The sequence below is a fragment of the Cavia porcellus genome, unplaced genomic scaffold, assembly GCF_034190915.1.
Source record: "Cavia porcellus strain 051 isolate PalLab524CR breed Dunkin Hartley unplaced genomic scaffold, mCavPor4.1 scaffold_6, whole genome shotgun sequence".
Classification (NCBI taxonomy): domain Eukaryota; kingdom Metazoa; phylum Chordata; class Mammalia; order Rodentia; family Caviidae; genus Cavia; species Cavia porcellus.
In genome coordinates this window covers 68,080,970-68,367,915 of record NW_026947489.1, presented here as the reverse complement: position 1 = coordinate 68,367,915, position 286,946 = coordinate 68,080,970, and the positions used below count along the sequence as shown (strand labels likewise).

General features: G+C 44.2%; 8 protein-coding genes and 1 non-coding gene across 23 annotated transcripts; 5 read left to right on the top strand and 4 right to left on the bottom strand.

Annotated features, from left to right (window-relative positions):
* Window positions 1–57,250: 57,250 nt before the first annotated feature.
* Cct6b (chaperonin containing TCP1 subunit 6B) lies at window positions 57,251–121,328 on the bottom strand. 6 transcript variants are annotated; one of them, XM_063250951.1, is made up of 14 exons: window positions 121,166–121,328; window positions 92,684–92,747; window positions 92,010–92,144; window positions 87,037–87,210; window positions 85,057–85,160; window positions 71,855–71,965; window positions 71,350–71,509; window positions 69,878–69,960; window positions 68,696–68,792; window positions 68,144–68,291; window positions 60,908–61,041; window positions 59,567–59,669; window positions 58,763–58,835; window positions 57,251–58,247 (listed from the first exon to the last, which is right to left on the bottom strand). In XM_063250951.1, coding segments are annotated over exons 1-14 (1,461 nt in total). In that variant the 5' UTR covers window positions 121,168–121,328; the 3' UTR covers window positions 57,251–58,174. The 6 variants fall into 6 exon arrangements, with proteins under 6 accessions (XP_063107021.1, XP_063107023.1, XP_063107020.1 ...); XM_063250953.1 differs by lacking the exon at window positions 121,166–121,328 and adding an exon at window positions 120,536–120,712; XM_063250950.1 differs by lacking the exon at window positions 121,166–121,328 and adding an exon at window positions 120,073–120,529.
* On the top strand, window positions 95,562–96,979 carry Znf830 (zinc finger protein 830). The gene has a single exon (XM_003469481.5). It carries the CDS (start codon window positions 95,595–95,597, stop codon window positions 96,684–96,686), a length of 1,092 nt encoding a protein of 363 aa, XP_003469529.2. The 5' UTR covers window positions 95,562–95,594; the 3' UTR covers window positions 96,687–96,979.
* On the top strand, window positions 120,616–141,212 carry Lig3 (DNA ligase 3). 5 transcript variants are annotated; one of them, XM_005003523.4, is made up of 21 exons: window positions 120,616–120,711; window positions 121,388–121,456; window positions 122,527–123,074; window positions 125,498–125,641; window positions 128,024–128,221; window positions 128,844–128,995; window positions 129,741–129,907; window positions 130,034–130,111; window positions 130,723–130,891; window positions 132,391–132,546; window positions 133,440–133,571; window positions 134,254–134,333; window positions 135,488–135,575; window positions 135,893–135,970; window positions 136,285–136,408; window positions 137,176–137,318; window positions 137,688–137,762; window positions 138,182–138,328; window positions 138,750–138,954; window positions 139,278–139,402; window positions 140,610–141,212. In XM_005003523.4, the coding sequence occupies exons 3-21, from the start codon at window positions 122,531–122,533 to the stop codon at window positions 140,841–140,843; spliced, it is 3,039 nt and encodes a 1,012-aa protein (XP_005003580.1). In that variant the 5' UTR covers window positions 120,616–120,711; window positions 121,388–121,456; window positions 122,527–122,530; the 3' UTR covers window positions 140,844–141,212. The 5 variants fall into 5 exon arrangements, 3 of the variants coding, with proteins under 3 accessions (XP_005003580.1, XP_005003579.1, XP_003469658.2); XM_005003522.4 differs by lacking the exon at window positions 120,616–120,711 and having other exon boundaries at window positions 121,280–121,456; XM_003469610.5 differs by lacking the exons at window positions 120,616–120,711; window positions 140,610–141,212 and adding an exon at window positions 139,548–139,683 and having other exon boundaries at window positions 121,280–121,456.
* A 2,227-nt stretch (window positions 141,213–143,439) lies between these two features.
* Window positions 143,440–211,201, bottom strand: Rffl (ring finger and FYVE like domain containing E3 ubiquitin protein ligase). Of its 5 annotated transcripts, none has more exons than XM_013152098.3 (8): window positions 210,997–211,169; window positions 174,801–174,999; window positions 159,226–159,413; window positions 154,555–154,965; window positions 151,245–151,328; window positions 149,830–150,040; window positions 148,618–148,641; window positions 143,440–146,014 (listed from the first exon to the last, which is right to left on the bottom strand). In XM_013152098.3, the coding sequence occupies exons 3-8, from the start codon at window positions 159,403–159,405 to the stop codon at window positions 145,833–145,835; spliced, it is 1,092 nt and encodes a 363-aa protein (XP_013007552.1). In that variant the 5' UTR covers window positions 159,406–159,413; window positions 174,801–174,999; window positions 210,997–211,169; the 3' UTR covers window positions 143,440–145,832. The 5 variants fall into 5 exon arrangements, with proteins under 5 accessions (XP_013007552.1, XP_013007551.1, XP_005003578.1 ...); XM_013152097.3 differs by lacking the exon at window positions 174,801–174,999 and adding an exon at window positions 187,926–188,067 and having other exon boundaries at window positions 210,997–211,162; XM_005003521.4 differs by lacking the exon at window positions 210,997–211,169 and adding an exon at window positions 187,926–188,081.
* On the top strand, window positions 195,031–195,234 carry LOC111756837 (small nucleolar RNA SNORA73 family). The gene has a single exon (XR_002791243.1). It is a non-coding gene; the product is annotated as a small nucleolar RNA SNORA73 family (small nucleolar RNA).
* Window positions 211,202–216,175: 4,974 nt separating the features above from the next.
* On the bottom strand, window positions 216,176–234,231 carry Rad51d (RAD51 paralog D). Of its 2 annotated transcripts, none has more exons than XM_063250949.1 (10): window positions 233,926–234,231; window positions 233,676–233,737; window positions 233,409–233,527; window positions 230,382–230,463; window positions 230,029–230,214; window positions 229,439–229,534; window positions 224,587–224,677; window positions 224,419–224,489; window positions 220,737–220,904; window positions 216,176–220,423 (listed from the first exon to the last, which is right to left on the bottom strand). In XM_063250949.1, exons 1-10 carry the CDS (start codon window positions 234,005–234,007, stop codon window positions 220,340–220,342), a joined length of 1,041 nt encoding a protein of 346 aa, XP_063107019.1. In that variant the 5' UTR covers window positions 234,008–234,231; the 3' UTR covers window positions 216,176–220,339. The 2 variants fall into 2 exon arrangements, with proteins under 2 accessions (XP_063107019.1, XP_003469653.1); XM_003469605.5 differs by having other exon boundaries at window positions 230,029–230,163; window positions 233,926–234,229.
* A 2,198-nt stretch (window positions 234,232–236,429) lies between these two features.
* Fndc8 (fibronectin type III domain containing 8) lies at window positions 236,430–244,100 on the top strand. Its single transcript, XM_063250948.1, has 4 exons — window positions 236,430–236,719; window positions 240,728–241,100; window positions 242,597–242,833; window positions 243,686–244,100. Exons 1-4 carry the CDS (start codon window positions 236,511–236,513, stop codon window positions 243,836–243,838), a joined length of 972 nt encoding a protein of 323 aa, XP_063107018.1. The 5' UTR covers window positions 236,430–236,510; the 3' UTR covers window positions 243,839–244,100.
* A 1,155-nt stretch (window positions 244,101–245,255) lies between these two features.
* Window positions 245,256–254,255, bottom strand: Nle1 (notchless homolog 1). Its single transcript, XM_003469480.5, has 13 exons — window positions 254,186–254,255; window positions 253,912–254,055; window positions 252,581–252,798; window positions 251,706–251,785; window positions 250,251–250,327; window positions 250,005–250,102; window positions 249,472–249,664; window positions 248,798–248,933; window positions 248,613–248,659; window positions 247,812–248,014; window positions 246,352–246,511; window positions 246,191–246,261; window positions 245,256–245,612 (listed from the first exon to the last, which is right to left on the bottom strand). Exons 1-13 carry the CDS (start codon window positions 254,252–254,254, stop codon window positions 245,600–245,602), a joined length of 1,509 nt encoding a protein of 502 aa, XP_003469528.4. The 5' UTR covers window position 254,255; the 3' UTR covers window positions 245,256–245,599.
* A 2,280-nt stretch (window positions 254,256–256,535) lies between these two features.
* Unc45b (unc-45 myosin chaperone B) lies at window positions 256,536–285,594 on the top strand. Its single transcript, XM_003469479.4, has 20 exons — window positions 256,536–256,746; window positions 257,078–257,245; window positions 257,701–257,737; window positions 259,179–259,354; window positions 261,255–261,344; window positions 263,040–263,207; window positions 263,443–263,611; window positions 264,640–264,810; window positions 268,763–268,934; window positions 271,551–271,851; window positions 272,933–273,027; window positions 273,208–273,349; window positions 273,984–274,124; window positions 275,973–276,100; window positions 277,002–277,068; window positions 277,844–277,957; window positions 278,303–278,418; window positions 279,129–279,246; window positions 283,272–283,427; window positions 284,917–285,594. Exons 1-20 carry the CDS (start codon window positions 256,582–256,584, stop codon window positions 285,175–285,177), a joined length of 2,955 nt encoding a protein of 984 aa, XP_003469527.2. The 5' UTR covers window positions 256,536–256,581; the 3' UTR covers window positions 285,178–285,594.
* The last annotated feature ends 1,352 nt before the right edge of the window (window positions 285,595–286,946 follow it).

Sequence of the window (286,946 nt, the reverse complement as noted above, 5' to 3'; positions counted from 1 at the left end):
TGGCCAACTGTTGTCTCCTTGTCTCAATGGGGCTGTATCTCAAGTGGTTGCCCCAGGTGCCCCTAACAGTAGATCTGAGTACAGAGATTTGTTTAGGAGGTGACCTGGGCAAGTGGGACCAGGATATATGGGACAGAAAGGAGCCAATGAGGACTAAGCGTGAGTGGCTGAGGGAATCTGAGGGGCTCAAGAGATGGTGTAATAGACCTCAATAAGCAAGGGAGTGGGGTTTATGGCCACTGCTCCTGCCACTCAGAGCAGAGGGTGCAGATGCATTTTGCTGAGGTGACTGAGCAGGCTCCATGGCCAGAGACAACCTGGGAAAGACATCTCAGGCTGACAGTTGGTGGCCATGAGGTTCATGGTCATGGAACTGGTGAATACCCAGTAGACCCAGCAGAGTACTGACAGTGTCTGCCTCCCTGTCTAACTGGCCTCTTGCATTAGTTGCCTGGGCAAAATGATCTCTCTTCTTAGTCTGGGGCTCTCTTCTTAGTCTGGACACATGTAGAGGAGAAGAATTTTGTGACTCAGTTCATACATCAAAGAGCAAGCTAGGAAAACGTTCCTGCCCCCAGGTTTCCTGGAACCACAAGTTTGGGTTACCTGTGACTCCCCACACAGACCCTGGGCAGGTCTGATGCAGCACAGGTGCTCAGGGTCTCTGAGCATGCCAAACGCATCTCCCCACATGTGATTTGCCAGGATAGGCAGCTCATCAGCTGGGCATACCCTGATTCCTGGCCCAAACTTGCATGGACAGATGTAAAGTGCTGGGCCAGTTCCCCAGCCCCTGAGCAGCCTCTGTGAATCTCCAGGGAGCAGATTCCCCTCACAACACAAAAGACACAAGTGGGGGACAAACTCAGACAGAAGGGCAAGGTAGAGCACAGTAGCCAGAGTGAGGTCAGCAGGCCAGGGCTCCACTTCTGAGCAGACACTGCTCTGTGCCAAGAAGACTCAGGGGCTCCTGGCAGTGAATGCTGAGGGTGGGGCTGAGTCCTGGGGGAAAAGGCTCATGTGATAGAGAAGAGTTTTGTCTCTGCAGCCCAAGTATGCATTTATTTTGGAAGCTGTGGCCACTTGTTCCCTGTCCCCTCTACTTATACTCTCCTCTTGACAGTAACTATTCTGGGATGTTTTTAAGAAATGCATGTAACATAATGCACCAAAGCACCTTCCATGACACGAGAGTCCCCTCCTCCGAGAAACCTTCCCTGATAGCACTTCAGCCTTATTTCCAATGACAAAAGATGCTCCTTGGTGGCCTTCTGTATCCACAGCAGGCTGCCACCTAACTGCTGACTCCCCTACTTAACTGTGAGCCCCTGGAGCGCTGTCTGAGCCATTCTCAGCATGTGTGCACTTGAATGCACGCACGCACAGACACACACACACACACACACACACACACACACACACACACACACACACGCTGCCTGGGGCCTAACTCAGGTGGAGCTCAATCCTCCGTGAGCAAATGTGTGTCTAGTAATTGAATTGACAAATTGATTCGTGAGCAGAGCCATACCCTGACTTGAGAAATTCTTTAGCCCAGCAACCAAATGAGATTGTGGACAACAGCAGATGAACTCAGTTAAGCAAAGCCGGCAGCTCGGGGATGGTTCTATTTGCTTCTCTTCCCTCTCTCACCCAGACTGGAAAGTCCACAGCTATGTCCTTTCTGAAGACCCTATAAGAGACGCCATGGACTTCTCCCAAAAGCTCAGGCAGGAAGAAACCTTGGAGGATGGAGGCTGAGCATCTCACCTCCCTAATGATTCCTGGGACAAAAGTACACTCTACCAGGCAAGGTGGTACACAACTACATGCCAGCACTCAGGAAGCTGAGGCAGGAGACTGCTGCAAGTTCAAGGTCAGCCTAGGATACACAGTGAGCCTAAATTACATGATGAGACCTTATCTCAAAAAACAAAAAGCAGCCTCTGTCCCCCTCCTACTGTTCTCCCCACTCCTCTCCTGGCCAGCCTCAGGTTAGAGAATGGACCAGATAACCCTAAAACTAGCAGTATTTAACCCCACGATTCAGAAGCTCTCCCAGGTTCTGAGGGGTCATCATGAGCCACTGTTTCTCAGGCGCAGGCGTGCATGAAGCTGTGCCTCAGGAGGGACAGTTGGAGCTCCCAGGCCTCCATAGCTCCCCAGCAGTCACTCAGCAGGTTTATAGCAGAATAGGGACCCAAGGTGTGGGACGCTATCCCTTGCCCCTGACCCCCTTGCTCCTCAGTCAGCCAGATGAGAGGGGAACATTTCCACCCAGAGGCAAGCAGGCATCTGCCTCCGGCTGCTGGAGATGCTCCCCAAGCCTCCCACTCCCCATTTGAATCAAAGAGCAATAAACAATGTGTGACATTTCTTACCTGTTAGAGTGGATTTCTTGCTGACCAAAGATATATGAGTTTCTGAATAATTAAGTACAACATTCTGCTTCCAGGGCCCAAGACTCCAAAACACACAGAGAAACTAGGCAGAAATTTTCCATTAGCAAACAAGCCTGAGAGAGCCCAGGAAACTAAGGCCCAGATAGAGCTGGGCTCCACTCAGAACAAGACGTCCAGGCTAGCAGGGCTTCCGAGGTAACCTTGGTCCAATGCTCCATTTCCAAATAAGAGAACCAAGGACCAGAGAAGAGGGCATCCAGTTAAGGCCCAAAGTCCTGAGAATGTAAGAGCTCAGCTACAGCCCAAATGCCATGATGAGCTTAGCTCTACTTCTAGATGTGTTACCCTGGACAAGTCACTCTATCTCCCTGAGTTTGACTTTGCCTCACGTTCAGGTGGGACTAATAAAACCTTACACATGTTGATAAGCCTGGCCATATGGATGGAAAAAAGGCAAGTGATGAATGCAAAAGCCTTGGTAAATTTCAGAGGGATGTGCATGGATGGGCTTTGAAGCTGGGCCTTGTGCTTCTGCATTACTCATTGTGCTCTCTGTCTCTCTGTCTGTCTCCCTCTCTCTTTCTCCCTCTCCCTCTCCCCCCTCCCTCTTTTTCCCCCCTCCCTTCCTCCTCCTCTGCCTTTCTTCTTTCCTCCTCCCCGCTTCCCTGCTACCTCTCTCCAAGCAAGCACTGAAGGACATTTTTAAGAAGCATCAGAGGGGCTGGGGATTTAGCTCAGCGGCATAAGCACCTGCCTTGCAAGCAGGCGGTCGTGAGTTCGATCCCCGGTACCAGCAAAAAAAAAAAAAAAAAAAAAAGAAGCATCAGAAAAACAAGGTCAAATTAGAATCGAGCAAAGTGCCACCTTCAGAGGAGCCACACAACTCAGTAGGGGCAGCTTGCAGCGCAGCCTCCAGGAAGAAGCACAGGGTTCCAGGTCCGCAGCCTCAGGGGCCCGAGCAAGAGCTCCAGCTGTTCTTTACTGCTGACTGTGTGCCAGAAGAGTGCTGCACTCCACACATCCTGTCACCCTCAGTGTTCACAGCAGTCCTAGAGTACTTTGAGATAAGTACTTTTGTCCTCATCCTCATCTTGTAGAAAGGGGAAACTGAGGTTTAGAGTGGGTAAGTAATTTTACCGAGATCACACAGCTAGCAAGTGGCACAGCCAAGATGCATCAGCAGTCTGCCTCAACCTACACTCCTCGCCCTCTGCCTTTCCACCTCTTTGAGCATCATAAGAGGTTTCTCTGAATTCTGGGGGCTCCATGCAGCTCAGAACAGCACAACAAGGCCTGTGCAGGCACCCCAAATTATAAGTCATAGGAGATGGTTCACACACATTCACCTCGCAGTACTGCCCCTGCTCCTAGACACACAGAAAGACAAGGAGGAAAGAAAATAGATATGAGTGATGATTCTGTTTTGTGCTCTCTGGACAACAGATGCAGCTGTATAAATTAGGCTGAGGCCAGGGAGCAGCAGTGATGCAAATGGCAGCTTGTCATCTCCACCTGCTCCTAACAGATGCCCCCATGAAGGCAGCGAGTCAGCTGCCCTTCTCCAGCTCACAGCCCTCTGCCCTGTCCTGCACCCTGGGAATAGAGCCTCCCTCGCACGAGGGCATGGTTTCCAGTCCCCTACCCACAGACCCCTGGAAGAAACCCAGGAAATATGGTTAGATAGGAATCTCAGGTCAAAACAGGACCCGGCCAGGGCTGAAGTCCCCAAGGCCAGTGAACAGTTTCCAGCAATCTCTGCTCTTCCTGTAACTCTCTCCCTGAGGTCACAGCACCCTGGAGCTGAGTGGCCTGATGAGGGGACCCACGTGGAGTTCAGAGAGGGTGTGCACAAACCTGAGTGACATCTCCATCCATCAATCCCATTTCACACACACAGATAACCAGCAACCCAGAACAGACAACCTCTCCCAGATCACCAGGGATGTTAGGAGCAGAGCCGAGCTGAGGGGCAGAACCCCCCAGTTGCTGACCCTGGTCCCCAGTGCTCCTTTTTCACTATCCATCCCTCATCTCTACATCGAATTTGGTCATCAGTCATCACTCCTGAATCCCCCTGAGCTTGAAGCACAGATGCTCTGGCAGATCCCTCACACTAGGGCTGAACAGCGCAGGTAGAGCCAGGCAGCCTGGAGCAACGGAAGTGACCTGGAACCTTAGCATTAGGCGGGCCTGGCCTCCAGTCTCAGCCGGCCACTGCCTTAGTTACCCCTTGCTGCACAGCAATTACCCAAACTCGGCAGCTTAGGGCAGCGTACATTCATTATCACACAGCATCTGTGGGTCAGGAATTCGGGTCCCGCTTAGTTGGATCCTCTGCAAGCCATGATTTTCCACGGCACTGTGATGAAAATGTCAGCCTGGGGTCTGTAGTCTCATGGCATGGCTTGATTAAGGAACAATCTACTTGCACACTCACTCATGTGGCGAGTGGCAGGCTTTTAGGCTGTTTTGATAAAAGCCCCGGTTCCCTGCTGCACCAACCCAAGTAAACCAAGAAGGCAATATAGCTGGGTGTGGGGGTGCACATCTGTAATCCCATCTGTCTGGGAGGCTGAGACAGAGGATGGCAAGCTCAAGCAATTTAGCAACTTAGTGAGATCCTGTCTCAAAAGGAGCAGGGGAGGAGGGGACCTCGGGATGCCTTCATCTCAGTGTAGGGCCCTAGGTGTAATCCCCAGCCCCTGCTCCCCAGAAAAGAGAAACAGAGAGCAAAGCAGAGTCTGTGAGACTAAACACAACCTTTTGTAACCTCATCACAAATGGGACGTCCCACCCATAATCTTTGCTGCATTCCATCGGTTGCAATCAAGTCACTAGTCCAGCTCTGGTTCAGAGAAGCCAAATCCCATAGGAGTATGGATCCCCGGGGGCAGAGATCACGGGGACCAACTTATAAGTCAGCCAACCACAGCTACTGCTGGCTATGTCCTTGGCCCTGTTCTTTTCAACCTCTCTGAGTATCAGCTTCCTCTTCTGTGCTCCAAAGCGACTGTGCTCAGCCTCAGGCATGTGAAAGATGCCCAAGCAATGGTGAATGTTATTCTTCTAGGTGCTATCATAGACCAGGTGGCAGAGACAGGCGTGCCAGGCTGACCAACGGCCAGGCATGCACAGGGACACTGGAACACCTGAACTCAGTTGCAAGAGTGGAGGACACAGTGCATGAGCCATCCCCATCTAGTAAAAGGACACTTTCTTGAGAAGCAGAAAAAAGCCTTTGCTAGAGGGACTCAGGACCTTGATAAACCAGGGAATGAGCCACACAGAGCTCCCCTGATATCCCAGTTGCGCACAGACAGGGACATGAAGATTCAAGGGGCTGGCTTCCTCCACAAGGACATGAAGGGAGCCCGCTGCTGGGGCCCTGCCCCCCTGGAGGGCTCATCACTCTGGACATTCCTCGTGGGACACTGCAATCCAGGGGAACCTGCTCATACCCAAGTGTGGCAGCAGGTACCAAGCTAGAGAGGGCAAAGGCTTTAAGGCAAAGGCTTGGTCCTGTTGTGAACCTCTAGCTCGCTAAAACCATAGCCACTTGCTGTAGGTTGCAAAGCCTTGGGGAAGGAGAACAGCAGAATCCTAGATAACCTAACCTGGAGAGGCCCTGGAGGATTACAGATGGGCACCGGGCCGCCACAAGCACTCTGAAATTATGCACAAAAGTGAGTGCCTCTGCGTATTTTGCAGAGAAATAAAAATCTGCCACAACTTCAAACAGATTAAGAACATAGATACAGTCAACTCTTTCGTCATACATCTATAAGATGGGAGAAGAGACGGGGAATCCCGCAGCTGTCCTGAGAGAAGCAGAGAGAGAAGCCACACCTGGAGACCTCCCACCCCCTCCCACTGCAGGCAGAACCAAAGCCCTCTGCACCCAAAGAAGTTTAAACTCCCTGGACGCTTGGTAAACTAGAAATGCTTAATTACTTTGCAAAAGAACCACTGGGCCACATGAAACTTAAAGGATTTTTAATAAAATCTCACACGCTCTGGGGTTTCAGCCCCTTCCGCACACTCCCCTTTGTTATTTCTCCTGATCCCAGGAAGATAGAGCATTTGTTACTGTTTCATTAGGAGCCCTGCTATCCCATGTTATTTATGAGCTTGCTATTTATTGAAAATTGTATTTTTGAGGGGGAAGAAGGGAGGGGGGATGATGTTTATCACAGAGAAGCCTTGGCGAGAAAATTAGTGACATTTCAAATCCCTGCTGCTGGAGAGACTGAGTGAGCCCTGGCCTCCAGATGTAAAGCCCAAGTAGAAGTCTGGGTCAGGGTGGGGTTGGGGGTCATCTGACAGCTCTTCTGTGCCTCGATTGTCCTGAGCAAGAGATAACTTTTCTTTTGGTTGCCTCCTAGATTTGACCTTTGTCTGTCTTCCAAAAAAGAAAAGAAAACCTATTTTTATTCTGCTCAAGGTTAAAAACACTACCCAGCTAAACTACTTCCTACCCCCGCTCTGCTCCCCCTTAAAAAGCTCCATCTAACTCTTTAAAATGTCTCCGCGTATATTTGCCTCCATTTTTCTCAATAATAAGCTTCTGCAGATATTTCTTGATCCATCCATTTTAGACACAATCTATTGACTTACTGCTACCATAGACAAGGATTTATCTCACCTCTGCCACCTCTACCCCCTCCTGCCATATCTCTATTTTCGATTCTTCTGCTGGTTACCTTTGTGATCTTCCATCCTCCAGAGATGCACTGTGAAAAAGAAGATATGACACTCTCATCCTTCCGTTCACCTCTCCTCTGCCTGTTTTACCTCCTAATTCCTGAGGTCCGTGTTTATACTCTTGTTAAAACTGAAATTATTTACCCTTATTCTATTGCCAAGTAGATCTGTTGGATTGACTGTAAGAGTGAAAATCATTGAAAATATCTCCGTTGTTGTGCGTAGGTTAAGGCTGTTCACTGCAACGTGTACTTGACTATGGTTTTCTTTGGGTATGGGTACGTGTGTGCGTTACATACGTGGGTTCACGAATGCTTATGAATTGTGAGCTGCTTTTCTTTATCTTTATTCTTTATCCCAATTGTCTTTATCATAGGCACAATTCTTTTATAGTAGATTCTTCTTTTAAAAGTGTATTCTAATCAGGGAATGGTAGCATATACTTATAATCCCAGCATTTGGGAGTCTGAGGCAGGAAGATTGCTACAGGTTTGAGTCTGGTCTACAAAGTGAGTTTCAGGCCAGCCTGAACTGCATAGTGAAACCCTGTCTCAAAAAGACCAAAACAAAAGCATAGTAAAACCAGGTATGGTTTACTTAATCTCAACACTTGGAAGCTTGAAGCTGGAAGATCTCTGCAAATTTGAGGCCAGGCTGTGCTACACAGTTAGTTTAAGGCCAGACTGAATGAAAGAGTGAGAGCGTATCTCAAAAAAACAAAAGGAAAAAGAAATGTCTTCTGCCCAGGTCCCTCTTCAGCAAGGACCCACTCGGGGCCCCCAGGCCTCTGCCCAGTGAGGACCTGTTGCTTTTTGGTCAATGCACAGATGTAGGCCTGGCACTCAGTGCTCCTCTTCTGGAGTCTACCTGCAGCTGTTTTGCATTCCCAGTGTTCCTCTTTCTTGGTTTACTCCCTCATTTATTGTAACACATCTGCAAGTGACTTCCTTTAAAAGGATTTATGGGAAATAAATTTTATGAGTCCTTGCAACTTGAATAATGGATTGGTTGGATATAGAAATCCTAAATTGGAAATCGTTTCTTTCATAACTGTGAGGGTACCTGGTGTTGCCAACGAGGGTCCAATGCCGGTCTGATTCTTACTGCTTGGCAAGTGACCTGGTTTCCTTTTTAGAAATTTTGAGGATATTCTTTTCTCCTATTCTTCTCTTGAATCACAACAAGGTACAAATTGGTATGGGCTATTTTCATTATGTTGGGCCCTTAAGGGGCCCTTTCTGTCAGGTCTCAGCACTAGATCCCTGCCCAGCTAGGAAAGGAAAATTCCCCAAGCAGATCTGTTAATCATACCCACAAGGAGCATGGCATTCCACAGGAAGCCAGCAGCGGCCCCACACTACTCAACCTGCTGGGAGCTGATTCCACGGAAAACCACAAGAGATGCGCTGTGGCTGCTAGCACGGCCCCCTCCCCATACCCAACACCTCCATCAGCCAGCCCTAGACCCCTATTCAGAGACCCAAAATTTTGCACCCCCTTCACCAATGCCCTCTCCCTACCTAAACTCCCCTGAAAAACGTGCTCTTACCCCTTGCTCGGGGCCAGTGGTCTTTTTACCCTTGGCTTGTCCATACCCAGTCTGCAATAAAGTCTTCACACATAGCCTTAAACTCTGCCTCTCTTGGTGGTCTCAACTGTGCCTCCATTTACCCTAACAATTTCCTTTTTTAAGCTGGAACTTACATATGGCTCTGTTGTAAATTACGCAAACATATATCAGATAAAAATATCATCACCATCTCAGTGAGTCCCTCCTGTCTCTGAGGGCTTTCCCCGAGTGGCCACTGTTCTGCCCTCTATTGTCATAGATCAGCTTTGCCTTTTTAAAATATCACATGGACTTTTGCAGTAAGTGCACTTCTGTCTCTGGTTGCTTTTGTTCAATGTTATATCCCTGACCTTCATCCACACGACTCTACCTAGAGTTTGTTGGTCATTTTTCACTGCTGGACAGTGTTTCACCACGTGTAATATACTCCCATGGGTTTATGCTAATGTTGGCTGACATTTGGAATTTCTCCACTTTAAGCTATTACAGAAGTGTTTCTATAATATTCTTGTGTGTGTCTTTAGCAAAGATAAGTGTTCACTTTCCTTCAGTCTGTATCTCAAAGTGGAACTGTTGGATCCCATGGAACAGGTGTCTTAGCTACTTTTTCTCTTTGATGAGACAAATATCTGATACCCAAAGTTAAAGGGGCAAAGGCTCATTTAGCTCACTGTTTATAGTGGTTTCAGTCCATAATTTGCCGGTTCCCAGGTAGCATGGCAGGACAAAGGGGCAATCATTCATGACAGTGGAAGATACCCAAAGCAACAAGAGCAGAAGGTGGAAACAAGCTTCTGTCTGCCCCTTTATCTTACCAGACTACAGGGACTAGGGCTGTGCCAATCCAATCAATGGGCTGATCCAGCAATCACACTTTCTTAATCACAGCCTCCTTAATCCCAGTGTTGAACCATGAGTCAGTCACAAACTCTAGATGCGGAAACCTCAAAAAGCGCCATCTAAAAGTGCATGAGGCTTTGGGAGGGCACCTAGACCCAAACCGTAACAGTTGGTATGTGTCTAGTTCTTATAGATTTTGCCAGATAGCTTTGCAAAGTGGCTGCACAAATTTAAGCAACCATCAGCAACGCTGAAAAGCTCCTGTTGCTCCAGCTCATTGCTAATAATTTCAGATATTTATTTTGGCAATTCTCATAGGGATGCCACGGTATTTCCTCATGATTTTAATTGCCATTTCCCTGATGACTTAATATTGAGCACCTCTTAATATGTTTACTCACCATTTTTACACTCCTTTCATTGACTTACTTTGTTAAGTACTCATTCAAATCTTTTGCTCATTCTTAAAAGCAAAAGTCTTATTTTTATGAACTTGTGGAATTTTTTATGTGTATATTCTATATGCAACCCCTTTCCTGGATGTATAGAGTCCATCAAAAAATGTATACATCGGGAAAAAGAAAAACATAAATATTTTAATACAAATTTATTGAGACTTTATGAGATGAATACAAGTTACCTTTGACTTCTGCAATTACAAGAGGTACTCAAACTGGTGGCCATTATATTTCAGACATTTATTAATACAGCGAACTGCTGAAGGGTGTATATGTTTTCTTGGTGGACTCTATATCCAAGAGCCCTGCTTCCCATGATTCTTCACGCTCATTCTCCTTCACATTGTTTAAGTCTAGATTCTATCCCAGCATCCACTGCACTCAGGTTATCTCTGGCTCCATCTCTATTTCTCTGACTACCCCTTGTATGCATGTGTATGCCTTACGTGAAAATAGAATCCTATTTTCTGCTAGGTACCAGATCTTCCTACAGGGGTCAGTAATGCCATTGTCCCCAAGTTCCCTTACTCCCTCCCACCATTCCTTTTTTTTTTTTTTTTTTAAAGAGGAAAAAGAGAAAAACACAAAACAAAACAAAGTGGTGTAAGGTTACACATAATACAGAACTACAAAAAAACATATAACAGTAAGAAATCACCTATTAATAGATTACATATTATCCTGCCACTTAGTGATGAAGGATGAAGTAGAGGGGACAAAAGCTGAGGCAAAGGGAACATGCATGACAGGGAAAACAGACCCAAGAGCTGTGTCCTGAACCGGAAGTGGGAGGACAGGATTGAAACCACTGAAACTAGCACCTTTGCCCAGAAGCCTTCTACCTCAACACCCAGCTCAGTCCCCACGTGTCCTCTTTATGCCTCTGGGAGCAAAATAATGTAAAAGATCCTTGGAAGTAACTAATCTGCACTACAAAGGGAAAAGGGGAGAGACTGAGGCTATGGGAAAGATTCAAACTGAAAATGCTCAGGGGCCCATTAATAAAGACAGAATTCAGCTCCGTCTTGAGCAGTCCGGAACACAAAGGAGAAACTGGTGAGTGCCAGCCTGAGTGGGCAGGAGGGACAGCAAAAGTGAAATGGGCACAGGTTGACCAATCTGACTAGAGCCACGAATGCCCCTTTGAGTTTCTCCAGAGAAACTTCTAAATTTATGAGTTTGATGAACCCCACAATGAGGTAAAAACCAAAGATTTCCCCTGCTGCTTCCCATGACAAGTCTCCCAGCCAGATCTGAAATATTCATTCCATGGAGTGGGCTGCTCAGAGCCCCTGGTTCAGTGGGCATCTCCCACACTTCCCAGATTTGCCCCTCCCAAGAAAGTGAGGGGCACTAACATTGCCATCACATCGTGAGCTGCGGTGGCTACTTTGTCCCTTATCTCAAATAATCTCCAGTAGCCCAGGGATGGTGATAATAAAGTAACAAGCATTTACTGAGAGCTCATTATCTACTAGATGCTGAGCTTTATCTCTTTGTCCCACACCATGAAGCTGAGAGGCAGAACCTATTAGTAACCCCATTTTTCTTTGGTAACAGCTTTGCTGAGATATAACTCACATACTGTACCATCTTCCTATTAAGGGGCATGGATTAATGATTTTTAGTATAGTCACAGAGTTGTTCAACCTATCACCACCATCAGCTTTAAAACATTTTTATCAGCCCCCAAAAAGAACTCCATCCCTTTTAGTTACCACCTCCCTCGACCCTTCCATCCACCCTGTCAGTCCTAGATAACCCCTACTATACTTTAAGTCTCTATGAATTCACCTGTTCTAGACATTTCACATAAGTGGTGGAGTCATATACACGCAGTCTTTTGTGACTGTTTTCTTTCAATCAGCATGTTTTCAGGGTTCAACTACGTTGCAATATGTGTAAGTACTTTATTCTTTAAGACCATATAATACTTCACTGTGTGAATATACCAGATTTATTTATTCACTTGTCAGTTGATGGGCATTTAGGTTGTGCTAATCTTTTAGCTATTATGAAAAATATTTCTATGAATATCTGCTTACACAGTTGCGTGTAGATGTGTGTCTTCATTATTGGGTGCATCTACGCAGAAGTGAGACAGCCTGCTGACTCATGATAACTCTTAACTTTTGAGGAACTTCCAGATCATTTCCAAAGTGGCCACACCATTTTCCATCCTCATCAGCAATGGAAGGGTCCAATTTTCCCACCTCTTTGTCTGTCTGTTACATGATAGTCATCCTACTGGTTATGAAGCAGGAACTCTTTGTGGTTTTGGTTTGCAGGTCCGTAATGACTTACGGTGTTGTGCATCTTTTCAGATGCATACTGGCTATTGTGTGCCTTCTTTAAACAGATATTCAGATTGCTTGTTCATTTGTAATTAAGGTTGTCTTTTTATTATTAGGTTATGAGAGTTCTTTATATATTGTAAATACAAGTCCATTGTCTGCTGTATGATTTAAAATAGTTTCTCCTATCCGGTAGGTCATCTTTTTGATCAGCACCTTTAGAAACACAAGTTTTAATTTGAAAGCAGTCCAGTGAATCCATTTCTTCTTTGTTGCTGGTAATAACTACATGGCATATGTGAAGAAAAGTGAAATGTGGAGATTTAACAACCTGCTCAAGGAAGCTTCAGCCTGGTTTAGATCTAATATGGTGCCCAAAGCCTCGTGTAGCTGGCTTGCTGTTAAGAAGCAGCGTCCGGTGAGAGTTGAGTCACTGTGGGCACGACCTGGAAGGCCATGTCTCTCTTCACAGCTCCTCCCTTGACTGTCTCTGTTTTGTGGTCACCATGCCACAAGCAGCTTTTCTTCCACTATGCCCCTCTGCTGTGCCACCATGTCTTGAAACCTGGTGGCTATGTACTGAAATGTGAACCAAAATAAACCTCTCCCCACTTAAGTTGTGGGTGTCTGGTTTGCATCTCAGCAAGAAGAAGGTGACCAAGACCACATCGCAGTGACTGACAGAGCCAAAATTCAAATCTTGGGATCAAGGACCTGCGATTGTCACCATATCCGTGGACTGTGCTCCCTGGGATCAAACCTGAATTGCTCTTTATCAGGATCCCCAAGCCCTGGGAGAATGTCTACCACTGGTCTTTCCTATGTGGGTCAAAATTTGCCACAGTCTCAGGCACTGGCAAAATAAAGGGTGCAACACTGACCCAGACGTGGTACCTGAACCACTGCTCAGCAAGTCTGTCCCTGAAGGCTACAAGGCAGAAAACAGAAATTCGCCCCCCTGCAAAGTTCTATGCAGCAAAGCCTAGGGCAGGTGCATGGATAAAAGGAATCATTCAACCTATGGCCCATCCACTCTGACAGAGGCCAAGAGCTAACCCAATCATTCTAAGAGATTTTTGCAAAGTCCTTCAGGCTACAGTTTAATATTTTCCATACATCACCCTCATTTTTCTCAATAAATATTCATACCTTCAACAAAAGTATATCAGGTACCCATTCAGTGCAAAGCTCTACATTGAGATAGTGTGGAAGATAAAGTACCTTCCTCTTTAGATCACCCTGAAAAGGGGGAGAAATTTATGCCTCTAGTCCAGAGATGAGCAAGTAGAGATTCCAAAATATTTCATGACTTAACCAAGGTGACAAAATCAGACAGTGGTGACTTAATAGAGCCTGAATTTCTGGGCTCTATATTTAGGCCCTGTCTGTATTCTGATGAATATGCAGTCAACAGGATCAAACTCAAGGTCATCTCTGCCTGTGTTTTCCCATCTAAGAATGGGGCTTACCTGTCAGAGAAAAAGAGCCCAACGCCAGAGCACAGAGGCAGAAGCAAGGGGATTTCTCAGAAAGTGAAAGTGACCCTCCTGCCTGTTCTGCCAAGACCACGCGGTAGCTTCAGAGCTTTAGAAAGAAGTTCCTGCCAGGTGCTGACTCCACAAGCCAGCTTCCTGCGTGGCAAGATTGGAGCCAAAGCTATCTTCTGATTATTACTATTTTACGACTAATTTTCCAAGCAAATCTTTTATTTGCACAAAAGCCCATCCAGCCCTAAGCATTCTTCTTGTCTTTGAATTTTATCTCTTTTTTTAATTAAAAAAAAACACTCATGTAAGGAGACACAAATTAGGTCACCATCAAAGACTTCCCTTCCCAAAAAAGCAGTTCTGCAGATATTAACCCTCACAGTGCTGCAGCCTTGGACCAAAAGTCTGATTGGCTTTACATCTCTGGGCTATTTTTTTTTCTCCTCCATGCATGGTTTGGGCTCTACTCTTCCAGTAGCCCTTCCAGTTTAACTTTGTAAGGTTCCCACTTCTAGACTGCGTTTGCAAAAACGAAGTCTCTATACCTAGGATGGCATAGGAGCCAACTTGTACAATGACACCAAATGCAAACCGAGGACACACTCCACCTGTTCCTGAGGATGACAGGCCCATTTGTTGAGCACCTGTTGTGTGTCAGAAATCTGATCTTTAATCTTCCATCATCAATATGAGGATGCAGCTAGAGGAATTCTTATTAAATATAAGTCAGACCATATCATTTCTCTGCTCAAAGCCCTCCAAGACTTCCCTTTCACTTGGAATCAAAACCACAGTCCTAACAGTGACCTTCAAAGGCCTACACAACCTGCCATCTCTCAATGCCTCTCTTGTCCTCTCTCCATGGTCACTCCACTTTGGCCACAGTGGCCCCTCAATGCTCTGGGACATACAGAGCATCATCTTGTTTCTGGGGTTTCATCCTGCTTATTCCTTCAGCCTGAAATTTTCTTTCCTCAAACCAGTGATTCTCAACCATTGTTGTCCCCCAAAGGACCTGTGCCAAAATCGAGAGACAATTTTGATTGTCATAAGTGGGGAGAGAATGCTCCTGGCATCTGGTGGGGAAAGCTTCCAGTTACTCCTAAATATTCTAAGATGCACAGAACAGCCTTCTAGTACAAAGAGTTGTCCATTTCCAGAAATCAACAGAGCCCAGACTGATAAATACTGTCTCAGAGGGTCTCACAGTTCACTCCCTCCCTGCCTTCGAGATTCTATTTGTCCCTCTCACAGGAAACAGGAAACTTCCCAGCTCATCAGCCCCTGCCTCCAGAATATCTTAATTTTTTCCATACAATGAGGTATCCTCTGATCCTGTCATCTTTCTTTTCCAAATGGAATGCAAGCTCTGGAGAGCAGGGGCTGTATTCCTTTGTCGTCATATTCCCCACATATGGGAGGTGCACTGAACAAACCAGTCTATAATCCCTTTTTCACAGCTGTGGAAACTGAGGCTCAGAGAAGCATCTCACTGAAGTTGGCTGCTGTGGATGCCACAATGTGCCCCCTACATGGCCAACCCTCTTTTCCCCCATGCTGAGTCCCTCTGCAGGCCCTGCCCTCAGCCAAAAGCTGCCACTTTCTAGATCTTTGCTGTCCTGGAGGATCATCTCTGCTGCCTAACCAGGACAGGCAGAGAGGATGGGCCCTGCCTTTAATCATGGATCACTCTCCAGTACATTTCCCACCCCAGAACTCCCCCTAGGATCAGCTCAGGCCTCTGTTCCAAGCGCACCATGATTCAGCTTCTCTTTCTTCACCCCTCTCCTTCCTTACTGCACAAGTGGAGTGCACCGTTCACCCTGGAAAGCCCCTATGCACAGTTATTTCACTTGCAGAGCCTGTCTCCAGCAAAAACTGACCAATAACCACACCACTTGAAAGCGGCAGAACTGGGAGTTTGATTGACAAAACCTTTACTCTTTCTGCTCTCCCCAAGGCCTCACCTTGATTTTAATCAGTAAGGGGTGTTCAGTGGCTATAACTGATTGCTTGCCTTTGAGACATCATTGTTCTCCAGGAGAGATGGTCCCCAACCAACCCACCAGTAAGAAGGATTCCAAAGGCAGAACAGACCACAAGATAGAGGGACCAGAGGTGCCCAGATGCAGTCCCACTGTGACAAGCTCCACAGCAATGCCACCTGTCAGAAGTCCACAAGACAGATCCCCTCTCCAGGCTCAGAGCACAGACCTTTCAGCCTCCAGAGAGGATCCCAGTCAGCAGGACCAGCAACAGACCTTGCCATATGGTCCCTTGGGAGAAAGACCCATAGGTGTCTTGTTTGCATTTTTTAAAAAGATACAGAATTCCTAGACTCAGCGTGGTCCTTAGCATGTCAAAAATCCAAAATCCCCTAAAGCTTGCCACTAATGTGATGCCACTTGTGTCTTTCTGCAGTTTCTTTCCAGCCTTTGCTGTGCTCCCCCAGCTTCTGGGACTCTCGAGACATTCTCCACATGCTCACCTTTTGCCATGTGACTCTGAGGCCCAGGCCTACTTCTCAATCCTGGGTTTTGCCACTCAGATACTGAAAAAATGTTATGAGGGGCCTGGGATGTAGCTTAGCAGCACAAGCACCTGCCTGGAAAGCTCAAGGCCATGAATTTGATCCCCAATACAAAAAAAAAAAGTTATGAAAAGAAAAGGTGGGGAGGGAAGAAGGGAAAACAGAGGAGAAGGAAAAGGAAGGGCAGATTGCTTGTAAGGAAAATGAGAAAAAGAACAAATGACAAATTTGTGACAGGATGTCTTATAGTTGTCTTTTTGATGATTTGAGCATGCAACGCATTACTTAGGGATTTTGGCAACACTCTGATTCTCCAAGGGAGCTCCCTTGCCCCATCTCAGAGCTGGAAACACTGGAATTTGAGAAAAAAGAGAGGCAAGGGATTCAGACACAAGCAGTGCACGTCAGTGGCAGCGCCAAGTCTGGGTGTGAAACACTGATGGGCAGATTCCACCCACCAGCGATCACAGAGTGGGGAGCGGGTGCCTACAGACAAGGCAGAGCCACGTGGGCAGGAGCAAGAGACTCCCTAGGTGTTCTTTCCACCGGCTGCTTGCCAGGCACTTTATACACATTTCTTGTTCGGCTCTGCAGGAATGAGTAGGCTCACTCCCACTAGAGGAATGCAAAGCTCTACAAAGTTAAGTCACTTGCTCAGCGTCACGCAGCTCTTGGGCAGCAAGGCCAGGATTCCAGTTTGCAGCAGCACGGGTTGCCTTGGCATCGTCAAAGAAATCGCTTGCAGTGAGAGCCAGCCCTTTCCTCCTCCAGCCAGGTAACAGCTGCTTACATTTTGGAAGAGGAAGACAACAAGCTGCTCAGAGAAGCCAGGTTTCGGGGCTCATGCAGGTGGTCACCAGACATAATGGAAGGCACCCACACTCTAGAGCAGTGACGGCAAACTTGTTAGAGACGAGTGCCCAGCCTGCAACCCCAAACCCACTTATTCATCACAAAGTGTCAACACTGCCCTTAAACCTAAATACTGAATTTTTAACTTAAAAAAAAACTTACACATTAACGTTTTTTGTTTTAAAAGAAAAACAAACAACATGTGCATGCTGTAGTTCCGCCACCAAAGCCCTAGAGGCTAGAACTTCACTCTGCCACTCACTACCTAGATAAACTTGGGCCCATGATAACCTCAGCTTTCTGATCTGGAATAAAAAGTATTAATACCGAACTTCACTGTCGCAAGAACTGAACCTGACGATGGATGGGAAAGCAGCTGAGACAGAGTGCATGTGGGAGCAACACCCTCCTCCTGCCCTTTCTTCCCAGCCGTTTCTTTTAGGCTCAGATCCTGCTTCTCACTCAGATTTTATACCTGAGAGATGGACTTTAGCAAAATATCACCATCGTAAAGACATGCCCAAGAGAGAAGCTCCTTCCTCTGTGGCTGCCCACAGGTCCCACCAAGGAGGCGAGGCCCTGGCAGTGGCCACAGCAGCCACGCTGGCCACAGAAGGCTCTGCCTCCCTCCCTGCCAGCCCGGGCACCTGCCATCTTCACACACTCCCCTCTGGCTGGAAGTTTGCACATGGGCGCCACAAGCCAGATGTTTGAGTTTTGGAAAGAGCAGTTTAAAGAAAGCTTTTTAAACAATAACTCTCAGCCACTGAACAGATATTTCTCCTCTGGCTTCATCTTTCTAGCACACAAATGGTTTTTAAAAGGAGAAAGGGGAGAAGAAAAGCAAGCCCTCGGCCAAGCAGGAGCATTTGAGAAAGCACCCTGATTTTGCCATGGTACTCTGGCCTTTTTGATACCTCCCAATGAAAGGGAAATAGAACTTTGGGGAGGGACCAGTTCTCTCAGCCCCTGGGAGAAGGTGTCTGGGGGGAAGTGATCATGTGGGGCCTTGTGACAGGCTCCACAAGGTGGAATTCAAAGAAACCTACTCTCGGACATTACTGAGGAGTTTAGGGAGCGCACCTCCTCCTGCCTCCTGACACTGTTTCTGCCAATAGAGGCTTTGCCAAGAGTGTGCTTGAAAAGAGGACAATGCCAACCTCTTTACCTCGTGCATAGGACAACTGGAAGGGTGACCGGATGCTAATGCCTTGCCCTCTCCTTTCCAAGGAAGGGTGACCTCAAAAGGGAACACCTCAAAGAGACAATACCACCCAGAAGGTTGCAGCTACAACTCAGGAATCTTGTAGAAGCACCTACTATTCAGGAGTCAAGACTACATTCCTGGAGGCCCTGCTGGCCTGATGTAGTTTTAAGAGCAGACTTTGCCCAGCCAGAGCCATTTCATGAATGACCGGCTCAAAGAGGGAACGAGGCTTTCAATAATGGTCAAGAACTCCTACCGTACCTGTCCTCCTACAGACAACAACCATAAACTCTGAATACACTATTTCAAAGGCATTGGTACAATAAAAAAGAAAGAAAAAAACCAGGCAGAAACGGGAGGGGAATTGACACTTGGCAGAAAAGCAGTAGGTATATTTCATGTTTTTAAAGCTTCTCTCCTGAAAGCAGAGGCCACATAAGATAGCTAAATTTATAGGAGATCACAATCTTAGTATCCTGAAGAACCAGAAAATGTGACTAGTACATCAGCTGGACAGTGATGGCAAAAATTCCATAAAAGAGAGTCACAGAGCTTGCGCCCTGACTTCTTTATATAAACCTTGCCCACATCTCTGCCTGATCCATCAGCACACTCTCCCAGGAAGACGCCCAGAGCCCAGCTAGCACTGTAAAACCCTGAACCTACATTTGAGCTTCTGTCTCCCAGAGAGAAGACAGCATTAGAGTTTGGAATCAGCCACATTAAAAACACAAAAATCAACACTCTTCTCAGGACTATAATAGAATTCAGAGTGTCTCCAAGCCACCTCAATGTCCGAGGTACAATCCAAAATTACATATAAAGGAACAGGAATGTGGGACTAGACTCAAGAGAAGATGAAACCAATGATGGAACCATTGTGGCCTCAATGAACACAAAAGTGAATCCAGAAAAAAGAAATCCCTTTACAGGGGACGCACCCACTGGGAGAATGGATTGACCTTGGTCCTTATTCCAGATCCATCACTCACAGATGTGTGACAGTGGATATTTAGATCCTTTATTTCTCTGAACCTCAGTTTCCTCATCTGCCAAGAGACTAACACTGTTTTCCTTCTGTGGTTAATATGGAGCCAAATGAAGCGATGAATAGGCTTATCCACTCTTTGGTACACCCGAAGATCTCAGTAACTGTTGACTCTAGTGATTCTTAGTCAATGTGCATCACTACCTCAGGAGTCTTTAAGCTCCTTGACACCACATCTCCTTTTAAAATGCAGTTTGCACTGAATAAACTGAGTCCTTGGAAAATCACTTGAATTCTCAGACTGCCCCCATTGTCCGCACTTCTCCATGAGAATACACGCAGCCAGCCACAACTTTGGGAGAACCCTGCAAGAGATTAAAAAGAGTGAAAGTAGCAAGGCCCCTGTAGGGTACAAAAAGTAATCTCCTTTTTCTCACCTATCACAGGCTGACATCCCTATAACAAATGACAGATTAACAAGAGGAAAGCATAACAAATTGATTTAATATAAGTTTTACATAACATGGGAGCCTTCAGAAATAAAAGACCCAGGAAAGTTTCTGCATTTTTATAGCCATGTGGAGGTGGGATTGAAGGACAAAAAAGATACAGTGCTGTGGTTATAAACTGTGGGCATCAGCAAGGTCTATTTGGTCAGCTTCTTCCTGGCCATTGGGTGTAGGGTAGGACTCTTCCAGAATGAGGATCTTATGCTCTACTTTCAGATAAGGTCACCACATGTTTATGGCCATGCTTCACTCAACAAAGGCAAGAGAACATCAAAGTCACCAAAAATGGATGGAATCCAATCTCTTCACTTCAGACGTGAAGTCTCCATGGCCTAAAAAGAGTAAACACTGAGTAGCTCCCACTAAGAATTAATAAAAGAAGAATCCGTCACTTGGGCATAACAGCCTGGAAGATACCAAACACAGGTTCATAATTTTATTTAATCCATGCTGCAATTTTATTTATGAGCTATAAAGAGGGCTGCTGAAAGAGAACACTGTCGCCATTTTCCAGATGAAGAACTTGGGAAACTAAGCAGTGATGTGCTTGGTTCTATTGTCTATGTGAGGTGCGTTCCAGGTCTCTCATTTCTGATCCTCAGCCCCAGCCATTTCTATTAAACCCATGGCCCTAAGATGTTCTCTCTGTAAGGAATACTGCATAGAAGTTGGGACCATCCCAGGTGGTGCATGCTGGGAGGCACCAGGGAGCCGCTTCTATGGTTAGCGGATTCAGTCAGAATCCCTCAATGGGGCCTTGATCCTGCAGATGGAATCTCCTCCTGAGGCTGACTTCTGTAGAGGGTCTCACTACCCTCATGCCAAGAGTCCTTTCCTGGAGCCAGCAAAAATCTCAAGAAGCTCTTTGGACAACTAGGCCTGCTTCTGCCTCTGCCTCTGTCTCTACCTCTGCCTCTGTCTCTGCCTCTGCCTCTGTCTCTGTCTCTGTCTCTGTCTCTGCCTCTGTCTCTGCCTCTGCCTCTGTCTCTGTCTCTGTCCCTGCTTCCACCCCTTCCTCTCTCTCTCTCTTTCTCTCTCCCATCTCTTTACCCCTTCCCCTTCCCTGAAGAAGAACAGTAGGCATCTCTTACACATACTGCTCTGGAAGTCCAGCCAGGCCTCCAGATTCTGCCTTAGTGCCCCCCAAGGTTGGAACATGAACCCCTCCTTCTGTCCTCACTTTCCTTCTCCTCAGTATCCAACCAAGCCTCAGCCCTCAGGGATCAAATTAGGATCTATTGACTGTCCCCCTTTCTAAGGCTTGTGGGAGAGTCCTTTCTCCCTCTGTTGTGCCCCATTTGTGTAAGGTACAAACAACGTCCACAGAACCCATAGTCTAGATGCTAAAGCCCAGGGCCTCACTTCCACTTCTGCCTCACTCTGGGGGATCAGGGTGGGGGATCAGCCCTTCTGACCAGTCATCCACCCTTCCTCCACCCACCCCACCTGCTGCTATTCTGAGCTGCTCATAAATTGCCAAGTTTGACTCATTTTTCTTCATAAATCCAGAGCTTCCAGCCTCCTATTTGATTTGTGTTCCTGAATTATCCATGAAATTTTCAATGGCTCAGCAAACTGCCAAGCAGAGGTCCCCCTCAGCCCCTTGGAGAAGCTCTAAAGGCTGAGACAAGTGAAAGGGGGTACATCAAGGTGGGGGAGTTCTCCAGCTCTGGAGAGAGAACAAAGCCCGAGGGCATAGCTGAAAACTTCTGGCACACAATGAGGGAAGCCTCTGGCCAGTCTACAGGAGCTGGAATCAGTGTGGGAAACAGACTTGGTCAATCTCAGGATCCACTGGCATCACATTCCTTTACTTCCAGGATCATCATTCCACAGAGTAATTAAGACCAAAAGGAAACTACTGATTCAACTGATTATTTAACAATTATGATAACTGTGCTAAAATATACTTACCATTTGAAAAGTATATAAAAACATAAAATAGACTTACCATGAAACACCATTTTACGCATGCTCGATGATGCCATAGTTCGGTGGCAACACACTCACCCTGCTCCAGCCCGTCTCTGGAGCCTCACCTGATCTTGCAGACTGTACTACAGTGACAAAAGACAGGGGCTCCACTCAGGGCTGCATAACATACCTGCAGCACAGACCAGCGTAGAATACATTCAGTTGAGTGTCACCTGAACACACAGCCCAGCACAGACAGACTGAGTCTCCACCCTCTCTGCAAGAGATTAGGCACCCCACAGGAAGCACCTCTTCCCCATTCCTGCTTGTCACCTTCCTCCTGGACTTGAGAAATGGCACCCAGCTGCATGGGAAGCAGCAATAGGGGTTGAGGCCAGAGGGTTCCTGGAAGCCATGCATCCCCGGTGGAGAGCGGAGACACAGCTACCTAATGTGCTCTCCTGCACCCACAGCTCCCGCCATTCCTCACTCACTGAGGCTCTGAGCCTTTTCTTCTCCTTTTTGAAATAAATTTTTTCAGTGAAAAACATCAATCGACACAAAGCAGGCCCAAACCTCTTGCCAGTCATCAACCCCACCCCTTCCCATGCCACACCAGTGGCAGAGTGCTATGTGGCTCGGTGTAGGCCCAGGACGCTGTTGCAGCACAGGTTAGATTAGGTGCTGGGCAAGGGAGCCGTGATAAAACACATCTCCCCAACACATGCTCACCCACACACCACGCATGCCACATCCATGCGTGAGAACCGTACTGCCATGGGAAATCACCTCCTGACAATAAACGCCACCATGCCTCTCTTTGTTCTTGCCAGACATGCTTCACTGGAATATTTGTCCCCACAATGAACTCTCAGTGACTCCCTGAATAATTCATCCCTGGGCAGGCTGGATCGTGTAGAAAGTACAGATACAGTGAGCCAAGCAGAGCCCCCAAGAGCTGATGGAGGTGGAGGCCCAGACCAGTCTTTACAAGATGACTGTTAAAACCGAAAGCTGGAAGTTTTTAAAGTGCCAGCCATAGGAAGAAGAGAAGAGAAAGTATTTCTGAGAGATGGCTCCGGGCCTCAGGCCCCTACCATCCTTCCCCCTTGTCCAAGACTGTCTCCTCCAAGAGGGTCTCCCTCTCCTCTCCTTTCTGTGTCTCATCAGTGAACAATGGCCTCACCTCACACTGGTGGTTACCCAAAGCCTCCTGGAAGGAGATCAGAAAGATACTTCAGCCATGAGGAAAATGCAGTTTAGAGACACTGAGCCTTGTTCCCAGATACCTGTTCCAGGAAAAGGCATCCCAGCCTCCAGAGCCTGTTCTGTTTGTCCCTGGGTCCCTGAAGAGGTGGCATGCATTGGTCAAGGACAGTGAGGGTCACACCTCCTGCCCAAGGACCCTTCATGTCCACTGCCTATGGACAAAGCTCTCCCACACTGTAGCCAAAACAGAAGACACAGGCCCAGAATCAGACTCTGATTTCAAATGCCAGTGCCTGCCAGCTACTTCATGTCACTCCTCCAAGCTCCAGTGTCCTCATATACACAATGTGGGCAGAGCTGGATACAGTGGCACATGTGTGTAACCCAGTCACTCGAGTGGTTGATGCAGGTGGGTGGCAAGTTCAAGGGCAGCCCAGGAAACTTAATAACTTAGTGAGACTCTGCTTCAAAATGGAAAATTTTTGGAAGGGTTAGGGATGTGCCTCAGCAGGAAGCCCCTGGATTCTGTCTCTAGTACTGAAACAATGAGGTCAGTCTTTTTTCCAACTTGGTAAATTTGCCCTGTAGAGTAAACACGTTGCAAATGCTTACATCATAAAAAGCATTAAAAAGATTACATGCTGGGAAGTATAGCTCAGTGGCAGAGCAATCTGTGAGGCCCTTGGTTTAGTCTTGAGCATTGCAAAAAATAAAAAGTGAAACACACATGCATCCAGCCCTCACCCTCACACAGCCCTTTATATAAGCTAACACTTTCCCCATCCTACTCCCCTTAATCCCTGTCCCTTATGAGTGGCCTCACCAGTGACCCTTTACCCACACAAGGAAGCCCCAGGTTTCTGTCATGGTCCACTGGGGCAGCACGCAGCTCTGCACGCCAGAAGTGGCTGCACAAATGGTCTCCGCTGATTAACCTGCTCTTAAAGCACCAATCTCATTATCTGATGCTCCGGGCCCTGCCGGTCTCTCTACTTCTATTTTTGTTTGTGAGCAAGCAGCCATACAGCTGCACCCTAAGTCATGAACAGACTTTTCTTGTTGTAATCAAATAAAACTTACAACAAAACTAATCAGCCACACACGGGTGTTGTGCTTTATGATTATTCTGCTGCTTGAAGATAAGCTCTCCATAGTCAGCAATGCCCAGAGAGGAAGCGTTTGTTTTTCCCTTTTGTTGATTCTTCTGACTCTTGAAATGGTGGCATTGTTAAATTTAATCTCTGGTTCTCTCTCTGTCTTTCTCTCTCTCTCTCTCTCTCTCTCTCTCTCTCTCTCTCTCTCTCTCTCTCTCTCTCTGTCACACACACACACACACACACACACACACACACACATACACATACACATACACACACACTGAAATTCATTCTCAACAAATTCCAAAGACTATGGACCCAGCAGATCCCTACTGCCCCAGCCCACCCAACCAGATGGAGGAGCCCCAGGCCTTGGAGCATTTCTTTCTCTCGTCATAAGGTTACCCAGGCAAAAACACAGGGACTGTGGAGTTAGTATGGCTTCCATGAAAATTACACCTCTGCCACTCATAAACTGCATGACCAGGGACCAGTCCCCTGTCTCCCAAACCTCACTTTCCCCCTCTGCACACAGGTTGATATAAGGAAAAATGGAACAGCAGGGATCCCCCAGAGTGACGTATTGTACAGACTTCAGCATCAGACTTGGATTCATATCCCTGCTCCACCACTTGTGGGCCACGTCCTTTGACTCCCCCAGGCTTTAGTCTCCTTATCTGAGGAAAAACAGCATCTGTGGAATATGGTGGTGGGAAGGATTAACAGGGACATTACCTGAGAAGGACTAGAAGAATGCCTGATACGTAGAATACAAGCAGATCGTGGCTGTGGTCACCGGCACTGTTCCTTGTCCAGCACTTGGCACATCTTAGCTACTATTTACAAACATGCTGCTCACACCTGGAAGGAGCAGGGCAGGAGTCCTGAGCAACAGTAGCCTTGGAATCCAGAGCCACCACTGAGTGACCAGAAAGTGACAGTACTGACTTGTTCCGGGGTTGGGTTGGAGTCAGGGGTAGAATCAGGACAGGGAAAAACCAGGGAGGGGACAATCAGAGTGTGGGAACCCATAGATTAGGCTCCAGAATTTAGGACTACGACTTAACAGAGCTGATATAACCCAAAAATGTGAGCCTTCGCCCTTGGCCATTCTGGGAAGAGATGCCCAGAAGCCTTGAATTTGAAATGTGCTCCACTCAACTGTGAATGAATAATTTACAGTCTTTGATCTTATATTGCTGAGGAGCAGGGGAGAGAAGAGAGGAGGGCACCGGGTACCAGAAGATGAGAAAGCAAGAGAGGAAATGACTTAACCCTCTCCGGCCTATCTAAACTTTCAGGTCTCCCACAGAGACAATTCTCAGCGCCTAGGAACTGGAAAGCCTGCTGCTTCTTGCCTCATTGGGGCTCATGCAGCCCATATACCAGGAGACGCAAGAACTTGTTCAGGCTAGCACGGTGCTAAAGCCAGCGGGCAAGAGAAAGTTGTAAACATGTGAGTGATAGCATCGCCAAACGATTTCAGTCTCCGCACTTAGATCTGATCTCCTGTTGACAAATCACTCTTTCTTCATGCAGAAAACATTGCTACAGCCCTTTCTTCGCTACCCTGGGTGTGAACAGCACCAGCAACACCCAGCTATCACAAGCTCCAAGCACATATCTGCCAACTAGGATTTCAGTCCTTTACAAATTCTGCTCCCATTTCCGAGAACCCCGGGAGTATCTCACCCAGTAGTCTAGGTTTCCACTTGTTTGATTGCTCTGCATGCAGCTCTGTTCTCCCAAGACCCCTGCAAATTAGCAATGATAAAAACCATTCATGAAATGAGGCAGGTTTTTATTAATGAAATGTGGTATTACTTTAACCAAGTGTCTCTAAGCACCTGCTTTGCAGCAAGCATTGTGATGAGACCTACGTTCTCCTGCAGGTGGGAAGGAGCAGGCTCCCTGGTCCACAGGAGATACAGGTGCTGCAGGGGAGAGGTCCCCTCCAAAGCACTGCTCAGCCAAAAAAGGGTTCGAGAGCTGTAAAAACCTAGTCTTTCAGTCCACACATAGTTTTTGTCTCTGGGGGTCACATAAGCCACCAAAATTACTGACTTGGGAAAGGTCTGATGACCAGCCACGTGTCTTCCTGAAATGACTGCCCCTCTGGTCATCAGGAGATCTAAAGCAGCCAAACCAAGCATCCTGACTGTCCCTGTCCCCCACCTCTACTCTACACATGTCTTTGTCAGTAGCGGAGATCAAACTCACCACTGCTTGCTTACAAGGCAGACATTTATGCCGCTGAGCTAAACCCCCAGCCCCACCCCCGCCCCTACTCTAACAGAGCAAATTATTTGGGTCCATTCATCCCTAAAGTCTCAGTCTCTCAGGAACTGATGAGTACAATCACGTCCTTAAGCTGAGAGGGACTCTCATGACAGAGCAGCTGGATTGGAACCCCAGCACAGGCCCAGCCCCACCCACAGGTTGCTGTCTCCTGTCAAGGACTCTGACTGGTTCACACAGCCAGCAAGTGGCAAAGCTGGGAAGCTTGCCCCCATGGCTCCCTGCCACTAACATCTTATCCACACAGATATCCGACACATCCAGTTGCAGGCATGCAACCCTCCTAGCTCTGGTTCTGGGTGTCTCCTTTCTAGAGCAGAGAAGAGGAAAAAGGAGAAAGCAGGCCCGGCTGGTGTGGGGGTTCAGGAGGGTCTCCTGGTAACTGTGCCTATCTTCCCTCCATCCCCTCTTTCCTCAGGGAGACTTGGTGAGGACACACAGAGATGCAAGCCTCTTGTAAAGCTAATTAAAAGGCCCTCCAAGCTTGACAAGCAAGTCCTTTGTTCCCCTGAACACCAGGCTCCAGCTCAGGTTGGCAACCGCCCCTCTATCACCTGTCAGCATCTCACCCACCCTCATCCCCAAGGCTGCAGCACGAACCAGAGGTGAGTGCACCCCTGACCTCACCACCTGACCCTGCACAGGAGGCGGGAAAGAGCACGGGTTGGTCTTGCCTTCCTCCTTGATCCCCAACCTCCATTTTGATTTTTTGTTTTTTATTTCAGTCCACTGCCACCCAAGGGTCACCTCCCCAGCTCTCCAGTGCTGTTGTCAGTCTTGTCAATCTTGACCCTACTTTGCTGTCCTTGAGCACCCCCATCTAACCTGCATCTCTCTCCTCCCAACACCTAGGATGTGTCCCTGGCCCTAGCCAGAGCCTCTCAGAATATTTGGAAGCTGGAGGAGCTGCCCAGCCTTTGGGCCTGCCGGCCTTTGTGAACACCAGGCTGTCCTCAGAAAACCACACTCCTCACCCTGCCCCAAATCTTCCTTCTGCCCCAGTGCGCAATGTCCACATCCGCTTCCCCATGAAGTCATCCACAATCGCATCTCAGGGTTCATCATTCCTTGTTTGGTGCCCACTTTGTGACCCCCATCACTCTTGGACATAATTGTGATCTTAAGAGACTGAGCTCCTTGATGTGGCAGTGGGGTCCTACTCAGTGTGGCTTTGCTCCTCCCCTGGTGTGTGGCTGTCACACCTTGGCAGGCTCACACCACGACAGGACCAGACACAAAGTCCACCTGGAGCTGGGAGCTGGTAGGGTACTCAGAAAACTCAGCACTCGCAGGCAGTGAGTAATGCCAGCATTTAATTGGGCACTTACAAGGGTGCTGGGTGCTATGCTAAGCACTTTCCTCTCATTATCCTATTTACTCCCCACAATAACCATGTCGCATGGATACCATTAGCCCCGTTTTCAGGTGGGGAAATGGAAGATCAGAGGGGTTAATTGAGCTGACCGAGCTAACACAGTGACGCAATGGTGAAGCCAGAACTCAAAGCAGGTCTGCCTGCCTTTGGAGTGCTGGTTCTCATCCTCACCAAGCTGCAGCTGTTTGCACCCCACCTCCACCACCCAGGGCCCTCCCCCCTTGTTTGTTTAAGAGTGAAAAAGAACTGGGGCTCAGTGAAACACACAGTGCCACAGCGTTCCCCACCCAATGCCAGGATTCAGGTTGCCCGGGGACACCATCAAAGGCAGAACATCCTGGTCAATTACAGAGTCAGCTCTCGGCTAAGGGAGATAAGCCTCACCTGGAAGATGAAAGGTCTTACCAGGGGGTGCCCGCCACCTGCAAATGCTAATTAAAGGGAAGCTGCTGAGCTCCCCACCAAGCCCTCGGGCTTTGCTCTCTCCACCTTCCCCCTGCTCCAGCCCCGGAAGGCAACCATTCTCTTCTGGAAACCTGAGCCAGCCTCCCTGGCCTCACCAAACTCCCAGGCGCTGCCTCTCCACCCTGCACAGCCTGGAGGAACAGGAGCCTCCCTCACTCCTCCAGTGTGGTGGGACCTGGGGCCTGGCTGCTGGAGGAGCCAGGCTGGAGACAAGTGAATACTCAGGACCACACACATGCTGCAAAGAACCCTGGGAATCCCGAGCCAGCGTTCATCTTCCGAGCTTCTGTGTGCTCATGTGTAGAATGGGTGGGACCCTGGTAGGCCCATCTCAGAGCCTTCTGTCCCCTGCAGCTCACTTGGTGGAAAGCTTTGTGAAGAGCAGGGGCTGTGCAGAGGTAGGGACTGTGACTTACCAGTGACAATGGCTAGCACTCTTACAGAGTACTTGTGTGGGTCAGGCTCCCTTCTGAGTACTTCAGGTACTGTATATTAACTCCTTTTATCCTTTGAGTAACCATTCGTTGTGAGAACTATTATTACCCCATTTTACAAATAAGGAAAAGTGAGGCACAGAGAGGTTAAATAAATGATGTGAGGGCAGACAGCTTGTATATTCTGAGCCAGGTATGTAAGACCTGGCAGTCTGGCTCCAGGCTGTCTCTAACAACCAGGCCTTGCTGCCTCTTTAGAGCTGGGTTTGAGGGGCAAAAAGGAGACCAGGAAGTCTGCCTCTTTGTACAAAGGGGTCAGAAGAAGTTGCCCCTTGGTGAACACCGACTATGTGCCTAGCACTTTTCTCACCTTCTCATTTATTAAGCAGCCCCAATATGGCAGTCCTCCCCCACCTGAAGGAGGCTGAGTTGGGAAGCCACAGGTCTCCCATGATGGCCTGAGCCCAGGTCATCTATTCTGCCTTGCCTTATCTTCCCAAGCCCAAAGCCCCTCTACTGCCTTCTTTTCCCTAGACACCCTAGGGAGTGAGATGACTGGGAGTGGGAGGGGTCTCCCCTGGCCTGGCACTTCCTGACACTGTGCTTCCATCTCTCCCTCACCCAGGGACCAGCTGGGCTGCTGGGCACCTCCTCCCTCCAGCCGAATTCGAACTGCCCACCTAGTGCACCCTACAGTGCCCTGCTGGGGAACGCCTGGAAAGACCCCACTGTGTGGAGGCCCCTCCTCCACCTAGCCAGCCTGGGGAGGGTCTCGGAACCACAGACACCCACTCACATGCCCTGCACCCTAGCAGTGCCCTGCTCCCACCCTGTCAGGCCTAGCTCTTCCTCCCCTCCCCTCGCACAAGCAAGAGTGGAGTGATGGGCTGGGAGAAGAAGTGGGCTCAAGCCCCCCACCCCACTCTTGCTAGAGTCTCACTAATCGGCCTCCAAGGGCTCTGCACAGGGTATGTAGGGCAAGACTGCCCCCCACAGGTAGTCCAGGGGGAGTGGAGGCATTCACAACATCTGAAATTCCTTTCCAGAGCTGGGGTAAGAGGGCAAGAGGGGTGTCAAGATCTGTTTGCTGGATTATCTCCGGGATCCTGAACATTACCGCTAATCATAAGGCAGAGAAAAATTCATTTAAAAGGGTGCTGAGAGTGGACTCAGAGTGGGGAGGGAGGCGGAGGGATTCCAAGCCCAGTACCTGAGTGTGGGACTGGATGGGGAGTAGGGGGAATCCCACTTAAGCGGGCTGTGCGCACCTCCCCCACCCCACCCCATCACTGTCTCCACTGCTGGCTATGGGCTCCCTTCCCACCTCCCACCTCACCGTCTCACAGCCTCTGGATGTTCCAACCAAAGCACGCGCGCATACACACACACTTATACAGCTGTTGCAATTGAAGCCCAGGTCCTACTATTGCCGCCCTGGCCAGTCCAGGGGAGAGGAGATGGGGAAAAGTAAACAAAGCAAGCATTGGAAAGGAGCCAGCGGGCTGGGGGAGGCCAAAGGGGAGTTTCAGGCCAAGGGCAGCAAAACAGAGAACAAAGCATCTCCTGGAAACAAATGTCTGCCCTGCCTTCCACCCAAAGCCCCATTTCCATAAAGACATTATGTGTGTTGCTCTTTCGCTTAATTGGAACACAGCCTGCAGCGAGGCATACGGACCCACGCGGGCTGGGAGAACTGCGGAACCAGCACTTCAAAGCAGCGCCTGGCCCAGAGACTGCTCGGCCCTCACCCTGGGTCAGGACCTGGTGATTTCTTCTTGGCTTCAGCCAGGTTTGAATCCCATTTGTATCACGTCTTCTCTGAGTCCCTCAGAAGTTCCTGTCTGTACAGGAGGAAACACAGTTCTCGCCTCATTTGCAGATTCAAATGGGATCTTGCTTCTGAGGGTTTAAAAGCAGAGCCAAGCGTTGCTCAGTGCCCCACCCCTAACCCCTCTCAGCCGGTTTCTCCAATTCATGTGCTGACTTCCCGGCACACAGTAAGTCTGTGCTGAGTCAGAATTCTTCATAACCAGATGCCACCAACTAATTGTGGGCCAGAGCAGGGAGCTCTGGCATTTCAGAGGGAAGCCTGAGCCATGGCTTCTCAAGGGCTGGATTCCAGGGCAGCACCCATGACCTCACGTCAGGAAAGCTAGGGTTCATGGATTGATCCCGGGGACCACTGGCTCACGCAGTGACATGCAGACAGGTTTGCATCTCAGACTCCTCACCAAAGGGTGGATTTACCCCAGATTCCAGCCCTGAGACCCCTAGCATCAACCACACTCTCCATCTGTCTTCTTCCATATCTACAGTAGTAGGACTCTGCTGGGGACCTGTACCACTTCCTAGGAAAAGCCATGGGGCACCTGGTCAACAAAGTGAGGACAGAAAAGGTGGGGGCTGGCCCGGGGCCCAAAACTAAGTCATCAGTGACAAGTTTGAGGCCAAACTTCAGACCTGCTTGCCCCAGGCCAGGGCTGGCCCCTCACTTCCTTCCCCACACCCCTGGGGCCAGGAATGGCTTCAGCAAGCCAAGGAACCCTCCCTCAGCACACAACAGTAATGCAGTGCTAAAGTGCATGGTGGAACAGAGTTCAAGTCCTGGCTCTGCCATTTTCTGGTTGGGGCACTTGGAACAAACTCACTTAAGCTCTCTCAGCCTCTGCTTTTGATCTACAAAATGAACATACAATCACTCCTTTCCCAGACGGGCTGTGAGGACTGAGGGAGACAACGGAGATGTTCTACATAGAAGGAGGCAACCATGATGAGCAGGCTGGATAGGAGGAGGTCACTGTGGCCACATTCTGTAAGCCATCTCGAAGTGTCACACACACACACACATACACACACACATGCTTGTGCATGTACACACATGCATGTGCCCCCACATACACTGCAAATATTAATGAAAGAGGACAAAGTAGAAACCTCAAATAAATAACCCAGGAATTTGTCCCATCCCCATATGGCCTCCTTGGCACCAGATGAAGGAAGAAGAGGGAGCAGCACAACATCCTCAAGGGGGCAAAAACTCACCCAGAAGCTAAGAAGGGCCCAGGTTCTCCACCACAGTCCTACTGCCTGTCTCCCTACAGGGCCCTACGGTCACCTAGCAACAAGCATCTCTCCTGAATTCCTAAATCGCCGAGAGCCTCCTTTCCCCCTTCATAATGCCCACCATCCTCCCTCCAAACATCTGGAAATCTACACCTCGCACTCCTGCAAGCCACCACCTAGCCCAGGAGACTTGGAGAAAACAGGGCTGGGAGCCCGGATGACAAGCTGTTCAGGTGTCTGACATCTGGATGTTCTCTGTGGAGAGGGGGCAGCCAGCCTGGGATAGGCAGGACAGGATATAGGAGAGTGTGACAGCTCCACCCTGAGAAGGGAGACAGGACAGAGGCCTTAGAGCCATCTGGGCAGGACCCAGAGCTGTCTGAAACCGCTTTTCAGAAGCACAGCTATGACAAGGCAGAACTCTTTAGTCCCAAGGCCCAGTATTCAGAGATGAGTACATCATGGAGCAGAGGACAGAAGGGGAGCGAAAGCATTTTCTGAGGCTGAAGTGGGTGCAAGCATTTTACACACGGCAAGTCCTATTTTAGCATCAAGCAGCCAGTGCCCAGGGGAGAGAGGTTCCCTCACCCATAGGCAGAAAGCATGTTGCAGCCCAAGGACTGGACCTTGGTGAGTCTGACCCATGACAATGCAGCTCCTAGAGACCAGGAGATATCCTGCTCGGTTAGGCACCCACAGGGCTGCTGCCACATGGAAAGCACCCACATTAGTCCCTGGCCTCTTTTCTCTTCTCTCCTCCAGGGACTGTTGTCTCCACTTGCCCAGAGATTTGGACTCTAGGCTGCCATGGTGAATCATCAGGCTGTTCCAATGGTTCTCCCAAGTCCCAGGGTCTCTGACAGGCCTAGAACTTGGGGAAGCCCAGGAGACACCTTGTTGCCTGATGGTTCTGCCACCTATGAGACCATGGCTCCTTATTACTGATTCACCACTGTCTGCATAGTGGGCTCTGCACATAACCCAGCCGGTAAGGTGGCTGGGGCAGTGACAGGAACAGAAGCATCCTGGCAGCTAGCACCCCCATGACCAGTGCAGGGCTTGGGGTAGACTCGCAGCAGAAATGGTTCCTGCCCAAGACAGCAGGACCTGGGTTACTGGGTGGACATCCAAGCTTTCCCTGGGGATCCTCCTGCTTCATCCTTCCACCCGCCACTCATTGCAGCCCTTGAACACCACCCTCCCCTCCACCTTCAGGCCACCCCTGTCTCAGCTGTTACCCCTCCCCACCTGCTTGGGGTGCTTGCTCCTCCCTTCTCCTCTAGGGCTGGCCTCTCTGTTGGCCACATAGCAGAATCATGGCAGCACATTCTCATTCAGCAGGCCTGGGGGCCCAAGAACCAATATTTTTTGAAAGCCCCTGGAGAGATGCTGCCTAGCACAACTAAGAACCTCTGGAAGAACAGCCATTCTTTGTTATACATCAGTTTAAAAATTATCTCTGCTGGAGCCAGGGATTTAGCTCAGCAGCATAAGCACCTGCCTGGAAAGCTTGAGGTTGTGAGTTTGATCCCTGGTACCAAAAAAAATTACCTCTGCCAGGAAGATTTCCCTGGGCATCCCTCTGCCCCCAGCCTGGATTACACAATCCACTCTGTTCTCCCAGGACTCCTGGTACCTTCAACCCACATAATCTCTGGCAGAGACTGTGAGCAACTGGAAAGCCAAGATCTGGTCTTGTTCATTTCTGTAGGCACAGTACCCAAACTTAGGTCACCATGTAGGAGAGGCTTCAGAAATGCCTGTTGGATGGATGCATGGATGGATGGAGTGCTAGTCCCCTGTCTGCAGGTGTCTCCTCCCCTTCCTTTTCAGACAAGCTTTCCTAGTCAGTAGGATGTCCCTGTGCAGGTGTATGTACCTGAGGTCATCCCACAACCACTGGGCAAGCCTCTTATACATCTAACTGCTTCAGGAAGCCGCCAAGATTAACCAGGGGGACCCCACAACACTCGTTGGTGCTGTAGATATAGAAATGAATAAGATCTGGTCTTGGCTTTCCAGGTGCTCACCATCCCTGCCAGAGAGACTTGCAATGAAGTCCATTGGAGTTTTTTGTGGGTTGAAGGTACCAGGGGTCCTGGGAGCACAGAGAGGGTCATGTTGCCCCACTCAGAAGATCCCTGGCTGTTCTCCCACTTTCCCTACACATGCTCTTGGAGAGTCAGTATTAGACTGGCCTTCAGATGAAACCTGGGAACAAATCAGGGAAAAAGAGCCAGGAAATTTGGCTTTCCAGATCAATTCCTGTGCGACTTTCCACCAACCCCTTAACCTTTCTGTGCCTTGGATGTCCCACCTGTGAAACGGGAAATAGTAGTCCCCTCCCCACAGAGTGCCTATGACTATGAAGTGGGTTGACAGGCAGAAAGCAGGTGAGTGCCACCATGGGTAGGGTCCAGCTTCTTTTTGAGGGGTGCTTAACTACTTGCCCAGAGCCTTTCCACCCCAGAAGAGACTTTCCATCTCTTACTTGGTCCAGCACCTGGACCAAGTCCCCAGTTGTAGACAAGGCCACCTGCCAGGGGCAGTGACAGGCCCCTGGGTTCATATCTGCTGACATTTCTGTGCACACAGCCACCACCCTGTGAAGGACAAAGCCACGCAACAGACCTCGGCTCCAAAGCACAGGCCAGATGCACTGGGAGGCGAGAAGCTCTTTCACAAACTGTCTCAGTCTGGTTATTTTTCCTGTTCACATTTAGCCTCCATTTCCCACTGACCAAACCCCAGTTCGATTCTTCCCTCTCCCTCTCCTTCTCCCTCTCCTGCTCTCCTCTCCTTAAACAGACGGGATCATCAAAGCGCAGAAAAACACTGAAATTGCCAAATGCAATTTCTCTCCGGAGACGACAAATTTGCTGCAATTTGTATTTCCAAACAGGAACTGCAGCTCCTGAGCGGGTTCCCCACCCACTACAACCAACAATCCTCCGGCAGACTCCCTACCCACTCCCTCCACCCCTCAAAGGATGGGCCCCAGAGGAGGGGTGGGATTGGGTGGCCAGGGCAGAGGACAGAGGAGAGAAACAGCCGCGCATCTGCTGAGCTCAGACTGCACCTGCAAAGAGTCCTTGCACCAGCTTCCAAGCCCAGCTCAGCCTGCAGTGCACAATACTGACAGCCCCTGCGTCACTGTGTGTGCCCGCCTCCTTGCACACTTCTCAGCCACCCCACACCTAGGTGATCTTCCTCCTACTTTGTCCGAGAGGTCATGCTTTGGAGGGGTGGGGGCGGTAGGATGGGACATGGAGCTCTAATCTCCCTGACTCCCCAGCCTGGATTCTTCTCACCATCACCACACAGCAACCCTGGGCACTTCCTTATACTCTGGTTTTCACAGCCAAATTGAAGAGACTGAATCAGTCTTTCTAGTTCTTGTTTTGTTGGAATCAGTGCCCCTTGACTAGAGTACAAGAGTTAATTCTATGTGTCAATTTGACTGTCAGATATTATTCTGCACATTTCTGTAAGGGTGTTTCTTGATGAGTCTAACACTTAAATCCACTGACTAAATAGGCAGATTGCTTCCCTGATATGGATGGGCCTTGTCTAATCAGTTGAAAGCCTGACTAGCACAAAAAGAGTGACTCCTCCCTGCTGAGTAACAGAGACTTCCTCCTGCCTGTCTGGAACAAGGGTTTTTCCTCCCCTTCGAACTCCTAAAAAGCAGCCACTTTTCCTGGGTCTCGAGGCTGCCAGCCTTCAGATGGAAACTAGGCTTCAGCTTTCTTGATTTCCAGGCCTGCGGAGCCAGGCTGGAAGGAAGCTATCAGCTCTCCTGGGTCTCCAGCTTTCAGGCTCCCCTGCAGATCTGGGAAATTGCTCATCTCCATAATTGCATGAGCCAATTTCTTATAATAAATTTCCATGTATAGGAAATGTGCCAGCTGTCTATAGGCATCCTATTGGTTCTGTTTCCCTGGAGAATCCCGACTAGTACACAGGGCAGCATTAAAACCCCATGCCCTCTCTGTGATCTGCATCATGAAAAAGGGTGTTTTCTTTCTTTTCCAAAACAGAATTCTGTTTTCCAAAGGGAAGTTCATTTCCAAAGACCCTAACACTGAACGCGCTTTTTCACTTGCTAAATTCTCCCCACTCAGGGAGACTCTCCTGTGGCCCCACAGAAGGGGGAGGCCTGAATGGTGGGGTTCACTCCCTGCCATGTTCCTCACCCCGTGGGAAGCTCTGGGGTCAGCCTCTGGGGAGCTGCAGGTGCTCACATCCCATGCTGCACTGCAGGAACCTGGGGGAGACCCTTCTCCCTGCTCTGCCAGCAAGCAGCCAGGAATAATGAGAGTTCCTGGTGGGGTGTGGGGCTTAAATAAGCTCATACCTGCAATGTAAGCGCTCCCGAACTGTTAACACTATTTGTGTCCTCTGGACGCTTAACCCCAGGGAGTCATCATTTGCCTGTGCCCAGAAATCTCCTGGGATAATCACCTTTCCCTCCTCTGGGTTCCAGGAAATCATTTTGTGAACAGGGGGATTACTGTGTCACTTCACCTGTATGTCAAGTACCCCAGGCTGATTGTGGGTCCTAGGATCTGTGTGAACCCCAACAAGCAGCAGCCTCTCTCCAGATTTCCATTTCTTTGTATTTGAGGAACCAGCCATCTGGGACAAATTTTAAGTTAGAGCTTTACCTCACTCCATACATACCGAAATAAATTCCAGATGGATCTCAGATTTAAACATAAACAATGAAACCATGATGTACTAAAAAAGAGAGAGAGAAATTTTACAGTGAGCAAAATACTTTCCTAAGTAGGACACAAAACACAAATCCCAGAAACCATAAAAGAAAAAAATAGGATTACTTACATGAAAAAAAAAAAAAACATTACAAATGAAACTAAAGGATAATTAAATTCTAGAAATACATTTTAACTCACATTTCATAAGTAAAGCTAATTTCTTAAATAAAGAACTGGAAATTAATGGGAAAATATCAAAGATCCAGTTTAAAAAATGAATAAAGAATATGATCAGACAACTCACAGGAAAGGAAACAGAAATGGCTTGTAGATGTATGATAAGATCTTCAATCTCACTAACAAAGGAAGCACAAAAGCTAGACCAAGATATTTATGGGTTCTTATCTAGGAAAAAATTTTAAGGTTAATAATATTGCTGACATACAGGAAACCTCATATTTTGCTGGTAGATGTAGAAATTGAAAACATTTCTATGTGAAAAGCTAGCAGAATCCAGCCCTCCCACCTCATGGTTAACCAAACCCTGGACTTTGGGAGTAGGCTCCTCTCTGGGCCTTAGCTTCCTCATCTGTTAAAATGGGTTGAGAGGGAGCCAATCTCAGAAGTTGTCACATCATCTGTGGATGTGGAGCTCCCCAAACAGTAGCCTGGTGTGTAGTAAAAGCTCCTGAAGCTTTACTGTGCGCACCATTGTTTTTCTGTTTTATCTTTTTTTTTTAAATCGGTATCGGGGATCGAACTCACAACCATGCGCTTGAAAGGCAGGCGCTTACGCCGCTGAGCTAAATCCCCAGCCCCTAAATCACTGTTATAATTAGTCTCTCTGTCATCAGCGGAACCGAAGCCAAAGGCCGATGATGACCAAATAAGTGAGAAGTTTGACAACAGCTGATTCACCTATCAACCTCCCCTAGGGAAAAGAAATGGCCCGGGGACAGGATGGGACTGCAGCTATAGCAGAGTCAGGAGAAACCTGACCGGTGCAGGTCTGATGTGTACAGATGTCTGGTCAGCAAAGGAGCAGGGGGGGCCTTCACAGAAGCCAGGCCTGACACTGCTGCCCTGGCTCCCACCCTGGGAGGGAGCACGTTGGCTAGGAAGCCTGTACCTTCCCCCTCTCTTGGCAACTCTTCCCAAGCAATGAGTAAAAGCCCTGCTTAATTTAGACCCGTTCAATTGTTCCTATCCTCGCAGGAACAGCTAACGCACTGTGACGTGTATTATAAATGCCAGGCCTGGCTAAGAGCTTACCGTATCAACAGTTCATTATTCTCCACAATCGCCTTGTCTGGCAAGTGTCTTTAGTCTTCCCATTGTACAGAAGAGGAAATCAAGGCCCAGGTTTGCCAGGATTCACACAGCAGATGGACAGCAGAGCGCCTGCTGGAACCTGGGTCTCTGTGGCATTGTCTGACTGAGGCAGGTGTTCTGCCCACCCACCCTTGCACTTCTCTGTGAAAACTACAAGTAACTGAGTACCTGCTTCTTAGAAATATCTGTCCATGTGAATGAGCCCCAAAGCAGGACTTCTCTGAGGGCAGGGACAAAATTAGAGGGTTTCTTTTTTTATCGGTATCAGGAATCGAACTCATGACCGCCTACTTGCAAGTCAGGTGTTTATGGCGCTAAACTAAATCCCCAGCCCCAGGTTTTTTGGTTTTATTTTTGTCTTTTTTGTTTGTTTGTTTATTTGTTTGAAATAGTGTCTCACTGTGTAGCCCAGGCTGGCCTTGAACTCATGGCAATCCTCCTGCCTCAGCCTCTTGAGCGCTGGGATTAGGAGCATGAGCCACCAGGCCCTGCAAATTGGGGAGGTTTTATTAGTATATATTTGTGATCCATAATAATTATGTTCATCTTGGGGATTCGGTACATATATGTGGTTTATACGGGTCATTGGGATGCAACCAGCCCACTGTATTTTTGTTTGTTTGTTTTGGGTACTGAAAATCGAACTCAGAACCTTGCACTTGCCAGGCAGGCAGGCAGGCACTTATACCAGGGAGCTATATTCCAGGCCCAACCAGCCCATGATAAGGCCCTTATCTCAGTCCTTTTTGCCTACTTTCAGAGAAGGAAAAAGGTCCAAGGTGGCCCACTAGCCGTGACAGAACCCAGCTGCCTTTTTGCCTCCCTGCCCGTCTTCCCCAGAATCTGCAGTGCCTCATACACCTGGGAAAAGGTGGTGACGGCAGAGAGGGGACATAGAGGATGAGAAGGGTCCCTTTTCGTGCTCTTTGGTGACAAAGAGGGGCGCCAGGACAGAACCAGAAATCCATTTAAGGCTTTGAGCCCCATCTCCTCCCACACAAGGGCTGGGCTACCAACTGTCCTGGCTAGTTATGTCCCAAACAGAGGGGGGGTCAGCACCCGTGGAAGGGTACGCGGTCAGCGCCCAGCTTCCCGGAATCCTTATGGTCCCTTTAGCACAAGATAAATTGTTGCTTCTGATTCAATTTCATCCTCCCTCGCCCTCACCCCCTCGTGGTTTCCTAAAACAATAAGAAAACACATTTCTCATCCATGCATTTAATCTTTCAAGCAGGGAGCTGGAGCTGGAGCTGGAGCAGTGCGGTCCGTTTGGAGCAGGAGAGAGGGAGAAGCAGGGGCGCAGACCGTGGCCAGCAAGGGCCCGTGGGGGGCAGGTGGGATCCTGGAAGAACTCAGAGGGGAAGACGGCTCGCGTTCCTCTGTCCTTAGGGAGGGGGTCACATGATATCCTGGGCAGACAGACGTGCAAAAGACAAGGGCCAGGGGTCCCCAGGTAGTGGGGGAACTGAACCTGTGAGCCACTGGCCAGATTCCAGCACCGCACAGACTTGTAGGGAGTCTGCTGGATTCCCGGGGAATAAGGCTGTGGGAGGCTTCACTCTGACTCTAGAGGGTGTTACAGTGGATGGGGCCTTTGTGCTATTTCCCATCACTCTTCCTACACCCAAATTTGCCAGGCAGATGACCTGGGGAAGAAAATGTCATTTTAATCATGGCGTTCTAATACTGCAGTGTTCCACAGTAAGCATATGGACAAGGTTTAGGGTTTACAAAGTGCTGTTAGCCACGTCACCTTATTTGCTCTCCTTTCATACCAGCAAGCAGGGATTGTGCTATTGTACCCATTCTGCAGATGAAGAAATAGAAGCCCATAGGGTAAAATGTTTGCCTAGGTCTTCACAGTCGGTGACTCTGGTTGGTCTGACTATAAAACCTGTATTCTTCCTGCACTCATTGGCCAGTTTGGTACTCAAAAAGAAAGTGCCAAAACACAGGCAGTGCGGATAAGTGGGCGCAAGATAAGGTAAAGCAAGGCTGGTGGACAGATGGCCACAAATCCTTCCTTGATGCCAGCCAACTGCCAATCCTGTGGCCCCAACCCAGTCTACACATTGCTAGGTCTGAGCTGAGAGAGTCCTGCTCACAGGGTGGTGTTTTTACTCAACTGGACACCCACTGTGGACAGTGCATGTAGGTGGTTTCTTCAAGATACAATGTCTGGTCTGTTGGCTTGGATTTGCTCTTACCCTATAATTATGGGGAAAAATATATATATATACATAGAGATATAGGTTGCATGTGTATATGTGGGTTTGTGTGTATAATAAACTGAAATAAACTCATTTTGAAAATGATTTGAAGAAACTAAAACATAACGTTTGGTAGCATTAAAATGTGTTAGGCACTGTGCCGTGTTATCTGTCTCATTGGAGCCTCCTGATAATTCTGTCCTAGTATCCTAGGACCTAAATTACTAAAATACTACAACCCCTATTATACAGATCAGGATATCGAATGCCAGAAAGGTGACTACTTGTCCAGGGTCTCTGACCTGAGCCCAAGCTGATGTGCATTCCTCTGTACCCTGCAGAGTCCCCAGAAATCCTCGGAACCTGAGGAGCCTTTGGCTAGCATGTGGCACATGGCATCTTCTGGAAGGTCCCAACAGTCTTCTCGCCTTCATAGTAAGATGACTGATGTCAGTAACAGTGCTTATTATTGTTGATATTTATTTATTAGCGCCCATCCCTAAGAGTTGTGATCACAAAGTTAGCCAAAACCATGAGAATTGAAATTTCGAAAGATACTATTTTAATACCTTTGGAAGTTCAATTCTGAGAAATAGAAAGCACAAGCAAAACTCCAGTATCTTCTTAACTTCGAAGGTTCTTGGGATCTGGAGACAAGATGATATTTAGACTTCTCATAAAGTCAATAAATGATAAATGCAGTCAGGCCTACACTTGGTGACCTACGAGTAATTTCTGAGAGTCAAACTAAAGAATTAAGTAATGAAGGGACTTACATCTTGGGGCATAGACCATGATGACTACCTCTTTCTTTTATTTATGGAATCCCTGATAGAGAATCAAAAATCAGAGCTAAATGAGTTTCATCGGTGCCACTGATAAGAACCCAATGGAGCTGTGGCCAATAACCTCAGAGAGATATCTGAGAAGGTGATCCCCAAAACTACGAGGGAAGGTGTAATTATCTGCCTAGTGAGTAAGGATTTTTGATTCCTAAATATGTAAATGTTTCAAATACTCAGACCCCCAGGAAGAATATTTTTAGAATGTTAAAAGAGTCTGGGCATATTTGATGCCCTATATCGGTAACATTTGAGAATCTAGCCTATTTGAGTGACAGGTCAGCATTTAATTCCAATCTAAAATATAATTTAATAGTTGAGCTAGATTTGTGATTTCACATTGAAAAACAGTCATATTAAGTTCATATACATTCAGGATTCTCAGATTTGTAAGAATTAATCACTGGGAAAATTTATCACTTCAGAAGTAAACTATAGAACTTTAAAAAGTGAATTATATTAAATTAACAATAAGCATTTTAAATGTTTGAAGATGTCTGGGTAAGTTTGTGAATGGATCAAACACTAACCAAAAGCCCTTTTAAAATGAGTGCTAAAATTTTGCAATCTTAGAAGAGGAAAAATAAACTTTATAGAGCTAAATTTCAAAAGGTAGGGAAGAACAAGATTTTTATAAAATGCATCACTTTGATAAATTAAACCCTCCTTTCAAAAACCAAAGAATCTTCTGCACATTCCTTTCTGTGCATAAAACTGTCTTTAAGGACTGAAAACACCTCACACCTACATGGAGCTCTTCCTACAAACTCGGAATGAAAGCTTAAATGAGTGATCTCATTTAATCCTCACAACGATTCTATAAAGTAGGTCCTATTCTTATCTCCACCTTCTGGGGATTGAATACGGGAGCTGAAATTTGAACTAGACAGCTGGGAATTTCCAAGCCATCTGTCTTCATCCCTGGTCCACAAATTCCCAAGAAAGAAAGCCCCGTCCCCCTCAAATGGGGCTGGCGTGGAGCACTGAGAAACTACCTGCGGGTTGGCATCTTCCTCCTGCTCAAACAGAACAGCTCCTGTCCTCGTCTCTGAGGCTTGGCCCCTCACCATGTTGCCCAAGGGCATTCAATGGCATCACCTAGGGGCTATGTAGCTATGCAGTCCTGGCCACCCCCAGCCATTCTGAGCCGGAACGTGCAGTACTACGGGGCTTGATGTGACTTGGTGGTAACAGTGCTCGCCTAGCACACAAGCAAGGCCCTGGGTTCAATCCAAATCTGTAGTCACACGCTGGCCAGATGGTGCGCTGCCCTTCAGAGTTCAAGAAGCCCTGCTCCCTGGCATCAGTCTGCCCTGGCTTGTCCTACCTGGCAAAACAAATTGCTGAGCTGATGCTCCAGGGCGCTTCTTCCCAGAAGACACCACCCTCTTTGGGGGACACAGTGTTAGCAAGGGAGAGGACAGAGCCACTCTGCCCAGCTCTTTGTGAGTGTGGCTTTCCCACAATGTAAGTTTCTTCCAAAACCAGGTGCCAAGAAAAGTAAATTTTGTTGAACTGCCCAAGGCCACGCTAATCTTTAATTATCCCGCTAATGTCTGTCTCCCCCAGGTAGCCTTTTACACCTGCAGTTACTGCAGTGCGCTGGTTTAAAACAGCTTGCAGATTTCCTGACAGTATTAATGGAGCTTTTGCAAATTGATTTGGGGAGATTAGGTGGAGAGGAGCTGGTGTGACTTGATGTGATGCCCATTCTAAGCGGCTCAGCGCCTCCTGTCCTTGATCCCTGCCCAGGGCAGGAGGAAAGAGCACGGATCAGAGGATGAGGGTTCCAGGCCTGGCTCTCACAGGGAGCTGTGACTTTGGGCCTGCCACTGCCTTGCTATTCATCTTCTTCAAAATGAGCGGGTTGGTTTTGTCTAGACTCATCAGAAGGTCTCTCCTGGCTTCATCACTTTGATCCAAGGCAGCAGAAGAGCTCTCTTTAGAGCCAGCTGGTCTCCTCCTTCCTTGTCTCCCTTACTCATTTATTCGCCCCCTACCCACAGCCTCCATGAGGCTCTGCAGCACACTGGGTCTGATATGAATTTGCTGCTCTGGTTGGCACATATTGCCATGATCAGGAAAATCCTGTGGCCTAGACCAGAACAAGACCCACAGTAGGGGGAGGACCAGAAACATCCCACAATGGGGCAAAAAGAAAATTGGTCTTGGGTGCTCTGATCAGCACTGGCTGGAATGGCTGTGTGACCTAGGGCAAGTCACTTTCTGTTTCTGATTGTCAGTTGCCTTCTCCAGAAAACATGGAAAGGATGATAATCCTGTTTTGCCTGCCTAGGGAACAGCTAAAAAGAATGTGATTAGTGAGCCACAGGATCTTTGGCTCCGATTAAAGGACTGTTCTGCCCACCTCTGAGAAGTACAGCCAAGGTACAGCTCTCTGGAGGCCTTGGCTGAAATCTCCACTGACTTCTCATAAATGACAGTGGCCTCAGAGCTTTTTCAGGATTCCCAGGCAGACAGGCAAGGTAGGGATACAGGACCAGAGTGGGGAAACAGAATCAGAGCCAAAAATAAAAGGCCAGGTGTCTGCCCTGTGCACTAACAGGGTCCTTGGGAGAGATCTGCATTCTGAATCCTCTTCACAAAACCATCCCACTGCAGAAAGCTAGAGATCCATCCTGATCCCAGTACCCCAAGGATTTGGGGGGAAATGCCCTAGCCCCATCCTTCATGGGCAGACATCAGGACTCCTGGCTCCCTACACTCAAAATGCATTCCTCTCAGCAGGACCGCCTCTGTGTCACTGTCTTGTCCCTCTAGCTTCTAGCTCTTTCGGGTGGGCTCCTCTCTCCTGCACCCACTGCAGCCTCTGTCTTCTCTCTAATAGACTGGTTAACTCCAGCCTCCTGAATCTCACCAGTGCCACTGCCCTGACTCCAGGTCCTCTTTGGCTGTGACTCACCAGAATCACCCTACCATCCAGAAAAGCTTTACGGGCCTCTGTTTTATTCTAAAAATAAGTTTTCAATTAAAGTCAAGAAGTAGGAGAGAATACTGCCTCGGGCACGCAGCCCCCTCTCCAAGGCTTCCTCAACAGATGGTTTGCAGCATTTTTAATTAATGAGAGATGCTGCAGATGGGGGCCCTTACTAGGCTGCAGCAAAGTGTAGCGGCCAGGGAGGGGTAGATGAGCCTAGCCCCTCAGCTGCCCGATGCCTGAGCAGGGAAAGGGAGCCCTGCCCTTCAGCAGTGCACCCAACCTAGCATGGGGCACCTGGGTCAGCTGCGGCTGGCTCTGAGAATGAGAAAGTCACTGGATTTTCTGTCCTGCATCAGACATAGGAAGGAAGGTAACGGAACACAAGCTGCTTTGTACAAAGCAAATGGGCCTCAAGGGCCTTGAAGGCCTTGCTTTGGGCTTTCCTGTGACTCTCTTTCCCCAAGTATCTACCTTTAGCAAATCTTACAATCTCTCCAAAGCTTAGTGTCCTCATGGGGGAGATTAAGGACTGGAGAATCATAAACCTACAGGCCTTTTAAGGATGGTAAAATCCATGCAGCTCAACCCTCAGGGTGCACCCCCCCCCCTTACCAAACTCTTCCACCAACAGCGGGGTTGGTCTCTAAACCCAGGGGCTTTACTAACTCCCAAGATACACCAAAGCTGACGTCAGCTCTGTTAGAAAACATATCTTAGAAAAAAATGACCTCTGCATCCCTGAGTTAATTATGAAAGGCCTGAAGATTAGGAGGAGTCAATGTATACAAAGTTGCTTTGAAAGCTGAATGGAAATGTCTTGAATTACCAGAGCAGGCAATCTGGCATCCTAGTTCTTGCTATTGAAGCCCACCAGGTAGAAACCAACTCCCCACCTCTGTCCCATCTCTGAGTTCATCTCCTCCTCCTGAGGCTTTCACTTATCTCTCCAAAAGGGAATCATGACTGGAGAGTGAGTCTCTAGGTCAATGTTAAGCAGCCACTCACTCCATCATGCAAAGCCCCAAATCAGGATGGCACTGTGCTATGTATGTATGTATCCCTGACTGTTGTGTTTTGAAATTTTGTTTTCTTTTTCTTTTTAATTTTTTGGGGGGTTTTTTTCTCACTGAAATAAAAAGAATTTGGAGAGGAAAAAAAGCCTCAAATCATCTACTGTGTGCCAGGAGCTGCTACAGGTACTGAGGACTCCACTGTGGGTAGAAAGCATCTTCCAGTTTGGTTTAGGGGAGATAATGATAGATAAACCCAGCCTTTTATTTCATCTCAGTAGTGATGAGTGATCTGAATAAAAATAGAGTGAAAGTTACAGAACTTGGAAGTTGAAGGGGCTACTAAAAAAAGAATGAATGAAAAAAGAGAAAGTGTGCGTACATTGAGGGTGGTAAACTGTACAAGGGCCTAAGCACTAGTGGCTTAGCCTGAGGGAAAAGCCAGGGCAAATCCTCAAGACAGAAGGAGCTGAGCAGGAGCAGCAGGAGGGGGCCAGCGGGCCTGGGGCAAAGGAACAGGGGTGGGGAGGGTGAGAGATGAAGCTGGAGAAAGCACAGGATGTAGGGCCTCACAGGCCACAGCGATGCGTGGGGTCTGGGGACACAGAGGCCCTTCCTGGCCAGCGCACTCCCCCTGCACCCAGCCCCCTCCAGAACCTATGCTCTGCTGCTGCCCGGGGTTCTGCAGGGATTAGGGGTGGCAAATTGTCTGTTGCCCACCCAGGAGTGAGGTGAGGAGGGGGTAGAAGTGCTTTGTTATTCATACAAGACAAAAAACAGGAATTCTGCAGAATGGCCAGAAAAGATAAAATGTAAATAAGCAATTGCCTTAAAGAAGATGCCAGATAATAAAAACAATAACAACTAACAGCTATGTGCCAGGCGCTATTCTTAAAACTTCACCTCTTCACCTTCCCAACAACCCTACCAAATAGGCATGATTGTGAGCTGTGTTTTATAAAAAAGGAAACTGAGGCACAGAAAGTTAGGTAACTTAATCAGAGAGTCAACCTGTAAAGTGGCAGAGCTGAGACTCAAACAGACTGGCTTGAGTCTACACTGGTAGCCAGGCTGGAAGGATGCTCAAGATGGGAGCCTGGACCAAGAGCACTCAAAAGCAGCGGGCGAGCAGAGGCGGAGAGGAAGCTCAAGAGGGAAGAATGCATTTTGTCCTGCTTCTGCCTGTAAAATTCAGCGATCCTGCAAACAACTTGGTGAAGAATGCGATATATCCAACTTGTAGATGAAAACACAGAGCCCAAGAGGTTAAGGCGCCTTGCTGGAAAGTGAAAAGAACATTCAAATACAAAGTTTGCTGGGCTCCAAATCCCTTGCTCTTTAACTCATCTAAAGGCCCACATGGGCTCCTATTTAGAGGCAGGCACTGAGGTAAGTATTCAAACATGGGAAAAGATCCCAAGAGTGTCACCTACATCCTAATCACAGACTCACAAGGAATAATCTTTGTGTGTGTGTCTTTTTGAGACAGGGTCTCACTATGCAGTTCAGACTAGCCTTGAGCTCACTTTGTAGCCCAGGCTGGTCTCGAACTTGCAACGAGCCTCCTGCCTCAGTCTCCCGAGTGCTGGGATTACAGGCGTGAGCCACCACGGCCAGCTCATGGAATAATCATTTTATTCCCTGCTAAAGGATGTGAGTGAGCAGGAACAGGAGAGGGGGCATTCACCAGCTCCCATTCTGTGCATCTCACTCTTTGTGTGTGATCATCAGCTCAGTGGGACGAGTGTGACCAAGATGCCTTGACTCACTCAGCCCCATTTTTCCCTACTGCCACAGCATGAGAAAGCCAGCTTTTATTGCCCGTGCCCTAGCCAAAAAGTACATTTAAAGCCTCTGTGGCAATTAAGGGTCGCCATAGGCTAAGTTCTGGCTGATAAAATGCAAGAGGAAGTCAGTGTGGGGGACCTCTGGAAAAGCACCTTAAAGCAAGGGAGACCACTGAGGTGAGTCTATTCTCCTTGTTTCTCCTCCTGGTACTCAATGATGATGGCAGAGGAGCCAGTGTGGGTCATAAAGGCAACCTTGAGGGTGAAAATCACATGCTCAGAGTAGTGGAACAACAGAAGTTAGGAGCCTAAGCCCCAGATGGTATGAGAAAGCCTAAATCCTGATCTGTTCCCCAAACAGGAAAGAGCTACACTCCTGTACTGCTTTTTGTTAGTATTGCACTTGGGCTCAGTCCCTGGCAGTCAAGTGCATGTCTTAACTGATACGTAGTTATACCACCACCCCCACTTGGAAACCAAGGCTAACAGGCTACCTAAATTCCACCATTAAGGGAAAGAAACAGAATTCAAACTTGAATCTTTCTGGTTCCATAAAGTTATGATCCTTCCATTGGTTTAAAAAGAAAAAAAAAGCTTTTGGGCAATTCCTTCTCAGGATGCCTCAAGGGCACAGGCATTGCAGAAGAGTTCTCAACAGCTGACACCTTCTGTAGCCTTGCTCTTGATTCAAGAGAGTCACATCACAGCAGATTACTGTCCTCCTAACCCAAGTGCTGCTGTAGGCAAGTCAGCATCTCTCCCGCCTCCAGAGTACCAGGTTCTTTTCACAATCCAGGAGAAAGTCCTATAAATTCATTTTCATGCAAATTTGATGATGTACCTCTTTATCAGGAATACTCCTATCTATAAATTCCTTAGAACTTTCTAAAGACTGAATCATGCTGTCTAGAAATAGTTTTATTTCTTTGTCTTGCCTGATGGCACCAGCTGACATCTTTAGGATTACGCTGAACTGAAGAGGTCGCAGTGAGCATCTTCACTTTCTTCTTGATCTTGGCTGGAAAGCATTCAGGCTTTCACCTTTGCATATGAGGTTTCCCTTAGTTGTGTCATCATTGTTTGTTGTTGTTGTTGTTGTTTTGCTTCATAAATGCCTTATATCTAGTTTTAAAAGTTTCCTTCCACTCTAAATTCATATCACAATTTTTTTAATGTTTCTTGTGTGTATATTGGGACAGTTGTGTGGGTTTTGTCCTCTATTCAATTAATATATTAATTGTTTAGTTGATTGACTAGGGGATGTTATATCAACTCTGCATTCCTGGCATAAATCCCTTGGTCAATCTGTACCACTTTATTTGTAGGATATTGTTGGTTTGCTAGAATTTTATGAAAGACTTTTGCTCTGATACTCTCTCAGCTGTCAAGACTATAGTACTTTTTATGTCAGAGATCCCCAAGGCCACCTCCAGGTCCAGCGATCCACTAGCCAGATTAGGACTCAGCATAGAGTCACACTCTACAATGCTCTGTGGTCTATTGCAGAGAAAGGATACAAAGCAAACCCAGCAAAGGAAAAGGCACATGGAATGAGCACAGAAGAAACCAAGTGCAGTCTTCCAAGGGTCCTCTCTCAGTGGAGTCAACGGAATGTTCTTAATTCCTCCTGCAATAGCCATGACACGTGTAAAGTGATGCCAACAAGGAAACTCATTAGAAACCCGTGCCCATGGTCTTTATTAGCAGTGTGTCACACAGGAACTCCTTGCCTTCCATGTACCCAAATTCCAGGCTCCCAAAAGGAAAGTAAGTGTTCTGCATAAGCCATATTGTCTGACAGCTGAGATACAATGAGACACTCTAGACACTTAGCAGCTGGGCTAGTAGGAACACTCCCCAAATCCAAATTCTCGGATCTTTCAAAAGACAGACATTGGGCCTGCTATGACTCCTTTCCACACACTTGTCTTTAAAAACAAACAAAAATGCTCAAAAAGTAGATGATGTTTACTAAAATAGAATCAAATACTAATAGCAGGAATATAACTCAATGGCACAGCACCTACCCAGCAAACGTGAGGTCATGAGTTGGATCCCCTGTACCAAAAAAAATTAAAAATCTAATGTTAGAATTTGAGCCTTATGAGATAGAAAAGTTTTTCAAGATATTCTTGGTACCTTGAAAAGCATATCCTTTAGCTTACCCATGTGTATGGGCAGGTTAAGCTCACATCTCCAGAAAGTTTAATTTGGAGTGACAGAAAGGGGTTCTCAGTTCATGTCACACAGTGCTTAAATAAAAAAACATTTCCCCTGCACTCTGGAGAAAAAATGGCTTTCCAGGTCTTGAATCCTTTCAACAACTTAGTCCCCAAAACTATACAAGTTTCAGCAGTGATATTCTGGGGCGGAGTGTGAGAGAATGCCAAGGGGGAAACAAGGAAGCAAACAACCAACACACCCTTCCAGCACCTTCTCTAACTCCATCCTATTTTGCAGCTAAAGAAGCATTAGTTCTTTTTCCTTCACCTCAGGAGCCAGAAGCTTGCAAGGTTATTGTCACTAATTGATTTTTCTCTATTTATATTAAAAACTTCACAGTCAACCCTTCTCTGATACACACGATTGATGATAATAAAGATAGGAATAGCAGCCAGATGTGGTGGCACGTGCCTGTAATCCAGCACTTGGGAGGCTGAGGGAAGAGGATCTGGGTGTTTAAGACCAGACTGGGCAATGAAGTGAGCTCAAGGCCAACCTAACTGCATAGGGAGATCTTGTCTCAAAAAAGACTGAAAAAAAAAAAAATAGTAATAGCTAAACAGCACAAAGAGTGGACTGAGCACTGTAGGAAGCAATTTATGGTATATATTAAGTCAGCAATCCTGCAGCACAGGCTCGACATTACTTCTCTTTTACAGAATGGGGGATGAGGAAACTGGGGTTAAGTAACTGCTTCAGGTTGTATACTGAAAGCAGAGACACTATGACTCCCAACACACACATACACACACCCCACATACCATGGTTCCAGAGCCAGCACCCTTAGCCACCAGCTCAGACACTGCACAGAGACAACTCCGTGACAGACAGGGTGTCCACTACTGTCCTCCCCACCGGATGGCCCATTGCATTCTCCAGCTGGATCGGTTTGTAGGGTAAAAAAGAGTATTTTTGAAACTGAAATTCAGTGAAGACAAAGAACTAAGTCATCTAAACAATGATGCACCCACAAATGGGCCAACTTTTGAAGTTAGCTTTCTTCAGAGGTCAGACCTATGAAAATGCAGGGTCATTTTTGGCTGTCACCAGGAACGAATCTCATACAATGGATAGATCGATCAAGAATGATGAGGGGCTGGGGATTTAGCTCAGCGGCATAAGTGCCTGCCTTGCAAGTAGGCAGTCGTGAGTTCAATCCCTGGTACCGATAAAAAAAGAAAAAGACCAAAAAAAAAGAATGATGAATGGTGACACCCATGTGGCAGAGCATCCTGCCCCTCATATACAGTTCGAGGGCTACAGACAAAATACACTAGGAAAGGTCCTTTTATTTTGTTTTATTTTTTGGAAAGGTCCTTTTAAACTCAACTGTTTGCAGAGCCTTACCTCATGCACCTTGAATGTTTGTGAAGCACGTACCAGACAACCATATGGCCCAAAGTTTTGCTGAAGTCCTGTGTCTATATTTATCTCTGAGGCATGCTTTGGTGGAGCCAGATTCAGGCCTGCAGGCTATTTGTCTAACAAGACAGTTGGTTGCATACTGGTCCAAGGAGTGAGCAGACATAGGGCTATGCCAACTAACTCTCGGACTAAGCAATTGGAAAATACTGAGGAAATCGCAAAAGGACAGCAACTGTGGTCATTTTTGTGTTTATTGTTTTTGTGTTTATTGTGACTGTCATTAGCTCAGATCTGTATTGAGAAGGATTGTGCTGGACAGGGAGAAGATGCTAAGTCAAGGCCACAAGAATATTATTCTTGTCATCTCTGGGCTGCAGCACTCTGGTACTTCTATTTTCTCTCTGTCCTCAACCTTAATGTCCCTGAGAAAAGACCCAACTCTGATCCCCAAGTCTCCTTTTTAAAGCAGGGCCATACTTATGTTTTTCACTAGAGCCAACCAAACATTATTGTTCAGTCTCATCTTTGTCACTTTCCTCTACAGGTGCTTCTCAACTTAGGATGGAGTTACATCCAGATAGCCCATCCTAAGTTGAAAATATCATAAGTGAAGTACATTTAATATACCTAGCAAACCCAAAGCATAGCAACACTGTGCAGTGGAGTACAGGTGCCTTTCCTTTATGATGGGGTGGATGGGTAGGAGCTGTGGTCCCCTAGTGCTGTCTGTCATGGCCAGACAGTACTATGCTGCATATCACTAGCCTGGGAGAAGACCAAAATTAAAACTTGAAAGTCAAAAAATTGTAAGTTGAACCATCGTATGTCAGGAACCATGTGTACAAGCCTACATGTTTGCCCAGGAAAAGTATGACTGAAGATTAAATCTAATTCATGGAGCACTTGATTTCCCCATTGGTAATCTTAAAGACCACCACCTAGAACAGAATGAAGAAAATAAGACTATTTTCAGAGTCACTGGGGATGCCCTTAATGATTGTATCACTGTTCCCCTAGATCTCCTTGACAATTATATAGGCAGCTGTAAAGGAAGAGTGAATGGATTGTAACAAGGCCTTAATATCTTTAGATATTAAACTGAATTATGTTCAAGAGCCAACCCCCTGGGATAGCAGTGGTACTATGGGAGGCGGGAGTGTAGTAATGTATGACTATGAGACAGGATCAAAACATAAAGCAATAGTGATGGCACCAATAAAGTGACTGCAAAGAAATAGTTATTGTTATGGGAAGGATTGTTAAAAAGGATAGGTAACAAACAAACAGTTAAGAGAATGGCAGGCGGTGATAACAGTTCTTGGCTTGTGATACTTTAACTGAAACCAGGAGATTTATGAAACAATCTTAGAATAAAGTCTATTTTATTTTTAAGGGAACCATCATGCATTTTTATGTACTTACAAGTTGGACACACACCAAAAGGTAGGAAAATTAAACAACTTGCATTACAAATAGATGGGTCTGGCAGTTCTCGCACATAATAGATTTGGCTAATGAGGACCTCCCTCCACCTTATCACCAATTTATAAATGAATGCTGAAGAAAAGAGATAGCTCACAATGAGATACCATTTCAGCCCTATTGCAATGTATATCATCAAAAAGTAATGACTGTTGGCAAAGTTGCAGAAAAAATTAGAACTCTTGTACTTTACTTATGGGTATTTAAAAATGTATGGCAAAGTCTCCAAAAATTAAAAATAGAGTTATCATATGATCTATCAATTCCAATGTAGGTATAAATTCAAAAGAAGTAGAAGCAGGGAACTTACTCTGCTCAGGGATGTTACAAGAAACTAAAGCCTTAAGTCTAAAAAGCAATGATAAAAACAGGTCTCATGTACTAAAAATTACCAGTAAGCATGCAAACTGGTATAATCCCCATGAAGAGGAATTTGGAAAGACTTATGAAAATAACAAAGTATGTACCAGCAGGAAACAGTGGCATAACATTTGCAAAGGGCTGAGATAAACAACAGTTAACTTGGAATTCTCCACCCAGGTAAGTTACCACACTGTAATAAGTAGCAGGAAAAATCTTCTGAGAAAAGCAAAATTAGAGTATTACTGCCAGATCTAAACTAAAAGGATTAAGGATATGCAGCAGTACGGAAGGAAGTGAAGCCAGAAGGTAGAAGACAATTTCAAGAAAAAAGAGTAATGAGCAAAGAAATGAGTACACATGGGGTGGAAAATCTAAACAGGAATTCACTTTATAAAATAAACATAATTATTATGACTAACTCAGGAGATTTAAAGCCAAGGTGAAACTAAATGTTGGTAAGAACACCTGTCAAACAGGGGAGAGCTGGGGTGCAGCTTAGTGGTAAGTGACTTTCCTGGTATGTGCAATGCCCTGGGTTCAAAGCCCAGCAGTGGAGAGGGGAGCCCCGAGGGCAGGATGACAAAGGTATTTTAAACATTTTAAGAGTTTTTAAAGAGGATCAGAGAGTAATTGACTATAATTAAGCAAGTTAAATACTTGAAATTTACCCTATGTAATAAAAATAGGATATATCATTTTCAAAGCAGAAAAGGGTAACAGACAAAATTTTATTGATCCAACAGAAAGTATCAAAAGGAAAGAAAGCATTAAAAAAAAGAACGGCAAACAGAAAACATTACAATTATGGGGTAGAAATGAAGTCTATGTAATAATAATCATAAAAAATTCACCAGTTAAAAGATGTTGCCCAACTAATTTTTTTGTTTATTTGAGATAAGGTCTTGTTTACAGTTTGGCAGCCTTTGAACACACTGTGTAGCCCAGTCTGGCCTTCAACTTGTGTAGAACCTCCTGCCTCAGCCTCCCAAGTGCTGGAACGATAGGCATATGCCACCACATCTGGCTTAAATTTTTAAAAATAGAATCTGATTTGGGAAGGTGGGGGCAGGAGGACTGCAAGTTTAAGACCAGCCTAGGCAATTTAGCAACTCAGCAAGACCCCGTCTCAAATTTAAAAAGGATTGGGGCCAGGCGTGGTAGCTCATGCCTGTAATCCCAGCACTCCGGAGGCTGAGGCAGGAGGATCATTCCGGAGGCTGAGACAGGAGGATCATGGTGAGTTTGACACCAGCCTAGGCTACAAAGTCAGCTCAAGGCCAGCCTGAATTGCACAGCGAGACCCTGTCTCAAAAAGATAAAAAAAATAAATAAATAAAAAATAAAAAGGGTTGGGATTGTAGCTCAATGCAAAGGCTCTGGGTTCAATGCTCAGCACCACACCACCGCCACATAAGAAGTGCAACTACCTTGAGATCACCGATCTATAGAATCCATACCACATAGGGACAAAGAGCCCTCGGAGCATCGGACATCAGACCTGAGGATGAAGAAGCCATTGGGGGAAGCGGAGAGATGCAGAGCTGCCAAGATGGTGGAATGCAGATTATAGAATCTAAGTGGCAAGTAGTGTTTGTTGTACAATTTTTAGCTTTTATAAAAGAGAAAAATTTGAAATTTTTCATTATAAAATTTTGGATGACAAAGATATCATTTTGAAAAGGGATTCTCCAGATTCTTACAGAAGAATCACTAGATCCTTCTGTAAGATACCACATGGAGCAGAGATGGAGCCCCAGCCCTGTCTACCCAAACTCCTGACCCAGGAAAAAAGAGCACTTAAGCCTGTGAGCCCAGGGCTCTAGATAACAGAAATTCTCTAAGTAAACCTCTTTTACTTTTTGTCAATAAGAATAACAATAACTATAAATAGGCTGTTTTTAAGAGATACAACACAACAAAGCAAGAGATGAGAAAAGGTATGTTAGAAAAACAGTAACCCTTTCCAACAGCCCCACCAAAATAGAGAGTTAGCAGGGCTAGAGTAACATAAAACAAGATGAAAAAAGTTTTAAAAAAAAAATTAATAGAGAAAGTATCATTTCATAAAGAATTTCTATAAAAACACATATTATCAAATCAGACTCAGAAAATTTGAAGAAAATGTAATCAGTAGTCAAAAATCTTGCCTTCTGGGGCTGGGGATTTAGCTCAGCAGCATAAGGGCCTGCCTTGCAAGCAGGCAGTCGTGAGTTTGATCCCTGGTACCGAAAAAAAGGAAAAAGACAAAAAAAAAAAAAAATCTTGCCTTCTCATTTAAAAAACTATTAGACCCAGGTCAGGCATTGTGGTTTGTAATTCCAGCATTCTGGGATCCTGAGAAGAAAAATCACAAATTCAATCCCTTGTCTCAAAATAAAAAAATTAAAAAGTGTTGTGGATGTAGTCTAGTGAAATTCCCAGGGCTGCAGAAAATAAAAGTATAAAGAATTTAAATTTTCTTTAAAAAGTACTAGGCCCAGACCAAGGTGTCAAGAAATAGGTAACACAAGCTTACTGCCTCAAACTGTTACAAAGAAAAAAAACAAAGACCCAGGTATGATTGCACACACCTGTAATCCCATAACTCAGGAAGCTAAGCAGGAGGATCTTCATAAATTCAAGGCCAGCCTGGGCTACACAGAGAGTGCTTGTCTCAAAAAAAGGAGTAACTCAACAACTCATTTTGTGAGGGTACTATGTCACTGACAGCAAAATTAGACAAGAATAGCAGAACAGTAAAATGGACACATTACAAACTCTAAATATTAGAATCGAGTCCAGCAATGAATGCAAGGTTAATCTCATACTTCATCAAATCTAAAACATTTGTTGATTTTTTCAATGCATCACTACTCTTTATACTAAGAAAGAAAAATACTGTCACTTTAACAACGACATACTGTTTTATCACTTGTACATTTTATACCTACTGAAGGAGCTTTTTAAACCTATATATGCAGATTTTTATCCTATATAATTTTTATGCATCCATTACAAGACAAACATAAATGAAATAAATAAGATACCCTTAAAACTTCACACTCGGAGTCCACCTCCTCTAAATGACTGCTCAGCTCAGAGTTTTTGATACTCATTTCTTACCAGCAAGAAGTGGTAATGCATCCTTTCACAGAAGTCTCTATTATTGTCTCCAACATTTTCTTCTAAGACATTGATGCATATCTTAAAAGTTCAGGTGCTAAATTTTCACTTAATTTACCGGAAGACAACACCAGAAAGGTTTCAGACAACAACTAAGATTCATATTCCTTCCTCAAATGGCTTTTGTCTAAAATACTAAGGGGCAACAGTGACCAAGGTTAGGCAAGAGCAATTAGAAGATGCTGTGTGCTGTAAAATATATTCTAATTACAGAAAAGCTAAAATGTGAAAAATATGTATCTCAGAATCAATGGACATGGCATGTCAAATCAAGTTGGCTTTATCTAGAGAATGCCAGACTAGTTTAACATTCTAAAGAACTATTAAAAGTAGGTCACCATATTAACACATTAGAGGAAAACATCCCCATGAATGCAGAAAGCACTTGATAAAATTCAGCAGTCATAATTTTAAAAAGAAATCTACTGGGCATGGAGGCACACATTTATAATTTCAGCTCTTGGGAGGCTGAGGCAGGAGAAGCACTGTGAGTTCAAGGCCAGCCTGGGCTACATAATAACTGTCTCAAACAGCTACAAAAAATAAAAAATGAAACCTTGGCAAAACAGAAATAAAAAGGAACAGACTTAATCTCACATAGCTACCTGCCAACATTTCACAGCCAAAAGAGAGGGGAGTGGAGAGGAGAAAGGAAAGGAACAAAAGAGGAAGGAATTAGAAAAATGCTCTTAAGGCAGAAACAAAATAAAAGATGATTGCTTATCTATAATAATATACTAAAGGGCTTAGCCAGATCAATAAAATAAGAAAATATTAGAGACAGTACAAGAGCTGGAAAAGAGAAGAAAAATCTACACTATTGTTATTCTTAGATAACTTGATCATCAACTTAGATATTTCAAAATAATCTACAACTATCACACTGATAAGAAAATTGTGGAATACAAGAGCCAATTTTTTTAAATTCCTTAAAGGAATTGCAGTGTGGCAATAAATACTTTAAAAGTCTAACTTTCATAGAGGGTCCTATTCATAAAAACTTCTAAAACAAGGTATACAACCAAAAATATAATGCATTTTTATGGAAAATATTTAAATATTTATTCAAACAAGACATTTATTAATTTTAAAACTGATACACATAGGAAGATATAAATTATGTCAGTAAATCATTTCTAGCTGAAATGTATTATACAATCATTACAATTCCATTCAAAATATATGATTTGATAAGCAGATTATAAAATATATATGGAAGAAGGAAAATATTACATCTAGGAAGAGTCAAATCGATTCTGAAGAAAAAAAAGAAAAGATGGAGACAGGAGGACTCACCCTACCAGGCATCATGAATTTTTCTAAAGTTTTAAGAATTAAAACAGAATAGTATTAATGTGATGACAATCTGCTGGAGAACAGAACAAAATGCTTAAATCAGAAACTAATCCAAATAAAGAAAATTTGATCAACCCAATGGAATGCAACAGACCTACAGTATATAGTAAAGCAGAGGCTTAAAAAGGAAATGTTTGTTTATAAGAAAAATATTTTAAAGAATTACTACAATAATCTGAAGGATAACTACACAATAAAATATCACATAAGTCCACACTGTAGCATAATTATTAACTTGGAAAGATGTTGACAATATATTATGTGACAAAACAGGCTATAAAATTAAAGTTTTTCAACTAAGACATTAAATGTTTAAAACAATCTTCTATACACACAAATAGGCCAAAGTTCCATTATGCACCTACAATATTTTAATCTCTTATCAACTCTGATGAAAAACTAACCAAAGAGTACAGTAAATTAACTCCAGAGTTTTGAACAATAAAGTCACCATTATAATGCTTAAACTTTCAAATACAATTCTTTTTTTGTTTGTTTGTTTTGCTTTTGTCTTTTTCCTTTTTATTGGTACCAGGGATCAAACTCACGACTGCCTGCTTGCAAGGCAGGTGCTTATGCCGCTGAGCTAAATCCCCAGCCCTCAAATACAATTCTTTTATAAAGCCCAAAACAATTACAGGCTTTCCCCATTCAACGATAGGCTTCTATTCCTGAGTTAGGTCATTAAATGAATTGGTCACTAAATGAAGAATTGTATATAAAATGTACATTAGAGTATTCAGAACAAATAAATGGTCGAAGGAAATGCCAGTTTGATGACTTTGCTTTTATTTGCATAATGCTTACATGCAGTACTATAATATATAACAGAACATAAAACTATAGTACTGTACTATATTGTACAATCAGCAAAAATTGCAATACTGTATAAACAAGGTATACTGTACCCCTACCCTCTATAGACAAGATGTACTGAACTGTACAAAAAGCTCCCACAAGTCATAAGCCCAAACAGCATGTCTCAGTCGTAAATCTGAACAGTTGTTAAACAGGTAGTTCGTTAAACAAGGAATACCTGTGTATCCCAGAGTTGACACTAACAATCTGCACCTTTCCAGATGGGACTACCGCTCCATTTAGTCAGAGAGCTATCAAAGCACTGTGGCCAGGGTTGTTAAGCATGTACAGAATCGTATCTACCAAAGATCCAGGTAAAATATAATAAACTATACACTAAACAACTAGGTGTTGTAAATTAATACACCCAAAGCTACATTCATATGATGATGCCATATTTATAAGGGAAAGAGTGGTAGCAAGAAGTTACTTGAGGGCTTTTGAGAGAAAAATAAAACATTTTGTCTCACTACATTAATATCCTTTGGAAAACTGTAACCTGACTTGGGTGCTCTACAACCTGTACTCCATATATGATTAACAAAAAGTTTTCCAGAAAGCTGAAGAATCGTAACAGATTTCATGAAAAAAGCAAAGGCATACAGTACAAGGTGAGAAGTTAAAGACTCTAAGGAAAAATATTTCCATTATTATTCCTTTATCCTGAAAATATGTATTGTGTTCTTTATATACCGTGATGAAATATTTTTGAAACCAAAGAGATAAACTGCCTTTATTTTGTAAAAGTTAAGACTGGATCAGGCTATACAACAGCAATTGGATGTAAGGTGCACTAAATCTTGTCTTCTAGAAGAGCTGATTTTGAATTCAATCACCCTTTGAGTGAAGTCATCCCTGCTCGCATAATTTCATCAACCAGGAGAATGTTGGTGGCAATCACTGTGCTAAAGAACAAGAGGAGAGTGAGTGAAACCTGCTAACCCTTGCTTGTCTTTTCCCCCAGCAATTTTCTGCTATAAACGGTACTTTTTTTCTTCAGTTATGTTGGTATGAGATTTTATGAGACAAATCTATTATAAGTACAAACATCATCACTTGTATTACAATTTCAACTCCTTTGTTGATAAGGTGGAAACATGATTTATATTCCAGAAAATTGAGGTTATTTTGAATCACACCATTTTATTTTCCTCACTATACAAGTGGCACTATTTCAGCAGCTGGCACTTTCCCTGTCCCATCAAATCAACAGTTACACTGACCATTCCTATAACTTATACTGCTGCAATTAAAATACACAATGGGCATAAAATAACAGAAACTAGTCTTAATAACTGGACACTACATCTTTTTATACACTGGGCATGTTTTCCACTGCAGGATGACAAAAAATAATAGGAAAATTTAATGCATCAATTATTCCCTAAAGATATTTCTTTGTGTATTACTTCCAGCTTACCAAGAGTGAAGAAGTTGTTTTTTCACACAATAGTTATCCCAGATTCCTGCATCTTCTGCTAACATTGGTTCTCCTGAAAAGTAAAAATGTATACCATTTTATACTGACGTCCTGATACATTCTTTCAATGTTTATTGGTATAATCTAACAATATTTAATAATTACCCATAGTAGTTTTGTCAAAATCATCAATGTTCCCTATCTCACCACAGTAGAATCCTAAGTCCTCAGAATAGCCCATATGTCCCTGAGTGATCTTTCTAATACGACTCTGTCTCCCTTTCCTTCTCAAAGCATCACATGCTGATTTTTCCCCAGCTGTCCTCTCTCCCTTGAATACTTATTCCCGGTTCCCCTACATGGCCAACATCTTTATTTCCTTTCACTGTTTAGTAGATGTCTTCTCAGTGAGGTCTACTCTGTCTAATCTCTAAGTTACGAACCTCCCAACCCATCCCCTTAAGACTTCCCGATCATCCTTATACTGCTTTTTTATCCTTTTCATCAAATTTACAGCTTCCTCAAATGCTAAAGACACTTACTTATTAAAGTTATTATTTAGTGCCTGTTGTCCTGCACTGTAACAGAAGCTCACAGAGGCAAGTATTTTATTTTGTTTTGTATGAAAACCACCAAGCATATAAGTTCTCGATAACTGTTTCTTACATGAATATTTTAAGAGATTCAAAAGTAAACTACAATCACCAAGTCACTCAAATCCCTAAGCACCTTACTGTAAGATCTGGATGACTGAAGAATAACCTCTTTCCTTACTAAGCAGTTCATTTTTCTTCAGTTTCTTACCTGTATTCAAATCTATGCCAACAAGTTGCTTTGATTCTGAATGCTCAGTCTGAACTTTTACTAGTGTCTCCTGCAGGTCAAAACCAGAATTCTGAGCAAGAACCTTTAAGAATAATAATAATAATAATAAATATATGCATGGAATAGTTTTACATGTATATATGAGTAGCAAATATAAAAGGTATTACTGTTTAGTCTTATGGAAACATCTTTAATTCGCTAATCATCTCCTTTTGAAGGATACCATTCTTAACAAATTATTTTATCTAGTCATTTTTATATTTACATAAACATTATTCATGTGCATATTAAACAATATCTTAAATTGAGTTCCTCCAATCCTACATTAATTTCCTTCCTCACAAAAACTATGTTAAATGTCAAAGGAAGTAGTACAGTATTCTGTTTTCTCTAATCCTTCTAGGTACATGTATTCTAGTTTCTCCAAGGCACTTGCTAAAGAAAGCTAGCATATTTCCAGCACCTGTGTGTCCTCATCTTCAAGATGAAAGCCACGGCCTGGGGCAGCAGGGACAGAGATACTGGTATTCGGGCCATGCTTCCAAGTTATCCCAAACCAAAAAATAATGCAGAAAAGGTACCACCAATGTGCCTCGGGGTTACCAATTTGTGTTAACAATGTATCATTTTTTTAGAGATTTTGCTGCCTTAGGGAAAGAAAAAAATAGATATCTGATATACAAAGAATCCATAAATTATGAATAATTTAATAGCCATTTATCTTAAAAAATTTTCACAGTTTTGTAACATCTTAATTCATGCATCTTATTCAGCAGCATATTGGAAATAGTTTCATGTATTTCCAAGTGGTTCACAACCAGGTTATGCAAAGAGAAAGAAATAATTCTCTGTCTATTGGTTACCTAACAGAAAACCTCTAGTTTTTCTTTTCTAGGAATTATAATGACAATGACAAATGCAGTGTGTGGGAATGTGAAACGGTCTGGAAAATTTAAAGTGATCATATTTTGGACACCACCAACAAATGAATTATCTACCCTGAAGTCTGGCTTCTAACTTTTCACTGCAATTAGTTCATCATGAACCATTTCTGAAGGAAACTTTTGGAGCTACTTCAACTTTTGAAGGTCCTAGAAAGGAACAAGAGAATAATCTGCCCACTTTGTGGAGCTCCTGAAAGAATTTGGGGCTATTATCCCAAAAGTTTCCCTGCTGGAGTTGTAAGACAGCTAAGAGAAAACTGTATGAGGGAATGTAGAGACGCCCGTCTTTCACTCTGCTGTTGGATTTCATGGGATGATATGTAAACAAACACCTTGCAGCCTAACCCGTCGTTAAGTGGCCCTAGGATGGCTGTACCTTGGGAATAATGAGCAAGGCGTCAGCAAAGGCCTGGACTCCAAGACGAGCTCTTCCTTTCACACTGGGTTTGTGGTTAACAAGAGCATCAGCTATTGCCACTTCCACTGCACCAGCCCCTGGGACCACACAGCCTATTGGACAAGAGAAATAATGCCAAGACACGCCATGCAGTGGGGGAAGAAGTGAGGAGAAAAGCAATTAGCTATACAGGTATGTTCTATTCTCTTGTCTGCTTCTAAAATGTATTTAAATATGTGCAGAAATCAAATAAATCACACAGCTCGGTAATTACTCAGTTGTCCTATGAAGCATTCTGAAGCTAAGTAATTGAGCATGGTAGATAGCTGGTTACAAACAGCTTATTCCATTGCTTATCCTCTGGCAAATAAGAGTAGACATTTCTTTCATCTTACTTCTTTATAGCTACTTTGAAAAGGCAGTTATTTATAATTTATAGTGGCAGGTAACTGATTATAATATCTGACTTGAAAATATTTTAGACCAAGATAATTTGGCCAGAGTTTTTGGTAACGCATTCTTAGGATTCAATGAACTGTTTTCTGTTTTGGAACAGAACCCAAACTACTAAAAATTTAAGTGGTCTTATTATTCTAAAGCAAGAGCTTTTGTTAAACACATCAATTTTCACATCAGGATGGGACTGTTAAATCTGCATAGTTTTATAAAGCCTATGACTTATTTGAACAAACAAGCTTCTTTGGAATCATGTTATCTTTAAAACAAAACAACACAAAAGCAATCAATTCTTTCTTTCATTGCACTCATATTTAAATTGCTATCCCCCTTTTCTGCTTCTTTTCACAACATAATTGATAAAAGCATGTTTACCCACTATCATCCATGAGGTAATTATATCTGTACATCCCAATCACATATTTTAAAAAGCTCCTTGCTCAATGTAGGATACACTCAAAAGAATATTTATGTATGTAAGGTATAAAGAATAAATACACAGGGCTGGGGATTTAGCTCAGCGGCGTAAGTGCCTGCCTTGCAAGCACACCATCGTGAGTTTGATCCCTGGTACCGATAAAAAAAAAAATAATAAATATACAAATAAACAAATGTATCCACGTACCTACCACCTAGTTTAAGAGTCAGATTACCAATACTTATGAAAACTTCCTTAATCTTATTCCCCTATGAAAACACATCATACTAAAATTTGTGGAATGCTACTAAGGCAGCACTTAAAGAGAAATTTATATTACTAAACATATTTGTATCATTGAACACCTATATAAATAAAAAGATTTTAAATCAATTAATTGAGTTCTTGCCTTAAGAAATGAGAAAAGAGGAAATGAAACCTAATGCAAGCAAAAGACAAGCAATCATAAATATCAGAGTAGAAATTAGTGAAACAAAAATTACCAATGTCAGAAACGAGAGAAGTGACATCACTACAGATTTTACAGATATTAAGAGTAATAAAAGAATGCTATGAGCAATAATGTTAGGCCAATAAAGTGGAAAACTTAGATCAGAGATTGACAAACTTGTTGTAAAATGCCAGTTAATAAATACAGTCATACTTGGGTTCACAAATGTTTCTAGCATTCAGCACAATTTTTCTTTCATTTAGGAACTCCGCCTCATCTTCCCTGCTCTGACACCTAGTCATGGCTTCCTCTAGTGGAGACTGCAGTTAGGCACAGACTGTGTACACTTACTGTGAAGTTTTTTGTGTGTGCCTTTTAGCACAAAAAGTGTTGTACAGTACTATTCCATCTGTCATGGCTCCCAGAAAGTGCAGAGCAAGCATGGTGGTAAAAAGAAAACGCCGGGCAGTAACAAAGGTGACAAGTATGCAAGAGCGATAATGATGCTAACAAGAAAGTGGAGAGCAAGAATAGTAAGAAGGAGGTTGTGAGGAAAATAATCACTGAACTGAAGAAGAAAACTGTAGAAAAGACTGAGCTGGCTCTGGAGTACAAATCAGTGAAGTCAACAATGTCGACTATTTTGAAGAATAAAGATGCCATCAAAGGAGGCGATTGGCAAAAGGAGTAACAATGTAAAACAAGCAGAGAATGCAGGTGCTGCAAGAGGTGGGAAAACTTTTACTAGCTGAAGGAGAAACAGCTGGCTATGGCCTGTGGCAGAGAAGCTATGAAAAACCCAGGATTATGCAAGAAAACCCCTGTACCAGTCCAACAAATGGTGAATTTAAAGCCCATAGAAGGTGGTTTCATAAATGCTGCTAGAGATGTGGCACCCACAGTGTGACAGATATGGTGAGGCCTCCAGTTCTGACATGGCCACTGAAGAATTCCCAGAATTCACGGAGGCAGAAGGATATTTCACTCAACAAGTGTTTAACTGGGATGAAACTGGTTCTTCTGGAAGAAGATGCCAAATAGAACCTGTATCATACAGGAGGAAAAGGCACTGCCAGGGCACAAGCCCACAAGGGACAGGCGAGCCCTTTGGCTGGGTCGGAATGCAAATGCGGACCTGATTAAGCAGCTACTGCTGTACCATTCTCAGACCCTTTGTGTATTCAAGGAACAGGATGTGCTCAAGACCACCTGTCTTGTGAAGGCAGTGTGAAAGCCTGGATTACAAGGCAATTGTTTATGGAATGGTTGCATGAGATGTTTGCACCCACCTTTAGGAAACACCTTTCTGACAGCCAACTGCCTACAAGGTGCTTTTTTCTGATGGATAATGCCCCAGCACACCCCCCAGCCTTAGTGGATGATATGGAGGCTGAGTGTGACTTCATAAAGGTCAAGTTCCTCCCTCACAACACAACACTTCTTCAGTAGCCCATGGACCAGCAAGTCATCTGCCACTTCAAGAAGCTGTAACAAAAAGTGCTCTTCACCAGGTGTTTTAATGTCACTGAAGAGATGTCCTGGACTCTGAAAGCATTCTGGAAGAAACACTTCAGAGTTCTCCACTGCATCAATCTTATTGACAAAGCCTGGGAAGATGTCAAGAGCAGACCTTAAACACAGCCTGGAGGAAACTGGCCAGAATATGTCACCAACCATGACTTTGAAGGGACTGATGCACAGGTAGTGGAGGAGACGGTGTCCATGGGCAGAGATGGTCTGGATAATGATGTTTCAGACACAGAGGAGCTTTTTGAGGGCCATGCGGAGGAGCTGACTACAGAAGAACTTGCTGAACTCCAGAGTGAACAACAGAGGCTTGTTGAGGAGCACCCACTAAAGAAGAAGAAGACAGGAAGGAAGTCTGAAAATTAGTATGGAGATTCCTCAAAAACCTGAAACTAGAAATACTACCGTTTGAGGCCAGGGATTTAGCTCAGCAGCATAAGCACCTGCCTGGTGAGCACAAGATTGTGAGTTCAATACCAAAAAAAGAAAAGAAATACTACCATTTGATTCAGTTGTGCTACTCCTAAGTATATTCTCAAAAGAATTAAAGACAACATATAATAACGATACATGCATACCCATAATTACAATGGACCATTCACAGTAGCTAAGCTGTAGAACCAGGCTGGTTGCCCATCAACAAATGAGTATATGAAGAGAATATATTATCTATAATGGTATATCTTTCAGCCTAAAGGAGAAAATAATCATTTAACTTGCAGGAAAATACATGGAACTGAAGACCATGTAAATATACCAGATTTACGAAGTTAAATATCTCATGTTCTCTCTTAAATGGAAAATCTAAAATATAAATAAATGAATAAGTGAAATAAAGGAGAGATGAGTGAAAACTTGAAGATGGACTCTTGGAAATGGGGACAGGAGTCAGTGGGAGGGGGGAAAAGGGGAGTTTAGGTAAAAGGACTGAAAATTATCAAGAATGTTTATACATGTACCAATTCCTCCCAGATGAACAAAATTATTCTGTATTGCAAGCATGCATTAATAAAAACAAATCTAGAAAAAACACCAGTTTGACACTTTGTAAAAGTTAGACATACACCTACTATAACCATTGCATCCTTAAGCACTTTCTGAAGAGAAACGAGCACAAATGACCATAAAAAAATCTACACAGAAATATTCATAACAGCTTCAACCAGTGAATGGATAAATTGGACCACATTCACCCAATGCAGTACCAAGGAGCACAGAAACAACTACTGATAGGTGTAATAACAGCAACGAATTTCAAACTAATTATGCAGTGTAAGACGCAGACCAAAATAGAATACATACTGTATTAGTCTATTCATATAAAATAGTAGAAAATTCAAACTCATCTGCAGATGAGTTAGGAAGCAGAGCAAGGCACGTGGTGACATGGAGAGCTGTGGAGGGAAGGGTGACCAGCAGGCATACTACCCTGAGTGAGACGACATCTGGGTGCTCACTTAAATACGTGCAATTCACTCTGTCACTTATACTCAGTAAAATTATTTAAAACAAACTTCAGTGATGGAATTTTTTTTTTCTTTTTGATACAGGGTCTTGTTATGTAGGTCCAGTTGGCCTTAGGCTCACTTTGTAGCCCAGCCTGGTCTCGAACTTACAATGATTCTCCTGCCTCAGCCTCTTGAGTGCTGGGATTCCAGGCCTGTGCCACCACAGCTGGCTCTTGAAATAATTTTTAAATAGAGCAGTCCATTCATTCTATATATCCTAAATTTTAACAGTCAGATGGAACTATCAAAGGCTCCATGCCTGGATTATGCTTTTCCTGAAAAAAAAAAAATGCTGGAAGCATCCACTATAAAAAATAGGAAGAAATCCTTACATAAAGCCCCACATTATTTCCACTTAAGAATGATGTATTTTCTCCTTTCCAATAATGAAATTTATGTAACTTATCATATTTCTTTATATTCCAGCAACATAAATATTAATAATGATTACTGTTTGTTATTATTTATGTTCTTTTCCCTAGATTCTAATTTTCCAGTTTTACTATGATTTCACATCTATTTTTTGTTTATCAGAGAAAAGCTAACCATTACTTAGGTTTCTTATCATTCTTTATATATATTTCATATATCATAAAACATCCTTTTAAAGCATACTTCTCAGTCACTTTTTAGGAGACTCATAAGACTGCAACTACCATTTTTACCACCTCTCAAAAAAAAAAATACTGTGCTCATTATCAGTTGCTCACTTGACAATCATTAATCTACTTTTGGCTTGCATGGATTTGCTTGACTGGACACTTTCTATAGATAATACGTGGTCTTCTGTATTTGGATTCTTTTATTTAGCATAATGTTTTCAAGGTTCATCCATGTTGTAATACACTCCAATACTTTATTCCTTCTTATGGCAACTCGGTCAACACATACTGTTGCTTAGCTTTTTTGTTACAGCCATCCTGAAGGTGTAAAATGGCATGTTTGTTGTTTGGTCTTTCATTTCCCTAATGACTGATGACGTTGAACATCTTGTCATGCACCTATCATTCTACTTTCAGTGTGAGCTTTTATCATATTCTCTACCTTGACTCCTTTTAGAAGGTCATAAGTTGTCAATAAATAATAAAGGTTGCAGGGTGTTGTTGAACACATTTTAGATACTAGCACTCTAAGATACTGAAGCAGGAGGATCACAAGTTCAGAGCCAGCCTGGGGACCAGGGACATAGCTAAGTGGTACAGCACCTGAGTGCAAGGTCCTGAGTTTGATTCCCAGTACAAAAAAAAAAAAAAAGCCAGTCTGGGTGACTTAGTGACTTAATAAAGCTCTGTCTGAAAAGAAAGAGGAGCTGAGGATCTAGTTGACCTTGGATTCAGTCTCCAGCGCTGCAAAAGGATGGTGATGATGTGTTAACATTTCCTTCCTAAAACTTCACTATACCTGAGGTAATTAAATGAGTTCTGAGCTATTAAAGCTCTTCCATGGTTTAAATAATAACTTCCTGGTGGACCACAGGGAGGACAACCAGACACCAGCCCCTTCCTGTCAGTCTGCACCATTCGCGGCTGTGAGGAGAATAAGAAGCTAGCCACTTCCTGTGAGCCGGCCTGCAGGGAGGACAGCCAGATGCCAGCCGCTCCCAGTGTACAGGCTGGTGTCCCCTAACCATGAACAACCCACTGATCTGGGGGAACACGCTGAGATGATGACCACTGAGGTGGAATACGACTTAATGCTTGTAGCATTTAGTGTTTCTTTGACTTTGCAGGCCTAATGCTAGCTGGTGCTCTGTTTATCTATTTGGAGGATGGCAATGCACAGGATCTCCTTCTGGGGGTGCTGCCCATTGTTAAATCCCTGTTGTCCAGTTTTAAGGTCCTGTATCATCTTCATTGCTTTGTTTGGCTTTATTCTGTTGTCTTGACTTTATTGTATCTGATGGCATGTGCAGCTGTTTCAAAGACAACAAGACATATTATGGTAGCCATTTTAGATTTACTATTATCTTGTTTTGAAGTCCTATATTTTGTTCATTGTTTTGTTTTTATTGGTTTTATTTTGTTTTGTTAGATTTTCCTGTGTCTGATGGTATGGGCAACTATTTTGAAGACAAGAGGCATTATGGTAGCCATTGTTGATTTCCTATTATCTTGTTTTAAAACCCTGTGTCACTTACACTGATTTGTTTTGATTGGCATTATTTGGTTTTATTTTGCTTGGTTTTATTCTCTTTAAAATAAAACCAAATTAAGAAAAAAAAAGAAATAACTTTCTAAAAGTAACAAAGACACTATAATATTTCATTGCTTTCTCATTTTATAAACAAATTAATTAAGAGGGCAGCACCCTATTAAGAATATTCCACAGGAGCCAGCCATGATGGCACATGCCTGTAATCCAAGCACTCGAGAAGCTGAGACAGGAGGATTGCTGTGAGTTCAAGGACAGTCTGGGCTCCGTACTGAGTTCAAGGCCAGCCGGAACTACAGAATGAGACTCTGTGTACACACACACACACACACACACACACAAAAGAATATTTCACAGGAAATCGTTTACCATCCAAGCTACAATCTGTCCAGAGCAAAATGAAAGAATAGTAAATATTCTTTTTTTAGTTTTTTTTCAGTAATGGGGATTGAACCCAGGGAGCACTGAACTATATCTCCAGTTCATTTCTAGTTCTTTCTTATCTTGAGACAGGGTCATGCTAAATTGCTCAAAATGACCTCTAACTTGAGATTCTCTTGCCTCATCCTCCCAAGAAGATGAGATGATAGGCATGTACTACCATACCTGACCATTCATATTTTATAATACTATCTATACCTTAACAAATTTATTTTTACCTTGAAAATATGTGAGGTTCACACCATCACAGAAAAAGAGCTTACCATCTTCAATGGCATTCTTAACAGCACGAAGCCCATCTCTTACGGCATCCTTGATTAGAGTGAGGGTATGCTTATTTGGTCCCTTGATCAACAAGGTAACAGAACGAGGGTTAACACAATCCTCTATAAAAGTGAACTTTTCTTCACCCTAAAGGATGGCACACAGACACAACTTTAGGGCTGGGAACAAAGCTGTCTGGTAGAATGTTTATCTGCGTGCATGAGGTCCTGAGCTTGAACCCGGGCAGTGCAAAAACAAACAACAAAACAAAAACAAACAAAACAATCCCATAACTTCAATATTTAATCTTATGAAATAAAGATCTCATTTATATTATAACAAATTGGTGTGAATTTTTCTTATTAAACAACTAAGTTATGTTTAAAAGTAGTTAAGTTACATTTGAATTCTTAATGTTTAGATTAAATTAATTGCAAAATCTGTCCTCTGGGTTAGTCAGATCTCCAAATATGAAATGTAAATTAAAAGGTTAGAATTTTGAAAAAAGGTTTAGTGTTCCTATCATAACCACTATTCACAGAAGTACTCACTAATGTATACTCAAATACAAGACCAGCATGTCCCAAGCAATCTATATCAAGGTCTTCAAGAGAATTCACAGCCATTCCACCACAAGCAAGAGTGAGTCTGAAATTATATATATGTCACTATAGCTTTTGTGAGAAAAAACACAAATGCTAATTTTTGCAGACAAAAAGAAAATTAATACAGAGGACTGCATTGTCATTGTATATATTTATTAACTACTATGTGGTGTTTAGTGAAATGGCTAAGTTGAGCTAATTAACATATATATTACCTCATATATATTACCTAGCGTTTTTGTGGTGAGAATGTATAAATCTACCCTTAGATTTTTTTCAACAATATATTGTTATTAATTATAGTCACCATGTTTCACAACACATCCTGAAACTTGTTTATTCTTCCTATGTAAATTTTTTTGTCTTTTTGAGGCAGGGTCTCACTATGCAGTTCAAGCTGGCCTAGAGCTCACTTTGTAGACCAGGCTGGTCTCAACTCATCATGATCCTCCTGCCTCAGCCTCCCAAGGGCTGGAATTATAGGCATGTGCCACTATGCCTGGCTATTCTTCCTTTGCAAAAGAAATTCTGTATCCTTTGAAAATCTCTTAAACTCCTCAAGCTCCTCACTGTCTGAGCTCCTGGAAACTACAATCCTCCTATCTACTTCCATGAGTGCAACATTCTTAAGATTCCATGTACAAGTGAGATCATGCAGCATATTGTTTTTAAAATCTGCTTTAAAGAAAATGAAAACTTCCTGATACTTCAACAAAATTCTGAAATAGGTTAATAACCTTGATTTTTGATAGTTTAATTATATACTGAAAGCCAGGCATGGTAAAACACACTTGTAATCCTAGCACTCGGGAGGCTGAGGCAGGAAAATCATTGCAAAGTCAAAAACCAGCCTGGACTATAAAGTTACTAACTCTGCAGAGGGTTTCAGTCTCCCTGGAGCCCTAAAGATCATGCTGCATTGTCTCATTCTTTTGAGCCTTTGCCATGCACTCATTTGGGGGGTTGGGGATCTAAGCACAGACTCCAACACACACCTAGCCTCAAAATTTGAAATCTGTATACTACTTTTTGCTCACCAACATTTACTAGTAAGCTAAAAAGAATACACTTGGGAAAATTTCAATTTAATCTGTTAAAAATCTCAGGATACAGAATTTGTAAGCTTACCTTTCCATATTTCTTCTTTTTGCTCTGCGAAGAGCTATTATTCCATGTTTTGCAAGAGTATCTAAGGAAAATGGGTCAATTCCCTACAATCAAATTAACATAAAAATTATAAACATGTCTTCTGTCTTTTGGTTTTTTGTTTTTGCTTTTCTTTGGACTAAACACGTACTAGGCAAGTATTCTACCACTGAACCACAACCTTAGCCATAAATATATTTTAAAACAGTAGTTCTCAAATTTATAGTTTCAGCACTATTAAATACATTTAAAAATTAAGAACCCAAAGAGCCTATGTTTATACAAGCTGTATCTATATTCATATCATAAATTAAAACTGAGATTAATACACTTAAAATAATAATAAACCTATTCCATGTCAACAAATATTGCTTTTTAATGAAAATTTACATTTCCAAAAATATATTTATATGAGAGTGATTATAATTTTGTACATATCTTTAATGTCTGTCTAAATAGAAAACAGGTAGTCTCTCTCATATACAGCTTCTATACTCAGTATGATATGGAGCTTTGGTTCAATTATAGAAGAAATTCGCACTTATTAGAATATGGGAAAGGGAAGAATATTTTAATAGTTTTTTCAGATAACCGTGGATACACTGTTCTCAAAGTATGTTTATACCAAAACTCAAGTAACGTAGCTTCTCAGTGGTTACTGTCAGTGAGGAACACTGAACCATATCAGTGAACTTTGCAGACTCTCTCCTATTAAAATCCGTTGGTTTTACAATTCAATGGATTATGCGTTCACACATAATTTTGTAAAACCCTGCATCTACTAGTCATTCACAAACTATTGGCTCACTGAGTTAGGCTCAAATATTAGACTGGAAGCAAATACTCTCAGGTATTTTCCCTGAAGAAAACTGCTTCGTTTATTTTTCAGCACAACCTACCAAATACCCAAATCTAACCATAATTTGTCTGTCAGTCACATTTTCAAGGCAAAATGGCTTTCCATGAAAAAAGTGTCTAGTTTAGCTCACAGTTCAACGTTACAGGACTTTTCCTTCAAAATACCCTCACATTGTTACACAGCAGAAGTGCTTTGTCTGTGCCTCATATGTTTCCACATAGAATTATAAAAGGATGCATACTTAAGAATCAATATTTAATAAAATTAGTTAAGTTTTACTACCTCATCCAGGCATTCTTAAATGAAACTGCCTTTTCTTTACCTGCATGTATATAGTGGTTTGGCAATAAAGAACATAGCGAATAGCATAGTTTGGTCTACTGCTTTATTTGCATAAAATTGCTAGCAGTTCTGTCATGGCTTTTGCACTATTGCTGCAAATGTCAAAAGAGTGTAAAAGGCACAATGATTAATATGAAAATAGTTTTGACTTCAGATATCATGAAAGTCTTAGGGGTTAGGCAGTCCAGGAGTTCACTTTGAAAAATGCTGAAGATACTTTACAAATAATTAAACTCTAAGTTAGCCTTCTCACCTTTTGATTAATGACAACAAATCCCTTATTGGAACCAGAGCAGACTTTGTCTTTCAGGTCTATTATTTTTTGTACTCTATCTTCAATAAATTTTCTTTCAGCTTTTACCAATTTCTCTTTCTCTTCTGCCGTCTTATAAAAGAAACCAGAGCTCACTTCTCTAAAATGTTAATAAAAACAGGCTAGTAAAGGCAGTGGGAAGAAAAAAAAAAAAGAGGAAAAGCTAGAAGTCTATACTAAATGTCTGGGAGGAAAGGAAAAAGTTTTTTAAACTTTTAGAAAAACAAATTTCAAAAGTTATAAAGAGAAATGATATGGGCAAAATGTACTTATGAACCCCTCCCTCAAAAATGTGCAGCTAGGGAGGGTAGGGCAAGGGGCGCTAGATATAACCAAAGTATACTATGTGCATGTAGGAGTCTGCCAAAATGACACCCATTAATCTGTGTAGTCAATGGGAAAAATGAGTCAAAACTAAAAGAGAGAGAGAGAACTGAACACATACGTTTTTTCATATTCTAGTGATACATTGCAAGTGAAGATAAATGCATCTTCAACCCTCTTCTTCATTGCTGGATGACGGGCACCATGATCCAAAACTAATCCTCGGATCAACCTATTAAAATATGCAATATTTCTTACTTTGCTTTTTTTTTTTTCTTTTTGGTACCAGGGATCGAACTCACAACCTCACACTTACCAGGTAGGCGCTTACATAGCTGAGCTAAATCCCCAGACCCTTACTTTACTATTTAAAATGTTTTATTTAGTCTGTAGTGGCCATGCATAGTGCTCACATTCATCATCAGAATTTGTACCAATTTTTCCTACTTTAAATACACACTCTAAAATTTGGTATAAGATTAGAATTACATTCCAAATTGTATCAAAATGGCCAGGAAACACATTGTTTCTTTGTGCTGATTTCAGACCTAGCATATAATTAGTAAAATTAGGAAAGAAAATTTACTTTAACACAGTGTGACTGAAAAGTCACAATGAAAAGTCAGACCAGAATTATTCTCTATGTTACACAACTCAAAAACATTACACAGCTGATCCGGTAATGAAAGACAGACACACAATGGACTTCTTAGGGACATTTGTTCATAATAATTATATGGAACAACTAAAAATTGTTAACCTAAATGTTCAACAATAGGATATCGCTCAGCAAATAATGATCCAACTATTTGACGGCCATGAAAACTATACAATAACATGGAAAAATATTTGTAAGACTAGCTGACAAGCACAGGAGGACAAATTGTATGGAAAACAATATTGTAACTATTCTTTTTTTAAAAAAAGCATCTTGACACTCAAGGAAAAGCATAAGGAACCTAAGAATAGGGTTGACTTCAGTGGTAGGAATATGGGTAATGAAAGAGGAGGCTTTTTTCCTGTTGCTTCCCTAATATCTTTTCTAGAGTAAATATTTTTATAACTTTGTAGAAGTCATTTATGCAAGTTTAAGGGGTAGCATTTCTATTTAAGAATCTTTTATAGCCAATAACTGTTATATAATAATGAAATATTTTAATAGGTCAACGTAACTATAAGGAAGATTTCAAATGCTTAAATAACTCCAGCTCCAAACCGAAAATGAATGCATACTGCTTACAATGAAATGGCAACACTCCTTTTCAAGCTCCTTCATGCTTCCTCTCACCTAACGCTCATCAAATGACCTTCCTTCTTGCAGAAAACAAAAATAGTTTCCCATCACTACCTCTGCCAATCCTTGGCACATAAACTTGAACCTGCTACTCTGAGCAAAATGCCTGTGCTTCTCTACCTGATTGACTCTTACACTTGTATATCAGATTCTCCCTTTTGTTCCTGCACTGCCCCCATAATTCTTCTCTCCTAGAGGAACACCCTCATCAGGAAACAAACTTGCTATGATAATTCTCATCTTTTAAAAAAAAGTCTTTACAGCTGAACTCTGAGTTGTCTACATCGCATTTCCACTTCCTCCCGTATCATTCTTCTTGAGCCCGCCTGCAGTCCGACTTTCATTTCCACCTCTTTGAGTGAGTTCTCATTAAATTTACCTCCCTAGAAAGCTGTTTTCCAACTGTAACGATCAATTTTCAGCTCACAAAAATGTACTTAAACTTATGGCAGCACATGACACAGCTGATTACTCTCTCCTTGAAGCACTTGCTCTAGGGTCCTGGGGTTCTACTCTTTTGGGTTTCCCACCTCATTGACCACCCCCCTTCTCAGCCTCCTTCAATCTTCATCTTTTTAAACTCTAAACACTGGATGCCACGTTGGTTCAAACTTTAAGTTAACTCTCTTCTCTGTTTATTTTCCTTGCCCCCAGTGAATTCGCTCACTCTCAGGTCTTCAGGTCATCAGTTTACCTGCTGACTCACAAGGATTGTTTCCAGTTCAGATCTCTACTCTCAACCCCAGACTTATCTTGCCAATGCCCTGCTCAGTATCTCCACAAGGCACCTTAAACATACATTGCCCAACTTGAATTCTTGATTTACTTCCCTAAACTTTCTCCATCCCAACGAGCACTCCACTTTTGCACTTGATCATGCAAAAAACCTGAGACATTCTTGACTCCTATTTCTGTCCCACTTCATGCCCAACCATTACCAAATTATTGCCTCTCCCTTCTATGTTATCTTGATCTACGCTATTTTCAGTGCTCCTTTGAGCAACAATAGACTCCTATTGTTGATCTCCCGTTTATTTCTCTGCCTCCCCATCACCAACTTTCTCGACTGTATTCTCCATACAACAATCACAGATCTCCTTCCAAAATACAAATCAAGAACTCGTTACCTTCAGTATTGATGGGCTAATTGGTACCAACCCTAATAACACCAAAGATAATTAAAAATGTTAAGTTAGAGACCAAAATGTAATTCTGGAGAGTTGTGAGATAGTAAAGAATTACTAGCTGGGCATGGTGACACATGTAGTGCCAGCACTTGACAGGCTGAGGAAGGAGGATTGCCAAGACTTTGAGACCAGCCTGAGGTACATGGGGAGTTCAAGGTCAGCATGGATTTTATAGCAAAATTGTATCTCAAAAAAACAACTAAAGAAAAGAATTACTGAGCCAAAACTAAAAATAAAAACAGAAACTTCCAGGCAAGTAGAGCACTGTAGGTACTTTTATTCTGAAGTCATTTGACAAGCCCAGCAAACTGAACTTTGGTTTGAGTTAACTTTACAGTATGAAGGGGACAAAATTTAAAATCTCAGGGCTCATCCAAAGAGGGGTATCTCATAGGAGACCCTCTTCACACTAAGCTTAAGCCCCAAACGACTACATATTCAGCATTATGCAGAAGGATGAACTAGAAATAATCATTTCTCATGTGGCTTGCCTTAAGAATCCACATCAAATGAATAAGCAAAAAAACCCTCAAACTATAAATTTAAAGTAGTCATTGGGCTCCCTGTAGTAGAAAATGCAAATCTTCTCTGCAGAAAGGCACCTTCCTCCTAGGTCTCAAATTACTTTTACAAATACTTCTTAAACACAATGACTGGTACATGTAGAACAAGGCATAATGAGTAGATCTAGAAGAAGACAATAAACACCAAAACAAACCAAATTATAGGTATTATACTTCTCAAATATGAATTCTATACTCAAAAAAACAATTTAAGGTGAGTTGGGAAGGATGTTCAGGGAACAGGAAACCATAAGAAATAACATTGCAGATTTAAGGAAGAACTAGAATTTCTACAGGTAAGCAAAGACTTCTATATGTAACATATATGGCCACTAAAAATCCAAGGCAGCAACAGACATGCATCTGTATGTCTACCAAAAAGGTATTATGATATTTATACAGACATTATTTATAAAGGCCAAAACTACCTAAATGCTCATCAATAGTAGAATGAATAAACTGTACAATATTTTTTTCTATAAAACTTTTAATCAGGGCTGGGGATGTAGCTCAGCAGCACAGCACCTGCCTGGCAAGCGCAAGGTCCTCAGTTTGATTCCTGGAACAAAAGAAAAAAACTTTTAATCAGTTCAGGCTCATAGTTATTGGACCTTCAGACTGCATTTAGAGTAGGTTGTTGGAACAGAAAAACACCCAAATGAAATCAAGAGAGTTTTTCAAACCATATAGAAATAACAGACATTGGTACCTCTTTAGCACTCTTAAACTGTAAAATATTAATAGAAGAAAATACTAAACAGCAATGAGAATAAATGATTTACTAATACATGCAGCAATATGGAAGAGTTTCACAAACAATACTGAGTGAAAAAAATCAAACACAAGAGCACCTACTTTATGATTCCATCTATACCAGTATAAAACTGCATAGTTAATCTATGATTTAGAAATTCAGGTTCCTCTAGAAGAAATAATAGCTGGAGAGAGCACACAAGGGGATTTTAAGGTACTTATAAGTATCATTTCTTTATGCGTACTGATTACACAGGCACATTTTAAAATGTATTAATCTATGTTGTTATGATGTGTGTGCTTTCATTGTATTACTTTTCAGTGTATTATACTCCATTTAAAAATTTTTCTAATCAACAGACTGATTTTAAAGAAGATTGGATATTGTTTAACAGAAAATTACAGAGCAACAGATTAATCACTAGAAATTATCCAGAATGCAACACACACAAGACAACAGGTATAAAGTACATGAAAGACAGAATAAGAACATCACATGTACATTTAACTACAAAAGGAGAACTAGGGCTAGAACTGAGTAAGTGTTTCGGGAGATAATGGATGGGAATTTTCTGGAACCAAGCACATCAATTTGTAGACACAAAAAGCCTGATAAATATCAAGCACAATAAAAGATGCCATAGCTACACTTCATAGCAAAAGTAACATTAAAGACAAAGAGAAATATCCTTAAATCACCAAAGTAAATAAATACGGATTTCATTTAAAGAACAGGTCAATTCTACTTCCGGGAGAACATGGCAGATAGATAGCAGCAGCTATGGAGGCTCTCTGAGATACCCCCCTTAAAATCCAGGAATGGTGCGGTACGAGAAGTCCTAAGCAAGGGGAGATACACCCTAACAACCCAGGAATGAACTAAGCTAAGAGAAATCAACTGGAAATCCAATCCTGGTGCTATAACAGGAACAGATAAAATCTCAGCGTGGGAAGCTAGAACCTGCCCTACTGGAAGCCACAATTTGAATTTCCTGCTGCTGCTGCTGCGTCCAAATCTGCAGGGCAGGGAGAGAGATGCGTGAAAGCTCTGAGAGCGGGAATCTATGAACGGAGTTGAGAGCAGGACTAGCAGGGAGCCCTACATTGACTTGCGGTGAGTGTGCGGAACGAGGACCCTTTCATAGAGTAGAAGGCTCCAGCAAAGGACATACTGGGACCAGGCAGACTTGCCAGAACAGGACACTACAGTGACATTAGCTGCATATTCCCCTCTCAAGTGGGATTGGTGGGGAGAGCCTGGCCTGTGTGATGCTGCTGACTAAGACCCAGTAGGCTAACCCAAACCAGGTCCCAGCGCCTGGAGGTGCACCTTAGCAGTGAAGCCTTCGATAGGTTGACCTGGAGGGGTGGGCCCAGCAGAGGCTGCCGAGGTTTGTGTCTGCCTAGTACACTGCAATGGGTAGGAACACCTAGCCGATGCAATTCAAACAAACTGTAACCGACAAAGAGAAAAAAATGGGGCCTCCAACATTCGCTTGTATGGAAGGAACAAAAAGTATGGGAAGAGGGAGCAACAACAAAGGGTCTTCAGCCCCCAATCCCGAGAACACTGATCCAGGAAAGGGAAATGCAAAGGAAGAGAGAAAACATGCAATAGCAGACATGGCACCAATAGACATAAAACAATATCTCCAGAGCCTCACAGACAAGTTTAAAAATGAAGTATTTAATGAAATAAAGCAAGATATAAATAGAATAGTTAGAGAAATGCTAAGCACCGCCCAAGAAAAAACAGATGGTGAAATGGAAGAACAGAAAAAAAAGGGAGAATTGTTTGATGGAAAAAATAGAGAAAACATAGAATACGTGAAGCAGGTTCAAAGAGATTACCAGGAAACTAAAAACTCTATTGAAAGCTGGCATAACAGCTTGAAAGAAACTAAGGATAGATTATCTAAACTGGAGGGCAGATTTGTAATATGGGAGCATGAAATGAAAAACTTCTTTAAAATAACAAGAAAACAAACAGCAATAATACAAAGGCTAGAAGATGATAAGAGAATCTATAACTTAAGAATTAAGAACATAAAAGAAGAAGTAGGGATACAAACAAATGGACTACAAAAGCTATTCACAGAAATAATCCAAGAGAATTTCCCTAATTTAGCAAAAAGTAAAGATACTCAGATGTATGAGGCATCAGGACCCCAGCCACCTACAACCCAAACAGAGCTACACCCCGGCATATAATAATCAAAATTCCAGAAATCCAATATAAGAACAGAATATTTAAAGCCATCAGAGACAAGAAACAGATCACTTACAAGGGAACACTCATCAGAATTACAGCAGACTTCTCGGCACAAACCATCAAATCACGAAGAGCATGGGGGGGTGGGAATAATTCAAGCTTTGAAAGATAACAACCTCCAGCCAAGACTGATATATCCTGCACAACTGTCCCTAGAAATTGATGGAAAAATAAAGTGCTTCCAGGATAAAGAGGAACTAAGGGAATTTACAACCACCAATTCAACTCTACAGAGAATACTGCAGGATATTCTAAAAAAGGAAAATACCAAGACTTCAGAAACAGTGGCAGAGAGGCCACAATGAATGGAGCAGAAAGTGAAATGAAGACAAACTGACAACAAACAACAGAAAAAGAGCTCAACAGAAATGAGGCAGAGAAGATTGGATGGTAGGAACAGCTATTTTAGAGAAAACAAGACATCATAATAGCTAGTGCTGATTTAGTATCATATTGCTTTGAAGTCCCATCAAGCTTTTATTCTTCTGTCTCCATCGGTCTTAACAGGTTGCATCTTACTGGATTCTATTATATGTGATAATATAAGCAAAAACTTCTATAGACAAGGAGATTATACAGAAACCATTGTTCATTTTCTGATAGTTGGTTCTAAATACCCTGTAATACTGTCATTCTCTTGAATAGTTTTACATTGTCATGATATGTTTGGTGCTACAGTATACGAAGTTATACTCAAAGATTTCAAGGAAAGAGACACTATGGTAACTACTTTTATGTCAGGATATCTTTGGTAAAACACTATTTTGCTTAAATGGTTATGCTTTGACCTGTGCTGGTTTGTTGTTATGCCCTCTTTTATCTCAACCTCCTTTTTTTTTAATTAGTTACTTTTTTATTTTTATCTTTTTAATTAAAGGAAAAATAAAAAAAGCAGGATACACTGTAGTAACCCACTTTAATTTCCTATTAACTTGAGTTGAAACCCTGTATAGCCCTCACCATCTTGCTTTGACTGATTTTCCTCTATTCTGCTTTGCTTGATAGTACCAAGTTCGAAAGTATAGGCAAAACTGTGAAGACAATAAGATTCGTTATGACACCCATCCCGGTTGACTATTATCTTCTTTTAAAGTCCTGTAATGTCTCCAGTGTTTTGGTTTTATTCTTTACTGTTTTGTTCAATTTTATTATAACTGATGATAGGCAATTCTTTTTAAGATAACAAGAGGCAGTATGGTAATCATTGTTGATCACCTAGTATTTTGTTTTTACATTATCTATTATGTCCATCCTTTTGATTTGACTGACTCTGTTCTGTTATAGCACTTTTGGTTTTACTGTCTTCAAAAAAAAGTAATAATAACTGTGGGAGTAATAAAACCAAAAATGTGTAATTGTCATTGTACAAAAGAAAGGAAAAGAAAGTGCTCTAAAGAATATAACTGCATATATATTTAAGTGTATAAGATAGATAACCATATTACTGAGTTTTGTTGGATCATTGAGCAAAACTGTTTCCAGTCTCACTGTTTGAAAGTCCACTTTATATGCTTTAATTTTGTAACTTGAACAACTATTTCTAAGATAACAATATGTAATCTATTAACTAGTGATTTCCTACTATTTATGTTTTCTGAAATTCTGCATAACTTGTACCCTTTTTCTATTTTTTTCTCCTTAAATAAAAAAATCTTTTAAAAAAAACAGGTCATTTCTGAAATGAGGCATAATAAAAGCTAGAAGACATAGAACAGTATCTTTACTCAGCTCAAAGAAAATGCTCTTTGACTTACAATGAGAACACATCTAGGTAAACCTAGCATAAATTCAATACATCACGGGTCAAAAATACATTTAACCAGGCACCATAGTGCATACCTGTAATCTCAACTATGCAGAAAGGAAAGCAGGAGGATGGCAAGATGCTGTTCCCCCGCCAAAAAAATACAAAGGGCTGGAGATGTAGCTTAGTGACAGAACTCCCGGATTCACCCCTCAATATGAACGTTTCAAGCACCGGAGTTTAGCCACACCACAGAGCTTTCTGAGTTTACTCTCACAACTGAACAACGGGCTGGGAAGTGAGGCTCACTCCCACACTTACTGCAGCTGTCACAAGAGAGAATCACACTGCGTATACCAGAAAATGCTCAAAATTCAAAGTCCAGTTTCTACTGGATGCGTACATATCACTTTCACACCACCATAATATCAAAAAATCACGCATCAAACCATAAGGCAGAGACCAAATCTGTAACTGCCTGCCTAGTACAGCACACAATGAGAGCACCAAAGAATGAAGATCAAATAAGATATTTTCAGACAAGCAAAATTTGAAAGTATGCATCCAGTAAACTTTTGCTTAAAAAGTCTAAAGTATGAGGGGTCAGGGATTTAGCCCAGCAGTGTAAATGCCTGCTTGGCAAGGGTATGGCTGTAAGTTTGATCTCTGGTACCACAAAAAAATAGTCTGAAGTATTACTTTTAAGCAGAAGGGAAGTACAGTATTCCTTCACTTGTCCAAAGTTTTGCTTTCCTTTGGTTTCAGTTACCCATGGTCTCAGCTATCCACTGTCAACCATCAGGTCTGCTAACATATGAGGAATTGGAAGAACTTGAATCATCTACAGATGAAGAGGAAGGTGAAAAGTAAAATACTGAGCCACATATGGTGGCACATTTCTGTGCTCCTAGATATTTAGGAGGCTGATGCAGGAGGGTTGCAAGTTCAAGGCCATCCTAGAAAATATGAGATCCTATCTCAAAACAGGAAGGAAAGAAGGGAAGGAAGAAGAAAAAAAGAGAAGGAAAAAGGGAAGGAGGAGGGAGGGGGAAAGGTAGAGACAGAAGAGAGGGAGAGGGAGGGGGAAGGGAGGGGAAAAAGGAAGAACAAGAAGAGAGGAAGAAGGAGAAAAGGAGGAAGAGGAGAAAAAGAAGTTATGAGCAGAACCAGCAATGAAAAAATATTATCAAAACTTTCCAAAATGCCTCAAATTATAACAGCATTAAATGACAAAATTATGTGGAGCACAGCATTAAAGCCACCCAAACGATCACTGAAGTATTAACCTCTCCAGCAGCACTTTGATGAGATAAAAAGGGACAACAAGGGCCAGGGATTTAGCACTTGCCTGATAAGTGCCAGGTCATGAGTTTGATCCCCAGTACCAAGAGAAACAAAAAGGGACAACAATTTCTGATTACAATGTTCTTCCAAAGATTTCAGCGGAAATTATCCACCTCCCGACAGCATCAGATGGTAAACTAGCGCACAGCATGATGCCTATGTGATTCACCTCACTTCATCTCGTCACACAGGCATCATGTCGGGTCACACTGGCACAGAAAAGTGAGTATGGGAGGGTATTTTGCGACACAACATTCACATAACTTTATTATAGCATATTATTACAATTGTTCTATTTTATTATTAGTTATTGTTGCTGATCTCTTATTGGACTTAATTTATCAGTTAAAGCATATCATACATATAGGAAAAAACAATACGACTGCCTCTTCATATCAGCAGGTTCTGCATCCAAGGATTTAACCAAGTGAGGATTGAAAATATTCTGAAAAAAATTACATCTGCACTGATTTTTTAATTTTTTATTTAGTTTTTTGTACCAAGGATTGAACTCACGACCTTGCATTTGCCAGGCAGGTGCTTACACCACTGAGCTAAATCCCCAGCCCTCTGCATCTAAACTGATTATGTACAAACTATTTTTCTTATTAGTAGTATAACAATCATTTACATAATGTTTACATGGGATGGACATTATAAGTAGCCAAAATATGACTTAAAATACATAAGAAGATGTTCATAGGTTATATGTAAATACTATGCCATTATATATAAGGGACTCGAGCACCCACAGATTTTGGTATTCACAGGGGCGTCCTACAACCAATGACCCACGGATACAAAGAAAGAACTGTATATACGGGGTCGGACAATCTGCAATTTCAAGCATCTACTGGGCTCTGGAAACATATTCCCCACAGGTAAAAGGGGCCTACTGTAAACCCATGTGGAAGGTTGATATGTAAAACCCAAATAGAGCAAATCAAGTTGGAAATCAGAAAGTAAATTGTATAAGCATTCTATGTAACATAATAATAGTATCAAATGGGATTTTAAAAAACAGTAACAATAACATGGTTCAGCAGGGAGTAAATGGAGCTACTATCCAGAAGATTAAAGGCATTGATTAAGTGTAGATTATATATGGTGTAATTTTTAGATCAATCATAAAATAACAGAAGTATGGAACTTGCAAACTACTAAAGAGAAAAAATAGAATAAAAATACTTTAAAAATTGAAGATAAAAGAAACAGAACAAGTGGAGATAAATAGAAAGTTTTTAAAAAAAAAACAAGATGTAAGCTTAAAATTAATATACCCAGAACTATTAAATGCAATGGGTTAAGCCAGAGATTTAGCTTAGTGGTTCAAGCGCTTGCCTGGTAGGCACAAGATCATGAGTTTGATCCCTAGTACCAAAAAAAAAAAGAGAAAAAAAGACATTAATAGATAAAAGACAGTCCTTTTATCTCAGTACAAAAATTCAATGCACCAGGAAAATAAAATGCTTCAAAACTATATTCACCTAATACCCAGGCTTTATACAAGCTAGACAAGTACTTTATTACCAAGGTATATCCCTTGGTCAAGACAGTCTCAAAATGTATAAAGCAAAACTATAAAAACAATAGAAAATGAATCCACAATGGTTATTCAAAGACAATTAAATCTTTCAGTAACTGATAGAATTATAATCAAACTAGAAATCAATAAAATAACTATAATTTTCCCATATAGTTTGAAATTTACAAACATACTTCTAATAGAAACTAGAAAATATTTTAAGTGGAATAAAAATGGTAATATTATGTATCTAAATTTAAGGGCTACAGAAACTCGGCATTGGTGGCACATGCCTATAATCCCAGAATTTAGGAGGCTGAGGAGGATCATAGGGAGTTTAAAACCAGCCTGGGCTACAAAGTGAGCTCAAGGAAAGCCCAAACTGCATAGCAAGATCCTGTCTCAAAAAGACAAACAGAAAGAAAGAAAGAAAGAAAGAAAGAAAGAAAGAAAGAAAGAAAGAGACGGAGAGAGAGAGAAAAGAAAGAAAGAAAGAAAGAAAGAAAGAAAGAAAGAAAGAAAGAAAGAAAGAAAGAAAGAAAGAAAGGAATTTTAGGGCTACAATTGAGAAACACTTTAAGGAAAATTTAGAGCCTTAAATACTGTATTACAGAAGCAAAAAGCTGAAAATTAATGAATTAATTTTATTGAGATATCTCAATAAAATAGAAGCAAAAAGTTCAGCAAAAAACCTCCCAAACTAAAACATTAAATAATAAACAGACACTCTGCAACCAAACCAACCTCTGGTAAAACTTACCCAAAAAAAAAGGAAAGAAAGAAAAGCATAAGTAACACTAAGAAAATGGGAATAATACTACAGAATTTATTGATCCTGCAAACACGATCCTTAGGAATAGTTTGTGCCCCAAAACTTGAAAATTTAGACAAAATGGACAAACACTCTGAAAAACACTATGTAATAAAATGATTTAAAAAACATAAAACTGAACTAGTCCTGTATGTACTAAAAAAACTGTGTAAGTAATCAAAATTCTTTGCACCAAAAGATTTCATGACAAACAACCAGACTTCAAAACAATTATTAAAGTAATTAATGAGAGAAAAAAAGAACCTACAAAGTAACTGAGGTTAAAAGATATCAACCAGCCAGGTGTGGTGGCACCTGCTTGTCATTCCAATACTGGGAGGCTGAGGTTAGAGGAACACAAGTTCAAGCCCCAGGTGGGCAAGATCTTATCTTGAAATAAATAAGGGACGGTGGATGTATCTCAGTGCAAAAACCTTGGATTCAATCACCAGTATCAAAAAAGCAAATAAATAAAAAGATATCAATCACATGCAATATATAGACTGTGTTTGGATCTTACTCCAAACAAGACTAACTGAAAAAAATCAATTACTAAAATTACAATACAAACTGAGTGAATATATGATGATATTAACAACTTATTAATTTTTAGATATGGTAATATTTTTAGATACACTAGGTAAAAGAGTAAAACTTACCTTTATTTACAGATAATAAATAATATTTTACAGGTAAAATATGTCTGGTTTTGTTTCAAAATAATTCAGGTTGGGAGGAAAAAGGAGTATAGTTGAAATAAGATACATCCAGGGGCTGGGGATTTAGCTCAGCAGCATAAGCACCTGCCTTGCAAGCAGGCGGTTGTGAGTTCAATCCCCAGTACCGATTAAAAAAAAAAAAAAAGACAATAAGATACATCCAAAAATTGGGGAACAAAGGTAAAAGAGAAATGAAAGAAGGGAAAAGTAAAACAAAATGAGAAAAGAAGGAAAACATGGGAACAAAGCTTTTGTAAATGGGGAGGGGAGATGGCATTAAAGAGAGGGTGGTGGAATGGGAAAAAGACAGGTTATATCATATACAGGACAAATTCTCTATGATGAGTGTGATCACTATGTATACCTAAAATGTACCAATAAAATCTGATTAAAAAATAAACATTGATAAAGAAAAGCAACCCATACATGGGAGTTCCCTACTTTGATCCTCTTTATATTTACACATGTTTAGGATCTTCCATAACAGAAAGTTTAAAATCAGTTAAATTCTAATCAACAGGAAACACACCCTGGCCTTTCTTACTCTCTGACCTTATCTACTACTTTTTCTACCCACGTGTGCTTCAGGTGGACACAGTGGAACCCCAACCACACTTCTGCCTCAGAACCTTTCCAACTGGTAACCCCTCGGCTTAGAACCTCTTACTCCAGGCTTACACATGAGTAGATCCTTTACTTCTTCAGAGATCTCTTAGCTTTATAGTTTTGTTTCTTATCAGAATGGCCTTCCCTAAACATTATAAAATCATATATTATTAATTTATCATCACAATTTCATTTGATTTTTTTTTTTTTTTTTTTTTTTTTGGTACCAGGGATAGAACTCATGACCTTGTGCTTGCCAGGCAGGCATTTATGCCACTGAGCTAAATCCCTGGCCCCTACTAATTTATTATCTAGTCCATTTAGGAATATAAGCCTTTTGCAGAAAGAAATTATTTTGTTTACTTTTCATTCCAGCTTCCATGATAAATACCCATTAACCAGAGATTTACATTAAATCAAAATAACTAAAGAAATTAATGAAAAAGCAGGTAAAGAAAACTAAATATTCTAGGACCTATGTATTATCAAAATTTATGCAATTTACTGTGTATCTGTTTCTGATTTATGCTTCATCTCTATGATTTCCACCATAAAAAGATCAATAGGATAACCTGGTCTTCTAACTGCCAAAACTGAATCCACCACAGCCTGAAAAAGAAGTGAGTAAAAATAGTATATTAGTTGGCCCAAGAAATCAACACCAGACTAAAAACAAGTAAAGGGCTTCAGCATAAGGCAAAGCCAATAAAGGCCACTTTATTATGGACTCTAATAAATAATATTATGGACTCTAATAAAAAACAGTGAATATTTTATAATCTAACTTCTGAATTATCAAACCCTTTATTTTAAAGAAAAAACTGAAATCAGATCTTAGGAAATTAGTTAGGATTTTAAAATCAGAAATAACAGTAGCAGAGTAAGGAGGAGAATTCAGTCTCTTTAACTGCAAGTCACTATGCTATCCAAACTCTGCCATGAAAGAACACCATCAATGCAAAGAGAGCAAATGTAATCCAAGAGCAGAGCTCAAATTTGCTGGTCACAATACAATTCTCATATTTTTTCATGAAAAGTTTCCACGTCATGCCACAACATATACATGCCAGTTTCACTGTATTTGTTTACTCCAAAACTGTAAAGTAAAAATGACACCCCAGAAAGATATGTCCCATTTATTCTGCCCCATATCTCCAGGGATCTGCAATTTAAGAAGCAAGAACACCCACATCTTACTGGTTAGCTTGAAAGAGAATATGAAAATAACTGATCACAGAAATTAAAGAGCTGAAGTACAATGACCCTAAAATATAAATAAAGCAAGAAAAAAATTCACTGTATGTGTAAAAAATTTACCTAAGGTAACATATTATTAATAGTGGAGTTTATTAGGGAATAAGGTAAAGGCCAGTGGGTAGTGAGATTATCAGTGCTTTTAAACCTCTAAAAGAAAAGAGCTGGCTGGGGATTTGGTTCAGTGGTGTAAGAGTCTGCCTGGCAAGCGCAAGGCCATGAGTTTGATCCCAAAATTAAATGAATAGATAAATAAATATAAAAAAAGAAAAAGAAAATAGTTGCCCTAATTAGACAGCATGAAGATCCTGGGCCACCTGAATACTTCAACAGCAGAAAACACAGCAAGCCTTTCTTCTGACTGCTCAGCAAGAAACTGTCTGATATAAATCTCATTTCCCAGGAAGGGTCTTCTGTTGGTAAGAAGTGAGCAGAAACAACTCAGGGGTTCCAGTCCATTTGGCATGTGTATTTCTCAAGTAAATGAATAACATTCATTTGTATGTCAGTGTCTTATGCATGTGGTTGCTATGAATCTATCATTTCTGATAAAGCAATACGTTCAATTTTCAGAAACTGCAAAGTTGAGAAGCAAGAATGACATCACCAATGACAACAACCTGATAAAAATCTTTCTTAAAATATCCATCCAAGTGGCTAGGGATTTAGCTCAGTGGTATAAGCGCCTGCCTTGCAAGCACGGAGTCATGAATTTGATCCCCAGTACCAAAAACAAAAATATATATATATATATCCAAAAAAATCACCCAGTCTTGTCTTTATATTACATTTACTTTAACTTCAGAAGTAAACAAAACAAATATGCATTTCTTAAATGTGAACACTATAATGTCAAATTAATCATGTTTCATTAAACCAGTAACCTACTGTCAAATAACTTCCTCATGCACTACCTCATCTGAAAAAATACGGACTGCTGGGTTCCGATGAGTGTAATACCCAAGAACTTCCACAGGAGACAACTCCCAGGAGCCATGCCTCTCTGAACCCTCAAGTCACTATGTGTTAATGTGACACTGTTGAAGAATTACAAACACTATTTTAACCAATCAGATCTTCACCTAGACATAAGACTATAAATGTTTGTCTTATTTTGTTTTTACATTCAAAAGAACCACATGCAGTACTTCTTGGCTATCTGATAGGAAAACTTAAAATATCATCATGTGTTAAGCTGTATTCATTCTGGATATAAAAGTTTTATCCATACCTCTACTAGCACATCAGCCAGTTCAGCATGAACTTTCGTCTGCAGAGATGTTCTGGCCACCTCTAAGAGGATCTCTCTTTTCATCTCCTTTTTTACTTTAACTTCTTCCAAAACCTCAAGTGCTTTTGTCTTTGCAGCTTCAAATCCTTCTGCTACTATTCTAGGGTGCAGGCCCTATTGAATCAACACAAAATTATAAACCATGGAGTAAATCACCCAAAGTAAAGATAATTATCTTTTCCTGTCTTAAAATCAAGGAATTCTTTTGTAAAACCACAGTGTGATTAACATTTGACATATTCATATAGTTCATTATCTAAACTGTAAATTTTAGGGGATCGAACTCACAACTGTGTGCTTCCAAAGTAGGCACTTAGGTCGCTGAGCTAAATCTCCAGCCTTTAACTGTAAATTTTATTTGAATGTCACCACTTGTTCCAATAGTGTCCTATGTTTTGTTTGATTATGTGTCTTTTCCTGTACTGGGATTAAATTCAGGGCTTTGCGCTGAATTTCATACCCTGCATGTCCAAAAAAGTAATGTTATCTACATTAATGTTACTAAATGTGAATATATGTATTTAATTTATAAAAGTTGTCTTTCAGAGCTTCTTATGTGAAATAAATCAAATAGAAAAGTTGCAGGTTGTTGTAGCTTGGCATAACTGACGCCATCTTGAGCCCTGCATTTAATTAGTGCCCTGGATTTGACCCAGGAATGGAAAATTACTCAGGATATGAGTCCCATGAGAAAAGCAGAATGAGTTGTATCCACAAGAGAAAAATTAACCTGCTCAACAAAAGAAACAGAATACAGGTGTCAACCAAAAATTAATGTAGGATTATAGGTAAACTGTTTCCAACAGGATGTCTTTTTGTGGTTCTCTGTTTAAAAGCTTTGTAATTTTCCAGTTCGCAACCACTCAGTAAGACTCTGAAATGTGTCCACACGAGTGATCATTGAGCTCAGCTAATTAAATTCCAAATTCATCAATTTGGCTGCTTGGATTCCTATATTGTTTAGAACCCACCTCACAGGTCTAGTACAAAAAAAACTACAAGTCTTTGTCTCTAAAAATTATGACGACATAGACATGTGGTGCACTGAATGGGCATAAAAGACTCCTTTCAATGCAAGAGGAAAGAAGCGGTGTTGATTTGGAGAAAAGTGGTAGACAGATGCCATCTTCAAGTAGTGATCAAAGTTAACATCACAGTAATAGGACAGAGAGCCAGCATGTGTCTCCTGATAGGATGCCTTGAGAAGAACAAAACAACACTTCTGTGGTGCTCCCGCCAAAAATCAAAAATTGAATCTAATTGTGAGAAAAGATGCTTCTGCCAAAAATCAAAAATTGAATGTAATTGTGAGAAAAGATACAAAGCCAATTAAGGGACTTTCTACAAAATAATTGGCCTATACTTCTTAAAAGTAGCAATGCCATGAAGCATAAAGGCAGCTTAGGAACTATTTGAGCTTACAAGAGACTAAAGGGACATGATAACTCAATGCAATTCATGATCCTAAATTTTCTGTTTTTGTAAAGAACACTATTAGCTGGGTAGAGTGATACACGTCTACAATCCCAGCTACTTGGAAGGCTGAGGCAAAAGGACTGCAAAATCAAGCCTAGGCCACTGAAACCATGTCTTAAAAAATAATAATGGTATATAGTTCTGTGCAAGGCTCTAGGTTTAATCCCCAGTATGGAAAAAGAAAAAAAAAGAATACTATTGGAACAAATGGTAATATTTGACTAAAATTTGCAGATAAGAGTATTATACCTCCGTGTAGTGGTAAACACTTGTAATCCTAGCAATCAGGAGGCAGGAGGATTGCCATGAGTTCAGGCCAGCCTGGACTATACAGTGAATTCAAGGTAATGCCCTGCCTCAGAAAAACAAAACTAAAGATAAGAGTGTTATATGAATATGTAAGCGTTAATATTTAGTATTAAGTTCATATTTTATATACTAACATAAATATATGGTTATATAATTCAGTGATTTAAAAATACACTGAAATATTTTGACAGTTTTTGTAACTTACACCATTCACAAAAGATATGTACATAATATATAATATATATTATCTATATATCAAAGAGAGAAGGGCTGAGGATTTAGCTCAGTGGCATAAGCGCCTGCCTTGCAAGCAGGCAGTCATGAGTTCGATCCCTGGTACCAATAAAAAGGAAAAAGACAAAAAAAAAAAAAAGAGAGAGAGAGAGAGAGAAAGGCAGGAAGTAAAAAATTACAGGAAATCTGAATTAAACATATATGATAATTCTTTGCAATAGTCTTACAAATTTTCTATAGACCTAAAACTGACAAAAATAAAATTTTAAAAATAGTATTGTTTATCCTGCAAAATATACAAACTTTGTGAAAGCTAGAACAAGAGGTATGAACAGCTATTTGGAAGAAAACCAGATACTATATAGCCAGTGCTGATTTAATATCATCTTGTTTTGAAGTCCTAATATACTTTTGTTCTTCTGTTTCCATTGGTTCTATCATGTGGTATCATACTGGATTTTATCATGTGTAGTAATATAAACAAATTTTTTATGAGCAATGAGATAATACAGTAACCATTGTTAGTTTTCTGTTATTTGGTTCTGAATGCCCTATAATTCTTTCATTCTCTTGAATGGTTTTATACTATTTTGTTATGTTTGATACTATTGTGTATGAAGGTATGCTCAACTATTTCAAGAAAAGAGACATTATGGTAGCTACTATTATATCAGGTTGTCTTGTGGTGAAATACTGAGTTGCTTAAATTGTTCTGATCTGCTTTGTTATGTCCTCTTTTATCTTAATCTCTTTAAAATAAAAAAAATAAACCTTTCCTTCCCTCAAAAAAAAAAAAAAAGCTAGCACAAGGGTCAATTAATTGTTTGCATTCCTTTATAGCATACCTAAAATGATACTGAAAAGTTGACATTAACTGAACATTTGTGTTAGGCACTATTCTAGAATAGAGTTTTACATGAATTATTTAATTTTATCCTCTCAGTGTTATAAAGTGAGTGTTATTATTCCTGCTTCATGCATGAGGAGCCCAAAATGTAAAGGGACAGTGTAATTTGCCTTAAATCAGCAAGTTAATTAAGAAGTGGAGGCAGGATTTCACCACACAATACCTAACTCCAGAGCCCATGCTATTATACTACCAAAAATTTCTTTATCTTAGACCTCAAGGTTGTTCCTAAAAACTACTAAAAGGACTTCTAGTTCTTTAAAAGTGCCTTCTAAGTCGGGCATGGCTGCAATCCCAGCACTCAGGAGGCGGAGGCAAGAGGACCACCCCAAGTTCAAGGGCAGTGCGGTCTACACAGAGTTCAAGCCTAGCCTGAACCACATAGCCTGGACCACATAACCACTCCATCTCAAAAACAAAATGTCCTCAAATCTTTAAAATGTTGATCTGACCACATTAATCTTTAATATGTTGATACGTCTAATCTGTTCACCACAGGATAAAGTGTAAATTTCTTGGCTACACACTCTGTGATCTGTCTCCCATCTGTTTCCCTAGCCTCTTCTCCACTACTGTCCACATCACTTTAAACCCCAGCAACATCAATCTGCTTACATTATAATAATTCTATGTTGCTCCAGCTTCTCGGAATGCGGTTATCTCCATCCTTCACTCTTTGACCTGGCTCACTCCACCCTAAAATTTTGCTCAAGTCTACTTCCATAGTGAGTACTTCTAACTGCCATAGACCATTTAAGGTATTTGTCCCTCCTCCAAGATTTCTATCATGTCCCATCCCAAGCTCTATCACTGAATAGCCAGAGAGTTTCATGATTACATCAGTTACTGTCAGTACCCCACTGTTCCCAAACTCCTCTCTTCCCAACCCAAACCTAATTTTGGGTGTCTCTTCCACCTGTGTTTCAGAGAAAAGTAAACAAATCCCCAACTAAAGGAATAAGAACCCATTAGTCTATATCAATTTTCCTAAAAATTGTTATTTGTTTAGGATGGGCATAAGACAGAAGGATGGCCAACCATGCTATAGAAAGGATTTATGTTCCATAGGGGGATGAATGGTTTTACCACCTTACCCTGTTGAATATTATCAAAGGAAGCAAGTAGCACTGATTTTCTCTGACAAAATTAACATTCAAGAGGATGAATTAACATTAGGATGAAACACTATTTTGAATATTCAGAGCTAAGAGACAGAAGGGGCCTGGGTACTTTATAACTCACTGAACTTTTTAATTAACTAACCCTAGATCTTGCCTAACATTCCACTATGAGAGATAGTATTTCCCTTATAGTTTAATTGTGTTTTAGTCAAATTTCTACTGCTTACAGCCAAAAGCATTCTAATCCAGATAAATTGTTGGTATTGAATGAACAGACATATTAAATGAAACACAAAGAAATAATATTTTAGTATTTTGATCAGGTTATGCTTTGCTGAAATGGCCCCTGAAAAAGAAGAAAATTTCAAATAATTATAGGAGATAGGAATGCCAAGAAAAGAATACACACTGAACAAAACACAAAATGTAAAGGGACAGTGTAAATGTGCTTGATAATTTCGGAGTCTGGTGAGTGAAAGACTCTGGCTAGACTGGGTGATTTATAAATGAAAATACAACCGAAAAGGTAGGTAAATTCTCAATGTGCAAAATATTCAATAATTTTTCTCTAGTTTTCTAGAGAATAAGTTTTCTCTAGTTACTAGTAATTTTGTTTCAACTTTTTCAATGACATTTTGTAATTTTTACTTTTCAATATATCTTAAATATTTCATTTTTAAAAGTCTATAATTCTAATAAAAAGTACTGTTTTGGTCAAAAAAAAGTTCACTATTATTTCTATTTATAATTCTCCAAGAATGATTAAAATTTACCTATACCCTCTTAAAATTAAATCGACAGTATAATTTTTGTTTTTTAAAATTCACAATAATGAATTTTGTGTGGATTCTGTGAAATTTTAATACCTCAGAAATGTAAAGATCGGCTTGTTTTAATAACTCTCCAATAATTAGAACATTTGAAGTGGTACCATCTCCTGTAATGTCATCTTGGGCAGTTGCTACTTTTGCTATCAAGGAAGCTGTTGGATGTTGAATTTGCTGAAAAAGTAAACAACAGATTTAAAGTGAGAAGAATGAGGTGGTTTTTTTTTTTTTAATGCCACACAAAACAAGATAACCTAAGGGTCAATTGTAAAAATAAAAATAAACTTCACTGTACAGGTTTACAAGTTTTACATTATCAGTACTTAATAAATGTCAAGTCCAAAACTTAAAAATTAAAAACTAATGAGGTATGAATATTTCATAAGTCTTTGTTCAGATGCAATGACATTTGCAGAAGATTAAATCTTTCAATCTGAAAGATGAATCCATTTATGAAAACTGCTAATTTTTTATTTTTTCACAATTACAAAGAATATAATTCCATGTCTTTAAAAGACATTATTAAGCTATTACTTGGACTATACAAACATTTGAAAATAGCCAAAAACCATTTTTATCAATGTTTACTCAAAGAAGCCTATCACAAGACTGCAGTAATTAGCTGACAGCCTTGGCTTAAAGATACACAAATTGCTCCGTGTTCTTAAGTAAGGCTTACTTAAAGTTCATTAAAGTCAGCGGCATTAGCTTACCATCTCATGGAGCAGCACGTTGCCATCTTTGGTGAGTTTTATGTCCCCAGCACCAGAAACAAGCCTGCTCAGAGAACAGCAATGTTAATAACTTCATATGGCAAGTCCCAAACAAGACACTCCACTCCTTCAAATAGGAAGCGAGGCTTGGAAAATACCCATCATGTAATGGGGAGATATTATGGTAATTCCCACCACGTGCAGCTCTCAGAATCACTTCTACTCAGATGGACTTACAGTGATATGTAGCCTTGCTGGGTTTAAAAAGCAGTTATGAACACTGGTCAATGAAAAATGAGAATATAAAACACAAATTTGCAAATTTCCCGATTTTTTTTTATAAATGTTACCAATCATTCAGTCACTCAACTTAGTTCCCCTCATTGCTCGTATTTAATTATGTTACCAAGGTCTGTTAGTTCCACAACCTAAATTTCTATATTAATCCCTTCTACTTCCACTGTCATTAGCATCTCTAAGACAGCATCCCAGATATCTCTGGATTTGAATCTACCTTCACAGTACATTTCTCTTCTTTTTTTTCTTTTTAACTTTTTTTAAACTTTAACTTTTTATCGGTACCACGGATCAAACTCAGGACAGCCTGCTTGCAAGGCAGGTGCTTATGTCACTGAGCTAAATCCCCAGCCCCCATTTCTCTTTCTAAAAGGCTATGCAACCTGGGTATGGTGGTGCACCTCAGTAATCACAGCATTCAGGAGGCTGACAGGAGGTCAGCTGGGACCCTGTTTCCAAAACCAACAAAAATGCACTGGGACTCATTCCCCTGAACAAAAATCCTTAAGAGGTAATCTTAGGTTGTCAATTGCTTTTGAAGTTAAAATCTAAATTAATTTAACAATGCCACACTACACCTTTACCATTCTAGCCTATGTGTATCTTTGCTGCCTCACCTACTACCTTCCCACAAGCTAGCCTTTCAGTTCCCTTAATGCAGCATGGTTCTGTCCCACTTCCCTCCTTGGGATTTGTAACACTGGACTTTCTTATTTCTGAAATTAGGAGGCCAGGTGTGGTGATGCAGACCACTCAGGAGGTTGAGGATTGCAGTAACTTTGAGGTCAGCCTGGGTTACACATTGAGTTTAAGGCCAACCTGGACTACAATAGTAAGACCCCATCTTAAAAAAAGAAAAAAGAAAAAAAAATCCTAGAAATTAGTTAGGTGACCCCCATGTTTTAGTTTTGGTTTTTTGAGACAGGGTCTCACTGTAACTCAGTGATCCTCCTGCTTTGGCCTTGGGAGAACTAGGATTATAGGATGTACCACCAAACCCAGCCTTCATTTTCAAAATTGTGGCAATCATCATCTATTCCTGGAAAGGATTTTCCTTTTGCATCAGTAGTCTCTTTCCTCAGTGTAATCATGTATATCTGTACATAATTAGCATATCTGTCTCTACCAGATTTCCTTAAGAATAGATCTTTGTCATGTTTTCCCAGTATCCAGTATATAAATGCCTTTTTAAAACCATTAATATTAGTTTTTTCATTCCAATCAGGATGTCTTTTCTATCCTTTGGCTTTCTAGTCTCTCCCTCTCGTGTAAAGAAAATAATAGTCTCAGGAGGCTGAGGCAGGAGGATCTTTGTGAGTTCGAGACCAGCCTGGGCTACAAAGTGAGCTCAAGGCCAGCCTGAACTGCATAGGCGAGACCCTGTCTCAAAAGAGACAAAAAAAAAAGTCCTAAATAAGTGTGGTAAAACAATGAACAAATATCAAGAGCTGTAGATATAAGGCAGTCAAATAATTTGCCCAAGTACTCAAGAGCTAGATTAGTGTGTGTGTGAGTGTTCGCACATATCTAACGCTAGTAAATACATTCCGACCAAGTTTAGATTGGTATAGATCAAGGATCACGAATTTTTAGAAGCTGTAGGAAGGTGAAGAGCACAGGGCTGGTTCACGAACAGGCCAGAAAACCACAGTTTTTTAAAAAACAAACAAAAAAGCCTCTGTAGGCCTCGTGTTACCAACTAGAGATTTTCATTAACAACTATTTATAGGACTTGGATTTAAACCCAAGTCTACCTCACTCGAAAGCTCATTTCCACAACACATTACCACGCAAAAAACAAAACAACTAAACTATGTATCTGCAGTGCCGCTGCTGCTGCTCAGTGATAAAGCAGGTACCTAGCATGTGCAAGACCCGAAGGTTCAATATCTAGCATGAAAGAGAGGGGGAAAAAGTGGAATTTACAGACTAAGGCCATATAATTATAAAGAGCAGGGCAGGGGAATGAGGAAGGTGGTTTGCACCTCAGTGGTAAAGTGCCTAGTGTACACCAAGCCTGATCCCCAATAAGGGGTGGGCGCGCGGGGGCGGGGGGTAAATGCCTTAAATAAACTGGCTTTCCAACGGCCTAACAATCCTAACGTTAAAAAAGGATGAAGTGTGTCAAGGTTCCCGGTCCCTTTCCTTAAGCAGACTTTTCTCCCTCGCACCAGACTAGAAATGCTCTCAGGGCAGGAGTGAGGAAAGGAAACAGTCCCACAAGTGCGACCCCACTGCTCCACTGTCTTCGCGAAACACCGGCCATGTCTGTAACCCAAATCACACCAGGCGCCCTAACCGCCGCCTCACATTTTCATGGTGCCCTTAGGACCCAAGTTGGTCCTCAGCACATCCTGCAGCCCTCGGGCGGCACATATGTTCACAGCCAAGGCCGCCTGGGCTCGGGCCACCTCAGACTTGGAGTTCAACACCTTGATCGCAGCCATCGCTTAACGGTTGCGGCGCAAGCGGACTCCGTAACAGTTTTGTAAAGGAAACCCTGGAGCCACGCCCCACCCTCCGGAATTTTAGCCAATCGGCGCCAAGACTGGAAGTGACGCCATCATGCCTCGCCCGAACTGAAACCAGAATCACATCAGGTCTGGTCGCAAAGATGGCGTCCTCCACCTCCGCTCAGACTCCGGCCGGGAAGAGAGTGGTGAATCAGGAAGAACTGAGACGGTTGATGAAGGAGAAGCAGCGTCTGAGCACTAACCGCAAGAAGATAGAATCTCCGTTTGCTAAATACAACCGTTTGGGGCAGCTGAGTTGTGCCCTTTGTAACACCCCGGTCAAGAGCGAGCTTCTGTGGCAGACTCATGTCCTGGGAAAGCAGCACCGAGAGAAAGTAGCTGAACTGAAAGGCGCCAAAGGTGTCACCCCGGGTCCATCTGCCAGCGCAGCGCTTCAGTCTGCCAAAAGGAAAGCACCAGATACTGATAATCCAGATGCCAAGAGAGGCAAGGTTCCTCAGGTACAGCCTTCCACATCATCCCCCAACTTCGATAAAACGGGAAAAGATTCAGCTAGAGCGACCCCCAATAAGCTTTCTGGGCTTGGCTTACTCCCCGATTATGAAGACGAGGAAGAAGAAGAGGAGGAGGGAGAAGGAAAACTGGGGGGCGGCAGCAAGCAGCTGACGGACCCGCTGAGCAAAGAACACTCACTTTCCTCCTCGCGGGACGCAACAAGTAGTGTGCTGCCAAACGATTCCTTCAATACAAATCCTCCCAAGGCTCCCCTGATTCCTCACTCAGGGTCAATTGAGAAAGCAGAAATACATGAAAAAGTGGTGGAAAGGAGAGAAAACACTGCAGAAGCATTACCGGAAGGATTTTTTGACGACCCTGAGGTAGACGCAAAGGTACGAAAGGTTGATGCCCCGAAGGATCAGATGGACAAAGAGTGGGACGAATTTCAAAAAGCCATGAGGCAGGTCAGTACTATTTCCGAAGCTATAGTTGCTGAAGAGGATGAGGAGGGCCGGTTGGACCGCCAGATTGGGGAGATTGATGAGCAAATAGAGTGTTACCGTCGGGTAGAAAAGCTGCGGAATCGCCAGGATGAAATAAAAAATAAGCTTAAAGAGGTGCTGACCATAAAGGAACTGCAAAAAAAGGAAGAGGAGAATGCTGACAGCGATGATGAGGGAGAACTACAAGACTTGTTATCTCAGGATTGGAGGGTGAAAGGAGCTTTATTGTAAGATTTTAAAGACCCAGACTTTCTAACAGCTTCTGTCGTGTAATAAGTGCTGTCTCAGTTACTCCAGGCCTAAAGATTTGGGTACCTAACTGTGTTCTTTGTGGTAAAAATGAGCTAGTGAGCAATGGCACTTTGAAAATTGATGTAAAATATTTTTGAAAAAAAGTTGTTTTTTCGAAATTTTTGAAGTGTTATATAACGCCAACTTTTCACACATTTACATGCTTAACTGAGTTGTAAAATCTGTTAAATTGTAAATATTGTACATAGTTAAATATATATTTACTTAAGTAATTCTGTTTTGAGATTTATACATTAATAGATTAGCAGAGTTTAGATGGAATACTCTGCTGTGTGGGGTTTTATATATTGTTTGATCTCTAAGTCAAACTCAAAGCACTGTTAGGGTTTTCTTTTCTTCGTTTTTCATCTTAGGATAGAATACTACTCATAATCACACAGGTTAATCAGTTCTCTGAGTATTCTTTCAAACACTTGCTTTAGAAGAACATTCAGCAAAATACATGCTAAACATGTACAACCTCTTTAAAGTTTCTCTTGATTGGCCCAGTGATTGTCTGATACGTAGGTGTACAAGAAATATACCTGTGGAACTTTAAAATCATGTGCATGAATCACCTATGAAGCTTTTTAAAAAATTCAGTGCCTGACACATAACCTTAGAGTCAGTAAAATTAGGATGGGGTCTAGGAAGCTACATTCATGAACACTCCAGATTATTTTAATTTCTGACAAATTTGGAGAGCAGCTGCTCTAAATTCAGGGCCCAATTATATACTGTATTTTCAGGCTTTGCTTTTATTTTTTGAAATAACACATTTCATAAATTTGCTGTTTCTTGAATGAAAGAAATACTACATTTCATTTCTACCTCATCTCGTCTAAAACTCGTGATAAATTAGGGTTTGTGTTTGTAAGTTCTGTAAGTATAAAGAGGGTAGTTTTTCCTAGCAGTAACAATTGCACTATCATTGATATTTTAAAACACTCTTCCCTTTGGATATTGAAGTATTCAAACAGAAAAGGGAACTAGTAATGTTCTAGAGACAGAAATGCACACCACATATTCAAATAAATATAAGCAACAACATTAATAGCTAAGATTTATATATTTCTTAGTGTGGGTAAGCAAGATTCTAAGTGCTTTAAGTATTGATACTATTTAATTTCACTAAAGCTCAGATTTTATGGAAGTGAATGCCAAGAAATAAGGTATAAAAAGTCTTTAAAGAATTCTTCCTATAGGCAAGAATGTAAACAAATAGAAGTTTTTTAAGTAATTATATGTGCTTAAAATACCGGGTATGAATTAGTAGCAGTGTACAGTATAAAATGGTAAGAAGAAAACTAGGAAGACTACTTGGAAGCTGTATCTTCAAAAGAAAGGTAACTAGGCCAGAGATACAGCTCAGTGGCATAAGCACTTGCCTGGTAAATGCAAGGTCCTGAGTTCAAGTCCCAGTATTAAAAGCAAGGTAACTAAGACATTAATATGGAAAAAAATAATAAAACGATTTCACAAAAAGAGCTAATGGGGGCCAGGTATTTAGCTCAGCAGTTTAATTGCCTGCCTGGCAAGTGTGAGATCATGAGTTCAATCCCCGGTACCAAAAAAAGAAAAGAAAAAAGAGCTAATGGTTTAGTGACTGCAAGTGAAAGAAAAATAGGGAAAGAGATTCAGGGGATTGTTTTAGTGTGGATGCCTAGAAGACATTGGCTAATACTGTACTTACTGGGAAGTTGCCATATGCCACAAATTTAGTATTGTTGCCTTTGATACGGAGTGGCAGCCAGGCCTAGTGGCACACGACTATAATCCCAACACTTGGGAGGTTTAGGCAGGAAAATCCTTTAGAGTTTAACACCAGCCTAGGTTACAAAGTGAGCTCAAGGCCAGCCTGAACTGTGTAGTTAGAACCTGTGTCAAAAAGACCAAAAAAGAAAAAAGTGTTTTTGAGCTGCTAGATAAGTTATTAATAACAATTTCATTTTGATGACAAGGTACACCTGCCTCTAAACTGAGTCCACTTAGGTTTTCTTTTCTTTTTCTTTTTAAGACAGGCTCTCACTGTGTAAGTCAGGCTAGCTTTTGAACTCACTAGGCTGGCCTCAAACTTGCAAAAATCCTCCTGCCTCAGTCTCCCAGGTGCATGTGCCACCATGCTCAGCCATACTTATTTTCTGTCAAATCACTTTATTATTTCAGCACATGACAGTATAGCAATTTCCTCACTTAGGAATATTTGAGTTGTAATTTTTAACAATATTTGAGTTGTGTTGTATAGGATTCCTTTTGTTGGATTAGGAATGAATCTGACTTAACATTCTTTCAGGACAGAACTCATTTGTGAGCTGGGGACTTACAAAGATGGGTCTGGCTAATGATTTTGAAGAACACTATGAAAAACATACAAAGGTATGTAGCTCAGTGGTAGATATTTATTTAGAATGTGCAAGGCTCTGGGTTCAATCCCCTGTACTGCAAAAATACAGCCAAAAAAATAATACAGGCTATATATATTTTAAATATTAAGTATTAAAAAATAAACAGGAGACTGAGGCAGGAGGATTGTTTGTTTGTTTTTTTAACCTTTTAACTTTTTATCGGTACCAGGGATCAAACTCAACGACTGCCTGCTTGCCTCTGAGCTAAAATCCCCAGCCCCAGTGAGATTAGTTTTAATGTTCTTGTTTAGTATGTCCAAAATGTTAACAGTTCAATTTGTAATATTTAGATTAGTTTTTTTTTAAGTGGTCTCACTATATTCCAGGCTGGCCTCAAACTTGAAATCCTGCTGCTTCAGCCTTCCAAAACGTTAGGATTATAAGCACACACCACCACAGCCTGTGCTACATTTTACTTTTTGTGTTACATTTTAGAAATCTGGGTGTATCTTAACACATTATGTTTAGGTAGTCACATTGGAGAAATAGGTATATGTGCTTAGTGGCTACCACAAAAAGAGCACATCCCTAAAGAGAAATCTGTTGATACAACATGTTCAGAGGGTAGTGAGCAGACCAATTTAACTGGAGCACAGGCTTTATTCCTGGCAATGGTGGGAATCAGGATTGGAAAGGTAGATAATGAACACTGTGGAGGACGTCGAATGTTACGCTATAAGCAGTCTGAACTTTCTGCAAGTTAACATTTAATCCTTGAACACAGCATTTTATCCTTAATTGCAACACAGCTGAAGAACTTTAGAAGTGTCAGGTATGTGTGTGTGTTACTATGCTTTTTGGAGGTCCTCTGGCTTTCAATGTACTGTATCCCAGTATTCAGTGTATTGTTGAATTCAAGATCAATGTAAACAGCTACTATAGTTAAAGGCTCCTTCCTGATCCACACATACTGGAAAGATCTTTGAACTAAAACAGGTTTTGGGATTAGGTTGTGAGTGCCGTCAGTGTTCCCAAATTGTAAGAATTGGTCCCAAGGATTCCTTCCAATAACCTCTCATTAGAAAGCTCCCAAATTTAACATCACAATATAAAATTATTATTGTTGTTATTGTTATTATTTTGGTACTAGGGATTGAACTCAGGACCTTGTACGTACCAGGCAAACACTTGAGTCTCTGAGCTAAATCCCCAGCCCGATATAAAATTATTGTAAACGCTATCAAGATATGTTCTTACCCACTTACCAATTTAAAACATTTTCTTGGAAGAAAAATTGCTGCTCTGATTAGCCTTCATGTGTATACCTTCCCAGTGCCTTATAATTTACAAAGTGCTTTCACACCTATATGTTAACGATGGAAGAAATGACTGCGTTTTTATATACCAGGGATTAAGAGACGATGTGAAATTAAAGTTGCAGGAAAAAAAATACAATTTCAGTCTAAAAGCTGTAACAATCATTTGACTCATGGAGCAATAATGGGAAGAACAAGGGAATTGGTAAAAGAAAGCCTGAGTTCAAATTCCTCCTCTACCTTTCTTTCTTATTTAATTTATTTATTTATTTGAGACAGTTTCACTATGCAGTTCAGGCTGGCCTTGAACTCACTTGGTAGCCCAGGCTGGATTTTAACCCATAGAGATCCTCTTGCCTCAGTCTCCAAATGCTGGGATTACAGGTGTGCACCACCACTCCCAGCTCTAAATGAAGACTGATTGATTGATACTGGGAATTGAACTCAGGAGCTCACACTTGCCAGGCAGTTGCTGTGCTGCTGAGCTATATCCCGAGCCTCCTCCTCTACATTTTAATGATTAATGATCCTGAGCAAGTTATCTTTCTGAAACTTGGTTCTTCACTATAAAATAAAGTATATAGCTGGGGGTGATGACACATTTATCCTCGCTACTCAAAAGCATCAAGTTTAAAATGAGTCTGAGCAATTTAATAAAACTGTTTCAAAACAAAAAATTAAGACCTGGGGATGTGGCTTCATAGCAGAAATGCAAGGCCTTGGGTTCAATATCATGTATACAATCAGTGAGATATGGAGTCATTCTGATGGCCATAGAATGGAAAATCTTAATGAAAATGTTGTTTCCTGTCAATGCTAGCTACTCAACAGATGTGTAAAGGGATTTAAGAAAATATGTTGGTAGGAATGATGGCCAGATAACCTTAGGTTGCTAGTTAATACTAATTATCAATTTATTTGTATGATATGGGGAATGTAGAAGATTTAAATTTGAACAGGAAAAAAATCCCCAAATGCACTGCCTTCATTTTCTATCTGTGTTTCCGCCCTCACTGACTTCATCCATTTCCATTAAGTTTATTTTTTTTTATTTAAGAGGAAAAAGAGAAAAACACAAAACAAAACAAAGCAGTGTAAGGTTACACATAATACAGAACTACAAAAAAAAAAACATAACAGTAAGAAATCACCTGTTAATAGATTACATATTATCATCTTGGAAATAGTTGCTCAAATCACAGTATCAAATACAAAGTAGACATTCAAACAGAGAGACTGCAAACAGCTGTGTTCAATGATCCAAAAACATTAATATAGTCAGCTATTTAACACCCCTAAACACACTTACTGTTATATCCGTTAGAGCTCTTTTTTTTTTCCTCCCTCTCTTTTTTACAACAAAATTTACACATTTTGGATTTTATTACTCCTTAGTTCTTATTACTTTTTTGGCGGGGGAGAGAATAAAGTCAAATATGGCAAAACAAAGCTGTAAGTCAAAACCAAGGATAGACATAGCACATGATGTAGAACAGAGTACAAGGTTATTAACAATGGTTATCAACATTGTCTCTTGTTTCCTTAAGAGGAATATCACCTATTCACTGATGACTCCCAATTTATTACCCCAACCTTGACTAAGCTTCTGGCACACATAACTGCCTCCTCATTCCACTCAGCTTTGATTTTCTTCCTCCTCCTGACCTCCAGAGTGTTCTGTAAGCAAATGACACCATCACCCACACAGGTGCTCAAAGTAAACCCTGGGAATCCATATCCATTCTTTCCCTGCCTGAAACCTGGTGCATTACTTAGGTCTACCTCTAAAAACTGTCCAGAATCTGTCCACTCTGTTTCTTCTGGCCCTACCAGCATCACAATCATTGTGGCCTGCCTCTCACCCTCCACCAATACCATCTTTTAAAAATAGAGCATTTTTTCCTCCCAGTACTGGGGAACGAACCCAGGGAAGCTCAGCTATATTCCGTCACCCACTCCCACTCACCTTGCTCAGATGCCTGAACTTACAATCCTTCTCTCCTGTCTTAGCCTCCTAAAATTACAGACACAGGTCACCACACCAGCTCAGATTGATCTTTTAAAATCAGAGATTAAGACATGTAGACTCGTCATGGTGGTGCATACCTGTAATCCCAGCACTTTGGAAGGCTGAGGTAAGAATCACAAGTCCAAGCCCAACCTGTGAAATTCTTAGGAGACCCTGTCTCAAAATAAAACACAAACCTCTTCATTTATGATTGTATCATACGGAATAAAAACATTCAAGGACTTATTAAGCCTACATGAGACTCGTGCTGCAAAATGTCACAAATTGAGGACACAAGCTCCACTGAGGATCATTATTCTATATTAAAAGCAGTCTTATCCCAGAATAAAGCCTGGCATGTTGGCTTTGCTAAAGCTTTTTTTTTTTTTTTTTTTTTTGAGACAGGGTCTCACTGTATTGTCGGTTCAGGCTCAACTTGAACTCATTATGTAGCCCAGGCTGGCCTCAAACTCATGGAGATCCTCCTGTCTCAACCTCCCGAGTAATGGGATTACAGGTGTGCACCACCATACCTGGAGGCCAAGCTGTTTTACATTTGCATGAGATACTTCTAGTCAGGACTGTTTTTTATTTCAGCAAAACGTTAAAACAACCATGTGGGCTGAAATGACCAATGGACCCTCAGTTTGAAAGTTTGTACTACCTAACTCGAGCTGCTCAGTTCTTCCTCTGTACTATCACTGGCTAGCTTTGCAGTCCTCACATGTGCCATTTCAGGGATTGTGTCCTTGCAGTTCTCTGCTTAGAATCTGACTTTGGGAGGCACGGTAGTCTTCATTTGGCCCCAGGGTCCCTTTCTCAGGTAACATAAACAGCCACTTCCTCTATGACACTATTTTATCAATTTGTTAAACTTTTTGCTATCTTAAATTGGCTTATTTGTACACAGGTTGATGACCCTCCCCACAAGAATGTACACCCCACAACAGCAGGCAGTTATCTTAGTCACAACACAAAATAATGCCAGGCACCTAAAAGAGCCCAATAACTATTTGTTGAATGAATAATACCCACATAGGTATTGCTCAGTAACGTAGTAAAAAGTACAACCTGAATCACAGAAGTTGGAACCAGTACAAAACACAGAATGTTGAACAGAGAGCTAAGAGATCGTTCCCCGCTGTATGTGTCCCTTACTGGCCTGGCACATTAAATCTTTTCCTACGCTGAGCACACAGCAATGCAAGGAACTATATACAAAAGCCTCCAGAGTGCAATGGGCCACCTCAGCATTTAGCAGGTAATATGAATTCTTCATGATACCACGCAAGCAAAGAAGGATGTCCATATGTTAGCAGGAGCTCACGGGAAGCCCTGATTGTCTAGAGGCCCCTTAAGTGGAGAATGGGAAGAAGAAAATGATTCAGTAGCCAGGTAAGATCGGAGTCAGGAGGTGCACCCTGCCTCCCAGCTGCTCTCATCCTTCACCAGTGATCTGTGGCTTGCTCCTTCGGTCACTCGGCCGTCAAAGCCATTTCAGACTGAATCTTTGCACTCACCTATTCTTCACTGAAAGCATTCCCAGTCTCTCAGAGGAGGAACCCAGTTCCTCCTGGCCACACCTCCTCTTTGCACACTTGTGAGCCAGCCATCACCTTTAGGAGAATGGAGAGGACCACACGGGGTAGCTGATGCTGGGGATGGTTGTTTCCCTTCTGCGTGTATTGTTTGTTTTGTCAAGCACGGTTACAAGGTGGAATCAACAGCCAGGTAGGCAACAGCTATTAGTTATAGGATACCCACCATGGGTCTGGCACTGTGCTAGGGCTTGACATTTGCCATGCCCAACCCTCACAGCTCTGTAAAGTAAATAATATCTTCCTTCTACAGATAAGGAAAACAGGTTCAGAAGTGAAGCAGCTTGTTCCAAAGTCCCTTATTATTCCAACTATTAACTTGCATCAGTATTTGGTATCGATGTGTACGTGCATAGTGAGAGTATCTCTTATCATCATCAGTTTGCAAGTTTCGACATCCACCAGAGAAGTAAGACAATGAATCACCTCTATTTTAGGTCTATAATGACTTGCCCAAGGTTACTTAGCAAATCCAAATGAAATTAATCCTTACTTAGCAAATCCAAATGAAATTTTAATTCAGTTACATGTTTCTATATTTCACAGGAAGATGTAGGAAATTGAACAGGAACCCCCAAATAGCAAAATGTAAGATCCGAGGAGCTGGCGTGAGGCAGGAAGATCTCCATGAGTTTGAGGTTAGCCTGAGCCACACAGAGAATTCAAGGCCAACCAGAACTATGTAGCAAGACCCTGCTTCAAAAATAAATAAAATAAAAAGACTAGGGACATTTGCTGTCAACATTAAGAGAACTCAGTACTCTTCAGAAACCTTGACGGGCTGGGAAGACATTTGTGAAATTTGTTATCCACTGCTTCTTCCACATACTCTTACCCTGGCTTACCATTTCACCAACAGTGAAGTTTATTCCTTTGTAGGCTCTAATGGGAGGAAAAATGATGACTTCAGCTGCAGACATTGCACAGTGCCGGTGATCCACCACTGCTTTGACTCAGATGGAGTTTGTTTCCCGGAATGCATGTGTTGGGACCTTGGTGACCCTGGGAAGTAGGTGGGACCTTTAAGAGATGAGGCCTGGGGGGAGGTCCTCAGAGCATGGGGGCCATGCTAGGAAAGGATTTCAGTAGTTCTCCTAGGACTTCTGAGTTAGTTCCCTGTAGACAGGCTGTTGTAAAAGCCTGAAACTGACCCTGGAATCATTTTCTGGCTTCCCACCAGCCATGTGATCTCTTGCTCCTGCCACTGTATGCATCTACCGTAAGGTCCTCACAGAACCAAGCTATTCCTAACACCATACCCTTGAACCTCCAAAGCTATGAGCTACAAACTTTTTTTTTGGTCTTTCTGAAACAGGGTCTCATTACGCAGTTCAGGCTGGCCTTAAATGACTTTGTAGCCCAAACTGGCCTTGAACTCACAGTGATCTTCCTGCCTCAGCTTCCTGAGTGCTGGGATTAGAGGCCTGGACCACCATGCTCAGCAAAGCCTCTTTTTTTATAATAAAGAACCCAGCTTCAGATATTTTGATACTATGGAAATGGAGTTAATAACAAACTGACTTAACAAAGTGACCTTACGCAACTTCTTGCATTCTTAGTTTACTCATCTAAAAACAAACAAAAAAAAACAGTTATCTCCAAGGATTACTGAGATTGAGTTAAATTTGTGAAAATAGTTTTATTACAGGATTTGACTAAATTTTAAGCACTCAGTGTTAACTATCGTCATCATTATTGTTGCATAATTTCACCATTCCAGGGCACTGTCAGGGGCTGGGGATTTAGCTCAGCAGCATAAGCGCCTGCCTTGCAAGCACGAGGTCATGAGTTCGATCCCTGGTACCAAAAAAAAAAAAAAAAGAATTTGTAAAGCAGGGCACTGTCATCCTTCCATGTTGCCACCACTAAAGGGTGTCTGAAGGAAAACACACGGAGTGAGATGGGCAGTTGGCTCTCCTTGGGACAAAGCAGAAGCAGCAGAAGACCTGAGTTAAATAAAGGTATTTCCCAGCACGGCATAGTCTCATTTGCCACCATTCATTTATACCCTCTCATTTACATATTTGACATTTGCTAAGAACCTCCCATTTTAGAGGCCCTGGAAATTTTCAAAGATGAATACGATGTTGGACCAAGCATCTCAGTTTAGATCAGGAGTTCTCAACTTCTATACCACTGGAATTTGGAGCTAGCTAATTCTGGGGAGTGGGAGTAATGGGCTGTTCTGTGTATTGTAATGTTTAGTAATATCCCTGATATCAACCCCCAAAATGCCAGTGGTACCACCAATACCCCACTACTCCAATATTAACCAAACATAACACCAGACATTAATTCTGATATATTCAGGAAAATAAGTAATGTCTGTATAGCACATCGAGTAAGTGGTAACTACTGGAGGGGGCAACATGGGGAGGAGAGTTGAGAAAGGTTTCTAAAGATGTAAAATTTCAGGTAGGCTAAGAAGGATAAGCAAGACCTTACCTAGCAGTGAGTACTGTGGACAGAGGCAAAGAGACACAGAGAGATGGAGAAATAGTAATTCCAAGTCATGGAATGAAGTGGTGAGAGACAGGACAGAAAGTTTGCTGGGGCTGGGTTATAAAGGGTGGCATCTGTGGACCTATGGACTTGAAACTCCCATTGAAAAATTGAAAGCCAGAGTGGGAAAGAAAAGTGACCAAATTCATTTCTGAGAAAACTTTTTCTTCCTCAGTTGGGAAAAGATGATGATGAATTTCACAACTGAACAATTCTTTCACTTAATCTGATTTTCCTTGCAGTTATGGGTGGCGCTTCAATCCACACCTTTTAGACCCCTCCATAGGAGACACTGGGGAAAATAAACACCTTCCTTTTTTCTTTTTCTTTCTTTCTGTTTTTTGAAGAACATTTAATCCTTAAGGAAAAGATTCTGAATTTTACTCTTTGTAGTAGTCCTAAAAGCTGCTTTAAAAACTCATGGTCATAGGTGACCTCATGATTTTTTTGTTTGATATGTTTTTAGTTTTCAAGAGGCTTAACTATAAAATATAAACATACATTAAAAAGTAGAAAAATAACATAACAAATGACAGATACCCGATACCCACCACCCAGAAATCTAAGAACAAGAAAACAAACAGCTAAAATTCAAGTTAGAAGTTCAAGTTGACAGATTCTGCTTGACATCACTCAGACACATCCCAAAGGTAGCTCAGGGTTTTAAAGTAAGAGAGTTCACATTTTAGATGTTTGAATAGGTGACATATGACCAGCTTTGTAGTGTGAAGGATTTGTACAAAAGGATACCTCACTCTCCCAAACTGGCCCATCCCTATGACAGTGATTCCCTTACTTAACTACCTCCAATGCCCTATCCCACCTTATTCCAGGAAATTCTATATTGGTGGGTCTAAGTGAAGGCTCCAGAAGCAGTATCTGGAAGTTTTTTAGGTGATTCTGCAGTGGTAGAAACCAGTGCTTAAAACTATAAACCTACCAACGTATCTGACCTGTTGATACAATAATGGAACCTGCCTCACAATCTTACTACAAAGACTAAATAAGCACAAACACCCATATTGCTTAGTGTCTGTCATATACAAAGCACCAGTAATATTTATTAATATTTTTGAGTACTTCTCTAGTGTCAGCTTTCATAAAAGGTTCTGCAATCAATTCAAATGCAATGTAGTAAGATTCAAAATCAATGCACAAAAATCAGTAGTACTCCTATACACTAATAATGAACCCACTGAGAAAAAATTAGGAAAAAAAAATAGCACCAAGAAAAACTAAATACTTATCAATTAACCTTACTGAGGAAGTGAAAGATCTCTACAACAAAATCTACAGTAGTATGAACTTGAAGAAGGCATCATAAAATGGAAAAATACCCTCTGTTCCTGCAATAGGCAGAACCAATATAGTCAAAATAGCCATATTTCCAAACTGATACATAGATTTAATGTAATCCCAATCAAAATTCCAGGTTCCAGGAAAATGGCATAGTGGTGAGCAACACAGAAACATCTTCTCTAAGATTTGGTGTACGGGAAAAAAAAAAAAAGATTTGGTGTACGGTCACTGGAATATATCAACAAGAGGAAGAGGAGGAGGAGAGCAGTGGGTCTCTAGAATCCAGCAAAGATCTAATATGAAACTGGACCACACGAGGAGAGTGAAAAGAGAGACCTCAACGCAGAAGGAGATGGCAGGTTGCACTTTCTCCTTGATCCCTGACTCACTATGTGCGATGGGGTGCTCAAACTCGCAGACATAGGGCGACTACTGGTGACTACACAGTCACTAGGGAAGGAAACAGTGAATTCAGTGGAATGCAGTGGCTGGTGAGTAATCCAAATTCAGATGTCCCCAGGAGAGAATGATTGGTTGGTAGCCATCCTGGAGAGGAGCTAAGTCAGTTGGGAACTCACAGCAGCTGCAGGCCAGTTCTGTTCAGTGGCTCCCACTGTAAGGGTGAGGCTGCTGGGTACAAGTTGGCAGGAGATCAAAGAGCTGAGTTCAAGCTGACAGGACACACATTGAGTGTTACAAGTTGAACAAACTGGGTTCCAACCCCACATCCAGAAACCAGCCTGAACTTCAGTGTAACTAAAGGTGAAGGCTTCCTGGGATTATCCACTACCCCCGGTAAAGCTATGGCTGGCTTGCTGGGATTAATCAACTTGGATCTGGACTCTGCCCACTTTCACTACCAGTGACAGCAAAGACACATGTTGAAGTGGACCTTTTTTTTTTTCATCCTTTGTCCTAGTCTAGCCTTACTTCTAATCTCTTCCTGTTCTATTTCTCTATTTTCCTTCCAATCCTTTTAAATTTTCTCCCTCAGTCAAGGATATAGCTCAGTGGCATAGCACTTGCCTAGCAAGCATGAGGTCCTGAGTTCAATTCCTGGTACAAAAAAAATCCTCCAACACAGACACCTGCATGACAAGAACACCTGAGGAAATTCATGACCACCAAACCAGCATTCAAAAATGTTCTGAAGGACATTCAAGAAACAGATAACAAGGAGTACAACTCCATGAAGCCTAACAGAATGAATCCACCAGGTAAAGAAAGCAATTAAAAGCAGGTAAGGAAAGCAATTAAAGGGTGAAAAAAGGGAACCAACAACAGGAAAATAGCATGACAAGGATAAGTCAATACATATCATTTATAACTATCAATGTTAATCGTCTCAATTCACCAATCAAAACAGTTGAGCATAATGGATCAAGAAACAAAATATAGGGGCTGGGGATTTAGCTCAGCGACATAAGCACCTGCCTTGCAAGCAGGCAGTCGTGAGTTCAATCCCTGGTACCGATAAAAATGAAAAAAAAAAAAAAAAAGAAACAAAATCTGCCAGGTATGGCAGCCCTCATGTATAATCTCAGTACTCAAAAGGCTGAGGAGGGAGGATCACCATGAGTTTGAGGCCAGCCTGGGCTATGTAAAAACTTCAATGACAGCCTGAACTACATAGCAAGACCTTTCCGATAAAAAGAAAGAGAGAGAGAGAAAGAGGAGGAAGAGCAGGAGAAGGAGGAGCAAAATCCAACAATATGTTGCATACAAAACACAATTTAATTAAAAAAGAAATTTATAGACTGAAAGTCAAACGATGGAAGATAATACTCCATGTGTCAGGAACCTGGAAAAAAGCAGGGTTAGGTAGTCTACTTGCAAACAAAGTGTAGTTCAAGCCAAGACCAATTAAGAGACAAAGAAGTCACTATATCCTTGTAAAGAGAACAATCTATCAAATACAAGAGGGCAGAAAAAAAAAAAAGAACAATCTAAGAGGAAGAGGTAATAATCATATGCACCAAATACCTGTGCACACAAATAAAACAAATATTAACAGGCATGAAAAATCAAATAAGCATTAATACAATTATAATGAGGGACCTAAATAGCCCACTGTCACAAACAGATCAACTTGATAAAAAATAACAATAAAATATCAGGACTGAACCAAACTTTTGAACAAATACACTTAGTAGATGTCTATAGAGTATCCAAGCCACATCACCAGAATACACACTCTTCCAAATGCATACTGGATACTTCCAAAATAGACCACATACTAGGTCACAGAACATGCTTAAATAAATGCAGAGAAACTGAAATTATGCTTACTACCAGACCATAGTGCAATGAAGTTGGAAATAAATGGAAAAAGAAACCACCAAGAACTTTGAAAACATGAAAATTAAATAATACCCTTTGAACAACCAATGGGACATGGATGAAATTAAAGAAAAAATTAAAGTTTCTACAATTAATGCCAGGACAACATACCAGAACTTAAAGGACATGATAAAAGTAGTCCTATAAGGAGAAATATATAGAGGTGGATACCCATATAATAAAAACACAGCAAACTCAAACAACCTAATATTGAATGTCACGCTCCTAGAAACGAAGAGCAAGTCAATCCCAAAGCTCAAATATAAGAGAGGAAATTATAAAGCTCAAAAAAGAAATTCACATAATGGATATTAAGATACAATATGAAGAATCAATGAAGAGTTGGTTCTTTGAAAGCTTAAATAAAATTGACATCTAGCCAACTTCATCAAAAAAAGGAAAGACTCAATCCATATAATTAGAAATGAACAGGGCAAAGTCACAACAAATTTGCAGAAATCTAGAAAATTATAAATACCTACTTCAAGAATCTGTACTCAAATAAGATGGAAAACACAGAAGAAATGGACAGATTACTAGATACATATGGATTGTCAAAGCTGAGCCAAGGAAATATAAAAACTAAGTAAACCAATATCAGTCAATGATATTGAAAATGTAATTGAAACCTATCAACAAAAAAAGTCCGGGCCCCTAAGGGATTCACTGCTGAATTCTACAAGAGAAGCATGGTATAAAATCGTGTCATGTGTTAGTATTTTACATATAGATAAAAAAAAAAAAAGAAATTTAGAGAAGACCTGACACCACTTCTTCACAAACTCATTAATGGAATTGGGAAAAGGGAAGCAATTCTCCCAAATTCACTCCTGGAGGCAAACATTACCCTGATACCAAAACTGTATAGAAAGATTTAACCAAAAAAGAGAACTATAGGCAAATCTTTTCAATGAACACAGACGCAAAACTCCTCATTCTGGCAAACAAATTACCAGCTGTTTCTCACACAAAGGACAACTATCTGGAATATATAAAGAACTCAAAAAAATTAAAATAAAGAAAATAAAAAACCAACCCAGATTCCTCCCTCCCAAATTTAAAGACTTAATCCAAAATGGGCATCTAAAGTGAACCAACACTTCTCAGATGAAGTAGAAACAGCAAATAAATCTATTTAAAAATGTTCAACATTATTATACATTCCAGAGATGCAAATTAAAACAACACTGAGATTCTCTCCTCCCAGAAAGAACAGCTATTAATCAAGAAATCAACCAGGAAACAAATGCTGTTGTGGCCATGAGGAAAAAGGAACCCTTCTCCATTGTTGGGGGGAGTGTAGACTGGTGCAACCACTGTGCAAATCAGGGCGGAGATTCCTCAAAATACTAAAGCTAAGAGGTTCCATTCGACCCAACTATTCCCTTTCTTGGTATCTTCACAAAAGAATTAAAAGCATCACACTACAGCGATACATGCACACTCATGTTTATATAGGCATAGTCTGTAATAGCTAAATCTTGGAAGCAGTTCACATTCCATCAACTGATGAATGGATAAGAAAAATGTGGTTTTTAAACAATGGAGTACTACTCTGTCGTTAAAAAGGACAAGCTTGAGACATTTTTAGCTAAATGGATAAAGCTTGAGACCACACTCAGTGAGTGAAATAAATCAGATACACATGTTTAAATACCATCGTTTCTCTAGTGCAAGAAACTGCAAGTGTACATAAGCACCAAAATGTACAATAGCTATTGGGAAATGGGAACAAAATGTTCAAATGAGAAGAGGAACAAGGGAGAGGGAAAGAGACAAGAAAAAAAAAGGAAAAATGTAAATAAAGCTTTTATAAATAGAGAAGGGAAGAGAGATTGAGGGGAGGGGACAGAAATGAACAAAAAAGAAACATTATGTACAGGTACAAATTCCCTATGATGAATGTTATCAATGTTATTATCTATATCTAAAATGTATCAATAAAAAATTTAATAAAAATCTCTTCCCCTCCTTATTTTTTGCTTTATTTTTTGAAGAATCTCCATACTGATTTCCAGAATGTAGTTTTCATACCCACCAACACTGTGGAAGGGTTGCTTTTTCCCACAGCCTTCCCAGCATATAAATGTCATATAATAACATTGGTCCTTCTAGGTACCTTCCCCCAAAAGTTAAACACATCACATCACACTGATACACTTATGCCTGGGATTAGAGCAGCGTAATTCATAATAGCTAAATCTTGGCAATAACCTATGTGTTCATCAACAGATAAATGGATAAAGAAAATGTATTTATGTACAATCGAGTCCTACTCTGCCAAAAAGATTTAACTTGATTCATTTATAGGAAAGTAGATGTACCTTAAGACCTTAATTTTAAGTGAAATAAATTACATAATCTTTCTCTTGTATGAGAAACCCAAATTATAAATAAAGAGTAAAATAAAAGATACTATAGACGGAGTGTGGTGGTGCATGCCTGTAATCCCAGTACTGGGGATGGTGAGGCAGGAGGAGCGACACAAATTTGAGGCCAGCCTGGATTACACACCAAGAACTGTCTGGAAAATAGACAAATAAATAAATAAAGACACTTGTTGAATAAATAAATGAAAACACAGCTCTTCCATTCACAAAAACTACAATCTGCTGTACTATAAACAACATAAATATCTGGACAGGACCCAATTATTTATCTACCAATCAGGTAGTAGAAAAAGTCCAGTGTTTGAGTCCCACTTCCGCCCCTCGCTGGCCAGTGTACACAGTGAGAGACGGAAGTGGGTATTGGGCTGAGAACTCCCCGAAGGCCCTTCCGCCTCTTCAGTCACCAAAACCAAGACAGGAGCAGCAGGACCTGAGGGAGAGGACAATGGGCTGGCTGTGTAGTCATAAACCTTCCTCTAAGGGCTATGGGTGGAACCCTCCAGCTAAGGAGAGGCAGGGCGGGGCTCTTCAGGTATAAGGAAACTGCCATCAGATGCAAGGCCAGTAGAGAGTCTGTCTTCAACTTCTGCCCTCAAGCCAAAGCTGGAAGAAAAAAAAAAGCTGGAAACTGTCCCCATACTACCTGTCAACCAGGTCTAGGAGCGGAGGAGACAGACTGAAGCTTGCTTCTGACCTAAGCTCAGCTCTTCATAAGGTATATTCGGCTTTGTGCAAGTAACTTACTTCCTGAAAAAAACATCAACCAAAATTTCACATGAGAAAACACAATTCAAAGTCAGACATGGTGAGTATACCTAGAATCACTGTTTCTAGGGAGGTTGAGCCAGGAGGATTGAGACTTTGAGGCCAGCTTAGGCAACTTGGAGAGACCATCAAAATAAAATATAAATAAGGGTGGCTGAGGATGCCGCTCAGCAGCAAAACACGTGGCGTGTACCAAAGCTCTCAGTTCAGTCCTTAATACAGCAAAAAAGAAAGCCTAAACCAAGAGTTTAGGAGTCTTCGCACATCCCAGGTGAGGAAGCAGCTTCAAGTGGCTTCTTAGACCTGCTCTAGAGCCCCATCTCTCTGTCATGTGTCACTACTTCCAAAACTTCTGTCTGTCTCGATATTATTTACATAGGAGAACTCCTAGATGTCAGTACTCTGGGTTCATGTTCCCTAAAGCTGAAGAATGAATTCTGAGAAACAATGGAGGTTAAGAACAGGAAAATTTACTAGAGAAAAAGAATATGAAACAGCTCCTGGGAGACAGGAGGGATCCCAAGCCCCCTCTCAAAGGCAACAAGCCCCCTCTCTCAAAGGCAGCTTTTATAGAGCAAAATCATGAGGTGAGCGTCATGTGGGTTAAAATCATGATTAACCAAAGACTGCAAGTATAGCCACGTAGATAATATTGATCTAATTAATGGTAGCAATGGTACATGAATGACATCATTAACCTTGGTTGGTAATCTATAATCTCTGCTTTGTCTTTAGTCTTAGTGAAAGGTTTTGGCCCAGACAGGACACTGTAGCCAGGAAAGCCACAACCGGAAGCAGGAAGCCCCATCTCGCCCTGCCCCTAGGAAGTTACCTGTGACGCCATCTTCCCGCCCCTGGGAATTTACATATGGCGCCAAACCTAGGACCAATGGGCTACCTGTGTATCCCTAATGCCCGCCTTAGGTTCCACCCCAAACTGAAGCTATTTACAGGCCCCCACGCCGCGCGTCCGCCGGAGAGATCGCCGGACGCCAGCGGTGGGGTGCCGGTCATCTCTCTCCATGTTCTCAGAATAAAGGCCGCTTTTTATTTTATATTTCTCATCTTTTGTTAATATTTTTCATCTTTTGGAAATAACTCTATCACTTAGCAGTTTTATAGTCTTAGTCTTAATAGGTGGAAGAAGCTGGCCCACCCCTAATGAGATGATGGGAAATCTCCAAAGGGTGACACCAATAATCCCAAGCCTCTGTCCATCTCTTAGGGAACTGTGCAAAGCTAGCCACTGTGACTTTAATCTTCGGAAGCATCTTCAGTGATAGTCCTGATGGATTCACATCTTTTGCACTGACTCCCTCAAGGGCCCAGCCCTGTCAGACTGCCTACTATATTTGTACCCAACTTAGCTATCTATAATACACTGTCCTACTTTCAAGCTGGCAGCCACAACATGCCATATTCAAAGAGAAGTCAAGATACCCCTCTGATTAAAAATCAATTTCTACCACTGGGCATTGTGACGCACGCTGGTAATTCCAGCACTCACGATGCTGAGGCAGGAGTGTCAGCCTAAACTACCGTGTTTCAAACACACACTCCTCCTCCCCCTAAAAGAAAAAGAATCCACTTCTTCGGTCTGTACTAGAATGAATAATCATGGGCTGACTGGAATTATTGTACTTTCCCCTGGCTGTTCCCTTTTAAATATTTATCCTGGCAAACACTACCATCTTTTATTTATTTATTTATTTTTTGTCTTTTTGAGGCAGGGTCTGTACGCAGTTCAGGCTGGTATTGAGCTCACTTTGTAGCCTAGGCTGGTCTCAAACTCTCCAGGATCCTCCTGCCTCAGCCTCCTGAGTGCTGCGATTACAGGCGTGAACCACCACGCCCAGCTTCCACTACCATCTTTTTTTACAGTCTATTTTAACTGTGCAACTATTAAGCAAACCAAACCATAAAATCAGTTCTCACTGCTGATCTTTTTGTAAGTTATAGAGTGGAGCTTATTTTAAAAAATAAGCCGTAAACTAACCTCTCGAGTGCCGGTCCTTTCTCAGAAGAAACAAAGCCTTTTCCCTATTCCTGCTTGAGGCTTCCAAATTTATACATTACACAGAAAAGAAACAGAATCTACTTATCTCCCTGTGCTGCTTTTGTTCATTTTAATCCTCATGAGTCTCAAATGGAAGTCAGGGACAGCGGTCTTAGAGGGAGTGGTGTTAGCTCCAAGGCACTCACAAGGTCAAAGCCCCAGAAAATTCATGATTAGGGTTTGAGAAACAGAGTTAACTATGTACTTTTTAACAGTGAGGAACAGGCATCATGGGGTACCCCTATTATTCACCACAAAGGTACTTCTGATTCCCCCCTCCCCCCAGAACTGGGGCTTGAACCCAGGACCTTAGGGTCTCACGGAGTTTCCCAGTCTACACCCTCCCTGCAAGCCTCCTGAGTAGTCAAGATTACAGGCATGCACCACCACACCCAGCTCCAAGGTTTTCTTTGATTTAGCTTATGGAACTGCTTTGAGAAGCTGATAAAGGTTCTCCCATCCAAAAATGTGCGCATGTGAATGTGCACACACAGACACACAGACATACATCAAACTTCAAAGGGGTTCACACTTGAGCCCATCTATAAATCCCCAGAGGTCCACAAGTCTGTTATTTCTCACTACGTTCACTACCACCACTGAGGCTGCACATTTCTTTCCTGGGTAATTCGTCACTTCCCTGGTCTCCTGGTTTCTCTACACAGCAGCCAGAGTGACAGCGATCCCGTTAAAACCTGGTAAGCTCGTGTCACCTCGCTGCACAGTATAATCCATTAGCTTCCCATTTCACCTGGAATAAAAGCCAAAGTCTTTATAATGGCTTACGAGGCCCTACAGCGCCTGCCACCTTACTGACCTCCTATTTTGCTGCTCTCGATCTTAACTTGGGCCATTCTAGCCACAGATCTTCTTGCCATTCTCCCAATGTGTCAGACACATTCTCCACCCTGGGCCTTTGATGTTTCCTCTACCTTAGATCTGCACGTAACTCTTTTATTCCTTGGTCTAACCTCGGTTGTCAGCTGCTGTCAAGGAATTCCTAACTTGCACTTAAAACTTGCACCCAGCCAGGGTGGCGATGCACACCTATAATCCCAGAAATCCAGGAGGCTGAAGTTCGAGGACAGAAAGTTTGAGCCCAGCATAGGCAATTTGGTGATTTAGTAAGACCCTGGTGCAAAATAAAAACTAAAAAAAAAGAGAAAAGGTTGGGGATGTAGCTCAGGGCAAAGGCGTGGTACCAAAAGTAAATAAAGAAAAATTTAAAACTAAAAATAATAAAAAACTGTAACCCTCCTCTGAAAGCCACACCTCCAATCCTGTCCCCTTTCCTTTTTCTCCATATCACCCATCCACATCTTACATCTGTACATCTTTCTTGCTTGCTTGTTTTCTATCTTCTATACTAGTCTGTTAGCTGCAGGAAAGTAGAGATTCTTTTGCTCTATTCTAAGTTCTGGAATAGTGCTTGACACAGTAGGCACCCAGTACATACTACAGAAACTAAACAATAGAGTGATTAAACTGCAATAGCATATACACAGACTTGGAGAGAGAAGACAGTGTACATTTACTGAAATATTTCTAAATGCCAAACAGTTCGTAAGTTAACATCAGTCATCTCATTACACTGACAGACACAGTCTTCAAAGGCTTATCATTATTTGGCTACTCCCCCAAATATGAAACATTTAGTTGTAAAGCTAACAAAATATGTAGAAGACCTATGATGAAAAAGAGCTACAAAACTCTGATGAAAGAAATCAAAAAAATGAAATAAATGGAGAGATACTCTATGCTTATAGGGAAGAACTAAAAAATGTCAAGATGTTCATTCTTCCCAATTTTATCTTCAGATTCAGTGTAATTCTAGTCAAAATCCCAGCAAGTAGCCAGGAGTACAGGTGGACGCTTGTAAACCCAGCACCTTGGAGGCCGTGGCAGGAGGCTAACAGGTTCAGATTCACTAAGCAACTCAGCAAGACCTTGTCTCAAAATTTAAAAAAAAATTTTTTTTAAATGGGGCTTGGTAGGGTCAGGGGGTTTAGCTCTGCGGCATAAGTGCCTGCTTGGCAAACACAAGGTCATGAGTTCGATCCCCAGTACCAAAAAAAATAAAATAAAATAAGGCTTGGGATGTAGTTCAGAGGTAAAGGGCCTCTGGGTTTGATCACCAGTACCACCAGTACCATAGGGGGAGAAAAATCTTAGCAAGTTACTTTGTGGATATTAGCTTTAGTTGGTATTTTTTTGGTACCAGGGATCCAACTCACTACCTTGCACTTGCCAGGCAGGTGCTTATGCCACTGAGCTAAATTCCTGGCCTGATACTAGCTTTAGAAAATGACTCCGAATTTGAGCAAAGAACACAACAGATAACACAGAAGAAAAAAGTTGGAGGAGAAACACTGCCTGATGTCAACATTTACTACAAGGTTACAGTAATTAAGACTGTGGTATTGGTAAAAGGACAAACAGCTTAATGGGAAAGAATGCAGAGCCCAGAAACTGACCCACATAAACACAGCCAAACGATTTTTTTCAGTACTGAGTAGTGAACCCAAGGAGCACTGAGTTATACCCCCACCCTTTTACATTTTTTTATATGTTGAGACAGGTCTTGTAAATTGTCCAGACTGGCCTCAAACCTGCAATCCTCCTTCTTCAGCCTCCTAAGCAGCTAGGATTAAAGGCATGCACCAGCATACCTGGCAGTCAAAAAAAAACCCATAATTTTTTGACAAAAGAGCAAAAGCAAAACATGAACAAAGGACAGGCTTTCAAGAATTGACGCTATAGGCTAGAGATACAACTCACTGGGAGGGCGTTTACTTAACATGTATTAGGCCTTCAGTTTGACACCTGAGAAACACACACAGAAACACATATGTGGAAAAGAACCAGTGTTTGAGGAACTTGGACACACACATGTAAAATAAAATTCAATCTAGATAATAATGTTCATCCTTCACAACAGTGAACTCAAAATGGATCAGTCATAGAACTAAATGCAAATTGCAAAACCATCTCACTTCATCATGAAAACAGGTGTAAGGAGAAAAAGAAACGAAGCTTACCCATGTAGTGGCAGAACATAACTCAGGCATCTGTGTTATCACAAAGCCTGCTTTCTCATCACTTACATCACTCTCTTTCCTTGGAAAAGCAGTTCCCATCTTTCTAAAGAAACAGCAAATGCCATCTTTCACACCTACTTCCATTTCACAGCAGGGGACCGGGATCAGAGATCACTAGGGTGCCAGGGAGCTCTAATCAAGCAAAACAATCACCAGAGCCTGAATCTTTTTGCAAATTTACATCAAATACTGTTAAAGGCACAATATAAAAAACAACCTTCTAGGGGATCTTACCACATTCAGAGTTTCATTTATTCATTTCAATCACTCATGGGCTTCATTTGCTTATTCAGACGGGCACCACAGAAACATATGCTGAAATATATTTGAAATATATGACTGTGTACTATGCGCCCAGTACTGTTTTGGGTACCAAAGATAAAAAGGCACATAAGAGCCATTCTGAGTGGCTGGGGCTGGAGGATCTTAAGTTTGAGCTCAGCCTGAACAGTTATTTAGTGAGAAGTCAGTCAAAATAAAAGCTAAAAAACGGCTGGGGATACAATTTAATAAGATCCTGGGTTCAATCCTCCAGTACCAAACAGAAAAGAAAAGAAAAAGGCCTTATAAAGCACAGATGCCACCCTTCACAAATAGGTTTTAAATCTAGGGGCAGTGCCACCAATAGAAATAACAGTTATGAGCGGCTGGGGATTTAGCTCAGTGGCATAAGCACCTGCTTTGCAAGCAGATGGTCGTGAGTTCGATCCCCGGTACCGATAAAAAGAAAAAAAAAAGTGTGTAAAAAAAAATAACAGTTATGATCACAAAGTATACAGTAAATGTTTAAAGTTTTTCTTTTGGGGGGGGTACAGGGGATCAAACTCCTTGCAAGGAACAGGCTTATGCCGCTGAGCTAAATCTTCAGCCTCTAAACTTTTAAAAGTTACAGTAAAAGGCACGCTGCCATTAACCTCCCACAAAATACTCCCTCTTGCCTCTAGGACACTTATCCCATCATTCTAGGCATTTTCTGAAGCAATCGTAGAAGTCTTGCCTCTCAAGACGTTCCGATTTCAAAGCCAATGTTCATTCGGCAGTACATTAAAGATAAAAAGGCTTTATCCACTTCAAACAGTGGAATCATGGCTGGCCTCAACCAATGCATCCAAAACAAAATTCATCCTTTTACCCCAATATCTCCTCCTCTCTCTCATTTTTTTTTTTTTTTCTTTTCTTTTTAGCTAGGGTCTCCTAGGTAATTCAATCTGTCCTGGAACTCACTGTGTATTCCACACTGACCTCAAAACTCTCAGCGATTCACCTGTCTCAGCCTCCTGAGTGGCACCACCACATCTGACTCCCCTCTCATTTGTAGTTCAACTGATAGCCTTATTGTCTACCTGCTTTCTCAAGTCATCCTATTTCAACTGGTAAACGAAACGATTTTCAAACATGCACTCTTTTCTCCACCTCCATCCTAACTTAATTTGTTAAGGCCACCTGCATCTCTCATTTGGGTCACACTACAAAAGCCTTGCCTGTTACCCCTGACCAGCTTCAATAGAAATCACCTAGGACCCTGCACGGCACGCCGGCTCGCACAGAATAAAGGCCAGAATCTTCAGCAAACTGTCCAGAATTTCCTCTGGACCCGTTCTTTGCTTACCTAACAAGACTCCATCGTTTGCTCTCCCCAGACTCTAAATACACTTTCCTCCTTGAGCCTGGTACTAGTACAAAACAATAGACCCCAACTCTCATGAACAGGACTTGAGGTTTAGAAGAGAGATTACACTTCAAGCAACATAAATAAGGCGTTAATTCTCCACAGTTGTCCTTCGCACTTTGTACCCATCTTCCTGCTATCTAGTTCCTGCCTTTTTCAGTCAGTAACTCACTGGACACTGCTACGCGTCAGGCGCTGGGCAGGACACGTCAGAGGGACTTAGCACAGGTCGCACGGTGCGATCTGTGCGTTCCCCAAGCTCATCACAGTAGTTTCTTAAGCAGCACCTTTAAGGACTAGATAATCTAACAATTAAGAGAAAGGGAAGGGGATTTCCCCGGAAGTTCAGGCTGCTGGGCGCACTTCGACGCACCAACCCCAAAACCGGATAGCAGAACCAGACCTGGTCCCAAACTGCCGGTGAGGAGGGGGGGCGTGTCGTACCGCCCTGCCCTCTGCTGTTGCGCCTGCGCACTGCCGCCAGTTCAAGGACCCGTATTTAAAGAGACAGGCGCTCCAACCGCTGTGGGCTGCCTGCGGCCTGTGGGCACCTGGTCTTGAGGCCTCCGAGCCCCGGAGGTAAGTGCGGGCCGGCGTGGTGGGGCACAGCGTGCGGAGGGAAGCAGCTTGGTACACGCCGCGGTGTGGCCAGGAGCAGACCCCGGCTCCTCCCCCGCCCGCCCGCAGAGCCCGGGGGCACACCCTCCGTGACGTGGCCGTCCCACGGGAGCCCCGCGGCTCCTGAGGACCCCCGTGGCTTCCCGCGACCCGGTATCACGCTGGGAAGCGGCTGCACTTTGGCGGTGTTGGCGAGCTCTCGAGTCCCGCCGCCCCCTGTCCTGCGCCGCAGCCCCTCCGGCCCACGCCCCTCCGCCGCGGTCCGGGTCCTGTACGCCCCCCGGGAAAAGCGACCAGGCTTCTCGGCGCTCTGCTCTGCGTCTGCTCGGCGGTGGGGACTGATGGGTCGCGCACAGCCACATTGTGCCGCCGCGTGGCCCGGCGCCCAGGGAGTCTCCGCGCGTCTGCTGCTTACATTATTCTCCTGGGTCCTGCGGGCTCTAGACAAGCTGCTCTCTAAGGCAACCTTCTAAGGACAGCGGTGAAAGCCCAGCTGGTCCCGCGCGCAGCCATCCTTAACCCGCGTGCTGCTTGAACTCTGGGTTATGTTGCTCTTTGTGAATCTCACGAAAGTTACAGATCTTCTTTCCCCCAAAACGTACATTTTCAAACGAACATATTTTGTATACATTTACAGGCAGTTCAGAGCCCTGTCTCCACCAGCCAGACTATGGATTCCTTGTAATTTTCCCAGCCGCCCCTTAAGGTAGGTCTTATTTCCTGTGTTACGGCAGTAACTGAGTGTCAGGGGAAGTTGAGAGATTCTCTGAGGCGGTAACCTTAAGGTAGATGGTCAGGCTTGGCTTCCCATCTCTGTTGGCATAGTCTAGCTTTGCCCTGCACCATATGGCACTGCAGTCAGTAAAGCCCGCTTTTTATTAAGTGGCAATAGCAATTTCGCTTTACAGCAATGTGCAGACCGAAAATAACTTCCAATATATTTAATATTCGAACTATAAAGTTACTTTAAAAGTAGGAATATAAGTTGTGGGTATAATCATTCCATTTGAAATGATTTATCAAGTCCTTTGATTTTTCACTGTAGTTACATAGCATTCCCAACTGAATTCAACCGGCTAATTGTACTTGAAGAGCCTCTGCTTAAAACTTAACTACTTCACTGATGATAATAAGATCTAATGTTGATTGAGCCCTTGTATGTATTCCCAAGTCTGTTTTCAAGAGCTTTACTTTCTTAGCCCCTTAGTTAAATACTATCCTTAGCTACATTTTACAGATCAGGAAACTGAGGAACAAGAAGGTTTACCTACCGAGGTCACCCAGCTAATAAGTGGCCAAGCTAGCATTTGAATCTGGTCAGTCTGGTTCTAGGCTCTGCATAACTGCCTCTCAAAGGAAAACTTTCATTTAAATCACATATCTGTATTGTGGCTTGTTTTCTGAGGATGGTATATGTAATTTGTGTTGTTATGAAAACTTCATCAACATAATTTTGCTTCGTGATTAAAAAGAAACTTTAAGATCTTCTAATACTTAAAGGTCGTCATCCATTATGAGTCTCACGAATTGTTTATGGCCTGAAAAGCTTTTATGGTATTTGGATTCTCTTCATTTTAATTTACTAGATATATTTGTGTACATTAGATAATTGAACACCCTTTTGGAAACTGGACTTTTCTGTTTTGAAATTAATCTAGGCAATGAATGTTTAATGCATCTGGAAATATTTGATTAGTCAGCATAAGACTGTATGAGATTCTGATCTTTGAGAATCTCTCCTCTCACTTTTTTTTTTGTCTCTTACTTTTCATGCAGCTATATGACTTTGGCTTTCAAGAACCTCCTGTCACGAATCTTCCAAGCCCTTGGACAAAAAGAACTGTGCCCATTTCGAGAACAGTATCATTGGTCTGACGTAAGACAGTTTAGCAATTGGTCAGATCTGCTTCATGGGCACTGCCTCCTCCAGAGAAGGAAGCCTGCTCTATTATTCCAGGGAGGCCATCTAAGACCACAAGCCATCTGCTTCGTTTTCTTGCCAGGGTCGCATGTGGGACTGTGCAGAGGCCCATGTGAGATGGCTGAGCAACGGTTCTGTGTGGACTATGCTAAGCGTGGTACAGCTGGCTGCAAAAAATGCAAGGAGAAGATTGTGAAGGGTGTATGCCGAATTGGCAAAGTCGTACCCAACCCCTTCTCAGAATCTGGGGGTGACATGAAAGAGTGGTACCATATTAAATGTATGTTTGAGAAACTAGAGCGAGCTCGGGCCACCACAAAAAAAATTGAAGACCTTACAGAGCTGGAAGGCTGGGAAGAACTGGAAGACAGCGAAAAGGAACAGATAACCCAACATATTGCAGGTGGGTTGGAGTACACAGCTTTCTCATTTTGCTGGTGCTGATAGAAAAAGGAATGTAGAGACTGGAATCTAGTTTTTTCTTTCTTTTCGTAAGGTTCTTCCTTGGAAATAATTTCAAATTCACAAAAGTTGTAAGATTAAAAGTAGTGTAAAGAAAATTCATATTTTCTTTACCCATATTGTTAGTATTTTAATGTTTACTTTTGTTTCATCATTTGTGTTCATATGACCTCTTTATACGCATATACTGAATTCTTTTAGTTTTATTCCTTGAACCATTTAAGAGTAGGTTGCATATATCATGGCCCTTTACCTTTATTTTTTTTAATATTGTTTTATTTATTTAGTACTGGTATCAAAGTCACAACCTTGTGCTTGCCAGGCAGGTGCATAGGCCACTGAGCTGGCCCTTTATCTTTAAATACTTCAGAGTGTCTTTTACTTTTTGGCAATACTGAGGATGGAACCTAGGACCATCACACTGAGCTATTTCTCCAAGCCTTTGTTTTTTTGTTTTTAATTTTGTTGGGGTTTTTTGTTTGTTTGTTTGTTTTTTGTCTTTTTGAGACAGGGTGTCTCTGCAGTTCAGGCTGGCCTTGAGCTCACTTTGTAGCCCAGGCTGGTCTCGGAACTTGCAAGGATCCTCCTGCCTCAGCCTCCCGAGTGCTAGGATTACAAGTGTGAGCTACCACACCCGGCTTGTTTTTAATTTTGAGATAGAGTCTCACTAAGTCTCTAAATTGCCTGGTTGAGCTCCAAATTGCAATCCATTTGCCCCCATTTCCCAGAATGCTCAGATTATAGGTGCAAGTTACTATGTCTCATTCAATATATAATACATTTTGAGAATACAGATATCTCGCCAGGCATGGTGACACACCTGTAATTGCAGCACTCTGAGATGCTGAGATAGGAGGATTTCTGCAAGTCAGGAGGCCAGTCTAAGCTAAATAAGCAACTTCTAGGCCAGATTATACTACACAGTGCCACTCTGCCTTAAAAAATAAAAATAAAAAAAGTTTTTCTCTTGGCTTTTTTGAGACAGGGTCTTGCTGTGTAGTTCATGCCAGCCTTGAACTCACTGTGTACCCCAGGCTGGCATTAACTCCCCAAGATCTTCCTGTCTGCCTCATCCTCCCACATGCTTGGATGATAGGTGTGTTCCCAACCTCACTCCTAATACTTTTAATCTTAGCTTGTATGTGTCCTGATGTGTCCTTTGGATCAGCCTTTTTTTTTTAAAGTAGGAATTTTTTTTTTTCTTCTTCTTTTTTGAGACAGGGTCTCTATGCAGTTCAAGCTGGCCTTGAGCTCACTTTGTAGCCCAGGCTGGCCTCAAACTCGCAAAGATCCTCCTGCTTCAGCCTCCCAAGTGCTAGAATTACAGGAGTCAGCCACCATGCCTGGCCTAAGAATAGGAAAATTTATTGGAGCAAAGTAATGGAAAAAGCAGTAGCTCCTGAGACATGGCCAGTCTTCTGAGGAAACTAGGTTCCTATTAATAAAAAATGGTATTAGAGGCCAGGAATATAGCTCAGTGGCACAGTGCCTGCCTAGCACACATAAGATCATGAGTTTGATTCCCAGTACCAAAAAAAAAAATGTGGTATTAGAAACAAAAATCTGAGCCATGTGTAATGCCACACACCTGTGATTCGTGCACTTGGGAGACTGAGACAAGGCTCACAAGTTCCAGCCAGGCTGGGTTACATAATGAGATTAATCTGAATGCTATAGGCCCTCTTTGACCTTAAGTCAAAATAATACACCTTCAGTTAAGTGTAGTACATGCTGCTGTTCAGGCTGTAACAGTAGTTCTGAAATTGAGTATCTATCCTTGTTCCTTGAGAGGAGACAAAACTACATCCCATATGCTTCATTCTCAAGTTCCCCATCCACCCTGTATGCCTTAGACATTGACCTCAACCTTTTCTACTTCTTGACCCATCTCTTATTCAAAGGAAGAGAAATATGTACAGATAAACTGTCACATGACTCCAGAAAAGTTAGCAGCTAGAATTTTCCTGCCTGTGCCAAACAGATATGCTCTGTAACCGGTGTCTTTTTAGTTCATTTAAAAATTAGAATTATTTTATGGAGCTATTTCCACATTTTATCATAATGTGATTGCTGATTTCTTTCAAATTCTGTCACCTCTGGAGATTATTGTATGTGGGACAGAGGTGGAGAGCAATGGTGAAAATTTAAGTTACAGGAGTAAATGGTAGCTGAGTCTTTTCTCCACATAACAGCCTTTCCTTCCTTCTGCCCAATACCCTGTTACCTACCGCAGTCCAGCCCAGGACCAGCCAGCCTTGGGGCATTGTGATAGTGACTTACCAAGCTCTAAGAGAAGTTGAATCTGGGAAGCTTCCTTAGAGACCTTTACTGAAGGATATTTTCTCTTCTCTGGGGGTCCTGCAGATCTGTCTTCTAAGGCAGCAGGCACGCCAAAGAAAAAAGCTGTTGTCCAGGCTAAGTTGACCACCACTGGCCAGGTGACATCCCCAATGAAAGGCTCTTCGTTTGTCACCAATACCAACCCCCGGAAATTCTCTGGCTTTTCAGGTAAGAGAAATTGGGGTTACTTTGGTTTTTATGGTCCTCCTTTTATTTGGTGTTTTATGTGGGACTCTCAGTAAGTGAAAATTCTGTGCCATCTAGTCTCAGTTTGTTTTTATTTGGACAGAAATGAGTAATGGATAATTATCAGTGCTCCCCTCATCTCTGATGTAACAGGAAGATGTTTGTTTCATCCAGACCTGTACCACTTGTAGTTATTATCTGGATTAGACAGATTTTTTATAACCTCCCCTTTACTTACATTTTGTAATGAAAGGATTTTGAGGAATTGTCTTCCTAACCTTGCCTGAATCGGAGATGAAAGTATGGAAGAAGGGAGATGTCATATATGGGCCACATCCTTTGATTTCTTTTAGTTCTTACAGCTGTTTGTCCAAGTGGTTAGAATGCTTGTGGAGTGTGGAGCAAGAAGAAAGGGATCTGAAGGGCATTACTTTTGTTGGGAAGCAGTGCAGCCTTGTGATGGTGTGAACTTCAGAATCACTGGGCTCAGGATTCAGATCCTTTTTTTTGTGTGTGTGTGTGTGGTGTTACTGGGGATCAAACCCAGATCCCATCTCTTAAAGGGTTGGATTTTACCTATTATTTGTATCTTTGGCAAGAAGATTAACAGCATACAGTTTGCTTTCTTTCACACACAGATTTATAATTACACACATGCACATACTGTGGTTTCTGTTATGTAACTTTACTGTTAAAATTACTGTTTCATAAACAGAGATGCAGGAGAACTTTGCTAGAGCAGGAGTTGTGGAGGACAGTTGAGAGGAACAGGACTATTGGTTGGCCTTACCCAGCAGATAGTGTTGGTCTAGGGCAGTGGTAGTGAACCTGTGGCACACCACAGTGGGCTGTTTGTTCTAAAGTTCTAAAGGTTCATTATCACTGATCTAATGGCTTTTATTTGTTCTTCAGTTAATCCTAGGAAGTACTTTTTGGGTCCATTTTATGAATGAGAAAACTGAAGTTCAAGTTCTTGGTACTTTAAATCTTGTTGCTGTTTTATTGTTTGAGACATTCTTGTGATTGACTAAGTTGAAAACAGTAATAATGCCAGACCCCCTTGGATGCAGAAGCTGTTTGAAGACTGAAAGAAATTCTGTGTGATCAAAACAGGTCTAGAACTGAAGACTTAGGGTCTGGTCTGAGCACTCTTGATTCACACCTTGGAGCCAAGCAAGTCTTCACATGTCTGAGCCTCTCTGGCTTCATCTGCGAATCAGGAGTGGCAGCATCTGCTTTATCTATCCCAATGTTCTCTTGAGAATTGTAAGAAATAACTGCAGAAATAGTGCCTAACTCTTCTGTGTTATTATTATGTTAAAACTGAGGTTTGTTGGTTGTCTTTTGACAGTAGGTCAGAAGTAAAAATACATTTCAGGTGATGACAAGGACAGCATAATTCTAGAAGGGCTCTGGCTTTAAGGATGGAATTTGGGAGGAGTTGAGAGAAACAGGGTGTTCTCATTCTTCAGGCCTATTTGAATACTGACATTTCAGGTATTTTGTCCCCTAAGATCTGATTTAGACTCCAGGTCAAAGATGATGATGGATTTATAATATACAAAGCCATGAAACAACAACCAGCTTGCTAATGGTTCTTTTTTTTTTTTTTTTTTTTTAATTTTTTTTGAGACAGGGTACCATGTGAACCATGTGGTTCAGCTGTAGTCCAGACTGGCCTCAAACTCGTGGCAATCCTTCTGTCTCAGCCTCCCAAGTGCTAGGGTTGTAGGTGTGTGCCACCATGCCCAACTTGATTCTGCTTTTGCTTTGTAAATAGTCACAGGACATGAGAGATAGTCAATAAGTCCTAGTTATTTTTAGTATCTGAAGGAAATCACTGTACAGTAACTACCTTTTTACTTTGACGGTAAGAAAGGTTAGAGTGTTAAGAGGTAGGCCTGTTGAGACATGACCTGGTAATATATTTTTCCTGTCTCTACCACCAAGGGTCTGGGTGATCCTGGAAGTCATGTGCTCTGACAGTCTGTGATAACAGTAAATTCACACTGAGTAACCTGTCACCTGATTTCTTCTCCCTTTCTCCTCTCAGCTTTTCTAGGGTACACGTTACAATTCTTAGATCCTTACGACCATTGTTGGCATGAAAACAGCCTTTGTTCCTCTATGAAGTGCTCGTATAAACACACATCTTCTGTTTGGCTGTGTAGAGGTCACTATATCTTTTATGTTAACAGCTATGAGATTTGGGGTGATTACTTGACCTCCTGTTTCTTAACATGAATACAGTACCTACCCAAAAGGTCTCTTTGGGGTGATGAAGTGAGCATACCTATTAGCTTCTTTTTTTCTTCCTTCCAGAAAGGCTAAATGAAACATCTCTGTTGTTTGTCTTTCCAATAGCCAAGCCCAACAACTCTGAGCAAGCCCCCTCAAGCCCTGCACCTAAGACAAGTCTGTCTTCAAGAAAATGTGACCCTAAGCACAAGGACTGTCTGCTCCGAGAGTTTCGGAAGTTGTGTACCATGGTGGCTGATAATCCTAGCTACAACACGAAGACACAGATCATCCAGGACTTCTTGCGGAAGGGCTCAGCAGGAGGTGAGGCCAGCAGTATGCTGGATGGGACATGGCTAGCTTCGTGGGCATGTGAGGTATACAGCTGCTTAGGATTTCGTGCTTGTTTAATACTCTGCTATTGCTATCTTGACATTCTTAATAGTTTTGAGTAAGGGACCCTGTGATTGTATTGTCAGCAGACCCCACAAATTAGCCAGTTCTGGCCCCAAGTGCTTTAGTATATCTTGCTTCCTGTGCCCTTATTCTGCTCCCACGAGGCCAAAAGAACCCACCCCAACAGGAAAATTCACTATCACACATATTTGAATAGGTTTTTGTGAACTACATGCACGGTTTGGAATAAAGTCTTCCACTTTTCTCTCATTCAAACTGTCATGGAGCATCTGTCATGTGTTTATCACTGGAGACCTGAAGAGAAAGGTCTGCCTGTGCCCAGTCAGAGTTCATCTCTGGGCTAAAGATGAGGCAGACACAAACCACTGGCTGCTGATCTGTGGCCTCCTGCACTGTGTTATTGTGTGCAGGGTACAGTGAGACATAGGCTGCAATATGTAGATCACATTCAGTCTCTGCTTCCTTGAATTTGTGTATTTATTTGTTTAAGCTGCGTTTCTCAACACGGGCTACTTTCTTCTGTCTCCAGATGGTTTCCACGGCGATGTGTACCTAACAGTGAAGTTGCTGCTTCCGGGTGTCATTAAGAGTGTTTACAACTTGAACGATAAGCAGATTGTGAAGCTTTTCAGCCGAATTTTTAACTGCAACCCAGATGATATGGCACGAGACCTGGAACAGGTCAGCGGGGGAGGGGTTCTGCCAAGCCAGGCCTCTGCAGCTCTTTTTTTTTTTTATGATTGGGAGCATTCCGTTTTAGGAAACTGAAACCTATTGGAGCAAGCTTCCATCAGGAGGGAGCTGAATGTAAAGCTACACCTGTTAAGTTCTTAAATTTCTAAGGACTGTAATAATGGAAGGTCTTATCTCAGAAGTCAGAATTTCTGCCTGTCTTGGAGCTCTTATTCTGGACTTTTCCCCCTTGCCTTTCCTACCCCTGTAGTTAGGCTTACCATTCAACTTTGGTTTGTGATTCTAGCCCTGGCACCCTGGAAAGTTTCCATCCAAGCATCCCCATTATTTGATGATTATATTTGTCTCTTAATTTAAATTCATGAGCATGAATCACATTGGCTCAGCCCTGGATAAATGCTGTATCTCTTTTTTTTTTTTTTTTAACTTTTTATCAGTACTGGGGATCGAACTCATGACCGCCTGCTTGCAAGGCAGGTGCTTATGCCACTGAGCTAAATCCCCAGCCCCCGATGCTCTGTCTCTTCCAGCTAAGACAGGTGGCGGATCCTGTAGACTTGCCCTTTGTAGGAACTGCAAATGGGGTAGAATCTCTTAAGGAGGAAGGTAGATATGTTAAGTTGGGAACAGAGCCTATGATTGAAGTTTCTCAATTCATCCTTAGTTCTGAGTCTTAGAGGATATGCCTGACCACTTAGGATTGCAGCAGTGGCATTTTGGTTTTTGGAGACAGGGTGACGTGTCAGAGACGATCAGAGTCTTCTTTGAGCAGAGCAAGTCTTTCCCCCCAGCTGCCAAGAGCCTCCTTACCATCCAGGAAGTAGATGAATTCCTTCTGCGACTCTCCAAGCTCACCAAGGAGGATGAGCAGCAGCAAGCTCTGCAGGACATTGCTTCCAGGTAGGCAGCTGCTCTCGGAGGCCAGACGTAGTGTGGAAGTGTTTGGGAGATGGAGTCATTAGGGAAGGAGTGTCCAGGGGTACAGAGCTCTTCAAAGACCAAGTCAAATATGTTTCATTCCCTTAGGTGTACAGCCAATGACCTTAAGTGTATCATCAGATTGATCAAACATGATCTGAAGATGAACTCAGGTGCAAAACATGTGTAAGTACCATCTCTCCTCTGACAACCTAAACGAAAAGCTTCCTGGGTTTCCAGCTGTTATGAGGTGTCTATTGTAAAGATGTCTGGCCTTCTTTTCTCTTTTTTTTTCTTTTATCTTTTTGCAGTACTGGAGAATGAACCCAGGATGTTTACACTGAACTATGTCCCCAGCCCTTTTAATAGAGTCTTGCTAAATATCTGTGTTGCCTGGACTGGGCTCAAACTTGTGATCCTCTTGCCTCAGCCTCCTGGAGTATTATGCCCAGTAAGGCATGTACCACTAAGAATTTGGTTCTTATGGGGCTAATCGTGAGTCTACATGCATTTTCTCATAGGTTATTGTATGAGAAACAACTCAAAGACTTGTTATAATTGAAAATACAGAGCGTTCAGTAAGTTTAAGATGAGTTTTGCCCATGTCACTCCTACCTCTGCTAAAGCTGTATCCAAATAGGCACAGGGTCTCAAGAAACTAAATACTAGGTTTTTTCTTCCTGTGAAGTGATTATAACACAACTGCTGCTCTGCAGGTAAAGATTTCTCCTAGGGACTAACCTGTGTCCAAAGCCATAGTACCTAAGCTTTTGTTTTCTTTTTGTCGCCCTTGGCAGTTTAGATGCCCTTGACCCCAACGCCTATGAAGCTTTCAAAGCCTCACGTAATCTGCAGGATGTAGTGGAGCGGGTCCTTCAGAATGAGCAGGAGGTAGAGAAGGGGCCAGGCCAGAGACGGGCTCTGAGTGTCCAGGCCTCACTGATGACCCCCGTGCAGCCCATGCTGGTAAGGAGCCCTGCCTTTCCCCTGTGGCCCATCCCTGTCCTGGGTGTGTGTCTAGTGGGGTGGGGTAGAGTTTGAGAATGGATTGGGGAAGGAAGAGTAGAGATGAGGCAGGAGAAGCAGAGACACAAGAGCTGTGGGCCAATGGCATGAACTGAGCCACGTGCCCCACCCTGCAGCGGCTATAGTCTCGCATCTGTCCCAAGCCTCTCCTGGCCTTTAGTCTCCTTGTGGGAATGACTGGTGAGACTTTGCAAAGCACCTATGTGTTCAGGAACCCCTGAGCCCTGTCACCTGCTGCAGGGTAGATCTGAGTCTTGTCCACTTAGGCTTCTGTGACAGGTGACTCGGGAAGGAGTGGAAGCTTACAGAGTGAAGACTAACTCCAACAGAGAGCTGTGTTCCTGCTCATTTCATGAGAAAGGAGGTTTCCTTTTTGGCATTGGTTTTTCTGTGCAGCAGGATCCACTGCATCTGCTAGCATGCCTACTGTGAGATCCTTTGACTCTCACTAGTGGTGTACAGTGCTTTTAAACCTTTCAGAGCTTTCAATGATAACCAATAGCCAGCTGTGGCATGTGTGCCATAGGCCTACATGATGTCTTACTCTTGTTATTTATTAGCTATATATCCTTCAGCACTGAGGTTAGCCACTCTGACCTTAAGTTTTATCATCCATAAAATGTGAACAATATTTGTCAGGAAGATACCATCAAAGATGAAGTGAGGTTATATATGTGACCTGACAAGAACATAAAAATGTTGGTCATGTCACGGTAGCACAGGTATGTTAATAACCACTTCCATGTGGGAATATCCTGGTCCTGTTATCCTGCCAGCGTTAGTGTCACTGCACTCCAACTCCTATGTACTGCTTGTGCTGAGATAAGTGTATTTGATAAGCCAGAGGCCCTGTAAAACCTGTTTTGTTTGTTGGCTTTTTGTGACAGGCTCTCACTCTAACTTAGGCTGGTCTTAAACTTACTATATATATCCTAGACTAGCCTTGAACTCACAGTGATCCTCCTGCCTCAGCCTCCTGAGTGCTAGGATTATAGGCATGTGCCACCCTGCCAGGCAAAACCTCAGCTTATAGGGCCGAGGATTTAGCTCAGTGGCATAAGCACCTGCCTTGCAAGCGTGCAATCATGAGTTTAATCCGTGGTACCAAAAAATTTTAAGAAAATTAAAAAAAATTTTTTAAAAACCCCACTATATATAGAGAAAAAAAATCCAGTTGCACAACAGTTTTACTTGTTCTCCAGTAAGTAACATTCATTTTCCCCAAAGTCAACTCTGTGTCAACTCTGGCAGCGATTTTATAGTCAGGGTGTAATGCTGCCTAGCCCTTTCCCTTTGCACAGCCTGCCCTGAGCATGCAGTAGGGGCAGTCGGTTCCTGGAACCAGGTCCTGTCCTGACGAATCCAGCTGGGGGCTGTTTGTCTCTCTGTCAAGCAGCCCCTCGCTGAACATCTCCAAGTTTTGCTTTCTCTGCTGCTAGGCAGAGGCCTGCAAGTCCATCGAGTACGCAATGAAGAAGTGTCCGAATGGCATGTTCTCTGAGATCAAGTACGACGGCGAGCGAGTCCAGGTGCACAAGAATGGTGACCACTTCAGCTACTTCAGCCGCAGCCTCAAGCCCGTCCTACCTCACAAGGTGTTAGTCCTTTCCACAGGGCTGTCTTTCTCCTCCCTCCCTACCACTTCAGAGTCTCCAGGCCTGAGTGCTTCTACAGCCCTTCCAGTTCACAATAGGAAACCTGAGTTTTCATTTGTTACATGAATGGGTGAATTTAGTTTTAGAGTATTCCAGTAATGACCACAGTGTCCAGTCTTGGGTTAGTGTGAACAACACTCCCTGGGGCAGTGATGATTCTCTCACTCACAGTGCTGTTGGGAAGTAAGCTCATTTGATGAATGCTATCCAAAGTCTTTGCATTTCCATGTTCCTTGTGCTCAAAGCCAGACTACAGTTCATGTACAAGGTGCTGTCATTCATCAGTTCCACAGTACTTACTCTATGCACTGTTCCAGTTAATGGGCATATAGTGGTGGGAGAGAATGAACAAAAGTTCTTACCTTTAAAAAGCTTACATTCTGATATAAACACAATTCCAAAGGGACATTTGGGAGCCCAGATTCCTGCCCTAATGTTGGGGGTGAGACCTTCTTCTTCAGCCCCTCTCAGCTCCCTGTGCCAACCCTTTGGGGGTATCTTCAAGAAAATGCTGCCTGGAATATCTAACTCTAATAGGTTGTGAGTAGATGGAATTCTTGACCTTGTCTTTCTATGCTCCAGCTCAATTTTATGAGTCCTAGAAGACATGGGAGGGGCTGTGGGACTGTGGGGCTGTGGGTCCTCTTCCCTCTTGCTTTCTCCTTCTATGAAGGTCGCGCCACCTGCTGTACTTTCCTAGGTGGCTGACAAAGCCTAGCCTTTACCGTTTAGCTGGGCCTCTGGGTGTTGCTCTGTATTCTGTCTGGAGTCTGGCCTTTGATCTCTGGGGCTTGGCTTTGGATCCCTCACCAGAGCTACCTCTTTACTTATAGGTGGCCCACTTTAAGGACTACATCCCTCAGGCTTTTCCTGGGGGCCACAGCATGATCTTGGATTCTGAGGTACTCCTGATTGACAACAAAACAGGCAAACCACTGCCCTTTGGGACTCTGGGCGTGCACAAGGTACTGGCTTAGGACCATATGTGCAAAAATAAATGTATGTGTGCTCATACATACTATCAGTTGAGAAGGGGAGGAATATAGCACTTATGGTACATCTTATTCTTTGAACTGTTTCTGAATTTAGTCAAATTTAATATCTTAAGGAGCTGCTAATAAGAATCAGCTTAAAATTGAGCTGGTTTCTGTTTTACTGTTAGTCAACTTCGTTGTTATAACAATATGCCTTAGGTAGTTAATTTATTAAGAGGAAAAGTTTAATTTGGTTCATAATTCTAGAGGTTCCAGTACAAGATTAGAAAGATCAGTTGCTCTGGACTTTGGTAGTACATCATAGCAGAAGCACGTGGCAGAGTAAAACCACCTGTTATGAGTAAGGAAGCAGAGAGGAAGGGGCCAGAATCTCACAGACCTCTTTAAAGCTATACCTGTAATCGCCTAAGGACCTGCACAAAGGCCAACCTCAGAGGTTTCACCACCTCCCAGTAGCACCACCCTGGGTGCCAAGCCTTAACACATGGGCCTTTGGAGACATTCAAGATCTACACTATAGTAAGCACCATCTGTTGAGTGTCTTTCTGGCCAGCGTGCATCAGAGCACAAAATAGGACTTGGCATCACGTAGAGAGCCTCCAGAACTGGTCATGGCTTCTGACTTTCTGTGTGTGTGTCTTTTCTCTTGTAGAAAGCTGCCTTCCAGGATGCTAATGTCTGCCTATTTGTTTTTGATTGTATCTACTTCAATGATGTCAGCTTGATGGATAGGTGAGTTGGTCAGCATCTTTTCATTCGGTTCATTTTGGTGCTGTGAGATGAGCTGAAGACCTTTTGCCTGCCAGACATGCCGCACCACAGAGCTATCTATACTCCAGCCCTGGCTATCATTTTTAAACCCAGAAACCTATATTAATTTCCTGATTAGAGATGTAAGGGATTCAGATGGAAAGGAGAGGGAAAGGGACTGGTGTACATCCAACCTGTATTCAGTGAGGAAGATGCCACCTTATTGCTAAAAGCTTAAGTCTCAAAGGAAACCTAGATTTCAAAGAAGTGTCTCTACTAAAAGGATGGACAGGTGGTGAGCATGGTGGCTGTTCAGTTTATTTCTTTAGTAGCACTTACAAAGGCATAAGGCATATGCTTTTAAGCTCAGAGGTTTTGATTTCAGAAATTGACAACAAGAAGCTCCTGATTGTAGGGGAGGCATTCCTTTTTTTTTTTTTTTTTTTTTTTTTTTGTCTTTTTCCTTTTTATCGGTACCAGGGATCGAACTCAAAACTGCCTGCTTGCAAGGCAGGCACTTATGCCGCTGAGCTAAATCCCCAGCCCCGAGGCATCCCATTTTGTGATGAACCAGCAGTCTTGACTTAACTGCACCCAAAGGCTTGGGCCCAAAAGACCAATATTCACTCTTTCCACACTTAGAAATGCATTGCTCCTCCCCGCCCAGCAGTGCTGCACACATCCTTTATTGTGGAAGGAAGCAGAACAAAGAATCAGTGTGGTGGGAGTTGGGATTTAGGTCCCTTGGCCAGGCTCAGCCTGCTAACCCAAAGACCAGCCAGCCATGGGGTTGAGGCGAAGCAAGGTATAGGGCATGAAAAACCAAGTTAGACTTGTTTTTCAAGTGAGACCAGAATTTATACAATCTGGGCTAGAGGCCAGTTCTCCCTTGGCTCAATAAAGTAGAAATAGGAATGACAATTATGAACTGGCTCTTTGCCCCAGCTCACAGTTGTCCGTCTTGGGTCATGATAAAGTCCTCGGAGCCCTTGACAGCAGGACTGTTGCACAGGAGAACTTGAGTGCAAGACAGAACTGCTCGTGAAGCAGCAGCTCTATCACTGTGCTCCTTTCCTCCTCACGATTCTTCATGGGTCGGGAGGGTCCTTCCCTCAGCTCTCCTGTCCCCCCCTCAGGCCCCTGTGTGAGCGGCGGAAGTTCCTTCATGACAACATGGTTGAAATTCCCAACCGGATCATGTTCTCTGAAATGAAGCAAGTTACAGTAAGTGAGGACCCTGCGCTAAGCAGAGTGCTGGTGGTTTGAAAGCGGGGCGGGGAAACCCCTCGGGTCAAGTATAAGAGTCTGCTTAAATGTTCACTGTGGACTTTTGTGTATGTTGTCTTGTCAGTCCCACCCAGAAGGACAGGGCGTGAAAGCCCTACCTGTGTCTCTTGTCTGATTGGAAACCTCCTTGGTTTACAAACCCTTTGTTCCTTACATGAAGTGGGCATTTAACCAGTGTAGACAAATGGACAACTGCTGCTCCACTCCCTTCCTGTCTTCAGCTGTCCTCAATTTTGTCTTCTGTTGTCCCTCAGAAAGCTTCGGACTTGGCCGACATGATAAACAGAGTGATCCGGGAGGGGTTGGAAGGGCTGGTGCTGAAGGACGTAAAGGTGAGGCGGTCACATCCTCTTGCTTTCTCCCCCGGGTCTCCCTGTCCTGGTAGACAGTAGTGGGATGTGAGGTGATTGGGGCCTGGGAAGGCTGAGGGGAACCTTCCCAGGGTTTGGCACTGTGTTGTGGATATGGGGAGGGGGGGTTGTATGTCTTCTGTTGTAGCTAGAGCCTCAAGGCTCTTCCTATTTGGGCTGGACTCCATGACACTGGAATGCTGCGTGCTGGCCCTGGTACACAGCACTGAAGTGGTGAATCCCTCTCTCATACAGTTTCCATTCTAGCATGTGCTCTCTCTCTTGTGTCCCCTTAGGGTACATATGAGCCTGGGAAGCGGCACTGGCTGAAAGTGAAGAAAGACTATTTGAATGAAGGGGCCATGGCAGACACAGCTGACCTGGTGGTTCTTGGGGCCTTCTATGGGCAAGGCAGCAAAGGTCAGAGTAGCACCTGGCTCCAGACATGGTGCTCTTGGAAGGCACCCTTTGAGGTAGAGGCCGGCCTTCTTACTGGCCTCATCTGTCAACACAGCCACTTAGGACTTCCTGGGTCCTCAGATTGAGGGTCCCAGCCTGGCCTGAACCACATCAGGCTGGGGACCTAGGAGCTATGGAACTGAGCACAGAGAAGCCAGCAGGAATATCCTGTGCTGTCCTGGTACAAGGAAGGTGCTCATCAACCATTTATTTGGGGCCTGGAAATATTTCCTCTTCAAGGAAAATCTCCGCCTGAAGTCTGAAAGAAATAGGTGACCTACAGTATGACAAGCACTGCTCAGTCATCCACAGGCCAGCAGGTTGGGTCAGATTACCCCTAATTTACTGGAGTGGAAACTTGGGTTCATAAAGGTTAAAAGTCACACAGGATGCTGGGCTTGGTGGTGTACATGTTATTCCAGCACACAGGAAGCTGAGGCAAGAGAGTCACCATGAGCTTGAGGCCAGCCTGGTACATAGCAAGACCCTGCCTCGGTAAATAAATAAATAGTACACAGGTTGGGCATATGCAGCTCAGCAGCAGAGTGCCCACCCAGTTGTACAAGGCCCTAGGTTCAGTCTCTAGCACTAGTAAGAAGCAGATCTGAGAGGTAAACATTCCCACGGCCCAAGCCCTTTCTTGTCCACAGGCTGCCTCTCAGCTGGGCACGTGGGGCTGGCGGAGCTGGCTCCCTACCACTCACACTCAACCCCTACTCCCTTCCCAGGTGGCATGATGTCAATCTTCCTCATGGGCTGCTATGACCCCAGCAGCCAGAAGTGGTGCACAGTCACCAAGTGTGCAGGAGGCCATGATGATGCGACACTCGCCCGCCTGCAGAAGGAACTGGACATGGTGAAAATCAGCAAGGTGAGGAAGGGCTGGTGGACACGCCAGCATTACTTTTCTTTTCTTTTTTGAGTCTATGTAGTCTGGGCCAAGCCACCATTACCAAGGGAGGTTGTACTACTGGTACTGCATATACCATGTATCTCTCTACCCAGAACAAAGTAACTGTTGGCCATGGGAGCAGCACTAAGCCTTAATGTCTCTTGAGTGCCTACCTTGTGGACAGTGACTGCATTCCCTGTGGGTCATATCCCCTCTGTGCAGGAACCTTACGGAGGCTGCAGGGGTTGTCCTTGGACAACTTATCTTACAATTTAAATACTAAGCTGGGGGCTTAAGATTTGTTCCACTTTAGGAACAGAGCCCACAATAGCATCATTTCTCTTGCAGGACCCAAGCAAAATACCCAGCTGGCTGAAGATCAACAAGATATACTATCCTGACTTTATTGTCCCAGACCCAAAGGTATCAGCCCACTGGTTGGGGTGCTCCAACCCCAATTACATTGTAACTTCTCTAGTGCCACACAAAGTTACCCTAACCTCACTGAAAGTACATCCAGGGATGGGGATCTGGATTATTCTGTCAAGTGACAGGCACAGTGATCAGCCAACACTGAGAAATTGTCATCAGTAGAGAGGAAGTGGAGTATTCATTCCCTCATCAGAGAGGAGTCTGTTCTGGAAGGAACCTGGATCAGTCTCTTCTGGAACTTAAGAGAGACAAGACTGTCTTAAGGTTACTGAGTAGCAGCAGGACTAGTAACAGAGTCTCCCAGTGGGAACCAGAGCTGCTGTGGTTTGACCTAGTTTGTTTTGCTTCTGGTTGGTGGGAGAGCTTTCCTCCTTCACCAGAGATAGACGCATTTACCTCATTCCTAACAGAAAGCTGCCGTGTGGGAGATTACAGGAGCAGAATTCTCCAAATCTGAGGCGCACACAGCTGATGGGATCTCCATCCGATTTCCTCGCTGCACCCGAATCCGGGATGACAAGGACTGGAAATCTGCCACCAATCTCCCCCAACTCAAGGTGCCAGCTCTTAGACTGCATGTGTATCTTCTCCCACCTACCCTGCCTTTCCCCCACTCCAGTGAGATACATCAAGAGGGCAGTTAGGGAGACCACGTCAGCTCCTGCCAGGAGCAGCAGCTGAGACTGCCTGCCTCCAGCCCTAAGGAGACAACCTCACTTCAGCAGGAGCGAGCGTCCCTCAGTGCGGCCTCAGCCTCATAAGGGCTTGCCCTGCATGGCAGTTTTTATGTTAAGAAAGTGGCCCAAAGAATGGTGATTTGCACTCTGAGTACTCAGGTTACAGGGATGTGCTTTTAGGAAAGCATTGTGGAAGTTAGTTCCTTTTTTCCTCTATTTGTTTGCTGGCCAAATGTGCCTAAAACAGACCGCTGTGTCTGGGGAAGGGAATGATGGTGTGTGACCTGCTCCCTCTCCTCAGGAACTGTACCAGCTGTCTAAAGAGAAGGCAGACTTCACCGTAGTGGCTGGAGATGAGGGGAGCTCCACTACAGGAGGCAGCAGTGGCGAGAACGAGGGCACCTCGGGGTCTGCTGTTTCCCACAAGGCACCCAAAACCTCCCCCAAACCTTCTGCCAGTGCCAAAAAGGCTGAAAGGAAGCCGAGTGACCCCAGCAGCAAAGGCAGTAAGGATAAAGGGCAGGACAGAGGGGGAGAGGGTGGTGTGAGCAGATCCTAGAGGCCAGGCAGCACCTCATGTTCCAGCTCTGAGCTCATGTGCTGATGTGTGTACTACAGTGCACTGACTGTATTCCTGCTGTGTGTGCAGCCATGGGCTAGAAGCTCTTCTGCTGGGCATCTGGGATGTTTGTAGCAAACCTGAATGATAGTACCCTGGGAGCACCGCTCTGACTGGGGAGCTAAAGGACTTAGCTGATAACTTCTTGCCCCTCTCTCCCACCTGACCTCAGGAACCATTATCATCATTACCCTCATTTCTGTCCCGCAGGCAGCAAGCTGAGTGCAAAGCCACCTGTGAAACCGGGAGAGAAGCTAGGCATGAAGTCTTCCCCAGTGAAAGTAGGGGAGAAGAGGAAAGCTGCTGACAACAGCCCATGCCCAGCCAAGGTGAAGGTAAGAATGGCAGCACTCTTGGGGGTCAGGGTCCCCAGCCCTCTGCCCAAGAACCTTGGAAGACAAGCAGAAGGGCTGGAGGGACACCAGCTAAAAGCTCCCCCTCGTGGTGCTGCTCCACCTGTGCCTTCTTGTTGCCTTGCAGAAGCGGGCAGCCGGCCAGCAGAGAGGAAGGAGAGCCATGCCAGCAGGCAGGAGATAGAGCCAGGCCAGCCCAGAGAGGCTGCAGGCACCCAGCGGCCCGCCCCAAGTCACCGCTTCCATTAAAGGGGAGAAAGCCAGTCTGGGTGTGGGTGCAGCAGTGTGAGTTTGTGGTCAGGGCAGTAGGAAGCCAGCCAGCAAGCAGAGGCAGCACTGGCTAGGTGACTCCTTTCGGGTGAACAGCCCTTTTCCTTATTTTTCCCCCACAGTGAGGAAGTACTGAGAATTGCACCCAAGGCTTTTCTTTGCACCTGGACCTCAGGCCGTTTTAGTTTGTATTTTGAGACCTTTTTATATTTTTACGTCACCAAGTTGCCCTTGGTACCCAAGTTGCCCTACGTCTCACACTTGAGATCTTTCTGCCTCAGCCTACCAGGGTCTGGGATTACACACATGTGCCACCATGCCAGTCTAGCCTTTGCATTTTAGTAGTCCTCTTGCTTTTGATCTGGCAGTATATATTGTGCACTTGCAGAGGCCTGGAACTAGGTTAGTACTGACACACCCTGCCCCAAAGGGTAGATGAATTAAACATATGATTACTGTAGGACTGTGCTTCTGCCCCAAGAGTAAGCACAGAGATCTGACAGCTCAGGGCCTGGCCCAGTTCCCAGCAGACTGGTGCAACCTCTCCCATCTCTTACCCTGCCAGTGAGCAAGACTCCTGACACCTCAGCCAGGCTGGCTGTGCAGCCAACTGTCGGATCTCCAAGGGGCTGTCACTGAGCTGGGGCACTAAGTCAGAACCCCTGGATGACTTTGGGCGACTTGTCTGTTTCTCGCCCTCAGGCAGAATGGGAGGAGTATCAGTTCTGTCTGTAGAGACGAGTGTGGCAGTATTGATGGGTGTGCCTTTTATCTAGTAAGCTTGCTCTGTTTGTGTCCTGAGCTCGCTTCTTTCGTCTCTGGCTCCTGTTCTGCCCTTATGCTGCCTGTATGCATCTGGGTGAAGACCTACCTGTGCCCAGTGCAGGACTAGTCCATCCTGACCCCTCTACATTTGCAGGTGCTGCTGGACGTCTTTACTGGGGTGCGGCTCTACTTGCCGCCCTCCATACCAGACTTCAGCCGTCTCAGACGCTATTTTGTGGCATTCGACGGGGACCTGGTGCAGGAATTTGACTTGGCTTCAGCCACCCATGTGCTTGGTGACAGGGACAAGAACCCCAAGGCCCAGCTGGTCTCCCCAGAGTGGATTTGGGCCTGTATCCGTAAACGGAGGCTGGTAGCTCCTTGCTAAGACTGCAGTCCTCTCTGCCATAAGCTGTACTCTGCCCTGCCAGCCATCACAGGCCTCAGGCTGGGGCAGGCAGGTGGAGAGCAGAGAAGGGCATGGGCCTTCTTCCCTGAAGCATTGGATCCTCCAAGCCCACCAACTCTTCATGGTATCTCCTGGACTAGGAGTGGCTGCTGTGGGCACCACAAGTGAAGTCAGTTTCTCTTCCTGGTTTAAATAGATCTTTCAAATCTGGGTGCAGGCTTTGTCATCCTTATTGTTTTCTTTAAAAACCTTAGTTATTTTTTTATATAAATAAAGTATCTTGCAGTAATATGGCCCCCACTCACTCACCTTCTGAGTGAAGACTGGGCCATGCAAGTCCTGATAGCATCTTCTCTCCTTGCCTGTCCCTTTTTATAGCTGTATTTCTGAAGACTGCTCTCCAAATTGGCCAAATCAGTATTCAAAGAGAACAAAATGAACTTTGGTGACTTCCCTCTCTATGGTTTGTGTTCTGGGGGAGGTCCTAGCTCAGGAGGAGGGGTAGGATCAGGTAGGAAGTGAGGGAGGCCTTTGTGTGGAGGAAGGTGCTTACTCAGGCTGCTGGGGATGCAGGCGGGTGATTTAGCAGCTCCAAGATCATCAGGCTGCCTCCTTGAGGCCTCGAAACTAGACTGCTCTTTAAATACAAATCCACACCTGAAGACAAGTGTACACACAAAAACCGGCTCTGTGGCTGATTTATTTGAAGAATATAGACAAGTGCTTTCGTGGCTGTTTTATGGCAGTGGAAATCTGTACTCTTTAGCTGAAGAAAAGTCACAGATGGCTGTTAAGCGCTTGAAATGTAGCTAGCCCAAGTGAAGAAGAACTGAAGTTTTCTTTTTAATCCAGTTCCAAATGGTCACAAGTCAGAGCAACACCTTTGTTGTGCATACCCAGACCCTGCCTAGATAAGAGGCTCTGGTCTCTAACTTAAAAACCTACAACTCCATGTCCAAATGTCACAGCTTACACCGTGCTGCATGCAGATTCATTAGAGTGTGATGTGGTTGCTTTCTGTGTGATTCTTCAGGGTCAATTCTGTCTTCCCTATATCAACAAGTTTGAAGGCTTGTTGGCCTATGTCCTGTTAAAGAATAATATGACAACCTCTAAATCACTGAGCCTACAGGATAGCGGACCATATTCCCTGCCCCTGGCATTGGACTGACACAACATTCTGCCAGGCGGCTACCTGCCAGTTTGGAGGCCAACTTGAAATAGAATGCCCTTAGCTCCCACCTACTGGGTACAGTGTGGGGTGGGAGGTTTGAAGGTGCTGTCTTCAGTATTAGACATTTGGTGTTTCTGATTATGTAGCATTCAGTCTGGGTGGAGTACTGGCACTAAGATTTGTTAATCCGGCCTTTGTGAACATAAAAGCTGTGCTTCATTTGAGCACTGGCTTATATAGCCTTTCATCCCTCATCAGGCAAGCAGCTGGGCACAGGTAAGACTCAAGGCTCTTCCTTCACTGCTTGCTGAAGTTCAGGGCACACCCTCCCAGCAGAGGGGCACTGCCAGATACAGGTCTTCATCTCAGTTACAGTTTCTGTCTGTGGCTCTTTACCTTCCTCCATGTTAACTCTAACTCAGGAGTTTGCGTTTCCTTTCAGGCTTCCTGGCACAATTTTTACTGTAGAGGTTAGACAGTGTATATATGGTTTTGTACTTGGATATTTCTACCTGACCCTAAGCAACATTATGGTAAACCTTCATAGAATGCTGGAGGCACTTTCTTTGTTGTTGGGGGCGGGGGTGCTGCTGCTGCTGGACATTAAATTTATCCTTGTGCATGACAGGCAAGCACTGCACCAGTGAGCTATCCTCTAGTCAGCCTCTGTCCTCAAACTTTTGAGACAGTCTTGTTATGTTTCCATGGTGGCTTTGATCTAAGCCTCCAGGTTGGCTGCCTCCCCTCTTCACACGTGGCTGGCTGACAGCAGAGCCGGGAGATCAAAGCACTATGGCCCAATCTCAGACCTTTAAACCCTCGGCAGGATTTCTTTCTGTTTCTTCCTCAGTCACGGGACCAACCTGCATGTCATCCCGTTTTCTCAGGCGTGTGCTCTCCCCTCTCCTGGGACACTCAGACAAAGACAGGCCTGTGCATACACAACACAGGCTTAGGAGACTGGACCATCCTTTTCTGAGCTACGCTTCACCGATACGCAAAAGCTATCACATTTCTCCCAGGGTAACCCTGAAGATTAAATGGCCTATGCTAGTGGTCCTCAGATTCTTCTCTATCTAGATAGTGAAGAGTCACTTCTACTAGGTGGATGTAAATATCTGAACTTAACTGGTGCTTCTTCTTGGCCACTTTGGGACACAGATCCTTTTCCTACCAGCTCTCTTCAAGACTGTTCTCACATACTACTGGTTGATTTTGGGTGAGTTACAACACTGAGCAGACATATCTTCACCAAGGCTACATGCCCCAGCATGTCCAAAAATAATGGAATCGCAAAAACACATCTTATATGCACACAACTTGGGATTTGCCTATGGTTTATCAGTTCTTTTGTCAGCAAATCAGACCTCTGGTATCATCCTCAGACCAGATCGACAGGCATCTATGTTGAAACTTTATTACAAAATTATAAAGCAGAGCTCTGTAACAAAAAATACATATTTGGGTTTGCTTTAACACCCAAGTAAGTCTGAGAGAATCTTAATATAAGCCACTTGAAATAACACATTGACATCCAGGAGATTTCAACAAACTGGTACAATATATATTAAGCACTAACTGCTATACAGCTTATTAGTTTGAATCCAACTATTCCAATACATGAACTGGTCAGCTGTGCAAGTCTTTTAAAACAAGTCTCAACTGAAATCTCAAAGCAATCTCAGCAAAAGCCACAGTATAATTGAAATTATTAAATGTTTCCATGATAATTAAGACCAGTGGTCCATGAGGGACAAAGAGGTAAGACTCAATTTTAAAAATCAGGATTTTTACTTGGGGTAGATATTAACTGGAATGGAATCTTGAAACTGCCAACTTTTATTTGGTGTATAATAAAGGTAACAAAAAAATTGGTGGTTTGACATTTTTTCTCCAAATGCAAACCTTCAGCAAAAGATAAGATTTAAAGCCAAGTTCTTTCAAAACAAGAAAATGACATAAATTCCAATTCTTGCTGAATTTACGACCAGCTACCAGTATATTTTCAGTTCCTGTCTAGGAGGAAATTGCGGAGGTAGGGAGGTAAAACTTCAGCAGAGAAAGCAAGTTGTAAGGACGGGGAAAGCTGGCCTAACTTTTGCCTTGAACTTATTGCTAAATCTTAAGTTGCATATATGCAGACCTGTTTTTATAACAGAACTGAGGAGCTGACCCAGTGAGCCTTTGCTAAACTAACAGGCGTTAAAAACTACAGTACTTATTGTCCATCAGAAGGATGAAAGGCAGACTTCACTGGAAAATGTCCGATTCCCCAATTCCTATAAAGGCACCCAGAATGAGATCGTCTGGACTTGTACTATGATGAGGTAAGTGGCCCAGTGTTCCACTGACTACTACTTTATGAAATCAATTCCTCCTAAAGCTGTTTAGTGGTTGATGGAGGGAAAGTGTAGTATGTACTAATGTATAGGCCCTGCTAGAGGTTTCCATCTGCTTTCCAGTCAATTGGTTCTTCTAGTCTAGACCTCAGCTACACAACAAATGGGGGGGGGGGCGGGGAAGGGGCAGTTGCATAGTTTCTCCATTGGCAATAGACACAGCTCTTTTGAGAGCATGTGTTTTGTGCTTTGCTGCGCTTCTCTATCAAACCTAAACCCTAAGAAGGCTCAAAAAGCATCACTACTCATTAGCTCGTCCTTTGTAAATGACCAAATGAGCTTTCTGCCTTGCCCCCAAATCAACAGACTGAGAAAAATGAAAGTACAGCTATCTGCCCATAGGCAGAATTCAGCCTTATTCAGGATTTTTCAGTACCTCTTAGCTCCTCTGCCTTACACCTCTGTACTCCAAGAACTTCATGAAAAATTCAAGAGTAACACTCTTTGCTTGCTTGCCTCTTTGCCTTTGATGAGACCAAGATTTAAAAATCTTGCTGGAGTATGTATAACAGCTCTGCCTGTTACACACAAAAAAGTTGAGAAGCCAAAGTTAAACAGAAGGCCACTGCCTCTATTCTATGATTCCCCCTCACAATGTAAAGTTAGGGATGGTACAAAGTCAAGTCTCAGAGAGAGAGCAGCAGAGATGACCCATGTACATTCTTTGTATACAGATTCTGGAACTCAGCAATTTAGGAACCAGATGCTTTGTTGGCTCCCAGTCTCAAGAGCCTGATAGCTTCCAGTCCCAACACCTAAGGAAGCAACTCAAAACAACAATACTTTAGCATTTGTGTTTCACTTATCACCAGAGAAAAGTTCACTGCTCCAAAGTCTGTCCTAAGGACCATAGTTGGTCTGATAAACTGAAATATTTTTGGTCCAAAGAAATGTGGATTTTAGGCAATACAGCAAAAAACTTTAAGTTAAAGCACAGAAAGCCAGAGAAACCAGAAATTTAAATCCAGATACGCACAGGAGGAAGGAACTGTCTCTAGTAGGATTTCTGATGGGTGAAATACAGGCAAGCATTTTCCGGGTATGAGTGGGGTACAGAAGAGTGAAAATGTTTCTAGGTTCACCGAGGAAGGAAGACATGGTCCAAGTTTCGCAGAAAGTCCTCTGTCCATCAATTACCATCATTACTCCCAAGATCACAGAAACAGGCACTCACCTGTGTGATCTGTAGCAGCTCCTATTGGCCTCAGTCACTCTGCCCGCCAAGAGGGCACCCCGCAACAGACAGGCACACCCAGGGATGACATAGCATTTTCGCTTGCCCTGGTCTTGGGAACACTGCACAATTTCTTGTTAGCTCACTGCAAGCTGACCAACCCCGAGCCCAGACGCCCTGGGTTACTTCCTGTAAGGCACTGAAGAAGCCGGTGCAAGCCCTCAGGATCGGAAGACGTGCACAGCTCGAATCACATACTGCCGACAGATGGGACATTCATTCATGCGCTTGCCACACTTGGTACAGGTTACCATGTGTCCACACTCCAGCAGAACACAGTCAATGGGCGAATCCATGCAGATCTTACACAGGTTCTCCTCCAGGCTGGATGGCACTGCTCCCCCTGTTCAAACGTGGCAGAAAAGAGAGGCACGGGGGCATGAGATCGTCTCAGTGTATAGGGCAGGGCTCTGGTGCAGGTTGGGAGAGAATGGGTACACTGAACAAATCTCCAAACCACACACTTTCCTCAAACAAAGCTCCTTCAAGAAAACTTCTGTAACCTACTCCAGGTGTTTACTGGATTCACACCTCCTCCCAAAGGGCTACAGACTTGAAGAATACACTATTTGGGTATCAAATACATCCCAAAACATGAGAAAAGAAAGTCCTCAATGCTTAAATAAGTTTCCAACAACTGAAGCTGTGTATCAGTGAATGAGTAGTGGTTAGGGACTCCTTATCCCCTGAGGCAGACATGCAAAAAAGATAAAACTGGTTTAGCAAAGTTTAGATATAAACAGAAATAGAATGAATGGTTCATTAAGAATCAGGAGGCTTAGCTATAAAAACACTGCAATTTAATGAAACTATAAATCATGGAGGCCCCTGTACCATCCCACACAATACCCCTGGGCTTCCTCTGAGGAGACTGACAGAGAAGCTCGCCAGAGTTTACTGCTCCCTCTTCTGTGTGACTCCCATAGAATTCTGCTCCTATCCCACCTCACTGCATATCACATTGGATTGTAATTTTAGTTTGCCTGTTTCTGTCTCCCTGTAGACTTAAGACAGCTCCTTAATTCAACATACTCAATTTCTTTAATCATATGCTTAAGTTTGCTATGTCTCTGAGGGCAGATACTCATCTCTGAATCCGCAATATGGGTCACATGGCAGGTATTCTGATGTTTAATAATAACACTGCCCAAGGGAATAGTAAGAATTCACATTTACTGCATGGGTACCATGTGCCAGGCAGGTCCTAAGACCTCTGCATGTATTAACCCCTGAATCCTCAATCAAACTGTGGAATATTCCTATTACTCTCATTTTATAGGGGGGCAACTGGTGTCAAAGAGCTAACTGGCTTGCCCAAGAGTACATAGCTGGTAAGCAGAAGCCAAGTCCCAAACCCAGGTGGTGAGCACCACAGCTCATGAGGTGGAGCCTATCAAGACAGTACTAACTGCCCAGAGTACAGAGTAAGTGCTGTCTGGCTTGTGTCAGTGGTAGGATACAGTGGGCAGACCATTATCAAATAAAAATCTTCATGATCAAAAGCCTGGCTATCTCTAATAAAGTCTTAAATTTCAGGCTGAATTTGGCAGCCATAAACAGAGACCTGGCTCATATATAGGTCACTTCTACCACCTGGGACTTAGCTATTCCACAGGGAATTTTCCCATTATCTGTTGCTTGTGAACATTTTTCCCCTCTTCTGAACCATTCAAAAAGTCAAGAAACACATTCCCTGCCAAGTGTGTGACACACACCTACACTCAAGAGGTTGAAGCAGGTGGATCTCAGAGTTCAAAGTCAGCCTAGGCTATATATATAGTGAGTTCAAAGCTACTCTGAACTACATAGCGAGACCCTGTTTCAAACAAACAAGCAAACAAATACTTCCCCTAGTTGGTGGGCAGGCTGTGAAAGAATGACGAGAGTGAAACCTATTTGTCTTCTTTGAGGGGTTGTTACAGAAGGTATCTAAGGTAAACTCAAAGATCTTTAGGATTTCAGCTATTCACTGCTCTCAGGAGTAACTTTAGGATCTCAGCTATTCGCTGTTCTCAGGAGTATCAACTCAACTGCCTCAGTTCTCCCAGGTAATGAGAAATAGGCAGCAAGGTATCAAGTGGATTAGCCTGAGCTTGGCATCACGTGAGGAGTAGGTCTAGACTTCCAAATGCTTCCAATGAACTCTGAAAAGCTCAACTCTCTGCCCTAAGCACCAAATTTGGGTTTATCCTTTTTTTTTTTTTTTTTTTTTTTTTAAGTTTTAAAATGCTTTGTAGGTCCCACCACTATTCGGAGTATTTTTTCTCTTGGGAAGTAATCCAAGGGCCGAGGATTTAGCTCAGTGGCCTAAGCGCCTGTCTGGCAAGTGCTATGTCATGAATTCGATCCCTGGTACCAAAAAAAAAAGAAAGAAATCCAACCATGTTCCTTGAGGCTTCAAAATGATAAATGCTTTAGAACATGCCCTAGTTGTCAGGAGTTTTGAAGTATGTCTGGGATACCACAGTAGTGGTTTCCACATACAAATGGGTACATGGTAGCTAAGGTGGGATTGGGATTATGTACCTCCTGCTCAGGCAGCACCTGAGTGACACCTTCCTGTTGTCTTCACAGCAGCTCCAATAACTCCCCAGCACCATAAAAAGCTGTGCTATCAGATCCCCACCCTTGCTTTACAGTTGGTACCAGAAGCTGACAGCATCTCAAGTGAGTTCTCTAAAGTGCAGAGTCTCTTCCTTCCTGGCCAGACCAGCATGAAACACCAGGGATAAGGAAAATGACACAAACGGCTCTTGCACTCAATCTGCATTTAGGCTGCTGCGACTCTGCTTTCTTCATAGAGGACAGAGGGTTTGGAGAGTTTCTAAAGATGCTGAGAACTTGGTTCAGAGCAAGCATCATTAGCTGTTACTGGAATCAGTGGTAAAGGCAGAGAAAGAACTGTTGAAAGCCTAAGGCTGTTCCCAGACAGAAACCACTACTTACCGTTTTGGTCTTCAGCACCATACACTGGAAAGGAAAGAGAAAGACGGCTAATAGGTATCGCGTAATGGCACACGATGTCTCCTACCACCCTGGCATCATTTCTGAACCAACCCCCGCAACTCCCTGGCTTGCCAGAAGTCTCGGTGGACTCTTGCCCTGCTTATTCTACAGATGGAGAACTCACACAGGGCTCCTGCTGCTGTGTGAAAAAGGGTATTCCAAGGATCTGCATGAACAGACCTGCCAACCACAAGGACAGTGTTCAACACAATATCCTTTCCTACTGCCCTTGAAGCCAGCATTAAAGTCAAGAGTGTAAAGAATGTGGCTGTTTCAGTGGGGTGGGGATTCTGGACAAAGTTCCCCTGTGCAGTCAGTGTTCTACTTCCATGGGAGACGCTTGAAACGTTCCCAAAGGGAAGACCGAGTTCCATGTCACAAGCTCAGTCTGTGACCAGGTGAGTAGCTGGATTCTGATGAATCTGAGCTTTTCAAATTTATTAGAGGGGAACTCGAAACCTTTGTCACCCACTGTTACCATGAAAAAAATTGAAATATTTGCCAAGAACTAAAGCAGTTGGCATGGAAGGAAGGTGGGCGCTCTGTGGTAAAGTAGTTTTAGGAAATGCCAAGTTCAAGCAGCCAAACACATTTCTCTTCTGTAGGACTTCTCTGTAGTTGATACAAAATATATACCAAGAATCAGTAATAATACACAGAATAAAGTACTTGTTCCCAAACTCACTTAACTACAAACTCAGGTTCTGGAGGGGAGAGGTCCATATCTCTTGAAAATGATAGCATGTAAAATGGAAAGGAATGAAAGGGAAAGCCCAAGTGCAGACAGAGCAGATATTCTCCTACCCTGTTCTTTCTAATCTAGAATTAAAGGTTGTTGGAGGTAGGAATCTGAAGCAGGCAACCTATGGTAAGAAAGGCCATGGGCTTAGACCAGAAAATCCTCAGTTCAAATCTGGGCTCCACAATACAAGGGTGGTACTAACCACGGCTTCTGCCCAGGGAACTCTAAGGATTAAATGAACACAATGCCGTACTTAATCATGGATGACAGCTATTATTAGATGGTCTGAATGTGTAAGCTGACCTCCTCTGTCGCTAAATGCACTGGCCCTAAGTCAGGTTGGCAGCATGTTTTGGGGCAAGAGCCAACATCCATACTTCTGTGCAGGTGCCAGTCAAACAGCCCCTCACCTAGATGCTGGAGTCCTTTCTGGTCCTTGTACAGCCTCGTCACCCTCTCCATCAGCTCCCACTTCTCACAGCAGCCCTTGTAGTTGACGAAGTTGCGCGCCAGAATCTCTTTCAGCTGCCGTACTGTTAGGCTTTCGATGTCCTCCAGGTGGGTCAGGTCAGACAGCGAGGCCCTCCGGCCTGGGACGAAGCTGTCCTCTGAGTCAAGGGACTACAATGGCAAAGACGAGATTGAGGGGCTCAGCTGTTACTTCCCTTCCACTGAGCTTTCTCTCTGAAGACCCCAGAGTGCTCGTCACACTTCACTTTGGTAACTGAGCTCAAGAATAGGAACAGACAGAAGAATACCTGAAATGGTGCTGTACATTGGAAAACAAACTACTACCTTTTCCTGACCCACAGCTCTGTGCTCAAGCACAGCTGGGATCATACCAGGAGCACTGGTTCAGCCCTTAATTCAACTCCTGGCCTTTCTACTGACACTGCTAAATAATACCCTGACAAGTTGGTGATCTAAGGCTTTCTGCCACCCAATAAAGGAGAAAAAGAAGTTCTCTCACAGAGGTTTCCCGTTACAATTAAATAAATGTGGGCCAGTCACAGTGGCACATGTCTGTAATCCCAATTCCCCAGGAGCATGAGATAGCAAGATCATAAGGCTAAACCTAGCCTGGGCAATTTAGCAAGACCTTGCCCATTCCCCACCCCTGACAAAAGAAAGAGAGACAGAGATGAGATGGAAGGAAGGAAGGAAGGAAGGAAGGAAGGAAGGAAGGAAGGAAAGAAGGATATAGTTCAGTGGAAGAACTTTGCCTACTATGTGCAAGGGGAAGGATATAGTTCAGTGGAAGAACATTGCCTACTATGTGCAAGGGCCCGAGTTCAATTCCTAGTATGGGGGGGGGCGGTGCATAGCAGCACATGAAACAATCAGCATAAGGCTTGCCTTTCTTCTTCCCCTGTGAGAGTCGTGCTGTCCCTTCTGGCACTCCACCACACATAGCTCTACCACAGCTCCATGCCCTGATGGCTGGGGCTCTCTGCACTGGCCTCTGCCTTGCCAAGGCCTGAACTTCTCATTACCTGACCTCCTTTTCCTAACAATGGCCACTGTGTGCTAAAAGCAGGAGAAAAGAACACGATTCTCATGGCAAAATCCAGAGCCTGCTCGCTGGCAGCACTTAGAAAATCAAAGACAGGGAACACAATGGATCATGAGGCTTGCCAGTCTTCACTGTGACCACGCACCTGCTGACGCACACAGACGGCAGCCAAGTCCCTGAGAACAGAATTTCAGGAGGGCTAGGGCTAGCATCACAAACCAGTTCTCTCCTGTCCACCTGAGTCTGCTCAGAGGCTCCTGAGAATACTAGTGAAAGCAAAGGCCACGGTGCAGACGCGAACAGAAGCCCCACCTGGGTCTCCTCCTCAGCAGGAACTCTGGCGGTGCTCTCCAGGAAGACGGGCTCCTCTTGGTCCTGGGACACACGACCATTGGCCTGTGGGCAAAGAAAGATGCCAGCACATCCATAGACATGGTCCAGAGGTGTGCACAGCCTGCACCTCTTTCCAGCTCAAATGATGTCCAAAATGTATTCCCATTTCCCCAGAAACCTTTTCTCCCACAAAAGTGTCATAAACCCTGGTCTTTAAGACCAACTTTGTCAGGCTGAGAAACAACACAGTGGATTTCAGTGCTGGATCTACAGCTGCTCTCCAAAAGTACCCTAATTCTGCACACCACGAGGATGGTACTGACCGCTACTCACTGTCAGTTTATTCTGTCTGAGCCCTCAGGGTGAAAGGACATTCATGGTATCCACCTCACAGCTACGCTGGTCTCTACCGTTAAGTTCTCTTTCCTGATAGAGTTCCCAGATCCTCTCTAACTTTAACCCCGTCTCTCCTTCTGCCCCTCAGACCAGCAGCCACTGATTCTTCCACTTGGCTCAGGCTAAGCCTTTCTCCTTCACGCTGAATCCTCTGGCCTCGCCAGGTGACCCTGAAGAGACAATTTCTAGACTCTCATCACCCTCATCCTTCGCCCCAGGCTGGTTACTAGTAGAAATGTGCTCCAACCAGCTAAGCACACCATGATTACATCTCAAAGCTCCAATATGCTTTCAGCCATCTGAGCATCTATTGGCCTAACACTGTAGAAGACGCATGTCTCGGTTTGGAAGAATTTCATCTGCTCAGAATTCTAGCTTTCAAAGAACCCTCCTTTGGGTTGTCTTTCAGGGGTTTTTGTTTTGGGGTGCTTTTGTTGTTTTATTATGCAGTTTGGGCAGGGCTTGAACTCACTTTGTAGCCCAGGCTCACCTTGAACTTGTGGCAATTCTCCTGCCTCAGCCTCCTGAGTGCTGGGATTTCAGGCGTCAACTACCACATGCTCAGCTCTTTTAGTAGGTTTTACCAAACAGCAGCCTGAACTGTTTTCTATCACCACTTACACCACAAACCCTAAACTAGATCCTCTTTATCTCTTTCTCTCCCAGGCAAAAGGCAAGGTGTGTGCTCTGCAGCCCCTCAGATCCTCTTGGACAGCCTCACTTTGGTACTATCTTAAGAGTCTTTCAGAGCCTTGCCTGCTCCTGTTCTAAGTGGGTAACTTTTGTCCTTTGTTCCCTAGAAAGAGAAACTGGGGCCTTGTGCTATAAAATATGCTCTTGCTTTTCCAGCTGGCCCACTGGCTAAGTCAAAATCACAACATCTTCATTTACTATGTATATTACACATGCTTCCTACCCTAGCAATCCTGCTAGGGCATTAAAGGTAAAGGATGGAATCCTGATGCAACAAGTGTTACGGGAAGACTCGCACTCTGGGTACAGCTCACTTGTAGACTTGTACGAGTTACTGAACTCCTCTATGTCTGTTTTTCTTGCTTGTAAAAACAAATCTCGCCTGGGCAAGGGAAGTGAGTTGACTCCAAAGTCCTCCAACAATCTCAGAATAGTGTGACTGATGGGTGTCATCTGGGAATTTCTGGTTAATGACCAGAAGCTTACAATTTCAACAGACATGGTGGTGCACACACCTATGACTCCAGCACTCAGGAGGCTGGAGGGTGACCACAAGCTTGAGGCCACGCTGGGCTAATAGTGGCCCTGCCTTTAAAAAAAAAAGAACCACCTTACAATCTTGTATTGAAAAATCCACCTGAAGGTTTCCTTACAGAAAAATAGTTCCTCAAGTTCCTCTTCTGGTTTCCCATTAATAGGAGTGTTGCAAAAACCAAGACAAAGGAGGAATACAGAGCAAGAGGCAAGACCCGCCCAGCAGATCAAGCATCAGAGTTTAGGAAAGGCTTAAGTTCCAGCTGGGGAGAAAAACATGTTCTAGCTAACTAGGGAGCAAAATGATTTTTACTGCAGTTAAATTATGTTCGCACGCTGGCCTTTATGCCTCAGTGCCTGTAAAGAGCTGAATTAGAGGGGCCAGTCCCAGCAAAGAGTGATCATAAACGAGCGGCAGCCATCACGTCAGGCATCGGAACCAACAACATGGGCACTGCGGCCCTGAGCGTACTCAAAGCTCTTGAGACAGTACGCTATTCAAATCTTTCTCTGTTCCAGCAAGACCAAAAGGCCTTGGGATTACTAAACCCATTTTGTTGCAATAGGCTCAAAGCTTACCAAAGGTGACTTAGGAGTTGGTAGATACGGGGTTTCGGGGAGGGGAGGATATGACTCAAGAGTAAAGTATTTGCCCAGCATGCACAAAGCCCTGCCGCCGCCAAAAAACAAAAACAACGACAGTAACAAAAATCAGGAATCTTCTAGGTCAGCGGTGATAAACTGATGGCCCATGTGCCACGCAGGCACACAGAGCCCTCTCTGTCAGCACACAAACCAGACTGCCCCAGCAGCCAAGCAGCATGTAACAGTGGTTTTTTTTTCTAAATTGCAGTGTTAAAAGCGTTTCTGGGTTGCAGTTTGGGCACCCGGTCTCTAAAAGGTTCACCATCACTGTTCTAGGTCCTGATGCCCCACAAACCATGTAAATAGCAAGGTCGCTGAGGCATTTCTAGAGGTCTGTATGACACCATCACTCCTAACACTGAGGTTGACCTCACTTGAGTCCAAGAATTGTCACATGTTTACTTCAGCTCTCCCAGGGGTTTTGTAAGAAAAGACAGTGCATTACTCACTTCTATACCCTCATGCCTGGTTCATGACTTGGTGACCATTTCTGGGTTCCACTGGAATGACAGTAAAGCTGCCTACAGTACAACACTGCAGCCAGCGCCACTCCCACAGTGACCAGAAGAGCAGCAGGGTCCTATCACTGTGTTTTCCACTCTCTCTTCCCTCCCCAGGGTCCTTTGGTGCTATGTGCCTGATGATGGTTACCAAGGAATAGAGTTCCCAATCTGCTGAAGACCAGCCAACGGTGAATTAGAGAGGAACAAAAATAAATTTGGAAAGTTTATGATGAGTTTCCTCAAAATATTTCTGGAACAATGAATTCTTTGAAAATGTCTAACCAGGATATGTATAATTAAAAACAAACACTACAAAAACACGGTTCTATGCATAACACCGCTGAAGAAAGCCAAAGCATGAGCCTAATATCCAGAAAGCACCACTGCCTGCCTTCAGAGGCAGGAAGGCTGCAAGATGTCAAGGCAGCTGGCCCCACACCCGATGCCCATAGTACAGCTGGGAGCAGAACACGAGCTCTCTGCTGGCACAGATGCACAGGGACTGCACACAGCCCTACCTGCTGATTTTCCTGAGCCTGGACTGGGGCAACAGAGGTCGCTTGTGCAGGTGAAGAAGGGAGGCTGGGTGAGGTAGGAGGTATTGTGCCACTGTGAGGCTGAGTCAGGAAGGCCTGTTGCTCGGAGAAATCTGGGGATAAAGTGGGAACATGAGTCCTGGCCTCCTCAGAGATTACAGGCTGCTGACCAAGCACCAAGAACACCAGCTCTTCTTTCTCCCGGCACATTTCGGTCGAGATGTCATGGAGGCTGAGGTAGTCCCTCAGGTCCTTCACTTTCATCTTCATGAGCTCCTCCCGCTGAAAGGCTGTGGCTCTGAACCGTTGGCAGAGAAGACAGAGGCGGGGCCCGTTTCCCTCTTGACTTGAACAGGTCATGCAGAAATGTTTCTTACAATCCAAACAGGTCTGCTGCTTAGAGCAAGAGTAAGAGGAAAGCCAGTCAGCTCAAGAGACCAAGACAGACAGTGAGGCAGGAACTTGGGGTCACTATGCCTGCCACGACCAGCTCTCATCACTCCCTTCACTGTCTTGCAGATCTCCAATTAAAAGCCACTCAGAGAAACATCTTCTGTATGTATCTGTGTGTTCATGTCGCTGTGAATTAACACTACCAGTTTTAGAACCAAAAAATCTCTATTTCTGAGTCTCCTTCCATCATTTCTTGTGATGTCTGACAGATTCTGCTAGCCTGGGGCTTAACTATCTGTAACATGACATCCGCCCAGCTTGGTACTGGACACAGAGAAGCAACTTATCTCTCTAGAGTAACTTCTACATTCTCCTTCTCATTCCAGAGACACCTCCCCCTCCCTTTTTGGGCGTGTGCGAAGCCCTCTCCAATCCCAAGATTCCACAACCACCCACAGGCTCTACCACCAACCCTATCAAACCTTTCTTTTCCTGTTTCGCACAGGCAGAGATGCTCCTTCAAATCAGCCATTAATATGTCATGCTGCCCACCTCCCAAACTCCTCCCGCAGCCAGAATTGATAAAAGTAGCTTCACTTCTTTGTTCTCACTGAGCATTTATATTTCTTTATAACTCTCCCATACCCTCATTAAAGGCCTCTCTAATCTTTGTCTTCTCTCTTATTTTCCCTGTGCTGCCTCAGATTGAGTGCCAAAAGTAATCAATGTCACCTTGGGTATATAACAAGTTTTCACACAGGTAAAAGGGTAGAGATGGTTGATAACAGTACTTACCTCACATTGTTGTTGTAAAGATTAAGAAATAATGCATTTAAGCACAGCTCACATATAAGGAATACTCAGTAGTTGTCAGCAGTTTTAATCATTATTACTAAGAAATACTGGCTAGTGACAAGAGCCAGGATTCAAATCCTAATCTGTCATTCTTTCTGCTTTACTGCTTTATTTCATTCTTTATTGCTGAGAATGAAAGCAAATGTGTGAAGGTTATGGCAGCAGTGGCTATTACTATTAGTATTAATTACATTGAGGGACACACATGCTATCTACAGTAGCTTGTCATTTAATTCTCAAAGCATCATTCAAAGGAGGTATCATCGGCCTTCAGTGAATCAAAAAGCAACTGAGGACGGGGGAGATCAGTTACTGTATTCAAGGACAGACAGTAATGGCAGAGCTGAGACCCACACTTGAGTTCTCAGTCCAGTACCCGTAATCTGCTCCCACCTGACCCTGCTGGCTCACTCAGCCCCACCCCAGTTGCCAGCAGTCCAGAGCCTGGCTTTCCACCTCCAATTCCAAGCCAGTGCCTTCCACAGAGGCTGGTGCCACACCGCCCTCCTCAGCAAGGCCGCTCAGAAAGCTGGGAAGTACATGGGCAGAACATTTCCCTGGTAAATACTGAGATGCTACCAGAGACCCTGGACATCAGACTGCTCTCCTCTGTGAAAGCACAGTGTGCCTCAGGCAGGCACTGAGCACGCCTGACAGACAAGCTGGCACTGCCTGGCAGCAGATACGATACAGTTGCAGGCAGTGCACCAAGGCCTGCTCACCCCACTGGAAGCAAACTCTTGGCCACTCACCCCAAGGCTGCAGGAAGGAGCACAGAGTCATCTGACTGAGCTCTGTCCCAGCTAAGGGCAGGTCACTCTCACAGAAGAGAGGCACTCCCGAGCTAATTCCCCGGGAGAGGCTTTGGTAAGGCATGCTCAGTGATCCTCTAAAGAAACTGGTGACTTAAGAATTAACCTACATGTTTCTGCTCCCTTTTTCTAAATATAGAAAGCTGTTCAAGCTACAGTGCCCAAAAGACCAGGGCACAGGAAACCCTTGTGTGCAGCTGGCATAACAGTCTGCACAGTTAAGACAGTTACAGAGTCATTCACACATAAAGGGAAAAGGACCCCAGGTTTACCATCCAGTTTTGACTATTACGATATAGAAGGCATTGCAAAGGGACACACACAAACTCCTTTATTCTCCATACAGCTACACCACACTATCAACCATGCATAGACTGGCAGAAAAGGACATAGAGTTTCCAATTTCGGTCAAGTTCTAGGATCAATAACCATGCAGGTGGAAAATGAATGTTTTGGAGTAATGGGTTCATTCATATCTCAAATTTTCCTATCTAAAATTATGGGGAGATGAAATGTGTCTAGGTGGCTGACAGTGAAACGAAGAGGCTTCAAAGTCAGAAAGCCGCACTGCTGACACAGAACATTACTTGAGTCAATGCAATTTGACAAGACCTAGCTCGACACAATTAGAAAGCTGCATTGCTCAATTTGCCTGATCCAAACAACTCTTGGTTTGTTCTTCAAACGTGTGTGGCTTGTTGGACGCAAGATCAGGATGCACAAACAGCAACCCAGCTTCTGTTACTCTCTGACCACTAAGGACTCTTAAGTCAGCTAGCATCTAAAACACACCCTGAAGAACAGGATGGTGTTCTGGGCTAAAATCACAGTGTGCAGAGGCAGAAGAGAACAAAGGGAGAGGAAAAAAAAGCCATCAACTAATGTGGACAGAATGAGCAAAGTAAACACGTGTGTATAAATTCTAATGAGTGGTTCAAACTAGCCACGTAACAAGATGGCATAGAGATGAACTGGGGAAGCAATGTGCCTGCAGAAACGCCCAGAGTAGACTCCAATGGAGCTGGCAGCAGTGCCTCAGACAGATGCTGCCCTTCGGGGACCACATTTCGCTTTCTCTGCTGTGGTAACTGCCCCTCCTTTCCCCTCCACTTGCACCCTGTGCCCCAGCACTGCACAGCCCCACCTTCTCACCGTACCAGTCCAAGATCCCCTGGGAGTATCTAACCTGTAATCTTCAAATTGACATGCCAAGTGTTTCTTGGGTGGCTTTAAAGTCCGAGCCCTGGGTTTGAATCTGGGCTCTGCCACTTAATAGTTCTGTGCTCTTCAGGTGCACTTAAGCAGAGGAAAAAGAATGAGTACAATACTTTCATGTCTCTTATGCTATCTGCTAACACTTGCTTACTGTGTTTATCATATCCAAATTGGGATTTGATAGCATCCTAAAACCCACTGTTATGAGGATTAAGTGAAAAAAAAGTACCAAGGCAGGTGTGGTAGCACACATCTGTAATCCCAGCACTTGGAAGGCTGGGGCAAGACGATGCCACAAGTTCAAGGCCGGCCTGAGCTACATGGTGAGTTTAGGACCAGCACAAACTACATAGTAAGAATCTGTATCGAAAATGCAATAAATCAATAAGTCAAAAAGAAAAAAAAAACAGCAAAGTTTAAAAATGCTACATTTTTCAAAAATTTTTTTAAAAATTAAAAATCTAAGGCTTAAAACAGTTTTCTTGAATATAGCAAATGATTTTAAAAGTATAATTTTCTCTCAATATCTCATTATCAACATTTTAACTTTATGTCCTTTGGCTGCAAAACTTTTGTCTGGCGCTGGCCCTGGGAGAGCCCACACCCACACCATCACCCAGCCAATGACTCCATTTCCTGCTTGCTGTTTGAGCAGCACAACCCCCAAAGGACTTCACATGAAATTCACTATGGTAAACAGGTTCCGGCTTTGTCTGTAAGGTCTTGATGATGTACCCAAGGCAGCTTGATATTGTCTTTGATAATTAGAACAGGTTACCCTGCAGTCAGCCTTTTTTCCTTTCTTTCCTTTTTTTTGGTACTGAGGTACTGGGGAATGAACCCAAGGCCTCAGCACTGAGCTGCATTCCCCAGCCCTGCTTTTTTATTTACATTTTTAAATTTAAGACAGGTCTTACTATATTGTCAAGTTGCCAGGCAAGGCTGAACTTGCAGTCCTCCTGCACCAGTCAGATTTTCAATGGTAGTTAATGCAGAAAACAACACGGGTACCCGTTCTGTCTAAGCACTGTGCAGGGCATTCTTCCTAGTTTATCTCTTTTTATTCTCAAACTAGTATACGGCTGCTACTACTACCATCCCCACTTGACTGATGGGAAACTGAATCGCTGAAGAGGTTAAATTATACAACTAGTAGCTGTCAAATCTGAGGTCTGAATTCAGGTCTAATGTTCCAGATCTATGCTAAGATGGTCTGCTTTCATTTGAAAAGTTATTCACAAGACTTTTGTGAAAGGCACAGACCAGAGTGGCCAGTGCTGCCCAGGGAGAGGCCAGGTGGCAGGCATTCGCAGTGTGGCCAGCAGGGTGGCCTAAGGGCTGAGGCTGAGGGCAGAGCTGGCTGAGAGGGCAGACTCACCTTCCGAGATGTGCTTGCGAAGTGTGCCCCACAGGCCTTGCAGCTGGGTTCCAAGCCTGTTGGGGAAGGGAAGGAACTGTACCCAGGATTGGAATAGGCCTGTGCCATGGCTCCCTGGGGTGGTGGGACCTCTTCAGGCTGTCCATCCAGGCAGAACCAGTTGCAGCAGGTTGCCCACATGGTAAAATCTGGTATGGGGAGGAAAGAGGGAAAGGTCAGAATTAAGACACTCAGATCCTGAGATTTCCATCCCCAAGGGCACAGATGAGCAGGGATACTCAATCTACACTCCTCAAGCTAAGAGAAGGACATGTTTTCAGGGGTCATGGATTTCTTGCCACCTCCTATACCACCATATTGCTGTTGCCCCTAGAAGTGAGTATAAACACTTGACCTGCCCAGGAAAAACGGGTTGGCAACTTGGTGTATTACTTTTGTAAGGCTGCTAATTCCTGATTGGGTTTATTCTGAGATCTAACGTCCCATAAATATTTTCTTACCTTAACTTAAAAACCCACTTTATTCAGGAACACGGCGTTGTCCAGAGGGTTCAGACAAAAGTTTATCATACATACACACATAGGCACATTTGCACAAACAATCCCGAACTCAATGACATGTGGGGAACACACTAGTTCCTTTACAGAGACACGGCAAAGCCAAGTGCACGGCATGTACTTGCCATCCTAGCCACTCTGCAGACTGAGGGGGAAGGACTGCTTGAGCCCAGGAATTCAAGACCACACAGCAAGGCCCTCTCTCAGAACAACTGGTTAATTAATTAGGTAAGTACATAGACAACCAAGGTTCAAAAATATCAAATACTGTGTATAGCTAACATAGAAAACTCTAGTAAGTAGAGAGCTGAGATTCTAAAAATACAGTCTTCTAAGTCCAAATCTAAGGTCCTTTTACCTAGACCAGGTTATCGACTTCCCCTCCCACCAGCAACCAGAACTACTCTTAATTTGTACCCCAATCCAAACACACTTCTATGATAGCAGTTATAATAGTTTCCGAATCAGACAATTTCTTTTCTATCCCCGGGTCGTAAGTCTCTCTAGGCCGGGTTACTCCCATCTATACTGTATCCAAGCAATGTACCTGTAGCAGATTCTCAAGGAACATTTGTTTCCTTGCTGAGTAAGTGCCTCTATGGGTTTTCTGAGAAGTTCTGGATTATTTATTCCCATTTTACATATCAAACACAGGTAGCAAGGAGAAGGGAGGCTGATGATTTTTATGATCACAAAACAAAGAGGTTTCAGTCACTCAACTGTCATGACAACCTAAAGGTGGTAAGGGGGTCCACTAAAATGGCAAGAATCGCTGGAATGCACGAGTTTGTTTTCCATAGCAGACTAAGACAGTCAGTGTGGATATTCTTAGTCTGAACTCTCTAGTTACAGAGATAATAAATGAAACACTTGGTGTTGTTTGATAGTCAGTTCACACAAAAGAATGGTGCTTTCTGCTCTAGCTCCTGACTCACTGTTTTAACAAAAGCACTTTCATAGTTCAAAGACAATGGGAAACTGGAAAGAACCAAGAGGCCAGCCGAATCAGTGTTGGCCATTTTACAGAGGAAAAGAATGGAGTCCAGTCAGAGGAAGTGACTTTCTGGGTTCACACGGGTTATAAGCGGAGGCCTCTCAACCTTTCCAACATGGCCTCCAATGCACCTGCTACATAATTCATTCTCTTTTTCAGGCACTTGTTAATAATATCTGTCTCTCCCACTTGCCTGTGATCCCTATGAGAATGTGACAGTCTTGCAGTGGTTAGTATGGCTCAACAAAGACCCCTGAAAAAAAGAATCATATGCAACATTTCCATCATCACTAACCACACACTCAAAGTCCTGCACATCAAAACCATCTTTTCTCTGACTCAGTGCTACTTGTCTGGCTCCTGGTTCCCAGAAGTGAGGGATCTAATCTACCTTGCTTGAAATCAGCAGTTCATATGGAATAAAGAAGTAAAGAGTTCTTCACCACATTTGTGTGTGATAAAGTAAGCAAGAGAATGAGGATGAGAGAGAAAAAAGGAATTTGCAGTTCTTTAAATCTCATATTGATAGGGCTGGGGATTTAGCTCAGCGGCATAAGCGCCTGCCTTGCAAGCAGGCAGTCATGAGTTCGATCCCTGGAACCGATAAAAAGGAAAAAGACAAAAAATCTCATATTGATAAACCTATCTGGGACAGTGATGATGAAAAGAGCTTAGGGGCTGGCTGGTGTCAGTCCCACTCAACTGTTGACAAGCAGTGCGGTGTTACCAACCTCTAACACGTCGTACCTTTTCTGTACTTCATAGGTCTCTTCTGCACATTCTGTAGGATACAAGGCTCTATTAAATATTAATTGTTGCTATCTACATTGTAACTATTCCTTTTCTCTAGCAAGGCAAAGACAAGGTAAACCTAGAGATTCACCACAGTTACCACTCGGTTTTCTGGGTTTGACTCCTGCAACAGGGTCAAGGCTGGGGTGATTTGCTAACTTCTGTTAAAGTCTGCACTCATTCCCACATGCATGGAGACTTACTGAAGCCAATGTCTTACCCTTTCCAGTCCAGGTGAATCGGTTGGGTGCTCATCCCCAGAGTTTACGGTCTAGTAAAAAAACTGGAATTTTAAGGCAATGGTTTCCATCTTTGTAGTCTACCTGACAGACTTCTCAGAGCGCCACCACTTGCCATGGAAGTGGGTGGACGTATAACAGAAAGTAAGTAGTAGGAATTTTAAGGAAAAGACAAATGACATGTGCCATGGCATCAGAAAAACTACAAAATGATGCCAGGTGTGGTGGTACACACTTGTAAATCCCACTATTTGCAAGGCTAAGGTAGGAGGATAGAAAGTTTGAAGCCAGTCTAAGAAACTTAGTAAGACTCTCTCAAAACAAAAAAATAAAAAGGCTGGGTACATAGCTCAGTGGTAGACAACTTACCTAGCAGGTGTGAGGCCTTGAGTTCAATCCTCAGTGCTTCTCCCCGACAAAAGAAGAAACTATAAAATGCTCAGCTGGGTCAGGGGTAGGGGTAGAGGAAGTCTGGGTTATATGAAGGTACACAAGTAAATAAGGAGCCAAGGAAAAACCTTACATTCCATGGTACAGCATCTGGACTTTAGTAATAGGCCATGCTGAGCTATTTTAGCCAGTGAAGTTTCATGATCTTATTTGCATGTTAGAATACACATACTGCAGTAATCACAGAGAAGGACAGATCAAGTGGAGGGCTGAGGCAGGAAATCTGCAATAATAGAAGCCAGATAAGATTAGAGCCTGTGGGCCGAGAGTACAGCTCAGTGGAACAGCACCTGCCTGCAAAGCATGAGGTCATGAGTTTGATTCCCAGTATCCCTCTCCCCCCCAAAAAAAGGTAAGGGTCTAAACAGTGGTGGTGAACCTATAGATTGAGACAGTATACGTACTACAATGGATTGTCCATTATCATCAAAAGCTCTAAAAGGCTCATCATCACTAGTATAAGAAGGGAACAGATAGATCTCTGGCAGAATTAGGATATCTCGATAAACTAGATCAGTGGGAAAGACAGAGATAAAAGGGGCCCAAGACAAATCCAAGGGTCTCAATTATACAAGGAATAACTGGTGGACTAATTGTTGAGATAAAGTCTGCAGGAGGCAGCATGCACATATGTTTGCATTTGTGCAGGAGAGAAGGGCAGGTTAAGATGGTGAGCTGAGTTATACTCGGGGATTATGTTGGTGCAGACAGAGGACCACGCATATAAGTCTGGGCTAAAGATAAAAGGTTTGGGAGCCCTGGGCTTACTAGAAGTACATAAAGCCAGAAGAGGGAAGTCAATTAGTAGAGCAGAGAGCAAAACGATGCTCACAGTAGGAAGAGCTGCAAGAGCGGTTTTTTTGAGGAAACTAGTAGTACTGTTCTCTCCCCTACTACTATCAAGCACCAGCTGATTAGGAGGAACACAGGCTAAGTTGTTAGCAACTGAGGTACAAAAATAACTTAATGCTTGTATTGTTCGATTGACTTTGCAGACATAGAGCCAGTAGTCTGAGCACCTATTGAGAGGATAACAATATCCAATATAGCCTATATGGGGGATTTCCTTCTGCTTTGTCTTTGAAATCCAATATTCAGTTTTGTTTTGCTCCATTTAATTGTTTTGTTTTAGTCCAAAACAATTAGTTTGTTTTGATTGGTTTTACTCTGTTCTGTTCTGCTTGGTTTTATTATGTCTGATGACATAGGTAGCAATTTTGAATACCAAGAGGCATCATGGTTGCCACTGTTAATTTCCCATTATCCTATTTTAAAATCCTATATCATTTTCACTTTTTTATTTTTGAGTGGCTTTATTCTGTTTTATTGTTTGGTTTTATTCTCTTAAAAATAAAATTTAAAAGCAAACAAAAAACGGTACTGTTCAAATGACCCAAAGAACAGACTACAACAAGAATACAAAATGCAGTAGACTTAATTTTAGGAAAGAGTGAAGGTGCTCTTTGCCTGAACAGTTTAATAAAGAGGCTGACAAATATCCTTAAGTTGGAAAGCAGTTAAGAAGGGAGAATTCACAAGACTCCAAGGATATTCTCTGAAGAAACCTGTCTATGAACGAAGAGATAAGGCGGTAGCTGAAGAGGACCAGGACCATGAAGATAAAAGTAGATGTATGTACAGATTGGAGAAAATCCCCAAAGACTAAGACTGTACACAAAGGGAAGCTGGCAGTTTATGAAGGATGTAGGCCCGAAATGATCAAGTAATTGGACTCCTCCTAGGCCAGAGAAAGGTCACCCTTTCACCAGAGTGGAGTGGGGGAGAAAGCGGACAAAACCAAAGACAGTTTAGAGCACTAGCCACAAGGTGAGGAATGAAATGGAAAGTGGGGAAGCGTGGTTAGATTTAGCCACAAGAACTTTTCTTCCATACAAGGAATATGCACGTTGTAAATTTTTCCTAGGAGGTAAGGACTCTGCCACAAAATGGGTAGACCCATTTGGTAAGGCACAATCAGCAGGAAAAACTGGAAGCCTTTATGTATTGCCTTACCAAATTGTTCAAGGAGGCTAGGGATCCACAAAGGCACCACAGCCCCACTCTGCTGTCCCGACATGGGATCTAGGGAAGCTCCTCTGCCGAGAGCCAGGAGAAGCCATCTCCTGCACACTACCTTCATCCCTTCAGCCTCCAGGGCTGCTCTGAACACTCCAAGAGTAGCCATCAGGCTACTCAAGTATCTGGCTATTCTAAAAAGGAAGAGTTGGCCGGAGAAAAAGGCTTGAAATCTGCCAGGCTTTGATCCCATCGGCCCCATGTTCACTGCAAGATGAAGTCGTACCCTGGCTGTGCGTGTGTGGGGAAGAGGGTCACAGGGAGGCAGAGGCGGCTGGGGGCAAGAGTCACAGTACTCAAGTCCCTCAGTGCTGCCTAGTCCAACAGAATGCCATCGCCAAAATCAGCAGATTAGGCTGCTCCTTTTTACAGATATTTAAACACCAGGAAAGAAACATTTGCTAATATAATCAGCTCAAAGAGGTCTCTGGGGGCTGCTGATTAAGCGCAGTGGTAACATACCAGCACACTTGAGGCCCTGGTTTCAATCCACAACCCAGCAAAAAACCAAAGTATTGTCCTGCCAAACTGACAAGCTCCAAGCCTAAATGACAACTGTATGCAGGATAATTTCAGAGGAAGGAGGTTGTAATGTTAACAATGTCATACAAGCTAAACACTGTTTTTTGTCATCTCTCAGCGTTAAGTAGACACAGGGATATGGCATCTGATCATGCTAAAGGACTAAGAGTGGAACCAGTCATGGGGGCGGTAAACACTACACTTTAAAATAAACTTCACTCTCTGACCTGGAAACCTCTTTGGGAGCTTAAGAAGAAAATGAGTATCACATCTTCATGGAGGCTTGAAAATTCCTCGCCAACCCTCCACGCTCTTTTGAACAGATGGATTAGATGGCTGAGCCCTCAGAAGCTGTCTGCCTGCTCCCTGCTCCCTTACTTGCACTCGTCCGAAAGCGGTCAGACTCTCCTCTTCCACTTGCCCAGAGTGGGGAAAGACAAAAGATGCCGGGCTCAGGCGGACAAGCACATACTACTGCAGTGGAAGTACCCGCGCGAAGAGGTGAGAATGGCTAGTGAGCACATGGGTTTGTCAGCTACCCAGAAAAATCAGTGTTAACAATAGGGTAAGATAAATGACACATTCCTGCTGGGCTGTTTATAGTTACAGAGGCAAGAGGGTAGATAATCTGATTTCTCCTCATGAATTTCCAGGCTCCTGAGTGCTTCGTTTTGTTTTGTTTTTTGAGACAGGGTCTAACATATATATATTTCAGACTGGCTTGAGTTCATTATGTAACCGGCTGGCCTTGGACTCAAAGTGATCCTCCTGCCTCAGCCTCCCAAGAGCTGGGATGTAAAACATATCTACTTATTCATCTGCTTAAGGCCAAAAATTTAAAATATATCAGAACTGCCATGGGATTTCCCAAGAAGAGGAGTAGGGAACAGAAGGATCAGAGTGGTTTTTGTTATAACTCCAAAACCACCCAAAACAAAGGCAATAAAGTCCCCATGGTTATTATCCAAAGTATTCTGCTTTCAATTAACTGCTGCCACTCAAAGTGCAACAATAGGCTTCACACACAGGTGCAAAAACAGCCACATCCTGGGATTAAGACTCTTACAGTGAGTCCTCAGCACAAGATTCTATAAAAACTCCTTCTAATGCCTAATTAAAATGCACCCAAAGCTTCTGACATGGCCAGATGACAAGTCCAGTGTATTGACAGCAGAACACCTGGCATCACTGATGTATTCCTGGAATGGTGAAAAACACCTATGCCATAAGAGGATGAAGGAAGGTATTCCATGTTATGGATCGTGGATACAGAATGGGTTTAGCTTCATCTTGTATATTATCCTTAAAAAGCAATTAAAATATAACTGCAAGGCTCTGAAAGGAAATGCTATCAAAGGCCTATCAATATGGCTTAGCTAAAGCCTCCATGAAACACTGAGAAATAATTACATATTTTGGGGAAGCAGTCTTCCCCTACCTGGAAGACTGCTCCTGATCTGCCAGACACTGAACTAGGAGCTTTACCTACTTACTTATCTAATGTGATTCTGACAAGGCAGATAAGTTTTCAGATTTTGGTGACAAAACCAAGGTCCAGAGAAGTAACTTGCTAAAAGTCACAGCCAGAGGGTAGGAAAGCCAAGATCTGAACTTAGGTAATTCACACTCTGAAGTCTGTGGCTCTGACCACCACAAGAGAAGTTTCCTGATTTTATCAAAATATCAGTCTGGCTATCCTACAACCACTTCCCCTCAGGGCTCCAGCTCTCTATTTCTACTGGAACTTTCCTGTCAGCTACAGCCTGCTACTCCATCTCCCAGGTTTTAAGAACTTTTCCTTGTCTTAAGGCAAACAAAACTCCACTGGAAAAGCTAAAATAGAAAGGAAATTCTGGCAAGTTTTGGTAAAGATGCAGAACTCTAACAGTATTGGTAGAAATGTAACAGTGCAATCAATTTGGAAATACATCTAGATATATGTATTTGTACAAATACACACATTTATTTCTGTCTCTGCAACTCCATTCCAGGTGTAATGCCAACAGAAACACAGACACCAAAAGAAATATACAAGAATATTCATGTGAGCACTATTATTAGTAGTCCCAGGCTGGAAGCACCCTGGATGTACAAAAGTAGAACAGAGCCGGGGATTTAGCTCAGCAGTGTAAGCACCTGCCTGGCAAGTGTGACATCGCGAGTTCGATTCCCAGTAGCAAAAAGTAGAATGGAGAAGTAAATTATTCACATAGCAATTTTTACTTTGTGAAAATTCATCAAACTCTATACTAAAAATCTGCATACTTCTCTAACGAAAATTTTATGTGGCAGTTTTTAAGAAGTATCTAGTAGAATATTTGGAATTAAAAAAAAATTTTTTTGACCTGACATCTATTCCCAGTAAAGTTCATTTTCTCTGCTCATCAAAATTTTTTCAAATATTTGGCTCCAGTTCCTTAATCCCTAATTCACCATCCAACTTTCACCAATCTAGTTCAAACTGTCCCAATTTAATCTTTTTTTCAATGTCACCACCAAAACCCAAATGGCTAGGTCTAACTGATACTTCCCTGTCTTTATCCCTCCTGTCTAACCAGCTCTTCGCTTCCAGAGCTCTGTGCCCTGGGCTGTCCTCCTGCCTCAAAGCCCCTTTGCTGGTTCTTCCCCTCTCCATTCTCAAGTGCCCACTGTGTCTTAGACTTCCCTCTCCATCCACACCTCAGGCGGCTTTCAACACTATTTAAAGATCACAGACTCCTGCCTTCACCTCCTCTACTCTGACAGCAGGCAACACTTTCATAGACTACTTCCCTCCTTACGCCCTCTGAGGTGGCTGGCTGTCCCTTCTGCCGGGAGCATTCTCCACTGAATCACCAGTGCTCAGCTTCAAGGTCACTCTGTAATCTTATGTACAACCCTGGTACTGGCTGGTATTTTCCACTTCCTTGTTAAGTACCTTCTCCAGCCAGAACAGAAACTCGGTGGGGGCGGCAATACTGTGCTCTGCCATCCTTTCAGAGTCCAGGGTAGCTTTTTGGAAGAAAGAACAGCTTCCAACTCAGCTTTGCTTCTTGGCTGCTCCAACTGTTTATTTTACAGAAAGCATTATCCTCTTCTGTCCTCCCCACAGCATACATTTCCAGATCCTTAACAGACTTTAGGACATGTGGCCAGGGATTTAGCTCAGTGGCCTAAGCACCTGCCCAGCAAGCGCAAGGTTGTGAGTTCGAGCCCAGGTACCAAAAACAAAACATAAATCCTCACTTCTCCTGGTTAAAAGCCCCTGCTCCTTCTCTAATTCATGTGTGTTCCTTTTTGCATCCATGAGCTCTGGCCCTAGTGGCTTTTCCGCTGTCCAAGCACACAGCATCCTTCCTGTCTGGGCCATTGCCCCTGCTCTCCTGCTGTTGACTGCTCTCTCCTGTTCTCCAGCTCTCAACTAACTCAAACCTCACTCTCTCAAGGAGTCCTCCCCGTGAGGCTGGCTTGCTGCCTCTGCTTTCCTTCAGAACTACCACAACCTGTGATTAAGCCTGTGGCTTTGTAGTCTATAGTTAGCTCCCAGGGTAGGAACTTAGTCTGGCTTTGTCTTTTGACCTTCGGCATCCAGCGCAGGGCCACTTCACTGCAGGCACTCAACAAACGTGTGAGGCAGCCACGCTGAGGTCAGGGAACATCACATTCAATCCATATGGCTGATAAGGCAAGTACTCGCTACTCTCCATTGGGCCAAAAATATTTTCTCAATATTTATAGGGGTGAAATGTCTATGAGAAAGAAATATTCTTTATGAAAAATGGAAATCAGACAGGTCACTTAAGCTTTCTGTCTCCTCGGCTATACGAAAGAAGTAACACTTCCCATGTTAGCGAGTAATTGCAGGGATAAGAAATAACACACATAAAGTACCCAGCCAACAGGAAACGTCTGATAAACAGCACATAAAGGACATTGTTTAACTATAAATTGCAATTCTAAAATGGCTGCCTCACAGTGGCTTTTGGCTGGAAATCCCAAGGGCTCTCTTTATCTCTGGTCACCTAAACCTTGGGTTTCCTACCACTCAAGACCCTGACACAGCTGACACCATCCACATGACAAAAAACGACCTGTTTCTTGAAAACTCACCTGAAAATTAAATCATCTCTCAACTTGGAAGGTTGCTTGTTTTTAAAAATAAACTGGCCAGGCAAGATACTTGAACTTCCCTGAAACTATTAAATTTAAAGCAGGATCTCAGACTGGAATTTTCTAGTCAATCTGCCTGGGGTACTCACTATTACTTGGGAAATTTTTAAATACTAGTACTGCACAATGATTAAAAAAAAAAGTGGGGAACTGTTGTCCTTGTAAATAAGAAACCTGTAGAGGACACTATAATGGCAACTGGGGTCACCAGCTATGCACAGGACAATGTAGCTTGTTGTCTCTGACACTGAATTCTTTCTGAGATGTTTATTTCTTGGAATGAAGAATTCAGAACACCTAAGTCACAGCAGAGACAAGTATACAGAACTTTAGAACCCAAGGCTGAATTAGAACAAACAACCCTGCTCAGGTGGGGCACAGACAAGAGACATCAACCAGAGATTTCACAAAGCAGAAGAAAAATGTCCCAAAGGCTTTAACTCCTAATAAGACAAGTTCTATTCTCCAAAGCAGTCTGTTGCATGTGGGTAATGGATAATACATATTTTCTAGAAAAGAATTTTATTTCAGGGATAAATTTTATAGAAGATCAAACTGTTGGGAGAGGGTGGGGGAGGTTTGTCCCTAAATATGTTTTGTGTTTTTTAGAATCAGTCCAACCTGATCTTAAATCTGGGTTCTCACACCGAGTGAGTATACTTGAACAAGCTGCTTCCCTAAGTTTCAGACTAAGAGAAATAAACCCCTAGCCCTCCAGGCTGGACACTAAGAGGTTCTCAGTACTAGCGGACAAATCAACCTTTATGGGATTTTTCTTTTTCTTTAAAATTTTTTTTTTTTTTTTTGTCTTTTTTTGAGACGGAGTCTGCTATGCAGTTCATGCTGGCCTTAAGCTCACTTTGTAGCCCAGGCTGGTCTTGAACTCGCAACGATCCTCACACCTCAGCCTTCCAAGTGCTAGGATTACAGGTGTGAGCCACCACACCCGGCATATGAGACTTTTCAATCTCCTATAAAGAGCAGACTGAGGACAGGCTGGAATGCCAGAAATGGCAGGTATTTTCACCAGGGACAGAGTTAGGATTAAATATCTGCCTCGATCCATCACAGCTTCCAGAGCCTCCATGAACACTAATGGCAATGACGTCAGAGACCTGGGTCAGGAGGCTCCTGTCCTTCCCTCTCCAACTTATACCGAAATATAAAGGAGATACTCTACCGTGCTGTTATATCAAATAACAGGTGAGAAAACTGGAAGAACTATTCCAACTGGAGACTTCTCAGGTGTCTTCTCAGACAAACTTAAAAATTTTATTTTCAAAGAACAAAGAAAAAACGCCCACAACACTTACCATGTGCCAAGTGAATTATGTCTGCATCTGCAGCCTCATTCACTACATTAATCCTACAAAATTCAGAATTAAAATGCTCACTTGATGAATGAGACTGGATCATGAGGGCTAGGTAACTGAACCCTGCTCACACAGCTAGCAGGCAACAGACGTAAACATAAGTTCTATTCCTAATTTGGGGTCCCACAGAAAGAGGGGGCTGCTTGCATCATTCTTATTGCCTACACTGACTTAGCACTGTTAATTCAAGAGCTTTACCATAAGAGAAAACAATGGAAATCACCTACTGCGGTTGTGGGAAGGATTGTTTAAGACCAGTTCCGACTTCTTTCTATGTACTCAGCAACCCAACCTTTCCACACTTGAGTACTTGGTAAAAAAAAAAAAAAAAAAAAAAAAAAAAATATATATATATATATATATATATATATATATATAACAAAAAAACATTCCTAGGGAACTAGAATTTTCGCTTATACATCCACAAGTCATGTGTTTGTGCTATTTTCAACACCTAAGGGTAATAGTGACACAGACCTCCAGATCTCTCAAACCCTTTAACACCGATACACATCTGCTTCTACTCTTGCCCATCTTTGCCCTCGTAGAGGAGGTCTGTATTTCTGTTGCTTTTCTGGAGTGCTAAGGATCCGACCAGGGCCTCACACATGCTTGGCAAGCTACCGCTAAGCTACACGCATCAGCCCCGTCAGGAGTTTAAACTGCCTCAACAGCAAGTCATGCTTTATTGCCCTCTTCTTAATAAATGTCCTCAGGAGGTAAATAACAATGAAAGCAAATTCACAGCGCTCAGGGCCTTACTTCCCTTGCACTTAGCTTCAGCTCTCCTCGTGTTCTTTCCCTCCTGCAAATGCCCACTTCTCTTGGCTTTAGCAATCTCAAGGATTCAGACGACCCCTGTTGCCACTTCCCTCCCTACCACATGGTTTTCTTCTCCAGTATGACCTTCCCCAACCTATCTGTGCTCTGAGCAACTTGCGCACTTCCCCGTAACTCTCTCTTCAGAGTGTAGGTTCAGCACTGTTCTTTGTCAACAGCAGAATCCAGGAGGACCAATAACAGGCAAGCAGCCTGGGTCTCCTGGTGCTTCCATCCTGGGAGGCAGGCTTTCTAACAGCACTACATCTAAACTACAACAATCTGTATATTCTTTTTCACTGTGTTTTTCTCCCATAGTTACAATGTGAAAGGGAAACAAAAGTGAATTTATTTTCAGCCTTATTTTCAGCTTTAGTACCAGTTAAGTGTAACCACTGAGTATTTGTTGAAGAATCAACTGACGGTAAAAGTTTAAAAAAAAAAAAAGAAAGAAAGAACGAACTAAGCTGGGCATGGAGGATCACTGTTGAGTTTGAGACTTTTTTTTTTACTGTTTTTTTTGTGACAGAGTCTCATTATGCAGATCAGGCTGGTCTTGAGCGCTCACTTTGTACCCCAGGCTGGTCTCAAACTCAAAACAATCTTCCTGCCTCGGCCTCCCAAGTGCTGGGGTTACATGCCCGGTTCTAAAAAGTTTTTTAAAAGGAAGTATATGCTCAAAAACTTTACATTTATGATTCCAAGATGGTCAGCAAACTAAGGGTTTTGAGCACATATAACTACAGCAGTACCTTTAAGGAAAGACTCGAGAATAGCATGTCTACCTGAAGCTTCTGAAGATAATGCTTTGTGTGTCTGTGGGGTAGGGTGGAGGATTTTTTTTTAGGGTACTGTGGGTTAAACTCAGGGCTCTGGCACGAGGGCCTCCCCAGCCCATATTATTTTTGACGCAGGGTCTGAGTGACTAAGTTGCCCAAGCTGGGCTCAAACTTGCAAGACCCCTGCCCCTTAAATTGTCTGTTTAGATTAGTGGAGAAACAAGAAAAGAAGAGTAACAGACTGACTTTCTAAACAACAGCCAGGTGTGATGATTCAACTCAACAATCTGAAAAACTGAGGCAAGAGGAGCATAAGTTTGAGTATACCTCGGGCAGCTTGGCAACTTAGCCTGGGCAATTAAGAACGTAGTGAGGTCCTGCCTCAAAATTAAAAATAAAGGGCTGAGAATATAGCTCAGTGCAAAGGCTATGTGTTCAATCCACAGCACTGCAAATGATGTGGTGATGATAATTAATTTAAAAATTAAAAATCCAACTGCATGTAGTAGTAAGCACATGCTTGTAATTTCAGTGCTCTGGGAGACTGAGACAGGAGGGTCTCAAAATAAAGCTCAGTCTGGACAATTTAGCAACTTAGTAAGACCCTAAGTCTCAAAAAATAAAAAAGGGCTGAGGATGTAGTCCAGTGTGAAGGCCTTCAGTCTCCAGTATCTATCAATCAATCAAACAATAAAAAATTCAAAGCAATACAGGCTATCACTTCCATCCCTGTCCCACATTAAAAGACATGGCTTGACTGCCTTCTCAACTGTTTTGCCATGGTGCTCTGAGGGAACAGCAAAGAATAAACAAACACGAAGACAGAAAACACAGAAATAAAAAAATAAAAGAATTGCTAGAAATCAGACAAATTGACCTCTGCCAAATATACCCTGGTCTAGTGGACTTTGCTGAGTCATTCTTGGCTGGCCCAGCCAAAGAAGAGTGAAAGGTGAAGCAAAAACAGGCTACGAAAAAGAGAACACTAGAGGGTCCTGGAGCACGCAATGTTAAAATGACACTATGAATGAGAAGGGAAGGAGAGAGACCACACTTCCCACTGGCAGTGAGTGAGCTTTTTTCCTGAAGTAGGAACTGTTGTAAACAACCAGAAAACATACATAATAATCACAAGTTATAAATGTTCTTGGAAACTCCCTGGTTTCAACTAGTCTATGACAAATATCTACAGAGGGATCTTAGCATCTGCTAGGAAGTTCAGGGAAAAGTAATTCTAACCAATGGAGCTGTGCCAAAATATCACCCCTGGGATCTGACCAATTAAATGGCTGCTTCTTAGTGTGGTGTTTAGGAGAGATGACAGATTGAACGCTGCGGTAGAGAAACCTACACATTCATTTCAGCCCAGGCATTCTGCCCCAAAAGGCAAGTCAATCAAAAAGGAAAGCACTGGGAGTAGAGTCTTCTAACAATGCTGAAAAAGGAATAAACGGACCTGCAGTTTAATTACTACAGGATCCTTCTTCATCAAAACTGATGACAAAGCTCATCAACAATAAGAGACTCTGATCCCCAAAGCACTCTTGTGCTGGAAACAGGATTAAATTTTCTGAACCTTCAGCCTAAAGAAGCTGCTTTTACAAACAAGATACTATCACAGTGACTAATAAGTAATCAGAATTGGAGGTGAAGGGAGAAGCCCAGGACTAGGGAAAAGGGTTTCTTGTGCTCCTACACCCTAGAAAAAGGCAGCATTTCAGGACATAATTCAGACTAGGATCAAAATTACACCTTTTGCCTTTCCAAAGTGCACCACACAAAAGTTATCAGGGCCAAATGTACTGCAACATAGAATGAACAGGATCCTAGTTCTTAGCATCATTTAACCTCTTTTAAAACTTAAGTTTCCTCAAAACAATAGAAGCTACTATATTTGGACACAGCTCAGCAGCACAGCATGTGCCTGGCAAGGATAAGGTCCCGAGTTCAATTCCTGATACCCCTCCCCCCAAACATTGACCGAATTAAAACAATGAACATCAAGCGTTTACCTCAGGGCCTACTGTGTAATGGGCATTCAATAAAAGTTGGCTATAAATAATTTACAGAAAGCATTTTTAAAGGCTCTTTTGTTGGTGGTAGGTTTTTTTCAGACAGGATCTCATTCTGTAGTCCATGCTGGGCTTGAACTCTCTATGTAATTTATAATCCCTCCTGCCTCAGTCCCAACCCCTACCCCAGTGCTGGGATTTAAGGGCATGCACCACCACACCACACCCATCTCTTGGGAAGAGAAAAGAGAGGAATTGCTGGGGATTGAACTAGGACCTTTGCACTGACTATACTCCCAGTCCTTTTTTATTCTGAGGTAAGAGTCTCATTAGATCATTGAATTGCCCAGGCTGGTTTGAACCTGCAAGTCATTTGCCTCAATCTCCTAGAAAGGTGGAATCCTAGGCGTGGGCTACCATCATTGGCTTTAAGGCCCTTGAAGAAACAAACATGATGTGCTATATCCTCTTTTTTTTTTTTTCTTCCTTTAGTCACATCAGAAGTTTTAATCAGTTTCAATTTAGTTCTTAAACCAATTCTTCAAAAACTAAATGATCCCAGGTCTTTCCTACCAGCTGCAAAATATATATATATAGATAGATATTATAGTCCCCTAAAGAACCTCTTTCAGGGGTAGTAGTTTATTTTCCTTACAGTCTCAGGCCATTCAATTTCTTCCCAATTCTAACCCATTGCTCCTGAGTTCAATTTGTCATCCCCCTCCACCGGTGGAAGTCTAGCCAATTTAGAACCTCTCCTTCAGCTCCGCAATCCTTCTTACATGACAAATTCAGAGAAGAATGAAGACATACCTCTGATCTCCAAAACTGCTCACATGGTGCTAAAGCCAGATAGGCGTCTGTGATAAATGTAGGATGAATTCAGATGAAGCACCCTCTCCCTCCTACAAGTCTTCAGCTTGGTTTGATGTTTGATCTCAATGTGTAAACTATGTTGACTTTCTGAAATGTCTTCTGCTCCTACCAGAATATGGTATGACAAATATCTATCCTAAGCAAGAAAAGAATGCAGATTTTTAGTTTGCCTAATGGCACAAAACAAAAGCAAAACCTTTATAATCTCACCATATTCTCCCCTTGCAAAGAACACCTGTGCTTAGTCTGGTCTTCACCCCACAACAAAGTACAAAATGTCTCGTATCCACCACCCCTTGATAGATTCAAGAAAAGACATCTGTGCTAACTCAGGAAGGAAGGTTGATCAGTTTTCGCTTGCAAAGTCACTCTGCTCCTGCTAAGAGGTGCCCTTTTTTTCACCCATGTTTTTCTTTACCCCTTTGCCCTTGGAATAACAAAGTGGAAGGACACAGTCTTCTTTACAGTGTGGCTGGGGTAGGGAATACAAACAACAAAACAAGCCAAAACAAAGCAAAACACACTTTACCTGCCACACATTATGGTTCTAGACCAGCAGAATGGGTGAGTTCTGAAATAAGTCATTGTGATCCAGGGTGGCTCCCTGCAGGTGGTTACCCCATAGCAAACCAGTCCCATAATGGAGATAATAAAACAGATTTCACATTAGGAAGCAATGAGGAATGTGAAGGGGACATGGGAAATACAGGCTGCTGAGACTGTTTACCAGTTGAGTGACCCCAAGCAAATTAGCTATTTAATCGCTCTCCAAAGCCTTGCCAAGCAGTGAAACTACTGAGCAGCTAGCATCACACCCAGGCTCCAGTATTCAAGGAAGTTTCCTAAGACTAAAAAGAAATCCTCCACAAAGGACCCTGAGTAATTTGTGAACTCAAAAGATGTGCTAGACATTCTAGAATCCAACAGAAGGAACCTGTTTTTTAAAAGGTTCGGGTATTACAGGCTAAAATATCCTAGTTATTTTAAAATAAATACATAAACACAGATCAAATTCTACACCTATTCAAAGTAACAACAGGTCAGTCAATTCATTCTTTCCTTTTATAAACCATATGGATGCAACGTGGTTTACACTAGGAAAAAATAGCCACACCCCAGGAAGAAAAAAAGATCTGGTCTCTAGAACAAAAACATATATACGGGCAAGGGCAGTGAAACATCAGTTAGGTCAGCCTTGTGCTCAAACCAAAAACAGACACTTCAGGCAAATTCAAATATTAGAAGTCTCGACTTTTAACCACAACAAATTTCTAAACACTGGCACACAAATTACAGCAAAGACCAGCACATCCTGTTTGCACTCAACTTCCTGTTTTAGCTTTCTGATCTCTTTACTCTGCTGTTCCCTAGGCCAACAATGCAGACCTTCGACAAACAGGTAACCTTTCATATCTGCAAACAGCTGGCTCCCTAGACAGTCAGTGACAATAAAATCCATTACTCAGGTCAAAGATATGCCTAACAACCACCAAAAACAGAAGGAGTCTCTATGATACTTTTCTGGATTTCCCATGTTTCACCGTCATCTGACCTATGTAAGCAATAAAAACACAAATAGTGCTTGGATATGGAAATGAAGTCTTTTATAAATAGGAAGGAGACCTAGAGATGAAGGAAGGCCACAGGGAAAGGAGGGGAAAAGAAGGGGAAGTAAAAACAATTAAGACATTTTATATTTTATGTTCATGTACCAACCCCCTACAATGAATGTAATCATTATATGCTGGAAACATGGAAAAAAGTATTTTAATTTTTTTAAAGGGCTGGAAGCCGGGTGTGGTGGCATATGCCTGTGATCCCAGTACTAGTGAGGCTAAGGCAAGGGGACAGAAGTCGAGTTTAAGGTCAGCCTGAACTACATAGCAAGAACCCTGTCCCAAAAAACCCAAAATATATACAAAAGAAAAAGGGCTGCAGATGGAGCTCAGTGGTAGAGTACATAATGCCTGGGATTCAAATCTCCAGTACCAAAAAATAAGTTTAAAAAAATTTTAAAAAGAATTTAAAAAATTTAAAAAGAAAAAGAAATGAAGTCTGAAACAAAACCTGCAATGAGAAGGCTGGGCAAAAACAGCAAGCAAAATTGTAAATATTTTTATAATTCAATGTTGGCACCTTCTCAAATGCAGAAAGAACAGAGTTCTGTCAGTTGGTGCTCATGGAGCAGATTCCCGGCAGACAGTGTCTGAGACAGCTCACAGGATCCTCCCACGTGCAGTGCTCTGAATCCAGCCTCTGCCCACCGACAGTCCACCATTGAGCCCTGCAGCATCCCTCAGCAGGGTCACCAGGCCCAAAGGCCTCCACTCCGGGAGTAAACTTCCATAGCTCTCAAACTGTGTGTGGCTCCCCAGGCCACGTTTGGTGTGAGCAGTAAATGCTGGGCAACGAACACACTGGCTTCCATGGACAAGTCATTGAGCTCCTTTGGGGCTGTTTCTGCAAATGACAAGTAGGGAAGCTAGACCACACCAATCTCTAATGTTTCTTCCAGCTGGAGAAAAAAGCCCACGACTCAAAATTAACAGCAGAAGCTCCTGTGGCTTCCTGTATTTTTTCTTTGGTCAAATAAGATGCCTCTGATATCCTGCACTTCTCTGTGTGAATAGTATATGCCTTGATCTAATATCCAAGGATTTTTTTCCCCTTGAAATGTGGATCAGAACATTTACCACTTGAAAGCAATATACTGACAGACCTTAAGGTCTGTTCTTCATACATGGTCTTTTTATTAAGATCTTAATGTAATCACCACTCAATTCCCACGCTAGTGATATGATTCATGGAGAGAACGGGCACAAAGGATGGAGGAAATCTGACCAGCAGCATGTGGCACACCCACAGGAGAACTGGTAATGGGGAAAGAATGGACAAAATCTGGGCAAGGGAGTGGTGAAGACAAGCACACTGAGTCAATGCAAGGGAAAACACATCAAGTCCAACAGAAAACAAGGGAGAGAAGGTAGGAAAAGAAGGAGAAAAGTGAAAATGGAAAACATAGCAATGGGCAGAAATTTAAATTTGAAATTATCATTCATCCATCCATTCGTTCACTTAACTGATACCGAATGCAGAGGATTGAGCTAGATGATGGAGCACACAAAGCCCAGCCACTGTGACCTGCTCAGAAAGGTTACGGTCCAGTAGGAAAGAAAGAGGCATGTTCGCAAACCGCTGAAACTACAGCAGAAAGTATACTGTGCTATAAAGGCAACGTAAGGGAGAATTCTCTGCTGAAACTCACAGAGGGAGACGGCTTTATTACTCCTAGTGATGGATCAGATAAAGGAGGTTTCATAGGAAGAATGATATTCCAAGCAAAGCCAAACAGAAACAAAGACACCCAAGTAGGAAATGAAGAACATAAGTATAAAGAGTAACTGGATTTGTTTTGAGACATAGGCAAGCATGAAGGGAAAAATGGTATTAATAATAACTGCTAACAATCCAGAGAGCCATGGCTAAATTGGATAGCTGGACTGGAACATAAGTGAAAATTCAGCAATCAGCCTTAGAATGTGAATTGAAATCAGTGGAGGAGGAAGTTGAGGAGCTAGGAGATAAGAGAAAATTAACTTGACCCATAAAATTAAAGTAATAATATCAACACAACATTAATTTATTCAAGTATGGAAAGCCCCTCAAAGAAATAGAAAATCTTCTAAACGAACAGCCAGAAGAAAAATGAAGGCTTGGATGATGTAGTAATATATTTAAACAAAGGATGTGAATCCAAAAGTGGTCAACAAAGAAACTTGAAAACTTAAAGGAAAAAGCAAGGCACACTTTGACTCTAGAACTGCCAAAGGCAGAGAAACTAAGGAACCCAATGACACGTCATCTTCTCTGCTGTGGAACACGGTTACTCATGAAGCTTACAAATGGAAGAAAAAAGGATGTAGCCAAGCATGGTGGATCAACGCTTGTGATCCCAATACTTCAGGAGGCTGAGGCAAGAGAATCGCTGTGAGTTCAAGACCAGCCTGAGCTACCAAGTGAGCTCAAGGCCAGCTCGAACTGCACAGCGAGACCTTGTCTTAAAAAAAAAAAACAAAAATCCCAGATGTATCATGTACAAGTACAAATTCTACATGATGAATGTGCTCATTATGTATACCTAAAATGTATGAATAAATTTAATTTTTAAAAAAAGGGAGCCCCACATAGCAGCAGCTAGAAGGATAGATTCCCAGTCAGAAGGACTTGGCTCAAATCTCAATGCAGCTTACTTCCAGTCGACCTTTAGTTGCCTCTCTTGTAAATTAAGGACAGCTGTGCCCATTTTGCAGGCTCACTGGGGGAATTATATGCCTAGCTGTACAAAATACCTAAAAATAATACCAGCCAATCGTAAAAAAAAAATCAATAACCTTTACTTTTCGTAACTGTACTCTCTCTCCCTTAAAACCACCCTAATCTTACTATTTCGCGTTCACTAAGCAAGTTTGACATTAAAGAGCAACATGTAGCAAAAACAGAATTTTGTTAACAGGGAAGGAATTCTTCACTCTAAAATAATGAATTGGCATTCTGTTCTAAGTTCAGCCACTCAAGTTCAAGTAAAATTGAGTCTCTGAAACACTGATCATTTCCAGGTACTCAATTTTTTTTTTTTTTTTTTTGAGACAGGGTCCTGCTACATAGTCAATGGAGTGGCCGTGAGCTCACTATGCAGTCCAAGCTGGCTTCCCACGCATGGTGGGAGGTGATCCTCCTGCCTCTGCCTCCCAAGTGCTGGGATTACAAGTGTATATAATCATGCCCAGCTCAGTAAGTTTTTTGACTCTAGACCAACTCTAGAACATGGTAGCGAAAACACTGAGGTCTTCCTCAGAAGACTGATATCTGACTGATATCCCTCTGGCCTGCCCTACCTAATGCCATCCTAATTTACAAGCTAACTTTTACATTTTCTCAAACTTTCCAAGCTCCACCTCTCCTATAGCCTTCAATCACACACCACTGTGAGGCCTTCATCTATCTCCTTTTCTCACCGTCTAGAGGGAAAAAATTTCTTCCCCATTTTTGCATTTTCTGCCTCCATATCCCAATATACCTTGCATCAAAGAGAACCACAATAAATATGTAGCACAAGGATAAATTTCAAACACACTTTTCCTTAACAATCCGATCCACTACAATCCAACATTCCTGCACTGCAGCTGCTTTCAGGTTTAATGAAACCTCTCCTGCACAACCTCTCTATTCCTGGATATCCAGAAAAGTCAGAGGACTTTATTTAACTAGATTCTCAATGAATTTACATAATTGGGGCCAAGCTGTATCACTGGGCTCTGGAAATCTTTTATTCGTCTCAAGTTCATGTCCCAACAGCAACTTTCTAAAGAGCAGTGTTGTGCAAGGCTAAAGAGCACCGGACAGAAAGTCAGAACTCACAGCTCCTCTTGTGCAACTTGAGCCAAAGTGACCAACTTCCTCATGCATCATGTTCCTGCTTTGTATAACAGGGTACCTGAATGAGGGGCATTTGTGCCAGCATTTAAAACAGGGTAAGTGTCCCTCAAGTGGGAGCTAATTATTACCAGTGTCTGCTTTGTCTAAGCGATCTACCAACTGCTGACCCTTCTTCCATTCTTTCTTGCCAGATAACTAAAAACTCCTCAACTACTTTACCATAACAGTTCATCCTGGTTCCACACATGCATTTATTCTGAAAGGCGGTAATGGCTCAGTGGCAACAGAACTAGCATCAGGAGTCCATCTGGTTCTAGCGTGTGATCACACCGTCTCCTCTGTGCCTCAGATTCCTCTACCAAAACGAAGGGCATATAAACATGTTTCTTACAGAATCCCTGACAAGTGAATGGAAAAATACAAGAACATTAAGCAAATGAAGAGGGAAAGAGTAAGAGGTTAAGGCGCTGTTGTTGTTGCTTTTTAGTAAAACAGACCTAGTATAAATTCTAGTTCTAAACCAGGTGAGGTGGTGCACTCCTGTAATCCCAGCACTCAGGAAGCTGAAGCAGGAGGATTGTTGAAAGTTCAAGACCAGCCTCAGCTACAAAGTGAGTCCAAGACCAGCCCAACCTACATAGTGAGACCCTGTTTCAAAAAGGAAAAAAAAAAGTCTAGTTCTATCACTGAACTAGCTGTGTGGCCTTGGACAAACTGAAATTTCCAGGCATATTTCTGGTCTTTAAAGTGGGAGGGCAGGGGGGATATGGATAGGCTAGTAGAGTTGCTCATTTCCCATCCTACTCTGCTTCTTTTCCTTCTTAAAAACAACAACAAAATAAACAACAACCAAAAAAGACCACGACTTACTGGATTAATAGAGAACACTATTTTTGATCATTAGCAAAGGAGGGGAGCAGAAAGCACATCTCCAATGTATATATATTTAACTGTAAACTAGTCACGTACTTCTATACAACCAAACTATATTCTGTCTAAACCACAGTACCAAAAAGAAATGTCCAAGGGTAAGACAAAAATTTACAAAAATTTAAAACAGTTCTATTATTTCTTTTCTATAACTCAAAGGAAGGTCTTATGCATCCCGAGAATTTGGAAATTCACTTTGGCGGTCAGTACACTATTTGGTGAACTGTTGAGATAAAAACAAATCACCTGTGTACGCCAGCTGGCATAATGACCAGCACCTAGAAAGTGCTTAGCAAATACTGGCCCCCTGGAGTTCTTAAAACTTCACATACATGCTTCACACTTGTAACAACTCTGTGATTTCTTTTCTTCAGCTCCCTTCTTCTTCAATTACAGAAGTAACTGATACTCTGCCTTCATCTCCCCACCGCACACATTACTCCACTCCTGGAGCAGCCCAGTCCCCTCAGGTCACCATGGATCTGCTGGATGAATGCATGGCTTTTCCCAGGTCCTCTACCTCTGTAACCACTCTTCCCTCATTCACCTCCCACCACCTCCTTTCGACTCCTCAGAAATAGTAAGTTATTTATTGCCCCAAGGCCCGCACATGTGAGACTCCTTTCCTGGCTGGAACACTCTTCCCAGTTCTTTATAAGAAGTGGGCTCCTTATTGGTTTACCTCCCCTATCACAGGGCTGCCAGGATTCACTGTGTTTGTTCAAAGAGCAGGCACCATAAGTAGTCAGTTAACTCCTGAATCTAAATCTGGCATCAGTCTCACCTTTCAGTTTCAGTACCTCATTTCTAATTGCGTGTTAGATATCCATGCCTAGAGCATACTAAGTACACGCAAAACCAAACCCTTCCACTTTTTTCAAACCAGTTCCTCCAATCTAAACTTATATGAGCAATATAATTTTCCACTTCATAACAATGAACCTCATTCATTGGCTCCACCTGTCCAAAAATCTAATCAACCTTTGAAACTGAATTCTATTATCACTGTATCACTTCATTCACTCATGCATTCAATCAGTCAGTGAATATTCAACAAATACTGAGTGCCTTTTATGAGGCAAGTACTACCTTAGATACATAAAGCAGCAAAGTAGATGTATTCTTGTCTATTATATAGGAGTCAAACAATCACACAAATATTTAATCATGGACTACGTGGGGGAAGGAAAAGTGGTAAAAACTGTAAGAAAAAAATAAGCAAAGAATCAAGAAACAATGCTCTAATACTATGCTGGCTGAGTGAGATCTGACTTACAGCAGGGAGACTGAAGGGAAGGACATGGCAGGGAGACAGGTCAGGCAGGTCCCAGAAGCAGGAAAGCAGTGGGCTTACCTTATATAGTACATTTTCTGGACCTGCCCCTGCCCCTGCCCCTGCCCCTGCCCCTGCCCCATACTCATTTACTAGGAGCTACCTGAGAGAAAGCACACAGAGTGACCTGTATGAGCCAACACCCTTAGGAGATGCTGAGTCACATGTCTGCTAGCTGGAGTCCAAGCCAGTAAAAACTTCTAAGTGACTCTCACATACAGGCAAATGTATAAATCATATGCCCAACTACCCATCCAATAAATGTGTACTGCCTATTCTCTTTTAAAATTGCTAAGGCTAGTGTGATCAATTGTTTTTGAAATTGGCAGCAATAATCCCAACCATACTGCATGTCTTTTTACAAGGTGACTTATTTAGACTCCCTACCCTCCAATAAGTGAAGTCTATGTCCCTACCACTTCAGTCTGTGACTCTAGCCAAAAGCATAGGACAAAAATGACGATGTATGGCTCCTAAGACTATGTCTAAAGGAACGCAGGAGCTTTCATTATGGTCCAGCTGACCCAGAATAATACATGATGAGAATCAAGCCGGGCGTGGTGGCTCACACCTGTAATCCCAGCAATCAGGAGGCTGAGGCAGGAGAATCGTTGTGAGTTCAAGACCAGCCTGGGCTACAAAGTTAGCTCAAGGCCAGTCTGAACTGCATAGCGAGACCCTGTCTCAAAAAGACAAAAAAAAAAAAAAAAAAAAATACTCCAACATGATGAGAACCAAGATGTCCCAGCTGAAAGCTAGCACCACGTCCCCAGATACATGAGGAGCCATCTTGAGTCCTCCAAGCCTATTTACCATCATACAGAACAAAGCAGTGAATCCTCCTTCTGAGTCACTATGAACAATAAATGACTGTCACTTTAGCAGGGTGTGGCAGCACATGCCTAGGAGGCTGAGGCAGAAAGATAAAAAATTAAAGCACAGCTGGGGTACCTTAGCAGTTTAGCAACACCTTGTCTCAAAAAGGACTGGGATATAGCTCAGTGAGAAGACCTTGGGTTCAATTCGCAGTAACAGATAGGCATAGGCACACACACATATACACAAACACACACACACACATATAAGCACAAAGGTTGTCATTAATGCCACCAAAAGGTTTTGAGTAATTTATTATATAATAATAGGTAACTAGAACAGTCATAAATTCCAAGCTGTCTTTAGCAGTCACTCAAATATTTCCCAACTTTAATGATCAGAAAATTCTTGTGTTCATCAAATTATGCCTCTTTCAATTTAAACTGATTTCTCCTTAAAACCTTTGAAGTTCATGGAGAACAATTAATCAAAATTCCTCTAGCAGTTATTCTTGTATTTCAAGATGGTAATCAATTTTTGTTTCTTGAGGCTAAAATCTTTCCTTTTTGTTTAAACTTACAATGATAGGATCAAAATTGAATGTCACATGTGTCTAACAAAGATTTCCTATCCCTGGTGGTTCATCTTTCTATAATCTAAATTCACAGTCCCCAAATATGGCAGCACCTCAAAAGTTACTGATCACTCTGTAAAGTTAATCCTCTACTAAAATTCCGATGAAAGTTTTTTGCTTTTTTTTGTTTTGTTTTGTTTTGTTTTTGAGATAAGAGTCTCCCTATGTAGTTCAGGCTGGCCCTGAATTTACTGTGTCGCCCAGGCTTGTCTCAAACTCACAATGACTCTCCTGCCTCAGCTCTCCAGTGCTGGGATTCAAGCATGTGCACCGTGCCCAGCTCTGAAGCACTCCTATCTTAACACTGCTCAGTATGATGCCTTTCCTTACCTCCCTGCCTTGACACTCTGTACAGCAGTCACTCTGCACAGGAATTAGGCTTTGGAAGCACAATAGAAAGAGGCTCCTGAGACTCGGGCTGGAGTAGCAAAACCATTCATCTCTGTGAAGGTCTCTAACCACAACTGGGATCAGGCAGGCTCCGGGACCTTTTGCTCCTACCCTGATGATAAAATTGCCTGTTCTTTTGTTTGTTTGTTTGTTTGTTTTTTTGTTTTTTTAATTGGTACTGGGGATTGAACTCACGACCGCCTGCTTGCAAGGCAGGTGCTTATGCCGCTGAGCTAAATCCCCAGCCCCTTAAAATTGCCTTGTAAAAGGCAAAATCTTTAGTACTTGCCTCTCCCCGCCACTCGTGTCCCAAAACTGGAAACTGAACCCAGGGCCTTCACACTGAGCTACATCCCCAGCCCTTTTTCTAAATTTTGAAGACAGGGTCTCCATTAAGTTGCCCAAACTGTGTTCAAACTTGCACTCCTTCTGTCTCAGCTTCCCAGGGTGCTGCGATCAGAGGTGTGTACCGCCACTGCCCTTGTACTTGCCTTTTAAGAACAGGCACTCTATGTAGAACCAGATGAATGTAACTAGGAAGACTCTAACCAGTTGCTCAGCGCAGTCTAAGAACATGTTTTTTTTCTGACACTTACCTGAACACACACTTCTATGTCAGAACTGGCTTTCAAATCACTGCTGCAGTGGGGATAAGAAGGCTCACCACACACAGGGTTATTGTGTCAAATGAGATACAAAATAATCTTGCACTATAAAAATGTTATACAATAGAATGGGACACGATTTCAGCAAGTGCTTTAAATCCTAAATTAACTTGGAATGGTTACCTGACAGTTTTAAGCGACACATTCAGAACAGGCAGCCATGGGCTCGAATTCATCAAATAGAAATCTGAAATGTCCCCCTAACCAAGAGAGCATACAAACTTTTTAATGCTTCAAAGACTAATAAAGACGAGTGAACAGTGTTTTGACCCTGGGGACTCAATTCAGCCACTAACTTTGAGGGTGCTGGGCTCTAGACCAAGGACCAAATTTAGTCAAAAAACTCAACAGCCCAGCAGAAGTGAGAGACAGGGCTGAGGAAGTTTAAATAAGGAAGAACACATGAGGAGGTCAGAGGGGACTTCAAATACAAAATAAGCCCCTGGGGAATGCACTGTGCCAGTCAGCGAAAGAGAAGCCACTGGGAAGCAGGGTCCTCTAGAGACACTGTCCCTCCGGGGCATGGCAAAACGAGTTCAGTGGGGATGGAAAGCAGAGAAGTGACAGAGGGACAAGACGACAAGATGAGTAACAGGTCAGGCAGGGTCAGCTGGGAAGGGCGTTACAAATCAAACCAAGTAGGAAACAAACTGCCTGAGAATCTAAAATATAAACAGTAGATTTAGCTTTTGGGAGGTAACTTGGGCAACAATATGGACAAGATGGGAGCAGAAGGGCTGGGGATTTAGCTCAGCGGCATAAGTGCCTTCCTTGCAAGTGTGCGGTCGCGAGTTCAAGCCCTGGTACCGATAAAAAGGAAAAAGACAAAAAAAAAAAAAAAAGATGGGAGCAGAAAAAGATTTATTGTAGAGTAACAGAAGCCCCTTTGATAAGAGTCGGACCTAGAAGTTACAACTGTCAAATGCCTAGGAACAAAGTCAGCGAAAAAGCAATGATAATCTCTGTAACCTTGGAAGAGGACAGGCTCTGCCTCAAAGTAGTCACAAAGAAAATTTTAAGCCATTTGGTTGTTTTAAACAAATGTCCAGTTGTTTTTTTTTCTTCAGATAAAGCAATGACAAGAGGAGCCACAAAACAAACACCACCCTCAAGAGTTTAGCAACCATGGGTTTAGCATATTTAGAGGAGGTCAACATAAAAAGAATGAATAGGAAGATCTAATGACTATAGCAGAGTTCAAACATTAAAAAACATACAGAAATACACATGGATAGGCCGGGCATGGTGGTGCACAGCTGTAATCCCAACACTGGGGAGGCTGAGGCAGGAGGATCATCATGAGTTCAAGGCCAGCCTGGGCTACATAGTGAGTTCGAGGCCAGCCTGAACTACACAGTGACACTCTGTCTCAAAAATAAATAAATAAATAATTTTAAAAATATGTAGACAGCAGATTAGACAGTAGGTGAAATAATGGGTTCCCTACATGTTGATTTTAGGATGCCATGTAGGTTGTCAAGTTGGAGAATGCTTGTGAAGACTGGTCTCGCTGGCAGTAAGGATCTGAAGTTTAGGAAAGATTGCGGATCAGTAAAACACAGTAAGGGCAGCCACCTGTGGGGCACATTCAAGATTGTTGGAGGGAAGGGCAAAAGCCTTGGAGCATCACAACATTTACGAGACAGTCCAAGAAGAACATGAAAAAAAGAATAGAAGGACACTCTGGAAACTCAGAAGAGGTAAAAAGAAGAGGACCACTGAGGTGAAAATGGTTTCATGGGGCTAAGTGATAGGCAAGATCTACTAAGATGGAGGATGAAATCGGGACATTGGGTTTGATAATCAGGGGTTATAGGTGATCTGCAGGAAAGCATGAGTAAGATGCTCATGGTAGGAACCAAATAACAAAGGCCAATGAAAGAACGTTACAGGTTCCTCTCCATGCTCTTACTGAGAATTTCCTATACGCCATGTGTCACAGATACAGTGCTAACAAAGCAAACCGTGGTTTTCAATATCTCTGCCCTATGACTAAAGGCCAGAGTCTCCCGGGTACTCATCCAGCCTCTGTAAGGAAGCAGCAGCTTTGGGGAAGAAGCGGCTTCTATGCTGAAACTGCCAGTGAGCTGGGAGGCGTGCTGCCGAGAAGGCCTGCAGGTGACGGTGAACACAGACCGTGGAAGGTAACTACAGAGACACTAACTCTGAAGAGGGTGATTACCTAGGGACATGAGACTCTGCCTCTTCAGCTGAAGTTAAAACATTTAGAGGTGAAATGGAGTGGGGAGGGAGGGCAGGAGTCGGCTAAATCAGAGATGTGGGGGGTTCTTCCCAGTCCCTCAGAATGGGAGATGAGCACAGCTCACTGGTCAGATCGTGTCCCCCACAATTTAGGATTCGCAGCTGGCTTGGAAGGTGAGCAAAGGTGTTTACCTCTCTTCTGTTCACGACGGTTTAATGGAACCAAGCTGTTTCTCAGAAGACACAAGAAGCCCAGGAAAAAAACCAGAGCAAAAGATGGATACAGCTGCTGCCCCAACATGTCTAGCTTCTCTAAGGTTTACACACTCAGTGGTCTCAGTAAGAGCTCCAAACAAATACATTCAGATCCCAAACAAAATGAAAGGCAACTTTTCCTCTTGACCCTTTCCAAGATTTGAAGGGCTGCTTTTAAGGTATCCACACAAGAGGTAGGGATTTAGCTCAGCGGCATAAGCACCTGCATTGCAAGCAGGCGGTCGTGAGTTCGATCCCCAGTACCAATAAAAAAAAAGAAAAAAATTTTTAAAAAAGGTATCCACACTGACAAGGCAATAACCCACTTCAGAGGCCTATGTATTTCCCCAGTTTCTAACCCCAGCTTACTCTAAAGAACCAAGAAGACTGTCTGGGATTACCTGATTTTGCCTGTTTCAAAACATTGCCACAGTAGACAGCAAGCTGCCGCCAGCTCCTGCGTCTGAGGTCGTTGGAGCCGTGTTCAGATGAGATCATCTCAGGAACCAACAGCAGCAGTTTTCAGGCAGTGAATGGTGCCGCCTGGGGACGTATCTTTGGTAAGCAAGATTGCAACAGGGCAGGGCTGGTTACCCAGGGCAGTGCTGACTCACGCTAGGCAAAACTCCTATTTCCCAAACAGCTCAGCCTGAGCCAATTGCAAACAACTGCAACCTAAAAAAAGAAGAGGCACTCCACTGATTGTTTTAAATCAAGAGCTGATTACTGGGGGCAGGCAGACCTCACTCCCCGCTACTGGTCACTTGGCAGCCTCTGGAAGGAACCCTTACCAGGAAAGCTCCAATAGCCAGTTTCTGAAATTTCATCTGGGGCTTGGGACAGCAAGATTGCTGTAAGTAGCAGGCTCCAGCTCTGATGACTCCCCCTGGAGGGGAATACAACAGTCACTTTGCATTTATAAACTGGAACACCTAGGCAGTGGCCTGGGGAACTAGTCCAGCTGGTCCCATCATCAGGCTCTAACCAAACTCACAGCTTTTTCCCCCGTAGGCCCCCTGTGACCTATCTATTTCCCTACACAACTTCTCATTAAGTCAGAAGTGCTGCAAGATTTATTTTTTTAAATCAGCTGCTACATTCTCCACGCTAAAGCTAAATCATCCGCCATCATACCTGCTGGATGAATAAGGAATACTGGAAGCTGTAAAAATCACTTTAATACTTGCTCTTAAGAAAAAAAATCCCTAAATGCATGCCAATTCTCATTTATTAGCTTGCTTATTAAAAAATCAATTCTAGAATGAGTGGCTCATCAACAGCTATTCATTATTATTGAATTTGCCCTGACAGGCAAAATTGGCATTGGTGTTATACAAAGAAAACAAAAGATCAAGCCTTTGCTGTCTGTGTTTTAATCTGACAAGAGAAACTGAAGTTCCTATCAGATCTTTCTGTTCTGTTCACAGTCTGGGAGGGCTCCCCACGACCATCAGCTGTTTCTTAGCTGGGGCATTCAGGGCTGCCACACCTAGCCTCCTCCATTTTTCAAAGAAGCATGAACTCTTGGTGCAGCTGCCAACCCAGTTATTCATTCAATAAATGTTAGCTTAATTAAAACGACATGCAGACAAAATTGGAGTTTTTGTTGTTGTTGTTGTTGCTTTTTTACTGTTATTCAAGGGGCTTTTTAGTTTAAAAAAAAAAAAAAAAGTCCTTTACCCTAATCATAAATCCCCTTAACTACATTATTCCAATAGGAGAGCATTCTCATTCTGGACCTTTACAAGGCACTATAAAAACGTTCCCTGATTTTCTCTCCTTCAGTGTTTTCTATTCAGAAAATGGCTGCATAAAGAAAGTTTCCCTGCAGAGTGTGTTAATCAGTCCTTTTCAAATGATAAAAGCATCTTTATAGCAGCTGACAACGATTATCTCACAGACCACACCTTAAAAAATTATTTCTGTAGTTGACGATAAGTCACAGACATTCTAATATGAAACTACTCTCAAGGTATAAATATGGAAATTCCTGGGGTGGGGGATGTGTTGGTAAAAAAGCTTCAGGCTCAGTCTACATTAGTAAACTTTAAATAAGGGAAAGAAAATCCATACAGCACAGTGTCCACAATACAAGCTAAGGGCTGGGGACATAGCTCAGCAGCACAAGTGCCTGCCTGGCAAGTGCAAGTTCCTGAGTTTGATTCCTGATACTGTTGCAGGCAGCTGAGCTAGTTAGAAATATTATAGGCAGGGGCTGGGGATTTAGCTCAGTGGCATAAACGCCTGCCTTGCAAGTAGACAGTCATGAGTTTGATCCCTGGTACTGATAAAAACGAAAAAGACAAAAAAAAAAAAAAAAGAAAAGAAAAGAAAAGAAAAAGAAATATTCCAGGCAGTTAGGGCTAGGACCTCAATGGAGCCAGTGCAGACACCTGGCAACTGCTGGAGAAGCTGGCCTCCTTGCTGTGGGCCAGGCCTCAAGACCATATAAATGCACCCATACGCTGGGATTGATACCCTAAATAGTTCCCACTCCCCTAGGAAAGAGTCACAGCTCCATAAGAATGCCCGCTTTGTATGTGACTCACTTCCCCATTTGTCCCTAATGTAATCAATTTTATCTGAACTATTAATCTTACTGGCTAACTATAGTTATATCCCACCTCATGCCCATCTGATTGTGAGTTCCCAGTCTTCCCCCACTTTGAACCCATGGTTTTACTCTAAGTCCCTGGAAAAAGACAGAATCCTTGGCAACCCACTCGGGACCCCTTCTGTCTCTCTCAGACAGAAATTTTCTTTCTGCCAATAAATATATTCTACTCTTCATCTCCGTTGTTCCTAAAATTCATTCTTTGGTTTTAGAGAACACGAGCTCATGGACATAGTAGGTCAGGAGTTTCATCCCCCTATATCAATACCAAAAAAAAGGAATGAGTTATGTGAAGAGCAACTGAGGACTACAAGCATCAAAACTCCATAAATCTGCTAAGACAGACATCGTTCAGGAGGTTAGAAGAGCTATATGGAAGCTTGTCATTTCTCTCTCTGGGATTCTGATAGTTTTAACCAATTTCCCCACAACACAGTTGTACTCAATCCTTTCTTCTTTTAGCATGACAAGTTTAAAAATACCCATGTGGAGCTTGTAAAAGATGTCAATTTAAGCCAGGCATGGCAGATCATGCCAATCATCTCAGGACCTGAATTTTTGTTGTCGTTTTGAGACAAGGTTTAGGCTGCCCTTGAGCTCACTATGTAGTCCAGGTTGGCCTTAGGGTTGTAGCAACCGCCTCAACTTCTTCACTATGCAGGGCCAACAGAACGATCTTGAGCTAAAGACCCACCTGGGTGCACAGCCCAGAGAAACCCTGTCTCAAAAAAAAATAAATAAATAAATAAATAAAAAGAGAGGCTAAATTTGAACTAATGGTTTCTGCCACTTGAGGTTTTATGAGGTGATAGGAAAATTTTAACAATATGAGGTTACATGAGAAGCAAAACAACTGGATGGCTTTGTGATTAGACTCCTTCAATACATTATTCTTAAATTCAAGTAATTTACTACCTAAAACTATTTATAGGTTTATTTTTTAATCAGTAGTCGCAACAAATATTTAATGTGTGTATACATACCAATATATATGTACAAATATAAAAATAAAACTTGCACACATCCAGATTCATCGTTCTTGGAGAGAAATACGTGAAACTCTATGGCCCACATTTAGGGTTTTATGTTTTCCCCTGCAATAGATCTTAACAAGAAGTATCAAAAGTAAAATAAAAGTATTCATTCCCTAGTATCCTGTAGTTTCCAAAGCGATAAAAACTAACAAGTGCATACCAAAAGAACTGGGAGGATAACATAGCCAGGGAGAGAATCATGACAGAGGCCAGGCTCAAGCTGTTCTGTTCTCAGCTTTATCTGTACATGGATTTTTAACAATTACATATTCAAATGTTACTTGGTAAGTTAAAATTCAGTTAAAGCTTTAAATTTTTTATTATTTAAAAACTAATCTTTGTGGGGATTTGGCTCGGATGTATAGGTGCTTGCCTGGCAAGCGCAAGGTCATGAGTTCAATCCCCAGTACCAAAAGACAAAACAAAAAAAAACTATTTTTTTCCTTTTAACATTCTTCCCTTTCAAATCTCTCATTTATTTATCTAATTTCTCTATTCCCAGCAGCCTAAATAATAACAGCATTTCAGGATCTTCCTGTTTGGGGAGTTCTGGTGTTTTTGTATTGGGTGTTGGTTTGGGCTTTTTTGATAAAAGGTCTCCTCACTAATTAGCCCCAGGCTGGACTCAACCTTGTGATCTTCCTGCTTCAGCCTCCTGAGTGCCACCCAGCCTAGACTGTACTTTGAGAGTCAGTTTGCATTGTGTTTTCAGAGCCGGTCACAGCTGTTTTCCCTCAGCTCTGCTCAGAATAAAATGAAGTTTTTTTGAGACAGAGTCTCACTGGGTGGTTCAGGCTAACCTTGAACTCACTTTTAGCCCACGCTGGCCTCAAATTTGTGGTGATTCTCCCTCTTGCCTCAGCCTGCCGAGTGCTAGGGTTACAGGTGTGCACCACCATGCCTGGCTAAGCGTATTTTTTCAAAGACCACCAGGCTGAACAAAAGTCACACTGAGCAGGTCTCAGGCATCAGTTCAGTCATCCACAGAACCACAAAGAATTTAACTATCAAACTGCTATTTTATTGGTAAAGCCATTGCTTTCTTCAAGCCTCCAGAGACAATTATCCTAACTACTATTAAGCATTTTAGCTATCACAGTCAGTCTTGTTACTCTGAGACATTTTCACACCTGAGATGCAGTACAAGGCTCTTAATGGAATTTTTATGGCTGTGAAAATTAAAGTTCTCTTGACTCAACAGAATAGTAAAGTGAAACAAAGAAAAAAACCTCCCCCCAAAGGTACAGATCAAAAGTGGAGGCTTCTGACATTCTGATGAGGCAAGGTTTTTGTTGCTGCTGTCGCCCAGAAATTTAAACCATGGATGGTCTCTAGCTCGTATGTCTCGAGAGTGCCCAATGTCAACTGATCTCCACAGCATCGCCCAGCGCAGGCTCACTGGAACATTTGGGAGCACAAATCTGCCGTATAAAATGGCCTCTCCTGAGAGACCAAGGCTGTCACCACGGTGGAGATCATTCCATCTTGGGGCCGGGAGGACCAGGCAGTCCTTTTAATCTTTAACAAGCCACTTTCCCGTTCAGATACAGGAACTGGCACTGCTGAGCTCAACCTGCTTCACAGAATCCTGCTGCAAAACCACGCCAGTGTGACACGAGGGCCAACCACCCCAGTCTGTCCCCGCTGGTACAGTTAACAGAATCTGTTCTGTAATGTAATTGTAGGCACTTTATTATCCACTATGGTGTAATTCTTCATAGCTCAGGAAAGGTATCCAATATCCAGAGTCTAGCAACTGCCTACCTCAGGCACAATGAAATACTAGATTTTTCTATGTCAGTAATTGAAAAAGTAGCATGCAGGAAAAGGAGGAAGGCAAAGCTGTCAGGACACAGTCTGAGGCCTGACAACAGGACTGGGGAAATCAGTGATGTGATCAAATTACTGTCTTGGGCAGCTCATTCCAGAAGCCTGGCAATGGAAGCATCAGAACCATTTGATGGGTGCAATTTTCTACACAAAGCTATTACTTAGTTTTTCTTCCTGAGCTGTTAATACAGAAAAGGGGCAGCGAGAAGGTCCCTGTCATTGAGCTCCATCACCGGTACAACTCTAATAGCTCCCTAACAAAGTGATTAACAGGCCGATGTCCTGTCACTTTTCTGTTTCAGGAACCTTCCCGAGAACAGAATCTAAATCTAATGCAACCCCAAAGATTTCTCGAATTCACAAAAGTTTTTATGATACACTCTGGATTCTTCTCGCTAAATACGCAGACACATTCACACACTCTGGTCACACACCCCGACTCCAGAGTCAAACCTCCTAAACCTTCACCCTGGTTTCCACTAAAAATGCTGCAGGGTTAAGTCACCTTTGTTCAGGGCCCCAAGTCTAGAGGGCCTTTGTCAACAAGTGTGTTTCATCCTGACCGGTGATTTCTAGCCAGAGATAAGATTACCTGCTCAACTATGGTTAATCATCAGACTGGCTTCTGTAGGCTATGGAAATAGAAGGGTAAGAAAGCACAGCTGAATGTCCCATCACAGTAATCAGAGTCATGGCAGAGGGAGGGAAGACAGGAGAGATTTCAAAATAAAGACTGAACTGTGTGTTCTGGTAGCACTTAAGAAAACATCTGACTAAGCAGCTGATGAGGAGACAAATACCCAAAGGACTGCGTATTCTCTAAAGACCACTGTGCTCCTAGATCTCACTTCCCCAAGGCTCTACAAGAGTTCACATTGTAAAATTAGATCTGCATTATTTATAATACAGTGGAGAGACAAGTCCTAACACCTAGAATTTCAGATTTACTTGCAAATAGTAGTACAAACATATTCAACCCAAGTCTATGTAGCAAAAAATAAAACACTGTTTGTTTTTTGAGATAGGGCCTCACTACATAATTCAGGTTGGCCTTGAACTCACCATCACCATGTAGCCCTGGCTAACCTGAAACTTGAGGTGATACTCCTGCCTCAGCCTCCCAATTGCTGGATTATAGTACACCTGGTTTCTCATTTCTTTTACAACAGAACAAGTAAGTCTTAGAGAAAAGAACCTAAAGCTCTGTCCTGAGAATTAAGAGCTTAAAAAAATATTCCCATGAAGAAAACTCCCATAGAATATTTATCATCCATTTGAAATCAGGCACTGTAAAGAGCAAGCTGGGGATACATGATAGACACACAAAATTACACATATATTTTGTGCTATTTTAGCTTTTGTTTTGTTTTTGAGAAACGGTCTTTCTATGTCGTCCAGCCGGGCCTTGAACGTACAATCCCTTCTGTTTCAGCCTCCCCAAGAGCTGGGATTATAGGTGTGTGCCACTGTACATGGCTGACTCTGTACTATTTCTGTATCTTTCCATCAATCTATAATTATCTCATGACAGGATATTTTTCCAGTCACAATTATTCAGTCAACTGTCCAGCAACTATGCAGAACTAAGAAAGGTGAAAAGTTTACAAAGCATGGAATGATTCTTTCTGTTTTGCAATCTTTATTATGCAGAAATGAAGGAGTTTTTCAAGCATGGACAGGCTGCTTGCCCAACTACCTGACATACATTTAGTTACTGTTTGTCTCCTATCCCACTTGGTCTTTCTTCAGTTCCCCCAAGGCATGAACGACGGGCCAAAAGGCAGCAGAAATAACCAATGCAGAGTGAACTCACTGCAATATCAGCTTAGCAGACAGCCAAATGAGCTGGACTTAGTATTAAAAACATCTGAAAACCACAGCAGTTAGACAAGTACATTGTGAGAGATGTATTAGCACATCTCTCATAGGTGACTGGATCCTTGCTGCAAATAGATTTCTTTCTAAAAATCTCAGTAGCAGTTTCCAATTTGTTAGGGAGAGATTAGTGGAAAAAATAACAATGATGTCCCAACGTGGATACCCCGGGAGGTCACTCTCCCCGGGCTCTGTCCAGGTGGCATAGGGGAGCATAGGGCTCTGCCCCGTGATGTACAGTCCCTTTCCACGACGTTGGAGAAGAAGCTGGGCCTTGTGTCTGCGCCTGCATATTCCTACAACTTCTCAGAGTCCTTTGGACAGTGACTGAGGAGATAAACCATGCAGGAAACAGTCTTAGAAAGAAAAAAAAAAAAAAAAACAATGATGCTTCTGTGATTCTTCTAGCAGAATACATGCCTCAAGCCCAAATAACCAAGTTTTATTTTCTATTATGATCAACAGCTTTTGCTAAAAGTCACTATTTATTTTATTGTCACCAATGAAGCCCTGAGAGGTACCAACACCTACATACCTTATCTTACAGGAATCAATACGTTGGGAAGGCCTATTGACAAACTATGTTGGGAAAACATACTAACAGTCAAACAAATTGAAAAATGAAATGCCACCAATTTATTCTTCTCTAACCAAATGCTGTAGGTCCCCAGCCAAATATGCTTTCAAGGTTGCTGGCTTACATATTAGATACACTTACATTCTCTCAACCTAAAAATAAACTATAAAACAATTCTAACTGAACTATGAATATTTACAAGGATTGCTAATATTTTTAAATCCTGTTCTATGCAAGAGACCATGATAATTTTAAGCACACATTTCATGAAAGGATCCTACTGATATAGGACCTCCAAATATTATAACTTCCAACCTGCTAGATTTCCAATATGCTGAGTTTGTGTTTCCCAACATTAAAGAACAAGTTCTGAGAAATGGAGGTTAAGAGTAGGAAATTTTACTGTGGGAGAAATAGCTCCAGCCTGAGACATCTGGAAGGCACCAGAAAGTGGGTTGCTATAGATCCCACTTTCTAGAAGGTTTACAGAACAGAATTATAAGGTGGGTACAACATGGGACAAGATTATGATCAGCCAGTAAGATTACAAGTATATCCACTAAGGTAATGTTGATCCAATGGGAAACCAGGTCACATAGCAAGTGTTAATGGAAAGAACAAGGACCTTTCTTGGAAGAGATGAGTCAGGCAGCCTCCTCATCCACCTGTCTATCTAGACTTTATTGGACCAGGTGGTACCAATTATTATATATTGCTTATCCCTTGGGGAGACCTGGAGGCCTGGTCATTTTGTCTTTATCTTGAGGCCAGGCCTTGGATGGAGGCGCCTCCAGCCACAGTTGTATTCTCATCCTCTGCACTGACTCCCTTGAGGGCTAAGTCCTTTAACTGCCTATCACCACCTAACTTAGCTGTCTATATAAGGATCTACTCCAAAAAGTAGTTGTAGTAGATGAGCTAACAGAATGGAAGGTAGCTGAGGCCCTGTGATTAGGAGCTCAAGCATCAGAGTTTTGGATTGAGCACTGTGTGGCTCTAGGCCTGTTCTGTAACTTCTCTGGGCAGTGCTTTTGCATCTGTGAAACACAAATTATACCTATTCACCTTGTAGGATTATTGGAAGGATTAAATGAATTAATGGAGTAAAACCTCTGGCACATGAAAAGTATGTAAGATTAGTATATTTAACAGGAAAAAAAAAAAAAAAACAGATTAAAAGCTGGGCATGGTGGTGCACATCTGTAATCCCAGCTCTGTGGAGAATAAGGCAGGAGGATCACCAAGAGTTAAGCCAGCCTGGGCTACAGCGAGACTCAAACCAAAAAAAAAAAAAAGGTACATTTTTGTATGTGGCACTAGTATCAAGCCAGGGCCTTGTACTGCTAGAGATGCGCTGCACCACTGAGCTCCCCCTCCAGCCCAACACGTTGGTACCTTCTTTACAGGTAAATACGGCATGAAAAGAAGCAACACATAGCAAAGCAAATGTCAGTCTTATTGTGGGTCTTATGCTAAAGTCTTACTTTTAGAGAAGAATAAGCCTTCCTCTAACTTCTACTGAAAACTGCATGCAATTTCATTCAGAAGTATCACCTCACACAATGGAATGAGTAAAATAAATCCTGCTAAGCATACCTACAGCATTCCAAGTTCATACAGCTAACATGTGATTTCAATAGGAAAGGAGACTGTTTGCAAAGACAGTTTTATAACGTCACCAAATGAAATGTTCAAAGTGAAAATTTAAGATTCACATGGCAAGCAGCCTTTCAAAAACATCTGGTCCCCCCACCAAGGTTGTAACAATGAAAGTCCTTCAAAAACTGGCACACTGCCTAACAATATGTTATCCTACCTACTAGTCATTAAATAGGAAAGAAAGGCCCAAGGGTCAACAACAGAACCATAAACCACCACTCCTTAGTTGGAGGGATCTCCCCTGGAGATGAGGAAAGAAAAAAACACTTGATTTGAATGAACTGGACACAGGCAACATCTTTCTCCTCTTTCTAGTTTCCTCATCTATTCAAGGAACAACCACAAACAGTTTTGGAATCAGAAACATAAATTGTTTCCAAAAGTGTTACTCATTGATTGTCCAAAGGCCCCAGATAGCCAGGAGTTTAGACAGCTGTGCCAGGAGCCACAGAAGCTGCATTTTCTAACAGGCATTGCTCGTGAACAATTAAATGTTCTCCAGTGCAAAGTCCAGACACAGGAAGCAGTGTTCCCTCCAAACATCCAAACAGCTTCACTATTGTTTAACTACCAAAACAACGCTCCAATAATCTGTCAAGCTTGACACTGCATCCAACCAAGCAATCAAACCAGGACAAAAAGCATCATGCATGAAGAGATTTTTTTTTTCCCAGCTTCAAATCAACATGAATTTTGACATTATCATAATACAATTAGTAATGTGTCTTCCTAGACTTATGAAGACTTCGGAAAAGCAAACACATACTGAAGTGCATCAAAGAAACTATAAATTCATATTCTGTCTCCCATCTTTTGTGTTGTTGTTGGTTTTTTTTTATAGCTTTTTTGATACATGGTCTGGCTTTGTACTGCAGTCTCGCTGGCCTAGAACTCTTAGTAAGCCTCCTACCTCAGCCTCCCAAGTGCTGGGATAATAGGCATGCACCACCACACCCAGCTCAGTCTCTGATATTTAAACATCTTTGTTAACTGTAAATTACAGCCAAACTCTTTAATGTTTAGTCAACAGGTGAATATACCTCCTAATATAGACACCAAATCCAAATTAAATCAACTCACTCTTAAATATACTGTAACCAGCATCCTCCTCTAACCCCCAGGTAGTACAGACATCCTCATTTAACAACCATTCCTGCTACCAGATTGTTAACTGAACTGGTCACTAAGTGAGGACTTGTATATACTATGTACATTACAATGTTCAGAACAAAGAAATGGTCAAAGGAATCTCTAACATGTGACACCTTGGTTTTGTATTTGTGTAACTCTTACATGCAGTACTGCAATGTTTAACCACATAGCATTACAGCAATGTACAGTACTATCAGCAAGAATTACAGTACTGTATAAAAAAGTATACTGTTTTTTATTTTTTTTTTCTCTTTAGATTTCTTGAGAAAAAAGGTATACTGTTAAAAAAAAAAAAAAGACACTGAGGCTCTATCAACAAGATGCATACAACTGTATGGTCATAATTCTGAGCAGCAGCTCCTAAGTTTGCATAGCACACCTCGGTCTTAAATCCAAACAGCTGTTTAAATGAGTGTAGGTCATTAACTGAAGAATGTCTGTCCTGAACTGTGGTTCTCACTGAGCACATCCCTAAGTGATGCAACTTCTCTCCCCAGAGAGAAATGCATTCTCAGTTGGTCATTTCAACTATCAGTGGCATGACAAAGAAAATGATAAAAGACCCCATGTCTCTAAGATAGCCTTAGAATTACCTAGAAAGATGGAAAGATGCTATTGAAACTGTGTGTGGATGGACTGGAAAACCATATCAAGATGAACAGAAAATCAGAGTAAGGTACCGCTTAGTGGTAGACTGCTTCCCATGCACCAGGTTGGGGGCAGGCAAAAAAAAAAACCATCATCATAAGCAATTAGAAACTTTGATAGCATTCTCACACTGCTGTGACATTCAAGCACATGATTTGATTTTCCCAGTTTTTCTTTCTTTTTCATTGATCAGAAGGAACAAAGCATTCTTGCTGTCACCACCCTATAACTTCTGATTTAAAGGCAACTAGAAGAACCAGTAAGGAGGCACAGAGGTATAGACTCAGGAAAAGAGCACCAATCAGGAGGCAGCAGACCTCACTTCAGGTCAGCAAGAGCCAACGAACTGGGGAGGGGGGGGGTCTCTATCCCTCTGTGCCTTCACTTCCTCTTCTGCATATGGAAAGCGGCGGGCTAACATCGGCATTTCGCAACAATTTTTTTTTTTTTTTTTTTGTTATGTGTGGTTTTCTTTTCACAGAAATACTTTCTCAAAGACTTTATCTCTATAGATAAGTACCATCAGAATGCCGCCACTTCATTCCTGAGATCTTTGATTTTATAGGCCTGGGCTAGAAACCAGACATCTGGATTTTTGACAACCAACCAAAAAGACTCTGATGCATACTAAAATTTGAGATCTACTGCAGTAACATACAACCTTACTAAAACTGTAGAAATTAAAAAGGGTTTTTCGGGTGTGGTAGCACGTGCTTATAATCCTGGGCAGTTCAAGGCCAGACTGGACTATACAGTAAGACCCTGCCTGTCTGTCTGTCTCTCTCATACCTACAATTTGTATGTCCTCAATAAATATATTTTTAGAAAATTTTAAATCAGTACTTTAATACTTACAAAAAAGTAACTTTTAACTTGCTTTTATAATATACAAGAGCAAAGCTCAGCTTATATTGTATAAGTACTGCATGCTACCGATTATACCACTGGACCTCTAACCTCAGCTTCTCATGTTAAACAGTAATGTTTGGTTGGGAGGACCAAGTGATATTAAAATTAAATAAACATGTACCTACATGTTATGGCATCAAAAATCATTTTTAGGGGGAAGGGATGTTGAGACAAAGTCTTGGTATGTTGTCTAGGTTGGGCTTCAACTATGTAGCCTGGGCTGGCCTTGAACTCATAGAAATCTTCCTGCCTCAGCCTCCCGAGTGCTGTCAGTTTGCTATCAGCAAGAATTACAGTACTATATAAAAAGGTAAACCGTTTTTTCTTTCTTTTTTTCTTTTTTCTGCTCTTTAGATTTCTTGAGAAAAAAGGTATACTGTTAAAAAAAAAAAGACACTAAAGCTCTATCAACAAGATTCATAGAACTATATGGTCACAATTCTGGAATTCTGGAAATTACAGGCATATACCACCACACCTGACCTAAAATAAAAGCCACTTTCTTAACATGATATTCAGAACTCCTGAATTCTGTATCAATCCCTCCTAAACAAAATTAGAGGCTTTGTCTTTGTTTTTGCTAGGGGTCAAATTCAGGGCCTTGCATGTAGCTAACTACTCTGCTACTGAGCTATACCTTTAGCCCTAGATTGGTTTTTGGGGAGAGGGGTTGGTTGTTTGCTTGCTTTTTGGAGGGGGGCAGTACAGGGGATTGAGCCTAGGCCTCTGCACTGAGCTGCATCCCCAGACCCTGTTTTAAATTTTGAGACAGAAAAACAAAAATGAATTAATTAATTTTGAGACAGGATCCTGCTAAGTTGCCCAGGCTGTTTTGAATTTGTCATTCTCCTGTCTTGGCCTCTCAGAGCCATGGTGACAGCCATGTACCACCATGTTCTGCTCGAGTTAGATATTACTGTCAACATATTTTCGCTTTTAGTATTGGTTTTTGATAAGTACAAGAGACATGTTGGTGTGCTATATGAGTAAACGCAAGTAGAGTAAACGCAATCTAAGAATCTGATGAAGACAAGGTGGAGAAGAAAGTACAGAAGTATCATTTTTATGTGCTTCTTTACTGTGTAGGTTCCCAGTCATTATTTCTAAGGCTGCTGGTTTACAACTATGCCATCAGCGCAGAAAGCTGGGAAAACACTGACCTGATCAATGGGAACAGGGGTGATGATTCAGAGTGATGCAGAATGCTCTGTTCACTTGGCTCCAGGGTGGACCAGGAAGGCAGGGGTCCTGCCAAGCTCTCTAGGAATACTGATGCCCCTCTTTCCACCCATTCACCAAACACTATCTACCGTATCTTCAGTTCTGATATCGAACGATTATGCAAACCTTCTATCAGTATTTGATAAAATGACCAAAAATGGTACCTGAAACTAGAACTTGTTCCAAAATAAGAAAACAGATATGGACAAACTTGAGAACCTGAACGACTGGGAACTTTGCATTGTCGACAGGCAAGAGCTAGTCCCCCCAAAACTGTCCCTTTCTACCTCTTTTGCATATCATTTTAGCCTATTTCTCTGCATCCCCAGATAAAAATCCAAATTGCTCAAATAATGGTTACTGGGGCTAGGGATTTAGCTCAGCGGCATAAGCACCTGCCTTGCAAGCAGACGGTCGTGAGTTCAATCCCCTGTACCGATAAAAAAAAAAAAAAAAAAAAGAAAGAAAAGAAAAGAAATAATGGTTACTTATCTACAAGAACATTTCCTCTTCTGAGACACATTCTTGACTGAGTATTCCTCAAAGCAGCTCACCTTCAGCTGACCCACCCCAGCTACAGCCCTAGTAAACACTTGGTCCTCCTTGCTCAAAGTAGAACACTCCTTTGTCCAGCATTCTCAAATAAAGCTTTTGCCCTGATTCTTCTTCCACACCATGTAAAATAAGAATTTAGCATGGTTAAGAGGGCATGTAATCCAACCTAGCTACAACTAGTTAAAAACTAGCACACCCTACTTAAAATCTAAGAGAAGGTTGGGAGCTTAGTAATTTCTAAACCCAGTATTGCAATCATTATGAAAGTAAAAAACAAACAAACAAAAGCATGGCATAATTTAGAGAAAAATCTGAAATGGGGAGCCAGGTATACTCATGCATGCCAGTAATGCCAGCACTCAGGAAGCCAAGGCAGGATCATTGTGAATTTCAGACCAGCCTCAAAAACAAAATTAAAGTGAGGTGGAGACACATGCTTTCATATATATTTTAGGGTAGAATATAGTGACACATTTGCCACTAGGTCTGTACACTTCTGATCAGTACCACAACTGGATTTTCCAAAGCAAATGAAGGGTGGGTAAGATTACAGAGGATGCATGCTTCATTTACTTAATGTTATGGATTAAGACCTGGTGGTCAACTTAATGCCAGCTGGATTACAACAGCATGGCGCTGAGTTTAGATGTTTCACCTGAGGAAAGTTGCCAGCATAAAGAGATGTGGAGAAGAAGCAGCTATGCATTCAGGTGTTGAGCCATTGTGGGTTCTCCCACGAGTTGCTGTTTGAGTCATTTGGTTCTCCTGGAGAAGCTCTGGGTCCTCACATCGAGCCTTGCTTCCTGGCTCTGGAGAGGAAGACGTGTGCCGCTTGATCTCCAGGATGAACCCATCACACTGGCTTCCTGGCATGTACTCAACTGTGTTTATCATCGGAGGAGCTCAGAGCCTCCGTGTTGCTGAGGATGGCTGTGGTGCCTTTCAGGACAGCCCTGGTCTTTGTTGTTAGTGTAACTTCTCAGCTCCAGCATAGAACCCTCATCCCACTAGTACAGCTCCTTCTCCCCGCTGGCATGGACTTTCTAGCTTCCACCGCTGACCTTTGGGCCTTCCTGGCACAGATTCGTAAAACAGACTGGCGTGAGTCCTTCTTGTGGGCTTTGGACCTCCAGTTGGACTCGTGGGAGGCACTGTCACGAGCTCTGGGTTTTTATCTGGACTCCTGTGGGACATTGCTCTGGGATTTAGGCCCTTGACCAAATATTCTATGTTTTTGGTGTTGCAAATAGATTTCCTGCATTTTCTTATTTTAGCTCCTGGTGACCATTATAAAATAGCATTATAAAGTCCATGTCCTGTTTCTAATTGTTCTCTGCATAACCCCTAACTACAACACTTAAGAAGAGCTATTTTTCCCAGGGTACCTTCAACCTCAAAGTGATTTTCCTGCCTCAGCCTCCTGAGTGCTGGGATTACAGGCAGTGCTGGGATTACAGGTGTGTACCCATTCCTCTCAAATCTTAATATAACAGTAACTGCAAGTAAACCATGATCCTGACTACTAGTGACCTACATTTAACCTCTCAGAGTCCAGAACCTCCCAGTTGGCCTAATTTCTGGTAAATTTCAGGATGACTAGGTAGCATTTCTTTAAAGAGAACTGAGACAGTTAAAATGTTCCAGTAAATCACACTTACTGCAAGTAGTTCACATGGGGTGGGCTTTGCCCACTCCTACTGTAGAACTAGCTTGTGGGTAAAAACAGGTTGTCCAGGGAGCCCAGATCACTCTACATCTCAGAGCAAAACCATGTTAGGCAAATCTAGAAAAGCCTTGTGACTATTAAAACTAGGAAATGAAGGCTTCGCCAACTTGTCGCTTCAGAGGTCACCTTCAAAAGGTCAAGTACAGTAACAATAGCTCAACACAACAAAAAGTTCAAATACGTTCCAATTCAGCATAAGAACAGCGGAAAAGGGCTACAGAGAGAACAGGAAGGTTTTATCGATTTTGCATACAGGAGATTGAACCCCAGGGCACTCTATTACTGAACTACACCCCAGCTCTTTACTTTTTCAGATGGGGTTTTGCTAAATTGCCCAGACGGGACTCAAACTTTTGATCCTCTTGCCTCAGTCTCCCAGAGTGCTGGCATTCTAGGTGGGTGCCACCATGTCCAGCCCTGGCTGTGGTTTTTAGAAGACAGTGACAAATAAACAGACCAAGGTCTCTTTGAAAGAAAGAAAGACAGACAGATAGCTGACAGTCTAAACAGACATAAAAACCTGAGTAGGTCACAGCCTCAAAATCAGCCTGCGAAGACTCTTGAATTAAGGTGGGATTACCGTAATTATATATAACATCTCCTGGAGAACTAATTCAGTTGCCGAAGGACTCAAATCATTTCTGTGAAACATACAGAGAAATTATGAAAGGATTTACCAGGCATCACAGCCTTTTTACTTTCACATCAGGTCTGCAACTGCTATGATCTAGAAGGAATGAACCTACCATTTGGGGAGGGAATTGAATTATACTCTTATCAGAGAAAACCACTTCATTCTCGAGTCTGCAGAAGTTCACATGCCGTAATATACTTAGGAGTTTCCAAAAATTACATGCAATTCCTCAAAAGAAATGTAGGAAAAAATATAATCAGGGAGTAAAAGGCCAAACATTGTCTCTTCTGAATGCTTAAATAGCCAATTATGGGACTTAATACATTAATTCTATAGAGAGAAAAAGACTATTACAGGAAAGTTGAATAAAACTTCTTAAAAAATGTACCCTGGGGCCTAAGTCCATTCAGATGACAGTAAACTCAGTCCCCCAAAAGAAGTTTTATGTAACATCAAGTATTTTAATTTTCCAGCTGCCAACAGGAACATGTAAAGGAACAGAAATTAAACTAATTATGTCAGCAGTGCAATGAACAAAACTTTAATTGTATTACCCACCAGACATTTAGTGAACAATAGCAAGGCCCTTAAGGGTAGAAACTTCTTTAGAATATAAATGATTCCCAATCAATATGACAGAAATTAGTATGTTTAAACAGTAAACAGATTCATAGTTTAGATGCCAATATTCAACTGACATTATAAAGTAATATAAAAAATAAATATATACAGTATAAGAAACTAATCTCTAAAATGGCTGTAAATCACTCCATGATTTACATATGCCATATCATTAATAGGCCTGTTAAGCCAGTATTGTACTAATCAGCTTCTTTAACATCCTGCCCACAAAAGAGCCTATTCATTTAGCTGGGAGACAGGTGTTAGCAACCAGCAACCTCTGTTAGCCTTGAATTCCAGTGGCTCAGCCTGTGATTACTATAACTCGATGAGAAAGTCTACAGGAAGGGCAGCTGAAAAGGAAAAGGAGAGATGTGAAAGAAAAAAAGACCAAAAGGAAAACAAGAAGATAAGGACACAGATGGATGTCAGGTATGACTTAATGGGGCTCGCCTCAAAACCTTCTATCCAAAACTGAGCTGCTGGGCTGCCATCCAAATACCTATGGCATTATTTACATGGTGTTATTAATTTATTCCTGCAGATAGTAACTCTGGGCACGTGCCAACATTTCACTCATTCTAAAATGATATTTTTACAGTATTGCTAATTGTCTCATGACTCATTCTTTTTACCCATAGTCTATGGTTCTTAATTTTAGTCCTCATTCTTTTGTGCTTTCTACAAGAGCTGACTGATATTCCTGGAAAGTGATATAAGGAAGGCCAGATTTAGAAAGATATCTTAAACCCACAGAATAAAAATCCTATTTTTAAAAAAAGGAAGTTACTAAGTTGCCTAAAAAGTACAAAAAACATATTTTGTCTTGCAATAGATAGGCAGTGATTCCAGGGCTTAGCCCTCAAGGGAGTCAGTGCAGAGGATGAGAATACATTACAACTGTGGCTGGAGGCGCCTCCATCCAAGGCCTGGCCTCAAGATAAAGACAAAATGACCAGGCCTCCAGGTCTCCCCAAGGGATAAGCAATATATAATAATTGGCATCACTTGGTCCAATAAAGTCTAGATAGACATCAGTCACTCAGGTGGGTGACGGGGCTGCCTGACTCATCTCTTCCAAGAAAGGTCCCTATTCTTTCCATGTACACTTGCTGTGTGACCTGGTTTCTCACTGGATCAACATTACCTTAGTGGTTATACTTGTAATCCTACTGGCTGATCATAATTTTGTCCCATGTTGTACCTACTTTGTGATTTGGCTCTACAAAAAACTTCCTTTGAGAAGTGGGTTTGAGGGGCTGGGGATTTAGCTCAGCGGCATAAGCGCCTGCCTTGCAAGCAGGCAGTCGTGAGTTTGATCCCGGCTACCGATAAAAAGGAAAAAGACAAAAAAAAAGCATGCCTTGCTGGGATGGGTAACACAAACCTGTAATCCCACCTAGTCTGGAGGCTGAACTGGGAAGATCACAAACTGGAGCCCAGGTTAGGCAATTTAGTGAAACCCTGTCTCAAAAAGTTTTTAGGGCCAGTTTCCAGCAGCACAATACCAGCCTGGCACATGCAAGGTCCTGAGTTCAATTAAACCCAAGTTTAATGCCCTACAGATGTTTCTGGGTTTCAGCAATTTTCTTCCCTCCATGATTTCAGCAAAGAACCTGTGACTAAATTTTATTGACTATTTATCACCTATTTGCAATAAGGGATTCAGCTGTGAAAAATGAAACTACTGGCTTGGTGGCTCTATTTTAAAATCTTACCTAAGAGAATTCCCAGGCATCTCTCATATCCTATCCCAACGGATCACAACTCAACTGACTACCTATTCAGACCTCCAGCTGTTTCTGCATTATCACTCATTTGTCCACTCAGGAGCTAAAGAAAGCTACTTTCAACCAAAAAACGCTCCCTCATGACTCCCAATAGATAATGCAGCAGAGGGGCTTTGTGGCAGAGCAATTTACATAAAAGTTATAAAAGCGCTTTGTTATCTATCCTGACTAGGAAATGGGATATTCTAGCAAAGCAAATATCCTGGATAGCATAACAATGCTAGTGGAGGGACTACCAATTTACAAAGAATTTCAGTGTGTACAATTACAATTTTAAAATTAATGGTAAAAATTAAAGGGGGAAAAAAGAGCATCATAATAGTCAAAATTCCACAGGGTTTGATGTACAAGGAGACAAAAAAATAAATAAAATACAATAAAGAATATCAAAACAATACAACAGTGGTCTCCAAACTCCCAAGTTATCTGCATATCCAAAGTACTTGGGTAACTTTTTGGAAAAACTGTAGATGTAAAGGAAAATTTTTTAAAAGTAGGTTCCTGATCCTCCTGTACCCGTTCAATCAAAATCTCCAGGAGGCAGAGCTCGGAAATCTGCATCTTTTAAAAAACACCTCAGTGACTCAGTAGAAAACTGCCAGATACCAGATCTTTCAAGGAGTGGCTCCCTTTTTGGAACTCCTCGCAATAAAACAAACTGAAAAGGCTGAAGCTGCACTGCCTGCAAAGTGACCTACCTTTGATGATTCAGGAGCCTGCAGGATCTCCCCGTGTAACTGGGTCATCCTTCGCTACTAGTCACCATACCGGCAAAACCAGAAAGCAAGAAAAGTTAACGAAGATTTCTTTCTTGTAGAAAGCTGGAAAAACCAGCTTTTGTTTTACTATCAGATTCAAAGAGCTGGGTTTGTCCCAGAAGAAACAGAATTTAAGCTTGCTTTGAAAAACAAAAATGTTTAAAATCATGCAGGACTCTTTTCACCAACTACTTAGCTCCACTTCAAATGTAGACAGGTATAGACACATTAAAAATGTGAACCATGCACCCTGGATAACAAAAGTAAAAGAAAGTGCAAGACAGTCTTAGTGAAGATAAAGGATAATAGGTTTAAGCTAGGACTGGCGTAACAGGATTAGATATAACCACTCTTGTGACCATGCAACTGTTAAAGCCTGAGAAGAGGGAGAACTGAGCTCTCTTAATACATGAGGCCAATTTACCTATTAGAGATGGCTTTTATGTGGCACCTAACAGGATACTACTGGACCTTACTAAGAACTCTCAAATTTTAAGTTTTTAAAATTACACAACAATGTTTTAAAACTAAGTGGCCAGACCATTTTCCCTATTAAAAAGTCTGTGATTACATATGAAGATTGTTTTTAAAATTGCCAAAATCCACCTTCCATAAACATCAAGTAAACATTACCAATAACTAGGTCAAACAAAAATAACCCAAGAGGTTGAGGGGATAGTTCCGTGGCAGAACATCCTGAGTAGTGGCATTTCTAAGGCCCTCAGCTCGATCCCCAGCACCACCAAAAATAATACTGAGCACTGAAAATAAAAGTCCTCTATCATTAAAACAATACCAGAATTAAAAGATTTTATTATAAAGATAAAAATCAAGCCCTCCGACACTACTTAGGGTGATATAGCTGTTTTCAGAAAGTACTAGGTGGCACTCAAACAGCTGGATGGTGGGGCTGTACTAAATGTCACAACACACATGTTATTAGAAACCTGGAGTTGGTGCAACCAACTCCAGTTGGTGCAATCCCAGCACTCTGAGAGGAAGACCCAGGAGGATCACAATTTGAAGCCCAGACTATGCAACTTTGCGACTCAGTAAACTGCTCTCTCAAAATAAAAATAATAGAGCCCAGGAATATAGTTCAGCGGCACAGCACCTGCCTGGTGAGCGGGAGATCTTGACTTTGATTCCCAGTTCCAAAAATAAGTAACTGAATAAAATAATAAATGGGCTTTGGATGTAGTTCAGTGCAAAAGCCCTGGGTATTGAACAACAAAAATGTATACTTCTGGGCTGGGGATTTAGCTCAGTGGCATAAGTGACTGCCTTGCAAGCGCATGGTTATGAGTTCGATCCCCAGTACCAATAAAAAAAAAAAAAATTTAAAAAAATGTATACTTCTTATTGCTAGTACTGATGCTTGTTTTGCCTCCTTAAACACTAGTCAAAGAAAATGCCTTTTCTACTGCTATTTGGAAAGCCCACTGAGAAACATTTGGGGAGCTAGAGATGTAGCTCAGCACATAAAACAAAGAACACTGCTAATTCTTTAGCTGGATACAGTCGTGCAGGTTCTGTAATCTATGCTACTCTGGAGGCTGAGGCAGGAGGATCGCAAGTTTGAGGCTAGCTTAGGCAAGATGGCAAGAACCTGTCTCAAAATAAATAAATAAAAAGGGCTGGGACAGAGGTCAGCACTAGGACATTTGCCTAGCATACACAAGGTCCTAGGTTCAATCCCCAGCAGCAACAGCACCACCACCACCACCACCACCAAAAAAAGGCATTTCTACTAGAGGGTACTATACACAGTTATGTCAGCTGGTCTGGCCAAAAGAACATATAAAATCATACTGCCAAGAGAACAGCTTTTTGTGTGTGTGTGATTTTTCCTTTGTTGTTGTTTGTTTGTTTTTGAGACAGGGTCTTACTTTGTAGTTCAGGCTGGCCTCAAACTCTCAGTAATCTTTCTGCCTCAGCCTCTAGAGTGCTGGGTATACACCAGGCATTGTGCACATTATTTTAGCAGTTCGTTAAACTGGTCAATTTGGAGGATTTACAGCTGTTGATCCCAATGTAAATAAGACAGCAGCTGATCATTACAAGAAGTTTTAATGGCTGGTGTTTCTACATAGACATATATTAAAATGTTTGTGTCCTAGATTACAAGGACAGATATAATCTTATAGATTATAGAATAATCAAGCCGGGCATAGTGGCACACACCTGTATTTCCAGTACTTGAGAGGCTGAGGCAGGATTTTTGTGAGTCTGAGACCAGCCTGGGCTACAAAATAAGCTCAAGGTCAGCCTGAACTGCAGTGAGACCCCTGTCTCAAAGAGACCAAAAACAAAAAAAGAAAGAAAGAAAAAGAAATCAAGTTATTAGGCTCTCCCATCAATCTGAAATTATTCTGTGTAATAGCCAAACATTCTCAGACTTATGAAAATAACACCCCTGGGGCTGGGGATTTAGCTCAGCGGCATAAGCACCTGCCTTGGAAGCAGGCAGTCGTGAGTTCGATCCCCGGTACCAGTAAAAAGGAAAAAGACAAAAAAAAAAAAAAAAAAAAAAAAAAAAGAAAATAACACCCCTACATGAACTTGTCTTATGAATTGTATTCTGAAGTCCAGAATTAGTAAATATGCAAATTTCAGAAATGCTTGCCATCCCCTGTTTCCTTGGAACGAAAATGTTAACGAAAATGTTACCAGGGGAAAGGGGAATGAAGTCAAACCTGAAATTTCTTGAACAGAAAAGAAGCAGCATGGCCAGCATCCAGTCCTAGAACTCTGTACACAAACTCAACCAAGGACATCCATGTCCCTGAGTACTCTCATTCCTAGAAAAATGGTACAAGACTCACTGACTTGTCAGTGAGACCCACAAGGCACTTGTGGTAACAGTGGAGACAGGAAGTCTCTGTCTTGCAAACCACCCGTGAAAAAGATGCGTAAGGAACTTACCTGCTTTCTTAGAAGGCCACATGCACCCTTTTGTTCATTGCGTCACTCTAACCTTTGTAACCAGAGTGCCAAGTGACACTTGCGGGTAAAGCCTTATTTCTAAGCTGACAATAATCCTTCCCCCTGGTAGACTAGAAGGAGCGTGGTACACTCTTCCTTGATTACACAAGCAGGTTTCAACCCTCCCCCTAGAACAAATGACAGACCAACAAAAAGGCGAAAATACGTTGCTGCCTCTGCTGCCAGCCTGAAACCAAGCTCTAGGCGGACAGATGCCAGCGGAGGTTCTGGGCTACCCCGGTCTAGCCAGACTTCCCCAAGCCTGGTCAAATGACTCCCGGGCAGCCAGCTGGAGAGAGGCCCCAGTCTCCTCTCTGTCTCGGCCACAGCCGCACAGCGGCGACCTCACACGCGCAGAGCACAGAGGACGACTCCCAAGAGACCAACGCTGGGGGAGAACCGCATTCCCAAACTTCTCCATCCAACCTTCCAATTCTAAATCTCTCTTTCCAGCGGCCCTTAGGTTTCCACCACCAGAAAGGGCACAGGCTAGTTTCCTTAGAGGCAAGCAGGGCCCTGCAGACCTGCCTCAGTTTACTCTGCGCTTAAAGAGGGAACCCCCACCCCAGCCTGCTGGACCGGCCAGTGTGTAAGGCGCTAGGGATGATACCTGAAAATACAGCACCCGGGACCTCCCCACGGTGAAATGCTTTCTCGGACGGTACTTTCAATGGGACAGGTGTGGGCTGCCCCGAAAGCGGACACTTCCTGCAAGCGAAGAATTCTCCCACCCCCGTAGGGAACCGGGAGTCCCAGGCCGCGCTCCACACTGAGAAGGCGCCCCCCTCGCATCCTATCGCACGAGGGGAGCCCCCGTCCTCCCGCACGACCCCACCCCAGGCCGGGCCCCGGGGACCCAAGCGCCGTCGCCACCCCTTCCTCACCTGCCGCCGGCCCGGCGCGCACCTGGGAGGGGAGGGAGGAAAAGAGGGAGGGAGAAGACGGATTCAGGCTGTGGACGCCTCAGGCAGGGGGGCAGCGGAGTCTCCGGGGCTGAGGGGCACTGGGGGGCGGTGGCGACATCCTCGCGGGCGGCCCCAGGAAGTCGGCCCCCCCACCCATCCCTGGGTAACCCGGCGAGACAGCTCCCGCCCCTCGCAAGGCCCCGCCCCTGAGATGCCCCGCCCCCTCGCGGGAGCGCGCCCCCCTCAGCAGCGGCCGCCACACCATAGAGAGGAGCTAGGCGCATGACGGGCTAGAGAGCTGCCTCGGCGAGCGCCCCCTAGCGGTGCCGAGCCTCGGGAGCGTGTCAGGGCCGGAGCCCGGGGAGGCGTGGTTTCCTCCTTAGGGTTTCAGGCTGGCCTGGTTGCCTTGGCTACAGAACTCTGCCTGATAAGGGAAGAGTTCAGGTTCCGAGTCCTTTGGACCACAGCCGGGTTTGGAGACCTTCACCGCGTCCCCGAACATCTCTGATCTTGTTCATAGTAAAAATGTGGCAGTTGCCTCACTTTGGTATCTCGCTGTTCCCCCAGTGCAATTTTAGGGGCAGGAGGTGGCTCCTCATTCACAGTTGAAGAAACCCTGGTTCGTGAGATTCCCGATCTGATTCCAGGTCCCACAACTGGGAGGTCATATATCAGCCAGGCCTGAGAGACACCAGAACCTAGCCCACTAGTGCGCTGGGACCTCTGGCTTCTAGCATTTTGCAGTCTAACCCAGGATTTGCTACTTTCTCCTTAGAAAGATGAGCAGACTGCTGAGAAAGGCTGTGATAGAAAGACAGCTACTCTACCTCTGCCATTCATCAGCTATGTCTTCCAGCAAGGTACTGAACCTTTCTGAACTCTTTCTTATCCCAGAAAGGCAGGTTGATTGCCCGATTAGATGAACTAAGGTACCAAGCACTTAATAAACCATAAAACGCTAGAGTAGCATAGGGGACCATTAGCCAGTGTAGGCTAAGGAGCTGCCTAGCCATGAAAATAATCTTTCTTTCTAATCTTTTCTTCTGACTGGTGTCTAGTGACACAATTTTCTTAGGTTTTACTTTCCTATCGAGACTGCCTACCATTTTTCTGGGCAATTTGTATTTTTTAATTTAGCTTTATAGTGCTAGAGATCAAACCCAAACCCTCACACATGTTAGGCAAGTGCTCTACCACTAAGCTATACCAGTCAGCCCATGGTATTTTAAAATAAAGAATTTGATACAAGAAATTGCAATAAACATATGTATATGGTTGGCCTATCATCCCAGCTACTCAGGAAATTGAGCCAGGATGATTACAATTTCAGCTTTCTTATTTTACTACAAGTATCTTTATTATTTCCAATCCTCAAAACAACTCAGCAAACTGAGTAGCATTGTTCCCATGTTATCAATGAAGATCTACATATTAAGTAATTTGCCCAAATCTACACAGATAAAAAAAAAAAAAAAAACTGAGCTGGAATGATAAATTGCTTCTTTGTAACACCTAGAATTTGTGGACTGAATGTCCTATTCCTGAACTCAATGTAACCATGTTTTTGCCTAGTTTTTGTAACTTTGCTTGATGTAATTCCTTCTCCTCCACTTTTTTTTTTTTTCCTTTCGTCTTTTTCGGTACCAGGGTCAAACTGACGACTGCCTGCTTGCAAGGCAGGCGCTTATGCCACTGAGCTAAATCCCCAGCCCATCTCCTCCACTTCTTATCAGGGCTTTATTTCCCCCACAAAGGCATTTATTACCTTCTCTTTTTTCCTTCTGATTCCTTTTTTTCCTTCAGCACTGGGGACCACACTCAGGGACTCATGTATGCTAGGCAAGCGCTCTCCTGCCCAGCTGTACCTTTTTTTCTTTTTCTTTTCTTTTCTTTTTTTTTTTTTTTTTTTTTTTCAGCACTGGGGATTGACCCTACCGCTTTGCACAAACTAGTAAGTGCTCAGCTACTAGTAAGTGCATCCCAGTCCTTTTTTTTTTTCTTTCTTTTCTTTCTTGGTTTTTCTTATTTTATTTTTGTTTTTGTTTTATGAGACAGGGTCTCACAAAGTTGCCATCTCAAACTTTCAATTCTCCTGACACAGGACCTCCAAATGATGAGAAATAACTCCCAACCTGCTAAACCAACAGATACACTGATGTTTGTGTTCTCCAAAATTGAACAATAAATTCTAAGGAACAGCAGAGGTTAAAAGTAGGCAATTTAATTGAGGGAGAGATAGCTCCTCAGTGGGGAATGCAAGTGTGCTCCTGCAGACCCCACTTTCCAAAGAAAGTTTTATAGAACAAAGTCACAAAGTAGGTACAACATAGGATGAAATTATGATCAACCAATAAGATTACAAGTATAGCTCCTTAGGTAATGTTGATCCAATGAGAAACCAAGTCACACAGCAAGTGTACATGGAAAGATCAAAGACCCTTTTTGGAAGAGATGAGTCAGGAGGCCTGCTCACTCATTTGGTTGACTGATGTCTATCAAGACATCAGTCAAACTTTACTGGACCATATGATGCCAATTATAATATATTGCTTATCCCTTGGGAGGCCTGGAGACCTGGTCATCTCCTCTGAGGCCAGGCCTTGGATGGAGGCACCTCCAGCCACAGTTGTAATGTATTCTCATCCTCTGCACTGACTCCCTCAAGGGCCACCGCTGTCTGCATGTAATTTTTTTTTAATCTAATTTAGCTATCTACAATATTCCTGCTTCAGTTTCTGAGCAGCTCAGCTTGCAGGCACATGCCACTACACATATACAATATACAGATGCACTGCATGCTGGGATTTGAACCCACAAACTGTCCAGTGCTTCCTCTTCTCTTCTAAATTGTCCATCCTCTTTTATTTCTGAGCTGGACTTGTGAGCCATGATTGAGGCACAGCATTATCTTCTGCTCTAGATGTAAATTATGGCCATGGAAATTTAATAGGTTCAGAACAAGGTTAAGACCCAGAGATGTCTTTTTGTAAACTTCAGTTTACCATCTGAGTGTGCAGTTCTGAAAGGGCATACACCTCATTCATTAATTGGACCCAATAACTTGAAGTCTCAATTCTTGACATGTTGGGGAAGTCTTTTTTGAGTGCCCCCTGGCCCACATTACGGCTAAATCAGTGGAATGATCTACATCATGTAGTATCACTGAAGCCAGGAACTGCATGTGCCCACACACCTCCTTTCTCCACCTTAGGTACCACTGCCATCTCTATCTGTCATCTTTATCATGCCCTTCCACAAAGGCACTCAATAATGTACCCATTGTGCAAGTAATCTAAAATCCTTCTCAGCGAGCAATAGTATTTAGTAGTAATATAACACTAATTTGTCTACCAAGTGACATATTTATAGGAGCTGTTTACGATGACATACTTTTATTATTTCTACTCATTTGCTAAGTACCTTCCAATACATATTTATGAAGCACACTTTCCCCCAAATAGTAGTGAAAAAAATAAATCAAATTATTTCTTTTATTAGTAGCAGCAGGGCTCATAAGTCCTAGTGCCCTGATTTTTGCTACTTCTGGCAAAACCCAGAATTAATAGTGATTGAGCACCTACTATGTGCCAGACACTCTGTGAAAGGCACTTTAAATAAATTATTTAATTCCCCTGAAACATGTATTTTAGCAATAAAGAAAAAGTAATTCCCCTGCAACATAGATTTTACCAGTCACACAGAGATATTATTTTATCTAAAGAATTCAGCCAACCTCAATCTGTTCCTAACTCCAAAATCCCAATCATCACTTCATTTCACCAGCTCTGTAACGTCTCAGGATCTAACAGTCTGTGAAACATACAGTGTTCCTTTCTCAGGCTGCATACGTTATCCCAGAATGGAACACACAGAGATAAAGATACACAGGATGGCAGCCCTAATCATCTATGAATAAATTATATATTCGCTCCAAGGAAATAATTCCCTAAGAAATCAGTGGTAAAGTGTTTCCAAAAACTAAGGGCCAGAGGGGCTGGGGATTTAGCTCAACGGCATAAGCGCCTGCCTTGCAAGCAGGCGGTCGTTGAGTTCGATCCCCAGTACCGATAAAAAGGAAAAAGACAAAAAAAATTAAGGGCCAGAACAAGAACCTGACCCATTCCTAAAGACAAGAAGGACAATATGCTTTGTGAGAGTAGTGCAAAATGTGCAACTCTTAGGCCACAATTCAGTTTTAAGATGGCAAAAACACGGCGTTAAACTAAATGCAGGTTGCTTCTAAGCAAAGGGCCTTGTGTGACTGCGCTGGTCATGCTACCAAGAAGCTGCTACTAGCTCGTCAAAAGGCTCTCACTAGCAGCTCCCAGGCATCAGAAGCATCTCACTGATACGAGGTTACCTGCCTGCTGCCTCACCTTAAGTTGTGACCTTGAAATGAATCTATGAAGTAGGTATTATTTTCCCATTTTACAGTGGATGAAACTAAGGCTTAAAGAGGTGAAGTTATCATTCAGTGTCTAAAGCAAGTAAATATCAGCTAAGATCAAGTTAGTTGAGGTGTTAAAAATGCTGTTCCTTACTGGGTATGGTAGTATATACCTGTAATCCTAGCTACTCAGGAGGCTGAGCCAGGAGGATCATAAGGTTAAGGCCAGCTTAGGCAACTTAGTGAGACCCTGTATGTAAGTTAAAAAAATAAAAGAGCTGGAATATGGTTCAGTGGTAGTGTATCCCTGGGTTCAATCTCCAGTACTGACAAAAAGTAAATCCTATTTCTTGACTTTGAATCCTTTTAGGCATAGGCCTACTGTCTCTTGGCAAAACATAAATTGAGGCCACTATGCTGCAAAACTAGGGAGAGGCCAGAGAACAGGGCTGGAAGCTGCTCAAGAAAGTGATGAATGCAGAGCAGAAGCACAGTTGTGAGGCTTGAAGGCTTGAGGATGTGCCATGGGCTGCAAGAGACAACTCTGCTTGGCAAACATGATGGCCAGTTCCCAGAACCTTCCAAGACTACAGTCATGAGGTATTTACCTTGATAAAAGGTAACTGCACAGAACCTACGGTATCTAACTCCACGATGAAACACTGAAGCAGCCTACTGATATCAGGAACAAGACCCAGATGGTAGCTACTGTTGCTTCTTCTTGACATAGTTCTGAAGTTAGTCTAACCAGTGCAATCAGACAAGAGAAAATGAGGAAAAACATTCAGGGTAACTTTATTTTCACTTTTGTTTTTCTGTGGCATGGATAATTGAACCCAAGGCCTCAATGCACGCGAGGCAAACACCCTACCACTGAGCTACAATCCCAGTACTCAGAGTAACCTTTGATTACTAATATATTTGGCCTTAAAAAGAAAGAAAAATTCAGAAATTATACACACATACACCCAGCTCTGTGCATTGCAGGGCTTCCTCCAGACAGCATCTCCAACATGCAGAACTAGACAGCTGAAACTCTACCCAGACAACTCCGTGCCAAGACCCAGCAAAAACCTAGTAAGATCTGCAACCAAATCCCGCACATCCAGGCCATCAGACCACCCAACATCTGATTTCTTCACACTCTCTCCCTGCTAGTATGGCCAGTGTGCGCTTCAGGAAAACCTACTCCCAGCCTTGGCTGGACTGAGCCACTCGCAGTGGTTCCATTTCCTTTCCTGGTTACTGAATTCAACTGGGGTGCCACAAGCAATTCTACACCAGGAAGCTATAAAGCGAGACAGCTGTTAGAAGAAAGTTCAGCATGTTCCTTATTCTTCGAAGGATACAAGTAGTTGTTGATCCCTTTCCTGCTTGTAGATCTTGAATGTCTGGATAGATGCCCAACGTGGCTGTGGCCAAGTTTTGATGATAGCATTGAGTTTGAGGACAAAAACCAATAAAAGAGAGAAGAAACATAGAAAAGCCCAGTCGTACTCAACAGTAAGCCACCAGATTAACTAATGTTAGATTTGACAGATGAGGGTACCTTTATTAATGATGCATCTTTAAGCCAGATTTTGTTACTTGGAGTACAAAGCAGCCTCAATAACACATGGATTTGGGTGGCGGGGCAGGGCAGGGTCTCTCTCTGTAGCTCTGTAGTTCAGGCTGGCCTTGAACTCGCAGCCATCATCTTGCCTCAGCCTCCCTAGTGCTGAGATTACAATTGTGCATCACCATGCCCAGCTAACCCATGGATCTTTTGCCTGACAGTATTTGGGCGCTCAAGTACCTGACTACAGGCATCAAATGTTAGCACATAGTAGGGACCTAACATTTTGTCTAATTTCCAAAAAAGCAAATACAATTTGTAGAAAGACATAGTTAAGCATGGTGGTACATACCTGTAATCCCAGCATGCTGGGAGGCCGCGGCAGGGGGATCTCAAATTCAAGCTCACCCTGGGCAACAGTGACTTAGCAAGAGTATCTCAAAATTAAAAGAAAAGGGTAGGGACAGCTCAGTATAAAGATACTGAGTTTAATCACCAGTATGAAAAAAAAAAAAAGTAGAGGTTCTGGGGACTCAATGACAATCTAAAGAGGAAAACATGCTGCAGTCCTCTCTTTTATCATCTTTAAAATGCAGTAAAGCCTACTCATTAGTAAATTCTCACAATGTAGAAAGAATAAGGGAAAAAAATGGACCTAGGAGCTCCTGAAGCAGGCCTGGGGTTCACAGGCAAAATGAGTAGCACAGAGGAGTCACAAACATCCATTTACACCACAGTCAAGGCACAGAAAAGGCAGGATGAGCTAGGTGTGGTGGTGCACGACTGTAATCTCAGCACTTGGCAGGCTGAAGCAGGAGGATCATTTCAAGTTTGAGACTAGCCTGGGCTGCAAAGTGAACTCAAGGTCAGCCTGAACTGCATGGAGAGATCCTATCTCAAAAAGACAAAAATTAGGGGCTGGGGGTTTAGCTCAGCGGCATAAGCACCTGCCTTGCAAGCAGGCGGTCGTGAGTTCGATCCCTGGTATCGATAAAAATGAAAAAGACAAAAAAAAAAAAAAAAAAAGACAAAAATTAAATTAAGTAAAACAAGGCAGGATGTCAGAGTGGGCATGCAGCAGACACAGTGGAGGTAGACGGGGATACACATCAGCTAAGGAGCAAAAGGCCCCTGAGCAGGAGAGCCCACCCGAGGGACCACACTGGGCAGAAGGCCAGAAGGGAGTACAGCAGCCGTCTGCAGACAGAAGCCCTGGTGTAGGAGCAGGGTCCCAAGGACAAAGCAAGCTGTCAGAGAACTGCAGGAATCCCAGGAGCAGGGGTGATGGGCACCTTCCCAGAAATCACTAGGGAAGGACTGTGTGCCTTTGGTCATATGCTGTGTCCCAGCAGGCATAGAGCTGGTGGATGGGAAATTACAGGCAAAGTGGGGAGAGAACTCCCAGTAGTCCCCATTCTGCCACTGGGACTGTCACTTTTCCACTGAGTCTCACACTTTCTTAAATGACAAGCTAGCCAGATGACCTTTTCTGAACTACACTGTTGGAGGATGCTTGCTCAGGTATGAAGTGCCTGGACTCCCTGCACACAGGAAGCTGGACAGGTCAGCCCAGGGCATTGGGGCACAACAGGTTCATCTTGAATGCCAACTCCAACTCACTGGTAGTGACGACCTAGAGAACTGCATTAAGAAAAACTCTAAAATACTTTGAACTTTGCAAAAAAGAAAAAAAAAATTTTAAGACTGACTGATGGTATCTGCTTTGGGCTCAGGATGCCCATGTGGTACCATGTGTGGTAGGGATTCGCTGTTCCTAGCTCAAAGAAATGCTTCTTACTCTGGCTGCAGGAATATGCCAGCTGTACATGACACAGATGCTGAAGATGGACTTCTCCTGTGAAACCAAGTACCAGGGTTCAGTCACCAGCCCCATGCACTCTCAGATACCTTGAACCAGTCTGCCATTCATTCCCCACCCTGCACCCCACTTCCAGCTCTGCTGCATCCATCGCCCACAAATGCCGCACTGGGTTAAGTATATCTCTGACCCCTTTTCCTCAGCTAAGACACAACTAATTATACAATACCCTCCTGAACCAAGGAGAGTTTCCCTTTAAAAAATGCAGCCCTGGATTGGGCACATAGCTCAGTGGTGGACCATTGCCTAGCACACTACAGATCCAAGTTCCACCCCCACTATTGCCACAATGAAAGCAAAAAAAGCCAAACCAAAAACTCCAAACAAGTATACAGTGGTCAGTAAATAACCCTGATCATTTTTCTTTACTTTTATTTTCTATTCCCTAATGTCATCTTCCCCTACCAGCTAGGGTTACGGATGGTCACAGTGTTGGTAACAGACAAGGGGGTTATTTTATACACTAAGGCACAAGGCAGTGGTACAGCTGGCAGGAAGAGAGATGTAATTATACTGCATCTCAGAGCTACCAGCAATGAATTTCTACATAAAAGACTACATTTGCCATGTATTATTTACGCCAGCATCAATTTTCCCAGCTGGCTCTATTTATTGTGCAAATTCTCCTGTCTGTTTACGGGCAAGGCCATGGTTCCGCACCTCTGGTTACTCTGTGCTGTGGAAGGGCCCTACAGGGCATCAGGCACATTAAACAAGTGGCTGGATTCAGTAGGAGCAGGTCACATCCTTCCTTCCTGTCAAATTATACCCCTGGGACAGCATCAAGCCCACAGTCTCACCTAGTCATGATGACGCATGCAGGTGTGGGAAGTGGAATCAAAAAGAATAAAGGAATACCAGTCTTTGTTTGGGGGGCTCACTGGGGAAAAGGAAAAACAACCTTCTAGGGGGGAAAATCATATGGCTCTGGGGCTCCAGGAATTTCTTTTTTATATTTTGTTAAGAGCAGAACAGATGAAGAAGCATTTTGCATTTATGAGGTTTTCCACTCAGTAACTCAGAGGCAGAGGTGAGGGAAAGGGAATCCCCAAAACAAAAACAGGCAAACACAGAGAAAGAGATGGGAAGAGGAGAGAAGGGAGAGGGGTGAGAGCAGGGAGGGGAGAGGGGAGAGAAAAGACAGGAGGGAAGCAAAGGCAACCTCATGGCTTTGTGGGTTAAGCCCAGTGCAAGGCCTAAGCACAGGCTCTGACGGTGGCACCTGGGACTATTCACCCAGTCACTAGCTTGGCCTCTTCAGAGATGCCCCCTGCCAGGGTGAATTTGACTCCCTCTGCAAACTGTAGGCCTGAAGGAAGGGACTTGATAGCAGCTTGGAATTCTGGGCCTCCCACTGCAGCATTCTCTGGTCCACTGCTCAGTGTGCTTCCGTGGTGATGGGACCCCTGGGCAGCCTGTGAACTCCCGCAGTCCCAGGCACTGGGTGGCAGTGAGCGGTCCGTCATTCCACGCTTCCCTACTCCCCAATCACCGACACCAGTCATGTCTGCTCTTCCTGTAAGGCAGCGCCCTGCTCTGAAGTCCCCCAGGTCCTGATGTCTACCACCTCCTGCAGCCCTGTTGGCTAGAAGAAGAGATGGAAGGAAAGGATGAATTGATGGAAGCAACCCAAAGAGGTAATCTTGTGTCACAGAGTTTCAGCATCAAAGAATCCTTTTTTCGTTTGTTTTGTTTTTTGAGCAGGCTTTGCACTCACTATGTAGCCCAGTCTGCCCTTGAACTTGCAGTAATCCTCTTGCCTGAGCCTCCCAAATGCTGGACTCACAGGACTGCACCACTATACCTGAACTAAGGAATTCTCTAGTAACTAGACACCTGGGGCATGGAACCCACCCTCCAGTGCCCAAGACCCCTGATGCCTTGCCAGGGCTGCTCACCTGACGGGGTGACTTGGTCAGACATGCCATGCGCTGGCTCCGGCCTGCTGTGCCTGCTCCCTCAATGCTGTCCAGGAGAACCCGGGTGCTGGGCACGAAGCTCCAGGAGCGTCCGAGAGCAGGTTTGAGCCTCCCACTGTCCCTGTCTCGGGTTATGTGGTTGGTCACCTGCAGAAAGGTTTACAGATGCATAATGCTAGTACATAGGACATCTGCTCCTGTGGTTTCATCCTATAGATGGGGAAAGGGAAGAGTAGTGTGGAGAAATTACTCTCCCAAGGCTCTACAACTTAGCAGCAGGCCTGGAACTAGATCCTGGGGATCCCAACCTGCAGACAGCTCTTTCCACCAAACTTCAGTGCCTCAGGTCACAACTAGAAGGCAATGGGGTGCTTGCCAGGGGAACAGCAGTCCTATTTGCAGTTTCATCAAGGGAAGCAGTGGAGGGTTTGCACTTATTATATCCCAGCTCCAACAGAGGATGTAACCACCCAGGACCATGTCTACCCAGGCCTCTGAGTCTGGGAGTGCATCTGTGTGTGGGAGTAAGAAGTGTTTCAGAAGAGGAGTCCTCTTTGGAGGCTGGTGCTCCCCTGCCCAGGCTGGCATGGAGGTATGCGTCTGTCAGGAGGCCCTGAAGCGTGAGGACTATGATAGCACCCAGTTTCAGCACAAATATCCCAGAACCAGGAGAGGAAGGTGCTGGGACCTTGTATTCAAACAGCAGAATAAAGAAACAGGTTCTTTTACTCTGCCAGTGGCTATACAACTGGTATGAGCTTCTTCAAACTACAGCCATGTACTAGCTCTACACTGAAAAGAAAACACAGCTGGATGGGACAGCACACACCTGTGGTCCCAGCTACCTGGGAGGCTGGCACAGGGGCATCAATTGAATTTTGGAGTTTAAAGTCAATGTGGGCCACATAGTGAGCCGTCCATCTCAAAAAACAAATATCAAAATGCATGTATGCCTGATTTAGTAAATACACACTTAGGAAGAAATCAGATAAGATACATGGCGATTTAGGCAGTTTTATTTATAAAGAGAAAAACCTGCAATAATGTTAAGATCCAATGAGCAAGATTTGGATAAGTCATTACGGCATAGCAAGATGGGCAAATCGTGGCTCACAGGCTAAATTTGGCTCAAAAATTGTCTTGGTAAATGAAGTTTTGTTTTGTGTTTGAGACAGGCTCTCATGCAGCTCAGGCTGGCCTTAACCTCACAGCAGTCCTGGGGCCTCAGCCTGCTGAAAGTTTTGTGGGTTTTTTGTGCTACACATTAAACCCAGAGGGAGCTGAGCTACACTGCCAGCCTTTTTTCATTTCACTGTGAGAAAACGTCTTGCTATACAGCCCTTGAATTTGCATTGCTCCTGCCTCAGCCTCCCAAGTATGTGGACATACAGGTATGCATCACCATGCCTGGACAGTAAATCAAGTTTTAGCGGAACACAGCGTAGCCATTTGTTTATGTTCATCATTGGCTGGTTTTGTCTCATACTGGGGGAGCTGGGAAGTTGTGATACAGACCACGTAGCTGTAAAGCCTCCAATATTTATTATCTGGCCTTCTATGGAAAAAGTTTGCTGATCCTTGGGATACAGACATTGAACAATATATGTGGCTAAACAGAAACAGTGGAAAACAATCACCACACCCATTATTTTTTATTGGGCACACAGTTCCAGTCTTACAAGAATTACAGACAGCCGAGTGTGGTGGCACATGGCTATAATCCCAGTACTCAGAAGACTAAGGCAGGAGGATCTCAATGAGTTTGAAGTCAGCCTATGCTACAGAGAGTTTAAGGCCAACCAGAACTATAAAGTGAGACCCTATCTCAAAAGAAATAAAAGTGGGCCGGGAATTTAGTTCAGTGACTTGCCTGGAAAGCATGAGGTCCTGAATTCAATCCCTGGTACCAAAAAAAAAAAAAAAACTATAGAGATATATAGTATTTAATACATACATGTATGTATGTATGTGTGTCTGTGTGTGCGCATGTGTATAATTGTACTGGGACTGATCCCAGAGCTTTCACACTGAGCTATGGCCCCAGTCCTTTTTTATTTTAAAACAGGGTCTTGCTAAATTGCCCAGGGTGAGCTCAAATTTACAATCCTCCTGTATTTGGGATCAGAGGATCTCAAGTACTACGATGACAGATAGGCACCACCACACCTAGCCACTGTATGTATTTAATAGCACTAAACTGTGTACTTTAAAATGCTTAATACAATAAATTCTATGTATACTTCACCATAATAAAAAAAAAACTTGGAAAAATACGTAGCTATTAACGGATCAAAAGTTTGAGGCTGGCCTGGGGAATGTAGCAAGACAGTCTCAAAACAAACAAAATGTGGCTAAAATGGGTCCTCAAGAATCTCTGTAAGGACACGGGAGATGGACTGAGATGTTAAATTAATTTTTGTGCTTTTTTACAAAGTTAATTTAGTTGGAAAATTGGTTCAAAGTATCAGGATATATGGAGAGAAAAAAGATTTCACAGGGATAAAATATTAATACAGTTTTGTGAAGATGGAGATTGATCATGTTGGAATCTTATATTTAACCTTTTTTTTTTTTTTTTGTCTTTTTCCTTTTTATTGGTACCAGGGATCGAATTCACGACTGCCTGCTTGCAAGACAGGCGCTTATGCCGCTGAGCTAAACCCCGAGCCCCTATATTTAACCTTTTTTAAAAAAAGTTATTTATTTTTGTCTTTTGAGACACAGTTTCACTATGCAGTTCAAGCTGGCCTTGAATTCACTTTGTAGCCCAGGCTGGCCTGGAACTCCCAGTGAACCTCCTGCCCCAGCCTCCTGAGTGCTGGGATTATAGACGTGCACCACCACGCCTGGCTTTTTTTTTTTTTTTTTTTTTTTTTTAAACTATTTCCAGGAGAAGCACTTAAACTTCTAAATAACTGCTTCCTGGCTGGGGGGCACAGTTCAGTGGTAAAGCGCTTGCCTAGCACGTGTGAGGCCCTGGGTTCAATCCTCAGTACCACAAAAACAAAAATTAGCAAAATAAAACCTGTTTCACAAGCAGAAGGTTACTTTACACACAAAATGACCCATTTCTAGGAAGCTCTGGAAATGGCAAAACTGTAGAAAACAGATCAGGGCTTGCCTGGGACCTTTTGGGAGGATAATAAGACGGATACAACTATGTCCAGCAGTTAACCTTCAAACCAGGCGAACACTGCTTTATGTAAGTAAATTATACCTCCATGCGTCTGATTTAAACAGGAAACAGAAAGCAGCAGCAGCTACTGCGGCGGCTAGGTGAGGTGGGGCACACCAGTAATCCCAGCAATCTGGAAGGCTGAGGCAGAAACATTCCAAAATCAAGTCCAGCATGGGCAATTTAGCAAGACTTTGTCTCAAAAAATAAAATGAAGGGAGATGTAACTCAGTGTGAAGACCCTGGTTCAATCCCAGAAGGAGAGAGGGTCAGGGGAAGAAGAGACAGAAAAAAGGACCCCTGGTCCCCTGGGCTACTTAGGATCCAATTCCCTCCTTCACAGTCAGAGCTCCCGCCTCCCCAGAGAAGCTGGGCTCTGTCCTTTCCTACAGGGCTGGCCACTGTGGGACCAGAGCTGCCATGTAAGGGAACGGAAGCGCTGGCTGTGGGTAGAAATCGGGTTGGCAGAACAAGTCTGTTCCTTACCATCACTGCAATGCCGAGGTCCCGGGCCAGGGTCTTCAGCTCTCTGGCCAGCTGCATCATCAAAGCCAAGCCTGGGGGAGGAGCAGCAGGCAGGGAGGGCAGAGTGGACCATGAACAGGGCTGGCAGTAAGTCTGTGCCCTGCCCACAGGCTCTGCCACGCCACTCACCTTCTCGCTGCTGACCTCCCAGAAGTGGGGAGACAACAGCAGTGACTGAGTCCACAATCACCACTTTCACAGTCCCTGAAGAACCGCTCACCTGCAGGAACAGGGGAACAGGTACCATGGGCCAGGGCCCCAAGGGTGTGCACCCATGACAAGGCAAACTTGTACCTGTCAGAAGCAATCTGCCAGCCAGGCATGGTGGCACACGCCTGTAATCCCAGCACTCAGGATGTTGAGGCAGGGGGATTGCCTTGAGTTTGAGGCCACCCTGGGCTACACAGTGAGTTTAAGTTCAGGCTGAACTACAAGACCCTGTCTTAAAAAACCAAAAAGAAAAAAAAGAAACAACCTTCCCATTCCAAAGACAGCTGCAAAGGCACCACAGCTATGCAACACCCCCTCGCCCCCCTCCCCATCTATATAGGTAACGCACACTGAAGACTTGGGACATCAGAGAGGGTAAAACCCACAGGACAGCACAAACACTCCATCCAGAGGCCTGAAGCCAGCTCCAGCTTCCTACCAGGGACATTGGACCCTGCTCTTTTTCTGACCTGCTCCCTCCCTCCCACTCACTTCCCTGCTTACTTCCACCCCAAATTCCTAACTTCCTTTGCAGCACTGTCTTCACTGTCCTTTAGCTCACACCTGTAGGACTGTCTCCCACAGCTAAAGCATTCTAACAAACACATTAGCACCCTCTTAGTTTCTCTGGGAACAAACTGTGTTCCATGCTTTTGGTGGGTTCTGTTTTGTTTTGTGTTTTGAGACAGGGTCTTGCTATACAATCCAGGCTGGTCTCAAGCTCACTGAGATCCTCCTTCCTCAACTTCCACAGCGCTAGGATTAAGGCATGTGCCATCAACACCTGGTTTTCCCCAGCTCTTCCTCCTCCTTTTTTACTTCTTGTGTGGAGACCACCTGAAAAACTAACTCTCCATGAGAAAAGAGCAATCGTCTCCACTTTGGCTAAATCTGGCCCTATTTCAATGTATTGATATGTTCAGAGCTGGCTAAGTTTTGCCTTTATTCCCTCAATTGGCTTTAAGCAATGCAAACGGCTCTGGCCAGGTGCTGTTGTATATGCAGTTGTTAAAACTCTGGGACTGAGCAGTGAAGCCCTGCCCGCCTGCAGTTCCAAACAACACCTGTGATCTAAGCCAAATGTCACAGCGCTGTTCAATGAGAAGAGGCTATTGAAAGGATTTTGTGCCCTTCATGGGAAGCTGCGTAGTGGGAGGCTGGGAGGTAGAACCAAGGGGCTCTATCTTGAGGTCATCTTCCCCGCCCCTAAGCAATTTACCTGTGGTGGGAAATAAATTCCAATGGGCTAGAGGGCTGGGGATTTAGCTCAGCAGCAAGAGTACCTGCCTTGCAAGCAGGCAGTTGAGTTCGATCCCCGGTACCGATTAAAAAAAAAAATTCCAATGGGCTACCTGTGCATCAGTAATGCCCCTTAGGCACCACCCCAAACCTAAACTATATGTATGCCCCCACACCACGTGTCGGACAGAGAGAATGTCAGACCCCGGAGGTCATGGAGTCTCTCTCCACATTCTTAAAATAAAGGCCACTTTTATTTCATACTTCTTATCATTTTAGCCATGCCGAAAATTCTATCAGCTATGGCTTCTCAGGGCTTGCAAAACTGCACACAAAAACTACATACTGCTAAACACCAGATACTGCTCCAAGCTGTGATATGCAGACACTCTTTCTGCATGCCCTTCTCTCCGTACACTGCAGAGTGATCTCAGGCCTCCTACCCCGCCCAGCTCACAGCACTCACCACTCTCACAGTCACTTGTCCCTGAGTTACTCTCCTCTCCATGAATCAATAAAATTCGGGTTCGCACCTGGGGTGAAGCCCTTTGTTCCAGTTAGCCATTGTTCTACCTGGTCTTAGGACCTCCTTGGCTCCCCAAAACTAGAAATAGGCCTTTATGCTCACCAGGCATTGCACTAGAAATGGTAGATTGGAATTAAATTATTAGAATTCCAGTAACTTTTCCATGGGATTACATATGTGGTTTCTCTGGACCTTGACAAGATCCAGAGGGGCTTTCTATCTTCTTGAATCCTGACACTGTTTCTACACACACGTTTCCTATGTCCACTGGCCACCTCTTGCCTATCTGGCATTACGTGCTGTTTTTTATATACCTCCTTCATCTGCCAACCACCAGCTCTTAGCTAGTTACCAGCTAGTCTAGAGAGGATGGCAAAGGAGGGAGAAGCTACTGCCCAAACCGGTTTAGACCTCAGACATCCATCTAGCTAAATGGAACAGCACGATCTTTGCTGCTCTGCTTATGATGCTGTAGGTCATCTGTGGCCACTGTGATGGCAAACTTCAGGAATTCAGGTCATTTAGAATCCCCCTTCCCCTCAAGCGCTGTTGAGACCTCTGTCCTGCTGCTGACCATTATGATGTCAAAGGCTGGTGGGCGCAAGGCTGCTCACCATAATGCCAGCATTAGGGAGGTGGAGGCAAGAGGATCTTGAGTTCAAAATCAACTTGGGCAACACTTAGCAAGACCCTCAACTCAAAAATAAAAAATAAAAAAAGGGCGGAGGATGTAGCTCAGTGCAAAGTATAATACACACATGGAACATTATGGAATTCCTGTTTTTTGGAATTGGGGCTCAAACCTAGGGCCTTACACATACTACCAGAGAGCCACTCCCCCATTCCTTTGCCCTCTTGATTAGGCACAGTAGCCCTAACCCTAGATTACAGCCCAGAAAAGCTACCACAGGACCCAACTAAGCAGACCCAGATTCGTGGTCATGGAGCCTAGGAGACAATAAATGTTATTTTTGTTTTTGTTTTTTAAATTTGGAGACAAGGGGCTGGGGGTTTAGCTCAGCGGCATAAGCGCCTGCCTTGAAAGCAGGCAGTCTTGAGTTCGATCCCTGGTACCGATAAAAAGGAAAAAGACAAAAAAATAAATAAATAAAAAATAAATTTGGAGACAGGGCCTTGCTATGTAGTCCAGCCTGGTCTTGAACTTGCCGAGTTACCCAGGCTGGCCTCATACTTGGGATCCTCCTGCCTCAGCCTCCCAAGTAGCTGGGATTATAGGCATTCACCGCCGTGCCCAACTGAGAGAGACGTGAGTGTTTTTGTTGGTGGTGGTTGTTTTCTCTGTACTGGAGATTGAACCTAGGGCTTTCACAGTGAGCTATACTCCCGGCCGGTTTCTTAAATTTTGACACAGGGTCTAAATTGCTAAATTGCCTAGCCTGGGTTTGAACTTACGGTCCTCCTGCTTCAGCCTCCTACAGTGCTGAGATTGCAAGTGTGTGCCACCACGCCTGGCTGAGGTGGAAGCTCTACATTAGTGCCTGTTGTAAATATGTGGTGCCTTTGACCACACATTTAACTTCTCTGGCCTTCTCTCCTCTCTAAATATGAGAGGGCTGGGTTCACTCTACCTGTGGAGGGTTGAGACTTCACTCCTCAACACACTGGTGAGTCCTGCCCAGCTCCGACTCCTGGAGCAAGTATTCATTCAACCAGTCTATGTTCTAAAGCTTGCAGAACTCAGTTTACTTTGCCTACAACCCCCTGTATGCCTATGGAACTAGTCTCTCTTAGGGAGATGCAAACAGTTTGAGATAAACTAAACCGTTCTCTCAGGTATCTCTCCGGTCTAACAGTCTGTAATTAATCAGTGCATCAAATCCCATCAAAGTGTTACCTTTCAAATTATCCCCTCATTCTTTGTTAACATGACTCCGAGCATGTTTGGGTCCTGGGTAAAAATCTCCTGGCTTCAGAGAAGGTGGGCCCAGCCCTGAGCCAAGATACACGGCTAACTCAGTTTTGGAAAAGTAGGGCTAAGGGCGTGGCCAGGTGATAGAGCACCTGCCTAAGCTGCATGAGGCCTTTAATCTCTTCACTATGAACAAATAAGCAAACAAACAAATATTTCCCAAAGCAAAAACCAGACCTGGCCAATCAGCTGTGAGAAAAGGAGGAGGCTTACTGTGGGACCAAGAGAAAGGATTTTCTCCTTTGATAAAAGGGAAGAGGTAGCCTAGCACAGTGGCACACACCTATAATCCCACAATCGGGAGGCTGAGGCAGAAGGATTACTATGAGTTTGAGGCCAGCCTGGGCTACATAGTGAGTTCAAGACACAGTGAGACCCTGTTTCAAAAAAAAGAGGATGTAGTGATATAGTTCAGAGGAAAGGGCCTGGATTCAAACCCTAGGACCACAGGATAAAATAAATTATAAAGGAAAGAGGAGCAAAAAGAATATTTGTCCCTTACTGGCCTGAATCAAGATGTGGATGCACGAAGATGCTTGGAGCCATGACAGTCACTTTGCAGTCATGAGGAAGAGAATGAGAAAATGAAGTACAAAACCTAGAGTGCCATTATCACACCCAACTCCAGATTCACATGAGACAATGAGACACTCTTAACGCTCAAGGCTCCTCAGCCAACTTGGATTCTTGCAGCTGAAAGCATCCCTGCCTGACTCTAGTGAGGAATAGGAAATTAACATATTAACATCACCTTCACTCACTATTCAGCAGGGACAGGCCAGGGATATAGCTCAGTGGCGCAGCACCTGCCTGGCAAGCTCAAAGTTCTGAGTTCGATTCTCCACACAAAAATAATTAAATAAAATAAATAACTATTCAGCCAGGATGATGAATATGTAAATAATGCAGCAAGTGGATTAAGCACTACAGAATTCCACTTTGCGAGTTGCAAGCACAGCTGGAGTCACCAGACTGCACATCTGCACTCTGGAGCAGGCTCTGTGGAGGCACCTGCCTGCATCGGGCAGCACCTGGCAAGCTGGGCAGAGTAAGGAGGGGCAGAAGAGGAGGCCGACCTGCTGGGCCACAGCGCCTCGGAGGTCATGCAGTCGGTCCAGCATCTGGAAGATGTCAAATGCATGTGCTACCTGGATCCTCCGGAGAGCTCCTGCCTGCAGGAGGGAAGACACGTAGAGGCCTGGGGTAAGAAGCTGGGGGAGTAGGGCAGGGATTACAAGGTGGAGAACAGGAGGGTGCACTCAGAGCTAGCACTCGTGTCAAGAAAGGCACATGGGTTTGGGTTTTGTCTAACGGAGCACATCTGTGAGTGGCAGCTGTCGGGGTGCTCAACCATAAAACCCCCACAACTGAGCAGGAAAGATAGACACAACTGATCAGTGATGTATGCCATGAGCAGCAACTGGGCTGGATTGCAGATGCCAGAGGTGCTCCTGCACAGTTATGGGTGTGTGGGGAGTGGGGTGGGTGAAGAACGGGGTGGGTGGCGTTCCCAGGGGAGGCTACGGAGCCACAAGAAGCATCAACAGGACCCCAGCTTTCATAGCACAAAACAAGTCACCAAAGAACCCAAATTACAGCAGCATAAGGGACAACGAGGGATTCTGGAGTGAGAATCTCAAAGGAACCTGGCCGGCCCAGCCCTTACCTGTTCCTCCTCATCCCGGGTTCTGCACTGCAGCAGCTGGAGGAGGCGCGAGGCCGTCAGCCCTCCATTGGAGTCAATGTACAGGACATTCTGGTGCAGGCTGTGGGCCACATGCGCAGCCACGCAGAGACACACCTGAGGAGGGATGGCCGCTGGGGGAACCAGCCTGAGAGAGGAGGGCCTGGCCTTTGAAGGCCCCCGCACATCAGATTCCAGGGGCACAAACACGCCAAGGCCAGGCCCACTTCTCATCACCCGCCTGTCTCCTCTGACCCCGGCCCCACGACCAGTCTGTCAGAAGCTCCTGCTGGGACCCCAGGACGCACCCCTCTCACTGCTGGCCTCATGTGTACCTGGGTTTTGCCGCTACCTGGACCTCCGACAATTTCGGTCACTTCTCCAGTATAGAGACCAGCATCCAGCAGTTTATCCAGGCTGGCGGCAGAAGGGAAAAGAGAACAAACCAGGTTAGGAGGAAGAGAGAGGAGAAGAAAGACAACCTGCCTTCCAGGCACAGAGACACCCCAGACATCCCCAGCCAGGAGATTCCTCCTGGTCCGCTTCTTTCTGGATATGCAGTGGCCTTCGCAGACTCCAGGTCTCTGCAACAGCTCATGGGCTCGAGACACATCTAAATACGGGAACAGTGCTCTACGCAGTCACCCCAGTGACATCAGCTATGGGAACTGCAGGTTTCTGCCAGTCAGAGAGGTTCCAGTCTCCACCCAGGCCCTGTTGCTGCTAGAGATGATTCTGCTCACCTGGCCCCTATTTAAAAGCATTCTCCAAAGGGTGTCCAGCCTCTGCCCTGCGGGGCCCCTTCTTCTCACGGAACCCAGAAAGGCCCAGCGGCTTTTGCAAAGTGGAGCTCCAGTGTGGTCAGCAGCCCAGGTGCCTCGCCAGCACAGGGCCCAGGTTAGAAATGCACTCTCAGCGCTCCTCCACAAGACTGGCTGGATCAAAACTTCTAGGAGTGCAGCTCACAGCTGGGGTTAGCAAGAGCTCCGGGTGATTCTGGCATACACTTACATTTGAGAACCACTAGGCCTGCCGTTCTCAATCTTGCCTACAACATTACAGGGGAAGCTCTTTGTTTTTGTTTTTGTTTTGTTTTGTCTTACTTTTGAAATGGGTCTTGCTGTGTTGCCCTAAACTAGTGTCAAAATGCTTGGGTTCAAAGATCCTGTTGTTTCAGCTTCCTAAGTAGCTGGGACTGTAGAGAGGTGTATACCACTGCACCTGGCTTCCATGAGCTTTTTTTGTTTATTTCTTGGTTTTTTGGAGACAGGATCTCACTACATAGCCCAGGGTGGCTTTGAACCTGCTAAGGAGCCCAGACTGGTCTCAAATTTGTAGAGTTCCTCCTGCAGCCTCCCAAATGCTAGGATTACCAGTGTGTACCACCACATCCCACTAAGAGGTTCCTATATTAAAGCCAGGCATGGTAAATGCATGCCTATAATCCCAGAACTCAGGAGTCTGAGGCAGGAAGAGCTCCACAAATTTAAGGTCAGCCTGGGGTACACAGTGAGTTGAAGACCATGCTGAACTACAAGGCAAGACACTGCCTCAAACAGCACCAGTAACAACAATTAAAGAAATAAAGATTCCTATATCAGAAATTTCTAAACTGTATACCAGAGACATCTGGGATGTTCAAAAAACACCAATATCTGTGCCCCATTTTCACAGAATGCTGCTGGTCTGGAGAGGCTTGGAATGCTTGTTTCCCAGGTAATTCTAACACCCACATAAATTTGGGAACCAGTGCCCTAACCCTATCAAATTAAAATTTGTAGAAGTTTCCCAGATAATTCTAATGTGCAGCCAGAGGTAAATCACTGGCTCTTGACTATAGTCAAGAATCAACTACAATCTAGATGCAATGGCCAATGCCTATTATTGCAGCTACTAGGGAGGCTGAGGCAGGAGGATCAATCACAAGCTGACGGCCAATCTGAGCAATTTAGCAAGACTATGTCCAAATAAATCAATAGGGTGGAGGTGCAGCTGCCTCTAACTCTGTCTTGCTAACCACCTTCCACTTGAGGGAGGGAGATACCGCAGCAGACAAGGCAGAGTCACCTTCTCAAGCACCTGGTGTGCCATGACAAGCTGCAGGATCTCGGGCAAGTCCTTTAACCGAGGTCCCAACTTCTTCATCCGCAGAGAGATGATTTTAATGGCCATATACTCACTCGCCAGTACTTGTGAAGAACCAGTGACATAATGTCTCGTGACACTCATCTGTCCCTCCATGGCAAAGCCCACCACCTTCCTCTAGGGCTTCCTGAACCACTCAGGCCTGTACCTGCACCCTGCCAGCTCACCACTGACTGGTCCCTCTGCCTATGTTGGTTTTATCAGGTGCTTAACCCCAAAGACCATTCTGCTTCCTGTCCGCCCCTCCCTCCTTCCCGCAGCCTCTGTGAGCTTAGCCTCTTGGATTTCCAGCTTTTCTCCTACACCTGCTAGCTGCCCTGCTTCTCAAGAGCAGGGCCCTTGTGTCAGTCCTGTCTGTATCACCTGCGCATGTCTGGCACCCATTAGGCTCTCAGCGTAACTTGTGGAACAAACCTCACACAGACCACCCAGTATGCATTCAGCCAGGGCTCGATGGATTACACCCTGGGGCTCTGACCATCCAGAGCAAGCACCACACTGTATGAACATCGCCAAGAGAACGTGTTATGGGAATAGTAAGGGCCAGATCAATCCAAAGACCTCTGTTGTGGCAGTTATTCATCAAACTCTGCACAAACATGCCAAGAGAGGTCAGACTCACTTGGCCAGAAAACAGCCGTTGTCTTCCAGCTCTCTCCCAGCCCAAACACTATGGCACAATGTAACAGCTTCTTTCAGCGTGACTGCTTGGTCCTTACCACCGCTGGGCACTGGAAAGCACTGGTTCTGCATCAGATACCCCTGTCACCCCTACCACTCAGGCGCTTCCACACAGAAGTAAGAGCTCTGCCCTGTGCTCTTTTGCCCTTCTCTAAGTTAAATGGAAGGTAGGGCCACAAAGGACTCCAACCTGCTGTGGTTCTCTACCAGGGGCAATTTTGGCTCCAGGAGGACATTTAGCCATCCTGGAGACTTCTAAATGTCACACTGGGGACAAGGCAGGTGCTGATGGCATCCAGAGGAAGAATCTAGGGATGCTACTGAACCCTGCACAATGCACAAGACTGTCCCACACCCAACAAATGATTACCTACCCCAAAGCATCGATAAGGCCGAGGCTCAGAAACCCTATAACCCTGTTACAAAAGAATTCTGAAGTCCTGACGCCTGTCCTTCCCATCTATCCACATTAACCTCTCTGGACCCAAGCCTGGGAAGCCCTACCCTCGCCTTCTGCCCCAGGCACACATACAAACCTTCCAATGCCGGTGGACAGGATGGCAGTCGAGGTCTTCAGTTCCTCATAGAGGTCCGCGCCATTCAAGGGGAAAGCTGCGAACTGAGCCAGCAGCACCCGCTTCAGGGCAACGAGGGCCTGCCAGAGGGGCGACACTCAAGCTTCTGAGGGGTCTCCCAGGGCAGCCCAGGGTCCCCTGCACCCCTGTGGAATCCGACTACTCTCGTAGCTTTGTGGAGGGTCACCGAAGATGGGCAGGTATGGGGCGTGAGGACCATGAGCTCACCTTGTAAGACAAGCCACACTTCTGGGCTACCTCCTCCAGGTCTGCTGAGGCCAGGTCCACCACTGAAAACGAAGCACGTGGCACTGATGGGCAGTGAGGAAGGCCTGAGCTTCCCACACCGGCTTTTCCTCTCCATGCAACAGGTTTTCCACACCAAGCAGATGGCCGGAGTGAAACAGCTTCAGGACACGGCAAGGGTCCTCCCGTCCTCCCCCGGGGCTGAGGGTGGGTCTCCTGCGAGTGAGATCACCTGTCTTGATCCTGTGGCTCCTCAGCAGCTGCACCATCTCCTCGGTGAGGCCAGGGCACAATCCAGCCCTGAGCATGCCCATGCTTCCTGCAGGCCAGAGACAGCCCGGGTGGGGCCGGGGCGCCCGTCACGTGGGCATCTGCGGGGTCTCCTCCAGCCGCCCGTCCGCGCCCCTTTCTGAAGAGGGCCCTGGAGCTTCGGTTGCGGGAGGAGGTGGCCTGACCACCCCACCAGGCCTCCGGAGACCTGGGCCCGCCAGCCCAGGGTGTGCCGCGCGGGTGCTTCCGGGTTCCGGGCTCCCGCGCGCCGCGTGGACCTGGTCTGCAGCGCCATCTGCTGGCAATGCGGCCGAACGGCGGCGACCTGGGCTCGCGGCGAGCCGGGCCTGAGACAGGGCACATCCTAAGGAAACACGCAACCCACGGCCGCATTGGCCTCTGCCTTTTTTTCTTTTTCTTTTTCTTTTTTTTTTTTGCGGTACCAGGGATCAAACTCAGGACCTTGCACTTGCCAGCCAGGGGCTTACACCCCTGAGCTAAAACCCCGGCCCGGCCTCTGCCTTCTTTCTCCACACCCACGTCGACCTTCTAATGAGCTGCCTGCGTGTGCCAGCTTTGTTCCAGGTCTCTGGGGACGAAAATTAAGCAAGATGGACCACCCTACCCTCGAAGGATTTAGCTGTTAATGAGGCGGACGGTGCAAGGCATCAAATAGCTGATCACTGAGTACGAGGACAGACGCCCAGGTGCTTGTCGGGGGCACCTGCCTCTCTGTGTTTTCCAGAACGTCTTTCTTTCTTTTCTTTCTTTCTTTCTTTCTTTCTTTCTTTCTTTCTTTCTTTCTTTCTTTCTTTCTTTCTTTCCTTCCTTCCTTCTCTCTCTGTTTTTTTGTTTGTTTGTTTTTTTAGGCACCAGGGATCGAACTCAACCTCACCCAGGCGCTTATGCTGCTGAGCTAAATCCCCAACCCCATCTGTCTTTCTTTTCCTTCCCTCCTGTTTTGCTTTGTAATGGATGGAAAATATCCTTGAGTATGTAGAACACAATTTTGAAATGTCCTTTTTGTGTGTGTGTGCCACATTCACTGATATTCACTGGAAGAGATGAATCAAGTTCACAAACTTGTGAGGTAGATGGTGTTTTTTTGTGTTTTTGTTTTTGTTTTGAGACAAGGTCTCACTATATAGCCCAAGCTGGCCTTGAACTTGTGGAGCAGTCCTCCTGCCTCAGCCTCCCACATGCTGGAATGACAGGCATGTGCCACCATATCCAGCTCAAGATGCTGTTTGTATCCACATTATTTCATTGAAGGAAGGTAAAATAGTAAAATCTCTTGCCCTGGGATACACAGCTAGTAGATTTGGGCTGTGTCTACATCTAAGTGTATAGTCAATACTTTTTTTTCGTGGTATGGTATTAAGCACTGTGCCTACGGCCTTTGCACTGGCTGCGTCTCAGGCCCTTTATATTTTATTTTGAGAGGATGTGGCTAAGTCCCTAGATTGCCTAGGCAGGGCTTGAACTTGTGGTGGTCCTGCCTCAGCCTCCAAGAGTGCTACACTACAGAAGGTACCACCACACCAGGCGGCTAGTGCTATCTGCCCCCCACCCCCCAAAATAATGTGTTTTCCTACTGTAGTGAGTTTTTTCTTTTTTAATGGTACTGGGGATTGTGCCCTGACTTACATTTCCAGCCTATTATTATTTTGAAGCATTAAATAGCCCAGGCTTGTCTCAAATTTCCAGTCTTTCTGCCTCAGCCTCCAAACAGCTGATATTTCTAGTGTGTGCCACTGTTCGTGTCTAGAGTGGTTTTCTTGGGAGCACAGATCATGCCTGGCCCAAGTTTTAAGTTCCTCTGCCGTGTCACTGAATGCTTGAATGTACTTAGGCGGGTGGTGTGGCACATTTAGAATATCAGCAGTAATACCAGGGTCCCTGTGCACTCTGAATCCTCAGGACCCATCTGGACTTTCCCGCTACACAACTGGGTGTTACAAATTTGCTGCCTCCTGACCAGAACACAGAGCCTCCACATCTATAGGAATCTCCCATCCTTAGGGCCCCTCCAGGGCTGCCTCCCTCTGCACCAGGCCCTTTCTCTTCCCATCCTTCTTCCGGGGCAGTTCTGAAGGGCAGAGGCATGAAGCACTGTGAGGTTTCTGTTTTGTTTTTGTCTTTTTGAGACAAGGTCTCACTGTGCATTTCAGCCTGGTCTTCAGTTCACTGTGTAACCGAGGCTGAACTCGAACTCACAATGATCCTCCTGCCTCAGCCTCCTGAATGCTGGGATCACAGCTGTGCGCCTCCACGCCCAGCTTCACCTTGTGGTCTTAGAGCCGTGCAGTTTGTTCCTCATCTCTCACCACCCCATGACACTGGCTCTTGGCCTGACTGCTGGATTGCAACCCCCCCATGAGGGAGGCTGGCCCCTAATTGTTAAACTCCATGACGATTGTGAAGTCAGCTCCTTGCAGCCTGCCCCACCCCATCTAAAGGGGGGGCTCCCTGCTCCCACAGTTTCTCTCTGCTTCCTGTTAACTGGTTTGTTCTGTATGGTGACCACTGTGGTCCCCAACAACCCAGATGGCATCCGAGGCACTCTGTAAAGTGGGGGGTGGGGAGGAGAGCATACTGAAGAAAGAAAACCTCAGTGTTAAAGATGCGCTCGATCAACTGCCAAAGCCCTTTCCAAACCCCAAGTTTATGAACCGGACCATCGCTACCAAAGGACGCCCACTTTCCTCAAGGGGCAGTTTGGCTACCATGTTGGAGGCAGATTCCATCAATCTCATGTAAGCATGGTGCTTCTCTATTGTCCAAGGTGGAGCTGGGGTGGGGAGAGAGACTCGCAGAGGTGTTTCTTCCTTAACCTGGCTCACTTGGTCCCTGGGCCCCCAGGAAAGAGCTAGAACAGATTGGACCTGTGTTCCTGAGCCCCAGATCAGTTCTTGGGGCATTTGGCCTGCACACTGCATTCAGCCTTTCTGGATTAGTCTTGACTGTACTCTTCATCCTGCTTGTCTGGAGAGGGCCTCACCTCCCCGCCCCATGGCTCCTCTCCCTCATTCCTCCCACTCGGATACATCACCTGTCTGAAGATGTCCCCCTACTACAAAGCCTGGCTGCCTTTCAACTGTGCTTCACAGTTTTCCTGTACTTTATACCAAGAAACTTACACAGGCAAGCTGTTAAGACCTGAGAACACAGAGCTGGGAAGTAGCCCCTGCCTTCAAGGAGCATCTAGTCTGGTGGCAATGGTTAGGGTAGTGTTGGGTACCATCAGGCAATAAGGGTGACGGCATGGTCTGGAAAGTGCTCTACCAGGCTGCCTTGAGCACCCAGTGTGGGCTGGGACAGCTTGGGAGAAGAGAGGAGTGGCTAGTGGCTCCCTGGAGGAAGGCGTATTTGAGCAGAAACTCCAGCAGAGATTGGCATGAGGCGGTGTGGGCTAAGGAACGGTCTACAGGGCAGTTTCTACCCAACTCCACTGTTAGAAGGGGCCTGTGTCTAATTTAATGCTCAGCCATCTCTGTCTTGAAACCCTGATTGACAACTTTAAACAAGACCTGCCACACTTCAACTTGCACTGAGCCCCACAAACTCGATGCTGTCTTGATAGGAGAGCCATGTGGCGTCCATTCCCTCAGGAACGCTAAGTGTGGTCTAACTCAAGCGACCACTGTTTGTAGGAAACTTCAGTGTAGTGGCAAAGCCTTAGGCAAGGAACCCGACTTCAAATCCAAGTTCCACCTTAGATATAGCCAAAGACAAGTTCATGAAGACTGAGGACTCTGTTATACCCAGCAGGAAGGTTATGAAGTTCAGAGAGAGGATGCCCCAACAGGTGGCTCTGTGCCTAGCGGCTTCTGTGCCTACTTCAGTACCAGCATTTCCAATAAGTGAATCTGAAATACAGATCCATTAGGGCAGCATAAAGCGTAAGTGGTATTTATATCCATACTTTCACCCTAAAGATGTAGGACCTTAACAGGGACTCATTTACTCCAAACGTGCAAGAGCCAAAAGAGGGGTGTGGGCGGATAGGGGTTTCCCTGGAGAAGACAGATGGGTTTCGGTGCAGAGGAAAATGATAGACCATTGAGCACCTGTAAAGTGAGAGGCTAATCTGGACTAAGGGGTCTTTAGGTGGGGTGAAAGCCATCTGGCTGTGACATGTCACCCCATGGATCACCAGGGTTGATTCGGCTGATCTGGCTGGCTAGGAGGGTGTCCCTTCCTCCCTCCCCCCTCTGTGTGCATCTCTCCTAAAGATGCTGGGTCACAGAGGACGACCATCCTGGATGGAGGAGGACCGTTCCTTGGTCAAGGGCATACAAGTAACTTGGTTCCCCTGCCAAGCACACTCTCAAGGGATCCATAGATTCTGTGGGTTCTGAACCATTAACGGTCAGAAGTTCCTTCAGGCTGATGGATATGATAAAATTAAATGAAAATAGAATCTGAAATTCCAGCGTACAGACAGTAAGGACGAGGTTTTCAAATGTTTTAGTTGTATGTGTATGTATATAGATACTAAGCAATATGTATTTCTTACTGTAGATCAAGGTATAAAAAAGATTTGAAAGCCAAACCTTTGGGGTTGGTGGATTTCATCAGTTAAAAAAAAATTAAATAGCAGGGTATCATGTACAAAGTTTTGTTTTTGTTTTTGTTTTTGTTTTTATCGGTACCGGAGATCGATTTCACGACTGCCTGCTTGCAAGGCAGGTCCTTATGCTGCTGAGCTAAATCCCCAGCCCCAAAAGTTTTTCTTTGTGATAGCAGAGAACTGGTAACAGTATAATTATCTATGTAATGGAAAATGATAAAAAGTTAAAATGACCCAATCAGAACAACACTGAGTCAAAAACAAGCAAATTGCAGATTGAAAGGTACTGAATAACCTTTTATTTGTATAAAGTCTAAAACATGCATAATAATAGCTCTTGCCTAGGGATAACATACATATGTAATAAAATGCAAAAAAAAAACCTCACACACAGTAATAGAAAATTTAAAATTTAGTCTGCTGAAAAGTCGGGCATGGTGGCACACACCTATAATCCCAGCACTCAGGAGGCTGAGGCAGGAAGATCTTTGCAAGTTTGAGACCAGCCTGGGCTACAAAGTGAGCCCAAGGCCAGCCTGAACTGCATAGTGAGACCTTGTCTCAAAAACACAAAAATAGGGGCTGGGGATTTAGCTCAGTGGCATAAGCCCCTGCTTTGCAAGCAGGCAGTCATGAGTTTGATCCCTGGTACCAATAAAAAGGAAAAAGACAAAAATAAATATATAAATATAAAATTTAGTCTCCTGGTTCCCTTGGAGTGGGACAATGTAGAGTGTAGTGGACAGAAACACTCAGACTTTAATGACACTAATCTGGGCTTTTTCTCTTCCCCTTTTCTGTCCTCTGTACAGAGGAGGGAAGCCAGGGTTCTGTGCAAGTGCTCTGCCATGGGGTGGGCTCCACCCCGAGCCCAGGCTTCACTTCTGGAGCTGAATGAGGACTAAATGGGAAGTTTAGCATATTGTTATTATTATTTTGTTGCACTGGGGTTAGCACGTAGGATCTTTGCACTGAGCTACATCTATCTGTCTATCTATGTCTTGTTAATTTGCCCAGGCTGGGTTCAAACTTGTGATTTTCTGCTTCAGCCTTTCAGAGTGCTGGGATTATAGGCAAGCACTACATATCAAGCTTAGTTATTGTAACAATAATAATAATTATTACTTTGAGACCGGGTCTCACTATGCAGTTCAGGCTGGTCTGGAACTCACTTTGTAGACCAGGCTGGGCTTGAACTCACAATTCTCCTGCCTCTGCATCCTGAGTGCTGGGATTATAGGCATTCGCCACCATGCCTGGCTCATTCTTGATGTCTTTGTGTATGTTTAAGGTATTTCATAATTTAAAAACAAACAACCAAACAGCCTGGTGGTACATGCCTGCGACCCCAGCACTTAGGAGGCTGAGGGAAGAGAAATGCAAGTTCAAGACCAGCCTGGGTTACTTGGCAAGTTCATAGTCAACCTGGACTGCAGTAGCAAAACTGTCTTAAAATGAAAGCAAACAGAAGGAGCCAGGAATTTAGCTCAGTGGCACACGTACCTGCCTGGCATGTGCGAGAGGATGAGTTTACACCCCAGAAAAAAAACAGAATAATAAGATTCTTCAGGATTCACCCAATATATGTATTGTACACAGTCCACATTATTTTATGTACGACATATTAATAAAAATTGTTAGCGTTGTTAAATATTACATAATAGTAAAGCTCAATTTATTGCTTTTTACTAGATATCTATAGATATTTTTCTGTACTGTAGTAACTTTCTATAGCTATCTTTTGGGGAGCTTGCATCCCACTTTGAAGTATTTAAAAATGTTTTAGCTGTTTTCTAATTGTAGTTCTCAGAATTACATCAGAATCATCTAAACAGCTTCCTGAATCTGCAGTTTCCCCTGTCACAGCCCAGCTGGGAACTAGAACCAAGAATCTGTATTTATGTATTTATTTATTTAGGTACCAGATATTTATTTATGTATTTATTTTGGTACCTGTATTTATGTATTCAGGACTTCGCACTTGCCAGGCAGGCACTGTGCCACTGAGCTTTTCCCTGGCCCTAGAATCCGCATTTTTAGCAAGCACTGTGGTAGGTCTGATGCACTGCTGCAGTGTAGTCAGAGGTTTCTAGGTGCTGAGAAGCAGCTAGGAGCATGGGCCGTGGGTCCGCAGGCTGAATGGGCTGGGTAGTCTCCTTTATCGGGCTCACTGGCCTCCCTTCTGCTCCAGGAAGCCGATACCAGTGGAAGAGTCCGAGTACAGCTCTGATGACACCAGCATTTCCCGCGTGTCATCCACCTTGCTGAACCCTGTCAAACTGGCCGTGACCCAGCCCAACAGCAGCTTCTTTGCCGGATTGCTGGAGGGAGAACTGAACAAACTCAACTTTTCCTCGAAGGCCAAGGACACAGCAAAGGGGGAAGACCTGGCCCTCTGCCCCTGCCCATCTACATCCCAAATGGTCCCCAGGGGCCTGGTGGACCTTGACAAATCTGAGCTAGATACAGACTCCTCCTCCACACACTCAGAATCTTCCGTGGTCGTGCATGTGCCAGAGCCCCCCTTCATCTGCGAACACACCGTCAGCGATTCCACAGCAGTGGTGCGTTTCCTGCGTCCACGAGCCTGGCAACAGCTTACTGTGCTAGCACTGAGCTGGCTCCACTGGGAATGTGAAGATTCCTGACCTGGAAGGTCATGGGTCAGGAAGTCGGGGGGCGGGGGGTCAGTGCTGCAGGACAGACTCAGATCAAGTGCCACTGCGAATTCACAAGGAATGAAACATTACTTCCAGCTGGAGTAATACACCTACTGGCTTTTGGTCACAGTTGCAGGATTTGGGTAACAGAGGTAGGATTTGAATATCTAGAGATGGAGGAGGAAGGCGTGCTGTGAAGGGCTGATCCCAACGTGCAGGTGGGAAGTGTGGGAGGAAATAAGCAGCTGTCTCCTTGGATCCCAGATCCTAATTCAGGGATTCTTGCTTGTTGATGATGCTACAGTAGAAACTGAGGCCCCTGGGCCTCATCCTGAGTTTTTTCAGTGATGAGATTTTCATTGCTAATAGAATCCCACATGATGCTGATGCTGTAGTCCCAAGTCAACCAGAGCAGTGCGATGGTGGAGTATGGGGGGGGGAGTGTTAGCCTGGGGCCATCATCCATGGTTTGTTCAGTGTCCAGCTACTTGGTAGATTTCTCAGCAAGCAATAGGGAATAGCTTTGTACAGGGTTGTATGTCAGAAATGGGATGGCTTTGCTTTTTTTGCCTTGCTTGTGTTTCTGGGGATCAAACACAGAGCCTTGCATGTGCTAGACAGACTTCATCACTGAGCTCCTCTCCCAGGCTCCTGGGAATAATCTGAACTGTACTTTAGTCACATAAATCTGGAAGGTCCCTTGCTGGATGGCTTAGAACAGTGATGGCGACTTTTTAGAATCCAAGTGCCCGAGTTGCAACCCCAAGCCCACTTTTTTATTGCAGAGTGCCAACACTACAATTAAACCTGAATATCCGATGCTCAGATGCTGGGGTGACTTGGCTTCCTGCTGGCAGAGAGCTCTGTATGCCTGAGGTGACACTTGTGCTCTAGGTTTGCCAGTGCTGGCTGACAGCAATGTTTCTCAGTGTGGTCCCTACACAGGGGAGGCAGGCTACATCAGTATTACACAGCCATTTGTTAGAGATTTAAATTCTCATCTCCTTCCACCACATTTGGGTCTACTGAACCAGAAACTGGATGAGGGGATCTGTTTCAGTAAGTCTCCTGAGAACCACCAAAAGTTCAAGAACTTTTCTTTCCCTCTGAATTCCTGGTGGCATTTGATCTGAATCTTTCCTGGCCTAGATGGAGGAGAAACTGGAAATCACCCCCATTGGCAATGAGTAAAGTGGACTAGACAGTCTCTAGGACTCTTACCTGACATACTCAGTCTGGTACACAGATGGAATGGGGATGCACCTTATGACGGGGGGGGGCATGCTGGGGGCAGGTGGGGCCACACACCTTCCTTCACACCTGCCAACAGGAGCAGGGGATGGGAACCCCGGTTGGGAGGATAGGTCAAGTCTAAGGAAGCTTGGTCTTTCTCCCCACAGATTTCCTGGACCTATGCCTTGGGCAAGCAGCAGGTCAGTTTCTACCAAGTCCTGTTACAAGAGATGGCCAATAAGAAAGATGGTGAGCTGCCCAAGACAAAAAACCGCCCCTGGATCTTCAACAAGATCTTGGGTACCACCGTCAAACTGATGGAGCTGAAGCCTAACAGGATCTACTGCCTCACTGTCCGCGCAGCCAATACAGCTGGGGTGGGGAAGTGGTGCAAGCCCTACAAAGTAAGCCCCGGGAGAAGGTAGAGGTCTGAGTCCAGGAAACCAGGGCCATGGAGGTTGGAATGCTCCTACACCCCCACCTCATCTTGTTAGCTTTCTTCCTGCCTGGAACAAGCGGTGATTCGACTGCTTTCTTCAGGAACGTTTAAGGATTAAGCTACTCAAGGGCCCACCAGGAGTGCAGACAACTGTCTTCTACAGGACTACCATAACCCAAATGTTTTGGGTTCCATATTACTAATAACTGTGAGTGGGCCAGGAAGTGTGGGCAACAGGAAAAGGCTGTGTTGGGGAAGATGAAGGGAAACTCCTGGGGTAAATAAGGGCCTACGGGTGAAGAGAGGCCACATACAAACAACCCTCTGGATAGAAAGTGAGTTGGGACATACAGGTTTGAATCATGCCTCTTTGGATCTGTTTTCTGCTTCCATGACTGGGCTGGATAAAGTGACACCTATGAGCCCACTTAGCAGACAAAAAAAGACGGTAACCAAGATGAAGGGAGAGTCAGGCTTGGGTCTGGGAAGGACTTGAGAGGTTTTCCTTTTTTAATTTGAGACAGGGTCTCACTATGTAGTTCAGGCTGGCCTTGAGCTCATTTTGTAGCTCAGGCTGGTCTGAAACTCACAACAATCCTCCTGCCTCAGCCTCTGGAGTGTTGGGACTACAGGCATGAGCGACCATGCCTGGCTAGGCATTGAATTTTTAATTGTTTTGGGGTTTTTTTTGTTCTGGTTTTGGTTTTGAGATTGAACTCACAACCTTGCAGTTGCCAGGCAGGCCACTTGTGCCAGAGCTAAATTCCTGACTCGGTTTTCCTTTTTTAAAGCAGAGGGCTTTCTTGTTTCACTGCAGTTTGCAACTGTGGCCAGGGACCTAAGCAGCTTCCCTGAGAGCAACCCTGTCCAGATCACCGTGAAGCGCAGGGAGCCGCAGCAGAGGATAGTGTGTATGGGGCCGGAGGACATGCGGAAGCTGGAGGACCTGGAATACCTGTTACCCTACTAACAGAGGGCTCAGAGCTCAGACAGCATAACTTTGCTGGAGAACCTAGGACTACTCTGACAACTCAGGGCCTGGTGGTACTGGTACCAGAAGGCCACTGCCGGGCCAAGGCCAAATTCACCTGCAAACATTGCAACTCCCCACCCCTATTAAAGAACTGCAGGTTATGCAGCACCCCTAAGTTCCATTTCCTGCTTTTGGACAATCACCGCTGGGTCAGCTGTCGCCTATCTCCTAGCTCCTGCCAGAACAAAGAGTCAGGGTGGGTGGTAAAGTAGAAACCAGGGTGGCTGGGCGGCAGGGACATTACCACCACCCTGCTGCTTGGCTGTGCCTTGGTCCTACTGTGCAGGGCTGGTCTTCACAAGGACAGACAGCAATGGTGGACAGATGTGGTGGTCTGTAGATCAGCACTAGATCTGAGCTCTAGAGGGGTGTAGCACAAGGTGCCTAAGCTCTGGGGGCAGTATCTGCTTGAATTTCTGCTCCTCCTATTATTTGGTGTGAGAGCATGGGAAAGTCACTTTTAATCTTTCTGGGTCCAGGCAGCTTGCTAAAGTATGAGGATGTGTGAAACTTCCAGGCTTGGGTGCAGGGTCAGTGTGAGCACAGAAGAACCACACCTGGCACCTGGCACCTGGCACCTGGCACCAAGGAGCTCGGCAACCAATGGCTGCCTCCGTCTCTCACTGCAAATGTACAGGGTGGAGGCTGAGAACCACAGCGAGGTGAAGCACCAACTGTAACAGGACACACTATTGGAAAGTGAGAAGGATGGGGATAGTAGAAGTGCTGAGGCCCTGAGCGCTTCCTGCAAGGATGATTTGGAGGCCTAACCTGCACATAGGTCACCATGCTCCGTCAGCACCTGACACGGGAGGAGGCATAGGCAGCATGCACACATGGCAAGGTCTTGGCCAAGGGTCCAAGGCGGTCTGAGTGGGGATTCTATTCACTTGCAAAGAACGCTACCCTCTGCCGTACTCCATGCCCATGCTTGGAAGAGCTCTCAGCACTGCCCATAACACTGCCAGCCCGGCCCCCCCATGGATGTCGTCTTACCCTCTCCAGCCTGAGTCCAGCACAGTGCTCAGTGTCCAGCAGTGCCTCCACAGGTGTGGAGCTTGAGTCAGAGGCATCCCTGGAGCAGGGCTGGGGGCCAGAACTCTGCTGATGAGCACGCCCTCTGCTGTCCAGTGCTGGCGGTGCAGGCAAGCAAGACAGGTTCTATCTCCAGTTTGCACCTACCAGTGCTGCAGACCAAGGGCAGTGCAGCCGCGCATCTACTGTCCAGCCCTACCTCTCCCTTCCAGGTCAGTTTGGTTTTGGGGTCATGCAGAGCAAGGGAGGAGGCCAAAGGATTTATCACAGTTCTGAGTTAAGCCCTGGAATTCTAGGACAAAGAATTATAACTCTCACACAAAATAGAAGTTATTTATTTGGCCATGGAACCTGGGGTCTGACCTGAGCACAAAAGGAGGCAGGGCCAGCAGTGGAGGCCCACACAGAGCCCGGCCTCCCATCCCTATTTCCCTTGAGCGAGCAGCAGAGTGGTGCCCACTGCCCAATTCACTGCCAGCTTCCTGAGACTGATTTCTACCACTAGGGTGTACCCTAGGCAGGGGACCCATGGGGAAACCCCACAGGCATCTGTCAAGGACTGGAAGCCACCACTGGAAGGGTGTGGGGCACTGCGACCCTGGCCTTTGTTCACTTAGTTCAGGTAGCTGGCAGAGGCTGGGTCCAGAAGAACTGCAGGAATTTTCATCTCCTCCATCTGTGGGAGAGGAGGGAATCAGGATGGGGAATGCTGCCATGTAATCCGAGGAGCCCACAGCGTTCCTTCAGATCATCGGTGGATCTTGGCACCATCCCTGCTCTAGCCATGCCCACCTAAACCCAGACCTCTACCCAGGCTTGTGGCTTCTGGGATGCCCACCACCAAAGTGTGACAACCCTTCATCCGCATAGGGCTTTAGGTCTCGAAGTATTTGCTTTCCTACCTGTGATCCTCCTATGTAAGGCTCTATAAGTCCCAAGAGAAAGATCCACTAAGGTCCATGCCTACACACTCAAAAGCAGAACCAGGACCTGAATGAACTCAGGTTTCAAGGACTCTAAAGTCCTGAACTACTGCCTCAAGCTGGAGACCTATACGTGCCTGCTGGAGTGGCCTGAGAGGGTCTGGGTGTCCCAGCATATCCCTCATCTGCCCACTGAGAACCTGGCTCCACATAACCCTGGAGATAGAGGGGGCACAGGGAGGGTCCCTCAGAATTCTATGCTATGAGGGAAAGAATGCAAAGAGACCAACTGACTTCTGGGCAGGACAGCAAACAATGCCCCTCTACTCACATCCGGAGGCACTTGTCCTTCCCACCACTCGCCACTCGCTGGCCATCTGGACTCCAATCAACAGCATAGACCTAAACCAAGGGGAGCTAGGCCAGTATAGTAGCAGGGGGACAGGGGCCAAGTACAACCCCAGTGCCCTCTGCCCTGGGGGTCAGCCCCACCTCATCCGCGTGGCCTGGCAGGTCTGTGGCCAGCTTCTGGGCCTTCACGTCCCACACCTTCAATGTGCTGTCACTGCTGCCGCTGACCAGCAGCCGGCTGTCGGCTGACCACGCAATCTGGTACACGGCGGCTACATGGCCACGCAGCGAGGCCAGGTACCTGGGCAGGGAAGACAGTGATGAGTATCAGATTTTCAAATAGGTTTGAAGGGGTCCCCCCTGCCCCATCACAGTGACTCCTAACCTCAGCCGCCTGTTAAAATTACCTGGGAACTTTACGAAACTATGCTGCCGGGCCAGGCCACAGCACTTTCATCACTGTGGTTCATTAACATCTTGTAGGGCTCCCAGTCGGGTGCCTCTTGCTAGGGCTCCATGCCTGCATGGGCCTTAGAGCGCAGTGCAGCCACGTGCATAGCCCATCTGCCCGATAACTTCCTGCCGCAGCCTGCTGACGTGGGGTGTGGAGCAACAGTGGCCAGACCCCCTGGAAGTTTCAAGTCAGTTGTCTGGCTAGCTAGGACCTTTTCCCTGCAGCTGCATGCTGCAGGTGAGGAGCTTGAGTATGACAGGGTCTCCTACAATCCCTGGGCTCCTGCCGTCCTAAGCCATAAGGCCTCTCTGACATTGTTTTCTGTCCTGTGATGCTGGCAAATAAAACCCAGGACCTTCATGCTGAGCTACAATTTTAGGGTCTTGCTCAGTTACCCAGGGGGGACTCAAACTTGTGACCCTCCTGCTTTATCAACCCAAGTGCTGAGATGACAGATGTATTGCTGTGCTTGGAAGCTTAATTTTTAAAAAGAATCCTTCAAGGAATGGCTATGTGAAAATACGCCATGCCTGGCCCATCAGTTTTGCTTCGGCCCCCACGTGGGTTCCCCTGATCTTTTCTCTCCGTGTGCCTCTCTTTGCCTCTCCTCTAACCCATCTAACCCCCAGGACACTATGCCTCCTCACCAGGCCTTCTCAGACCTTACCTGGTAGCAGAATTACCTGAGGGGTATCAGGGTCTCCTATAATTCCTATGACACCACCCCACCCATCTTACTAAAGTGCAGATTCTGATCCTCAAGGTCTAGAATGGGGACCACAACTTTCCATTTTTACTAAGCTCCAGAAAATGCCAATTTGCCTGTCCAGGGATCCTGCTTTGAGGAAGGCAACATGAGAACTAGACCACTAACTCAGCTCTTGCTTTACCTTCTTTTGGGCTGCTGCATGCCTCGTCCTTTGGCCTTTCCTCTCCTTTAATATGTGTTGAACTAGCATTTTTAGTACCTACTTAGTACCAGTCCTAAATATAGCCTCTCCTTAGTCCTTGTAACTGTGCTGAGAGGTAGGAGGAAGCAGAGGCTCAGGAAATCCACACGTTACCCAAGTCACACAGGTAGGAAGGAGGTGGCAGCATCCAGCCTCTTCCACTGCTCACAAGGGAACAGCCCCACCTCTCCACTCACTTGCCCGTCCTGCCGTCCCACAGCTTGATGGATTTGTCAAAGGAGGCGCTGGCCACGATGCGTGAGTCAGGAGAGAAGAGCACCTGGTTGATGAGGGCCTGGTGTCCTGTCATGCGTGCAAGAGGCTTCTTGTCCTCTGCAGGGGACCACAGGAACAAGGTGAAGTCATCGGAGCCAGACACGAGCCTCTCTGGACCCTGGCCCTGGGGGAAGCAGGAAGCACACACTGTTGGGTGTGGTCAGACAGTGATAACGAGTACCAGGGACGGACGCTGGGGCTGCAGAAATGGGGCCCGGGCTGGCCTCTCGCTCATATGTAACCCAAAGAAAAGCAAATCCTGCATGTATATGTGGAATGATTTCTAAGATACATAGTTATAAGATAGTATAGAAGGGATTTGTAAGGCGATACACAGAGGGGCACACAGGCAAGCTCTGCAAGGAGACACAGGTACTGGTAGCACCAGATCCTTCCAGAATGACTAGATGGCTGTGTAGGAGACGGGAAATGTTTGACAATCTGCCTTTTGGATTTATTTATACCTTACACCACATGAAATGCGCTCCTTAAAAATCTAAATAAACATTAAAAAAACCAATGCCCTGGAATGAAGTAAACAAGCAAATAAAACACAAAATAAAGCGCTTCCTAGCACGGGAAGATTAGATCACAAAGGAGCACAAGCAAGAACTATTCCCTGGAGCAGGTTTGCAGGGAGGGGGTAGAGGGACTGCAGAGAGAGCTTCAGGGACGAGCTGAGGGAGAACACAGCACTGGGGTGCTGAGGGGCACACTCTCACCCGCACAAGGTTGTACCGGCTCAGCCCCCTCTCCTTCAGCTCCTGCACTGTGTCCAGATACCAAAGGAGAGAGATGAGAAACAACACTGATTAGAAAATTCAACACAAGCGGTTACAACGTCTGTTACGCTAGAGGACTGGCTCCTTCCCGGGCAGCCCTCTCCGGCCATCTCCCACTCACTCACAGGACCCCTGGAGATCTTGGGCATTGATGGTGGCCTCAGCAGGCTCAAAGGCCCCTGTACGCAGGGCATAGTCAGTGCTGAGTGCCATGGTGTTCACCCAGTGGCCGTGGCCTTGAAGAGTCCGGCACAGCACACCCTAAGATAAAGGGAGACAGGTCAGACACCCACCCACCTAGCCCTGGGTCCAAGTCAGACTCAGACACACACACACACACACACACACACACACACACACACACACAGCACACCCTAAGGCAGAGGGAGTTACGTCAGACACACATACATCCCACTCTCATCCCACTCTCCACCCCTCGGAGGTCAGCCCGAGAGACAGGTGGGTGGACGGGAGAACCGAGAGCCATGTGTACTGCTCACTGTGATCTTAATCAAATCACTCCCGAGGCCTAAGTCCCTGTCTATGTGTGACATGAGACCACTGGCCTGTTTCATGGACGACAAGAGCATCGGAATAAAGTACTCCTATCAGATAGGCCTGGGAAATGGTAGGGATGCCAACAGGCTTCCCATAGCAGGAATTCCCAGAGCCTGGCATGCGAACAGGGCTGCCGGAACTCTCACAGCGGTGCGGCACAACCGCTGAGTCCCTCGTTCCAGAAGCATCTCCCTAACTGGGCTCCCAGCTCACATCTGTCGAGTGCCCTCCCAGCTCTTACATCATGGGCCCTCCAGACTTTGATGGTGCGGTCCTGGGAGGCGGAGTACAGAAGCCCGTCCCCACCCCACCGGAGACAGGTGACTGACTGCGTGTGTCCAGTGAGGACGCGCTCACAGCGGCCTGACGTCGTGTCCCAGACTCGCACACTGCCGTCCTTGGAGCTGCTGGCCACATAGCGGCACTCAGGGTTCCTGGCAAAGGGAAAGGAGATGCGATCTTATTTCTGACCTTGCAATGCCTGTCTGCCCACCTCATGTCCTATTCTCAACTCAAAGGCCAGGGACAATCTCTTGACCCCCTCCTGTCCCCATGATCTGGCTGCCTGCAAGGTGATTCTCAGGCCTTGTGACAAGCAGCCTCCCCCAAGCAGCAGGGCAGGCAGGGACTTGGATGGAAAAGCCTCGTCCTCCAGCTGCCAGCAACTGTCCCTGGCACTTAGGTGCCACCTCACCCTCAGGGACACAACCAACTGGCCAGAGAAGAAGGCAGCTTTGAGGGCCCCCATCTGCCCCAGCTTTGTCAGCTACTTACACATGGAGGGGTTCCCAGCTCAGGCCTGTGATCCACTTGCTGTGGCCAGTGAGGGTCCTGCCCATCTGGTTCCCTGTGCTTGGGTCCCACAGGAGAATCTGAAGGAGAGAAACTCACTGAATAAACCCTCTCTGAACTGTTCGACCGAAGGTCCCCGAGCTATTGTCCCATCCCAAGATCCTCGAACCTGATTCTGAGCTCCCAAGGGAGTCATGAGCCCCTGCCTAGCTATCCAACAATACCTACCTGACCATTCTTGCAGCCAGATGCCAGCCTCCTGCCATCAGGGGACCAGGATATGCTAAGGACCCAGTGTCTGTGTCCTATAAAAAGGGAGAGAAAGGAGGGACCCCATCCATCTTCCTCTCCGGACTAGCAATACAAGGACACACAGGCACTCCCTAACTAAATGCCACATGAATGACTGGAAGAACAAAAGCAGAGACACAGGATTTCCGGGCTGGGAGAGGACACACCCAAGTCTGAGAACCACGCATCCTGCTGCACAAATACCATCACTTTCCAATAATTCCTCATTTGATGCATAACCAGTCCACAGACTATTGCCACACAGCAGGACATGAGCAGCGGGCAAGCGAGTGAAGCTTTCTCTGTATTTACAGTGACCCCTCACTGCTCACAGGGCTGCCTGGAATGCCTGCTCCTGTCAGATCAGTGGGGCATCAGTCTCATAGGAGCTCACACCCTACTATGACCCACACAGGTGAGAATCTAGGCTGTGCGCTCTTTATGAGAGAATCTAACACCCGGTGATCTGAGGTACAGCTGAGGCAGTGACACTAGTGCTGAGGAGCAGCTGCAAATACAGAATAACATTTGCAGGGGGTTCAGTGGCAACCGAAACAAGGTTGTGGGACCAGACATAAGCAACACACTGAGGTGTCACTGTTTCCTATTATCCCAACACAAGACTGTCTGGGCGCAAGAAAGAAGCCATGGTCTCCTAATGACTCTACATTATGGTGAGTTGGGTAATTATTTCATTATGTCGCAATGCAATAATAATAAAGTACACCATAAACGTAACAACTTCAATCACCTCAAAACCATCCCTCTTTACTGGCCCGTGGAAAAATGCCTTCCATCAAACCAGTCCTCAGTGGCAAAAAGGTAGGGGACCTCTGCTGTGAAAGGTTTCTGCACATCATCCCTTGTAACTCTCAAAACAGATCTAAAGTGGGGAACAGAGGAAGAATTATGCTTACTTTCCAGATGTGACAATTGAAGCTTAGACTTCAGGGATCTACCCTGTGCACAAGTGCTCACTGGCTAATCTGTGATACAACAGTGAGTCTGCTAGTGTGGTCCCCAGACCAGTAGCATCCGCACACCTACAATGTATTAGGCATGCAATATCTCAGGTCCTATCTCAGAAACACTGAAACAAAAGATCTGGGTCTAGTGCTCACCAATCCATATTTTGACAAGCTCTGTGGGTGATTCTGATGTGTGCTAAAGCCTGAGGACCACCATGGCACAGGTTAGACTCTGTGACCAGAAGATCAGCCTCTCCTGACAGTCCTAAACTGACCCTTGCTTTTTTGTGAGCAGATGGTGAGGTTTAAGGGCCTCTACCTAGGGACAGATGGCAGTGAACTGGATCTTAAGGGATGTAATCAGCACTAGGGGTGGAACTTGCCACTGCACTGGGATCCCCTAAGTGGCTAGAGGCATACTGACCCTTGCATGTGAAATGTGGCGTCTCCGTGCTGAGGTCCCAGAAGCGCACAGTGGTGTCTCCAGAGCCACTGGCCAGGTACCTGGGGAAGAGAGGTCATGACTGTTGCTGAAACCACTTCTCTAAGTCTCCCCACTTTAGTGGTACTGGGAATTGAAGCCAGGAAAGCTGGGCTACACCTCCAGTCCTTTTGATTTTGAGACAGGATCTCAGTTGACTAAGGTTGACTTTAAACATGTAATTCTCCTGCTTCAGCCTGCTCAGTAGCTGGGGTTACAGGTACTGTACTGTACCTGGCTTGCCCTCTGCCCTACTCATAGAAACTGTAACCAACTTTTTTTGGCCACCCTAGGGATCAAGTGAAGGGTCTCATGCATGCTAGGCAGCCATTCAATTACTTAATTAAACTTCTAGTCTTGTCGAGTTTTTGGTTTTTCACCCCCTCAAAGGATTGTGAGAAGACATGAACACCAAATTCACAAGTGAAGTGACTTGTCCAAGTCATGTAACTTGGCAGGGCTAAAGCTGAGTTTGCAGCTGGAATCTCCTGAGATGGAGTCCAGGAAGGGCTTTTTTTTCGTTTTTATCAGTACCAAGGATCGAACTCACGACTGCACACTTGCAAGGCAGGCGCTTATGCCGCTGAGCTAAATCCCCAGCCCCCAAGGAAGGGCTTTTTAAAGACAGGTATCCTTTAAAGGTCTTTAGGAATCAAACCTCAATAGCAAAGTCCCCACTTCCAATTTGAGCCTAGAGCTCAAGTCTAAGGTAGGCACCCTGAGGCCTCACTGATGGTAACTAATTCTGGGTGACTCTCCCCAGCCCACTCAAAGATTATACCCCACTTCCCCCTCTATGATTGTGCGGCTATTCTTACTTTCCTGTGGGGCTGAAGGCCACAGAAATGACTGCTTCGCTGTGACCTTCTATGGAGCTGGTGCATCGGGTCACGGCCCTGACCCTGAAGATAGCCTGCGGCTGGTAGATGATGTCTACCACCTTCTCTGTCTCCACTGCTTGGGATTCCAATGTCTTCCCCAGTGAAGAGACAATCTCGGCATCGTGGACATAGAACGCCAGGGGCAGGGGATCCTCCTGGAACAAAAGTAAAGGCAGCTCTTGAATTGAAGGGTGTGAACAGAACACCTCTTCCCAGGCCACTCACTTGCCACTGTTCCAGGGGAAGTTCGCTTCTTTTCAACTACCCTGCTTGGGATAACTGCATGATTTCCCACTGTGCAAAACATTTTTAATCCTTGAAGAGCAATCTCTAGACATTTATGTGACATGAAACCCTTTATCTGCATTTCACAACAACCCTGGGAAGTAGAGAAGTAGACATTAATATCCCCACTTAATGGATAAAAAACAGACTCAGAGCAACTAACTCGTTCAATGTCCTATTGCTAATGACTAACGTAGGTTCTTCAAATAGAACAGTAAAGTCCAAGATTAGGATTAGCATGTAACATTATGCAGTATTTTCCTAACCACCACACCATGCTATATCTGTGTAAGAAGCATCCAAAACGCTGGTTAAAAGTCAGACACTCTGGATACATAAGAAATACTTGTGGAATGAATTACTGAATTGGGACCTGAATCTAGGATCCCTTAGCCCTAAGGTCACAGAACTAGAGCTGTCAGCTAATGGTGAGATTCTTTAATATTACCTCATTGCTTGCTCCACAAATGGAGCTTGGGGTTTAGGTTGCAATGAGCACAGGGAATTCATCCACCCAGCCAACCATCCATTCATTCATTTGTTCATTTAACAAATGTGTTTAGGTCTTGCTTAGGTCGGTGGGGTGCAGGAGCTGCATTTTAAGGCATACCCCAACAGACAGAAAGCCCTTTATAATAGTGTCTTAAAGGTTAAAAGCACGAGTTTTGAGGCTGGCAGATTCTGGTTCTAGTTTGAAATTTACATCTCCTGTGTAGCACTAAGTTAGTAGTTTACCACTTTCACGTTGAATACCAAACTGTCTCCTCTTTAGGCTGTGCTGAGGAATTAGGGAACTACGGAACTCAATGACGTTTAAAACGCAGTCTCTCCGCAGAGAGGCCTGATGTCAAAAGTGCTTTTTCCATTTCCTGTCCTTTCCGGGAGGCAGGTGGGGACTCAGGCCGCCCACGTTGCTAACAGGGAGCGGGGGTGACCTCGAACTTTAGACCCTCGGTCTCCTGGTCCCCCTGGGGCCCGCTCACCTGCGCCAGCAATGCATTGCACACGAGCTGCAGCCGCTCGGGGGTGATGTCCACTGGCACGTCAAACGGGGAGCCCAGCAGCTGCCCGCTCTCATCCTGGAACTGCACCAGCAGCCGCTGCACGTCGTGCGCCGCCTCCTCGTCCTGTGTGAACAAGCGGGGCGGCGATCAGCACCTCCGCCCGACCGTTAGATCCCCGCTTTGCCTCCCTCCGGCCTCGGGGACTCGGTCTGGCGCCGAGCCGTGGCTCCCCTTCCCATCCGCTCACACCCACCGCTGCTTCTGCCGCCATCCTGCATCCCCCACGTGGAGTAGAAAGGGCTGTGTACAAGCAGAGCGCCATCTCCGAGTCACGCGGGGCAGCCACTGGGCACAGCGCCCTCTAGCGTTCGGAGGATGAGTCACGCCACGCCCTGACTAGTAACGCCCTGTTATTTAATTCGTTATGACTTGTGTCTAGGATGCAGTAATAACACGGTTCTTGCCCCATTTCATAGAGGAGGAAACTGAGGAGATGAGAGATGAATTAATGTTCCACAGAGAGGCTGAATGGGCTGCGTTCCAGGCAGCATCGCTCTATAGAGGTGGCTTATAAAACCAGGAACCAACTAACGGGTTGAAGGCAGGATCTGTCTAATTAGTAATATTTGATGAGCCCAGAAGCAGTCAATCTCTACAGTTATCAACATTGCAGAGAATAAGAATCATAGTGATGATAGCACTGTGCCAGAGGGTAAACGGATTTGAAAGGAATTCCGATGCATGTGTTATGCACAGGTACCAGTTCCCCAGCACGAATGTAATCTTTATGTACTGCAAACAGACTACAAAAAATGACAACACTGTGTCAGGCAAAGTTCAGAGGGCTCTATGTACATAGCTCACTTAATCCTCTGACAACTCTTTTTCTCCCCGTGTTACAGATGGGGAACTGACACAGAGAGAATCAGAGCTTTCTTGTGGGGCATCTGGGGTCTTCCAAGCAACTCTCCTGTCCCTGGTTCTCCATCCCAAACACTCCGAAGGTCTGTCATTTCTGCCTCACTAACAAGCTTAGATTTGTTTTCCCGGCTCTACAGCTACACTGAATGACACAGTCACCGTCACTCCCTGTCTGTCTCCATCCTCATCTCCTGTCATCCATTCTCCACGCTGACCTTTTCAATCCTCAAACCTCATCTGTTACTGACAAAATTTCTCCCCTAATTTGCTGGCATGGCTCCTTTACACATAGGAATAAACCAGACTAACTTTTAGGATCCGCTCAGCCTTCTGATCTCCAGCCACCTTTCTCTCTGGAAGATCAAATCCTGCTGCAATTTTCTGGGTTCTTCCCAGAAAATGTGTTACACAGTTTTCTGTGTCTGTGAGAGTTAAGGTCTGAACCAGGTTCTCCCAAATGCATCAGTCAAAGAATATAGGTCTTATCAGGAGGTGATAAAGGTTGATAAACATTAAGTAAGGTCACAAAAGTAGGGTCCTGATCTGTTATCAGTCCTGGTACAGGCAAGATGTATAAGAAATGCTTATGGAATGAAATACTGAATTGGGATTTAAGGCTATGGTCCCTTGACTCTAAAGTTACGGAACCACAGTTTTCTGCTAATGGTGAAATCCTTTATCATGTTATCTCATTGCTTAATTCATTACTAGGGCTTAGGGTGTGGGATACCATGTCAGGGAATTCATTCATTCATTCATTCATTCATTCATTCATTCAGAAAGCACAGCTCAGATCCTGACTCTGCCAGGCTTCTCTTTCCCCCAAAGAGCCATGCTGCCAGAGCTACTGTCCTTGACTTCTGAGAGGAAGATCTTGAGCCAGACTTGGAGACCTTGAGGAGCAGGAAACTTGGCTGAGTCCAATGAGGGCAATTTTGTAACTATGCCTTGGGGCTCCTCCATTGGCTGAAGAGAAACAGCATCTGTTCCGGACAGAACATTCTGTGATGGTGAAGGCGCTGTACCCAGGAAGACCTACTTCCAATGCGGAAGCCTTGCTTGTCCCAGGATGCAGCCCTGGTGAGGAGCTGGGAGTCACAGTCCTTGGTCTCCAGCCAAGCAGATTTCAGGCAGATGGAGGAGAAACGGAGCCCACCGTGGGGAGTGGCTAACAGCCTGAGACACGACGGAGGGCAGGGACAATGTGAACACCCAACCAGCAACCCACTTACGCTGCACCGAGGGAGCAAGTCCTGTTGGTCTTCCTGAAAAACAAGGACATTTTCAGCAACCCAACATGGGAGGTGCGGGTTGAGGTACAGAGAACAAGAACCAAAGGGAGAAGGAAGGACTTTCCTCCTCCTGGCCTTTCCCTTCTTCCGCAAAGTCATTCTGGAAATCTCCAGTTGGTCGGGGACTTGGGCAGCTGTTCTGCGTCCAAGTCTGCCTGTCCCTCAGCTGTCACTCTGCTCCTGAAATAGCAGGGGAGGGGGGAGGAGGTTGTTTATCTGGGAGGGAGGTGGAGAAGGGGTGTTAGAGCTGTGCCTAGTGAGGGGGGAGTCTGCTGGGGATTCCTGTGCCTTCTGGAGCCTTCTCTCAGTCTTTGAGGATGAGTGTCAGAGAGTCCCCCCTCCCACCCCAGCAGGCTGCTCAAGGGGCAGAGGATGGCCAGCATCTCCACGTGGTCATGACAGTCCACTCTGGGCAGGGGGAGGGCCTTGAGTATCAATGACAGACTACAGGGACACCTGCCCCTGTGCCCAAATATGGTGTGGAGCCACTGGCTGGGTGATAAAGTCGCCTGGGTGGAGGGGAGACGTGACTGACGCTGCTGGCCGAAGTGGACGTGGGAGCTCAGGTGTAGCAGCCGGAGGAAGAGGCCTTGCTGAGAGGGTGAGCTGGACTGGGGACTGGGCAGGAGGAGGCACTGAGAACTTTTGGGCCTGTGACAAGAGAGTGCAGGCCTGGGGGAGATGGGAGGGACAAAGAAGTAGGCACAGGGGTGCCAACACAGACACCATCTCGGTAGGGACCAAGCTCCAAGCCAATGTTACTGTGCCCTTCGGGATTTGGGGTTGTTGTGGGTGGGTCCAGTCCAAGCAGGATCCCCACCCTTCCCTATGGTGGAGGCTGGATCTGAAGCTCCAGAATGCAGGCCAGGAGGCCCGTCCTGGGCTTGGAGCAACAAAAGGGCTGACCAGGCAGAGCTGCTCTGTCCCAACAGATGGCGGAGGCAGAGGCAGCACAGCTGAAGGAAGAAGGGAACAAGCTTTTCCAGCTCCAGGACTACAAGGCAGCCACCAAGAGCTACAGCCAGGCCCTGAAGCTGACCAAGGATAAGGCGCTGTTGGCCACACTCTATCGGAACCGGGCCGCCTGCGGCCTGAAAATGGTCTGGGGCACCGCAGGCAGGATGCGGGCTGAGGGCTCTGGGGGCTGGGAGGCTGGGAGGCTGGGCTGTGGAGTGCCCTGTCCTGGATAGGGTGGACTTGAGTCCCTCAGCTAGGCGACAGGGGCCTCCTGCTGCTCAATCCACCACTCCTAGCTCCTGCTGCTTGTTGCATTCTTTTCTGGCATTTTAAGATCATCCCGCGAGATAGCAACTTGTGATGATCTCATGCTGTAGACAAGAAGTTCAAGGCCGAGGGCTCCAAACCTGCTCAGGCCCCTCCAGGTGGCCATAGAGCTGGTTGGAGCCCAGGTTTGTCTGCTACCTAGGCCTGCCTGGGGCCACACCTGGGGGTCTCACAGCCCTGCCGCTGCACCCTGGCAAACCCCTCCCCTCTGCCTAACACTCAGTGTCAGTCTCTGTAATGGGCCCCACTGACTGCGTGTCCTGTTTCCCAGGAGAGCTACGCCCAGGCAGCTTCAGATGCTTCAAGAGGTGAGCCGCCCTGCCCTGGTCTGCCCTTGACCCGTGCATTTTCCCCACAAGGGCTACGCCGGATTTTGATTTCCCTTCTGGTTGCCGTTTTTTTTTTTTTTGAAGAAGCAATGAGACTGGCTGAGTTGGGCTCAGAAGGGAGGGCATCAGCTGGAAAAGGGACAGGGAACATTCTGTGGAGAGCAGTTGAAAGGTGCAGTAATATAAGGTGTAACTTAAAAAATGTAGTGAATGTTTACATTTAAAAAATCATTACAGTAATAGATAGACTGCCATGAATCTCCCTCAAAACCTTGCCTCAAACGCCCCTTTTTCCCACTGTTCTTGCCACTTCCTGAAGCAGTGTCTTTAGTTGTGTTGTTGTGGCTGCCTGAATCCATTAGAAAGATTTACCTCTTATGGTCATTTTGATTTCGAAGAAGAGACAGCAGTCTCACAGTGCCATGGCTGAGGAACAGAGAGGATGAAAACACGTGGCAGTGTCTTATTGTGCCTGCTTTTCTTCTGGATGGCACCCAGCAGCAGCATCCGCTGTACGGTTTTTTTTTTTTTTTTTTTTTTTTTCTTTTTTGGTCCTGGGAATCGAACTCAGGACCTCGAGCTTACCAGGTAGGCGCTGTACTGCTGAGCTGTATCCCCAGCCCTTTCCACTATATTTTAAAAAATTTATTTATTTGTTTTGTCTTTTTGAGACAGGGTTTCACTGTGTGGGTCAGGCTGGCCTTGGGCTCACTTTGTAGCCCAGGCTGGTCTCAAACTTGCAACAATCCGCCTACTTCAGCCTCCCAAGTGCTGGGATTACAGGAGTGCCCCACCACACCTGGCTCACTGTATTTTTGATCATACTTCATAACGACATTCAGGAAAGAAGACTTCCAGAACTGCTCCAGAATGTGATAAGAACAATGGCACTAGTGTATTCAAAGTGAGAGATGTATTTTGAAGCAAATTATAGCCATGTGTCTTTTATTGTCATAAATACTTTTTAAGTGTTCACAGTTAATCGCATATTTATTTTAAGCATTCACATCTTATAACCCAGAAAAGGCTACTCCTGGCTGGGACAAGGAGCTGCCTTCAAATACCAGAAAGGCTGTCACAGGAGGAAGGATTGGCTTTCACTCAGGGTTTCCACTCAGGATAAAGACAAAGCTACATGAAGTATACAAGGAAGGGTTTTCTGACAGCACTTCCCAGCTGCCTAGAGAGGGAGGGAGCTCCTCATTGCTGGAGGAATGAAAGTACCCCTTAGATGAGCCGTTGGCCAGGATTCTGTAGCAGAGAATGGAGCTTCAGAAATCGGATGAGATGACCCTTAAGCTCCCTAGTGCATGGATCTTACCATCTCCCCGGCAATGGTGTGAGCCAGGTAGTGCACATGTATGGGCAGGTGCAGTGGGGCAGGGCAGCTCCCTAAGGATGTGCTTGTGTCCCCCCATAGCCATTGACATCAACTCCTCAGACATCAAGGCTCTGTACCGGCGGTGCCAAGCACTGGAGCACCTGGGGAAGCTGGACCAGGCCTTCAAGGACGTGCAGCGCTGTGCCACTCTGGAGCCGCGGAACCAGAACTTCCAGGAGACGCTGAGGAGGCTCAATGCCAGCATCCAGGAGAAGGTGAGCAGGATCCCTTCCTGCTGGCCTTTGATGCCCCATCCTGGTCATAACAGAGACTGATAGGGATGCAGGGCATTAGGACAGCGCTGACCTCATTGCCACAGTCTGGAGCTGCAGACAGCAAACAGCACCTGCAGGCTCCGCGGCACAGCTGAGCAAGGGGCTGACAGGTGCTGGGGTGCTGTTAGAGCACACATCAGCTGGGGCTAGAACGTGGGCCATTTAATTCCAGATGGAAGTTGTAAAAAATGCCATCAGGTAGCCACAGGAACCACATGGCTGTAATATGGTTGTCCTGCTTTTTGAGGAGGACAGAGGTAGCCTGAGTTATCTGGGAGTCGAGGGACACAGAAGAAGGGCAGAGGGGTCAGGAGCCAGGGGGCACTTGACATCTCCTCTAGGAGGATAGAGTGGGTTAGGGAGAGCCTGGGCCAAACGTGTGGCATCCTGCATCTCCATCCTGGCTGTCCTCTTGGCTTTCTGAGGAACCCTCTGGGGTGTTCATTTCCTCCATGTGAGGAGCTGAGCAACTGATGGGTTGGCAGCTTGCTCTAGGACTCAGGGCAGTGTTTGATACATTGCATCAGCTTGAGAAGTTGAGAAGTTTAAGGACTCAGCAGGGGGCCAGGGCTTCACTTAATAAACACCCTCAGTTTGTGCAAGAATGGGCAGGGAGGTGGTGTGTGTGGGGGGGCAGAGTAGATATCCCCAGGGTGGATACACTACTTCCAGTTTAAGGGAGGAAGAAAGGCTTGTTCTTTTTCTGCTCTAACTGCTTTTGTCCTCTGCTGCCTTGAACTCTTGCCCCTCAGAGCCCTGAATAAATCAACCTTTCCTTCCTTAATTTTGGGCATTGGGTATTTTGTCTCAGCAACAAGAGAAAACTAACACACTGAGTAACACGAGTGTCTGCAGCAGCCCCGTGGTGGAACCACAGCCTTCTGACCAAGGTGCAGACTCAGGGCCAAGGAAACAAGAAGCAAGCAGATCACAGAAAGGCAGGCAGATGAGGCACCGCCCCCACCCCAAAAGACTGGAGCCCAGGGAGAGGTGGGAGGGGAGACCCACAAATCTAAGCCATAGGGAGCACAGAAAGCACAGGTGAGGCGGTCAGTTAGGTCCCCATATGAAAGACCAGAGCAGTGGGTCAGGGTGGGGTGTGTGACAGCCTCGACATCCAAACACAGACACTGATTTGCTCGAGGTGATGCTTGAAAGCTGGCTTCCGGTTTCTGAACCTGGAGACATATTTCTACTTTAGTTCCTATGTAGATGTCAGAATGGCTGGTGATCTTTCTTTTTTTTTTTTTTTTTTTAATTTAAGGAGAAAAGAAAAAAAAAGCAGGGAAAGGGTACAAGTTAGACAGAGTTACAGAAAAAAAATGAACAGTAGGAAATCATTAGTTAATGGATTACATATTGTCATCTTAGAATAATTGTTCAAGTCACAAAATTAAAGCTTGTAAAGTGGACATTCCATCAATGATACTGCAAACAGTTCTGTTCATTGATCCAATAAAACTCTGTGATATCATTTTCTATCTTATACACTTAAATATACATGCAGTTATATAGTTTGGAGCACTTTCTTTTCCTCTCTTTTGTACCATGACTATTACACATTTTGGGTTTCATTGCTCCCACGGTTGATCTTTCTCCTCCAGGACCCTTGTGATAAGCAGAAGGGACAATGAATGTAACTAGATTGCTTGGTGAGCAAGGACTTGATCTTGCTCACTATTCTGTCCCCAGAATCCCAAACACTGACCAGCACACGCTCTTAGTTCGTTGAATTAATAAATGAATGGTGTACTAGATCTCAGAGTGGACGCTAAAATTTTTACTAAGATGAGCAGACCAAAATGACGCAGAGCTCCTCGCTGTACCTTTCTCTCTCCAGCTCCATTTGCAGTTCTCCACAGACTCGAGGGTGCAGACAATGTTTGAAATCCTCTTGGACCCAAACAGTGAAACCGACAAGTGGGAAAAGGTGAGTGCCGGGCGGTGCGGACCAGCAGAGGGCGCTCTTGGACCGGTGACTCCTGTTCCAGGTCCTCACTTTGGACCTCAGGGTCTGCGTGTTAGAGGAATCTGGAGGAAAATTGGTCTAATGTTAAACTAACCATGAGCAGGAAGAACCAGAAAAAGAGTGAATCCGGTGTGGACAGCCACGGAGTAGGATATGGTCTTTATTTAAAATTATGGTGTTTCATTCTTCTTGGATTTTTGGCATTGGTTTTGATATTTTAAAATATTGCAGTAAATATTACTTATCCAGATGACTTTTTTGTGCCTCCTTAAGTTCTATGCCCAAGGGAACTGACTCACTGTAAATTCAGCTCTGAGAAACATTGCTCAAACAATGTTCTATTTCGTTTTGAAATATTGCAAAGAAGCCATTCTGAAAATTTAAAATATTTACTAATACAATCATTGTGATTTTTTCCTAGTTCTTTATGGTTTACCTTCAGTGGAAAAAAATTGAGCATTAGAGAGTTTTGCAGTTATAAGAACCTGACAAACAGTGCCTGGGGGAAGCTGTTAGTTTCATCGTCAGTAAATCCACATGATGGGCAAATATGTTATGTTACAAACCCTTGTGAGGCGCAGTGAGTTATTATGGTAAAAATAGCTTCTTCAGTCCCAAGGATGGAGCGGTTACCATAGCCTGGTTTTATTTTTTCAGACAAGTTGTCGCTGACACTAAGTTGCCCAAGGTGGGCGGCCTTGCCATTCTCCTGCCTCAGCCTCTCTGAGCACTGGGATTACAGATGTGCATCACCATAACTGGCCAATAACTGTTTTGAAAAATAAAGTCCACAAGCATCATAGCAAACATGTTAGTTCGAGACCAACCTGAGCTACTTAGGGAGTTCCAGGCAATCTGGACTACACAGTGAGACCCTTCTCAAAAGGCCAAAAACAAAGTTAAACAAGTCATACTTGCCAGCAGTCTGGTTCCCCTCCCCAATCTCTCTGCTTCCCCTGCTGTTGAACCCTGTGAGTTCTTTCAGGCCTGGATACTCGGGTGCTGTCTGAGGCCTTCTTCCCCAGACCGGGACCCAAGTCTGAAGACTTTAGGGTGGAAAGAGATTTGGGAGCCGTCTAGCTCATTTGCCAGATTTTTCAGATAAGGAGATGGGGGCCCAGAGAGGTACCAAGGGACTCGGACCTCAAACTCTGGGCTTGCAGGGCGCATCTAGTGCTCTCTCTACCCTCCACCTCTGCCTTCCTGAGAACTCCTGCAACTTCAGACTCCCCTAAACAGGGGCACAGACAAGCAAAACGTGCCTAGAGCATATTAAAGGAAATGTTTGAAAGGAGAATGATTCTTTATGTAAAAATTCTTCATTTGTCAACCGTGTTCTAGTCCCCCGTAAGCAGGGGGACTATTAATGTCAGCTTAATCAGAATGAGTGTATGATACTGATTCACCTGTTTTCCACAACTGGCTCTGCAGTCCTTAAATCCCTGACTTTAATGGCTGCAATACATGTCATCAGGTTGCTGTTTCTGCAGGTTTCTTTGACATCTTCTGCACTATGTGTTCAGGCTGTGTTTCCAGGAGTAGGGTTGTGAGGAAGGAGAAGATAGCCGTGTTCTAAAGGCCAGTCATTGCACCAGCCCCATCGTCAAGGCCTCTGTGGTCATAGCTCCCTCTGACACTCCCTGCGTTTTTCTTCAGGCTGCCAACAACCTCATTGTCCTGGGCCGGGAAGAGGCGGGGGCCGAGCGGATCTTCCAGAACAACGGAGTGGCCCTGCTGCTACAGCTTCTGGACACTAAGAGGCCTGAATTGGTGCTGGCTGCGGTGCGGACCCTGTCGGGCATGTGCAGTGGCCACCAAGCCAGGGTGAGGGCTTAGGAACAGCGGCATTGGTGCAGAGGGCTGCAGGTGCGAGGGTCTGCAGGTGATGCGTGTCTGGGGCAAGGGGCTACTATATTGGGTGGCACAACTCTGAACCTCTGAAGTGAGAGCTCCCAGACTGTGGGCCCCAAAGAGCACTGGCTCCTGGCTCATTTCCCTGCGGTGTGGGGTGGGACAGCCAGAAGGGATGGGCTGATTGTGATTCCTACTTCGGGCCCAGACCACAGCCATTCTGCACGCGGTCCGCATAGACCGAATCTGCAGCCTCATGGCCATGGAGAACGAGGAGATGTCACTGGCCGTCTGCAACCTGCTCCAGGCCGTCATCGACTCGCTGTCTGGGGAGGACAAGCGGGAGCACCGGGGAAAGGAGGAGGCTCTGGTTCTAGGTAGGAGATGTCCTTTGATTTCGGTTTGAGTGAGGAAAATGGAGAGTCAGTCATCACCTCAGAGTGGGCATTTCCTGTGTGCAGAGGTGGCCTGACACTTTCTGACTGTCAAAGTAGGGGAGGGACAACAGTGGTGCTCATAGCAGCCAAAGGTAGGACAACCTAGTGTCCATCACGGAGGACCAGGTGTACGCAGTGTGGTAAGTGTATGCATTCGATGGAATATCACTAGGCCTAATGAAGAAGAACTGAGAAGAAAAGTCTCTCTGAGTCTCAGGGATACCAGATGGCAGAGGCAGAATAGAACCTGGCCTTCCCACATCTCCCAGCAGGCAGGGAAATCCCAGTGTCACAGGGACAGACTCCCAGCATGCCTTGATTACCTACAGAGGAGTGAAAAGTATGCAAGGAGCATGCATTTCCTTTCTGGAAGACATAGTATTAATTTAGTTTATTGAAAACTACAGAGTGGAGCAGTGGTAATCCCAGCTGCTTGGTAGACTGAGGTAAGAGGATTGAAAGTTTGAGGCCAGCCTGGGCAACTTAGTGAGACGCTGTTGCGAAATAAAAGAGAATGGGATGTAGCTCAGTGGTAGAGTTCTAGCCTAGCATTGCCGAGGCTCTGTACTGCCAAAAAAAAAAAAAAAAAAAAAACAAAAAAACAGAATAGAACAATAGCAAAAATCTACCTACTATGTTCCTGGACCTCTCTGCCAGTCATAGCCTGGAACTGAAGAACCAGAGCTGTTCAAGGCTAGAACAGGCTATGATAGAAGATAGTGCTCAGAATCATTGGAGGATCTCTGGGCTTGTAAGGATTTTCTTCTTTTTCTTCTTCTTCTTCTTCTTCTTTTTTTTTTTTTTTTGTAGTAACGTGAGCAGCAATGCACTCTCCCAGGAAATTCAGATATCTGAAAAGCAGTGGGTTCAGTATTTCTGAAAGCATTCTAGAAGCTTCTGCCATTCTTGACCCTGTCTACTCAAGATTTTCTCCTTCCCTCTATTCATTCCTATTCTGTACTCCTCAGACACCAAGAAGGACCTGAAACAGATCACCACCCACCTGCTTGACATGCTGGTCAGCAAGAAGGTGTCTGGCCAGGGCAGGGATCAGGCACTAAACCTGCTCAATAAGAATGTCCCCAGGAAGGACCTGGCCATCCATGACAACTCACGCACCATCTTTGTGGTGGATAATGGTGAGGAGATGGGGCAGGTGGGGCTCACTTAAGTCTTTTTAGTGGACACTGTGGTACCGGGGGCTGAGCAGGAAGTACAAGAAGCAAGGCTCTTGTCTGGAAGGAGCCTTCAGTTCCAGAATTCAGGGCCTCAGCAGACTCAGAGAATGTCAAGCACTAACCAAAGCAAACTCTCCTCAAAGTAGAGGCATGTCCAAAAACCAAGCAGGCATCCATCCACCCCAGGATAACATCCTGTACCTCTTGGTTGGCAAAATACTCCACAGTCTCTAAAAGACAGAAAATGGCATCAAGGATAATAAAAGATTCTGGCAGATAGTCACTAAATTTGTTAACTTTCTCTTAATCAACTTCTTTAATTGTTCAGGAACCAGATCTGTGGTTTAATCCTCTGCCATGGTTCATCTGCCCACAGGGTTTATAACGCATAGACCATGCCTTGTTCTGAAACATTCAAATCAGCTCTTGCTGGCTTGAGAGCTTTTGATATCGATTTCTCTTGTTTGTTTTTTTCACAGATCCCGGCAAAGCACACAGGCAAATGCTTAGGTTTTAACCAAGCAGCACTTAGGGGCTGCCCCCACCCCCAAATTTCCCTCCCAGTTCTGGTCTTTCTGAATATACTACAAACATAGAGCATCAGCAAAGACATCTTCTCTCTGCACCAGAGTAGGATAGAGAGGGTGAGGAGCAGGCTTTGTTATTCTGATCCTGCGTTGAAGGACCCCAAATGAAAAGCACATGGACCAAACTAACGTGGATTTTAAAATTCTGACATCCTGATGCCAAGCTGTACATATGATGCATTCTGGAGCGGTAGGGGAACCATCCGGAGGTCAAGCCGGAAGTGAGGCCTGGTGGTCATGGTTTAGGGAAGGGACAAAGGCTAACAAGGAGGAAGCTCAGAGTGTCCTTGCAGAAGAGTCAGGGAACTCAAACCATGGGCAGAATGAAAGGGAAAAGTGGAGGCGAAATTGGGGATGTGATGGGAAGTGAAGCAGGTACATTTCACGGGCCTTTGGGCCCAAGACTGGGGAATTTGGATTGGCCCATCAGGTCCTTTTTAGCCCTGCCAAGCACTTCCTGAGTATGTGTTTGTAACACAATAAGAAATACATGTTTGAGATAGGCATGGTGACCTAGACCTGTAATCCCAGAATGGGGAGGCTAAGGCAGGAGGGTTACACTTTTGAGGCCATCCTGGACTACCAGACTACAGTGAGATTCTATCTAAAAAATACACATGTACGTATGTGTTTCCTGACACACCGTTCTTAGAACTGTTGGGAGTTTCTGTGTGCTAAGTGTGTTTGTATGCTGACAGAATGACTAGTGGCCAGAAATCAGGATGGAGGAGGAGGAGGAAAAAGTTGCCAGAGGAGCCAGTGCTGTGATTAGGGGACTGGAACTTTCTTTCCCCAGCTCCTATCACACTTCTGACCTCAGATGGGGGGAGAGAGAGGGCTGTGTGTTGAGCTAATCACAAATGACCAATATCTTAATCAGTTGTCTACAAGAGGAAGCCTCCATTAGGAAAACCAACTGTAGGTTCAGAGAGCTTCCGGGCTGAGGAGCACATGGGGATGCTGGGAAGGCAGCACGTGGCAGCTCCACACCCCTCCCCTGTGCCTCTCCACCATCCCGTTCTTCCTGGTTGCATCCTTTAAACTGGCAATCTAATAAGTAAATCCTGAGTTCCTAGAGCTGTTCTAGCAAATTCCAAAGCTGAGGAGGGGATGGTGGGAGGTTTTGTTTGTAGCAGGATTGGACAGAAGTTGTAGGAAGCCTAGGACTTGCCACCTGTCACTGGGGGCAGAAATGTAGGCAGCCATGGACGAGCTCTTCACCTGTGGAGTCTGTGCGAGGCCCAGGTAGACAGTGTCACAGTTGATGTGAGTTGTAGGATGCCCCATGGGAGTGAGATGTGCAGTACTGACAGGAGATGGAATTTTCCCTTAGGATGGTAAAGAACACATTTGCTGCTGGGCATTTTAAGTCCCTTTTAACACGCAGAGTCCCTGCACTTACATTCAGGGTTCTTCCTCCTGTATTCTGGTACCATCCTCTGTCTGACCAACTCCAAGCCACCTCTAAAACCTGGCTCTGAGATCAAGCTGTCCCTGTCCCAGAGACAGCCTAGTGCAGAGGTTGTCACTGTGGGCTCTGACATTAGGTATTACAGGCAGAGGGTCATCACCACGTCACCTACCAGCTCCGTGATTGGTGACTTGCCTTTTCTTTTTCTTTCTTTTCTTTTCTTTTCTTTTTTTTTTTTTTTTGTCTTTTTCCTTTTTATCGGTACCAGGGTCTTGGTTTTCTTTCTCTGCAAGGTGATTATAATGATCTCTAACCGGTAGGGTTGTTGATAAGATTGAATGAGGTAATATGGGTAAGTCTCTTGGCACCTAGGAAGTGCTCAAGATGACTTACAACTCTCACTTTGTTGGAGCCTGTCACCCCATCTGCAGTGTAACCACTCTGTCCTTTGTCTTTTTTTATCACTCTGTGCTGTCCTCTTGATGACTCAGTTTTCTGTATAGCAGTAAAGCCAGCATCTAAACGGTGTTCATTCACTCTTTCACTTATTTGGTTTAACTTTGAAGGGAATAAACCAAAACAAAAGAGTGAGAACAATATTGAATTTCAAAAACAAGACAGAAATCCTCTTTAGTTGCTACATTGCATATTGTTATCCCCTAAACAGATGCTCCGATTACCAGCTCCAGGCCTGCAAAGTCAGTCAATAAATATAAGCATTAAATTGTTTTTGTACCTCAGTTGCTATCATCCCAGCTTGTGTTCCTCCAAATAAGCTGGTTGCCTACACCTGGATGGGGGCTGGAGGGCTCTGTTTTTCTCCTAACCCATGCGCTGGCTGGCAGGCTGCCCTGACTTCTTGGTTTTCTTTCTGGCCCATGGCTGCTGCTGGCTCATGGGAAGGGTGGGCTGATTTCTCTTTCACGTATTTTAACAGATACGTGACTACTGAATTTGGAGGAAGCCACTGATGATTCTTTAACCAAAGAGATGAAAAGAGGGGGCTGGGGATTTAGCTCAGCAGCATAAGCGCCTGCCTTGCAAGCATGCAGTCGTGAGTTCGATCCCCGGTACCGGTAAAAAAGAAAAAGAAAAAAAAAAAAAAAAAGATGTCCCAAAGAGATGAAAAGGTACACTAATAGTAAATAACAAATACAGCATCTACTAAATAAATAATAGATACCCATTTGGGACCCCTCCTGTCTCTCAGGAGCTATTCCCCATTCCCCATTCCATTTTCTCCAGGAAATTTTCCTATTCTTAAAAAAATAATAGATATGAATTGACTGATAATGATGTCTCTGTATTGGTGCTAGGTCATTGCCACAGATTATTTTATTATCTGAGTCCTCAAGTGCTATAAGGTAGGTAGGGCTATTTTCATCTTATAACTGAAGACACTGAGGCACGGGGAAAAGAGAACATAAAATAGTCTGGTAGGAAAATGATACATTAATCTGTAGGATATTGGCCCTGTTACAATCCTCGAAGGTCTGCTAGTTTTGATTTTGCCCTTGTGAAAGTAGATCCCAGAGAGGGAAGTGAATACACAAGATCAGACAGAATTAGGTGGACAGCCTGGGTCTCCTGTCCCCCTCCAGTGCCCTGCATTCTATTTTGTTTGTTTGTTTTTTGTTTTTTGAGACAAGCTCTCACTGTTAGCTCAGGCTGGCCTTGAACTCACTTGGTAACCCAGGGTGGCCTTGCACTCACAGCAATCCTCCAGCCTTAGCCTACTGTGTGCTGGGATTACAGGTGTACACCCTCGCTGGGCTTGCCCTGCACTCTGCATAAGCCATGTGCTGCTTGAAAGTAGGGCTGAGTGAAGCCTGTGATAAGACATTGCTGAGTGAGGTGTGTATTTGTGAGGACAAAGTCCAGTCCGGGATCTTACACTTTCTGCTGTCACCTGCAGGCTTGAGGAAGATCCTAAAGGTGGTTGGGCAGGTTCCAGACCTGCCCTCCTGCCTGCCTCTGACTGACAACACCCGCATGCTGGCCTCCATTCTCATAAACAAACTCTATGATGACCTGCGCTGTGATCCAGAGCGGGAGCACTTCCGCAAGATCTGCGAGGAGTACATCACGTGAGTCCTCGGGAGGTCCTGCAGGGTCAGGCTCTGTGTCAGGTATCTATGGCTATGTAACAGGTTAGCCCAACATTTAGCAACTCAAAAGAATGGTAAACACTTCATATCTTGCAGTAGGACAGAAATTCAGCAATGGCTTGGCTGGGTGATTCTGACTCAGGGTTTCTCATGAACCTATTGTCACAGGTTGGGCTGAGCTGCAGCCATCTGAGGGCTGCAGTGGAGAGGGGTCAGGAGAGGCTTCCAAGATGCCACGCTTACATGACTGGTTCTTTGGTGTTGGCTGCGGGTGGCAGGATTTCTCCGTAGGCTCCTGAGGAGTCCTCACCACATGACAAAGAGGAAAAGCATGTCTTCTATTCTCCAGCCTGAAGAGACGCACACCATCAATTCCACCACATTACTTCTAGTCTGGCCTCAAGGGAGAGAATTAGTTCCACTATATGAAGGAGGGAATATCAAAATATTTCCTGACAAGGGCTGTAGCTCAGTGGAGTGCTCCCTAGCATATGCAAGACCCCATCCCCAGGGTTTCAAAAATATTTTTCTGGGCATATTTTATACCCACAACAGGCTCCATGGCTGAAAAGAATGCACATGAGCTCATCAGAAGGAGGCTGGCTCTGTCTAGATTTTTGTAACTGTATGAGTTTGCAGAGTCTAGTCGGAGGCCAGAGGGGAGGACCCTCAGCAGTGGGAGTTTTTGGGACTCCTCGCTGTTACTCCCATCTCAGACCCTCTCCCTGGATCTTGTTTCTCTTCATGTTTCCTCTCCCTTCTCCTCTCGTTGATACATGGCCTTTTACCTCATTATTTCAGTGGTTCTCACTCTTACAAATTGTTCATGAGTGTCTTAGTTACTTTTCTTGTAGGTGGTAAGAAATACTCACTGCCCACAAATTAAAAGAGGAAAGGTTTATTTTAGGTCACAGTTTGTGGAGGTTTCTGTTCATAATCAACTGGGTCCAAGGTGGGGCAGCATGGCTGAGGGGCATGAGAAGAAAGAGTCCGGACAAAGCAGGCGGGAAGCAGTAGACCTTCCTTTCCCTTCTATGTCATCTAGGCTACAAACCTATTGGATGGTGCCACCCACACTCAGGGTGGGCCTTCATGTTATCCACACCCAGAACTATGCCAAACCAGTGGACTAATCCAAAATTTACCATGCCCTTAATCCATTATCCCATACCATGATCTAGTCTCTCCCAAAAGCCCCACCTGGGAGCACATGAGGATCTGGGGGACATTTTGGATACAAACCATAACAATAAAACAGTTATCTACAGGGAGACTCTGGAAGCTACATGCTTAAGAGCAGCCCGGTGAGTTTTAGCTGGGTGGGAGACACCACTTTTATTCTACTTTTCTTTTTTCTTTTCTAGGGGTCAGCAAACTGTTTCTGTAAAGGACCTCAGAGGAAACATCTTAGTCTTTGCAGAACAATCTTTTGCATTTCTGTTGCCCATGTTTTTTAATGCTTTAAAATTGCAAATAGTTCTCAGATGTGCCAACTCCTGCTGTATCCCATAGCACTACTAAAGCATCTCATAGCGTATCCAGTTTTGCCTCTCTTGGCATCGGCTCTGCCTGACGACTTGTTTTACTTTGTTTTTTTGAGACAAGGTCTTGCTATGTAATTCAGTGAACTCACTATGTACCCCAGGTGCCCTTGAACTTATGCTGATTCTCCTGCCTCAGCCTCAGTGCTGAACTTTCAAGCATGTGTCACTACTTTCAGCTGCTTGCTAACTTCTGAAGCCCCTCCTGAGATCCCAGATAGAGTTTCACACTCTCATTTGACAGGCAAAAGCACAGTGTGCCAGGCCCCACCGTGGCTACGGATGTCCCAGAGACATCTCAGCTGCTGGGGAAGTATCTTATTCTTCCTAGGGTAGACAGCATCCAATGACTCAGCCCCACTTGGAAAAACCTTGAAAGGTATCTCCAGCTCCAGACCTCTTTGCAGGCTGAGGCTTTGCGGGCCAGTGCCTCCCTCTGGCCACGCCTGATTCTCTCCATTCCCAACAAGAGCCCTCCCGACAAAACTCCTGCACATCAGTCCCGGAGTCAGAATGTGCTTCCTGAGGACACATTCTGTGACACATTTGTTACCACAACTCTGAGAAGTAGTAGGGCTACCCTCACTTGATAGGTCAAGAACTTAAAGCTCAGAGAGATCCAGTGAACTGTTCAACATGACCCACGGCTGTTTTTATATCTGTATTGGTCAGCTTTCCCATCTCTGGGACACAATATCTGACACCCACAGTTTAGAGGAAGAAAGGCTAATTCATTTCGTGGTTTCAGGGGATTCGATCCACGATCAGCTGTCTCCAAGGCAGGAACATCGTGGAGGGCGCAGCAGATCAAAGCTGCTCAGTTCATGGGGGCCGGGAAGAAGGGTGGGGGAATAGCGCTAGAGAGGGTAGCCACCAGATATAGTAATAAAGGTCTTGCCTCCACGGCTCACCAGGACACACCAAAATGTGCTTTATTAATCCCCTGGGTGGCTCCCAGTCCAATCAAATTGACAATTAAGTTTAATGCTCACGATATCTAACACTCTTTTCACCTTGGGCTGTTTTTTTCAACAACTCTTGTTGTCTGTTTCAGGAGCAAGTTTGACCCCCAGGACATGGATAAAAATGTGATCGCCATCCAGACCGTGTCTGGGATCTTGCAGGGGCCCTTTGACCTGGGCAACCAGCTGCTGGGGATGAAAGGCGTGATGGAAATGATGGTGGCGCTGTGTGGCTCAGAGCGCGAGGCGGACCAGCTAGTGGCCGTGGAGGCCCTCATCCATGCTGCCACCAAGCTCAGCCGGGCCACCTTCATCATCACCAATGGTGTGTCCCTGCTCAAACAGATCTACAAGACCACCAAGAACGAGAAGATCAAGATCCGCACATTGGTGGTGAGTGGGCTTGGTACCCCCTGCTCACCTGGTACCAGATCCATACACCAGGGTCACCAGGATGAGGAGGGGCACATATCAGGGGGCGTCAGCCCTACCCACAGGCTCTGTGGAAGGGGGACATGAGGTGCTGAGTGGACCCTGGCTCACAGGATGTTCCCTGTGCTGTGAGGATGTGAGCATTCATGAGCTGTGTCAGAAAGTGCTTTCAGAGTAGATGCCAACAAGCCAGTTTCCTTAATAAGCATGTTTGGCTCAGTTAAGCCTGTTTTATTTTTCCATTTTTATTTTACTGAAATTATTTTTATTGATTTTTTTCTTTATCTTGTAAACAATTACAGAGATTTCAGTCATTGATCCATTGTTTTTCAAGTCTGTATCAAACTTCTTTATTTTTATTTTTATTTGTTTTGGTCTTTTTCGTTTTTATCGGTACCAGGGATTGAACTCACGACTGCCTGCTTGCAAGGCAGGCGCTTATGCCACTGAGCTAAATCCCCAGCCCCTGTATCAAACTTTTAAAAACTAATTTCAGCTGCTGCTATGGTGAATTTTCTCTTCCATAAGTTTTTTTTTTTTTTTTTTTTTGGTCTTTTTGTTTTCTAACAAGAGTCCAATTTGGTTACATTTAATGAATCTAGACTTGTTCCCCAATGATGACCTTTTGGGCAATTATTGGACCATTGCAAGTGGTTGCTGGATAGGGCTAGGGTACCTATGAGGAGGAATAGGGCAGGTAAAAATGTCCAATTTTTTTTTTTTTTTTTGAGATAAGGTCTCACTGTGTAGCTCAGGCTGGCCTTGAACTTGTGATCTCCCTGTCTCAGCCTCCCGCATGCTGGGAATACAGGTGTGCACCATCATGCCTGACTAAGCCTCCGGCTTTGTGGCCCTCCTCTAACCTAGAGTGTCAGACAGGCATTGCAGAGGCAGTGGTGCCTGAGGTAGTCCTGTGATTCGCACAGAGGTGTGTCCCAGGGGACGAAAATGGGGAGGTACCCTGGCACAGGGACCCATTCGAGCAGGACCTGGCCTCAAGCCTCTGTGTCACCGATCCTGCATGTATCTGCCTTCTCCACAGGGACTCTGTAAGCTCGGCTCTGCAGGTGGCACCGACTATGGTCTCAGGCAGTTTGCTGAGGGGTCAACCGAAAAATTGGCCAAGCAGTGCCGCAAGTAAGCGGGTTGTACCTCCCGCACCCTCTGTGTCTCCGTGGGCTTGTGCATGGGGTCTCGAGGTGCACACAGTGGATATTGCATAAGGAGGGCCTCCACCTGCTCTCTGTTGCCCTGAAGTCACTTTGCTCTTGATGGGAGCCCCAGCCTCTACTAGTGGTTCTCCCTATCCACTTCTAGGTGGCTGTGCAACAGCACCATAGACACTCGGACCCGGCGCTGGGCAGTGGAGGGCATGGCCTACCTCACACTGGATGCTGATGTGAAGGATGACTTTGTCCAGGACATCCCTGCGCTGCAGGCCATGTTCGAACTGGCCAAGGCAAGGGTGGCTCTGATCTCCAGCCACAGCAAAGGGCTTCTGGTCCCAGCTCCACAGGGACTGTCCTGCTGGGCTGTTGTCCTGGCTCAGCCCCTCTACTATGCAACCTGGACCCTTTCCTCTTTCTGGTCCTGATATTAGCTGACTGTAAATGAGCTTGATGCTCTGCATGGCTTCTAGGCAAGGGGGTGGTGAGCAGGAGGACATCCATGTATGTTTGTGTCCCTTAGGCATGAGGTTGCGTGGGAGGGATGGTGCCAGTGTTTCCTCAGCTGCTCTGCAAGTGTGGGAAGAATTTTCCCAGGGCCAGAGCAGAGGGTGTCCAGGGCCCACCTAGTCCCCATCCTGGCAGGTATAAGTGTGGGACTGGGCTTCTGAAAGAGACAGCAAGTAAGGAGCTGGGTAAAACTCCTAGCCACACTCTTGAGGGTGCTGTGAGAGTTCAGGATGAATTTGTGCTCAGGCTTAGTAAGCAGGGCAGGTTCCCCTCCTCTGTAACCCTGTGCTTCTCTGAGATAAGCCCCCACAGCTTGCTCCTTCCAAACCCCCCGCATGCTGGTCAGGAAGCTGTCTTGGGAGAAAAGGCTGCTTCCAAAGTGCTTTTCTGCCTTTCCTCCTAACTTGGTGCCTCCAGACCAGTGACAAGACCATCCTGTACTCAGTGGCCACCACCCTGGTGAACTGTACCAACAGCTACGATGTGAAGGAGGTCATCCCTGAGCTGGTGCAGCTTGCCAAGTTCTCCAAGCAGCATGTGCCTGAGGAGCACCCCAAGGTGGGTATGAACACAGCCTGGCAGCCTGGAAGTCTGCATCATCAGACTTCTGGAAGAGACAGTGGAAGGGAGAAACAGTGTGTGTGTGTGTGATTTGAGGTTAAACTACAGACCATTTGGAGAGGATATGGTGAATTTGCCCACCAGGTGGTTTTAATTTTCTGTCTTGGAAAAAGAGCAATGATTTTGTAGTCTGATCAAACAAATGGAGCCGTGAAGAACATTTTGCAGAGTTTGTTACTGATTTCATGGCTCTGAGATGGTTTCATTTCATATTTCCCAGATGTAAAAAATTGATTTTCTGGGTATCTGGGGTATCTGGATTTGGGGAAGTAGATGCTGACTAGGGAAAGATCTGAATTAGCATTAGCCCAGATGTCACCAACCCCTTTTTGGACCCCCAACGTGAAGGTATGATGAGTCCCTGGACACAAGTATATGATTTGTATGTGATTTAAATATGAATATGTATACAAAATATCCCCAGCCAATAAACCACTTAGATTTTAAAAATGAGCCAAGTGATATGCATGTTTTGCAAACAAAGCAAGAAAGTAGGCAATAGAGAAGAGAAAGTAACCATTCACAATGATGTTCTCTCGGCACCCCCGCCGTTGGCATTTTGGTATGTTGTGTAACTCACTAGAGGCTTTATTTTTCCCTCGTGCATCTTTTTCTCTGTCTCTCCAGCTATAATTAGAATATATTGTCTTGTGTCCAGTCTTGGGAAACTACCTGGCTGGTGTTTTCCTGGGTGTCATCTCTTCTCATTCTCTGAATCTGTTTTTAAAGATTGTGTTTTATCAATCTTTGCCAAAGCTGTGCAGCGTGGTCCCAGCGGGCTCCCAGAGATTGTACATTGCGTTCCCTCTTCCCGACCACATCTGCTCTGAGAATTGTATCACGATAATGACTCAACCTTGGGATGACTTTGTGTTTCCAGTTAAGTCTAAGTTTCCAGCCAAGTTCTAACTTCCTTGGGCATGCCATTCACCCATCTGTGTCTTCTCCATAACTCATTACCCCCACCCTAGTGGAAAGTCAACTTTCAAAAAAAAGAAAAAAGAAAAGCACATCTGGGTCATCTAGGAATTTGGATCTTCTTTCTTTCATTCCACTCCTGTATAAAAAAGAGAGCACTCAGGATTGCTTTTTATCTGGGGCATCAGCTCCCAGAGCTTTGTCCTGGGGGTGCAGAGGGCTAGGCTGAGAAGAGGCTGAAGTTCCCAGTAGCGGAATGGGCTCTGTATTTCTGAGCAGCGAAGGAAACCCGGAGAAGTATTCCGTTCCTATTGTTTCCATAACACATTGCCTCAAATGGTGCACTGAAAACACAAATTGTAAGGCGTTTGGAGGGTGGGTGGGTATAAAGTGTGATCCATCTTAGAAGCAGGTAGATGGTAGGATGTACTGGTTTGCTGTTCTTTTTGTTTCAGTTGGCAGAAGTCCTAAAATTTGTTCACCTGAGCTAAAGTCAAGGTGTTGGCAAGGCTGGTTCCCTCTGGCATCCTATTCCTTACCAGCTTGGAGAGGCTGCCTATGTTCCTTGCCTTGTGACCTTGACCCACTCCAACCTCTTCTTCTGTTGTCATTTTTCTAGTATTTACTCTGATCTTACTGCTTTGTGGTGATATTGTGGTTGTTTTGGGGCCACCTAAATTATCAAGATTAATCTCTCTTGTCTTGTAAGGTCACATGTTCTCAGGTTCCTGGGATAAAGTTGCAGATATCTCTGGGGACTATGACTTAACTTACCACAAGAAATCAGATGCATAACACCTTTACTTCCAGTACAATTTGGCCTGATGCCCAGGCCCTTTCCCCACGGCTACCCTTTCTTCTTCCTAGGACAAGAAGGATTTCGTAGACATTCGCGTGAAGCGGCTCCTGAAGGCAGGCGTTATCTCCGCACTGGCCTGCATGGTGAAAGCAGACAGCGCCATCCTTACTGACCAGACCAAGGAGCTGCTGGCCAGGTGCCACTGCAGCGGGCTGGGACTGGGGTCTGCAGGCTGGCCCGGAGTCTGGGTGGAGGATGGAAGTGTTGGGGCCTAAGTGAGAGCCTGAGCTGCTGGGTGTCCCAGAGAAGAGACTTAAGGGAATCAGCACTGAAATGTGACATGACAGAGCAGGTGACCACAGGTGGAAGTTTGCATCAGGAGGGGGTCACTGTCCACTCTGTTTCTCTTGTTCCCAGAGATTAAAGGCACAGTGTTTGGCCAGCATGGCAGGGGACAGATGTATCACAGTTACAGGACAATGCAGTGGGTGCCGTGACAGGGAAGCACAGATTGTTGGTGGAAGCACAGGCAGTGTCACCCAGCCAGCCAGCCTGGAGGGCATATGAGGGCAGCCAAGAAGGCTTCCTGGTGGAGGGGACAGCTCAGTGGAGCCCTGAAGGAACAAAACAAGTCTCTGAAATGCAGGGAGGGAAGGGTTCCAGGCAGAGAGAATAGGATACACAAACACACCAAGAACAGAGGGAGAATGAAAGGATTTGGGGGTTCCCCTGTGATACGCCTGAGGTTTGCAGTGTTTGGGAGAAAATACAGCTAGATGAGACCTGAGAGAGGAGGCCAGGGCCAGACTGAAGGTAGAGAATTTCTCCTGGGGAGAAAGGAGCTGCCAGGATCCCATGGTTGTCTCCGCAGGGGAATGGGTGTCCCACAGTCCCGCTAGGCCTTACTTCCTCCCCTGCCCTGTACATCCATGTCAGCATCTTCCCTGGGTGGCTCATTCTGGGCACTGGCAGGCAGGGTCCCCTCTCCAGGCTTTCCCTGTTGGTTCTTGGCTTTTCCCAGCTCTGACTGGCAGGGCTGGGATGCTTGGAAAAGGTACAGGTGCACTAAATATCTTCCTCTGACCTTGGCCCCGCAGGGTATTCCTGGCACTGTGCGAAAACCCAAGGGACCGAGGTACCATTGTGGCTCAGGGTGGCGGCAAGGTAATTGGGTAAGATAAAGTTCACCCTAGAAGGTGATCTGCCACAGTTGAGCGCACACTGTGCGTCTGTGCACGCATGTATGGGTGCATGTATCGTGTATGCTTGTTGCCTGGCTCAAGAATCATGTCCTCCCAACCTGCCCTGACCTGGAGCACAGCCACTCAGTTATCTCCACCATCTCCACCTCAAGCCAATCTGCTCGACTTGAGGATATCATGGTAATGTACTCTGCAATCCCATTTATCTTCCCTGCTGTTGGAAAGAAGCCTGATGCAAAGGTAGAGACTATAGACTTTTCTCACAGACTCGAGTTTAGTACTGATTTTTCCCTTTTTGGCTGTATGAATTGGGTCAGATTATTTACTTTTCTTGAGTGACAGTTGCTTCATCTGTAAAGTGGGTGGGAGGCTCACATTTATTTTCAGAATGTCACAGAGATTGTAAGTGTGAATCTCCTAGTAGGTCCTCAGTAAATGGCTGCTGTTGATTAGGTGTTGCTTAGGCAAAAACTAAAAATTCCAATGATTGATTATTGCCCTAAAAGCTGAAGGAACATATGGATGGGTGGGAGGAAGTACAGTGGCCTTGATGGGCACTGGGATCCAGGAAATGAATCCATGATTAACTATTTGGTTGTCTTCTGTGATTCTCAAGGGCTAGTGATGTTGCAGCGTCTTACTGAACTTCTGATGGGACAGAGAGACAGTTGGAGTAGCGGCTCAGGAGGGCTCTCCGGATGTCTGTGGCTGAGTAATGACCACATCCTTTCTTGCAGGCTCTGATCCCCTTGGCTTTGGAGGGCACAGACGTGGGCAAGGTAAAGGCAGCCCACGCTCTTGCCAAGATTGCTGCTGTCTCCAACCCAGACATTGCCTTCCCTGGGGAGCGGGTGAGTATTTGGGGTGGGTGGCCTGGAACAAGGGTCTCATAAGGCCTTTCCCTTCACCTTCCTGGCCTGGGAGAGCAGTACAGTACTGTCATGGATAGGGGATGTATTGGAGGCTCTTGACTCCAGGTTTGGCTTTGCCTCTGGAAACAGGATTGATCTCCCAGAAACTGAGTTATTTCCCCTATAAAGTCAAGGAAATAATCCTTCCTTTCAGCATCATTGTGAAGATTAAGTCAGAGATCATATGGGAAAGTGCTTTGTAAATCTAAAGCTGGCCACCTATAAATGCAAGGGATTAGGGAATGTGGTCCCCACATGACCCCATTATGACCTCCCCGTCCACAGGTGTATGAGGTGGTGAGGCCCCTGGTAAGTCTCCTGGACACTCAGAGGGATGGGCTTCAGAACTATGAGGCTCTCCTAGGCCTTACCAACCTGTCTGGACGGAGTGACAAGCTCCGGTGAGTGGGATATGGGGGTAAGGGAAAGGGACGGGGTGGAGACAAGGGTCCCAGAAAGTATTTGGCTGAAATTTCACACACACATTGTATGCTACAACTGCTCTCCTTGGAGGACAGTGTCAAAGGTATAGGGCAGGAGCAGCAGTGGGAAGGATTTGAGTTTATATCTGGGGAAACCTCTCCTCTCCTCTCCTCTCCTCTCCTCTCCTCTCCTCTCCTCTCCTCTCCTCTCCTCTCCTCTCCTCTCCTCTCCTCTCCTCTCCTCCCTTCTCCTCTCTTTTCCCCTCCTTTCTTCTCCTGTTTCTTCGGTTATTTTCTTCTCTAGAACATTGTCTTCATTCTCAGATGCATTTTTCCCCTCATCATCACAAGGTAGCTCCCAATTTCCCATCTTGGTATCATGTCCAGCTGGGAAAAGAGGGAGAAAGAGAAGATTTCTCTATCTTAATAATGCAAAAGTCTCCAGTGGGATTACAAATTCAGCCCAGAATCCATTACAGGGACGGGATTGTTATGTCATTTGGTTTGTTCCTATTGGTGCCCCTTTCACAGCTGGGAACAGGCTCAATGCTGCCCACATGTCCTGGCTGAGGCACTGAGGATGTGGGAAGGATGGCACCAGGATGGAGGAGGAGTGCCTTTGGGTAGCCAAAAACCCTGATGCTCACTACAGAGAACTCAAAGTCCTTCTTCTCTGTCCTTCCACCCAGACAGAAGATCTTTAAGGAGAGGGCCATGCCGGACATCGAGAACTACATGTTTGAGAATCATGACCAGCTGCGGCAGGCGGCCACTGAGTGCATGTGCAATATGGTGGTCAACAAGGAGGTGAGACTGGGTGTGAGCTGGGCCCAGAGGGTCAGGGCAGCAGCCAGGCCCGTGATGAGACTGGGAGCTGTGGCGTTGGTACTAAAGCAGCATGCTGAGGTTGTGGGTGTAGCTCAGTGGTGGAGGGCTTGTCTCGCTTGTGCAAGGCCTTAGGATCCCCAGCACCACAAAAACAAAAAGCAAACACCAATGTAGCATTTTAGCCAGAGAAGTCAGGTGTTTCTCTGAATCTTTCCTGGCTTACAGCCCCTCCTCTGGGGCCACAACATAATCAAACTAGGGCTTTGACTCCAAAGCTTGGACTAGGTGAGTTGAAAGGTAATATTTCCCTAAGTCACTTAGGCCTGAATAACACGAGAGCAAAGCAGATTTCAGACAAAGACCTCTTAGAAGTCGAGGACATTAGGTCATTTGTATTTAAGAAAGTTTCTTTATCAGTAGAGGAAATACCAAAATAGTTATAAGACATTTTAGAATATTTAAAACGTTAATCTTTAATGCGCTATTACTGCTTCCTTAGAAATTGCAATGTGGTAATCCCAGAATAATAATAGGGTTTATAAAAATAAAATGGTTCCAGGGGTAGTAGCACATGCTTGTAGTTCCAACACTTGGGAGACTAAGGCAGGAGGATCACCGCAAGTTCAAGGCCAGCCTGGGCTACACAGTGAGTTCAAGGCCAGCCTAAACTACATGGCAAGACTCTGTCTCAAAAAATTTTTTTCAGAACATGCCATAAGGCCTCTAGGTCTAGTACAGAGACAAATTCTAGTCATTTACTTCGTCTCTTGTTAAGGTTTATTTTTATTTTTTTTAAATTTTATTTAAGGAGAAAAGAAAAAAAAAGCAGAGAAAGGGTACAAGTTATACAGATTTACAGAAAAAAAATAAACAGTAGGAAATCACTAGTTAATGGATTACATATTGTCATCTTAGAAATAATTGTTCAAGTCACAAAATTAAAGCTTGTAAAGTGGACATTCCAACAATGATACTGCAAACAGTTCTGTTCAATGATCCAATAAAACTCTGTGATATCATTTTCTATCTTATACACTTAAATATACATGCAGTTATATAGTTTAGAGCACTTTCTTTTCCTCTCTTTTGTACAATGACTATTACACATTTTGGGTTTCATTGCTCCCACAGTTCTTATTACTTTTTTGGAAGAGAGTAAAACCAAATGTGACATAACAGAACAGAATCGGTCAAGTCAAAAGGGTGGACATAATAGATAATGTAAAAACATAATACAAGGTGATCAACAATGGTTACCATAATGCCTCCCACTATCTCTAATAGAATTGCCTATATCATTAGTTATAATAAAATTGAACAAAACAGTAAAGAACAAAACTGACAAAACCAAAACATTGGAGACATTGTAGGTCTTCAAAAGTAGATAAAAGTCAACAAGAATGGGCGTTATAATGAATCTCATTATCTTCACAGCTGATGCCTAAACTTTCGAACCTGATACTATCCAGCAAAACAGAATAGGGGAACATCAGTCAAAAACAAGATGGTGAGAGTAATACAGGGCTTTAAATCGAGATAATGGAAAGTCAAAGTGGGTTACTATAATATATCCTGCTATTTTTATTTATTTTTCCTTTAATTAAAAGGATAAAAATAAAAAAGTAAATAATGGAGTGGAGATTGAGATAAAAGAGGGCATAACAGCGAAACAGTGCAGATCAAAACATAACCATTTAAGCAGAATAGTGTTTCACCACCAGATAATCCTTGACCTAAAAGTAGTTACCATATTGTCTCTTTCCTTGAAATCCTTGAGTATAACTTCGTATACTGTAGCATTAAATATATCAAAACAATGTAAAACCATTTAAGAGAATGACAGCATTACAGAGTATTTAGAATCGACTAACAGAAAATGAACAATGGTTTCTGTATAATCTCCTTGTCTTTAAAAGGTTTTTGCTTATACTATCATGCATAATAAAATCCAATAAGATACAACCTATTTAGACCATTGGAGACAGAAGAACAAAAGCTTGATGAGACTTCAAAACAAGATGATACTAAATCAGTATTACCTATTAAGATGTCATTTTCTCCAAAATAGCTGTTCCTATCATCCAATCTTCTCTGCCTCATTTCTGTTGAGCTCTTTTTCTGTCAGTAGCTGTCAGTTTGTCTTCTTCATTTTGTTCTCTGCTCCATTCGTTGTGGCCTCTCCGCCACTATTTCTGGATTCTTTGTATTTTTCTTTTTTTTAGAATATCCTGCAATACTCTCTGTAGAGTTGAATTGGTGGTTGCAAATTCCCCCAGTTCTTCTTTATCCTGGAAGCACCTTGTTTTTCCATCAATTTCCAGGGACAGTTGTGCAGGATATCTCAATCTTGGCTGGAGATTATTATCTTTCAAAGCTTGAATTATTTCCCCCCATGCTCTTCGTGATTTGATGGTTTGTGCAGAGAAATCTGCTGTAATTCTGATGGGTGTTCCCTTGTAAGTGGTCTGTTTCTTGTCTCTGACAGCTTTTAATATTCTGTTCTTGTATTGAATTTCTGGAATTTTTATTATTATTTGCCTGGGTGTTGCTCTGTTTCTTGTTAAGGTTCTTGTTCTTGTTAAGGTTTAGCTGAGCCTATTTGGTACTATTCCCTCAGGTACAGTAGGTCTCCAGCTGAGCCCCTGCTTGGTAGGAAGGGAGGCCAGTGGCCCTTCTGACTTGAAACTGACTTTCTTGCCCCGATACTTAACTCAAGTCTTGGATTTTTCCCCCTGTCATTGGAGGAAATCCCAGCCTGTGAAAATTGTGAAAGTCAGGAAATATAGGAATCAGGGCCCACGATGGGGCTGGCCCAAGCACTAGCAGAGGCAGTAATGCAAGAGAAAGAGAATGTATCCAAGGAGATGGGTGAGGATGGTGGGGTAAAAAAAAGGTGAGGGGACAGGCAGCCTCCCCTGGGAAAGGAGAGGTTGGTTGTTGCTGCAGCCACCAAGGTCAATAGGAAAGAGGCTTCTGTTTGCCCAACACGTCATAGTCTCACTTGGGTGGAGTGGCTCTCTTCCAAGCAGTGACTCAGGGATCCAGGTTTTCTCTGTCACTGAGAACTGCTCACTCTCTGCTGCCCTGGGTGAGGTCTCCATTATGTAGTAAATGGGGTGCAACCATAGAAGAGGCACCTGGAATAGTCATCTAGGGTGGCCTGCAGAACCACACCTCCCCTCTGTGAGGACGAGGCCATGGCCACAGCACGGGGCAAGAGGAGAATGAATGCTTGGCTGGGCAGCTGCTTCCCCGGTGACAACTGTGCCCCACAAGCTTCTTCCACTGCTCCAGCTTCAGGGAGATGCAGGTGGAGGGTGTTACCTGAGGCTGTGACCTTTGTCCCCTTTTGAAGCTCCACATTTTGGGTCCAATGAAATGGCATCAAGCTTGACCAGCCTGATTTTACTATAGAACAGAGCATAGAGTAGCAAGATGCTGTGAGAACTTGATACCTGCCTAGGAGTGGGGTGGAGACATAGGGCAGGGCCCTGGGCCTTGGTTGGCTCTTCTGCTTTCAGGTCCTTGGAAAGCCTCTCTGTCACCTGGTGGACAGTACAGCACTTGTCCCTTACTAGGTAAATACTTCTTTGTCCCTGCTCCTTCCCAGGTCCCTCTGCTTTCAGAACCTGCAGAATTCATTGGGTAGCAGACTGGGAAGGCCCAGGGCTGTGGACAAACATTCCAGTCCTCCCTACAGGGAAGTGAAATAACCCCTCTGTCTTATTCACCCTGTAAACATCCTGCCTGCCTCTTTGTCCCACTGAGGCTAGAGGTCACTGAATATAAACAAGAGAGTACAGCTAGCTAAATAGGGAGTCCCCTACTGGAGGAATTTTCAGCCTTTTCCTCCAGCCAATCAGAGAAGGCCTCCTGGGAGAGGTGGCATGGGTATGTTGCTCAAAGAAGGAAGACTCTGAGTCGGTCAGAGAAGTTGAGCTGCACCAGGAGGCACAAATAAGTGAGAGACTCTTTTCTCTGAGCTATGCACTTGCGTCCTCCAGGTTCAGGAGAGGTTCCTGGCAGATGGGAATGATCGGCTGAAGCTGGTGGTGCTACTCTGTGGAGAGGATGATTACAAGGTGCAGAATGCAGCTGCTGGGGCTCTGGCCATGCTGACAGCCGCACAGAAGAAACTATGCCTCAAGATGACCCAAGTGGTGAGTGTGGGTCCTGGGGACAGGAAAGGGCTGGGTGGGATCTAGAGGCTCCCCCAACCCTAGACCAAGCAAAGCAGATGCACTGTAGGGGAGGGAAAGAACTCATTCAGAACTGCTGACCTACTCCTGGCCACTTCTTCACTCTTACTGAAAAACTCAGAATTCTTGGCTACATTCCTGTCCCATCATGGACATCCTAGAGGACATGGGAAGCATCCCAGGCCTACCTTTTGTACAACTTCATGGTCATGTTGCGCAGTGGACATCCCTACAGTCTCATATTCGCTGGAAGACACCCGGGGAAATCAGGCAGTGGCTTCTCCTTCCTTGGGATCCCATCCTGATTGAGTTCCTACCACCCCTTCTATTAAGTCCTCAAGGATATGTTGGGGAGAATGGGCCTGTGTCCATTATCAGCCACACATCAGCGCAGAAACTTTCCCTGAACCCTGCCACAACTAGCTGAATGCTCATCTCTTTCCTTACAATGGGAGACTCACTGTGGAGTTACGAAACTGCGTAGACCAAATGTTTGCTTTTTCTTCCCCTCTGCGTCTGTCCCCACCTGAGAGCAGCACACATAGAAAGCAATTTCTGGTGACAGCTGGTGGGTGAAAAAGGCCAATGGGCAAGTGTGTGGACTGGTGTAAGTCTTCATCCCTCCCGGCATTCACTTGTTGAACATTTGCTACACTCCAGCCGCTGTGCTAAGCTGTTTCCCTGACCCATCTTGTTAAGTCAGCACAGTGTCAGAGGTAGGCAGAGCCCATGGCGGATGAGGCTCCCAAGGCTTCAGGAGGGTGAAATAACATAGCTGAGGCTGTACAATTGGTAAGTGCTGAGCTGGGACCTGAGACTGGACTCTCTGACTCCAAACCCAGGCAGCTGCTTATTCTACCTACTGTCTTTTGTGTGTCCATGGAGTGACACAGGAATCAGCCTCCTGGTTCTCCTCCCAGCTTTAATTACTGCCTCTCTCATCCTTGCTCAGTAGTCTAGAGTCCTGCTTTTGCACACACAGTGGTTGGATGTCTTCACAATTGTGGATGGGAGATGGAGGGAGAGTGGAGGGAGAGTGGAGGAGAGGATTCACAACAGGCTCTTGTGAGGTCCTGGTCAAAGCTGAGGCTGGTAGACAGCATGCCCATGTGTGCCTGGAGAGCTCATCTCAAAGAGCACCTGGCTTGGCAGAGGCAGGTCTTGCCCATATACCCAGGATAAAATCTTCTTTTCTGAGTTCCCTGGAAGGAAAGCATCTCTGGAAGGAAAGGATCCCCATTCCTTTCAGACAAGCAGTAGATCTGTCTCTTTAGTTTTCAAGCAGCTTGGAAAATAGAGGGAGGATGTCAATTTTCTCTTATGTCCAGATATGTGACCATGGCTAAGTTACTTAGCTGGGGACCTGGATTCCTGTTTATCTCATCTATAAATCTCTTGCATTCTCCCCAATGATTCTGTGAATCTTTCTTTCCCTGTTTTCCCTCCCCAGACACCTCAGTGGTTGGAGATTCTGCAGCGGCTTTGCCTGCATGACCAGCTCTCAGTCCAACACCGGGGCCTGGTCATTGCCTACAACCTGCTGGCAGCCGATGCTGAGCTGGCCAAGAAGCTGGTGGAGAGCGAGTTGCTGGAGATACTGACTGTGGTGGGCAAACAGGAGCCAGATGAGAAGAAGGCGGCAGTGGTTCAGACAGCCCGGGAATGTCTCATCAAGTGCATGGATTATGGCTTCATTAAGCCAGCGTCATAGACGGGGGCCCACTGAGGTGTTGGGGCGGGTCCTATACTGTGCAGAATCCTGAGCGGGATGCTCCTGGAGTGTCAGTTCATCTTGGGATCATAGCAGAGACAGTGAAGTCTCAATATAAAGGAAAGACCTGGTTGTTTCCTGAATTGTGAATCTTTATCCTGGGAAAGTTTGATTATTTTTGATTATTTTACTGACTCTTTTTCCTCCTGTTATATATATATATATATATATATATATATATATATATATATATATAATGTTCTAAAAATTCCTAGAATAATTTTTTTCATGATAAGAAAACAGGTTGAGTAATTCTTTCTGTACCCATTCTAAAGGCCAGAATATTGACTGAAGTATGGTAAGGTAAGAACTAACAGGTGTGTGACCGTAAAGATTAAAGCTCTTGTATTGGAATGCTGATCTGTGCTAGTTTTTATGCCTTCTCTTACATACCACGTCCAGAAATGCATGTTTCAGCTGCAGCACCCTGTCCCTGCTCCAGGATGGAAACTTAGTTTGTGTTCAACTGCGTGACATAATCTTTGCAATTTTCTTGGTAAATTCTTCCAAGCAAAATGGACATGGTGGATATATAAATGAGATCAGCTTGAAGTACTTCAAGCAAAATATGATCTACTGATGCATAGATCTTCGTCACCTAGAGAAAGAGCTGACATTGTCAGACCCAGGGGTTCAAATGTCACCACTAATATTATTCCCCATGTGTCTTTTTTTTCTCATCTTGCCTCCTCAAGTCTTGGATCTGTTTACTCCCAGAGATACAAGTGCTCCTCAGCCTTGCCACCTACTGCTCATGCCCCTTACCCTCTTGGGCCTGCTCCAAGGTCGGGGTAGGACCCTTTCAGAGGACCTGGAACAATGTGAAAATATTTGTTTTTGTTTTCTCTGAACCCCAACACCAGGTCCTATCACCACTGGTGGCCAGCTCTTGGGGTCCTGGTAGGGCTAAGACTCTGCCTTAGATGCATGTCTTGATGATTTCAACAAGAAGAAATGAAGATTGGGAAAAAGACATTTTGAGAGACAGACAGAGAGATCGAGAGAGAGAGAGAGAGAGAGAGAGAGAGAGAGAGAGAGAGAGAGAATTTGCAGACACAGAGGCTGGATTTCCTTCTTATTTCTTGCCGTTACCCACAGACACACATTTCCCAGGTCTGGGAAGGGGACAGGGAGGCCCTGGACAGTTTGAACAGCAACCCACAGTCAGGTAGAAGATGGATCTCAATACAATAAAATGGCAAATGCCACAGGAAGAAGGCCCTCCCTTTTCTGTATACCAATATACCTCTGTGGTGCTCATTATTAGAGTTCCAAGAGCTGTAGGATGTTTTCCTTAGTACTGAAATCTAAAATCCAATATAATTGAATATCAAGGTAATAGATTTTCTTATAGTTCATAAACATGAAAGATTTCAGAGGAAGCAGACACACTATGAGCCAAGTTTCTGAGATCCACACAAGAGAGGAGAGTTTTGAGTCTTGGATGCAAATTGGTTCCTGGATCACTTACAAGAGGATGATTGCTGTGAGCCCATGCCTGGAGAGTCTCCTAAAGGAATGGTATGAGTAGGGAGGGCAGGATCTCAGCCAGCCTATACCTCACAAAAACCCACTGGACTCCTGGGGGAACCAGTCTAGAGCTGACACATGCAAAGAGCTCTCTTCTCCCCTCCATTTGTGTGAGTGAGGGAACCAGGAAGATATCCTCTGGGGCAGAATCTGAGGCATGGGGTAGAGCTACTGGAAGG

What these genes read in the sequence shown, in the direction of transcription:
- Znf830 (XM_003469481.5), top strand. Translation starts at nt 95,595, where the DNA reads ATGGCGTCCTCCACCTCCGCTCAGACTCCGGCCGGGAAGAGAGTGGTG.
- Rffl (XM_013152097.3), bottom strand. Translation starts at nt 188,022, where the DNA reads ATGATCTCATCTGAACACGGCTCCAACGACCTCAGACGCAGGAGCTGG. An exon ending in TTTGAAACAGGCAAAATCAG is followed by an intron (nt 159,414 to 187,925) that starts GTAATCCCAGAC and finishes TCCCCATACCAG; the next exon opens with ATTTTACCATGTGGGCAACC. An exon ending in GAAAGGACTCCAGCATCTAG is followed by an intron (nt 148,642 to 149,829) that starts GTGAGGGGCTGT and finishes TTTCCTTTCCAG; the next exon opens with TGTATGGTGCTGAAGACCAA.
- Fndc8 (XM_063250948.1), top strand. Translation starts at nt 236,511, where the DNA reads ATGGCATCCGAGGCACTCTGTAAAGTGGGGGGTGGGGAGGAGAGCATA. An exon ending in TCAGCGATTCCACAGCAGTG is followed by an intron (nt 241,101 to 242,596) that starts GTGCGTTTCCTG and finishes TTCTCCCCACAG; the next exon opens with ATTTCCTGGACCTATGCCTT. An exon ending in AGTGGTGCAAGCCCTACAAA is followed by an intron (nt 242,834 to 243,685) that starts GTAAGCCCCGGG and finishes GTTTCACTGCAG; the next exon opens with TTTGCAACTGTGGCCAGGGA.
- Nle1 (XM_003469480.5), bottom strand. Translation starts at nt 254,254, where the DNA reads ATGGCGCTCTGCTTGTACACAGCCCTTTCTACTCCACGTGGGGGATGC. An exon ending in GCCACATTTCACATGCAAGG is followed by an intron (nt 250,328 to 251,705) that starts GTCAGTATGCCT and finishes CCCTTTTTATAG; the next exon opens with GACACAGACACTGGGTCCTT. An exon ending in AGCTGGGAACCCCTCCATGT is followed by an intron (nt 249,665 to 250,004) that starts GTAAGTAGCTGA and finishes TCCCTTTGCCAG; the next exon opens with GAACCCTGAGTGCCGCTATG.
- Rad51d (XM_063250949.1), bottom strand. Translation starts at nt 234,007, where the DNA reads ATGGGCATGCTCAGGGCTGGATTGTGCCCTGGCCTCACCGAGGAGATG. An exon ending in GAGCCACAGGATCAAGACAG is followed by an intron (nt 233,738 to 233,925) that starts GTGATCTCACTC and finishes CTTCGTTTTCAG; the next exon opens with TGGTGGACCTGGCCTCAGCA. An exon ending in TGACCAAGTCACCCCGTCAG is followed by an intron (nt 220,424 to 220,736) that starts GTGAGCAGCCCT and finishes CTCTTCTTCTAG; the next exon opens with CCAACAGGGCTGCAGGAGGT.
- Cct6b (XM_003469611.5), bottom strand. Translation starts at nt 95,427, where the DNA reads ATGGCTGCGATCAAGGTGTTGAACTCCAAGTCTGAGGTGGCCCGAGCC. An exon ending in TCACTAGAATATGAAAAAAC is followed by an intron (nt 71,510 to 71,854) that starts GTATGTGTTCAG and finishes TTAACATTTTAG; the next exon opens with AGAAGTGAGCTCTGGTTTCT. An exon ending in AAACAACTTCTTCACTCTTG is followed by an intron (nt 58,248 to 58,762) that starts GTAAGCTGGAAG and finishes CTTGTTCTTTAG; the next exon opens with CACAGTGATTGCCACCAACA.
- Lig3 (XM_005003522.4), top strand. Translation starts at nt 121,296, where the DNA reads ATGTTGCTCTTTGTGAATCTCACGAAAGTTACAGATCTTCTTTCCCCC. An exon ending in GATAACCCAACATATTGCAG is followed by an intron (nt 123,075 to 125,497) that starts GTGGGTTGGAGT and finishes GGGGTCCTGCAG; the next exon opens with ATCTGTCTTCTAAGGCAGCA. An exon ending in TGGCACGAGACCTGGAACAG is followed by an intron (nt 128,996 to 129,740) that starts GTCAGCGGGGGA and finishes TTTTGGAGACAG; the next exon opens with GGTGACGTGTCAGAGACGAT.
- Unc45b (XM_003469479.4), top strand. Translation starts at nt 256,582, where the DNA reads ATGACAGACTACAGGGACACCTGCCCCTGTGCCCAAATATGGTGTGGA. An exon ending in AAACCGACAAGTGGGAAAAG is followed by an intron (nt 261,345 to 263,039) that starts GTGAGTGCCGGG and finishes GTTTTTCTTCAG; the next exon opens with GCTGCCAACAACCTCATTGT. An exon ending in TTGGCCAAGCAGTGCCGCAA is followed by an intron (nt 273,028 to 273,207) that starts GTAAGCGGGTTG and finishes ATCCACTTCTAG; the next exon opens with GTGGCTGTGCAACAGCACCA.